The following is a 288,358-nucleotide window of genomic DNA, read 5'->3' on the forward strand; positions in this document are numbered from 1 at the left end:
CAATACTCTTGCTTTGTCCGACTCATTGGTTGAATTGTCAGCATTGAGGCCTTCGGTTTAGAGGGTCCCGGGTTCAATTCGCGGCCGGGTCGGGGATTTTAGTCGCGTATGATCAATTCTTCTGGCTCGGGGACTGTGTCTTTGTTTGTACTAACACGTTCATCTTCATATTCAGACCACGCACTACACTACCAACCACCACAGAAACACGCAGTAGTGATTACATCCCTCCATAGAGGATTGGCGTCACGAAGGGCATCCGGCCGTAAAACAAGACCAAATCCACATGTGCGACACAATCCGCACCCGCGAACCCACCATGTGAGGAAAGCGGTAGGAAAAGAAGAAGATTTTCAATACCCTTCCTTTAGTTTAATTATTTTAGTATTAAAAAAATAGTGGCAGCAACAGTTCTAAAACCATCAACTTCGATGGCACGGACCACAATCAAACACTGGTTCCATTTCCCAGGTGTTGGGAGCTTTTACGGAACTACAGTACAGGCAAACGGTGGTTTTCAACTCACAGTCCTCTACGATAAGCAAACAATGTGCATATTCGCTTCACCACGCAACACGCAGTTTGTGAACTCGAGACATTTTTGGCTATGAGATTTTACTCTCCCCCGTTCAGCTCGTTTCCGATATGCGGCTGTCGTAGCCGGTATTTTCAGTATTACCACGAGCTACTCTGTTCTCCTGCTGTCATTTGGAAGTTTTGGAGAAAGCCTATTTGTTATCGATTTTGCGGCTCATCTGGAGTATGTAAGTTCTTATTTCCCAAGTTTTGAAATGTTTGTACCGATATATCCCAAACTTTGTATTCTAAGATTTACCGGGCGAGTTGGCCGTGCGGTTGGAGGTGCGTGGCTGTAAGCTTGCATCCGGGAGATAGTGGGTTCAAATCCCACTGTTGACAGCCATGAAGATGGTTTCCTTGGTTTTCAATTTTCATACCAGGCAAATGCTAGGGCTGTACCTTAATTAAGGCCACGGCCGCTTCCGTGGTTTCCCATTTTCACACCAGGCAAATGCTGGGGCTGTACCTTAATTACGGCCACGGCCGCTTCCTTCCAACTCCAAGACCTTTCCTATTCCAACGTCGCCATAAGACCTATATGTGTCGGTGCGACGTAAAACCACTAGCAAAAAAAAAAAGAAAGAAAATTCTAAGATTTTGAGTTAGGTTGTAATCGACACGACACATCCTACCGAGAACAGCGTCCCAGCGCAGTGTGACCCGAAGCTGTACTAATTTGCTGTGCGCAGAGCGCGGTCATTTTGACACGTTTATCGATGGTGCATCATCAAGATAAAGTAACATCACAGGGGAGTAGAAGTGAACTGAGATGATAGAGCATGTCCTGACAAAAGAAACGGTGCGCGTGTTGCGTGCGTGCAGTGCGTAACAACGAAGTTATTAGCATTTCAAATCTTTCATGAAGTCGTGACAGGCATTTTCTTATAGGGACCATCCGGCCGAGATGCATTCTACATCAGAAAGTTGGTGTGAATCGTTTCTCAGAGCCATGTATTGCTTTAAATTGATAAGAATTGATTAATAAATTTGATCAACAAGTTCTGGCTACTGTGACATCAAGTTTAGACATAGACGAGTACACTGGGTGCATGTGTATTGCGTATTCAAACAGTGGGACTGTGTAATAAACGCGTTAACAGTGTATTCGCCTCACCTAGGAGGATATGAATCTGATTTCCTGTTAGAAGTAGAGGAATTTAAAAACGAGACTTCCTCTTCTGAACAGGTACAAAAGCTGACGTTCAATGAGACTACAATGGTATTCTTTCAGAGAAATGACAAGCTTTACAGGTGTATTTCAGTTCTCGGCAAAGGAATATTGCACACAAATTAACATATACCTGTTCTATTACATCAACCTACTACAACCTTTCTCTAATTCACTGATAGTTTTTTCAAAAAATCATACTAATGAAGTCAACTCATGTCCTCGTCCTGAAGTGGGGCAGCTCTTTTCAGGCACACCCCGAATGGAAGTGAGCCGCATGTACCATTTTAGTCACATACCAGCCCTTCTGCCACTATGCCATTCTTAAATTTCTGGTAGTATCGGAAATCGAACCCGGGCCCTTGAGGACAATAGCCAATAGTGCTAACGATTACACTACGGTGGTGGGCAATATATCATACAGTAGCCACTTTTGAAGTAATTTGCTTTTGAAGGAGCGCTTTCAGTGTCTTTCATCAGACCCGGTTCAACTTATTCGAGATACTTTAAAAATATATGCAGTAAAGTTGACGCGATTTATGTTGTGACACCTAATGTCTCTAATAGTGCTATTGGTGTTACTTTCCACTGACTTTTACGGTTTCCGGAGATGCCGAGGTGCCAGAACGTTGTCCTGCAGGAGTTCTTTTACGTATCAGTAAATCTACCGACACGAGGCTGGCGTATTTGAACACTTTCAAATACCAGCGGACTGAGCTGGGATCGAACCTGCCATGTATGAGTCAGAAGGCCAGCGCTCTACCGTCTGAGCTAATCAACCCGACTAAAAAGTCTCTAGTTTTCAGGTAATTGAATAAAGAAGATCCCAAATTGATTTTTTAAACGATAAAGAAGTGGCTTCTCTGCCTTTCTAGTATGTGTTTCAGATCGCCACTTAAGGACTTCTTTTTGGAATCCAACTAAAGAGTGCTTTCGAATGATATACAAATTATTAAAATCGACCTTGAGAAACTCTAGAAATGCACGTCAACATATGAAGCCTTTAGCTTTTTATATACACTAACAATTAAGTTGTAGATAAATATGACTCCTACATGCTGCTTTTACATAATATAATTTGTTAGATTGATTATATTGTGTGTGCGACGTATTTTATTTACATATTGTTTCTAATTGTGGTATTCTTTATTTTTACAGGTGAGTCCATCAAGCAAATCGTCTGAACACCTGGGAACAGGCAAGGCTGACGATTAGAACATCTACCTTCAGTAATATTGTTACCATGGGTCAGTGAAACCAGTCAGGGTCTCGCATTCAAGCGCTTGATAGTATGACGTGAAGTTGTGGACAGGTAGGTTAAAATGTTCCCTTCGGCTATTCTTGAAGTACATTTATGTGCAAATCCATTTCCATCACAGGCAAATTCTGCTATGGAACCTTTCTCTTCCCTATCGTCACGTTCAGGTGTAGAATTTTGCAGATATCGCTTTCGTATTTCCCTTATGTTCCAACAGTGACTGAAAACATGTAACTGTCATGAAATTCAGGCTGTTATCTCATTGGCTACAAAGATCGTAACCATGTACGTGATTTGTGCGGTTTTTCGAAAGACCTTGTCAACAACGATGGGATATTAAAAGTTTGCCGCTTGGTAAGGTTTCAAGGGACGGCCTCCTACTTTATAGTCAGTGATTGCGAGTTATTATGTATGCTTTGGATTGGAATAGGTGTCCGATACTTGAAATAAGTTACTCTCCAAGCATTTTCGTGTAATAAACACGGAAAACAAAAGAGAAAACTACACAAAGGCTATCTGTAAAGGGCTTCGAATCGGCTCTCCGAATGGGTCAGTTTCCCAATACTAAGTACTCAAATAGTGTGGTTGTAGGGTTTTCACGACATTAAATTCTCTGATGTTTACAGTATTGGCATGCCATAAATAAATCGAATCTATGCTAAAATGAGTTAAAAGTGCAGATATTTTTTTAGGGAACCAATAAGAAGTATTTATCATTAGGTAGATATCCTTTTAGCATAACGATAACCTGTTGTTTGTCCGTATCGTCAGGGTTGATTCTGGTACCTCGTTGATATTTTGATGTAGTTCTTAATTACTCTCAGCTGGAAACATTAGAGTATCAAGTGAGAATATGTTATTGTACAGTAGATGATGATACTGTTACCTGCTCTTGTGACTCCCAGCCCTCTATAAGCACTCCTCCGGCATTTTCTGGAAGGGATGGGTGAGTCAGACTGGGAACCTCCCGGCTGGTCTGAGGGCATGTGACGGCCTCTCCTTGTATTGTACATTTTGTCTAGTGTCTCCGTGGATTTTCTGTAAGCCAAAACCAGAAAGTTTCTTTTCTGCACTTACCCTCAAGATATAAGAACTTCATCAGCAGGTGCATAAAAGCAGGCTCGCCATGAACCGCAGTAATTTTGAGAGAGAGTCGTTGTGTTGGGGTAGCGTAGTAGTGTTCTGAAGAGTAGTTTTAATGTTGCTTGGTATTGGAGTTGTAGGAGTGATACAGCTAAATGGTTATCGTTGCTGGTCTTTGGTCCAAAGGGGCCCCGGGTTCGATTCCCGGCCGGGTTGGACATTTTAAGTTTCATTAGTTAATTCCTCTGGCTCGAGGCTGGGGGTTTGTGCTATCAACATCATTAGAATTCATCTTAGATAGGGTCCATTCTCACAGACACGCAGGTCGCCGATACTGGGTCAAATCATAGAACCTGCACCATGCCTCTTCGGAGGCCACTCGCCATTTGAAAAGCAGAGGTTATATGACTTGAGTACTTCAGTGCGAGAAACAGTCGCGTGAAATGTTTATGTGAGTTATTGGTCTTGTCTGGAGTCGAGCCAAGTGTACAGTCATCATGCGTCGTAATAGTCTGAATTGTTTATCTGAGTTATTGGTCTTATCTGGAGTCGAGCCAAGTGTACACTCGTCATGCGTCGTGATAGTCCAAGTCCATGTGTTCGAACCTGTGTGTGCGTGTGTGTGTTTACTGATTGGGTCACCCTAGATTAAATTAGTCCAATAAAACAGCCAATGTCTTATATGTAACAGAAGTGGTATCAGACGACGGAAGAGACTCCATGTGTGACACAGCATTGTTATCAGTGTAAATCAGCGGAGTAGATAATGGAGGTTCCGACCACTCTCCGGAGCATTCGAGGACATCTGTGCTGAGTGATTACCGGGGCGGCTCGTGAGGTAGTGCCGGTGTGCCATGGCACCACTGAAATAAAGAAAGAATATGAGAATGCATTTCCTCCCAGGAACAGTTACTGAATTTCAAGGAATGCATGCGTATTCGTCTCGCTTCACTGTTTTTACGTCCCACTAACTACTTTCTTGACGGTTTTCGGAGACGCCGAGGTGCCGGAATGCTGTTCCGCAGGAATTCTTTTACATGCCAGTAAATCTACCAACACGTGGCTGGCATATTTGAGCACCTTCAACCACCGGACTGAGCCAGGATCGAATCTGCCAAGTTGGGGTCAGAAGGACAGCGCCTCAGCCGTATAAGCCTCTTAGCCCGGCCCCTATATTTGAAAGAGCGCGCAAACCCACATGCGGTTTGGAGGCGCTTGTCTGAATATGGGCACCAGATTTCACAGGCACCACCACCGAAAAAAGACACTATACAAAATACAGTTTGGCTTCGGTTGAGAGAGTGACAATGGAGGTGTAATGCAACGCCTCAGTTTCACCCGCTAGAGTGCAGAATGTAAGGAGAAGAAGTCAGCCATTAAAGTACAGCAACAGCACATGGCAGCCACATTGTGGACAACACCCAGAGTTATCCATTTAGCGGTTTTGTCATTGTATCTGGCGACTATTGAAATATTTTAACGATGATATATTCTTAGTTCTCTCACGTCAAATGAGACATTTAGCGACCTTTTTTAACTTGTATCAGTGACAGAGGTAAATATTCCTCTATTTTTAAGGTAACACTCTGGGATTTTGTTGTTTCATTAACGTACGTCGGTGACACCGTTACATTTACCTAACGGAACGCAAGCACAAAATATCGGGATTGCTAATTTTTCTGGAGTTTCCTTCATGTGTTTGTCAAAAGAGTCGTTAAAGTATTTTTGGGTTGTCCAGTGGATATCCCTTTCAAATTTATATTTCGTTCGTTCGTAATCAGTTTGCCCTCCAGGGTCGGTTTTTCCCTCGGACTCAGCGAGGGATCCCACCTCTACCGCCTCAAGGGCAGTGTCCTGGAGCTTCAGTCTCTGGGTCTGTGAATACAACTGGGGAGGATGACCAGTACCTCACCCAGGCGGCCTCACCTGCTATGATGAACAGGGGCCTTGCGGGGGAGGGGGAGATCGGAAGGGATAGACAAAGAAGAGGGAAGGAAGCGGCCGTGGCCTTAAGTTAGGTACCATCCCGGCATTTGCCTGGAGGAGAAGTGGGAAACCACGGAAAGCCACTTCCAGGATGGCTGAGGAGGGAATCGAACCCCCTCTACTCATTTGACCTCCCGAGGCTGAGTGGACCCCCATTCAAGCCGTCGTGGCAGAGCCGGGAATCGAACCCGGACCTCTGGGGGTGGCAGCTAATCACACCAACCACTACACCACAGAGGCGGATTCAAATTTATATTTGTGAGTAAAATAGCCTTGAACCTTAGGCATTTTGTTAATTTCATTTTCGCGGCAACTGCAATTGTGGTCTAGTGTTCGTGCACGAGCGTGTGTGTTGGCAATAGCCCTGCTTATTTTTTCCTGTAAGACAAGGCCTCTCAGGGTGCATGCACCAGTGCATGGCGCTCTGCTCGGTGCAAAAGACGACTTCGCTTCGTTGACCAGAGTGCAGACCCCCACTTCTCGATTTGGAACAATAGCACTGTCCCCCTCTTTCCCCATGCCTGTCTCACTCACTCCGCCTGTCTCCCTCATCCTCACTTGCTCCATAGTGCCCCAGATCCAAGCCGAGTTGAGCCGAGCTTAGCCGAGTCACCCAGAGACGAAGCGTTGGCTGAGCCGAGCCAAGTGGGACCGATGCACTGTGCACAGGATCTCTGCGCCTCAGTTTGCACGCGTGAGATTTTGTGCGTTTGAGAGGCCCTGCTGTAAGATTTAAGCACGAGTTACTTAAGCTTGTGTCCGGCTCCATATTTAAATAGTTAGCGTGCTGGCCTTTGGTCACAGGGGTCCCGGTTTCGATTCCCGGCAGGGTCGGGAATTGTAACCGCAGTTGGTTAATTTCGCTGGCTCGGGGGCTGGATGTATGTGTCGTCTTCATCATCATTTCATCTTCATCACGACGCGCAGGTTGCTTACGGGCATCAAATCAAAAGACATGCATCTGGCGAGCCGAACTTGTCCTCGGACACTCCCGGCACTAAAAGCCATACGCCATTTCATTTACTTCAGCTTGTGAAGACTGCAGGAAAAGGGGCGCTCTGGAAGTATGTGATGCTATCCTTTCAGTAATAAAATCTCACTTTCAGTTTACCGGACACCTCAGAGCTGCCATCATATTTCCAATCAAATATTTTGATAAATGCATCAACAAACTTCCAGAACAATTCACGAGCATGAATACGTTTCTTGATGAAAGGAAGTGATGCAAGTTTGCTATTAATACATGAAGTATCAATAAAATCGGTGACTTGAACGATTAAGGGTCTTGTTATTTGAAAGGAATTATTGTACTTCAAGATATAGATCGAATGATAATTTATCTGCATCCTTTTTGCTACGTTTCTTCGTTTGCAAGGCTTTTAACGTCAGACTAACACGTAGATATTCAGTGACCGCGGAATAGAAAGGATCTAGGATCGGGAAGAATGCAGAAGCGATAACAAGGAAGCTAGAATATAGTTTTGTGTGACTGTTGACGTCGTGATCGTAGCCACGGGACATTCAGTTTTATGTGGAATCCGAACTGCAGTTAAATGACTATTCGATTCCCAACTCTACACATGCATTGACCAGAATTCAAAAACAGCCAACTTGAGATGTCACTCGACTATCACTCCAGTTATTTAAAAAATCGTATCTTCAATTAGAATACAACCGCAGCATTTTCCTGGAGTGAAAATGGGTAACCACGGAAAATTACACTCGGGGATGTCGATGTTGAGCTCGAACTCACCATTTCACAGATAATAGCATGCAGCATCACGACGTGAACCACGTACCTACCTTGCTCAGTTTAACGTAATTCATTTAGAACTCTACAACAGGAACGTTATTGAGAACTGTTTTGTGAGTTCCTTTTATATACCATATCTTCTTTAAACGGAGGCTGTGTCTCTAGAAAGTTAAAAAGGAGATGCGACTTCTTATCATTTGAACTTGCTTAATTAATTATTCTTTCACTAACTACTAGCATGAATAAAACTAATTTGCTCGTCTAAGGCACGTTTTTCTACTGGCTGCTAGCGTTGTCATGGTAACTGTGAGCAGCAGGCCCGGCCAGGGGGAGTGGAGCTCGAGAGAGAAAACTGAAGGACAACAATAACACGAGTGCAACGAAGAAATGGCACGCGCCAGGTGAAAGTGTGTAAGGGGAAGTGGCACGAGCTTACACGGTGGTAAGTAAGTATTAGCACCGATGGAAATATACCGGGTGGACAAAATAAAACTGGACCGGAAAATGTTTATAAGACTGACGTGGAAATGATCCTTGGTAATGAGCAGGAGAACTGTCCATCACAGGCAATGCTGGAAACCGTGATTTCGATGTACCAGTCAGAAAATTGAACCCCTTGCAGTGGCGGAGTGCTCTCAGGAGCACATGAGCACGTGAACACCCAGTTCTAATGCATGTTCACTCATTCATGGACAATTCAAAATTCTTTCCTTTGTTTAGTCCTGATGTCATTAAACGATCTAAAGTATTTGACTTATATCGAAGCTCCGTTATACTGACAGCTGTTCGTTTCGACTAACAATGCAGGGAGCACACTGGAGATTTTGCTACGTGCCTGAAGAATATACGCATGCGCATAGAGATGACGTCATGGTTTATGCACAGATATCTCCATAAGCGAGGAGCACGGTAACGTCTACAACCCACCGCAAACAAGTGATAGTATTACCACAAGGGTCCGCCACCTGCCTTGTTACTGTTGGCCACAACTCTCAGAAGTTACTATTGCGTTATATCGCCGGAAGATTTCGCTAGTAGGTAATTGTGTACAGGGTTCGTAATTACGGGAAGAAGTTTGCTCTACATTGTGGGTGGAGAATCGTTTCAAGTTCAATTAATTTGAGCGCTGGTAAATGTGATAACTGCACGCACTATTTTTATGCTAGTCATACTAGTGTAGGGGCCGCCTCGCCGAGGCGGTAAAGGTGTGCTCGGTTCGCCCGGAAGGACGTGGGTTCGAATCCCCGTCAGGAAGTCGTAAAATTTAAGAAACGAGATTTCCACTTCCGGAGGTGCACATGGCTCTGAGGTTCACTCAGCCTGCACCAAAAATTAGTACCAGGTTAATTCCTGGAGGCAAAGGCGGCCGGGCGTAGAGCTAACCACTCAATCCCATCAAGTGCCGAGGTTTCGTATAGTGGAAGCCTTTACCTTCCACCCCTCCAAGGGCCTTCATGGCCTGTACGGAGATGACTTTGTTTTGCTTTGCATACTAAGGTGTACTTCGTGCTATGTAAATCTAAGAATAGTGTTTACATCTTTTAATATTCCCTACAATACAGAATTGTACCAATGTTGCTGTGAATTTTACTTTTACCGAGCTGAGTATCGAACCTCCCAAGTTGGGGTCAGAAATCTGTCTGAGCCACTCAGCCCGGCATTCGTAATTTTAGTATTGTTGTACACTCACCGATTAGTCTCGGAAAAATGCATCTTCGGTTATACGGGTTCTGATGGTGATGATGCTTGTTGTTTAAAGGGGCCTAACTTCTAGGTCGTCAGCCCGACAGGAGTTCACTAAATTATGAGTGGAGAAGCAACCGTACAAGGAACTTCTAGTGAAATACGGGTAAGTTAAGTAAGTTATTTTGTACAGATTTGCATTCCACTTTGGTATATTTGAGACGGGAATACATATTTTGTTGTGACCCCCATGAAAATTTTGTCACGAGCCGCCATTGCCTTGGCCGCAACAGCCCCGAAGGACCATGGCCTACCAAGCGACCGTTGCTCAGTCCGAAGGCCTGCAGATTACAGTACCGGTTAAAAGTTTAAGAGCACATAGAAGAAATCATGAAATATCACCTTGAACCTAAAATTGTGTTACTAGACCTCTGTATTTTTTCTCCTGACCTCTCGCATCTAATATTATATACGTCGCCTGATTTCAGTGGGTTACGCCAAGTATTGTAGAAGTTCTACTTTCTAACTGTTGCAAGGTCTCATCAGAAAGTCAAACATTTTTGGAAATATTATGTACTATATACTCTAATTGGTTGCAAGTATCATCACTAAGATTCTTTTACAGAATTAGAAATAGGTGGGGGTCATTTTAGTATAAATAAAAAAATTGCAAAAAAAATGCGGCACTGATTTTTGTGTGTAAGTTTTTTCAATCCAGCGCTAAGACGGTCAGTTTTTCCTTGTTTTGTCATACAACCCAGATAGAGCTATTGGCATAGGAAATGTGTTCTTGGATGCCATCTGCAGAGTTCAAATGAAACCATCAGGGCTGATAACTCTGACCCTGATAAATCGCCCTGAGACCTTGGGGCATACATGACAAATACAAAGTAAAATCAACAATTTTGGCACTGCTTCGAAAACATGAAACACACAAAAAACGGTGCCGTATATTTTCGGAAATTTTATATTCATACTAAAATTTTCCCCACTTATTGCTAAGCCTACAAAAAAATCTTGGTGGTTCTCCTTGCAACCAATTACAGTATACAGTACATTACTTACCAAAATTTTGGAATTTTTGGTGTAACCTTCCAAGAATTAAAAATTCATAACTTCTACAGTACTTCGACTAACTCTATGAAATCAGGCAACATATATCCTATTATATGAGAGAGTTCAGAAAAAAAATTACGGACGTCTAGTGGCAGAATTTTAGGTTCTATATGACTAGAGCCCGGATTTTTATGCATTAATAGGTTAGAATGCAAACTTACTGAAGCGAGTAGCAAGTATAATCTACCTTCCAAACGACTGTGCTATATGGTTTGCATAAACATTAGGGGTACGGCCCATCAGAACCCCTATAATTTATGTAACTCTTGCTACACTATGGAAGAACGGGTGGCCGACACTTCCTACTAACCAAATTCGTTTGCAGTCTAACCTGTTACTGCATAAAAATCCGGGCTTTGTATATGACATTTCGTGATTTCTTCACGTGGTCCTAAACTTTTGACCGGTACTGCATGAGGTGTCATGTGGTCAGCACGACGATTCCTTTCGGCCGTTATTCTTTGCTTTCTCAGCTAAAATTTTGACAAATCATACTCTACCACAAACTTGATTCAGTATCCCTTTTTGTGTTCAAGTCTATCTCGCTTCCAATATTTTTCTGTAATATCATGTTTCGAAGGTTCTTTTGCCTTATTTTCCTGCTCCAATTATTGTCCATCTTTCAATTGTATAAAATACCACCCTCAGCAGCAAGGTTTTCTGAAACATCTTCTTAAGGTGTGCAAATTGCTCTTCTTAAGAAAGATACGCTTTGCTTGGGATGATCTTATTCCTTGTCTAACCTTTGACATCATTAGTTATTCCACTATCCAAGCAAAAATATTCATCAGTCTGTTATTTCCTGCATCATCTGATTTCATTAGACTACATTACTGTCGTTTTACATATAATGGGGTCAGATTATCTTCTGACCGGGCTAGCGCAGCGTTGAGGTTTTTCTTTTTTACTGGTATTTTTCCTTATTTTTCTAATTCTTTCTTTGTTTTGCTGTGTTTTCTGTTTAAGGACGACACACACCCAGTTCCCGGGCCAGTGTAAGCAACCAATTAAGGTTAAACTTCGCGACCCAGCCGGGATTCGAACCCGGGGCCCCTTGAAACAAAGGCCAACACGCTTCCATTTAGCCATGGAGCCGGGCAATGGTAAACCGAGAGAGTGGCCGCGTGGTTTGCGGCATGTTGCTACCAGCTTGTATTCGGGAGATAGTGGGTTAGACTCCTACTTTCGGCAGCCCAGAAGCTGGTTTTCCGTGGTTTCCCATTTTCACATCAGGCAAATGGGAGGACTGTACCTTAATGAAGGCTACGGTCGCTTCCTTCCCGTTCCTATACCTTTCACTATACCATCGTCACTAAAAGACATACGTGTGTCGGTGCGGCGTAAAGCAAATTAGAAAAACATCGTTCGGGGTACGGCGATTTTGAAATTACGCCGGCCACGTTACTGGCTGGCTGGCTGCGTTGTGCGATGAGTTGGAGTCCGAGTGCTGCCATCGTTTGGTTTGGTTCACAGTACGTAGATATTACTATCACTGTTTCTTATTCTTTATTTTTCAGTGTATTTGCGGTATGTATGTGTGTCTGTATGCTTTAGTATCCCATTGAAATGGCAGCCGGAATGTTCGCATTAGAACGAGTTTTCAAGCATGGCACATACGCGTATATGAAAGCCTAATCATGTTGAGAGGTCTGTCGGCAGTTTCCACAAACATAGCCTGGCGATTAAGTTTCAGGCAGAATAACCGCGCAGGGTGAGTGTAGTATAAGAAATACAGTCACATGATAACATAAGTTGAGAGAAATTCTGTGACTAGTTTTTCAGGATAGCGGTGTTTTGGTACGGCTGATCCAGGGTTAATTATTTTCTGCATGGTTTTTATTTACACAGTTATGTCCGTTGAAAAAACCACTGATACTGGAGAGTGAAAAACTCTCACGTAAGTCACATTCTGTTACACTCCGCAAATAAGTAAGTACATGAACACAATATTTCAAGTTTGAGCCCCATGATTGCTACGCACGTCCAACAAGATTTGAGCTGCTGCGTAACACGCGCGGGATGTCAGGTAAGAAGCTCCCTAAAGTTCCTAAAATGACAAATTTTATTAAACATTTTCTACACATGAAAGTCTATGATTTGAGCTCTTGCTAAAAAGAGACGAAATCCTAATATTCTTAGATCACTAGTGCGCTTCGTCATTCTGTCATCTATGGCTTTATCGGAGAGTTTCTCTTATATTGAACGTTTCACTGATAACTCCTGTTTATTTCTGTCTGTTTTCTTCCCTTGAAGCTTTTCATTCACAGTCATCCGTTTGCAGACAGACTAAACATTATATACCTTGGCTCTAATAATATAATACGGAAGAAAAATCGCCAGATACCACCGAATTCTTTACAGACTTCCTGAATTCAATGTAACGTGTAATGTACACTGTGTGTGGGCCTGGTACTTCTACGCTTCCAAATGTGGAGGTGAATGGTCACATGATTGAAAAAATGGCTAAGTAAGGGCTAATCTCTTACTTGTACCGAAATGGTGAATGTATTTACTGTACATATTAGCCACCATATTTCCTCTACACTTAACCATTATTTTCTTGTATAATTGGGTAATAAACCTTTTCATTCCATGATATTGTTACGTGCCAGCCCCGTGGTAGCCCCTTTCGGTACTTCCAGGAAGGGGCTACTGACTTACGCGACCTGGCATCTCCCAGCCGGCTTGTAGGGTGGAGCCAGCCTTTCCGTGTATTGTTCTCTTCGGCCGGCTTACCTGTGAGTTTCTTGGAGATTCAACGGGAATGTTCTGCCTCGAGTGACCTCACGAACATTCTGGCTGAAATCACCCGAGCTATAATAAAAGAGGCTAGCCGCGGACAGTCAGTCAGATTTGGACTCCGTGGTGGAGTCAGTGTGACAGTGAGTTGGGGTTCGGTGGCTGGGCTAAGGGTGACGGAGGTGTCGGCTGTCGTCAGTGTTCCACCGAGGTCTGAAGGAGGAGCTGCCGTTGTGGTGTCGGAGAGATCTGTGAGTAGATGGGCTGGAGACGACGGATGGAAGACGCGTACTATTTGAGAGTACTGTGTGCTTGTGTATTTTTGTGTATTGAGGATCGCCGCAAGTCAGCGAGGAAACCCGGTATCGTGAGTGCGAGGATAAATGGACTTGTATTAATGTTCGCTGTTGAGAGTATCGTCCTGCTGTTGAATACCGTTGAGCTGTTTAGTTGTCCACTGCATGTGACTGTGTGAATTACTGGACTGCCTGTGGAATCGAACCAACGAACAGTCATCGTGTGTTGAGTGGCCCGTAGCCCTGTGTTCAGATCCAACGGTCTACACACAGCTGCTGTATGAGGTAACTGGACTTGGGGAAAGTGAAAGTAAGGATTAGCCATCCCCAGGTAACAACGAGCCGAATTGGTGCCATAAGGAAGAGGGACTTGTGAATAGACTTGTAATTAGTAAGTGTGGCCACTCAGAACTGGTTAGAATTGTGGGTGTTTAAAAATGCCTGTGTGTGTGCATTTATTAGGTCATACTGAAATAAGTTAGAGTAGTGAAACAGATGGAGTTTTATTCGTAACAATATGCAAACAATCACTGAACTATACTATCTTGATGTTTGCTATTCCATCGTTCAGTGTCTTCTCATTATGCCCCACTATTCGAAAATTTCTAGAACATCATAAATCACGTGCTATAGGCAAGTGTCGTGAGATAACAGCCCTGTGTGGTTTTGTCCTACACGAGACCCTTCTGGGAGTTACATTTGTTCAGAATCATTTTTTCCTTCGAATAGGGCCAACTGTTGTGCGTGATTTCTAAAGTTGAAGACAAAGTTTCAAATGGCTAACTTTCCCAAATAAGTTACCAATGAAAAATGTTTCGTCAAGCTTGGTAACGTCTTTACTGATGCACATCAAGCATTTGGGGAACGATAATTGAGCGGCACTTGCAGGTTTACTCGGTTTGAAAGATATCGGGGGTGGACCATCGCCATTAGACGCCCTTCGACATCAAGCGATGACATTCACACGATGAAAATGAACAGAATTACGTGTTCCGATGCATTATTGATCGTCCTAGAGACACAGAAGAGTGGAATACTTCTGTTGACTTGTCTCTGGAGACTCTTACAGTAAAATTGGAAATGAGTCCCAATGTCAAGTTCCTCTGTGATGACTTAGGAACAAACCGAAAATCACTAAGAATACACTAATTGTTGATGGATCATACGAACAAAGGCGACATTGTCCTTAAACGAATCAGTACCGGCGACAGAATAAATGTTTGAGGACACAAAACCGAAAACTTCGTTAAGTGGGTGGGAACATTTTCTATCAGACGAAAAAGACCTTTGAGGTCAGGTCAAACGGTAATAGACATGTTCATATTTATTTTTGATATTCGAGAGAGTTAATGAATTTGTGTCCTAGAGACGAACGGCCAATCAACGATACTATTCGTATGTGTTGTGACGTCTCCGAGCAAACATGACTAGAGAAAGTTTTGAGCTCTGAAAGGAACAATTCGTGTATCTTTCAATAAGACAATCAAGCGGTGCATGCATTGCTGACTTTTGCCCCAAATAAAAGTTTCAGATTGAGCCACCTGCGATCTCGGTAATAGCGTTTATGAACTGCCTTCAAACATAGATATGTCAACCAGAAAGGAAGAATATGTTTTGTTTCAGGTTAGTTGCTTTACGTCGCACCGACACAGATAGGTTTTACGGCGGCGATGGGATACGGGAGGGCTAGCACTGGGAAGGAAACGGTCGTGGCTTTAATTGAGGTTCACCCCAGCATTTGCCTGGTGTGAAAATAGGAAACCCCGGAAACCTTATTTGGGGCTGCCGACAGTGGAGTTCGAGCCCGCTATCTCCCGGATGCAAGCTCACAGCTGAGCGCCCCTAACCGCACGGCCAACTCGCCGGGTAAGCTCAATTTAGAAGAGGTTTGAGAACTTTTTAGACTGGTTGGAGTGAACCTTCACATGATTTTCCTTATCAACAATCCAAATACGCTATTGCCCTAGCTGGACTGAGTGGCTCAGACGGTTGAGGCCTTGGCCTTCTAACCCCAACTTGGCAGGTTCCATCCTGGCTCAATGCTGTGGTGTTTAGAGGAGCTCAAATACGTCAGCCTCGTGTCGGTAGATTTACTGGCACGTAAAGTAGCTCTTACGGGACTATATTACGATACCTCGGCGTCTCCGAAAAGCATAAAACTAATTAGTGGGAATCGAATAACTTTATTGTTATTATTGTATTATTATTAATATTATATTGTGTTTATAGCGCCCTATATTTTCTGGTGTGAGCTGTATACGGAATTCAAAGGCTGTGGGTTCGATTCCCGCCAGTGTGTGTTTGGCCATTTTTGGCTCTATACTTCACATCCCTTTTGTTTTATTACGTACTGGGCACGACATAATAGCTGCAGACCTATTTGAAACCTACCTCATATTCTTTTTATATGCAGCCTTTATTTATGGAAATCCATATACATTAATTTAGCATCCGATGCGATTCGGAAGATGTTTGAAAATAATAATGAACACTGCAGTTTTCATTAATATATCTGCAATATGATGCAAAAACAAAACGAGCAGCCCTCAATACCAACAGACGAACATTGCTTCGGCTATCAGTCGTACCTACTAGTGTATCTCGACTACGTCGAAACAAAATTAGAATAGTAGGGAACATTATTTTTGTTGTACCGAGCGACTTGGCCGTGTGGTTAGGGAAACGCATCTGTGAGCTTGCATTCGGAAGGTAGTGGCTTCGAACACCACTGTCTGAAGATGGTTTTCCGTAGTTTACAATTCTTTTTTTTTTTGCTAGTTGCTTTACGTCGCACCGACACAGATAGGTCTTATGGCGACGATGGAATAGGAAAGGGCTAGGAATGGGAAGGAAGCGGCCGTGGCCTTAATTAAGGTACAGCCCCAGCATTTGCCTGGTGTGAAAATGGGAAACCACGGAAAACCACTTTCAGGGATTGCCGACAGTGGGGTTCGAACCTACTATCTCCCGAATACCGGATACTGGCCGCACTTAAGCGACTGCAGCTATCGAGCTCGGTAGTTTACTATTTTCACACCTATTTTTGTCGGTGCGTCGTAAAGCAACTTTTTAAAAATGTACTTTTTTATTTGGAATTGGCTAAATTTGTACTAGAAGACTACCTAGTAGTCTATTATTTCCAAACAAAGCAGAGAATTTCTCTTCAGACGGAATTAAGATATTCCATAGCCTAACGTTCTCCTCATTTCTTAAGGAGGGGCTGCCTGGCCGAGGCAGTAAAGGCGTGCTCGACTCGCCCGGAAGGACGTGGGTTCGAATCCCCGTCAGGAAGTCGTAAAGTTTAAGAAACGAGATTTCCACTTCGGGAGATGCATATGGCCCTGAGGTTTACTCAGCCTACACCAAAAATAAGTACCAGGTTAATTCCTGGGGGCAAAGGCGGCCGGGCGTAGAGGTAACCACTCTACCCCATCACGTGCCGTGGTTAACAATGGTGGAAGACTTTACCTTCCACCCCTCCAAGGGCCTTTCATGGCCTGTACGAAGGTGACTTTGTCTTTGCTGTCATTTCTTAAGATCCTCATCCCGAGGTAGAACAGCTCTTTTCAGGCACACTCCCAATGGGGGTGAGGTGCATGTACCATTTCAACCATATACCATATACCTCCTTCCATTCTTAAATTTCTGGTAGTACCGGGAATCGAACACGGGCCCCGACGACGGCAGCTACTAACACTAACCGTTACGCTACGGAGGCGGACATTTCTCAAGGTAAAAAAGACACTTTCATTAGGTCTTGGCTTAGGGTGTCCATGTTTTTTTTCTAAAACATGGGACATTTACTGAAAGTTCGCGGAAAATCAGACATTTAAAGGAGAAAATGGGCCAGAGTCCGTCTCTGCGGTATAGTGTGATTACCTGCCGCCCCCCCCCCCGGAGGCCCGGATTCAAATCCCGGCTCTGCCACGAAATTTGAGAAGTGGCACGAGGGCTGGAATGGGGTCCACTCAGCCTCGGGAGGTCAACTGAGTAGAAGTGGGTTCGATTCCCACCTCAGCCATCCTGGAAGTGGTTTTCCGTGGTTTCCTACTTCTCCTTCAGGCAAATGCCGGGATAGTACCTAACTTAAGGCCACGGCCGCTTCCTTTCTTCTTTCTTGTCTATCCCTTCCAATCTTCCCATCCCCCACCAAGGCCCCTGTTCAGCATAGCAGGTGAGGCCGCCTGGGCGAAGTATTGGTCCTCCTCCCCAGTTGTATCCCCCGACCTAATGTCTCACTCTCCAGGACACTGCCCTTGAGGCGGTATAGGTCAAATCCCTCGCTGAGTCCGAGGGAGAAACCAACTCTGGAGGGTGAGCAGATAAAGAAAGAAAGAAATGGGCCAGAAATTTTATCGACAAACGTTCGTTTTGTGTGCATCCTCATCTCCATATGTTTGTGTATGGCAATAGAAGGCACACGTAACTTGGTTGGTATTAATATTGCCCTCTGTCACTGTTGATTACTAATAAAATACCGCCATATTAATTTAGCATGTTGTCTAAAAAGTGAATGCCAACTGCTAAGTATCACCCGATCAATATCGGTATTGATTATAATTTCATGAATAATGTGAACAATCACGCCGCGCATGAGATTTTTTACAATATTGTTTACACACGATGTCATACGTTTACTCATTTCGATAGGCAAGGCAAGGGACATAATGGGATCCCGCATCACAAAATATCCATTAATATAGTTATAAATTGTGAGGGATAACGTAAAATAATTAGTAAGAGCCCAGATCAATGTACATTGAATATGTATGTGTAAAACAGATAAAACCGTGGTGTAGGGGTAGCGTGCCTGCGTCTCACCCGGAGGCCCCGGGTTTGATTTCCGGCCAGGTCAGGGATTTTTACCTGGACCTGAGGGCTGGTTCGAGGTCCACTCAGCCTACGTGATTAGAATTGAGGTGCTATCTGACGGTGAGATAGCGGCCTCGGTCTCGAAAACCAAGAATAACGGCCGAGAGTATTCATTGTGCTGACCACACGACACCTCGCAATCTGCAGGCCTTCGGGCTGAGCAGCGGTCGCTTGGTAGGCCAAGGCTTCACGATACCATTGCCGTCTAGGATTTCCTTGCCCATCCCCTACGTCAGATACGTCCAAGGGTTGTTGAAAGCTCAGTCTCCGCGTCAAGAGGAAAAAAAAAAGTTTTAATATATTTTCTTGCTCCATAGCTTCCGATGCGCATGGAGACAGTCATGAACAAATACTGCAATTGAAAAATAAGTCGTAAGTGATCCAAGTGTTACAGAAAATTAGGGTTGGGAAGTCTGGACACCGTGCCTATGAAATTAACTACTGTTTGTCCTGCGCTATACACATCGTGTTGTCTACATCAGTTCAGAGTTGTACAGGCACTTGCTAGAGAGCACAGTTACGTACGAATCAAAATCTTGTTCGGTATAGTTAAGTGTCTAAAACAAATATGATATAACACGCATTTACGAGAGTAAGTAATTAAACTTGTGTCCTCCTCCTGAGATGGTGCAGCTCTTTTCTAGTACAGCCTCAATAATGGAGTGAGCTGTATGTACCATTTTAACCACGTACCAGCCCTCCTGCTATTATTAAATCTCTAGCAGCACTGGGAATTGAACTTAGGCCTCCGAAGAAAGTAGCTAAATAGTATGGACGAAAGTGACTAACCCCATTCTCTTGTTTTTCTAAAATGGTGATACCTGTAAAATAAAAGCGAATGGGGTACTTAAAGTGTCACACATTCTGGTGCAATGTACAACTGTGTACATCAAAGTTCTAAGAATAGAGCTTCGTTGACTCCACATCTCTCTATATCAGGGCCTCTCAGGGTGCATGCTGCTGGTGCATGCACTGTGCACAGTGGAAAAGACGACTTCGCTTGGTTGACCAGTGTGCAGAACCCTACTCCTCGATTTGGAGCAATAGCGCTGTTTCTCTCTTTCCCCACGCCTGTCCCGCTCGCTCCCCCTGTCTCCCTCTTCCTCACTTGCTCCGTAGCGCTCCATATCCGAGCCGAGTTGAACCGAGTTGAGCCGAGCATTGCCGAGTAGCCCAGAAACGAAGCGTTGGTCCGAGCCGAGCCGAGTGGAACCGATGCACCGTGCACGGAGCTCTTGCGCCTCGATTTGCACGCGTGAGATTTTGGGCGTTTGAGAGGCCCTGCTCTATATGCATACCAATCTGAAGGTACATCAATAACCTACAGTGCTCAAAATGTTTTGCAAATTACGATTTTATACGGTATATCTCGCGGTACCTCAAACATGTTTACAGCATGCACACTAGGCTAATGTCTGAGATACATATACCTTATCCAGATTTAGTTTTCATTAACGTTTCAATAGATTTTGCCAAGTTTAAATCAAGGGATGTTTAAGGTTGTTTCCGTGCTATGTCAATAAATTGCAGCCGTATCAACTTAACGAATCACTCGCGAATGTAAAGTCCATTTGGAAAATACAAGATCTCATATAGAGCATTAAACGATCGCACGCAGGGAATATGTCCATATTTATGAAACACGAACAAAAAAAACCGAGTTCGGATTAGCGAGGAGAATATATAATTAATAATAATAATAATAATAATAATCGTATGGCCTCAGCTACCGTTTGCAGACATTTCGATTTGACGCCATCTGGCTGTCTGCTCGTCAATTTCGACGTTCCGGTTTACTCTGTCTGCCATCTAGCGGACCTAGTGTAAACCGGATCTCTCTTGGGCGTCTATGGCTGAGATTTAATTAATTTTGTCGTGTAAATACCAAATGTATCACCAGAGATCTTTTACATGCCGACATCGTACGGCATGGAGTGTCGATTGGACTTTTTTCCGCCCTTCAAAAATCCGACTACCTCTGCCGGGTTTGAACCCGCTAACTTGGGATCCGGAGGCCGACACTCTACCACGGATCCACAGAGGCAGCTAATAATTATCCCGCACTGACTAAATTAACGTATGAAAAGCAATACACATATACTGCGCAGAGATGAGAAGAATGCAAGTATGAGGAATGTGGCCTGCAAGCACGAACTTCCTGTTCTGCCCAGACAGATCGGCTCTTATCCGCTCGTATCTGCTATACGAAAACCTTGACTGGCACGTTGCAGTTCGCTGGATTACAACTGACAAGATCGAAAAACTGCCAGTAGAAGATAATATAAAGTCGCCTGGATAGTAGCGGAGTTGCTATGGTAACCATTGCGTCACTGACTCTGCTGGTGAGAACCCCTTCGCCCCGTGCCTCACCGGGCATGTGCATTCTTCTGATCTCCCAACAGTACCATTATATGCAAGGTACATAATGATGCCTTCGCTATGACGATATCAAGGCTGTCAATCAAACATACAGGGAGCAGGGTGGGGGAAAATGTATGCAGTAACGTACCTAATTATTCTATCCCCGTGTCACTTAGAGCCATCTGATGAGCTTCCACTGTCGACAGATATGATAAACCTATCCATTATGTCATCCAGAATTCCTTCATTTTCCTCGGCTTCCTGAATAACTCCCTTCGGGTGATTCACTACAAGTACCACTGCACTCCTCATCTGACACATATTCACTTAGAGCTTCCCACGTTATATTTTCTACCTCCCTTAAAATGTAAATTTTGTTGTTATGGAACACGAACCAGGCGGAGTTCGAGGCCTATCATCGGACATAATTCAAATTCACGCTCAAGCTCCAAAACGAAAAATACACTTTAAACATGCACATTAATTTCTCAACACAAAATACCATAAATACGAAAACTACGATGCCTACCTACAGAAAACGAATCAGTAATGAATATCCTCAATCATTAAAATGTATAACAATATTATAATGGGAAATACTAAAACACCTTACTGCTATTAAATAATAATATAAAATTACTCAATAAGCTCACCACAATGTATAACGGTAAACGTAACAATACTCTAAACACTACACTGCTTACTACATATTACAAAAGAATTTAAATAGTTTGTAAATTAAGTGGTAACGAAATATTATTTGAACAAAATCACAGCGAAGCGTTAACCATAATCCAAGTTGAGGCGTCAGAAGCATACCCACATAAACAAATCCTCGTGCTCTGAGCAATAAATATAATCGGCAACACGGGGTTGTCAGAGCCAATAGTATTCTTTCTTTTTCCAGCATGGCATCAAACGTCAAGTAAAAACTAGATCTGGGCAGAGTATAGTGACACTAACCTCTAAACGTACATCAGGTTCGATACTAGAAGGCATTCGTCATGTCAGTCACTTCAACAACATCACTTGTAAGGTCGGTGGTGTAGGACAGAACGTGCAAAACTGAGTTAAACTTGGCAAGAGTATCCATTTCTGCTACTGACTGTATTTGAATTGTGGAATTGGCGCAAGAAGGGTGGCGACAAGTAGATGTCGGAGTGATTTCTCCAAGGTTTGGAGTTAAAAATGATTGGTCATCGACATTCTAAAAAATAACAAAACATGTACTTGTAACACTTGAAAGAAACATTTTTGAACTTGTATTGTAAAGGTGGGACTTTTCTACTATTTCAAACGCCCATTAAGGTCGACAATACGGACAAAACATAAAGTTTATAATTTGCAATTTTTCCGTACATGTCAGTAATCTCGGTAGATGGCACCCACCCTTGTCAGAAGGTCTGCTCGACAGGGGCTGCACCAGATTAGCAATAGCCACACAAAATATTATTGATAATCTGTTTCCGCTGATTAGTAGTTACTCACTTAAACTCCACGTGGTTTTCAAAATGGTTTCACAACCCACAGTGTTTCCTTTCGAGTGTTTACTCCAGTTAATTACAAAGTCTAACACTAATACGCACGCCACATCGACAGACTTCAATCATGCAGTGAATATACTATATACTAGGGTGTCGACAGCGATGGCCTGACGGTATTGATTGCGCTTTTAGAACTGAATAATGGGTAACGAATAGGTTTCTTGAGAAGTGATTAACAGGTAATGAGAATCAGCAACTTATTAATAACAGACGATTGTCACTCAAGCGCTATCAACGGTGCTCGTTTACCTCTCTCAATCCCAACTAACTGTAGAGACAAATATATTATTATTATTATTATTATTATTATTATTATTATTATTATTATTATTATTATTATTATTAGTAGTAGTAGTAGTAGTAGTAGTAGTAGTAGTAGTAGTAGTAGTATCCAGTATTCGGGAGATAGTAGGTTCGAACCCCACTGTCGGCAGCCCTAAAAATGGTTTTCCGTGGTTTCCCATTTTCACACCAGACTGTACCTTAATTAAGGCCACGGCCGCTTCCTTCCCACTCCTAGCCCTTTCCTGTCCCATCGTCGCCGTAAGACCTATCTGTGTCGGTGCGACGTAAAACAACTAGCAAAAAGTAGTAGTAGTAGTAGTAATGACTATACCTCGGATTTGCAGGTGGTTAAAGGTTAGAATGCAAAGTAATTTGGTTTGTAGGATGTGCCATGCAACCCGTTCTACCATAATGTAGGAAGAGTAGCATAAATTCAGGGAGTTCTATAGGCTGTACCCCTAATTTCCATGTAAATCTCATAGCATAACCGTTGCACAGTGTAGGGTATACTTGTTACTGGCTTAAGTAAGTCTGCATTATAACCTATCAGCACTTAATAATCCGGACTCTAGTAATGACTTATAAAATATTCATATTTTGAATGTTACTAGAATGTATATCGATACGTAATGACGTCGACGTTTGCGAGGCCCAGGGAGTGTTGCAATCAATCAATCAATCAATCAATCAATCAATCAATCAATCAATCAATCAATCAATCAATCAATCAATCAATCAATCAATCAATCAATCAATCAATCAATCAATCAATCAATCAATCATCATTGGTCTGAATTGAGGGCTGTCGCTTACGTGGATGATTCCTTGTCATAGTTTACCTAGAATTATCTTACGTCATTTCGATGAACTTGGGAATTTATCGACCATTTTCCTTGATAAATTATTCCAATCCCTAATTTTTCTTCCTGTAAAATAATACTATCAAATATACCCGCACTTCGCTACGGTATTCTAAATTGTATACGGATTTCCACGTAAATTACTGTAACACGCAGTGAGCAAGATTATATTGAATTGCATGTTTCTTAGCTCTATGCGAGAAATACCATGCGGAGGACCCCATACTTTGTTTCCGATGTAAGGTGCACGCTGGGGAGTTTCGATGATACTGGCAAGCCACGATTCCTACTGCCATTCACAATCGAGTTCGGGAGTTTCTACTATAACGGCAGGCTCATTCACAATGGAGATGGCGAGCTTTTATTATAAAGAGAGGCCCCTTTTCCTAAAGTCAGTCACAATTGAGTTGGAAATAGTTGATTATAATCTAGAAATGTAGCTCTGTATAGCGTACAAGGAATCGAGATACGACAAAAAATCATAGCACCGAAGTTGTAGATCCCTCCGAATTGAGCAGCGATTGTGCTATCTGTTTTGTAATTCGACTTACCATTTAGCCACCAATTACCCCGAAACGAAGGTCTGCACCGTCATTAAAATTGCCTCCATATTTCGATCTTCTTCGGGGCCACAAAGTTACACAATTGAACATCTTGAAAATTTTCCTCAAAGGAAAGAGTGTCCAGTTTTCGGGATTAGTACTCGTATACAAACGGAGAAATCAAGGAGGAAAGTAATAGAGTTAAGAAAATTGAAATTAACTGAAGATTAACTGAGGGCAGCTGGAAAGACAAATACGAAACATGAAAAATGAAAAAATGATATGTCCCTCACTAATGTGAGTTACGGATTTATGAAAGCGGTAACAAATGAGGAATTTACGCGCAGGTATTCTTAGATAAGAAGACGACTTTTGATGTTTTTACTTAAGTCTAAGGAATCGAGGCAGAGGTAAAAAAATTAAAGCAGAAAACGGAAATAGAAGAGAAGTACAGTATAAATTATAGCAAATGATAGAAAACACCTTACGGTGTGAAATAATGGGCTACACTCTGCGGTACTGTTGAAATATTAACAGCCACCCTTAGTACTATTCGAAGGCGATTGTAACCTCCAACGGTATTCCGCAAATATCTCGCAGAATGGCGGCTTGACGTCTCCCTTTCCTTCTACCCAACGAACAACCACAAGTTTACAGGAATAATGACGAAAATGGTATTTTGTTATTTCCCTGCTGGCAAGCAGCCAGGGAGGTTGCCATGGTAAACGGTAGGTTCATTTTCGATCTGCGCGGGTGTCGTCACTCAATGCAGAGCATGAAACCCGCAGAATATAATAATTTTCTACGTCATCTGAACAGTAAGCGAAATTATGTACTCGACAAAGGTTTTTTAAATGAAGGGGCGATTCACATATAGTCTACGGATTTTACAGAAAATCAACTGCTTAAGAGAAAAAACTGTTCTGGTCTTCCTATAAACCCCAGTATTTTCAGTGATTTTTAAATCATATGCAATCTAAACCTGCTCCTATATAAGTATACTCTTCGTGTGAAGTTTGGTTTATATCTATCAAGTCGTTTCGACGTGAGGGTGGAACAGACATCAGACAGACAAACAGACAAATACACACGAAAGCTAAAAACCACTGATGCGGTCTTGCGTGGACCTAAAACGAATAAATATATTTTAAAATGGCACAATAAACGAAATTACAGCCAGTACACCCCCTATAACTTTATTTATATAGGTTAGCCCCAATTTATCCTCATGAATTCCAACTTTATCTTAATGACCGTTCCTACCTTTAAAAGCCCCACTGAAGTGTATTCATCTACTGATTGCTTTACACGCCATCTCTCCACTGACAGCTCAGACCATACCTACCGCCTAGTCTCCTTATTCCCAAGACCTCCCAGACCGAAGTTTTTAACATTTCCGTAACTCTAATGTTTTGTCGGAAATCACCCAGAACAAATCGTACTGCTTTTCTTTGGATCTTTCCAGTGCTGGTGTCAAGTAACCCTGTCCCATACACTGGACTAAACTCTGATTATGTCTTACCAGAGACGTATACTCCCTCTCCTTTACATCCTTACTACGAACATTATAACGCTAATAACCATTATTTACAACCTCGTTGACCCTTAATTAGAGTCGTGACTTTTCTCACCCCTAATTCTGGGAAAACTATCGGACTTGGAGATCTGCGCATCTCAGTAGCTTCCTCATTCTCAGTCTACTGCCGGTCACCGTGGTATTCCATATTGGAGATGCTGTGTTGAATCTCGTATTGTTAAAGCGACGTCCGGGGGACCGCACGACTGTGTGTCAGTGACAGGCTGAGCATTTTTTTCCCCCGTTCATTGAATTTATTTGTTTTCCGTATCTGTTGAAAACGGGAAAATCTTAAAGTAAAGCCCGATATATTAACACAAAAGGTGGTGTTGATACCGGAGATGATGAGAACACCAAATACTTTTCAAACCGACGTACACAGCACTGGCCCATGGTGGTGTCCTTCATATGAGGGTTTTCAGTGCATATATTGTTAATCAGTCATTCAACGTAAGAACTGTACTTAGGAGAAAATCTCTCGCAATACAACTGATTGAACCTACACTGCAAGAAAGAGTCATGAACACTAAAACTGCGATTTTCTGTCGGTCGAGTTGTGGGAGCCGAAGTACATCTTCATGAAGACCTGGGCCAAGACAAAATCCCCACGGATACAAGGAGGACATGTCAAATTTGTCCATCAAAAGGCAGAAAAAACAGATACTTACGTCACAAGTGTAAAGTTGTAATTTGTTTGGAATACTCAAATAAGATGAGTTCGCAGTGTGTGTAGTATGACGTTGAATATGGTCAATTTGAGTAGAACAGATTTTTTTCTGTGTAATTTATTGTGGAGAACACTTATCATTCTTAACATCAGTGAGTCCTGTATTGCATTAAATTACAATGTTCAAGTTTCAGGAAGGAAACGCCTTCAATTATTATTATTTATATTCACGCGTACAAATTGTGATGCGAAGTTTGAGTTTAACATGATCTTACTTTCTCAACGGTGAAAATAAATTTTTTATAAACTTGAAGCACTTTATAGTTTATTAATGAATAAATATGTATAAAAGCACAAAAATATGTGTTGGAAGGTGATTTTTACATATTTACCCACCTTCCAAACGCAGTCCATAGGACCGCACAACTGTAGCTGTGTGCGAACTATTGACGTCTGCGGTTGAGGATTAATGTGATTACTCCAATGAAGATATTTTCTTATATTAACAGCCAAGTACTGTACTTACAGTGATTCCCGTGAGGGACTTTCACCCCATCAACACAGTAATTAACACTAGGAGAAAGTCTATACCAGAGGAAGAGATAGCATGATAGGACACAACTTAAGACACCCAGGAATTTTCTTTTTTTTAAAGTCTGGGTGGTAAGAGCGGTAGCGGTAAATCAAGGCGTAAAAAGGGCAAACAAATTAGAGTAGATGTTGGACGTTGTATTTGTAGAAATTAAAAGTTTAGTGCAGGATAGCGTAGCATGGAGTGCTTTATCAATCGAGTCTACGGACTGATGACGCAAACAACAAATAACAATATTGTACTATCTTTAACCGCGACTTCGCCCGCGCAGTTACGGTTCCCAACTTTGAAAGATAAATCAAGCATGCTCGATACGATACAAATATATAACATACAAACTGTGGAGAATACGTGAATTTGTGGCGAATGACGGAAGAATCACCATAAAATAGCGAGGTAATATTACGAAATTGGTATAGTAGAAATTAGAAGACTCAATTACATGAGAGCATTGGAAGAACGTAATAATTGTGATGTTATAATAACAATATCCGCCTGTTGCTATTTCTTGATGGATGTAGTATTTTTGTATCGGTCTGTTGGCACAGGACAGAGCAAAGTGTAGCTTCCACCGAAGTCCCAGTCTGATTCATGGCTGTGACAGTATGGAAGCTGCTGGGGTATGGGTGGTGCTGAGTAATGACATTTGGAGCACAACTAGTGTCTGAGCGTTATGAAAGGTGTTGCTCATAGGATCAGTCGTGCTGCAGCGGCACCTTCTGGCCCAGTGAGGAAAGCAATGGCAAACTACCTCACTTCTCATCTTGCCTAGAACGCCTCATTTGGGCTCTGCCATTGGTTTTTGCGGTTTCCCTACAACTGCATAGCCTTTGGTGGTGCTATTTGAGGATCCAACCAGCCTCTGGGCTGATAACCTAACAGACAGACAATAACAATATGTAAAGATACTCCGTAGTTCAGGTGGTAGCGTACAGGCCTCTCACGTATGGGCTCCGTGGTTCAAATCCCGGTCGCTCCATGTGAGATTTGTGCAGGACAAAGCGGAGGCGAAACAGGTTTTTCTCCGGGTAATCCGGTTTTCCCTGTCATTAATCATTGCCCCAGAGGAGTGTGACAGGCTTCGGCAGCCAGCACGATTCTTTCCCTCGCCGCTAGATGGGGCTTCATTCATTCTATTCCTGATCCGGTCGAATGACTGGGAACAGGCTGTAGGTTTTCAGTAATAATATGTGCAACGTAATTTCAACAACGAACAAACACACGAACTACCAACTAACACACATCGGTGTCACTTGATTTCTAAAAGAACTGTAATATGAACTATCTACTCATATGCCATCATTTCGTTTACTTCCATTTTTGTTGGTAAACTATCCGCCTCCGTCGCTTAACGGTTAGCAATATTAGCTGACGTCATTGGAGGCGAGGATTCGATTCCCGGTACCGCCGGAGGGCTGGTATGTGGTAAAAATGGCACATGCAGCTCTCTTCAATTGGGGGTGTGCCTGAATAGAGCTGCCACACCTCGAGATGAGGACACGAGTTTAGTTTTACTTATTGGTAAACTTCACTGTCATTGAAGTTCACTAACAAAGTATGGGAGTTCCGTACTAATATATTACGGTTTTTCATTAATAGCGGTAGAGCAGAATCTAAACGAGAGATTTGCATACGCTTCTCAACATACAGGATCAAACCAACCATTTAGAGGATAAGAACTAGGAGAAAATGCACGTTGAATAAAATATTTCAAGCTGGATGTGAACGAGAAACGAGCCACAACTCTATTATTATTATTATTATTATTATTATTATTATTATTATTATTATTATTATTATTATTATTATTATTATTATTATTATTATTATTATTAATATTATTATTATAATTATTACTATTTCCTTCTTTCTTTCTTAATCTGCTTACCCTCCAGGGTTGGCTTTTCCCTCGGTCTCAGCCTCAAGTGCAGTGTCCTGGAGCGTGAAACATTGGGTCGGGCGTTACAACTGGGGAGGATGTACAGTACCTCGCCCAGGCGGCCTCACCTGCTATGCTGAACAAGGGCCTGGGTGGGGGATGGGGAGATTGGAAGGGATAGACGAGGAAGAGGGAAGGAAGCGACCGTGGCCTTAAGTTAGGTACCACCCCGGCATTTGCCTGGAGGAGAAGTGGGAAACCACTGAAAACCACTTCCAGGATGGCTGAGGTGGGAATTGAACCCACCTCTACTCAGTTATCTCCCGAGGCTGAGAGGACCCCGTTCCAGCCCTCGTAGCACATTTCAAATTTCGTGGCAGAGCCGGGATTCGAACCCGGGCCTTCGGAGGTGGCAGCTAACTCCTACAACACAAAGGCGGGCAATATCATTATTATTATTATTATTATTATTCACCATGTCTTATAATGTACATACATTTCAACAATACATAACACGTGCACATTGTACTGAACTGTACACATACCGAGCTCGATAGCTGCAGTCGCTTAGTGCGGCTAGTATCCAGTATTCGGGAGATAATGGGTTCAAACCCCACTGTCGGCAGCCCTGACTATGGTTTTCCGTGGTTCCTCATTTCCGTACCAGGAAAATGCTGGCCACGGTCGCCTCCTTCTCACTCCTAGCCCTTTCCCGTCCCATCATGGCCATAAAACCTATCCGTGTCGGTGCGACATAAAGCAAATAGCAAAAGAAAAATGAACTCTACACGTAGATACAAAAACAAATTAAATAGAGGAAAAATGAACCTATATAAAGTAACCGAGGATAAAGAAAATGCCCTAATTTGTCAATAAAAACAAATTTATCGCAAAACTTAGTAACACACGGAATGAAATAATATAGGAAAACAAAATTCATGTATTCACAGACAACTTAATCCAGTCAGGTACCGCTGCCAACGTGTAAAAAAAAAGATTCAGATTTGTTGTCCCTTAGATCACTGGCCTACGAATTCCATGTCAGAATTGTACTGACAACAAAGGAATTATTGTAGAGAGCGGATCTGTGATTTGGTATTTATTTATTTATTTATTTATTTATTTATTTATTTATTTATTTATTTATTTATTTATTTATTTATTTATTTATTTATTTATTTATTTATTTATTTGAGGATTAGGTTAGCTGTTGCTCTGGTCGGGATGTTACGAATGGTTGAGAGCAACTGGAAAGAATCTGTTAGATAAGAGGGTGTGTGCTTTTGCATATTATTTTGTGAAGTAGAAGCGAAGAATTATAATTACGATGCTGATTTAGTTTAAGCCAATTTAGCTCATGGAATGCAGGAGTTGGTATGATGAAATTTCGGAATGTTCATTATACAGGGAACAGATGCATTCTGAACTCTGAGATATTCAATCAATTCATACTAAAAGTGAGTGGGATAAAGGCGGACAGTTCTGATTGATAACCAATGTGTGTTCTGGGAGAAGACCAGAGGCACCACGGAGTACAATAAATCCTTCACGGAGGATCGAACTAAGCTGCTGATCGATGACTGGTCCATGATATAATGGCAGAGTGCGTCAGCTCTAGGCCAAAGCCACTTGGTCCCCGTAAGAATGGATGGAATTCTCTACCACACGCCACGGCGCAAAATCAACTGAAATTAGGCACTCTTCAAAGAACAATGTCCATATTATCGGTAGCGCTCTCTGCAGAGCTCAGCTGACGATAAATCTTTAAATGCCACAATGGGTTGGATGATGAATTCAAAGGTGACCCATTTCTCACCTGATGAAAAATTGGTTACTTATCATTAGACTGCATGTCTTTTACGTGATTCCTGTTTTTCAGATCGTTTATCTTACGACCTTCAGTTGCATTATATTATTCCTTCAGATGGTCAAATTTTCTGATGAGTCAGCTTAGCGAATGTTGGATGTTCCATGGAGAACACTATTAATATACGCCTGTATAGCAACTTTCCTCTTTTATAAAAGAGCAGAATCAGAATCGCAAAGAAAGAGACTAAGCCCATTAACAAGAAACCGCTATTCTATACCTTCAAATAACCCATACCACAAAAAGGAAAAAAATCGAAAGAAATGCATGGCACATTGCACCTTTCCTTTGTGAAAGCTTTGGGACAGAGCGCCACTGCCACCTTTTGATAGACATAAGAACCTGTTAACTGTCTTCTCTGGACCTAGCCGTGATATAATGCTCCTTCATCATTGCACCTTTCTACTGATAGATATGCAGTTTTAATGTTTGACGTCTACCACAGAAAAAGTAAATAAGTTCCCAGCATATCTCTCTCTTAGGAAAGTTAAGTAAGGTATGCCCTAGTCACTATGTCATATGTGGATAAACTTATGACGAATCTCTTACTGAAACATGTGAATTAGCAGATCTCACCTGCTGTGGCAGAGGAGTGAATGGATTAAGTTATTTTCATGAGTTGTTTAATCCAACAGGCCCCGTGGTGTAGGGGTAGCGTGCCTGCCTCTTACCCGGAGGCCCCGGGTTCGATTCCCGGCCAGGTCAGGGACTTTTACCTGGACCTGAGGGATGGTTCGAGTTCCACTCAGCCTACGTGATTAGAATTGAGGAGCTATCTGACGGCGAGATAGCGGCCCCGGTCTAGGAAGCCAAGAATAACGGCCGAGAGGGTTCATCGTGCTGACCACACGATACCTCGTAATCTGCAGGCCTTCGGGCTGAGCAGCGGTCGCTTGGTAGGCCAAGGACCTTCAAGGGCTGTAGTGCCATGGGGTTTGGTTTGGTATTGGTTTAATCCAACACTGGATCATCCAGAAAGTTATAGCAACGGAATACAGTACGTGTTCATGTAATCCATTTCGGATTACTCTTCCATCAGCCGCTACCGAGGATTTGAAAATCCCAGGGAATTCTTTAAATGTCCGCCAAGATGAAGTGGTGGAACATGGAATACTGCTTCGCCCAACACTATTCGGTATTATTATGCACAGCGCACCATGCATTTCTTGTAAGTACATTATTCAGGAAGAAAAAAATAAAACCCGGAAGAAAAAATGAAATGGCGTTTGGCTTTTAGTGCCGGGAGTGTCCGAGGACAAGTTCGGCTCGCCGGATGCAGGTCTTTAGATTTGACGGCCGTAGGTGACCTGCGCGTCGTGATAAGGATGAAATGATGATGAAGACGACATATCCACCCAGCCCCCGGCCAGCGAAATTAACCAATTATGGTTAAAATTCCCGACCCTGTCGGGAATCGAACCCGGGACCCCTGTGACCAAAGGCCAGCACGCTAACCACTTAGCCATGGAGATGGATAAAGCCAGAAGAGAGTAGCCTTAACTGTGAGGAAATAAAATACATTTGCCGCATGACGAAGACCGTAACATTTTAATAATTTATTTATGAATATGTTATTAGATCTTCTACAATGTGCGACTTATCAAAGCAGAAATACGAACTGTTGAACAAATCCAGGAGGAATGAAAGAGAAAACTCATGGATCCACTACTTACTGTACCGGTATTTTAAAACTATTACCGGTATCCTACAATATTGTGTTCGATATAAAAGAATGTAGAGAAATGTGTACATGTTATAGAGTAACACTTTAAGTTTCAAACGCTATGCATAGCATCATTTGTTCAGACCACACCCATTAAGATACTGTAAGGTGTAAACTATACTTTGGAAGTATATAAATTCGGAAAATAGCGATAGCTCCCAAACCTTCCATCCTGAGAAACTTTCTTCAGCTTATCCTAGTTAATTCTGGGGTCATCGGAGCCATCCAGGCTCATTTTGGTCTTGACCGGATGTTGTTCTTGACGCCACGTGACTTTTGAGATGAAAACCTCAACCCAGGATCTACCAGGATTCGAGCTTCAGCCTTCCGGTTGGGAAGCCAGCAGCTAAAACAGTGACCTAATCGCACCCCCCCCCCTCCCCTACCCTCCAACCCGAAGGTGCCTCATAAAGCAACCTTTGTTGTAGCAATAATGTCCATGGAATGTTTTATTCACAAAGGTTATCGAACACATGCAGTGCGTTATGGATAGGCTACATCAGTACATCGACTGCACTTCTGAAACAATAGACTAAAGCTGTGTTGCTTCTTTACCTCGAGGCAATAATCGTCCACGGAAGGTAACTTACGGGTAGGTGGCAGAGGGATCAAATAGATGACATCAAACCCATAAGGTTACAGATGCTATTAGGTGACGTTAACTACAGAGCCCATTGACTGACGGGCAATCCCGAGGGCTTGTACAGGCTCTCCTGCCCCCGCATCATTGTGGCGAGATCTATTAATATGCTAGTACAGAAATCGTTATGTGGAAAACAACTAGAGTACGTACAGAAGATTACTGACACCCAATGGTCTCTATAATATTAATTATTATTATAAAATTGTAAGAATTTGGAATGAAAAATTAAAAGAACAGTAACTTTGTAGAGGAAGAAAAAGTGTTGAAATTAATTTCCTGGCATTTGCAGACGATTTAGCTATACTCTCAGGCAGCATGACAGATTCATATATCAGATGTAAGGCTTTTCAGGCGTTTGCTCTATTCGTCTTAGGTCTGACACTAGACTCATCAGAGTGGGATGTGTCAGACTCTACCCACTGACGCTGGGGTGTATGCAGGTGAACTTATCAGAAGCCCTTATAAGAGGCATAGTCTGATAACTGCATACGGGAGATAAATCTCCACAATGGAATTATTGCCCGCCTAGAAATTCCGAATGGAAAATTCTAAATTCCCATGGAGGGAATTAGATATTTTTCACCAATAGAGCATGTCAAAAATATATCAGATGTAAGGCTTTTCAACCACGCAAATCAATCTCTTGGAACAACAAAACAGGTAGAAATGACCAAATTTATTACAAACATAAAAAACGCTCCAATATGTTTGACAACAGATATTGATCGAATAGAGAAAGTAAAGAAATTTAAATACCTGAGAGAAACAATTCACAAAATTACTTTAGAAACATCTGCTCTAGAAAAAGTTACGAAAGATGGAAAGAGCGTATTGCATCACCAATAATTTACACAAGGAATGCTTACCTAAAAATCTTAACACAAGGCACTACATCACTGTGGTGAAACCAGAATGTCTTTACTCAAAAGAATGTTTATTTTTTACTATAGTTTAGATAAACTTGAAGTACTAGAAAGAAAAATCATGAGAAAATTCATAGGCCCAATGAAAATAACAGAACAACGGAAATTAAGTAATAAGGTAGTATACTAGGACATAGAAAATATTACAGAAACAATAAGGAACGGAGATTACTATTTTTGGACATATCTATAGAATGGATGATAACAGATTGACAAAACAGGTATTCAAGTACCTTTGGGAGAAAAAGTCAACAACAAGCTGGATGGATATAAGAGGTCAAGAAAGATTTATAAAAACATAAACTAAGAGAAGACGAAACTAGGGAGAGAGAGATTTAAAAAATAAGGTTTTAAGAATGGAGGGATTCCATGGACGAAGGAAAAGGAAGCCCGATCCAAAGTGGTCTGAGGAGAAAACAACCATAAAGCTATAGTCGGTTTTCATTTATTTATTTATTTATGTATTTGTTTATTTATTTATTTATTTATTTATTTACACACTGCAATGCCATTCCTCTCTCTGTAGGCATGATCAGCCACTTGTAAATATAAATGTACCTATTGAACTATCTAACGTGTCTTTAATTTCAGCGGAAGTCAGACTCGCGCCGAGCAACTTTGTCATGGAAACCATCCGGGACAGACCCCTCTATGTCCCCATCGGTCATTTTTGGCTCTAGTAAAGCAGGATTATTCGGTGATATTGTTGAGGCGTTTAGTAAAATCACAGAGGATTGCCGACTGATCACTGAAAGTTATAACAGTTTATAATGAATTTGAAGATGATGATGTACTAGTGCCCCTGTTTATATGATGATGATGATGCTTGTTGTTTAAAGGTCCCTAACATCTAAGCCATCGGCCCTTGTTTACATGTTAAGGCAATAGAGGAATTTGTACAGATAAGCTGTATCGTGCATGAGAGACCATGAAGTGACAAATTTTGTGAAAGTGGTTTCTTTCTCACCATACCTGCCTTAAATGCTCTTGTCGAAAAGATGTTTTCGCTCATGGATGTGAAATTATCAAATGTGAGAAACCGATTTTTTTGGTATAATTAAGTCTGGATTCCTTCTGAAATTTGTCTTATATATCTTGCAAAGATTTTAATGATAATGCAACGAATGACAAAAAGTACAGTTAAAACTGATCAGAGAAATTAAAAACATACTGACATTGTGAGACTTGGTTTCAGTATATGTGTAGTCTATACATGTTTACGGTATCTTCTTATAAATAAAGTTGTACGTGTCTGTTTGTCTGTTTGTTTGTTCCACCATCACGTCGAAACGGCTGGATAGATCTCAACCAAACTTCATATTTAGAGTATACTCATCCCGGGGAAGGTTTCGATATGTATATCATTTTAAAATTTTTGAAAAGACGGTTTTTTTTAGGAAAACCTTTTTCTCTTATACTATTATAGGCAAAATATCGAATTTGTCGTATAAGGACGGGACAAAAGCTCAATTTAATCCTCTTGACACAAAGAGCAAAACTCGGTAAGCCCTACGGGCCCGAAAAACATGTTTTAAGGCCCTAAAACAAACCGTTACGGAGATATTGGCACCACACTACACCTGTTCGAGGAATCGGATAAAGAAATGAACTGCCGTAACCATGGCAACGTCAGATCCAGGATTCTAGAGCAGTGAGATTATGTATGTACGTTTGGGCATAGCTGCCAACCAAAATTGGTACAAATAAGACTTAATATCTGGAAAAAATATACTGTTGTGTAAGGCACTCATAGGACTCCTTTGGGTGGGATGGAAAGGGGGTGAAGTACGAGTATACAAATCTTACTATATATAGAAATGGAAGTGTGTGTGTGTGTGTGTAAATCACACATCTCCTCCTAAACCACTGGAGCAATTTCAACCAAACTTGGTACACGTATTACTTACTATCGGGAGACGATCACTGTGGGGGGGGGGGTAAGCCATCCCTAGCGCCCTTAAGGGAGAGGGTCGGTGGGGGGGGGGGTAGTTACAATAATAATCGAGAATAGTGTCGAATTCATAGTTTTCGGGGTCGCTGAGTTGAAAAGTAATACTCTAGAATTTTTTTAAGTCCAGCCCCCTTTTAGGTGGTGAGCTAAAGGGAAGGGGGGTGAGATATAGAAATAATTAAAACAGTTTCGAATCCATAGATTTCAGGGTCTCTGAGATGAATAGTATTACTCCGGATTTTTTGCAAGTCCAAGTGGGGAGCGAAGGGGGTGAGATATAAAATTCATCGAAAAACTACATATAAAAATATTATCTTCTTCTTACTGTATATAAAAATTTATGTATGTGTGTGCGTGAGTGTGTGGGTGTGTAAATGACACATCTCCTCCTAAACCACTGGTGCAAGTTCACCAAACTTAGTACACTTATCAATTAGTATCAGGACACAAACCGCGTGAGGGTAAGACACCCCTAGCACCCTTATGGGCAGGGGGTGAGAGGGGTGGTATAAAAATTATCTAGAATATTATCGAATCCATAATTTTCGTGGTAGCTGAAATAATTAGTGACCCTCCGAATTTTTTAAAGTTCATTTTCAGCCCCCTTTGGGGTGTGGGTGAGGGGGAGTGAGATATAAAAATAATCGAAAACAGTGTCGAATCTACAGTTTTCTGGGTCACTGAGATGAATGGTGACAATCCAGATTTTATCTCTCTTAGTGGAGGAGGGCGGGAGGGGGACAGTCTCATTGACAGTTGAAATTCTGTACATCGTATCTATAGTGCGACGGCTAAATACATATAGTTATCACTTATTAATATTTGACAGGATCAAATACTTCCCAGTCGATTCGAGCTTCCATAAGGACGAAGTTTTACTCGAAAACTAAATAATCTAAAACTTGAAATCAAACACATCTAAATAATTTTAAAACTACATAATAGATCATAACATATCAATCTGCAAGTCAAAAAGGAATTCTATAAAAATTCACATCACACATAACTAACTGGTAATGCAAATCATGAAGGTAAATATTCAGAAACTAACCGGGCAACGCCGGGTACTACAGCTAGTTTATTAATAAAATTGCTGCCGGGCTGAGTGCCTCAGACGGTTAAGGAGCTGGCCTTCTGGCTCCTACGTGGCAGGTTCGATCCTGGCTCAGTCCGGTGGTATTTGAAGGTGCTCAAATACGTCAGCCTCGTGTCGGTAGATTTACTGGCACGTAAAAGAACTCCCGCGGGATTAAATTCCGGCACCTCGGCGTCTCCGAAGACCGAAAAAGTAGTTAGTGGGACGTAAAGCAAATAACATTATTATTATTGTTATTAAATAAAATTGCACACAGATAGGTCTTATGGCGACGATGGGACAGGGAAGGGCTAGGAGTGGGAAGGAAGCGGCCGTGGCCTTAATTAAGGTACAGCCCCAATATTTTCCTGGCGTGAAAATGGAAAACTACGGAAAACCATCTTTAGGACTGCCGACAGTGGGGTTCGAACCCACTGTCTCCCGAATACTGGATGCTGGTCGAACTTAAGCGGACGCAGCTGTCGAGCTTTGGTGAAGGCAAATTTTCCATGGACTGACTACTCATCTTTTATGAACAATTGAATTTTTGTACTGTCGGCCTGGAAACCCCACGTTTTAGCACTCCCCATGACAGAATACTCGGATTTAAAACATAGAACATTACGGTGTGGAAACGAAACTCCATTTGATTCATTAACGCGATAATTCTAGTTCAATTTATTCCATGACCGGAGATTATAACAGTCATGACTGACATAAGGGTAGGTCTATCATCCAGGCTTGAAATGAAACCGGCTTAACCTTCCGTTCCACCTTGACATTAGTCGGGTAACGCCCAACAAACTGTGGCACTTGATTACGGTCCCCTGGTATTCTATTTAATTCATCGCGTGATGGTAATGACGAACTCTGCACAGACATGGATCATATTCCACATGACCACGTCATTTTTATATGTAGCTCTCACACGCCTCCGTTGTACTTTTTTCTTTTTTTCTTTTCCTTCATTGCCTTCAGCTGCTGAAAGACGACCTTGCCATCTGTTGGACTATTGGCGTACTAACAACTCTCACCGTGTCGCAGTATGCACATACAGATGGCTCTGACCTACGATGTAGAAAACCTAAGCAGGGAAAGCTATTTCGATTAGCTAATTCGTATCTTTGGTGAGGATTGTTCATTATCGGCACGTCTTCTCAGCTATGATACCGTTGAATAGCTATCAGTTCGTCTAAGCAATGTGATTTCCAGACTTTAACAGACTGTTTTCTCAAAAAGGCCGAACTGAGTGACTCAAATGGTAAAAGCGCTAACCTTCCGAGCCCAAGTGAGCGAAATCGACCCCGTGGTACTTGAAGATGATCAGATACGTTGGCCTCGTGTCGGCAGATTTATTGAAACGTAAAGCATTTATCAAAATACTTTGAAATAGTCAGTGAGACGTAAAACGTGTATTATTATTATTATTATTATTATTATTATTATTATTATTATTATTATTATTATTATTATTATTATTATTATTATTATTATTATTATTATTGGTTCGAATGGGCCTAATTTAGACCACGCTAGTTCAACTATTGGGCTTTGATATTTGCCCAGTATTGTCGCATTTTCTACCAGTGTAATTCCTTCCTTTCGTTTGTCCAGGGGGTACTTTTCTTCCGAGGTTTTTCCTGAAATCCATGGACTTCTTTCAGGGCATGACGTACAGACCGTCTATCTTGAAGATGTGATATTCCCAGTTCTTTAATGTCCTCAGTTTTTGTCAGCCAAGTGGGACGAATTTTCTTGTTCTGCCAGAAGATGAACAGGAGACTGGTCAGTCTTTTGGGAGGCAGTCTTACTATATACCCATAGAAAGTTACTCTCCTTTCCCTAGCACAATTAGACAGCCTCTCTCAATTTTATTATTATTATTATTATTATTATTATTATTATTATTATTATTATTATTATTATTATTAACGAGATGAGAGGTCGCACGTGTTAACGCGCTACTGCTATGGAGCCAAGCTGTGCATTCGGATGATGAGTGGGTTCAAACCCCAACTTCGGCTGTCCCGAGAATGTTTTTCTGTGGTTTCCCATTTTCGCTTCCAGAAAATACCGGGGCTGGTTTTATTCATATGTCAAAGGCGATTCCTTCCTCATCCTTACCAAATTTCATTCACAACCGTCTATTTCACCTTCGATGCCTCCTCAGCTGAGGTTGGCGACGGGAAAGGTATCCGGCGTTAAACACATGCCATATAATTTCATCTCATCTCATCTCCTCCCCGACCCCGTATCAGTGAAGCCCTGCGCAGATATACAAAATAATATCCGCATCCCCTCGGCATTCGCACCCGCATATATTGTAAATATTTAACTATATATTACGCCCACGGTATTGAAACGGATAGATCTGTTAACATAATACAAGAGGCTTGACACCTGGCACCACAACCCCTACAGTAACAGGTTCATGCGAGATTTTCTCTTCTTCTTCTTCTTCTTTTCCTACTTCATCTGTTTATCCTCCAGGGTTTTCTCCCTCGGACTCAGCGAGGGATCCCACCTCTACCACCTCAAGGGCAGTGTCCTGGAGCTTCAGACTCTGCGCCGGGGGATACAACTGGTGAGTATGGCCAGTACCTCGCCCAGGCGCCCTCACTTGCTATGCTGAACAGGGGCCTTGGTGGCGGATCGGAAGATTGGAAGGGATAGACAAGGAAGAGGAAAGGAAGCGGTCGTGGCCTTAAGTTAGGTACCTTCCTGGCATTTGCCTGGAGGATAAGTTTGAAACCACGGAAAGCCACTTTCAGGATGGCTGAGGTGGGAATCGAACCCACCTCTACTCAGTTGACCTACCGAGGCTGAGTGGACCCCATTCCATTCCTCGTACCACTGGTCAAATTTCGCGGCAGAGCCAGGAATCGCACCCTGGCCTCCGGAGGTGGCAGCTAATCACACTAACCACTACACCACAGAGGCGGACTATTATAATAATAATAATAATAATAATAATAATAATAATAATAATAATAATAATAATAATAATAATAATAATAATTATTATTATTATTATTAATCTGCTTACCCTCCAGGGTTGGTAAATGAAATGGCGTATGGCTTTTAGTGCCGGGAGTGTCCGAAGACATGTTCGGCTCGCCAGGTGCAGGTCTTTCTATTCGACACCCGTAGGTGACCTGCGCGTCGTGATGAGGATGAAATGATGATGAAGACAGCACATACACCCAGCCCCCGTGCCATTGGAATTAACCAATTAAGGTTAAAATCCCCGACCCGGCCGGGAATCGAACCCGGGACCCTCTGAACCGAAGGCCAGTACGCTGACCGTTCAGCCAACGAGTCGGACTCCAGGGTTGGTTATTCCCTCGGACTCAGCGAGGGATCACACCTCTACCACCTCAAGGGCAGTGTCCTGCAGCTTCAGACTCTGCGTCGGGGATACAACTGGGGAGGATGGCCAGTAACTCGCCAGGCGCCCTCACTTACTATGCTGACCAAGGGCCTTGCGGGGGGGGGGATGGGAAGATGGGAAGGGATAGACAAGGAAGGGGGAAGGAAGCGGCCGTGGCCTTAAGTTAGGTACCATCCCGGCATTTGCCTGGAGGAGCAGTGGGAAACCACGGAAAACCACTTCCAGGATGGCTAAGGTGGGAATCGAAACCACCTCTACTCGGTTGACCTCCCAAGGCTGAGTCGACCCCGTTCCATCCCTCGTACCACTTTTCAAATTTCGTGGCAGAGCCAGTAATCGAACCCGGCCCTCCGGGGGTGGCAGCTAATCACACTAACCACTACACCACAGAAGCGGATTATTATTATTATTATTATTATTATTATTATTATTATTATTATTATTATTATTATTATTGTTTATCTGTTTACCCTCCAGGGTTGGTTTTCCCCTCGGACTCAGCGAGGGACCCCACCTCTACCGCCTCAAGGGCAGTGTCCTTGAGCGTGAGACTTTGGGTTGGGGAATACACCTGGGAAGGAGGACCAGTACCTGGCCCAGGAGGAAACCACGGCAGAGCCGGTAATCGAACCCGAGCCTCCGGGAGTGGCTGCTAATCACACTAACCAGTATACCACAGAGGATGGCATTTATTTTTACATACGTAATAAAGACATGCAGAGGATCTTCTCTTGTAAGACTATCCGAATTTAGAACGAATTTACGCTTTATTCTTCAATTGGAAAACCTGACACGTAGAGTTCTTACCCCTCTCTTTATCAAAACCTATGGTATTTTGGTGTCTGTTCTGGTGAATTTATCTGAAAGAATGAATTGGGTCCAGAATTGGCAAGGGGTCATGGTTACTATGAGAAAATCCCACGTCCCAAGGACACTCGATAATCTGGCATTGCTCAGGGCTCTCCTGACCTAATTTAATTTGATTCATTGATAGCACTGAATGAGAACTTAAGTAAGGTTTTTTGTAGTTACCCAATTCATTATTTACAAAATCTATTGATGAAGTCCGAATAATAATTGTCTTCATACTTATGTAGTTGAGATATCTGTCCGGTTCCTTAGCTGAATGTTCAGTGTAGTGCTTTTCGATTTAGAGGGGCCCGGGTTTGATTCCCGACCGGATTGGATAGTTTAGCCTTAAATGGTTAATTTCACTGGCTCGGGGACTGTGTTTTTGTACTGTCTCCAATATCCCTGCATACCGCACACCACACACATGACTATCTTCCATACAATAACACTCAGTCTCCTATACATGGCAAATACTGCCTACCCTCGTCGGAGGGTCTGCCTTGTAAGGGCTGTACCAGTCTAGAAATAGACACAAGAAATTTCACACAGATCGATAGCTACGGTCGCTTAAGTGTGGCCAGTATCCAGTATTCGGGAGATAGTGTGTTCGAACCCCACTATCGCAGCCCTGAAAATGGTTTTCCGTAGTTTCTCATTTTCCCGCCCGGAAAATACTGGAGCTGTACCTTAATTAAGGCCACGGCCGCTTCCTTCTCACTCCTAGGCCTTTCCTGTCCCATCGTCGCCATAAAACCTATCTGTGTCGGTGCGACGTCAAGCAAATTGTAAAAACAAATAAACAAACAAACAAATAAATAAATAAATAAATAAATAAATAAATAAATAAATAGTAAATAATAGTATTATATCGTTTATATTTCTAATTAGTATTTTCAGTATTTTGTCGGCTTACCACGTTATACTTCCACTTGCCAGCTGAGCGTTGCTCTGGAGTAACTGCTATTATTTTTTGGTGAAGGTTCTCATTTGCGGTTTGGATTTCCACAACCGTTAGATATTAGGGATTGACAGGCTGCCCAGTATGTGTTTGAGAATGTCTATGTAGCTCAACCGAAGCGATGCACCACTTTAGGTGATTGGAACGACACGAACTTTCTTACTTACTTTTAGGGCTGCCGATTTCAAGTGCAATTGTCGTCATCCTCATCATCATGGACAACCATAGATCCCGGGGTCCTCTGAACCGAAGGCTAGTTCTGTATGCTGACTAATCAGCCAAGGAGCGAAACTGCCACCTTGATAGGTGATCTGGAGTGATTTAAGTGTCGCGTTTTCAGCGTGCTGACTTAACAACCGAATTAGCATTTTCATCACCAGGTTCACTGCCTCTCATAGAAGACAGCCCCGCAGTTTAGGCCTACCTCACGAACCTCAGTGAACCCCATTTCGAAGCAAACTTTGGACGAGGTGAAATCCATTCTGGGGTCTCCGGGCAATAGGTCAAAACGCCATCTCCGTGTACAGCCACGCCATAAAGCTAATTTGTTATGATGAAATCGTCTACTAAGTTAAAAAATAACCTCTGTTGTCTATTGAACATGCAAACGCCCGTAGCCGTGTTGAAACACCGGATGCCGTGAGATCTCCGAAGTTAAGCAACATTGAGCGTGGCCAAGATTTGGATGGGTTGCACACGCGCTGGTGGTGGTGGTGGTGGTGGTGGGGTTGGGGTAAGGGAATGGAGGAGCGGAAAGGAACAGGCCACCCTACCGTACGTAAACTCCGGCTCAGGCACACCTCTGCGGAGGTTCGGACCTGTCTTCGGGCCGAATACACCCTTACCTTACCTCTGTTGAACATACGATAAAAATTTATAAAACACTGGAACATACTCCAAAAATAAATCATTTTATTCAGTCTGTCGAATATATAATACAGATTTATGAAACACTAGCGCATACCTAAAAAATAATTCAGTCTGTTGAACACAAGATATATTTATTTTCAAGCCGGTTGAACACTGTTATACCCTAAAGCTAAGTAAACACATGCAGAGTTTATAATTAACTTTTCCTGTTAATAAAACTCTTTCCATTATCTCTTAACGAGATATTTTAATGGGTTCTTTTTTAACTTTTGAAAGGGTAAATGTGGATTTAAAAGCGGAACCCACATATCGAATTAAGTAATCCCCCTTATACTGCGAATGACCGCGAAGCCACATCACGTATGCGTGGGAACGTTGAGTCGTAGCCTGTATGAGTTACGATCAGGAGTGAGACAGTAATGATCTCCCTGCTGTTCTTTATGTGTCCTGATCCGTTTCTTCAGATGTAGGTCACTAGGAACTTACATACTCCCTCGCAAACATCCAGTTTTTCCTCTTCGTCCTACTCTCTCATAATTCATTGTTCTTCCTACATGCTCCAACAATACTTCAGAGAAAGCCCTAATAACAGCAATTCAAGCAATTTCTGTCGCAATATACATGGAATGGCAATAATGAGCCGTACCATTAAAGAAAAAGCGCGGCCAATCCGAAAATTATTTCTTGCATGCAGGTCTGTGACTTGCCTCTGAATGCTAGTTTCCATCCTGAAATCAATTACGAAGGAGGTCTATCCCCTATTTCGAGTTCTCACAGAACAATTCCGCCTTAATTTTACGTCTCCTTTGAGGTCATAAGCCCAGACGGCGATTGGATCTTCAAATAGCACCAAAAACCAAACCCCGTGGCGCAGCAGTCTCGAAGGGCCATGGCTTACCAAGCGACCGCTGCTCAGCCCGAAGGTCTGCAGGTTATGAGGTGTCGTGTGATCAACACGACTAATCCTCTCGGCCGTTATCCTTGGCTTCCTAGACAGGGGTCGCCATCTCACCGTTAGATGGCTCCTCAGTACTAATCACGTAGGCTGAGTGGACCTCGAACCAGCCCTCAGATCCAGGTAAAAATCTCTGACCCGACCGGGTAAGAAGCAGGCGCGCTGCCCGTACACTGCAGGGCCGGCCTTCAAATAGCACCAGCAAAAAAGTGACTAAACCTGGCATATGAGAAGTGAGGCAACTTTCCACTGCTTTACTCTCAGAGTTAGAAATGTTTTCGCAGCATGGTTGACCGTATGCGTAACAGCTTTCATTACACCCACATGCACTAGCCGTGCTCCGAATGTCATTACTCTACACCACCCATGCCTCAGCAGTTTCTATATTGTGACAACCGTGGGTGAGACTGGGACTTAGGTCGTAGCTGCATTTTGCTCTGGCCTACGCCAAGAGACATGCAAAAATACTGCATCCATCAAGAAATGGCAACAGGCGGATAATTTTAGGTACAATATTTTAAACTCAACTTGTGAAAGTGGAGGAGTGTGAAGCTTCCAGGTGTCTATGGCATTCTTTCCACTTTCTTGGACCATTTCTCTGTGGGTGGGGGAGGTAGAATAACATACACAGTATCGCCTGCCTATCGTAAGAGGCGACTAAAGGGCTTAGGTTAACGACCCTGGCATTACTCCCACTTACTTGTGCCATGCTCCTCACTTTCATCTGTCTTATCCGACTCCCCTTGGTGAAATCTTATTCTTTTCCGACCTGACCCTATTAGTGAAACAGCAGAGGTACTTTTGGAGAAATTCTTCCCCGAACAATCACAATATAATAATTCTCAGAAATATGTCAGAAATAACACAAACACAGCACCAGACAGGATAAATTATTCTCCCTTTACACATGGAGTTCAACGTGTAATCAACAATGTGATAATACATCCCCAGGAATAGATGTAATTTCAGCCAGTATAATAAAAACTAGTCCGCCCTTGTGGTGTGATGGTTAGTGTGATTAGCTGCCACCCCCGGAGGCCCGGGTTCGATTCCCGGCTCTGCCACGAAATTTGAAAAGTGGTACGAGGGCTGGAACGGGGTCTACTGAGCCTTGGGAGGTCAACTAAGTAGAGGTGGGTTCGATTCCAACCTCAGTCATCCTGGAAGCGGTTTTCCGTGGTTTCCCACTTCTCCTCCAGGCGAATGCGGGATGGTACCTAACTTAAGGCCACGGCCGCTTCCTTCCCTCTTCCTTGCCTATCCCTTCCAGTCTTCCCATCCCTTCACAAGGCCCCTGTTCAGCATAGCAGGTGAGGCTACCTGGGCTAGGTACTGGTCATTCTCCCTAGTTGTATCCTCCAACCAAGTGTCTGAAGCTCCAGGACACTGGCCTTGTGGCGGTAGAGGTGGGATCCCTTGCTTAGCCAGAAATATAAGATTTTCAGGAAGGGATGTGATCAAAATGGTAAATGCAGCTCACCTGAGCTGGAGATATGTCTGAAAAAACTTGCACCACCTCGAGACGAGTACAAGAATGTACATTATTTTATTTAAAAATAACACCTCCCATATAGCCACACATACGGAACGTAGAGAGTATTATTATCACTGATTTATTGTAACGTCTCGGGTATAGTTAATAATAATAATAATAATAATAATAATAATAATAATAATAATAATAATAAATGGTCAGCTTTTTGGATTAATGACAGCGGCGAGGGGTTCAGTTCAGAGGGACCCGAATTCGATTCCCGACCGAGCTTTAAATCGCGTTTGATTAATTCTTGTGACTCTGAGACGGGGTTTTTGAGGTTGTTCTAACACATTCCTCTTCATACGCATGTAACACTCTACACTACCAACCACCTCAGAAACACGCAGTAGGAATTTTTTAAAATTTCGTGTGGCTATTTCTAGCCGGGTGCAGCCGATGAGGGTGGGCGGCATCTGCCGTGTATAGGAGGAGGATAGTGTTATGTGTAGTGTGTGAATTGCAGGGATGTTGGGGACAGCACAAACATCCTGTCCCCGAGCCAAAGGAATTAACCGTGTAAGGTTAAAGTCTCCGACCCGTCCTGGAATCGAACTCGGGGCCCTCTGAACCGAAGAGCACTGCGCTGACCATTCAGCCAAGGAGGCGGACACATGTAGTAGTGAATACGTACGTCTGAATAAGATTGGCAACAGGAAAGGCATCCAGCCGTAAAACAGGGCAAAATTCACATTTGTTGCACAGTTTACATCCGCAACGCTACAACAGGGTGAGGGAAAAGGAGTAATAATAATAATAATAATAATAATAATAATAATAATAATAATAATAATAATAATAATAATAATAAATACATATATACATGAAAACACACATATTCAGATTGATTATGGGCTGTTACGCTCTTCATTGTTCAATACAAGCTTCTGAACTAAGTTTACCTACAATCCTCCCTGTGTATCTACCTCCTTCAGTTTTTCTTTTTTATCACGGTCACGTATAATCGCATGCATAATAACAGTTAGGCTTTGGCACCAGCTTCAGGCAGCATCATTAAGTCAGACCACAGCGCACCGTTGTTTTTTCTCACATCCGCCGTTCGACGTGGTGGCTCAAGACTTGTGCGCGTGAGGAGACTGAACGTAGAAGGTTTTACTCTCTATTCTTGAAGGTAAACATTAAGCTTCAGTCAGTCTACTAGCAAACATGAACCTGTGTCAATGTATAGCCGAAGCTTAACAGTTGGACTCGTTAACGATGGTGTATGAACGAGCTACAGAGCTAGGTGTGTCGGAACTATTCGATGGGTGTGCAGTAGCACAAAGACGCTTCGTTTACTTCATGAGATGAGTAGAGGAGATGCGGATGCTGCTCGTCACTCTTTTTTTGTGATCTTGATTTGGAAGATTGCCACCATTTTCTCCACCTCCTGCTGTTCGACACAACATCAACAGTGTTGCAACACATATATTATACGGCATTGAATGAGTACTTTAAAGAAGATCGGACATTAGCCTTGTTTCAGCAAAAACAACTGGAGAGTAGGGATCTACTCGATCTGCCGCAACAACAGCAACAACAACAATAGCAGCAACAATTGGGCGGTCCCTATATGGCGAAAACCACCACCACCACAACAACAACAACAACAACAACCACCACCACCACCACCACCGTTAAGAGGAAGGGATCGAACACTTTTGTTACGACAGGCACAACTTCATCATCTTGCCAGCACCTGCGCACAAGAAAACAGTTATTTAAGCTCTAGGGTGGTGTTTTTTAAATTTTTAACGATCTTTTAAAGACTTACTTTGAGATCTTGTAAACCTCAACACGTGGTTTCGTTAACTATTGAAATTTAAAACCATTTTACCTCTTACTTCGGCCTAGCTTCCCCTTACATCATCTTACATGGGTGGAAAGTACCTGTAATACGTATTTCATGCTGCTATTGTAATGTTGAGTAGCTTCTTTAAAGTAGTACATAGTACAGATATACTTTTAACACATAATTTTGTAGATCCTTCTTCTAATAGTAATTTTTTTAAATTTCAAATTATTTCTTTGCACCCAACTATTGTGCGTTCAATCAAATCCTAACCTCTTCACCAGTAATTTATCTCCTTTCTTGCGTAAAACTGTATCCGCCAAAAAATGCTTCGGGTAAGCCTACTTGGTTCGCTAAAGTTCTTCGTTGTAAAGGCTGCCTGCAGTCGGTTGTTGTTGATAATCACGTAACGCGTAAGTTACAGAGTAAGCAAAGTCATCTCCGCACAGGCCATGAACGCCCTGGGAGTAGTGGAAGGTAAAGGCATTCACTATTTGTAACCTCGGCACTTGATGGAGTAGAGTAGTTAGCTCTACGCCCGGCCGCTTTGCCCCCAGGAATTAACCTGCTACTCATTTTTGGTGTAGGCTGAATGAGCCTCAGGGCCATATGCACCTCCGGAAGTGGAAATCTCATTTCTTAAATTTTACGACTTCCTGACGGGGATTCGAACCCACGTCCTTGCGGGCGAACCGAGTACGCCTTTACCGCCTCGGCCAGGCAGTCCCTAAGTTACAGAGGAGGTATTTTATATATATCAATAGTAAATATCTAAGTTGTCCAGTTCGGTGTATAACCTTTTTCAAATTGATGGTTGACTTTTGAAATGTGTACTGCATCGCCAACCTTAAATTTCTTCTTGCGTCCGTCAAATCTCTTTATTCTGCTACAGAAAGTAGAAAGTAAACGATTATCTTTCACATCTTTAGGTTTCATGTGTGTCGTACGATGGTAAGTATAGTTGTGGTCGTCCACAAGCTGCTGTACTTTCGATACCCACTCGAATGAACCTTTTGCTGACAACATCCTCTACATACAAGTGCGCAGAATTATGTTGAAACGCTCTACGATGCTTACCTTCAGGATACTAACGTGCTGTAATGATGTATACGATGTTTTGTAAACCAGTGGTGTACTTGTGTACTATAGCACTTTTTTCCATGATCCGTTTGCATGATTTTCGGATAGTGTCTACTCGTATTGTAAATCTTCTGCGGGGCCTCTGCAACTTACAGTTCTTCTTTACTCTTTAATGAGTGAGTCCATGCTAATTTTGAGTATACATCAATCATAGTAAATATTTAAAACCGTACCATTTCGACCAAATTCATTTAATTTATATCATCTATCCCTTTTACAATGACATGAGGTAGTAGGTAGCGTAGGCCTGCATAACGATGACGGTGTTAACGATTCTTTCCTTGATTGTAGTAGTCATTCTACTGATAATATTTCCACTCATAAAACTGTATTTAAACAATATTTCCAGCTTCATGCAGTTCTTCTTCAATCGATAGAATTTCATTATGGTGATCATTATGCCCCGCCACCATAGCGGCGATCACCTAATTAATTCGGGTTATCTCAGAAGACTTAATCGGTAGCATGTTTACCATGTCTTATCATTACCACGTCCATTACGAAATAGTTGCTTTATTATACACAAGTACGTATAACCAGTAATTTATCTCCGTTGGGCACCGTTGGGGTCATATCTTTGCCGATGGGTATAGGTTCGATTCTGTATCTCTTTGTATATATCTCCTGATAACAGTAATTTGCTTTAAACACTTTCTTAAACAGTAGTTCATAGTGACCTCTTGAAGCACGGTATGCTCGCTTGTCAACAATAATCTTATTTTCTTCAAATGCCACCTTTTTGCTACCCACCCTATACTGTTGGTTCTTTAGGCGTCGGACACCATACACAGTGTAAAGTTTGCTTTTCGCCATACATAGATGGTTAAAGATATGCTAATATTGTCATGAGAAATTTTCTGCTGTAACAGACCGTTTCACTTTCGTTTCATCATCAATTTCTTCGTTTGCCTCCACCTGTTCTAAATCATCACCACCATCACCATCATAATCATCAGCAACAATAACAACAACAACAACAACAACGTCTTCTTCCTTGCATTGGATATCTTCATAGTTTTCTTCTCTCTCGTTGCCTACAGCAAAGTCCTTTTACACGTTGCTTATTTCCTGCTTAATTTTATTTTCTTACATCAAGTATCTGTTGTCTCTGCTCTGTTCTAGTAAGCATAGTTTTTAGTGGTTTCGAAATAGGTCAGATTTTTTTCGTAACTCCGCCTCTGCTTTTTACTCTTTATTTCGCGCCTTACATCAGATACAGACGAACTATAGAACAAGCGTTTTGCAAGCTGTTTCTTCTTCGCAAATCGTGCAGAACGCTTGTTCGAACCACGCAAGCGTTGAAGGGATGTTAAAACGAGCGTATAGAGGGCGTTGAACGAGTGTTGAACGTTCCATAATACACTTCTACTCCTACTGCCTCTCATCCTATGCGTACTATTCCTTTTATTACACTTTTAGCTAGGCTGCTCTTAGTTCGAACCAAGAAAATGCATATACTTTTGTTTACTTCAACAAAACAACAGCAGCAGGCTAGTGCAAAAGGATATGCCTCTCTCCCCACCGCACATCATTATAATTGTGAGTATAACCTGCTCTTCCCCTACACAATCACCATAGATAATGGCTGCTATACATTATATCTTATAGTACTACTGTATGTGCCCCCACGCACACGGTTGCTCCGCTAATGCAGTAGCCAACAACCAGAGGCCAAATCACCATCCCGCCTCCCCTCCACACCTTCCTCCTACACCGACAATTCATACTCCCTTGACCTCCACGAACGAACAGCAACGCCCATTTTTCAAATCTCCCGCGCTATGAGGTAACACGCCCAACAGAATATCCGCATTAGATCTATGGCTCTTTCAGCCTCCCTACTATTATTTTCTTAGATAACCTTGTCCTTCCTTCATCTCTTATAACCCTCGACTGGTGAGAGCTCATAAATGGTACTGTTTCTTGCCTAACCCTGTAACTGCTTAAAATTTTCAGTCTTCCTATAATCAATGTATGAATGAAAAGGTTTTGGGAATCGAAATTGATGGTTACCATTTGGTCCTGAATTGTTCTATGTCATGTTTGTGGTTTGTTTTAATATTATAGGAAATGCTTGGACAAATAGTGGGACTATCTATGCAAATAATATGCATCAAGTCTATGCTATGTACCATATTGTTTGAGGGTGTGAGTGTACGTTGGGTAAATTTATACAATGAGAGCTCTTGTTACTTTAATGACTGGACCATCCAGTGGTCTCACCTGTCGGCACATTCCCATACTTTGGCACTGCGCTTCATTAAGTAGATTATATTTTAACAAACATGCATCTAATTGAAATTAGTATTTTCCACGTTTCTGATCATTTTTCTTTTATTTCCTTTCAGGTGGAGTTCGCGATCAGGAAGCCTGAATAAAACTTCAACCACTGCAATGACGTGTTATACATACTTAATAGTAATATTTATATCAGTGGCGATATCTGAAGTACATCGCAGGCTAGGGGTGGACGGGTATAGTAGAGACAATTCCAATAGTGAAGACAATATTTTAATGAGTGCAAGGGAAAGTAAAGACAGCGCAATCTTAGGAAAAGTCAGAAATATTGAAATCAATTTTCCTAGGTCAGGACTGACAGATACACCACGAAATTCTAGTGATAGAACGAAATACACAGGGTACTATAACCTCAGCTCATCCAGTCAAAACCAGTGGAGTAGAATACGGGAAGAGCCAAGAGGACTTTCTACATGGGAATTTCGGAGGAGAAGAAGAAGGAGACGGTTCGTGAGATTTCCTGGGGGCAGTGGGCCCGGAGGTCGAGTTATGTATCCAGCAAGGACTCCTGCAGGACCATTATCCTACCCCAGTTCCGCCACTGGAAGTGGGGGAGGATGGGTCCCGTTCAGCAGCTACAGAACCCCTCCTGTCATGGGTCACCGCAGTCCTAGACTAGTCTTTAGAGATCCAGATGTACCCGGCACCATCCATGCATCTTCGCCATACTACGCTCAGGGACAGAACTTGCAAGATCTGTCAGCTGAGGATCCCAGAGGTATGATTGTCTAGTTTTTACAAGGACTTCTAGGCTATGAACAGGAACGTAGCCAAGAGCCTTTCATAAGGGATAAACAGTAAAAGATTATTTATAATTTTTGAAATACGACTGAATACACAAGGTGCGTCTAAGACGTTCTGTGAATGATAGCATAACGCAAAAAATGTATAACTTATAAACAAAATACTTTTAGTCATCTTCGAGGTACTCCCCTAATGGCCACAATACACTTTTGGGAACGTGTATTACAGCCGCTGAAAATTGACAGCTTAGGTGTATTTTGGAACATGCCATACGTCCTTGGATGTCCAGGATGTCAGCACAATGTGTGCCTTTCAGGATTACCTTGAGGTGGGGAAACAAAAAGAAGTCTGCATGCGCCAGATCCGGAAAGTACGGTGGATATTCAAGACGAGGCGCAACGTCAAGCATGTCCTGCAAGATGTCTCTCTATTCACACGTGCATGCACGCAGTGTTATCACACGTTACCAAACCGATATCGGTCTATTCAACGTACATTTTAGACACACCTTGTACGATCAGCGAACAAACCATACTGTCATTTGTCTTTATTCTTAAGAGAGCAGTCTCTAGTTTCTATTATTGATTCTTATTTCCAAAATAGCTCGGCTATACACTTAAACGGGCTGTGAATGACTTTTGATTCAAGACCACCTATTTCTCACTTACTTACAAAGGTTTTTTTCCTTTTTAAATGGAGATGAGTATAGTGGAGACAATTGCAAAGATAAATATGTTAGAAAGTTAACGATCATATCCCCGAATTTCAATAAATCAAAGATGAATATTTATACTAGGAGTATGTAGAACATGTTTCTTCTCTTCAAAAATCTTTTGAATTTTTCTCGTTAGAAATTGCTTGTGAAATCAGTTTTCTATTTAGAAATTGTTTGTTATATCAGTTTCCCATTTTGATCACACTGTGAGTGACTCCTATAGTACTGGGGAACTAGCTGTTAAGTATGATTTTCCCTATGATTATGTTCCATAATTCTACTGTCTACACTGTTTTACAAATAGGGGTAGATCATTCTGTAGCGGAAGATATGAGAAATATTATATGTTACTTAATTACTTTTCTATTTTGATTTTCGCTGAAGATTCCAAATATATATATATTATAATTCCTCGCAAATATAATAATTTTCCAAAATTGAAATTTAACCCGCTGAGATTCAATATTCAAATTCAATAAGAAAAAGGGAGCAAAATATATTTTTCATTAATTAGGAATATATTGTATTTAATTTGGCACTATACATGATCCACATACCGTCGTAGAATGTCTTAAAAGAGGAAGAAACTAAGAAACTTGCCTCTTTTACGAATAGATCAGTATGCTTCTAAGAAAGCAATTACGAAATATGAAGGTTCCTTCTCTGTACTGGGATCTGATGAGGTTGTATTTTATTGAATATATATCGTGGTATACGGTTGGTAGTTTCCAAAATATTTAAACAAATCAATAATAATTTATGACGGAATTATTTTTCCACTACGCTGTATAATGATTAAAGCCCGGATTTTTATGCAGTAACAGGTTAGACTGCAAACTAATTTGGTTAGTAGGAAGTGTTGGCCACCCGCTCTTCCATAATGTACCAAGAGTAACTAATTATAAGGGTTCTGATGGCCGTACCCCTCAAGTTTATGCAAACCCCGTAGCATAATTGTAGTGAAGGTAGACTATACTTGCTACTCGCTAAGTTTGCATTCTAACCTATCAATGCTCTAGTATCCGGGCTCTAGTATTGATCTTCAGGGATGACAAATATTTGTGTCTGGAAGTAGATTTACTAGTCAGTATATCCCAAAGTTACATTTTAATATTCACAGCCATCATTGATCCTAGCAGAGTTGTAACTCATGATAGGAGCTTAGAAGGTCAACTCTCTTTCATCCAGGTGTTATCACTGATTTTATGAGATCTTATGATAACGTTTTCAGGCAGCTGAATTATAATAGCGACTTTCTGATACTAATTTTAATTTCTAAATGACCTACTTCTACGCACTCTTGATTAACGTTGTAAATATTCAAAATAAGACTTTTAAGTGTTTCCATTTAGGGAGCGCAGTTCCCACAGCATTTTCTAAATCGTAATTTTCAGATTTGCTTATTTTCCAACTTTTATTTTCCCCTGCTGCATGCTTAAGTTTGAATAAGGAGTTCAACAGTAATGGCAAGGAACACAAGAATCTACTCGAAACAAGTCCTCAGTAACCATTTTTCATTAGAAATGTCACTGTTGTAATAATGTCTGAACAAAATGTGATATTCATTTTTATTTGCTGAAATTACTATTAAAATAAGGCTGTCTAAAATATCTTGTATGAATCGCGTCCGAACAGTACGTTTTTCGCACTCAGTGAGATTCAAGGAAGGAATGAAAACATGTAAATCAACATCCTCGTCTTATATTTATTGCAGTTGCATTTTAGATATACCTTCCTACTCAGAAGACATATGACGTCCTCTTTCTACGCTCAAATGATCAGTAAGACGTCGAATAATATGCGAAGGCAGGATTACTTATTTTTACTAGGAATACTTCTAGTCCTACGTTTCCACAGATACTTCTATATAATTATTTCTTACTATATCTTCACATAGTTTCTACATTTAAAGAAAAATTTACTTTATATGTAAAGACAAAATCTATCTTTATCAGATATTTTTTCATTTAAGAAAATGAGCTTTCATCCGTATAAAGTACCTTACTCCGAAAAATCCCGGAACATAAATTTCATATTAAAGTGAGAATAACAATCCAGAGATTAACACTGCTTTGAGTACATTTTTCATATTTAATTTGCATTTGCCTTGCTCCCGATATGTTAATAGCCTAAATCAGGACAGTTTCGTGAGTAGAGGAATTGTATTTTCCGCCTTTTAAGATCACTTTCCCGCTAACGAAGTACAGTAAGATGAAAAAAATCAGAAATATTTCTCTAAAGGCTGTATAATGTTGAAGAACCGTCTATTTTTCTGTTATAATACTAAACGCATTTTGCAAATTTAATTTAATTTTGTTTTATAGTAAATCATAAGGAAGTCTGATGGAAAATCAATGATGCATGTTTTCTGAGATGTAGTTAATTGTTCACTTCACTGTCGAATACTGTTCTTACAACTTCGGTTCTTCTATCAGCGATAAATATAAATGCACTTTCCCATAAGAGTGATTCTCTAGAACATATAAAGAGGGTTAACTTTTCACTACGTACCACTACCTCACCACTCTAACAAATCGGCATTGTCCGTTGTTTAGACTTAAGTCACTCCATCAAAACAGATCCAATGACATATGTTCTTGTAGAATCCCACTACCCGCTGTTTGGAGACCAGAACCTGTGTTCTTCTGGCTCCTGTGAGTTCTTCCTGACATGCTGGATGTCTTCTGGACTCATCGAGGGCTCTTGTGGGGGCTTTCTGCACGCCTGCTGCCACCGCAACACGGCCAAGAAGAGCGGGCACCTCGCACAGACCCCATCCTCGGCCTCAGAGCTCACCCCGCTTCCAGACTTCGGACCCGTCATCAATGATCCTCGTAAGTAGGGACGACTGAATGACAATTCTGTGAGGACAGTCACTTAGCAAGATGTTTCAAAAGTGTTTGTTCCACTTACTTCTTTCCTTGGAGTTTGTCCTGATCGTAACTTGTACCACCGCGTAACCAAAAACTTTCTTGGCTTGAACGAAATGGTTGGTATCACTGTGACAATATTATATTTCAGTACTTTATCGAATAAATTATGCTCCTACGTAATTTCTGATATCAGACACTAAGGAAAGAGCATTTGAATATATATACGAAAGTTTACTACATAAAAACAAATAACATTCATACATACACATGTAAATCTACTGCTACAAAGCAGTAAAATGAAAGTAAATATTTTGTTTCACGTGAATTCGTGTCTTATGATCGTAATCTCAGGAACTTACAGTTTTTCTTTAAATTTGAACCACAGGTCTGTGATTTTCAATTGCACTCGCACATGTATTAAGCAGAAATAAAACCATGGCGCCTTTCTGAGGAACTAGCGACAATATCTTTGAACAGTCGTCCTCTGTAGGCCTATATATTAAATATTATAGTACATTTCTTCTTCATTACCTTCCTGGCCTTTTCTCAATTATTTAGGGTAGCATTGGTAGTGTTTCATGGCCGGATGCCCTTCCTCACGTCAAATCTATGTGTAGGGGTATGTTCACAATTGCATGCATGCCTATGTGGTGCTATTTGTTCGTGGCGCCGACCTCTAAATATCTTTTGTAATTGTAATTGCAGAAGTGTAAAGTGTTGTATGTGAGGAAAGGAACGTAAAGGACCACACAAACAGTCCCCAGGCCAGGGATAGTAATTACTTACAATTAAAAATCCCTGACCCGGCCGGGAATCGAACCGGGGGCCGCCGAGTGAAAGGCGGACGCGTTACCCCTACACCGCGGTATCAGACTGTGTGGTAGTTCGTAGAGTGTTTATACGTATGTGAAGAGATGTGTATTAAGACGATCACAAACCACTCCCACGGCCCAGAAGAATCAACCAGATGCGACTAACATCCCCGGTCCGTCGGAGGATCGAACCTGGGACCCTCTGAACAGAAGGCCTCTACTTTGACCGTTCAGTCAAGGAGTCGGATAAAGGTTATGATAGTCAATAAATTTAGTCACTTTTAATCAATATCTGTGTCTTTCAAAATAAGCACAGTTTTTCTTTCTCGAATGGAATTCTTCATTGCAATGTCTTTCACGATCAAGCCCGTAGGCATGATAAGCTGAGTGATTTCAATACACTAGGTCCTGTCCTAGGTGACCGCAGTTTGAACCTAATGTCATGTTCGTGTGGTTCGGTTGTACGTAAAACTGGTTATGTTCACGTTATCAAAACTCCCATAATATGACATGCCTTCTTGTTTACTATCGAGCCAACCGGCCGGCACTTCTCTCGTGGTGTTCAACCAGAGACCGCAATACCTGCGATTGATATGTATTTTTTAAAATAAAAGAATTATTAATTACTTTCTGTAGTGTGTCACATTTAGCCATCACAATGTGTCATAACAGAAATACACGCAAAGAAAGTTACAGTCTAAACAGAGGATTGTATGTATGTTGCGTGCTCAGCCCAGAGGCTGGTTTGGAGTGAAGAGGCGTACTAGGGAAATGAGGAGTGAGCTAGTTTCCCGCTGCTTTCCTCTCTGAGCTAGAAGTTACCATTACATATCAGTCTGCCAAGCCCACTGAAAGGCCAGCACCAATGCATTACTAGCATCACTCATACCTGGGTCATGTTGTCAAAGCCAAACCATTAGAGCCTGAGACAGGTGAATGAAAGTTTAAAAAACAAAGTGTTCAAGCCTACACCAGAAGACATAGTGCAGTGTAAATACTAGGTCTTGCCAGCAAAGGCATGAACAGAAAATTAAGATATGAATTAGAAACAGATTAAATGCACGTAACACAATTAAACAAAAATAATGTAATAATGTTATTTGCTTTACGTCCCACTAACTACTTTTACGGTCTTCGGAGACGCCTAGGTGCCGGAATTTAGTCCCGCAGGAGTTCTTTTACGTGTCAGTAAATCTACCGACATGAGGCTGTCGTATTTGAGCACCTTAAAATACCACCGGAATGAGCCAGGATTGAACCTGCCAAGTTGAGGTTAGAAGGCCAGCGCCTTAACCGTCTGAGCCACTCAGCCCGGCCAAAAATAATGAAAAATCGTAGCGTTGTAACCACACTTAAGACATTGCAGTCTCATAATCACTATTATTGAAATCATTATCGAATATAAGAACGCATTTATCGAAAACGCGATTTTATCTGCAGTGGTAAGAACACCGGAACTTCATATATTTATATTTGTTCCACACAGGTACGGAAGAAGGGAGAATAAGTTTCTCTAATTTATGAATCAGATGTTATATCCCCGCAAATGCATCCGCGCCGCCTCTGTGGTGTAGTGGTTAGCGTGATTAGCTGCCACCCCCGGAGGTCCGGGTTCAATTCCCGGCTCTGCCACGAAATTTGAAAAGTGGTACGAGGGCTGGAACGGGGTCCACTCAGCCTCGGGAGGTCAACTGAGTAGAGGTGGGTTCGATTCCCACCTCAGCCATCCTGGAAGTGGTTTTACGTGGTTTCCCACTTCTCCTCCAGGCGAATGCCGGGATGGTACCTAACTTAAGGCCACGGCCGCTTCCTTCCCTCTTCCTTGCCTATCCCTTCCAATCTTCCCATCCCTCCACAAGGCCCCTGTTCAGCATAGCAGGTGAGGCCGCCTGGGTGAGGTACTGGTCATACTCCCCAGTTGTATCCCCCGACCAAGAGTCTGAAGCTCCAGGACACTGCCCTTGAGGCGGTAGAGGTGGGATCCCTCGCTAAGTCCGAGGGAAAAACCGAACCTGGAGGGTAAACAGATGATGATGATGATGAAATGCATCCGCTAGCTTTGTGATGATTCAAGTTTTAACGATATTACAATTAGAATCAAAACAAACTGGTATTTTTTTTATGTACAGTAGAATACATTGCTCCTCTGCATACACACGTCTGGTATACATTTTAAGAAAATTTGTATTCATGTCAGTTCATCCTTATTTCTTCAGTTTCTTCGCCTAATGTTTTCTTTCGGATCTTATTTGTGCAGATTTGTAATACACATCTAATCGAAATTTAGCTGAAGTTATCATAGCTGCTTCATGTTAAGGAAAGAAGTGTCAAGTACATGTATGCGGTGGTATCTGTGTTGGTAATCCATTCGATTTCCTTTAATTTCCGACGAGTCATTGGTCTGTAAGAAGGAGATGGAATACAATTTGTTTCATAGTATCAAAGCGTGTTTATCTGTCTATCTGTTACGTCATTAGCCCGTAGGCTGGTTGGGTCATCAAATACCACCCCTAAAGGTTATTCAGTTACAGGGAAACCGCAAATACTGGCGGTAGTGTCATAAGGAGGCATACAAGGCAATATGAAAAGAGAGGCAGTTTTCCGTTGCTTTCCTCACTCAGTTACACAGACTGGCTCTATGAGCAACACCTTTCACAATATACAGACGCACTAGTCGTTCTCTGAATTTCATTACTCAGCACTGCCCATACGTCAATAGCTTCCATATTGTAACACGTATAAATAAAGCTAAGACCAGTGAAAATCACATTTTGCTCTGGCCCATGCCAAGATACAGATATAAAAATACAGTATCCATCAAGAAATAGCCACAAAAATCGAAGCTTGATCAATAAATTATTTTCAGCAGCTTCGGAGAACAAGTTGTCTTCTTTACTGACAAAGAGTTACTTATCTTTTACCCAGTGACTAGAGTGTTGACTAAGTACAAAGAAACAATGAACAATGTACAACCTGTCATAGATATGACGATGCTCAGGTGGAATCTAAAACTTAATTCGTGTTAGGATGAGTTGCTCACGGCAGGCGACAGTCATTTTAGCTCAGGTTAGAATGTTCGAACTCGTATTTGACGATCCTCAGATGTATTAGTCTCGTGTCGACTAATTTACTGGCACGTGAAAGAATTCTAGCGGAATGGAATGCCATTCTAGACGTTTCCAAAGATTGTTAGTGGAACATAAAACCAACAACATTTAAACATTCGAATTGAAACTCTATGGACTGTGTGTTAACAACTAATTTTATTTTCAGTGTCTAGTAGATATTGTTCGTTTGCCGGCTTTGACGTCCTGCCAGTATCTCTTGAGCCCATCAACCAGCGCTTTCCTTCCCTCTTCTGGCAAAGGCCCTCTCCGTATTCTGGGTTCTGACTCCACCATAAAGCCATGATGACTTTTCACTATCATCCTGAAAGTATCCCGGTCATTGATTTCATCCTCTTAGCTCGTTGGATTACATTCCTAACCAGGATTTGGGAAATTATGAGCACTAATCGCTGATAGAATGTGAAAAATCAACCGCTATGGTGTGTATGAGCATGTACTGCATAGGAATGGCAATTCATTATCAAGAAAAAGTACTCGATTTGAAAGGTAAAACAAGGACACTCTAAAGTCTGAGATGAAGAAGTTCCAAATTAGCATCGGCAACACGGAGGATATAGCTGCTGATCAGCGGATGTGATGACCTACTTACTTTCTATGAGGGTCCACAGTGTTTTGAACAATAGCGACGAAGGCACGAGTTTGATAAATGATATCAAAGAAAATAGTGAAGAAGACAAAAAGAAATGACCTTCGGGCTCTACAACAAGGAGCAGCCCTCGAAGATTGTTAGTATTTCTCACACCCCAGAACACGGAATTGGGGGGGGGGGGGGGGAATCAAGCAAGTATTTCGTCACCATTCAGTATAAACCAAAATGTATTGTATTGCTCCATTATTTATTAGGCAATTTGCATTGTTTTAATTTCAGTGAAAATGAAAACCTACAACCTGTTTTCCAGTCATTGACCGGGTCAAGGATGTAAAGAATGAATCATATATAATAGGCTATTAGTACGATGGGGTCACCACTCCCAAAGTGATTTAGTAATGACTGATAGATGCTATGGAATGAGAATGAAGAATATTGCTCTAATGAAAGATAACAGGGAAAACCGGAGTATCCGGAGAAAAATCTGTCTCGCCTCCGCTTTGTCCAGCACAAATCTCACATGGAGTGACCGAGATTCGAACCAGGGTATCCAGTGTTGAGAGGCCGACGCGCTGCCGTCTGAGCCACGGAGGCTCTTTAATTTAGTGATCAGTTTGTATATTGAACAATGCTGATTTAAAACATGAAGAATTACTTTGCAGGCTTATCGCTCGCACCTTGCCTACCTCGATTTGGAGTGTTTGGTCTTGTGGTCGCCTACATGGCGTTGTTCTGACGAGAAATACCACTTGTCTTTGGCTACACTGGGGCTGAAGTCTTCCAAAGGTGGTGCTTTTACTGCCTGCTATATGACATCTCCTAGTATAGGGATGTCGGGGGAAAATCCCTGCTTCCTTTATATCCTGTTAATGAAGATTAATCCTCATTTGTAAAATACTGTTATTACTTCAATCGACGCGACTCCGTAAAACGTTTGGCTCACCTAAGCGCTCAGGAAACTTGTATAGAGTTTGCAATAGCTCGCCTAATCCCTTTGAAAATATTTGCCCTTCTTCAACCATATTCTTGGTGTAGAAAAAATTCCTCCATATCATCATCAATAAAAAAAGGCGCTAACTGGGGAATATCCTTAGGCTTATTGCCGTAAAAATGCTGTTAGGGTGTTTTCTTGAGTTTGGCACAAGAAATCCAGAACGTGGGACTTTGTGCATTCTTCATTCTCGAGTGTATCAGGTGGTACTTCAATTAGTGAAATATGCTTCTGCTCAACTTGTTACGAATGATTTCATGATTTTTTTCTATTTTCGGTAAAAACTAACTTGCCACTGGCGAGTGAACGAGTGCATTTTTTGAGGGCTGCAAGGAGCTTTGGCAGTTTTGATGCGACGGCATTGCCGCAGAGGTTGTAATTCTAGAATATTGCTTCTTCAACCATCTAAGAGCCCATAATGGGAAACCATCATACATTCGGAGGACAATCATTATGGCACGCCAGCGAGTGCATGCCAGTGATGATGAAATGATACCCTTGTTCATCACCAGATGTCTCACAAGTCACCACTACATATCTCGAGAGATAGTGTTGTGCTGTTGTCGCCATTCTTGCATCAAGTTTGAACTTTTCCTGGCGATGACTTAGAAGACAATAACAAAGTTTTTGTACTCAAATGAGAAAATATACCATAATTACAAAACTTCCGAAGCGTTTACGTGTAATATTTTAATTTCTCTTATCAATGATTAGAAATGTATTCGTCTTTGTGCAATTGTTACCTTCTCTGTAATTGAAATTGTTGACGCATCGTGATAGCATTTAGGGATGCACCAGTAGCACCAGTAGAACGAACTGAAATACACACTGCTCTGTATGCCCTCTATTCACGGAGAAAAATACTGAAAATTTTAAACTAGCATTGGGAAGTAATTATTCTGCGCGTTATGTATGCTCAAGGTCATGTTCGGTTTATAAAATTACTTCCTCCGAAAACCGTAAAATAGTTAGTAGGATGTAACATTATTATTATTATTATTATTATTATTATTATTATTATTATTATTATTATTATTATTATTATTATTATTATTATTCGCCTCTGTGGCGTACTGGTTGATGTGATTAGCTGCCATCCCCGGAGGCTCGGGCTCGATTCCCGGCTCGGCCACGAAATTTGAAATGTGGTACGAGGGCTGGAACGGGGTCCACTCAGCCTCGGGAGGTCAAATGAGTAGAGGTGGGATCGATTCCCACCTCAACCATCCTGGAAGTGGTTTTCCGTGGTTTCCCACTTCTCTTCCAGGCAAATGCCGGGATGGTACCTAACTTAAGGCCACAGCCACTTCCTTCCCTCTTCCTTGTCTATCCCTTCCAATCTTCCCATCCCCCGTAAGGCCCCTGTTCAGCATAGCAAGTGAGGCCGCCTGGGCGAGGTACTGGTCATCCTCTTCAGTTGTATACCCCGACCCAGGGTGTAAAACTCCAGGACACTGCCCTTGAGGCGGTAGAGTTGGGATCCCTCGCAGAGTCCGAGGGAAAAACAGACCCTAGAGGTTAAACAGATAAAGAAGAAGAAGATTATTATTACTATTATTATTATTATTATTATTATTATTATTATTATTAAATTAATTCGAACTATTTCAATATTCGACAATCGTTTTCTTTTCCACGCAACTTTGCAAAAATGTTGTGAATATTGTTGTAGTAGCCTTATCTTTCAGATTATGATGAATATTATAGCAGCCTCGAAGTTGTAGGATTCCCAAGCGTATGCTTTTGATAAGTTGTTTTTCTTCTACCCGGAAATATGCCCTGGTGAACCAATACTCCTTGTACGGTCTTCAAACTACATATTGGGAGTGAAGCCTGGTGAAGAATAAAGGATCATCTCTCTGTGTCGTATTTACTTCTATCAGGCGGAAGCTATTGCTTCTCTCTTCCTCAGGTCGATAGTGATGGATGCATCTTCAGTCATATATACGAACAACTCTCACACACTCTTGCTGGCTTTCGTAAATTTTATTCGTCTCGCTCTCTGTGGCAATTCAATTGCAGACAGGTGCGTTATTTTACACGGAAACAAAGGAAATATTCTTTAATAAAAAACGAAGTTAGATGTTTGACAGTAGGAAAAAAGAAAATATATAATATCAAGTGAAAAACACGCGCACTCTAGGTCATTCCACATTAAGAAAGCAGTATTGCTCTTACGACAACAAGGTTGCCATTTCGAATAGCTCTATTCAACAGCATCACGGGAAGACGGCGGCACATCTATTGATGAAACTCAGTATTTAATTTCAAGAAAAAATTATGTTGGAAATTATGTTTATAAAAACAATGATACAAGGGCCTTAAAGGGGGATTGTTTAGGTTTTTTACTGCTACAATGGTAAACTGCGGCGCATACAAAACCTCAGCATCGAAATTCAAGGTAAATTTGGTAAAAAAAATAAACAGATGATTTTTATAGGGTCAGAAGGATGGGGGTTGGAGAGATGCAATTAATTGCATTCAATGAATTTGCCCAGACAACGCCGGGTACTACCGTTCCGTCGTACCGACCCACGAAAAGAATGGTAAAAATTAAATGCGCTTTGGAAAAAAAAGGTGGTAAAAATAAAATGCGCTTAAGAAACAATGGTTAAATAACAAAACCAAGCACAGATAAAAATCAAAGCGAATTTCTGTGTCAGCACAATTCATACCGTGATGCACACCGTAGCATCAACATCTTCAGTAACAACTGCTGTACGGTACAAGAACATCAAAACACTTAGTTTACTTCTCTTCAACGGTGATAAACTGACGGTAATTCACAGCGTAACGGATTACGCGGTGCATGACCCGGAGCGACTCAGAAAGAAAATGAAGGAAGGTAACAAAGCGAGGCTATTCCCACCATTGTGCTTCCTCCCTGCGAATGTATTTATGAAATAAAGTAATGTATGCTACGTAGTTATTTTAATAACTCGTGGGCAAAAGAGAAAAGCCTTACCACTTTTTCTTTTTCATAATATAACATACATTATAATATTCCGTAATCACGAGGAATTGTACGTGTCTAAGAGGGGGTGTGTTCAATCCTTGTAGGTCCATAATACCCAATACCGCTTTCTCAACAAGGAATGATCTATAGTTATGAATATATTGAAACCTATGTTTCTGTCAGACCACACATGGCATAGTCTACCCTCTGGTTGCAGCTGCCCACTTTTGGTAGTTGTTGACTATGTCCGGGATACCTTTATTACCCCCTTCCTCAATCAGGATGAGCAGAGTGGATCCTAATTAGGACTGCTCCGTCACGAGTGCAGCTCTCACACTGAGTGATGCATATAGTTTATGGCTCTAACATTTTTATAATAAGAGGATTCTTGGATCTTTATGTTATTATTGGTATAATATTCTTTCCTGCATATCTAAAACACCATTTAAAAACCACTTTTAACCACACTATCATCCGAGAAGTTCTCTAAATGGTACTATGAAATGACTTCAACCACAGTGTAAATGATGTATAGGACAATGCTTTTAACCATGACAAAGGTCATACTGTTACAAGCAAGTACTTTCTGGCATTCTTTAGAATGTGCAACATGGTTAAAATCAAGTGTAAGTTTGTTCTTTTTTAGATAGTGTTATTAATTTGATTTCCGTGTTCATGGCTGAATGGTTAGCATGCTGGCATTTCGTCCAGGGGTCTCGGGTTCAGTTCCTGACTGGAATTGGGTTTTTAAACTTCATTGTTTAATTCCAATGGCTCGAGGGCTAGGAGTGTGTGAGTGCCGTCTTCAGCATTACAAGGTATCCTCACAAATGCGCAATTACATGACGTCAACTCGAAAGACCTGCACCAGGCCTCTTCGAAGACACCACGCCATTATTATTATTATTATTATTATTATTATTATTATTATTATTATTATTATTATTATTATTATTTCTTCCTTTCCTAATCCTTTTACCCTCCAAGGTTGATTTTTCCCTCGGACTGAGCGAGGGATCCTACAGCCTCAAGGGCAGTGTCCAAAGTCTCTCGCTCCGACCCTGAACTGTAGTCAGATTAAGAAAGAAGACAGAAAGACATGGCAAATTCTGCAAACAACAATCTCCTTTCCCTCTCTGGTAGATGACCATGACCGACCGTGCGCTATTTTGATGCTATCAGATGGAGACTATACAAATAGGACTCTTTTCTCCAAAGATGTTTAACATTGCCTAATCTAAATGGTTAGCATGCTGGCCTTAGGTCCACGAGACCCCGTAAGGTTGGGGAATTTAACTTCCGATGGTTAATTCCTTTGGCTCGAGGGCTGGGTGTTTGAGCAGTTTTGAACGTTAGAAATTATGTTAGGTAGTGCCCCATCCTCACAGACGCAGGTTGCCTGCAGGGCGTCAACTCGGAAACGTGTTACGTCGCACCGACACAGATAAGTCTTACGGTGACGATGGGACAGGAAAGGGCCGAAATCGGGAAGAAATCGGCCGTTGCCTTAATTAAGGTAGAGCCCCAACATTTGCCTTGCGTGAAAATGGGAAACCATGGAAAACCATCTTCAGGGCTGTCGACTGTGGGGTTTGAAACCACTATTTCCAGAATACTGAATACTGGTCGCACTTAAGCGACTGCAGCTATCGAGCTCGGTGTTATTATTATTAGTATTATTAGCATTATTATTAATTGTCCCCCAAGTTTTAAACAAATATTTATTTGATCTTGAATTATTTTTATTTTCAAGCTAATCTGAAAAGAATAGCTCATCACCGAGTGAGTGTAAGCACGGTTTGGGCCACGTAGCTGTCAGATTGAAGCCGGAAGGTAATGAGTTCGAACCCCATTGTCGCCAACCCTAAATATGTTATTTCGTGGTTTCCCATTGTCACACCAAACAAATGTTGGTGCTTTACCTTAATTAAGGCCACGGTGACTTCCTTCCCACTCCTAACTCATCGTCGCCGTAAGACTTGTCTATGTCGGTACGACGTAAAGTAAATTGTAAACATAGCCTATGTCTATTTCATCAAACTTTCGGAAAGAAAAGGAACGCTCCAATTTTCTTTGCTAGTGGCTTTACGTCGCTCCGACACAGATTGGTCTTATGGCGACGATGGGATAGGAAAGGCCTAGGAGCTGGAAGGAAGTGGCCGTGTTCTCAATTAAGGTACAGCTCCAGCATTTGCCTGGTGTGAAAATTGGAAACCATGGAAAACCATCTTCAAGACTGCCGACAGTGGGATTCGAACCTACTACTTCCCGGATGCAAGATCACAGCCGCGGCCAACTCGCCCGGTCGCTCCAAATCTTGGGCTGAATTGACAGCTTGGGAGTCTTCAGCTCAGGCCGATCGGGTTTTGATTCCCGGCCCGTTTGGATATATTTGCTGTGTCCATTTAATTCTACTGGCTCGTTTCCTGTGTTCGTTTCAATGCATATTATCATTTACGTACAACATGTCGCACAACAACCCCCACTGAAGTACGCCTGTATTACTGGCACATTCCGTTCCCAACTAACGCCTTGCTTCTCAAATGGTCGCCATAAGACCTATCTGTGTCGGTGCGATGTAAAGCCACTAGCAAAAAAAATAGCTTCTCAAATGCTGACTATCTTTTCTTTCCGATAGTTGTACGAAATAAACATAACCTATATTTATAATTTACTTTACTTCGCACCGACATAGACAAATCTTACGACCGGGTGAGTTGGCCATGCGGTTAAGGGCGCGCAGCTGTGAGCTTTCATTCAGGAGATAGTGGGTTCGAACCGCACTGTCGGCAGCCCTCAAGATGGTTTTCCGTGAGACTTTAACGATGGTAACCGTCCGATAGTGAATACATCCCTCCATATACGATTAGCATCAGGAAAGGTACTGAAACATAAAACTATGTTTAATTTATTCAATGCCAACCCAAAGTAATATGAAAAGTAAAGAAGAGGAATTGAAACAACCAGTGTATTTTCGAATTTTGTTATGATTTCTTTTAGGTAGACACACATGCTGATTTGCTGTAAAGCGGGCATGGTAACATTTTGAAATATGTATGTCATTCAGTTCTGAATTATTTATCTAGAAATAGATATTTGAAAAGCTGTAATAAACGAACGCTGACTACGCTTCGTTTTACAGTGTACAGAAAATATTTATGAATAACTAAACAACATAAAAATCAAATTCTTACTAATAACTCCTGTTTCCACATCCTAGTCATACCCACGCATTTGTTATTACTGTTGAAATTCCACCTTCTTTTGAAACATCTCGCATGCATTTTGTGTAACAACTGTTTGTTCTTGGGCTTAAATATAAAAATCCTTGAAATTGCAGAATTGTGTCATGGAATGTAGTGACTGACCTCACTGATACTTTGAGACCGAGACAAACCCACTAGGTATGTGTTGTGCTGTGTTCTGTGTTCACCTGGTGAGATGACCGGCTCTTTCCCTACATCCATCATACCTCTGTGCTGTGTTCACTAACTGTCAGACAATTAAACTCCCAACAGGAATGTCCTTGTCAGCCTCATGTCGACTCATCAAGCTCGTTTCAAACTCTGAACGCTGGAACTTCTACTCTCCTCCAAAGTTATGTACATTCCAACAGAGCAGGCACGTGTGATGACGAGAGGATAGATGCCACTACAGTGCTTGAAATGAGCTCTTGAATTTCACGTAAGGGAAGGTTGATATAAAGAAGATACGTCTCTTAAAACTTGCGATATACAATGCTATGTAATGAATCATGTTTGTCTTTATTATTATTATTATTATTATTGCTGCCCCTTCGTGCAACATTCTTGTTAACTGCAATTAATTGGTTTAAATTTGAAAAAAAAAAGCGCCTTTACTTACGTTAGTCAAGGCAAGATGTTTGTAAATTTCTTTTTTAAACTGTCCGCCTCCGTAGTAACGGTTAGTGTTATTAGCTGCCGTCCTCGGGGGCCCGGGTTCGATTCCCGGTACTGCAAGGAATTTAAGAATGGCAGGAGGGCTGGTATGTGGTTGAAATGGTACTTGCAGCTCACCTCCAATGGGAGTGTGCCTGAGAAGAGCTGCACCACCTCGCGATGAGGACCTGTATGTTTAGTCCTCAGCCCGGAGGCTGGTTGGATCCTCAACAGTTCCACCATCAGCTGTCATAGATGGCCTAGGCATCACTGAAGAGGCGTACTAGGGAAATGAAGAGTGAGGTAGTTTCCCGTTGCTTTCCTCACCGAGCCAGAAGTTGCTATTACATATCAGTCTGCCAAGCCCACTGAAATGCATGCACCAACTGACCCTATGAGCAACATTTTCACACCATTCATTGCAGGGACTGGCTGCATAAGGAATGGCATTACTAGCATCACTCATACCTCAGTCACTTTCATTTTGTCAAAGCCAAGGGTAAAGCTGAGACAGATCAATGAAAGTAACAAAATTGCTCTAGCCCATACCAGAAGACATAGTGCACTGTAAACACTAGGTCCTGCCAGCAAAGGCAACGATGAGGACAGGAGTTTCCTTTTTTTTTTTTTACTTCTTTTACCAGGGACCGAATATATACAATTTTGAGAAGGAGCCCGCCTCAGAAAATGTGCCGTTGCTACGAGTGAAGTAGATTAAAAATAGCCATGTATAAATTTCCAGTACTCACGTTCAGTTCATAATAGGAGTATCTGATGGACCTCGTGGCAAGGAGTCTCGTGTTTTTTGTTCATTTTTCCTTTTCTTGTAAGTTGTTTTCATTGTGAACATGTATTTGGGCTGAACGCCTGTTATGTTCAATAATAATAAATAAATAAATAAATAAATAAATAAATAAATAAATAAATAAATAAATAAATAAAAAACATTTCATAACAGCAAATCAAAGTATTCTCCGTACAGGCCATGAAGTCCCTTGGAGGGGTGGAAGGTAAAGGCTTCCACTATCCGTAACCTCGGCACTTGGTGGGGTAGAGTGGTTAGCTCTACGCCCGGCTGCCTTTGCTCCCAGGAATTAACCTGGTACTCATTTTTGGTGTAGGCTGAGTGAACCTCAGGGCCATGTGGACCTCCGGAAGTAGAAATCTCGTTTCTTAAATTTTCGACTTCGTGACGGGGAATCGAACCCACGTCATTCCGGGTAAACCGAGCACGCCTTTACCACCTCGGCCAGGCAGTCCTTTCATTTTATAATACATACATACACAGGGTGTTTCCGTGATGGTGATACGGACTTTCAGGGACGCTGAAGAAGGGTACAGGTATAAATCTGAGCTATGAAACCCCGGTCCGGAAAAATCTCAGTCGCTGGGTATAAACCAAATTTCTTGTGGAATACTTATGAAGGTAGGATTTTAAATTCTTGATAACGTTTGTGTGGAGATGTAATACGAAGTACCTTTATTTACCTGCACTGCATGCACACGCTATGAAGACGTATACAACAGCCGTTCAAAATAGTTCTGGCGTCGTTCTAGCAATGTCACTAGCGGTGAAGATTTTTGCCAGGGGCTCTTTTTCAGTCCCTACAGGTGTTTGTCAGACAAGACTTTTCCCGTAACTCCTCAAGAAGAAATTAATTTGGATCAGATCAAGTGGTCGGGGAGGCCACGCAAAAGAATCTCGTGTTCCTACCTAGCTTTTCGGGAACGTCTGTTTAAGTGTTCTCGAGTAGTGCGTGAAAAGCTGGCTAGGGTCTCATCGTGTTAAGTCTACATGCGTTGACAAACCTGCAACCTACGAAAAGTGACTGAAGCGTTTTCGGACTGATGTTCTCTATCTGAAAGCCTATCACTGAATTAGACTACCCTGTATATATTCGAGTCAGAAATAATCTTCTCCATTCCCTGTCCTTTTCCCATCTTATTGGGATCGGCAATTTATAATGGATTTGGCTCAATTTTACGGCTGGTTTCCCTTTGTGGTGCCAATCCCATGTCAAGCTTTCTATTCATCATTGCCTGGTTCTGTGACGATTAGTAGTATTGAGTGTATATAAAGAGATGTGTATTAAGACGAATACAAACCCCCAGTCTCCAAACCATAAAAATTAATCATAGGCAGCTAAAATTGTTTGCCCAGGGGAAGATCGAACGTGGGACGCTCTGAACCGTTGGCCAGTACGCGGACCATTCAGCCAAGGAGTCGGTCCAGACATAAATACTAAAGCATCTTAATATAAGCTAACCCTGCGGTTTAGGGGTAGCGTGCCTGCCTATCACCCGGAGGATCCAGGTTCGATTCACGACCAGGTCTGGGATTTTTACATAGACCTGATGTTTAGTTCGAGTTCTACTCGGCCTAGGTGATTACAACTGAGGAGCTACCTGACGGTGAGATCACCAAAAATAACGGCCGAGACGATTCGTCGCGCTGATTACGCATACACCTCTTGTTACCATAATTTACTTATCTAGAATAAAGGGTGGCTAGAATAGCAAAACTGTATGATTGAATAATTGCTACAGCTGATTCTAATATTATTAGGAGTAATTAAGCAATAAGTCGGACGGAACGTATTAAAGGCAAGGACCTGTGTTTCCAAGTAGAGTAAGAAGTACATGGTCGACAATTAAGTTTGCTGCTAATCGAACAGCCAGAGTTCCTAGGCGGATAATACTGCTAATAGTTTCAATACATACCATAAATGGTTTAAGTACGGGCTGAACAGTGGTTGCTTGGCAGGCCAAGGCCCATCAGGGCTTTAGTGCCATGGGGTTTGTCAAAATTAAAAGTACTAACCATCTTACAGCGACCATGGTATCTAATAATAAATCTTCTGACAGTGCAGGATATTAGTCCTCAGTCCCGTATTCTCCACGTTGGGCTGCTACATTGAAGACTCAAAACGAGCTCTTCGCAGTGTTACAGCAGTTTCGCTGAACTACAAGTCCGTCTGGAAGTAGCCTAATTGATCCGAGCCTCCTGATCGGTGGGTAATGTGATGTCCGTTAATGAACAAATATGTGGAGTTCTGTTCAAGTGGATATATTTACTAGATACAAGTTACTAATAAACAGACATGGGCACAAACATACAGTTTCTCCACACAAACTCGAAGAACATATCCTTAATACTAGGGAACAATATGAAATACATACTCACCTTACTGTATATTCCAAAGCACTAACGTTCTCATTGAACAGACAAAATTCAAATCAATGCACCACATCATACGTAACTACCTTTCCAACTGTGCTGTTGTTTGGCACCATGGCTGACTGGTTAGCACGCTGACCTTTGGTCCAAAGGAACCCAGATTCGATTCCCGGCCAGGTCGGGGATTTTTACCATAATTGGATATTTTCTCTGGCTTCATCTTCATAGACACTCAGGTCGCTCAAGAGCGGTCAACTCGAAGTATCTGTACGAGTCTTCTACGGACACCACACGTTATTATTATTATTATTATTATTATTATTATTATTATTATTATTATTATTATTATTATTATTATTATTATTATTTACTGTTAATAGCGGGCACATGACATGCATTACTGTTTCGAGTATCGGTTTCAGAAGACGGCCATATATAGAAGGTAGGAAATACTCAAACCAATGAACTTGTTTAGTATTAAATCTGTAGCGAAGTCGTCACGCTTTGTTATCAGACATATCTCATCTGTAATGACGTACCGTATACCTAAAATTATTTCAATCAACGATTACGAATAGAAAAACACGAAAAGTGATAAGGTTATAGCTAGTAATTATAATGTTATATATTCTACGATTTACTGACATCTGGTAGTTGTCAATGAAATAAGGCGACTCAGTGCGGAATCCTAAAGCGATGAAATAGAATGGGCTTGATGAGTCAACACTGCGCATCCCTTTAACCTTATCCATTGCACTGATTCCAGGCATGGTTCCCCTTCTCTGTTTATTGTATGTTACGTGTCATGGTGAACTGTCTCCTCAGATATGTACTGTAAATCTCCTTCTTAGAACTGTTTGTTGACTTGTGACTAATATAACACATAAGATTCCCCGTAGAATACCTGCCAGTTGTTCTACATGGCACTGTTATCTATAACCTTATATTATGATTGGGATTAACGGTTTGCTTATATCATTGTGTCTTAAAATTCCCTGAAATCAAAACCGGTTGAACCTATTATACTATTATACAGCAACACCAACAATGGGCAGTAAGAAGATATATAGGACGCAGCTCCTAAGGAGAAAAGTTTTGAGATGGGTGATTATGTAAACGTCCCGCCTTAAAATCTACATGTAAATTACGTAACGAACACAAAATTACGAACGTTCTGTACGTCATAGGATGATCGAAGTTTCAGAACGTCGATAGATAAAAATAAGGCTGCCTTTAAGGTAGAAGAATTATTAATAAACTGGATTCTCTCCTCATTAACATATGTTAAAGCATTATTAATAAACTGGGACCAATGCTCCAACAACCACTCGTTAATTTATAATGATGGCCATTGATAAGTTTGGTTAAAGTTGGATAAGAAATATTATTGGCCATGTCAAAACTCGGGCCAAGCATTCATGAGGCCTTCGTCTTTTGGGCAGCCAGAATAGGTCATAATTTCGATTGGTGTCCTACGTTTGAATGAGGCGATTTTTGGCCACAACGGATTGTGTAAGAACGTTAATTGAACATAATTTAATAGAATGATAAATCATTGCCTTAGTTCACTTAGAAAACTGCCCAAGCATTCATAGCCAATCACGATCTCTTTTCTGACCAGAATGAATTTGTCTAATTTTTCTGGTTACATTGTGTGAAGTGACCGGTTATGGGCGTTGAGTGTAAAACTATTCAAGAGAATAAGAATATATTTGTCATAATTTCAGACTAATATTTTCCAAGTTCTAATTAATATACAGATATAAAACAAGTTTAACCTACAGCAGTGATGTTTTTGTGAAGAGAAAAAATTGCTTACGTCGACCACTTTTGTTAACACCAGACCGTTCAGAAATATGTTATAAAATATAAGTTTGAGTGTATAGTTTAACATTAGATTTAAAGTACAGGAAATGTGAAAAATTTGCTAATAAAATAAGTCCAAAGGTACATACACGGTTCAGATATTGAATGCTATGTTTCGGTAATGTCAGAGATAAAATCAAACTCATTTAAACAGTACTTTCGCAGTGAAATTAAATGGAAACCTTTTGTTTTTTATGTAAGAGTAAGTTAGTGCCATTCTAAAATTTACACTCTGACAAATTTGTAATTAGTTTTTAATTAACTGATTTGTCCGGAAAGTCCTGAATGTTACTGGTATTGTTGTATGTTAACCGCTTGAGCGTTGGGGAAGAAATCGAACTCATTATAAACACTAGGTGTTATAACTCCTTTCAAGGTGATATTTGTCAACGACTCTCGGCAACTCCCAATAATCATCATCAAAAGACATTTGTACTTTTTTACTTTCAAGTACAAACGAATAAATGTTGCATATTTGTCAGCCAATGTTACTATTCTTCAATATAAAAGGGAATTTCCTGCACAAACGTGATCTCAGAATAAGGATACCGTGACACTAATTCTACAACTAACTACCTAAGTTGTCAGCCCACAGTCAATCTAACAATTTCTAGAGGACAATCTAAAAATTCACTGAATTTTATGATATTAAAGCTCTTTGGTTTGAAAACATGCTGAGCGCAAGATTTCACAAGACGACTTAAAATACAAGCAACGAAAGAGAGATTTTGTTTAAGTGAACCAAAGCATAATAAACTAAGCGGAGTGTTATTCCCTGCAATGCAAAGTATTTTTCCCTCTTCTGTAAATTTCGCTGGAAGGCAGATATGAAGCTGTAATTTTAGGGTGTAAAGAAATAATGTCAAAACATATTCAAACGAGACCTCACCAGTGACAAATAAGGGTGAAAATGAATGCAGGCTACATAAATAATTATTTTTAGAAGTATGTAACAGAAGAAAAAGAGAGTTTAGTGGGAAACGTAGACATGTGAAAGGAAATAAAGGTGTACAGTTCGTGTGAATTGAAGAAAAGTAAGCCGAGATGGTTTCGAAAGGAATGCAAACTAAGGTATAGAATTAGAAATGAAAGAGATCGAAGAAGCCACAGAGTACCATGGATAAATCTGGTTAAGAATGGCAGATTGTCACAGGACATGGACTAAAACCCGATGATAGACAAAAAATGGTAGAAAATACAGCAAAATAATCTCAAAAACGCGAAATACTGCTGCTGATAATCATGATGATGAGCAACTTTGAACTGTTTCTATTCGACTTTTTCCTGTAACCAGTGGGGGAATTCAGTCCATAATATCTAACAAAAGAAACAATAACTTTTGAACATAAAGGATTATGAGTACCGTAACAATATAATTGTTCTCATACTCTTTGTAACATTCGAATCAAGTTGCGCTAGATTGGCTGGTAAATTCTATCACATCAAATCATACAATCTGGACCTTGCATCACCCATCTTCTACTGGTTTAACTTCTGTCCTTGTAGAATTCTCGGAGCAAATCTTTTTGGTAATTTCAACACCATCAACACATTTTATGACAGTTGTCCGGGAAGTGAATTTTAAATTTATATTTAAAAAAAACGGATTAAAGTAATGGTGGTGTTGGCGATTATTGTTTTAACGAACAAAACAACGTGAACTTTCACAGATGAAAATATATATATAACTCATAATTAGATCCACTGTATTGATACCGGGCTGAATGAGCCCAAGTTTGTTGGTTCGATCCCGGCTCAGTCAGGTTTTGTTCATATACGCCAGTCTTGTGTCGTTTTTTACTTAAGGCCGGATACTCTTCCTGACACCACGTAATTTTCCAGGTGAAAATTCCAAAGCAGACTCGACCGGTAAAGACGTCTATGCTAATCATGCCCTATATTAAATATTTAACGGAAATAGCAAACATCTATATTATAGCCGAGGCTCGGCTATCGTGTGCAAGTAATTTGACTTGGCGTCTCTCAAGTTGTCTGTGTGTCAATTGCGACAATTCTTTTTGCACTTTCAGATGAGAAAGCGACCAGAACGATGCTGAATGAGCTGTCCCTGTGTTTAAGTAATTGCTTTATGTGCCAATATCCTACAATAGAAGCGGCAAATGAACCATTTCTGTCCTACAGAAATCCAGCTCCTTCTGCTGAATTTGACACAAGGCCGACACTCTGATGCACATGAACCTATAAAGGTGGCCGGAAAATGAATTACAGTTATACATAGATAATCCTTTGTTTGGTATAAAGCGTTCTGCCTCTCTTTCCTTTCTGTTGTTCCCTTCAGAGAAACGATAAACGCTCCAGTTCACTCTTTCTGGGAGAGAGAGAGAAGACCACATTTCCTCTTTCCGTCTTATCGGGAAATCCCCGCGAGCGTTGTCGATCGTCAATTCAAACGAGTGCTATGCATTTAAATCTCTTCTTTTGTTTCTATGGCTTCTCCCAGGCAGTGTGGCCAGCAGTACGACACTGGATACTGCAATATAACAGTCGAATTTTAAGTCTAACTCTAATAAATCTCGGATTTAAACAAGCCATTGTGTTTGAGGATACCTAAAATATATTGCTAGACAAACTTAGAGTACTGGGAGGTGGCATTCTTCCAAAAAAAAAAAAAAATATATATATATATATATATATATTCAGTTAATAAATCTACAGTCTAATATGTATTTTAAGAGGAATCGTTTACAGCTAATGAGTAGCGGAGTGGCTTTTGCTTAACAGCAGTACATTCTGGAAGTGGCGAGTTTAAAACTCCACCGTCGGCGTCCTAAGAATGGTTTTCTATGGCTTTTAACTCTCACTTCCAGGCAATGCCGGGACGTTTCCTACTTATAGGGGACAATCGATCCTTTCTCCATCGTCCTTCACTGCATCTCAAATCACCATGCATCTCCTCGCCAGGCAGAGGGCGTCACCCTGTGAGCGGCCCGCCGGTACTCCTTCAGGTAACAGAATGTATTTCTTCTCGCGTTATGAAATAAGTCCGCCTCTGTGGTGTAGTGGTTAGCGTGATTAGCTGCCACCCCCAGAGGCCCGGGTTCGATTCCCGGCTCTTCCACGAAATTTGAAAAGTGGTACGAGGGCTGGAGAGGGGTCCACTCAGCCTTGGAAGGTCAACTGAGTAAAGGAGGGTTCGATTCCCACCTCATCCATCCTCGAAGTGGTTTTCCGTGGTTTCCAACTTCCCTCTTCCTTGTCTATGCCTTCCAATCCTTCCATCCCACAAGGCCCCTGTTCAGCATAGCAGGTGAGGCCGCCTGGGCGAGGCACTGGTCCTCCTCCTCCTCAGTTGTATCCCCTGACCGAAAGTCTCAAGCTCCAGGACACCATCCTTAAAGCGGTAGAGGTGGAATCCCTCGCTGAGTCTGCGGAAAAAAGCCAACCCTGGAGGGTAAACAGATTAAGGAAGAAAGAAAGGAAAACAGTTATGAAATAAGCGTATACATTTTTCTTTTCTTTTCGCGTTTATACATTTATATAATTTATCACTTCATTGCGTTGGTTCGTCTCTTCGGCTGAATGGTCAGTATGGGCTTTCGATTCAGAGGAATCCTAGTTCGATTCCCAATCGCTTCGGAGATTTTAACTTTGTCTGGTTAATTCTTCTAGATCGGGGGATCGGGTGTTTATATTCGCCTTAATACACATCTTAATTCACACATAACATTAAAAACCACTACAGAAACATGCAATAGTGAATACATCCCTGCACATAGAGTTGGCGTCAGGAAAGTCATTCGGCCGTAAAAATGGACTGAATACAGACAAAGTGCCGACCCCAGATAATTGGGAAGAAATCAAGGACCATATAGCATTTAGAAGAAAAACATAGAACTAGAGTTAATAGCAATAAAATCTTTCTAGATCTTAACCCAGTATTTCTGAGGACTCTGGAGCAATCCAGGTTCATTTTTTCACTTAAGTTATAAGGCTGGATGCCCTTCCTGACAACACGTGATTTTTGAGACGAAAATCTCAATCCAGGATCGACCGGGATTTGAATCTCAGCCTTCCGCGTGGGAAGCCAGCAGGTAAGCCACTGAACTAATCACAACCCCAAAATTAATTCATGTCCTCATCCCGAAGTGGTGCAGGCTGTTTTCAAGCACGCCACCAAAGGAGGTGAACTCCATGTGCCTATTTAACCCCATACCAGCCAATATGCCAATCTTCAATTTCTGGCAGTATCGGACATCGTCTCCGTAACCCCAAGGACAGCTAACCATTACGATAGGGAGGCGGACAAAACTTTATTTCACTCATCACAGGCTCATTTTATTTTTGACCGGGGATTTAAGGCCGGGTGCCCGCTTGAGTTTTGAAATGGAAATCTCAACCCAGGATTAGCCGGGATTCAAACCTCAGCCCTCCGGTTGGGAAGCCAGTAGGTAATCCACTGAACTAATCATGCTCCCCAATTAATATCAATATTTATGTGAAATTAATATCACATTTGCATACCAGTAAAATAAAATGCATAGTACAATTGAAGACACTTGTATAAAAAAAACCTACCATATATACATGCATCATTATAGACTGTTGTGCCTTTCAGCGTTCAGTCTGCAGGCTTTGTGAATTTACTAACCGGTGCCACAATCCTCTATTTGTAACTAGTTCGGTGGCCTCGTTTAGTTCTAAACCCCTTATCTTTAAATCGTTAGAAACTGAGTCTAAACATCGTCGTCTTGGTTGCCCTCTACTTTTCTTACCCATTATTCTTCTAGGTAACCTATCCTTCTCCATTCACCTCACATGACCCCCCACCAAAGACGGTTTACGCAGACAGTTTCATTCGTCGAGTTCATTCCTAACTTAGCCTTTATCTCCTCATTCCCAGTACCCTCCTGTCATTGTTTCCACCTGTTTGTACCAGCAATCATTCTCGCTACTTATGGATAAAATATCCTGAGTCCACCCAGCTTTTACTCCCGTAAATCAAATTTGGTCCAAAATCAGACCAACATAAAGATAGTTTCGTCCGGGAGCTGACTTCCTTCTCACAGAACACTGTTGATCGCAACTACGAGCTCTCTGCATTAGTTTTACTGCACCTTGATTCAATCTCACTTATCCTAAATACTTGAAATACCGAGCTCGATAGCTGCAGTCGCTTAAGTGCGGCCAGTATCCAGTATTCGGGAGATAGTAGGTTCGAACCCCACTGTCGGCAGCCCTGAAGATGGTTTTCCGTGGTTTCCCATTTTCACACCAGGCAAATGCTGGGGCTGTACCTTAATTAAGGCCACGGCCTCTTCCTTCCCACTCCTAGACCTGTCCTGTCCCATCGTCGCCGTAAGACCTATCTGTGTCGGTGCGACGTAAAATAACTAGCAAAAAAAAAACTTGAAATTATCTATCTTTTCCAGCTCTGTATCCCTTATCTGACATTCACTTCTCTTGGATTTCTCACCTACTGACATCATTTTAGTCTTCGAAAGGGTAAGTTCCCTACCATACTCATTGCACCTATTTTCAAGTTCCAAGATATTAGATTGCAGGCTTTCTGCACCATCTGCCATTAAGACCGAGTCATCAGCATAGGCCAAACTGTTTATTACATATTCGTCTAACGAAATCCCTCCCTGCCACTTTATACCTTTCAGGAGATGATCCATTTAACTATGAACAACAAAGTTGGAAGATTGCAACCTTGTCTAACCCCTGTAAGTACCTTCAACCAACAACTCATTCTATTATAAATTCTCACTGCTACCCAGTTGTCAACTTAAATGCCATAATCCAAAACAGTTTTCATTGTGATCACCACTCGGTACTTCGTCGCATTATGGACCGTTTGACATACATATATTTAACAAAAACATCCATAATCCTATTATAAATGCGTATTAACACTTTCCCTATTTTACAAAAGTGGACATTATCCTTTTGCTTTGTTTTAAAAAGTGCCAATGTCCAGTTATAATGTGGATGACATATTTCTGTCAAGTAGGCAGTGACTTCAAAATGGCTTACATAATGATGATATCAACGACCTATATTATACTCACGGTCTATCCTACATCGTGATTATAGACTGGCGGAAGAATTGACATCTTTGAAGAAAGTTGAAAGCTGCTCCGCCATGTTCTCTGGTGGCGGAAAAGAGTAATCACTCACGTATAAAATGATACATGTCTTCTTTCATCCCCTCTATTTGTGCAATTAATTATTGCAGATCACGACTTAAGCACTAACAGCTGAAGAGTGCCCCCCAGGAAATATGGCGGACGTGCTGCAACTTTCCTCAGCTAGGAACGCTGCGTGAGCCCTTCCAACCAGTCTATGTAGTATAATATAAGTATTGGATGGTAATTATACGGACCCCACAAACCCAACAAACTGGAAGTCAAAAGGGGCCAAACAGAAGAAAATGATGTATACCGGGCGAGTTGGCCGTGCGCGTAGAGGCGCGCGGCTGTGAGCTTGCATCCGGGAGATAGTAGGTTCGAATCCCACTATCGGCAACCCTGAAAGTGGTTTTCCGTGGTTTCCCATTTTCACACCAGGCAAATGCTGGGGCTGTACCTTAATTAAGGCCATGGCCGCTAACTTCCAACTCCTAGACCTTTCCTATCCCATCGTCGCCATAAGACCTTTCTGTGTCGGTGCGACGTAAAGCCCATAGTAAAAAAAAAAAAGATGTATGTAAATTTATTCGCTACACGGAAGAACATAGAATCACGGATATCGTTAGGGGCTTAGTAGCCTTTTACGACATGCAAGAGGTTCAGATAATGAATGCATCCTTTCACTCCACCCACAAGGGAAATAAAGAGTTCCGATAAATCGACAACAATTCTCTTCTTTCCGCAGTCTTCAAAATTTCAATTTATTTTAAATAATGTTTTTCCGTTAAAATTATTCGCCATTGCTTTATTTACAGCCTACTCTATAGGTCTAATACGTCCAACATCAACATATTCCTAAAACATGCGTTTTCGTTCACCAAAATGGCGTCCTTCTGCAATCAGTGATGGATATGCCATAATTCCTATTTAGGAACCAATTTTACATGTCTTCTTCTGCATATACTGTACGTATAAGACCTTCGGACTTCCCTCGCTCTTTTCCTTACCCACGTTAGTTAACAATAATGCTATTTACTTTACGTCCCACTAACTACTTTTCCGGTTTTCGGAGACGCCGCGGTGTCGGAATTTCGTCCCGCAGGAGTTATTTTACTTGCCAGTAAATCTACCGACACGAGGCTGACATATTTGAGCAGCATCAAATACCACCTGCCAAGTTGCGGTCAGAAGGCCAGCGCCTCAACCGTCTGAGCCACTCAGCCCGGTGACCGTTAGTTTGCATTCGAAAGATAGTGGATTGAAACCCCACCGTCAGCAGCTCTAAAGGACGGTTTTATGTGGTTTCCCCCATTTTCACACTAAGCAAATGGTGGGGCTCTATCTAAATTAAGGCAACGGTCGCTTCACTCTATTACTTTCTTATCCTAAAACCTATCCTCGTTAGTGCGACATTATCACACAAGCGGGGAGGGGGGATTGGGGGTGGATATTCTCCTTCGATTAGGAATAGATGTCACATATCACTACATCTGGTTCTACGAGTATCGCTACTACAAAGTTAGTTTCCAAACAACGGTCACTATGTTTCTGTTTTTTTTTTTTCCATGCACGAAAGTTCCTTAATTGTCTGAGCCTTGTTTACACTCTTAAATCAGCCTTTATGCCATAAAGAATAAGCCAGCGTATCACTAACTTTCTCAAACTGATTAGCTGTCACTGATCCGTTCCATAATAGAAAGCTCATATTGACATATAGGCCTATTTATTAAATTGTAGGAAATCATATATAGTTAGTTCTTCTTTCTCAGTCCGTTTAGCCTCCAGGGTTACTTGTTTCTACTCGGACTCAGCGAAGGATCCCACCTCTACCGCCTCAAAGGCAGTGTCCGGGAACGTGAGACATTGGATCTGGGAATACAACTCGTGAGGAGAACCAGTACCTCGCCCAGGTCGCCTCACCTGTTATGCTGAACAGAGGCCTTGTAGGGGGATGGGTAAGTTGGAAGGGGTAGACAATGAAGAGGAAGGAAGCGGTCGTGGACTTAAATTGGGTACCATCCCGGCATTTGCCTGGAGGAGAAGTGGGAAACCACGGAAAACAATTTCGAGTATGGCTCAGATGGGAATCGAACCCCCTCTACTCAGTTGATCTTCCGAGGCTGAGCGGACCCCGTTCCAGCCTTCGTACCAATTTTCAAATTTCGTGGCAGAGCCGGGAATCGAACCGGGACCTCCGGAGGTGGCAGCTAATCACACTAAGCACTACACCACAGAGGCGGACAATAACCCTATTCAGAAATAATGATCAAAGAAAACTTGTACTTAAGGTATAACTCTTTGAGTTTTTTTCCTTCAAGTATTCATCCCAAAACCTTGATTTTTATTTCTGTTTTCAGCTTATTACAGTATTTCTTGAGATCGCAGGAGACACTGAAACTGAGAGTTTAATGCCGGGTGCCCTTCCACATGTTTCTTGACACGAAACATTCAACCCAGTATCAACCGGGATTCGAAACTCAACTTGCGGGTGGACAGCCACTAGCTATACACTGAGCTTATAACACGTATCATTAACTTCATAACGTTTCTTCCTTACACATCGATCTTTAATTTTGTATTTAGAACGATCTCTCTCCTTTTCTCTTTCCTATGAAAAGTTTTATTTGAAATTCGAGCTTTCCCAGGGCAGAATTTTCAACATCGTCAATATACACACGTCTCCAATGTTTTAATCTTATTCATCCGAGTCGTCAAAGCTGCTCGGTGATGATTTGTAACTCATGGAAGTGGATACTGGTCACCCTGGTGATTGTGAAGGGATCCAGTGTGCCCATCGAACTCCCGCAACTCTTCGTGGTACAAATGTAGACTTCTTCTTCTGCATGGTCGCGGATGTGAATTGTGTCGTAGGCTACATGCGGATTTGGCCCAGGTTTACAGGCGGATGGCCTTCCTGATGCTTACTCTACTTGGAGGGGTGTAATCACTATTGCGTGTTTCTGTGGTGGTTGGTAGTGTGGTGTGTTGTGTAAATGTAAAGAGGAGAGTGTTGGGACAAACACGAAAAACCAGTCCCCAAACCAGAAGAATTAGTCACACGCGATTAAAATCCCCGACTCGGCCGAGAATTGAACCCAGGATCCTCTGATCAAAGGCCTCAACACCGACCATTCAGCCACGGTGTCGGACCAAATGTAGACTTAACTTACACCCGTAATATTGACGCCATTCTCTTTTCATGTGCATGTTACTTCTTATTTATCACCACTTTGCATCGACTTTGTCTTGAAGATGCATATTTGTTTAGAGGTAAGAAATAAAATCTCGTTATTAACGATTCAATCAATCACTACTGATTTGCATTTAGAGCAGTCGCCCAGGTGGCAGATTTCCTATCTGTTGTTTTCCTAGCCTTTTCTTAAATGATTGCAAAGAAATTGGAAATGTATTGAACATCTCCCTTGGTAAGTTATTCCAAACCCTAACTCCCCTTCTTGTAAACGAATATTTGCCCCGATTTGTCCCCTTGAATTCTAACTTTACCTTCATACTGTGATTTTCAGTGTTTCAAACCTATCCTGACTAGGTGTTTCGTTTCGACAGTGCCTATTACACTGTCCGTATTCTACGTCGAAACCTGAGGAACACAGGTTGGTATCAAAATGCCATTCTTCAGAATAAATAACAACACAGAATACACTAATGCTGAAATAAACGTAAAATGTCGCAACATACGCAACATACCAGGGCATAAAGTCCTTTCTCATTTAATGATCAATTTAGTGATAACTAAGGGGAGAAAAACTATACATGCAAATGAAAATAAGTTTCGACTTTTTAAGCATTGGTTTTCTAAATAAAGTCAATTTTGTTAAATTGACCTAGATTCCCTTTATATTACTTTGACCGTTACTATTCCTAACGAGGGATTCCATTCTATTTCTTCGTGCTAGCATCATACGTTCTCGAGTAATGCAGCACAAAGCAGCACACCAAAGCTATGAATGACATGTTTGGGTGTAAAGTGGTGGATAAACCCTGCCTAGTGAAGTTCATTTGTAACAGGAATAACTCAATAATTAAGTCCAGCTCTACTCTATTTAACATATTAACATTTGCGAGTGTTTGAACTTTACTTTGACTTTGCCTGTCGGGTCTGTTATTGTTCCCTTGTGTAATGCGAGTAATGCGGTGGATTGAAATGCTTATTGAACATCACAAAAATACACGGACAAGTGAATATCACAAAAGAGCTTAACTGCGTACAAGAATTGCGTTGTAAACAAAACGATTGGAAACATGTTGGGTTTGTAATAGGATTGTGTGATCTAATTTCAAAGTGTACTGTAGGATAATTTGAAACTCAGTTAAAATAGGACACATGTAATTTTTGCTTCAATCTAGGTTACATTTGCTTTCTGTGACTAGGAGTAGGGTAGCGGCATGGTAATTTTTTTCTTTTTCTTTCTTAAAATTGGCTTTACGTCACAGCGACACAGATAGGTCTTATGGAGACGTTAGGTTAGGAAATGACTTGGAGTGGCCTTAATTAAGGTACAGCCCCAGCATTTTCCTGGTGTGAAAATAGGAAACCACGGAAAACCACTTCAGGGCTGCCGACAATGGGGTTGAAACCCACTATCACCCGAATGCAAGCTGACAGGAGCGTACACCTAACCGCACGGCCAACTCGCTCGGTAATATTATTGTTAATCTTCATTCTCTGCTGTTTTAATGTTTTAATAAACTAATCATTGCAGTAATTCTGAATCACCAGATCCCGTTAGATATCCGAAATTAAGCAATATTAGAGACACTCATCCCATGCATAAATAGACTGCGTATTGCTGGCAAGTAGCGAACCGAATAAACAAACTTGTAGCTTCGATTGACTATTGATATCGTTATCATAGGCACAGCACCTCTGGTTTTACGTGCAATTCGAACAACAGGAATGTGACTTTTCGATTTAAAAATCTTAATACACTGACCTGGATTAGAACTACGGCCATCTTGTTGAAAACGCGGCGATGACATCACTGTTGTGCAGAAGAACTGGCCAACCTAGGGATATAAACTGTGGATCAGGGCGTCTGATCAGCGATTCCCTTACTTAGGTGGGACACTGACAAGGCCATTAAATAGTCTTCTTTGGATAAGGCTGTATAGATTTATAGTATATAGCCTTTCGTGAAGACGATCAGGATGAATAAAATTAAAACATTGGAGTCGTGTACATATTGGCGATGTTGAAAATTCTGTCCAAGAGAGCTTGAATTAAAAAAGAAACTGCTCATAGAAAAGGGGAAAGAAGGGAGATCGTTCTAAATGCAAAATTAACGATCGATGTATAAGGAAAACATGTTATGAAATTAATGACACCTGTTACAAAAAGAAAAAAAGGTGGGGGGAGAGTGTGCGTGATTAGCACAGTGGTGCAGCTGCTGGCTTTCGACCCGCAAGGCTGAGGTTCCAATCCCGGTCGATACCGCGTTTCATCTAAAATTCATGTAGCGTCAGGAAGGGCATCCGTCTTAAACCCCCGCCTGAGTGTCTCCTGCAACCCCAGAAATTACTGGAATAAGTTGAGAAAATTTACAGAAATAAAAATCACTGTTTTGAGAGGAATAATTGAAGGGAAACTTCCGAAGTTATACCCTAGAGTTCAATTTTCCTTTTATTATTTCTCAATTGGGGTATTCGTAAGAACTAAATACAGTAGCTATGATTTCCTACAATGTAATAAATTTGAAACAGATCAGTGACAGCTAATCATTTTTAGGGAGAAGTTAGTGAAATGAAATGGCGTATGGCTTTTAGTGCCGGGAGTGTTCGAGGACAAGGTCAGCTCGCCAGATGCAGGTCTTTTGGTTTGACTCCCGCAGGCGACATGCTCGTCGTGATGAGGGTGAAATAATGATGAAGACGACACATACACCCAGTCACCGTGCCAGCGAAATAAATCAATTATGGTTAAAATTCCAGATCCTGCCGGGAATCGAACCCGGGACCCCTGTGACCAAAGGCCAGCACGCTAAACATTTAGCCATGGAGCCGGACTATGGCAGACCCATCACTGATGCCAACTTCAGTAGCTACTAATAAAAATGAAATAATAGTAAACCAAACGGTACCTGAATGCAAGCAGCAATAATGGAGATCCATTTTCATTATTACGTTATTAATGAAACTTAAGAAGTAAACTCATGCCAGCAATGTTAATAAATACGTATTCGAACGTGCCGGTATTCTTCTTATATCATACTGGCTGATGTACCCGTGCTTCGCTACGAAATTCTCAGAAAGACTGTCTTTGTTGTTTTCCCGACTGTAGTCAAGATAGGTCGTTACAATATCAGAAGAAATGTCGCGATTAAAAGCAATGCTCTCATATGAAATACTCGATCAAATGAAAAGTCGCACATTTTCTCACATTTAACGCACAGTCCAAAGTCCCAGAGGTGGAATGACCAGGCTACAGACAGCCGTGAACAGTCTTCTGCCATTATTCCGTTAAGTCTGCACACCGCTCATTTCAATCAGTGCCTCAGTGAAGGGATTGAATAGCTGGAATGCTGTGATGAACCAGTGTGTTTACGTACCTGTAGTATCAGAACATTTATTAACCAGAGGAATGGCATGCTAAAGAAGAGAGTTTTCTAACTCCCCGACTACTTCACGCCAATATTCAGGCAGGCTGTTATACTCGGTACGCAGCAGCAATCCCATCTCTCGAGGATGATTGGAAGCAGAAGCCACAAAGTACATCACAACAAGTAATGGTCAATGTAATGTTATTGTTGATCAATTTTATGAGCTATCTATATTGTACGCCTATATATTTAGTTTTCTTCCGAATCTGTGATATTAGGGCATCTCTCAATTTAGAAAGACTTCGGAAAATAGTACACGACAGGAAGAAATGGCGCACTTTGGTCTATGGGGTCACGGAGAGTCGAAAGCAACTAAACGACTAACAACGACATAACAAATGTAAAGTGAATCCTCCTTTCTTTCGTGACTCCCTTTTGCTTTATTATTCAAGCGATCGTTCAATTAAGGTATTTTCTCATTTTTAATGACATCTTCATAATTTGCCTTGTCTATGAGTCCTGGCATTGTTTCCACTTACTTGTGCCAGGTTCCTGACTTTCATCTATCCTATCTGACCTCCCTTGGTTAACTCTTGTCTCTTCTGACCCCGACAGTATTACGTATGGAGGCCCAGGGAGTCTATTCCCACGCCCTTCGTGACCTTTGTCTTTCTTAAGTGGAGACCCTCGTTCTTCGAAGTGTCAGACCCCTTCAATTTTTCTCTCTGATTCTTGTTAAATAGAGGATGATCGGAAATTATTCTCTCTATAACTTTTGTTATGCAGTAAGCTTACTTTTTGATAGGACCATTAACATAGGTAATTAAAATTAAATTTTAGGCACCTTCTCCTAAACTACAGTTTCAACCAGAGTGAATAAAATTATTTATAGCGTACTGTATGCCCTAGTTCCTTATTGGCCGACTTGACATACCGTTTTCATTAAATTCGGTTTACCCGTTTTCTCATGTCTCGGCGTTGATTAGGCTGCTCCTTCTTTTCCTTCTTAATCGGCTTACCTCCAGGGTTGGTTTTTCCCTCGGGCTCAGCGAGGGATCCCACCTCTACCGCCTGTCCTGGAGCTTCAGACTTTAAATGCCGATTTTCATTCAATTCTCCTGAACCGTTTTCTCGTGATGCGCGTACAGACATACATACAGATAGACAGACAGACAGAAATTACGGAAAGTTAAAAAGTGTATTTCCTTGTTACTGTGGATACGACCGATACAGAAATACTATTCTCTTTCGATTCTGAACAATGCACAGACAAAACTCTTATTTTATACATTCGATATTATCCTCATAGCCTTACGATCCTCAAGGAAGGACAGTTACACTAGGAAACGTCCCAATATCAACTACCAATATGCAACAGTATGAATGGGAGAAACAATTTAACTCTTCACAAATGATGAAGAAAAGGAAAAGCTATCAATACGCAAGTTAAAAGATAACTGCTAAAACTCTTATCGGCAATCAGGGTCTCTTGACTGTTCAGTAGTAATGAGGAGAAATGGACCAATAAGTGACTCCCCCTATATAGGATGTTCGCCAAGAAACGCAACCCACTCTTCCCAACGGCCTGCAAAAGACCTGCAGCCACTCGCACCAAGCTGGCGAAATTCAACAATAGTCCCCTATGGGTAAACTACATTTAAAGCACACCAAATATGCTCTGATTTTATTCATGGTTACAGAATATTTTGCCTGTGTTTCCTCTTGGCATGGAATTAGAAATAACAGTGCTATCACGCAAAACAAACGGAAAGACTCATAGTAATATACGCCACTAAAGCAGGCATTATTAATCCCCAAGACTTTTAACGGGAAACAGAACACTGATGTTACGTAAAGCAGAAGTGCATACTACTGTTCTTTCAATGATACAACAACCGTCATTCCCTCCCCTAAATTCTTACAAATGTAAGTTGAAAGAAATTTCGTAGCCACTGACCACATTTTGACAAAGTTTCCTTTACATTGTTGACTATCGTCATCCAGATTTTTTCAATTATCTGTCGAATGCTTTTCCTTGTATCATAGGGAAGCTGACACTTTGCTTTCGCGACCAGTGGTTCTCTCGTATTGTAACTGTAAAAGGTTTCATTCCAAATGAACTCACTGTGTATGTTTTACTGATCGCACACCTCAACTGCTCTAGAACTGGTGCTAGCATTGTACATATTCTGACTTAGAAGCCTGAACCAGTAAGCAAAATTGTAATCGATTAAAAATAGCCGGATAACTTACGCCACGTTGTGAGAACGTAATCGTAACTTTTGCATTGCAATACCGTCTCCTCGTGGGCACGTGACGATGTGATACATGAGAAATCCGCACCTTGAATACAAAATATTTGTACTCAAGGGATCTTGGATACATCAGGTTTTCTGTTATCAAGTTTCAAGTTTCTAGGATACTTCGAAGTGCCTCATTAACTCACGTCTATTTTAAGCCTCATGACTGTTTTTGTAGATCTCTACACTTAGACTTCACTGACAAGTACAGATTAAGACAACATGAAGATTTAAGAAATGACGACAGTCAACACAGAATGTCATGTTTCATAAAATCAAGTTGACTTTATATTCCCCAAATCACACTGGAAGTTTCTTTAAGCCTTTTTCCCTGTGAAACCTATTTTGAGGAAAAGGCTGTAGATAAAAATATGATAAAGGTATGATAATAAACGTGTTACCATGTAGATGTACCCGTCGAAGAGAAAAATGAGATTGGTGAAACGGTTTGGGTGTGGTTTCCTTCAAACTTTATCCATAATAATAACATGAAAAGTAAGTTCCCTCAATTTCGTCGATTGAGAGTGTAAAATCAAAAATAACTGAAGGTATGCCATTTGTTAAGAATTTTTCAATCGCGAAATTACCAGCATCTCGCCACAATGTGGCAACGGGCTCTTCAGTTGGATTGCCACATCTCTCCAAGACGCTGGCTGGTAGTGTGCCGTTGAGCCACTATCCTATTTAAAGTATTCTTTCTCAACGCGATGGGAGCAGGGGATCCTAAAGAGGAATACCTTATTCCAGGCCAAGAAATTTGGAAAGTTGTGGATGTACTTATGATAGAGAGATACAACTGCATTCTTCTTTGGAGTACAATGAAGTGATGGTGCACTAGGATGTAAGTCCTCTTGTAAAAAATATCTGCTTTTTGCTTTTAAAATAACAAGTTAAGTTCCTAGAACAGTACCATAATTTCATCTGTTGCGATTACTATAACAGCATCCAAATTCTTTAGGCTTTTCACTCGTGAAATTTCCAGCGTTTCGCCCCAGTATAGCAGCCAAGCCAAGCCCTCTTTGGTAAGTATATGTAGTAACAGTGTATTGGGGGACGATATATACATCCACTTTCTTTAAATGCCTTCCTTTGATTTTTATATAAAAAAAATAACTTCCTACTAGGAGTGGAACGCTGGTACTCTCCACGATAGGAAAACCTACAGAGCTTGAAAATTCCTATCATATACCGTGGAACTTCATGCGTTGAGATAAGTGTTCGAAACAAATGTTATCTTTGTCCAACTCATTTTCCTGTACTAATTCCATTATGCACGATTCTACTTCTTACCCCAGTGTTGTTTTATGTAATGTTGTGCATGGTGCATGGTGTAACCTCGCATGTAAGAAGCACAGAGCTTTATTCACAACCTAACCTTGGGTAATGGAATGGGTGGTATTAACATTTGCACAAACCCTCCGCCAGACTTGACGTAACGCTTGTGGACATGGACAACTGACATCACAACAACAGTTGACAGTAACACGTATCGAGTGTGCCCGCTCTTCGAGTGCCTGTGAGTTGAAAACATAGCAGCTGATGCGTGACGTTACGGACTGGAAACTGCTGCAGTGGAAACTATCATATCACATTCTGTCGCGATTTTCAGAATATTTCAACAGTATTCTCTGTTCCAATGCTAATGTGAGGTAAGCATCAGTCATTAATTCCTGTAAGGTATGAATAAAAGAGCCCCGTATGATTAAGTTTTACACTTCAAAACAAAGTTCACCACGATTGAAATTAAATATTTCCGGACGGGATTTGATGAAATGGAAATATTTTGTAGGTTCATAACTTTTCTTGCTTACTATCCGTGTTAGAGATGAGTATTTGACTACCAAACAGTGCAGAAACGTAACACTAATACTCCCACGAAATGTATTACCAATGGTGTCACCCAAATAAGTCAGTTGAGAGACAATCCGAGATAAATCTGATATATAGTGGGTTAATTAATTATCAACTTCTTCTCCTTTAGAATGAATATGAAGTTATTCCGTATCAGAAGTGTGCAATTTGTACAGTGCAGGGGACAGGTTAAATCTACACTAGGACCCTATTCATCCGATTCAAACCGGGCCTGGTCCGATTCGGATAACCGATAATTCGGGTAATCTGGAAAATTCAAAACGGCATGACCAAATAACACATTTTATATTGAACACGCTTGAGACTCTTAACCGAAGAGCGTATTGGGTATACAGCAAGGAACAGGAGTTCTGACAAGGATAAATAAACTAAAATATGCAAGGTAAACTCTAACAAATACAATTAGTCAACCCTTACTGGTGGATGAGAGAATCATCGTTAATTTACACTTAAATGCTGAGCACACAATCAAATAAATGCGTAAATTATCGTTACCACCTCCCATAAGTCAGACTGAAACGTTAGTATTCAAATTAATCGATCACTGAAAGTTCCATTAACTTAACATCAAAAATGTAAATGCGTATCATATTGTTTATCTATCTTTCTTATGAGATGAGAATAATCAAAGTTCAAATTATCAATCAAAACTTCATAACATTCGCTTTAAACTTGATTGAATATCACACTGTTTACTGTTAAGTCCACTAAATCTAAATCATCTTCTACCACCAACACATGCTGAATCGATCCTATCCAGTACTACCCGCACCAGGTGAATTTGGAGAGATTATCTTATAAATAAATAAATCTTTAAATAAAATGTAATTTTACTAGTAAAAGTATCACTTCCTAACTTAATGAATCACAATATATGTATTTTACAATTGGCTTTACGTTGCAACGACACAGATAGGTATTATGGCAACGATGGGACAGGAAGGGGGTGGGAGTGGGAAGGAAGCGGTAATGGCCTTAATTAAGGTGAAAATGGAAAACCACGGAAAACCATCTTAAGGGTTGCCGACAGTAAGGTTCGAACCCATTATCTCCCGAATGCACGCTCACAGCTGCGCGCCCCTAACCGCACGGCCAACTCGCTCGGAACAAAATAATGGAAGTACCGGTACGCGTTACAGATTCATTCCTAGATTAAACTGAAGACATTAATCTCATTCCTGACTACACATTATTCAATCAGATAATAATAATAATAATAATAATAATAATAATAATAATAATCATATACACTCAGCTACCGCGTGCAGACATTTTTAAATTTGATGCCATCTCACTATCTACTTGTCAATTTCGACGTTCCGTTTTACTCTAGGCCTACTAGATGGCAGAGAGAGTAAACTGAATCTCTCTTGGGTGTCTGTGGCTGAGATTTAATGAAGTTTTTCGGGTAAACACCAAATGTGTCACCAGAGATCTTTTACATGCCGGCATCATAGGCATGGAGTGTCGAAATGACTTTTTCCGCCCTTTAAAAATCCGACAGTAAATCCAGTACAAAACATGGGGGAAGAGAGTGAAGGGGTAGTGTCGAAGGCTTAACGCATTGCTGCATGGACTGCATGCAGACAGCCCGCTACAAGACTTTGTTGTGATCGAAATGGGCACAGTGACGGATGTATTGAAGTACAGCATTAGGTTACCTACTCGTCTGGCGCCGCGGTGTACGGAGCAACGCGTCCGGCCGCCCCGAGTTCGATTCCTGGCCGGGTCAGGGGGTTTTAATTGTAAATGATTAATATCCCTGGCCTGGGGACTCCGTGTTTGTGTCGTCCTTAACGTTCCTCACATTCAACACTCAACACTTCCGCAATTCCAATTACATGCAGGTTCATATATTGTGCAAGTAGGTCGACGCCCCGAACAAATAGCATTTTAACATAACAGTTAAAAAAGTAACCTACTCTGATAATTACAGTATTAAGAGGTAAAGGAGGTTTTTAACCGAAAAGTATTTTATACTACACTAGTTAGGAATATTTTGTAGCTGCGTTATATCGGGTCTACCAATTCTTCTTCACCTCGTTCTTGCCATATTTCTATCCATTTCCAAACTGTCTTAAGAATGCATGGTATTGCTTGTCCTATTGCTTGGGGGGCCATGTGAGCCTCCCACATGCCAATAATACGTCCTCGATTCACCTGTGATAGGATAGGAGCTACCTTATTACAATGTTACAGTATAACGGCGGAATACACACACTGTGTATTTAGCACTACCTGTTCACTCCCTTCCCCTCCTTTTCAGTACTTGAGTGGCCTTCAACACCATCTCTTTACTCTCCCTCCTCCTTTTTAGTACTGGAGTGGGTCAGTGTTGATTGTTTATGCCGGGACACCATTAATGTGCGTGCGTATACAAGTCTTCGTAGTAGAATATAAATGCTGGCCAATTCAATCCCTAGTTGTTGTAGGAACGCGTCCATATACCACACGATGACGCAATTACTCATGGTTCCCAAACATAGCTTAGTTATTAGGTAATCAGTACTATAATCCATGAAATATTTTATTATCAGCTACGGAACAAATCAATGTCCATGTCGGTAGTGAAAACTTCCACCGTGATTGCACAGGAATTCTAATGTGGCACAGACACTCATGATGACCATAGTCTATCATATCACCACTGGATCTGTTACGAGATACAAATAACCTCATGAAAATGTTGAAACACAAGTGAGTTAAATTATACAAGTGCTAAAAAATACTATCAACAACTAATAAAGTAACACATTTACCAGCAAACCATCCTACTCGTTGCCTCTATCTCTAGGAAAAATAAATCTAATCTAATTTACTGCATGAAATTAATGAACATCTCCCAATCACCTCCCGGTACTACATTTCACAAAAATTAAATTCATGTAGGCCTACTCATCTGGTCTGCTGCACCTTTCACAGCTTCAGGAGGGTCGGACTGCATTTCCATTTTAACCAGCCATGTACAGTAGATTTTCGCAATAGTACGGAGATCCTTCATCTGGCTGTTCCACGTAGATTCCAGTCTTGAAGTCATCTCCATTTGATCATGATCATGTGATGATTTCTGACAGCGTAGTTTTACTTTATGTTGAAACACGTTATGTACAGTATAGCACACAAATGAAATAAATTAATACTATTCATTGATGAATTGATTTCACTCGAATAGTAGAGTCGATGGACCCTTAATCGTCCTACGCTCTCATGAGAATCTATTTTTTTTTTAAGACACATGAAAAGTGAACATGGCTGGCCCAGTTACTGTACATACCAGCATCACTTTATGCAATTCGATTAGGGGCTTGCACTTGGAAGTTCTCTAAAATCATCGTAAAGAGAGTCCGACTCGTTGGCTGAACGGTTAGCGTACTGGCCTTCGGTTCAGAGGGTCGCGGGTTCGATTCCCGGCCGGGTCGGGAATTTTAACCTTAATTGGTTAATTCCATTGGCACGGGGGCTGGGTGTATGTGTTGTCTTCATCCTCATTTCATCCTCATCACGACGCGCAGGTCACCTACGGGTGTCAAATAGAAAGACCTGGCGAGCCGAACCCTTCCTGGGATATCCCGGCACTAAAAACCATACTACATTTCATTTCATCGTAAAGAGAGATTGACCTTTAGCAGAATTCTATTGCTGTATTACAATACTTCTCAATGTTCAAAAACTCGTGCAGGTTCGACCTAGATTTAATTACCTCCGACAAGGTACGAATACAGTCACACTTCGCGAGACCATTTCGATAGTCATTTTCGCCTCACTTGAAGCTTTCAGTCCAGAGTAATTAATAAAATTCGAAATTCAACTGCAAAGACACACAAGTCAAATATAATAGATTATTACAGTTTAATATTGCCAAACGGTACAGCATAAGGACGACTTACCCGTAGTGACTGGATATTCAGCAATGACTGTAACGTAGTAGACTCGATTAAACTAGACAGTCCGTAGAACAGAGCAGACAAGGCACCTCGTTTATTGGTGCAGGATATTTTATATCCTCCGCATACGTCATGTATGACCAATGGGGTGCTTCACTTCCCCCAGGGTGGTGGAATTTACAGTTAATAACTTAATTAAATAACATTTACAGTCATAAACACACAAAATAATGTAAAAAATGTAAGCCAGTGTTATAAAAAAGTCTGCTTCTCCCTGTATTTCAGTCAACAGGTGTGTATTAACCCCTCCAGCAGCTTGACGAAACAGACATGGCACTTCGCTGCATTGTCGTGTTTTGCACCATGGAAAACACAGACATGCCACTCGCGCTCTCCAACTGCTCACGCGATGTGCGATATGTACGGTTTCAATATATTATTGTTTTATTGTACTTTTTGTGCACTTTTGGAACACTACTAACCAAAAGACGTATCTAAATTTAACTGTAATGTAACCTTAGTATATACAGTACATCATACATTCGACTTCAACAGTGTACAACCTTTCAGTTAGTGAAGCAGTGGGTAATGGGTGCTGTTGTACTGAAACATCGCACTGAGAAAAACCTCTTCAGTCAAAACGGTTTTTCCCAAAAGGAAATACTCTTTTGTTTCAAAGTGAATTCGAGTTCATGCACATACACCTACTTAACGGTACTTGGATATACTGCATTTTGCTGTCTTCCAATAGTGGACAGAACGTTAAATAGAAATGTTTACTGGTGTTCAAAAATGTACGTCAAGGTATCTTATGATTTGATTAAGAATTATGGTTTCCTTTTATTTAGCCTCCTCAGTCTGTATGTAGCATATGCTCTACATGTGGTTTTGTCTACTTACAATAAAACAAAATTATTTAAGGTAAAAAGTAATAATGGTAGGAAAGTCAACTCTCAGTCCTGATGTAGCATATATGCTACACAAATAAAACACCTTAGTGAAACACACTAATTTTCTCTGGTGAACTTTTTAAAATTATTTGAGCAAAATATAACACATCGAATGCATCAACAGGCTCGGGACTGAAGAGGTTAAAACCATTCTCAATGGACACAAATATTATTTTTGTCTAATTTACAAAAATGAGAAAGATTTTACCAACGAATTTGTTTCAGTGCATTTTTCTAATAGTCTTCTTTCTTTCTTTCTTTCTTTCTTTCTTTTGTTAATCTCTTTACCCTCCAGGGTTAATTTTTCCCTCGGATTCAGCGAGGGATAGCACCTCTACCACCTAGAGGGCAGTGTCCTGGAGAGTGAGACTTTGGGTCGGGGGATACAACTGGGGAGGAGGACCAGTAACTCTCCCAGGTGGCCTCACCTGCTATATTGAACAGGGGCCTTGTTGGGGGATGGGAAGATTGAAAGGGGATAGACAAGGAAAAGGGAAGGAAGCGGCCGTGGCCTTAAGTTAGGTACCATACCGGCATTTGTCGGGAGTTGAAGTGGGAAACCACGGAAAACCACTTCGAGGATGGCTGAGGAGAGAATTGAACCCCCCCCCCCTCTACTCAATTGACCTTCCGAGGCTGAATAGACCCCGTTCCAGCCCTCGTACCACTTTTCAAATTTCGTGGCAGAGCCGAGAATCGAACCCAGGCCTCTGTGGGTGGTAGCTAATCACACTAACTACTACACCACAGAGGCGGACTTTTCTAATAGTTTTAAGAAAATTTGGATGTTATCCTTTCGATAGTGTGCCAGGTATAGATACATATCTCATTTAAAATCGGAAATGCTTGAAGCCACGATTAAAGTATTCTTGCTGTACTTACGCATAGTTATACAACGTAGCACCTATTTACTACATAAATACTGTATTCTAGGCAGTCATAGGCTACTCGCGTGATAATACTGCCAACTAAAGATTGAAGCTTTCTCTACAATTCAACAAACACAGCCTTTTCTATCAACTAGTTTAGGAAATGGGGAGATTTAATAGGACCACGTGAAAAATAAAGTGAATAACTTAGTAAACCTTAGAATGTTATTTGTAGATCAAGTTTTTTAACTTTGCACTCCATTACTTTTCATTATTGCTAATAATTCCTCTGATTTACAGTATTTCTGAATTTTCATCAGAAAATTACCAATTTGTAATACAATGGATTTTTCCCAAATAATTAAAAGATACCCTTAGGCTAATGTGTTGAAATGTAGTTAGTGGGACGTAAAGCCCACAACATTATTATTTCGTGTGTACTTCCTATTCATTGTGTGCTGAATTTAAGAAATTGTCCACCACTTCAAAACTAAGGCAACAAATTGTGTTTCACAGTTCTCATGAGAGCGAATAAATCGAGGAATTTCGTACCTTAATTTATTCTGAGTCCACCTCTGGTGTAGTGGTTAGTGTGATTAGCTGCCACCCCCGGAGGCCCAGGTTCGATTCCCGGCTCTGCCACGAAATTTGAAAAGTGGTACGAGGGCTGGAACGGGGTCCACTCAGCCTCAGGGGGTCAACTGAGTAGAGGTGGGTTCGATTCCCCCCTCAGCCATCCTGGAAGTGGTTTTCCGTGGTTTCCCACTTCTCCTCCAGGCGAATGCCGGGATGGTACCTAACATAAGGCCACGGCCGCTTCCTTGTCTATCCTTTCCAATCTTCCCCCCCCCCCCCGCAAGGCCCCTGTTCAGCATAGCAGGTGAGGTTGTCTGGGCGAGGTACTGATCATCCTCCCCAGTTGTATCCCCGACCCAGAGTCTGAAACTCCAGGACACTGCCCTTGAGGCGGTAGAGGTGGGATCCCTCGCTGAGCGTGAGGGAAAAGCCGATCCTGAAGGGTAAACAGATAAAGAAGAAGAAGAAGCAAACGGATCCATACTTTCGGAGGTTAAAATATAACTACAGGAATACAGTATATAATTTAAAACTCGCACTCCTCTTCAGAAATAACATGAAAAAACATGACGGTCGACGCGAATGGCGAGTTCCATTGACGAAAGGAACAGTGCGATTGGGAGTAAAATCACTCTTTAGAAGGAAAGCAGGCCGTTGTTATCCAAGGAGAATAATGTAGCACACATCCAACCTAATGTTTCATAAATAATCCATCAGTTGGCAGAGAACGCCAGTAGAACACAATATCGACAACATGCCGACATCGGAGGTGGTACTACCAAGACCGACTCCAATTCTCAGACCGTAATATAAAAAGAACATGGCGGCCAAAGTAGCCGGATTGCTGGTATTGGCTAACACGAAAATATCACGTACACATTATATAAACGGCGGTAAATTAACATGATAAATGTAACATCACAGGGAAAGTCACTCTTACACGTATGAAAACGCTTCGCCAAGAAGAATCACATATATTCTACTAGAAAAGACACCAACAAGCTGATTATATAGAAATTTCAATTCGTCAAATAACGGGTTTTCTTAGATTTCACTTCACTGGATAGATGAAAATACATGATAAAACTTAAAATGATACTTCTAACATAATTTTGAATGTTTCAAAATAGATTTCTTTCTTTCTTACTTACTTTCTTTTTTTCTTTCTTAATCTGCTTACCCTCCAGGGTTGGTTTTCCCTCGGACTCAGCGAGGGATCCCACCTCTACCGCCTCAAGGGCAGTGTCCTGGAGCGTGAGAAATTGGGTCGTGGGATACAACTGGGGTGGATAACCAATACCTCGCCCAGGCGGCCTCACCTGCTATGCTGAACAGGGGCCTTGCGGGGGGGGGGGGAAGATTGGAAAGGATAGACAAGGAAGCGGTCGTGGCCTTAAGTTGGGTACCATCCCGGCATTTGCCTGGAGGAGAAATGAGAAACCACGAAAAACCACTTCCAGGATGGCTGAGGGGGTAATTGAACCCACCTCTACTCAGTTGACCTCCCGAGGCTGAGTGGGCCCCGTTCCAGCCCTCGTACCACTTTTCAAATTTCGTGGCAGAGCCGGGAATCGAACCCGGGCCTCCGGGGGTTGCAGCTAACCACTACACCAGAGGCGGACTCAGAATAAATTAAGGTACGAAATTCCTCGATTTATTCGCTCTTATGAGAACTGTGAAACACTATTTGTTGCCTTAATTTTGAAGTGGTGGACAATTTCTTAAATTCAGCACCCAACGAATAGGAAGTACACACGAAACAATAATGTTATGGGCTTTACGTCCCACTAACTACATTTGTTACGGTTTTCGGAGACGTCGAAGTGCCGAAACTTAGTCCTGCCGTAGTTCTTTTACATGCCAGTAAATCTATCGACACGAGGCTGATGTACTTGAGCACCTTCAAATACCGCCGGAATGAGCGAGGATCGAATCTGCCAACTTGGGGTCAGAAGGCTAGCGCCTTAACCGTCTGAGTCACTCATCCCAAGTACACCCGAAATGATTGTTAACCCAATGAACGGGCCTAGCAATGTTAATATAATATTGGCATATGGCATAACAGCACTTCACACAATGATAGTAACCTTAGTAATGAAACATTCAGACACTAAAGATATAATCGATTTTTACCCATTTAAGAACATAAATGAAAAAACTCTATTGACTAAACATTGATATTTAACCACATGCACGAGCTTCAGTTCGGCGCAGTTTGCTTGATAACAGATAACCGCAGCATGAATCGTAAGGTTGTTGGCAGTGTAAAACCCTACGTTACAAACCCAGATAATCCCTCTCAGTCACAATTTCTTCTGTGTAACAGTATACAGATTGCTTCAAGTGTCACATTTATAAGTTTTATTATACTCCAAGATCCAGCCAAATATTTCCGCAGGCAAAGCACAGATTATTGTAAAATAAACTTGCATCTAAATCACTCGACACTTTGAAGGACAGAGACACTGATGGAATATCACATATCAATTATATTCTAAATTAAATTTTTCGAGGAACACGAATAGTTTGGAGGTAGAGAAATGGCTTCTCTAACCTCAGACTTATTCTCAAAATTATGTATGCATGCTACAGTTTTGTCATGGACTTCAAAGTAATCACGATGTATATTCCTAATCCATTTCTGTCTTAATGTTCTATTCCGTAGGAAACTTAAGGATAGTTGTATGAGAGGTTAGACTAAAACCTGGTCCACCTAGTGCACTCATGTTCTGGGTAAAAACACGATCATAACAAGCATATTCTCACGTTACTGCGTATAATTACAGATCGTAAGTGTCCACTGACTCATATAAATACACTCGCACACTTATATTCTACAAGGAAACTAACATTTATCGTCAACTTTCATAAAATTACACAAACTACATACCACAATAACAAACCAAAACAAACCCAGATTTCCAACAATAATTCCGGCTACTCGATTCGCCATCTTTGAACGATCGAGAGTAGCATTAAAGTCTCAGGATTGGAGTCGGTCTTGGTACCACAATCCCGACATACTGTCAACGTAGGAGTTCTAAAGTTTAAGAAATGATACACCAACTTTGACGTCAGGGACGGCATTCGGTAAGAAAAACCCATCACGACAGATTCATCTCACCTCATGATCGACACTGTAGAGCAACGGGACAAGGGTTGGACAAACAAACAAACAAACAGCAACTTCACCATGAAATTTCAAATAATTTTATAAGATGGAAATTTGAAAGTCTCTGAGTTTTCCATTTTTAAGACTTTGATCTGACTTTGATTATCTTGTAAAAAAGATTATCTTGTACAGAATTAGTTACCGTATGTTTAAAAGTAATGTTCCTTCCAAATTTTACGTATGTACCATGCTTGTAACGTTCTTGCAGGCTGAGTGGCTCAGACGGTTAAGGCGCTCGCCTTCCGACTCCAACTTGGCAGGTTCGATCCGGACTCAGCCCACTGGTGCTCAAATTCGTCATTCTCGTGTCGGTAGATTTACTGGGACGAAAAAGAACTCCTGCGGGATACAATTCCGGCACCTCGGCGTCTCCGAAAATCGTCAAAATGTAGTTAGTGTGACATGAAAACAATAACATTATTATTATTATAACATCTTTAGGTGAGGTATGCAGCGTACAGTGATTCTTCTTTATGACAGACTCTCGGAAATTGTGCTCTGGAACTGACTTAAAGGGATATATTTATGTGAGCGATGACTAGGAATATACTTCGGGACTGGAATGTCGGACTAAGTATTGTTTCAGTATTTACTATTGTGCTCGAGAGTAATATTCTAGGAAAATCTCTCACACATCAGTATCAACATTCTGCCAAACTCATTACGGTAATGTGACAGCATAACATTACGTATTATGAATCCATATCCAGGCATAGAATTCCACTATGATTTAATAGGTAATACTACGAGGGTATGCGTTTGCTGGCAGGACCTAGTCTTTACACTGCACTATGTCTTCTGGTATAGGCTAGAGCAATTTTGTTACTTTCATTGATCTGTTTCAGTCTTATCATTGACTTTGACAATATGAAAGTGACTGAGGTAATGAGCGATGCTAGTTATGCCATTCCTTATGCAGCCAGTCCCTGCTATGAATAGTGTGAAAGTGTTACTCATAGGGTCCATTGATGCAAGCATTTCAGTGGGCTTGGCAGACTGATATGTAATAGCAACTTCTGGCCTGGTGAGGAAAGCAACGGGAAACTACCTCACTCCTTATTTCCTTAGTACGCCTCTTCAGTGATGCCTAGGCCATCTATGACAGCTGATGGCGGAGCTGTTGAGGATCCAGCTAGCCTTAGGGCTGAGGACTGAACATACATACTACGAGGATGTTTAATCAAATCACGAGAAACTGATTACTGGTTGATACGTCCGACTCGTTGGCTGAACGGTCAGCGTACTGGCCTTCGGTTCAGAGGGTCCCGGGTTCGATTCCCGGCCGGGTCGGGGATTTTAAACTTAATTGGTTAATTTCAGTGGCACGGGGGCTGGGTGTATGTGTTGTCTTCATCATCATTTCATCCCCCCCATCATGACGCGCAGGTCGCCTACGGGAGTCAAATAGAAAGACCTGCACCTGGCGAGCCGAACCCGTCCTGGGATATCCCGGCAATAAAAGCCATACGACATTTCATTTCACTGGTTAATACGCACTGATCTTTGCTTTATCGATCTAATGTCTTGCTTTTTGAATTAAAACACAGAAAACCGTGTACACTACTTCTTTTATATTACATTCCCTAGAATGGTAACTTGTGAGGATTAAAATGAATGGTGAACAAGAGATCACAATGGTTCTAGTATAATTTCCACTTCCATGTACCCAATTCTCCCATCTTCTTTCCTTCCCAACTTACCTTGGTCAACTATTGTTACCTTTCGACCACGAGGGTAGCCCCACGCAACTTTTAATTTAATTGAACAACTGCCTAGCCAAGTAGGTAAAAGTGCACTCGGTACATCCAGAAGAACGCGAATTCCATTCCCCATGAAAAATTCGAAAAGTTGCATTTTCTAAAATTTCTACTTCCAGAGAGATACGCTGCTGTGGGTTGAACTGAGTCTGCCCCACAAATGAGTACGAGGTTAATTCCTGGGGGGAAAGACGGCCGGTTATAGTGCTCACCACACTATCCCATTTAGTGCCGAGTTAAAGTCAAAACTCTTCCAAGGGTCTCTACGGATTTGACTATGCTTTCTTTTTAAGAGGAATAATAATAATAATAATAATAATAATAATAATAATAATAATAATAATAATAATAATAATAATAATAATTTCGTGTGGCTATTTCTAGCCGAGTGCAGACCCTCCGTTGAGGGTGAGCGGCATCTGGTATGTGTAGGTAACTGCGTGTTTATATAGTGGAGGATAGTGTTACAGTATGTGCGGTGGGATGTTGGGAACAGCATAAACACCCAGCCCTCCCCCCCCCCCCCGACCATTGAAATGAACCAGTGATGGTTAACATCCCCGACCCGGCCGGGAATCGAACCGAACCCGGGGCCCTCTGAACTGAAGGCCAGTACGCTGACCATTCAGCCAATGAATCGTACTAGAACAATTGATTAGTGTTTTTTTTCTACTATCTGCTTTACGCCGCTCCGCCATAGACATGTAGGTCTTATGGCGTCGATGGGATATGATATGGGCTGTTGCTCTATTTGATTCATGTAAGTTCCTATGGAAGTGTATGATCTGGACTAAGGGAATTGACAGAAGCGGCCTTGGCCTTAAGGTACAGGTGTGAAAATAGGAAACCACGGATAATCATCTCAGGGCCGGGTTCGACCATACTTACGGCCACGGCCGCTTCCTCCCCACTCCTAGCCTCTTCCCATACCTTCGTCGCCATAAGACCTTTCTGTGTCGGTGGGACGTAAAGCAAACTGTAAGTGGTTAATGTCACGTACCTGTGAGCTTGCAGTCCAGAAGATTGTGTATTCGAATCCCATCGTCGGCAACCCTGAAGATGTTTTTCTGTGGTTTCTCATTTTCGCATCAGGAAAATGCTGGGGCTGTACCTTAATTAAGGCCACGGCCGCTTCCTTCCAATTTCTAGGACTTTTCTCTCCCGTCGTCGCCAAAAGACCTATCTGTGTCGGTGCGACGTAAAGCAAAAAAAAAAAAGCAAACCTAGACAAAGGCATAGACACCCAAGGGAGATTAGATTTACTTTGTCATCTAGTAGGCCTAGATTAAAGTGGAAAACGTCAAAATTGACCATCAGGAGCCAGACGACGTCAAATTAAAATGCCTGAACACGGTAGCTGAGGCCATTCGATAATAATAATAATAATAATAATAATAATAATAATAATAATAATAATAATAATAATAATAGATTTTTTTATTTGATTTATTCGCTTATCTACAGTACACTTGCAAACATTCAGTAAGGTATTGCACATAATCTTCGTAGTTATTTACACCTTCAAAGCACTTAAGTGCTTATCTGCCGGTGAAGTTGTTACGTGTTTTTATATATTGTTGCAATCCTTTCCTTGTTTTACAACCTTATTAAGATTTCTACATTTACATTATCATAATGCTGTTTTACATATGACCATTTATTCCTGTGTTGTGGATTTTTATCACTTTGATCTAAATGAATTCCTGAATTGTCATTCAATGTAGAGAAATGTATTTACGATTAATTTTCTATATACGGGCCAAGTATTTGAATTGTAAATTTATTTTCTATGACCCATAGTTTCACCTGCCTTTTTAATTGATTTTTACTTAAGTGTGTCCACTCTTGGGGCAACTTGGTGTTCGAGAGGTATATTTTTTATAACACCTGTTGATTTGGAATTAACATATGTAACTCAATTTTGTTTCATGTGTATATTCATGTACAATACTATATTGTGGCTTCCAAAAATTTTATTTACTTAGTGTATGTTGTACATATAATGCTGTTTAATTCTCAAGAACCTTTCCTTCTGGTACATGTTTGCTAACACATCTTCAATTAATCTACTTATGCCACTGCTATAATAATAATAATAATAATAATAATAATAATAATAATAATAATAATAATAATAATAATAATAATAATAATAATACGAAGAAGAAGAAGACTATGAAGAAGAAGAAGAAGAAGAATCCCACCTGGTGGTCATGACCGTTTAAGCGTCAAGTCTATATGGTCTGACAACGTGGTTAGCCGGTTCTAGTCCCGTTGGTAAAAAAAAATTACCGTCAGAATGTGACCGGCAAGATAGGGATGTTGGTAGTATATAATTTCTAATCACTAGATTGCATGCCAAAGGTCTGGATTCAATTCCAAACTTCTCCGCAGTGTTCATATGGAGTGAGGACATATGGTGCTATCAGTGGTGATTCGTCTGTAGGATGCAGACGTTAAGCCTTGAGAGGACCGCTTGGTGCTCTTGGACGGAGTAGACCATTTGACGACACCGAGCTTCACCATTTCCCCTTCCACTATCATGCAAGTATATCACGTCATTCATATAATCTCATTAACTCCTGCGTTGAAGTTGACGTCAGGAAGGGCATCCGGTCGTAAAAACTCGCTACGAAGTTTCATCTCACTTCATATCTGATCCCGCATAGGAATGGGACAACGGTTAGACATACAATGATAATAATACATCGAGCGGGCTGGCCGTGCGGTTAAGTGCGCGCAGCTGTTAGCTTGCATTCTGGATATGCCCTTTCCAGACCATCGTCGCCGTAAGACCTATTTGTGTCAGTGTGACGTAAAGAAACTTGCAGACAAAACAACAACTCATTTACAAGAAATGGGTCGCGCTCAATCTATAGTACTCGTCACGTAAGGCTATACACTAAAAAGGCAAATATCACCGCTCCATTTTCTTTTCTTCAATGGTTCATCACTGCTGCCAACTTGACTAGTTACATATTGAAATCACTAGACATAACCATCAACAAACTAACCACAACGTAAGTATCAATAATGGAGTTTCCCTTACCCAAATAAATGAAGTCTGTTTTTAATCTCCATAAGGACCGGGCGTGTTGGCCGTGCGTGTAGAGGCGCGCGGCTGTGAGCTTGCATCCGGGAGATAGTAGGTTCGAATCCCACTATCGGCAGCCCTGAAAATGGTTTTCCGGTGGTTTCCCATTTTCACACCAGGCAAATGCTGGGGCTGTACCTTAATTAAGGCCACGGACGCTTCCTTCCAACTCCTAGGCCTTTTCTATCTCATCGTCGCCATAAGACCTATCTGTGTCGGTGCGACGTAAAGCCCCTAGAAAAAAAATCTCCATAAGGAATTAAGGAATTTATGTTATGTATTTCTGTCGTTATTTTGATATATGCATTACTATAACCTTATACTTCGGTGTTATCTGGTGTAAATAATTCAGCTCCCTTCCTGAAATTTGCTATTACTTGTCGGACTTACATGAAACCACGCTGTAATAATACACACAAGCAAATATATTACACGTACACATGCCGTATGCCTTTGCTGGCAGGTCCTAGTGTTTACAGTGCATTATATCGTCTGGTATAGGCTAGAGCAATTTTGTTACTTTCATAGATCTGTCTCTATCTTATCCTTGGTTTTGACAACATGAAAGTGACTGAGGTATGAGCGATGCTAGTAATGCCAATCCTTATGCAGCCAGTCCCTGCTATGAATGGTGTGAAAATGTTGCTCATAGGGTCAGTTGGTGTATGCATTTCAGTGGGCTTGGCAGACTGATATATAATAGCAACTCTGACTCGGTGAGGAAAGCAACGGGAAACTACCTCACTCCTCATCTCCCTAGTACGCCTCTTCAGTGATGCCTAGGCCATCTACGACAGCTGATGGCGGAGCTGTTGAGGATCCCACCAGCGGCATCGCTGATGGACTGAACATACATACACATGCCGTAAGTCAATAAGAATACACAAAGGCTAAGTCTGCAAAACGTACCAAAATCGTGACAAGAGAAGGTTAGGTTGATAACGAAATTTCCTTCCATTTCAAATGAACTGATCTCTAGAGAGGAGGGAATGTTGCTTTCCTTTTCGGAGGGTTTCTTGCAGATTTGTCTTGCTTCTTATACATCCTAATTGCATTCTATACATACCAATAGGACGAAATAATCCCCTATTATTAAAATGCTGCGTTCGTCTTTTAACATCAACTACGTTATTAAATGCATTATTCGAAAATGTCATAGTTCTACTTACCTGGTATTACCCAAACACTTTTATAATCTTACAGAAAAAGAGATGCTTTACTTATACCCGCAAATGTAACACTAGCGATTTTCGCACTATAGCAGTGACAATTAGTGATGGCAAAACTTTTCTAAATATCGATATACCGGTTTTTTGATACATCGGTATTAAACTATCGATGTCATTGAACTATCGGTCTTCAAAATATCGATATATCGCCGATATATCAGTTTTTAAAATATTGGTGCTATTATGCATTTATTGTAAGTTTAGATTTACACTTGACACAATAATCCATTAGGTTTAAGAAGTCTTGACACAGATCAGAAAACATGCTTAAAACAATGACCAAGTAACATTACTTTTTCACTGCAATGACACATAAAAACATTTACAGCCTAAATGTGTTATGATGCATAGAGAAACAGTATATGCAAGGTGTCTAGTAACGAGCTAATAACTTACACTGAGAAACCATATGAAAAAACTAGAAACGTATAATTTGTGTACGAAGTACATCTGATAATTATCAGAGCTCAATAAAACAATAAAACATTTCCTTCCCAACTTCTTCCTCAGCACTGCAATTCCATTTGTTCGTGAAAAAAAGCCATGATCTTAGGTCAATTTCCAATACCACTTAGGTAAGCCATTTAGAAATAAAACCAGCTTGGATAACAGTTTACCATTTAAACGGTTTATCTTTTCCGTGATGGTGTTACCGGCCTTTGAAAGCAGTCTTTCTGCTGGGACAGAGGTCGCTTTAATGCTCAAGTATTGCCTAGCCAACGTGTAAAGCTATGCATGCAAGGTATGCTCGATGAATGAGTTGTGATAATGTCACTGTATTTACCGAAGTGAATTGAGAAGTGAAAATTCAACTTTCGTAACTGTAGCATGCAAATATTGAAAGGGTCTGAAAAAGAATCAAATGGTAGCCAAACGTATTAAATTAGACAAAAATATCGATATATTGGGCAAAAATATCGATATTGACAATATATAGGACCTCAAATATTCGATGTCGATATATCGATATTTCCAACTCTAAATATCGATATTTCCGATACATCGATATTCGTTTGCCATCTCTAGTAACAATACGTAAATCTCACAAGTCACGAAAAAGAAACAATGTCTATACAGTGCCAACGCGCAAGATTAGCCTAACAGTAACTGTAAGATGTCGTATTAGCCACAATGAATCGAACTCAGCAGTTAGTAAATAACTATAATTCACAACCTTCAGTGTTAACAGGGTAGAATGATTAAGATTGTACCCTTAGTGTATGCTTATACATGGCACGTAGTATACACTTGTTCAGAGTCCCCTGCTCGAACAGTCTGTTCAATAAGTGTCTAGAAGACCAAACACGAAAAGGCGTTCAACATCACTGAACAAATGAGTGTACCAAACTGCCCGTGCTGTCTGATCATAATGAGCAGAAACGAGTCTGGGCAGATCGGACAGCCTGGAAACTCGTAAGTTCAAATGACTCGTTCATTGGTACACTGTTGCCAAATGCATTGGTTCTCCGCATACATCTTTATTGTACAGCCACTGCATGTAACACTCGTAACGCAGGCATGTGAAGCAGAAACATGGCAACAAGTGGCAGTTTGCGCAGCTACTGAGTGACTAAACTGAGTTATCGAGTTATCGAGTTTCAAGCGTAGGTTGACTCACACTGCTCATTGTATAAATATCGCAGCAACGAGTTCCTTCTAGCAGCAGGCTAGTTCCCTGTAGACATGGGCGAAGTGACACTGCTGACTGTTTAGAATACCTTCTATACGGCACAGCGAATTGCTTCGAAGCAGTGTGTTGACACACGGAGCACTTCTGTCTCGGGCTGCAAGAAAAGGAGTATTTACTTTAACACAGTATCTTGAGAGTGTTCTGCGATGGCGTGCTGAAGCTGTGTGCTGAAACACGGCACAATTCCGTCTCGGGTTGCAAGAGAAGCAGTGTTTACTTTAACTCAGTGTATTGACAGTGTTTCGCGATGATGTGCTGAAACTGTGTGCTGAAACACGGCGCACTTTCGTCTCGGACGGCAAGAGAAGCAGTGTTTCGTAATGGCGTCATGAAACTTGAACCACGATTCATAACTAAGTTCAGTTCACTGAATAAACTGTTCGACGATCTGATAACGATAACATATGAGGTTGATAAAATAATTAATGATCAAATGTACAAAATGCAGTACGACAAATGGATTATGTACAGTATAATAACAATAAACTGCGTTTCCTTCTTTACTGAGCGCTTACAATGATACTAAAAGAGATCAGTTTTACAGTTAAAAGCAGCCTAAAACAGTAACTAATATTCTTTCTTCATTCGAATCAGAAGTACAATAGAATAATACTACATTTAAAAGAAACAAACGATATATACAAATATATACAGTAAAAGGTCTTCAACAATATATGCCATACAGATGTCACACCGATTCTGCCCAAAATTTGGCCACTTCAAGGGCATTTGGATTGGCCAGCACCAAGTCTTCCGTTGTGCAGTTTGATAGACACAGGGGGCAGCATAGCATGTGTTCGGTTGTCTGAAGTTCACTACAGTCACAAAAGGCCGTATCGATGGGGAAGTTCCATTTTTGTAGATTCGCTCTGGTTCTACCCACTCCAGATCTAAGTCTGTTTAAGGACCTCCATGTCAACCAGTCCTCAGTGTGAGCGGGAGGCAACATTTCCCGTGGTTCCATCCATTTCAAGAGGCCAGTGTTATTCTGTTTCCATTTGGTAATCCTGACTTTGTCCGATGATCCTTCCAGGTGTTCTGAATATGTGAAAAAGGCTTTCCTAAACTTCAGTTTTCGTTGGGCAGGTTAGTATCCAAAGAGTGGATAAATTAAATTTGTTTTAACCCCTTCGTTATTAGCAGCAACCTCTATCCCGACATCACAAGGAGCAATACCGACAAGGTAATTGATTTTCTCGAGAGGATTTGGCTTCAGGATACCAGTAATGATTCTACAGCTTTCATTGAGTGCCACATCAATCTATTTTGCGTGGGTAGAGTGGGCATATTCACCGGCGGAGTAACATAAGGCTAGTACAGTAGTTCTAACAGTTTGTGGGTGTGTGCTCCAAGTAGATCCAACAAGTTTTCTAAGTAGTGTGTTCCTGGAAGAGACCTTTTGTTTTACATTCATACAGTGCACCTTGAAAGTGAGACTGCGATCGAGAGTGACACCCAAGTATTTGGGATGGAAGTAGTAGTTTAGCGTAACTCCATTCCATGTCACAACGAGTTTCCTGTTGGCTTGTCGATGTCGTAAATGGAATTCACAAACTTGGGTTTTGCTCGGGTTTGGCACAAGTTGGTTTTGATCATAGTAGTTGCCGAGTTCTTCCTGGTCAGCTTTCAGGGTGCATTCTATCGCTTCAAAACTATCTGACTGGACAGCATAGATTAAATTCTTGGTGTCTTGAAGCTGTGGCTGATCATTTGTGTATATATTAAATAACAAAGGCGCCAGTACACTTCCTTGAGGCAAGCGGTTCTTTTGAGTTCGCCAACGATTTCGCCGACCCTGGAATTCAACAAAGAATCGGCGGTTATGAAGAAGTGTAGCTACCAGTCGTGTTAACTCAAGATCTTTAGTAAGAAATTCTTTTAACAGGAGCCTATGGTTTATTGTGTCATACGCCGCTGTGAGATCAACAAATGCGACACCTGTGACCTTTTTCTTAACTCAAACCCATCTTCAATGTGCTGAGTTAGATGCAAAATCTGGGAGGTGCAATTTCTTCCAGGTCTAAATCCTGACTGCAATGGAATAAGAAGTGGGTTAATAACTTCAATAAGGCGATTCAAAATCATTTGTTCCATGATTTTATACAAGTGGCATAGAAGATATTGTTACCTCTACTACAGTGGTAACAACAAAACAAGGCACAAACACAGTTAAAAGGGGAAGGTAAGAGCACAATATCAGAAATCACTACACTCTCGGAAAAACATTAGCTGGCATTACGCGAATCTCCAACTAAAACATGTACGTAAATATCAGTAGGGCCAACTAGTGAACAACAAACCGGGAAGATGGAAAGGGCTGGGAACCTACCAAAGGCATGGACATCGCTTAGACAGCGGATTCCGAAATAAATCGCCGTGATCCTTAGATATGAAAAATATTATTTACAAAATAATTTTACAAATACATTCCAAATACAATTCCAAGTTACGAGCTATAAATTCAGTGATATACATAGCTTATTTCGTAGCAGTGTAAATTCAAGTTTCAAATCAACTATACATTTAGTTACCAATGCAGTTGTACAATGCAATTTACAGTGATGTGAAAAGGGTTATCCAAAATCTAGCGTACCTAAAGTGATACAGAACTACCGGAGGCAAACACCAAGGGAAATAAGATTAAACTACAATTTACATATTTTAGTGAAACAAGAAATGGAATGCCTCGGAAACGAACAGGTAAGCCCAGCTGAAAAACTAAGGCGTCATAAGTAACTAATTTGGTGAATCTAGGCGAGGTTAGGGCAGACTCCTGTATGAAAAGCAAATCGGAACATTACGGAAATTTTAGCAGGAACTGAATTCAAGAGTGCCTACCCGAGGAGAGTGCCATCCCGGAAACCGGGGGGGGGGGGGGGGGGTCAACCAGATAGGCTGCTCGCAGACAGATAGACCAAGACCGACAGAATTCAGGATACAGAATTAATTCGAACACTGCCTCGCTCACTATACACTGACTGACAGAGCAAATGCAACACCAAGAAGGAGTGGTCAGAACTTTATGCCAATTGCAGGGTAGACTGGCGTCACTGAGGTATGCTCATGATGTGAAATGCGTCGCTGTGCTGCGCACGTAGCGAACGATAAATGGGACACGGCGTTGGCGAATGGCCAACTTCGTACCGTGATTTCTCAGCCGACAGTCATTGTAGAACGTGTTGTCGTGTGCCACAGGACACGTGTATAGCTAAGAAAGCCAGGCCGCCGTCAACGGAGGCATTTCCAGCAGACAGACGACTTAACGAGGGGTATGGTGATCGGGCTGAGAAGGGCAGGTTGGTCGCTTCGTCAAATCGCAGCCGATACCCATAGGGATATGTCCACGGTGCAGCGCCTGTGGCGAAGGTGGTTGGCGCAGGGACATGTGGCACGTGCGAGGGGTCCAGGCGCAGTCCGAGTGACGTCAGCACGCGAGGATCGGCGCATCCGCCGCCAAGCGGTGGCAGCCCCGCACGCCACGTCAACCGCCATTCTTCAGCATGTGCAAGACACCCTGGCTGTTCCAATATCGACCAGAACAATTTCCCGTCGATTGGTTGAAGGAGGCCTGCACTCACGGCGTCCGCTCAGAAGACTACCATTGACTCCACAGCATAGACGTGCACGCCTGGCATGGTGCCGGGCTAGAGCGACTTGGATGAGGGAATGGCGGAACGTCGTGTTCTCCGATGAGTCACGCTTCTGTTCTGTCAGTGATAGTCACCGCAGACGAGTGTGGCGTCGGCGTGGAGAAAGGTCAAATCCGGCAGTAACTGTGGAGCGCCCTACCGCTAGACAACGCGGCATCATGGTTTGGGGCGCTATTGCGTATGATTCCACGTCACCTCTAGTGCGTATTCGAGGCACGTTAAATGCCCACCGCTACGTGCAGCATGTGCTGCGGCCGGTGGCACTCCCGTACCTTCAGGGGCTGCCCATTGCTCTGTTTCAGCAGGATAATGCCCGCCCACACACTGCTCGCATCTCCCAACAGGCTCTACGAGGTGTACAGATGCTTCCGTGGCCAGCGTACTTTACGGATCTCTCACCAATCGAACACGTGTGGGATCTCATTGGACGCCGTTTGCAAACTCTGCCCCAGCCTCGTACGGACGACCAACTGTGGCAAATGGTTGACAGAGAATGGAGAACCATCCCTCAGGACACCATCCGCACTCTTATTGACTCTGTACCTCGACGTGTTTCCGCGTGCATCGCCGCTCGCGGTGGTCCTACATCCTACTGAGTCGATGCCGTGCGCATTGTGTAACCTGCATAACGGTTTGAAATAAACATCAATTATTCGTCCGTGCCGTCTCTGTTTTTTCCCCAACTTTCATCCCTTTCGAACCACTCCTTCTTGGTGTTGCATTTGCTCTCTCAGTCAGTGTATATCTTAAGGTTATGGGTGCAATATACACATCACACTTAATACGTTTGTCTTCTTCTACCTCAGTTCTTTATACCATTGCTGAGGGAGTGCTCTGTTTGGTCAAGGTGATTACTACGGAAAAACTCTTCCTCTTTTCATTGTACCAGATACCAAGAGATTACAAGCTTGGTGGTACAGCTTTCCGACTGGAGAATACTGACTTATTTTCGTTCATCTGGCTAAGGGAAATGGCAGTTTTGATATGAAGTGCCGTTGGCTGATCGTTAGGTACATTTTCATCCCTCCTGTAGATAAATCAAGCCTATGCACATACCAGCTCAAGTCGTTCATTTGGTTGAATGATATTTGCGGTCACGGACATTTGCGGTCACCGGACATTTGCGGTCACTATGATAAATTCGTGCTCCATATTCCCCAGCAGTCACAGCATATTTGCAGTCACTGCAGCAGGGGCTGGGCCTCATTAGCATAATCTCTGGATATCCCTGCTAACCTGCCTGAGCTCCTGCTCGCTTGTTCTAGATTAATATTCTGGATAATGTGTGATGGGAATACGGTTTTTAAAACGTATAAATTACTGTCGACCAAATTATTATATATACTCGAGTTTGGAGGTTGTACATTAAATAAGCAATAGGCCTACAGATGATCCAATGACCGGGCGAATTGGCCGTGTGGTCAGGGGCGCGCAGCTGTGAGCTCGCATCCGGGAGACAGTGGGTTCGAACACCACTGTCGGCAGCCCTGAGGGTGGTTTTCCGTGGTTTCCCATTTTCACACCAGGCAAATGATGGGGATATTCCTTAATAATAATAATAATAATAATAATAATAATAATAATAATAATAATAATGTTATTTGCGTTACGTCCCACTTTTACGGTTTTCGGAGACGCCGTGGTGCCGGAATTTCGTCCCGCAGGAGATCTTTTACGTGCCAGTAAATCTACCGACACGAGGCTGACGTATTTGAGCAACTTCAAATACCACCGGACTGAGCCAGGATCGAACCTGCCAAGTTGGGGTCAGATGGCCAGCGCCTCAACCGCCTGAGCCACTCAGCCCGGCAGAGGGGATATTCCTTAATTAAGGCCACGACCACTTCCTTCCCATTCCTAGGCCTTTCCTGTCCCATCGTCACCATAAGACCTATCTGTGTCCGTGTGACGTAAAGCAAATATTAAATGTCATTATTTCCTTAGCTTCATTTAAAGTTTCATTTAACGTTAGATTTTGAATTTGTAATTATATTACTGTTTTCTATCGCAGGTGGAACGCAAGAAAGTACCCGTTTTTTTAATGTGTTTCAAAAATGCGTCAACTTTAAGACATTGTTACTAAGAAACCCGTCATCTGATCTAATCCAACTTTCAACACAATATACTGTACATTGGGACGTTTTATATTTAGTTTATAAATTTCAGAATTGTATGTTTCCAAAAACATGACATGACTTGTTCTTCTCCTTCAGACATACCCAGGTAACGATTCCATGTTGACTTTCCCTACACTTTCTCAACATACAGCCATTGTGATGCCCACAATGATGGCTGAAGGTATCAGTCTCTAAATAATGCGCTCGAGAGAAAAATATGTTGTTTTCGAAGCGAGCGAGCAGGAGCCCAGGCAGGTTAGCGGAGATACGTGAGATTAAGTTAATGAGGCCCATCCCCTGCTGCATTGACCGCAAATCTCCCGTGACTGCTGGGGAATTTCTGTGAGTGGCCACAAGTATATCTCGCTGACCGCAAATGTCCGTAATTTTATGGTGACTGCACATGTCCGTGACCAGAAATGTCCGGACACCGTTCATTTCATTCGAGTAGTATTTACATGATGCTCAACAAGAACAACAATAGGTTTAAGAGTAACGTTATACGATGAAAGATTCAGAAAACAAATTGTACACTGTTGAACACGATTGTAATGACAGGAATACTGTATTCTTCTTAACCCATTGTTGCATGGTGTAATATATATGGAACATAGATTAACAAACTGATTTGCACACTTCTGGTGGGCATTTCATGAATCAATGCATGTTCCACACGTGTTCCAAGATGTTTACAGTATATCTTTGACCTTAGTTACCCATTTGTATATACTGTATTTTATGTAGTAACTAACTTAGTTGAATGGCAACCGCATGTTTATTCATGCTGCTCTATTTAAAAACTTAGTGATATATTTTCTTTTCATATTTTTTTCCGTTCTATAAACCTTATAGAAAGCCCACAAATAATTTCAAACATGAAAATAAAAAATCATACATAAACATACCGTAGATGTCCGGCTCCATGGCTAAATGGTTAGCGTGATGGCGTTTAGCTCAGGAGGTCCCGGGTTCGATTCCCGGCAGGGTCGGGGATATTAACCTTAATTAGTTAATTCCAATGGCTCGGGAGCTGGGTGTGTGTGCCGTCTTCAGCATCAGAATTCATCCTAGGTAGGGCCCCATCCTCATAGACGCGCAGGTCGCCTATACGGCATCAACTCGAAAGACCTGCACTCGGCCTCTTCAGAGGCCACACGCCATTTTTATACCATAAGACTTAGGGTGTGTTGTTTTAGAAGTGATGACCATACAACATATAGAAAAATTGTACAGGTTTTCGAATTACAGCCAAGAAGTCGTTCTAAAACGTTAGTTTCCTACCAGTTTTTATATTCCTGTTACACCCGTTAAGGGAAATAACACTCTAGTCGATACATCTAAATATTTGCTCTTATATTTCCCAATAATCGTATATTGTTAATGGATTATTTCACATGTGATAGTAATTTTCTTGCAATATTTCCTATGGATTAATTCAGCAAGACCTTACGAAAAGGTGTGTTATATATGCTGTACTTTAAAGCTGAACATGCAGTCGGTACAGTCCCTTTCTTTTTCAGGTTGTGGTGTCTCAACAGGCAAGCTAGCACCGTCCCTAGGAGCCCAGCGACGCATCGTGGGAGGAGACGAAGCAGGCTTCGGTAGCTTCCCTTGGCAGGTGAGTCAAAAACATTTTAAACGACTCCCTCATTGGGGGCTACACGTGGTGATTTTGGTACACTTTTACGGTAATGTGCAACTATCAGATCATGAGTTTTCCGTGCGCATTGAAAGGGCTGCACGCTTTAATAAACTACAGCTTCATTATTAGAATCACTAGGCTATACCTCTTCCTTTGTTTCCCTCTTGGTCTTGTTCCAGTCACCTTCCATTCCATTATTGCGCTGGGGGTTGGCATTATTTCCACCCGGCCAACGTGGCCAAGTCATATCAGTCTACTGGCCGCTATTCTATTTTGTTGTTTCTCTATTCCCAGACTTTCCCGTATCTCTGTGTTCTTTATACACTCCTTCTTCGTCTTGCCCGAGTATGCTTCTAAGGAACTTCTTTCTATTCCCTAAATCCTGCCTTTATCTCTGGATGTTGCAGTTCAAGTCTCTGCTCTATATGTCAGGAAAGGACAAAAGAGGTCTTATAAAACACCCCTTTACATCTCCGTATGACCTCTTCATTCCATTCTATACTCAGCCAAAATTATCCGTCCATTTGTACCCTGTTCTTGATGTCTTATGTTGTAGTCGCATCTTACGACACTAAACATCACAAGTACTTGGAGGTGTCAACTACTTCCAGAAGTTCGTTATTTGTTTTACTTTATTATGCCTGCTCTAGTCTTCTGTCTTCTTTTCACCACTATGGTGTCCGGCTACATAGTTAGCGTACTGATCTTTGCTTCGAGGAGTTACGAAATAGATTCCCGGCTTGGTCACGTCACTTTCAATGGTTAATTCCGATAGCTCGGGGACTGGGTGTGCGTGCCTTGTACAGCATTCGTATTCATCAGAGCTAGGGACCCATCCTCGCGGACGCACGTGTCGCCTATACGGTGTCAACATGAAAGACCTGCACCAGGCCTCTGCGGAGGCCACACGCCATTATTATTACCACAATGGTTTTGTTTTACTCTTGTCTTTACTTATTTTAATGCTCGAGTCCTCTGTTACTTCACTCTAAGCATCTAAGTGAATTTGTAATGCATGTTCATTCTCACCCTATATCAAAATATCATCAGCAAATAGCCCAGCTCTAGTATTCTCTGGCTCCATCTTAATTTTGACTTCCCACTATACAGTACCTCGTCCATTACAGTGACAAACAAGAGAGGGAACAACACACTTTTCCGTCTCAATCCTGTCTACACCTTAAACCAATCTCCCTTTCCAGTCGTCGACTTCACTCTGCTTTTGTGTTTTCTGTGCAATGCCTGGATCATGTTTACGATCTCGTCTACAACTCCTCTCAACGTTCTCCATGGGCCTACACTTTCTCCAGGCACACTATCTTATGCCTGCTGGATGTCAATTGTCTCATAGCGATGTGGCGTTATTAAACTAAATACGCTTGTTGTGTCATATACTTTGGACAATCTACTGCCTACGCGATATATATTTTAATTGTGTCTCTCATCGGCACTTGTAATTTTGGTGAATTATTTAACTCCTCTATGGACCTCGTGTTCACGGCCTAGTTATTGTACGGAGCTGTGATATACCAGGATTAGATGAGACTGGAATTCTGTTATATTTGAAGTATTGAATTAATAAAAACTTCGTATCTCGTGGACTCTGATAATATCTGCCTTAGCACCTTGGACGCTTGGCCGACTAGTCATCTACTCTGTCTATACGAGGAGAAGTGAACCTTCGTCACATAGTTACACTGTCTGTTATTATTTCTAAGAGTATAATTGCACTTCGGTCAGCTACACGCACTCTGATGCCATCTATGAGACTACATTTGGTATTACAGTGGGTGGTTCGACATTGCCCACCAGGGCGAGTATCCGGTCTATCCTGTGTCGCCCCCAGCGGCGAACTCTGAAGTGTAGTTAGTGCTTGAAGGTCTTGGAGATAAGACGTTGACTTGGAACTATGGCATGGCGGACTGTTGCTAAAACTATGTGTCCGCAGACTGGGATAGGGTGATAACCTGAAATATCACTACATCTAGGGTTTCGAGTTTCATTATTCTTTTGGTTTTGTATTATTCGTGTTATTTCTTCTGTATAAATATGTAGCTAAGTAGGTAGTTTTATTTGGTACTGGTGAAGTGGTAGTGTTAGGTCAAATACGAGGTGAGTTATCTTGGCATAAGGCCTACTTGTAAATATGTTTAATGTATTTTTTCTGTTGACATATTTTACGGTGTATGTATTATATTCAGTTTGGTGTGTTATATGGACGTGATGAATATCGAAGTTTGGTGATGCTGTGTTCTGCTACAAGTGTGTGTGTGGAATGTAACGGATGGCCATTATTGTGCTGAGATAATATTTGAAATTTTTCGTTTTCTTGTTATTTAAATTTGTCGTTCTCTTCGCCCGGGCTTAGTTTTCGGTGTATTTGCTGGTGATTTTCTATGCAATGCCCTATGCGTGTGCCGTTTTTCCTTGAAATTTGGTATATTTTTGTCTCCTCTATCGTGATGTATTGTGGGTTCATATCCCTCAACTGGTATCATACGTCTGTGAGACGGCTGAAAAATTTTCCAAGGCCATCCCATCTCCTTTCCTCAGCCTACTGCTTTCTTCCCTTGTGTACCTCTCAGTTGGAGTGTTGTTTCCCTGCAGGGAAGGTGATGTACCGCTTGCTTTGTTTGAACTCGAATAAATGCGTAGTAAACTTACTGCGCCGTCTGACAGACGTATGATACCAGTTCCGTGACTATTGTTCGCGAATGACGTTATTCAGTATTGAGTGTTTATTGTGATTATTGTGAGTTAGTATAACACTGTTTTTACTTACAATGGGTTTAATTCCTATAAATAATCATGGAGCCACAATCAGGACCACCTCGGTGAGTTTTACGACCTAATGAACCAAACTTTGTACTGACATTCTGCGTGAACTGCCTGAATTCTTCGAGGTTCTAAAACGTGCTACTTTTGCGATCCTAAACTCAAAAGGAAAACGAAGTACCCGTGTCAGAAGTGTGGAAAACCGATCTGCTTGGAGTGCGCCAAAAAAAATTTGCTGAGAGTGCTTTGCGGATAAATAAATGAACGTATGTGGGTGTGTGAAACATTTTTGAAGTCTAAGGTGTTTTTCTATATATTTTAAAAATTATAGCCATATCTGGACACAAAATGTTTTGAGTTGTAGTAATATATACATGTAAAAATAAGGTAACATATCCTGTAATAAGGAAAATTGTTTTGTAACAAACAGTGACTTTGAACCTTAAAACTGAAATTTGTGTTTTGAGTTTTCCAGTAATTTTATGTTTTAATTGTTTGCATGGTCTTTGTATAACATTGACATATCAGCGAAATGATCATAATAATCATATTGTCTAGGTTTTTAAGAAAAACAGAGGCGTCTACATTTTTGGAGCATCATTCTAATATTTTATTATTGTTTTCTGCATTTGTAATTTTTTTCTTCTACCTTTTGCACTGACATGTTTGAAAACATATATTTAAAGGAATTATGTTGAATAAATAACAAAAAATTAAGAACACATTGTTTAATTTAAAAGTAAATATCTGGAGTCTGACAGACGTATGATACCAGTTACGTTACAAACATAGATGATACCAGTTGAGGGATATTCATGTTTGTGTTTACTCCCTTGGGTGTGATTCGTGCTTCCTGTCGCGTGTTTTGGCTTTCGTGTGCCCGTAATTGACCTAACACTGCACTTACACTTGTCTCTAATTTTTTTAAATTTACATTATTATTATTATTATTATTATTATTATTAGTTTGGGGAATATAAAATTTGTTTTTCTCTCTCTCTGAATATTTATCTTGGGTTAATGAGTTTATTTTCATCCCTATTGCGGGCTTTTAATGAGATCATTCTCCTAATTATTTTAGTAAACCCTTATTTACCTTAACGTTTGTCAACAATGCCATTATAATTTTTCATTTTAATTGAGGGCTTAGACAACCCGAGTGCGAAAGATAATGAAGCCTGGTCCTTATCTTATCGCTCCTGATTTGTATTGTTGTGTTATCTGCTCTGGGCTGACGGTTACGTAACTTATAATTGTCATTATTGGGGATATTGTGAATTGTCGTCGGCGCGATAAGTGCATCTTGTGGATTGCTTCGTGAAGATTATTATTATGACTGTTTCCTTCTGGAACTGCAATTTTTTTGGGGCTCACGGTGACGTGATGTGAGCTGGTTCTATCCTGTAAATTATGTGTCAGTATTTCTATTTATTGCCTCTCCTTAACATGACGTTGTGGTCTTAAATTTTGGTTTTATTTAGGTCGTAGTTTTATTCTGATCGTGTCTCCTGAGGGGACATTATGTCTGTATTTGCTGTGTTCTGTGTTTATGGTGATACGTCGGGTTTAATCATTTAGATGTGGGTTGGTGGGATCTTATTTTTCCACTGGGGTGCTGTCGAAAGCTCTCGATTTTCATTTTAATGGCTTCCCCTTTCTGTATTAAATTTTAAATTAATTTAATATTAACATTCTTCAGACATGTGTCTATCAATAATAACTATTTAATTAAACTGATGCATCAGTACATATGTATATATATATTTTTGGTCACAGAAAAGTACTATTTATTAGAGATACCATTTAATTTATATTTATTTAATTTTATTTAATGAATTTTCATCTTACCTCTTAATATTGTGTTGGTTTTCTCTTGCAATTTCATTACGATTCCTCTGAGGTATTTAATTTTCTCTAAAATTGATGTATAGTGGTAACCATTATTTATTAATTATATTTTTATTTTTATTTTATGAAAATTGCAGGTGTCATTTTGATGTTGCTTGTCCCGTAGTCCCTTGAACCACTCCTCTCTCGTTCCTTTTTGGGTTGGTTCCAGTACTCTTCCTTGCTTCTTGTGTTTTTATTCTGATTTGTTATGAATTATTGCTTCTTTAATATTTATCTTGTGTACGTACGTCCCGATGACGCTCGTCATTCATTCTATTATTATTAAGGGGCGTTGCAGCGAATATCATTCTACTGCCGATCTGCCCGTTTGTTCTTCTACTACCTTCCTCAGTCTCTCTTCCACAACCCGTTCACGCAGATCACTAACAATACAAAATAAGTGATATTTTATTTACTGCAATAATGTCCTGTTTTGTCCATCAGTATAAATACCTTAAGTTCGAATGATGTCAATTAATGGTGATGTTCATGCGTAGAGTGGAGTTAAATTGTTACTTAAAATCAGACAAGCACAAAATCCACCTTCAGGCAAGCAACTCAATGTTGAAAATATCCCAGGGATATGAGCTACAAATTTTATGTTAATAAAATAAGTATGCGAATTTATTGTTTATTTATTCCTAAACATTACAATCATTTTCCTAATCAGGTAATCATCATTATACGGTCGATTAGATCACGGCCGACTGAATCCCTCGCTCCGCTTCTTCTAGCTAGAGCGACGCATCAAGTCGGCCGTGATTAAATTATCATTTTGCCTTTTTCTGCCACTGCGAGAGCTAATGTGAGTCAATGCATTGTTTCACTTAAGCACCACTACGAGTGCTAATGTGAGTCAATGCAAAGTTTCACTTAAGCCCTTATAACTACATTCGATATGGATATTTAATTAAAGAAAATAAAAAAAAATTCCTGAGGGTATTGACCAAGGAACACATGGCAGAAATAATTATGTATTTGGCTAGGATTTGAAAAAAAAAAAGAGTAAAGAAACAAACAATTTCAGTCTGCTTTTCCGTAACTGCATTTAGGCCGGAAGTGATTTTCGATACAATTTTTTTTTTTAGTTTGAGAAATCTATCCAACACACAGAATTTGAAATCTTTTCGGGGCTATTAGTCCTTCAACATTCGGCGCAATTGAGGAAATTGCTTAATTTTATGTTTCTCGTAGTATGGGGACCCTTCCTTTTTCTGCGCCAACAGCCGTAGCCGTGTTAAAACACCGGATCCCATGAGATCTCCGAAGTTAAGCAACATTGGGCGTGGTCAAGATTTGGAAGGGTTGCCACGCGCTGTTGGAAAGGAACTGGCCACCGTACCGTACGTAAACTCCGGCTCAGGCACACCTCTGCGGAGGTTCGGACCTGCCTTCAGGCAGAATACACCCTTACCACCCTTTGTCTGCTAGGAAAAGTTTTCAACATTAAAACATCCCAATTACCATTCCTGTAGCACATGCCACATACAGCCCATTAAAGATCTTGGGCTGCCAAGACGACTTCTGTTCATCCAGATAGCCTACTGGTATTGGACTACCACGTGGTCAGCGCGATGACATTTTCAGCTATATTACTTGGTTTTCGTAACTACATCAGACAGTTGCTTAGTTCTTCACACGAAGCTGAGTGAAACCGTTCCATCCCGTAGTCGAGAAATAAAATCTCCGGACTAGCCGAGAATTGAACCCGGTGCCTCCAGATAAGAAGCTGGCACCCTATCCCAACACCGTCGGATTGGCAATAATAATAATAATAAGCCTTTCCAGATAATCTGGTAATTCTATCCAACAATATGCAAGAAGTAATTCAGTCCCTGGGAAAACTCCATGCAATTGCATCGAAAAGTGGACTCCAAACCTCATATGAGAAAACCCGATACACAGAAGGATCTCCTCGATTACTTAGACAAACAACCTCTGCTAACTGGAAAACTCTCTCATGTAAATAATGTCAAATACCTAGGGGAAATCATCCGACAATCTAGATTAAATCGTGAAGCAAATAGAGAGAGAATTTATAAATTACGAAAGCCTATAGAATCCCATGGACCAGGTATAACAACAAAATCAATATCTCGGAATGCTAAAATAAAACACTATAACACTGTCATTAAGCCTGACGATTATACGCATCAGAAACCTTGATCATTAGAGGCAGATCACTAACTAACCATTCAGAAAAACAATAAAGGAAAATCGTTAGTAAAATTCTTGGCCCAGTATGCATACATAGGAGTGGGGATGAACATGAGGTCTCCTGAGTTATACCAGCATTCTGAGAAAATATCAAACACTTCTAGAAAAAGACGATTGAAATTTTATAGCCATATTCAAAGAATGGACAATGAGAGACTTACTAAAAATATTTGTGTAATTATGCCTCCCCACTTACAGTCTAGAATAATACTGGATAATCGAAATTCAAAAATACCTCCAAGAAATTAGCATAACCGGTGAAATAATATGTGACAGCCCTAACGTTAGCACGTTGGTGAACAAATATAATTTTGCTTAAAGAGCCAAGATGAGAACTACCAGTGCATGGACGGAAGAACGGAAGGGGCAGATGACCTAGATGTTAGGCCCCTTTAAACAATAAGCAAGAACGGAAGAAAAACACAGCGAGAGGATGAAGAGGTTCTGGAAAGAGAAGAAAGCAAATTCATCTGCTAAGTGAGTTCAAGCGCGCTCCTTAGTTGGGCCCAACGTTTTGAAATGAAAAAAAAAGACGAAGAGGAAGGAAGAGAAGAAGAAGAAGAAGATGATGATGATGAAGAAACTGAACATTTTAATACAGTTCTATTTAATTAAATCTGAAGTTGTTGCTCAATGTGTCGTCTGAAATCAAGAACACATTTGTGATATCTGAAACCATTTATTATCAGTTTCGACTCAATTAATTTATAGTCTAACTCAGGGTCTCTCAAACGCCCAAAATCTCACGCGTCCAAACTGAGGCGCAGAGTTCGTGTGCACAGTGTATCGGTTCCACTCGGCCCGACTCGGACCAACGCTTCGCCTCTGGGCTACTCGGCTAAGCTCGACTTAGCTCGGGTAAGCTCGGCTCGGACTTGGAGCGGTACGGAGCAAGTGAGGAAGAGGGAGACAGGCAGAGCAAGCGAGACAGGCGTGGAGAAAGAGAGAGACAGTGCTATTGCTCCAAATCGAGGAGTTGGGTCTGCACTCTGCTCCACCAAGCGAAGTTGTCTTTTCCACCGTGCACAGCGCAATGCACTAGTGCATGCACCCTGAGAGGCCCTGCTCTAACTGTTGTGTTCTTCAGTCTGTAGAAACTAATTTATGAATAATTACAATTTATACATTATCTGGAAAAGAAAACATTGAACAGCAGGTTATAACCGAAAGAATAAACAAGTTTATTATAAGTATAATGGAATGTTTCGTTCTTTAAAGGACGTCATCAGATTCTACCAAATCACACTCGAAAATATTTAGAAATGTATTAATATTTATGTTTAAATTCTGTTCAAATCCCTAAATACTTGAAAATTTGAACTTAGACTTTCCTAATGAAGTCCTCAGTTCTCTCCAGTCTAGCATTGAATGCAAAGTGGTGTAATACTCTATTCCTACACCAAAGGGACTGTAATAATAATAATAAGAAGAAGAAGAAGTGAGTAATACATTAATATAAGTTATAAATTTCTGAATATTTTTGAGTGTGATTTGATGGAATCTGATGATGTTCCTTCAAGAACGAAACACGTTATTCACTTTTCATTGTTTCCTTTCTCGGGTACAATTCTGTTTTCATATCGACGCTGCACCGGCAAAACGTCATATCCCAGAATGCCCTTCTCCTCAAGACAGCTCACGCCCCCTCCCCCGGTCACATATGGATTTGCAGTCCGTCAGAACAATTTTCGTATGCCAATCTGTAAAGGAAATTTAACCTTACTCTACCGCGCTGTTGCCGGCCCCGTGGTGTAGGGGTAGAGGTAGCGTGCCTGCCTCTTACCCGGGGGCCCCGGGTGCGATTCCCGGTCAGGTCAGGGATTTTTACCTAGACCTGAGAGCTGGTTCGAGGTCCACTCAGCCTACTTGGTTAGAATTGAGAAGCTATCTGACGGTGAGATTGCGGCCCCGGTCTCGAAAGCCAAGAATAACGGCCGAGAGGATTCGTCGTGCTGACCACACGATACCTCGTAATCTGCAGGCCTTTGGGCTGAGCAGCGGTCGCTTGGTAGACCAAGGCCCTTCAAGGGCTGTAGTGCCATGGGGTTGGGGGTGGGGGTACCGCGCTGTAGTAATCTATATTTGAATGACGTATTTACGCAGTCCTACAATATAATGCATTTAAGGTTCATTTTTGTTTACCCGTCAGAATAGGAAAACGAACACAACGAAAATTGTTCTGTAGGACTGCATATCCATATCGTCGCGCCTATGCCAAAACCTCGAATGTGACAATGCTCTTGCTATCCATTATTTCTCTTAAGACAGGTCACGCCTCCCAGCTAAATTGTAAAGGAAAAATAATGAACCTTACTGTTCCGTACTGTAGGAAAGTATGTTTGCATGACATATTTACCAGCTGCTAGAGTTTGACGTATTTAAGGTTCATTTTCTTTCACACACGCGCGTAGGAAAATTAACTCAACGAATATTGTCCCGTATCAATATGGGCTGGGAGGCGTGACCAGTCTTAAGAGAAATAATGGATAGCAAGAGCATTGTCGCATTCGCGGTTTCGACATAGGAGCGACGATATGTGGCTGGAAGGCATGATCAGTTTTAAGGATAATAATGGACATAAAGAGAATTGTGAGATACGAGGTTTTGCCGGTGAAGCGACGGTATGTTTTCTTTTCCAGGTGGTTTCTAAATGTGTTTATTGATAAATTAGTTCCGGGAGAATGAAGAACCCAAAAGTTATAAATCAACAGCCCATACACGAGTAATACAACTAAGTGCGGCTAGCTATTCATATTAAAAATTATACTAGATATAACAGGAAACTTAAATTTGCTTGTATCTCTTCCGTGCATTGCCAACGGCCATAGCCGTGTTGAAACACCGGATCCCGTCAGATCTCCGAATTTAAGCAACATTGGGCGTGGTCGAGAAGTGGATGGGTTGCCACGCGCTGTTGGTGGGAGGTAAGGGAATGGAGGAGCGGAAAGGAACTGGTCACCCTACCGTACGTAAACTCCGGCTCAGGTACACCTCTGCGGAGGTTCGGACCTGCCTTCGGGCAGAACACACCCTACCCTTCCGTGTATTATATTACAATTCAGTGCATAGCAAAACTGTCTCCGGTGCGAGATGGGTACTGTAGCAAACTCAGTTGCGTTGGCAACGGTTTGGGCTAAACTTTTTGAACTCTAAACTTATAAGTATGCAGTTTAAGTTCCTTAAGTACGTCTCTGTGTGCTGACCTCACAGAAACATTTGTCTCCTGTGCTAATTTCTGCACTGATTTTGTTGGGTTCCTCAGCATCTCATTATAAAGGAGTAAATACGATTTTTCTTGACTCTAATTCATTGGTGTGCCCACTAACACACAGGCAAACTCCATCGAACGAAGATTCAAGATCTGAAATATGTCTCTGACAGTAGACATTTTGTGTGTGTGTGTGCTGTTTTAACCAATCACTGTACGAAAATGCTACACTGTTTTCTTATTTCATATCCTGGGATAACTTTAGCCATCCCAGGCTAAATAATTCGAGTCATGCACTTTAACATAAACCCTGTACATAAATGAAGTTTCCTAAACCCGACAGTCCACAAGCAAGAAAATCAATATAATATTTCTCTGGGAAACTACCAAGTGGCTTTCGAAAGAAACTTTTTCCATGAGGGTCATTATCTAAGGACACGTGTGGCGGATGTGTTTTAATTCCAACGTTAAATGTTCTTTGAAATTGTCTTCCATTGTACTCATTTCAGTTCTTCCCATATGATAGAAAAATCCATTTTCAAAGGTCTCAGCCACTTACTGCCAATCCAAAAGCCAACTGATATCATTAATTCTCACCGAGCATGTAGTACACTTTAATTCGGGAGATGGTACGAATACCATCACCGGCATTTCTAAAGGTGGTTTTCCGAGGTTCCCATTTTCCCGTACTGTAATTAAGACCACAGCCGCTTCCTTTCCAGCTCTAGTCCTTTTCTGTCCCTTCGTCGACGAAAACCTACCTGAGGTGTGACGTTAAACCATTAGCAAGAAAGTAAAATCATTCACGGATTCATAATTGCTCTAAGCTGATGAACTTAAGTACCAGGTGTTAAGTAAATGCTGGCCCCGTGGTGTAGAGGTCCCGGGTTCGATTCCCGGCCAGGTCGGGGATTTTCACCTGGACCTGAGGGCTGGTTCGAGGTCCGCTCAGCCTACGTGATTAGAATTGAGGAGCCATCTGACTGTGAGATAGCGGCCCCGGTCTAGAAAGCCAAGAATAACAGCCGAGACGATTCGTCGTGCTGACCACATGACACCTCGTAATCTGCAGGCCTTCGGGCTGAGTAGCGGTCGCTTGGTAGGCCAAGGCCCTTCAAAGGCTGTAGTGTCGTGGGGTTTGGTATTCAGTAAATAAGTAACCTATGAGTTTTAAATGTTTTGAAAGAAAATACAATAATATGTTACTTTCCCTAATGTAAATGTTTTTGTTGAAATCAACAATGACTTTTCTTGTCTATCTGCTTTCCAGGCCTATATTCGCATCGGCTCGAGCCGTTGTGGAGGTTCACTGGTATCGCGGCGACATGTGGTGACGGCAGGTCACTGTGTCGCCAGAGCTACAGCCCGGCAAGTTCACGTCACTCTCGGCGATTACGTCATCAATAGTGATGTCGAACCTTTGCCGGCCTACACGTTCGGTGTGAGGGAGATCAGGGTGCATCCACTGTTCCGGTTCACACCACAAGCCGATCGGTATGATGTGGCCGTCCTGAGGCTAGACAGACCTGCAAGCTTCATGCCTCACATAGCACCGATATGCCTGCCAACCCGAGGAGAGGACTTCTTGGGCAGAACTGGATGGGCAGCAGGCTGGGGAGCTCTTCAGGCAGGTAGGTACTGCATTTTCTGAGTTCAAACCAATGTACTTATATGGAATTTTCAACAACAAAGAGAAAGCTATTTTCTTTCTTGGGCTTATACTACGCAGTTCCAAAATTATAATTCCAAAGTTTCATTGCTGTATACCAGTTCTAAATGCGTAGATAAAATTAAATACTTAGAAGTATTCATTAGCCCGCCTGGTGGCCATGATCGTTAAGGCGTTGAAGTCCAAACTGTCTGACACCGTGGTTAGTCGGTTCGAGTCCCGTTGGTCGAAGAAGTTTTCACCATTAGAATGTTGGCCGGCACGCTAAATTGCCTGCCAAAATTATGAATTAAATTCCAAAGCTCTCCGCAGTACTCATATGGAGCGAGGGCATATGACAGTGCTGATGGTGATTTGTCCGTCGGATGGGGATGTTAAACCTTGAGTACACCCCTTGCTGCTATTCAACAGGAGTAGGCTATGTGCCGCACCAGGTTTCACCCTCTCCCTTCCTACTATCACATATCACGTCATTCATTTCATCTCATGAACTCCTGTGATGAGTTTGACGTCAGGAAGGGCATCCGGTCATAGAAACTGGCCACGACAGATTCATCTCACCTCATACCAGACCCCCATAGATAAACCTGGGAGCATGCCCTAAATGCAGATCAGGATTGATTGATTGATTAATTGATTGATTGATTGATTGATTGATTGATTGATTGATTGATTGATTGATTGATTGATTGATTGATTGAGAATGAAGTCAACAAAGCAATGGCTGTTGCCACCATTGTGCTTCCTCCCTGAGAATGTATTTATGAAATAGAAGATCTTCATATAAGTTATTTTAATAACGCATTGGCAAGAAAAAGTCTCATTTTTTCTTTCGTAATACAGTATAAATACATGATAATATTCCTTAATTACGAGGAATTGTTGGGGTCTAATAGGGAGTGTGTTCGCTTCTTGTAGGTCCATAAGAACAATACTGTTTTCTTAACTAGTATAGGTTTGATATTTTATTGTGAACAGTTTATTTCTTAATATAAATAAAAGTAACTGTATGTTTGTAGGTATATGTGCGGGTTTGTCACACATCTCCTAAATCACTAGACCGATTTTAACAAAACTTGGTACACATTGTTACTATCTGAAAAATAACTGTGGGGCTAACACACCCCAGCACCCCCTAGGATTGGGATGAAGAGGGGGTGACATGTAACAAAGTAACATGCAACACTTCGGATACCATTTACGAACGAAGTTCAGCCCCTTCGACATGGTGGTGGGAAGGAGTGGAAAAGGAAATGTTAAAAACGAGATTATAGATACATGTGTGTACGTTCCAGAGCAGCTCTCAATCAAACTTAGTACACATATGACAAAGGCATTAATATTACTTATGTAGACTCACAGAGTGCGCTGATGCTATGCGGAATATTGAACGATTTCGCGCTCGCCATGTTAGGGCGCTTCAGCTTTGAATGCATGGCTAGCACGTGGTAATGTTTACAGACCCTAGCATATTTTCGATTTGAATCATGCCTGTTAGTGGATCTGTTTTAGTATTATATGTGACGGAATGACAATATATTGTCAAATATTTTCAAGGAATGTGGGAGCTGATACATTATGGTAGTTAAATTGATCGGCAATATTAGGTATAAAGTTAGGCCTTACCTGTGGAATGGAAAGATATTCACGAGGGTGTGTTCGCGTGCAGCCTTCATTTGTACAGACTGCTATCAGAAGGGATCTGGTACTTATTTTCACATGTGAGTAGAAATTGAACTGTTATAAAATAACTTTCATTTACCATTATCGGGAACTAAACAGGTTATAGGGTGGTTGATTCAGAGAACGCATGGACATGAAATTTAGAATTTTTTTGCTAGTGGTTTACGTCGCATCGGCACAGGTAGGTCTTATGGCGACGATGGGATAGGAAAGGCCTAGGAGTTGAAAAGAAGTGGTCGTGGCCTTAATTAAGGTACAGCCCCAGCTTTTGCCTGGTGTGAAAATGGGGAACCACGGAAAACCATCTTCAGGGCTGCCGATAGTGAGATTAATTTATGTGTTCTCCAATCTGCTGAGAGACAGGCAATTTTTATCTCACGATATGTAATCATACTAAAGTTGTAGACTGCTTTTTGAACATGTCTTCATACACTGACTGACAGAGCAAATGCAACACCAAGAAGGAGTGGTTCGAAAGGGATGAAAGTTGGGGAAAAAACAGAGACGGCACGGACGAATAATTGATGTTTATTTCAAACCGATATGCAGGTTACACAATGCACACGGCATCGACTCAGTAGGATGTAGGACCACCGAGAGCGGCGATGCACGCAGAAACACGTCGAGGTACAGAGTCAATAAGAGTGCGGATGGTGTCCTGAGGGATGGTTCTCCATTCTCTGTCAACCATTTGCCACAGTTGGTCGTCCGTACGAGGCTGGGGCAGAGTTTGCAAACGGCGTCCAATGAGATCCCACACGTGTTCGATTAGTGAGAGATCCGGAGAGTACGCTGGCCACGGAAGCATCTGTACACCTCGTAGAGCCTATTGGGAGATTCGAGCAGTGTGTGGGCGGGCATTATCCTGCTGAAACAGAGCATTGGGCAGCCCCTGAAGGTACGGGAGTGCCACCGGCCGCAGCACATGCTGCACGTAGCGGTGGGCATTTAACGTGCCTTGAATACGCACTAGAGGTGACGTGGAATCATACGCAATAGCGCCCCAAACCATGATGCCGCGTTGTCTAGCGGTAGGGCGCTCCACAGTTACTGCCGGATTTGACCTTTCTCCACGCCGACGCCACACTCGTCTGCGGTGACTATCACTGACAGAACAGAAGCGTGACTCATCGGAGAACACGACGTTCCGCCATTCCCTCATCCAAGTCGCTCTAGCCCGGCACCATGCCAGGCGTGCACGTCTATGCTGTGGAGTCAATGGTAGTCTTCTGAGCGGACGCCGGGAGTGCAGGCCTCCTTCAACCAATCGACGGGAAATTGTTCTGGTCGATATTGGAACAGCCAGGGTGTCTTGCACATGCTGAAGAATGGCGGTTGACGTGGCGTGCGGGGCTGCCACCGCTTGGCGGCGGATGCGCCGATCCTCGCGTGCTGACGTCACTCGGGCTGCGCCTGGACCCCTGGCACGTGCCACATGTCCCTGCGCCAACCATCTTCGCCACAGGCGCTGCACCGTGGACACATCCCTATGGGTATCGGCTGCGATTTGACGAAGCGACCAACCTGCCCTTCTCAGCCCGATCACCATACCCCTCGTAAAGTCGTCTGTCTGCTGGAAATGCCTCCGTTGACGGCGGCCTGGCATTCTTAGCTATACACGTGTCCTGTGGCACACGACAACACGTTCTACAATGACTGTCGGCTGAGAAATCACGGTACGAAGTGGGCCATTCGCCAACGCCGTGTCCCATTTATCGTTCGCTACGTGCGCAGCACAACGGCGCATTTCACATCATGAGCATACCTCAGTGACGTCAGTCTACCCTGCAATTGGCATAAAGTTCTGACCACTCCTTCTTGGTGTTGCATTTGCTCTGTCAGTCAGTGTATTTTCAATGAAGCTAAATTATAGAGCCTATGTTTCTCAAGAGACAGATTGTCACTTGATTCTCGTCCTTTGAGTCTGGCCTTCTTACTATACTATACGTACATCAGTTACAAACATGACCTTTATATTAAAGTGAGCGACATGATCATTTTCGAGGTACTGCTAGTGTATTTTTCAGACATGATCATTTTCGAGGTACCGTTAGTGTATTTTTGTAGTAGTATATTTTTCAGTCTTCTTGTTCAGTCTGCTAAAGGGTTTTCTTTTTTTAGGTGGGCCTCCTATGGGTTATTCAAAGGATTTGTGTACCCTAGATTGTTCAGTTTTTTACAGAAGCATATTTTAATATGAACACAGTCTTGATATTATGTATATTTATTGCGTGTGTACACGGTAGACGGTGTAGGCTGTCATTAATTGTATAGGGCGGATCTTTTCATGTGTACGAAATTTAAGTTAATGCATGAATTCTATACAATCTCCTCGTCAAGCTAAGGAGCGCTCACAACATGGCGGTACGTGCATGGACATGTCTTCCCCCGTCACAAGCTTCTGCGCAGCCAGCGGTGTGGGGCCTTGCATATGACTTAGTATCTGAAAAAAGACGCTGTGGGGTAAAACACTTCTAGCATCCCGAGGGGAGGGGTGACATAAAAATAATCGAAAACGACCGACTGTTGTGTCGAATCCATAGTTTCCTTGGTCGTTGAGATTAATGGTGACGCAACGAATGCCGTATAAGTCCAGTTTCGGCCCTCAGCGTCATGGAACTGAGAAGGGGTGAAAAAAGATGACCGAGATTATTTAATATATATGTTCCAGAACAGCTCTCAGTCAAACTTACTACACATATGACTAAGCAACACACTGTGGGGTACGACATACCAACCCCTAGGAGAGGAGGTAACATATATAAATAATCGAAGACGATCAATATTAGTGTCAAATCCACAGTTTTAGGGATCGCTCAGATAAATAGTGACACTCGGGATGCCGTTAAAATATAAGTTCAGTCTTATCGGCATGGGAGTGGGAAGGGGTGAAAAAGAAAACAGATGTATGTACCAAAGATGGTACGCATATCACCTACCATCTCGTAAAAAAAAATACTGTGGAGCTGGACACTCCCAGCAACCCTAGGGGAGAGACTGACATGTAAAAATAACCGAAAACGACCGCTGTTAGTACCAAATCCATAATTTTCGGGGTTGTTGTGATGAACTGTGATACACTGGATGCCATTTAAATAAATGCTCAGTCCCATCGGCATCGGGATGAGAAGTGGTGAAGAAGAAAATGTCCAAACTGATCGAGATCAGTGTTGAATCCACGATTTTATGAGTCCCTAGACTGATTGGTGACAGTCCCAGTGACAGTTGGAATGGTGCACATCATAGGCTATCTATGACGTGACGTGTAAATACGTACTGACTTCACTTATTTTTATTATTTATTTGAAAAGAGCGACAATCCGGGCTGCCATAAGGACAAAGTTTAATTGACGCAAAACAAAATAATCTAATCATAAAATTTGAAATTAAACACATAACAGTTACTCTTAACCTACAATGTAGTTGATAAAATATCAACACAGTAGAGACAATACGCGATACTCAGCGAGATATCGAGGGACAGCTATTAGAGCTCTCTTTGGCGGGTGGACCTGAGAACTACTGATTCTGTCATACGAGCACGTGTACTTGTGTGTGAAGTTTTTGGTGCTATTTATGCGTTTTCAGTGAGTTGACATAATTAAATAGTAGCGTGTGTCATTCCTAGATATCTCCTCTCAACATGAGGGGAAAGGTATGTGCTGTGTTTGGCTGCAGTAACTATGAAGTAGAGAAGAATGCGCGGTCTTTCTTTCGCTTCTCTCGTGACAAGAAAATGTAAGTAATATTGTGTTTGCATATATTCTTCAAGTGACAAAGAGATTTTTATAGTATTTCACAATCGGCTGCCCTGCTCGACCCATATTTAACTGGCATAAAATATAATACGCATATTTTATTGTATAGTGCAGCAGTTAACCTTCAAAACCGATGTGTTGTTGTAGGTGTGATCTGTGGGTTTTGAAATGTCACAGAAGTGATTTGGATAAGGTGTACAAGAAAGAAGGGACGTTACGCTTATATAAGAATTATAAGATCTGTTCAGATCATTTCCAGGCCAGCGACTTAACAAATCCTTGACTATACAGCCAAGGGTATATTACATTTTTACTCTAATTGTACGCAAATATTCCTCAAAGCATCACTATCGACAACATTTTCATACTTTTCTTTCTTTTATCCCTGTTCTCAGATTAAAGCTGGGATTTTACAGATTTTCCTTCTGTTAGTAGGCTTGATGTTAAGAGGAAAATTGTCCAGCTTTTAAATGTTAATTCATTGCATTATGTGTGTAAGAAATGTGCCGATATTTTTATTGACAAGGGTCTTAATGTGATGATAAAATGTTTTTTAAATGAGAAAAAAAGACAAATCTAACCGTAAAAGTTCAGGGAGGAAAGCTAAAGCAAAAGAAAGTAATGCATAAATGAAAGATCAAGCCATTTCACAGCAGTCTATTTCACATCTTGTTTATATGTCTAATTTCAGTCTTTAAATAATAACCTTTTAAATAAATCTTCATTCATTTATCCAGAATTGCTTTAGCAACTTCGAAGTTAATATCTCAATAATACTTTCTTTCTAGACGTGATTTATTTATCCATTTTCGTATATGTATTTCCATTGATATTTGAATTTAGCGCGACTTTTCAGGTCAAGTCACTAGGAGCGCCACCGTCGAATTGTCTCCTATTTTAACAAGGCTAAATCCGTAAGTGTCGGGTATTGTCTCTACTGTATTTGATATCAATCAACGTCACAATAAAGAAATCTACAGAAATTCGCTTCACACGCAATTAACTGGTAATGTAAATCCTAAAATTAAACATTCAAACGGTAAAGTACATTGGCAGCGGGTATTACAGATAAGCTATATATATACAATAAGAGTTTTGCCTGTACATTGCTTGTAATTTAAAAAAGAATGGTATTTATATATCGGTCATGTCCATAGTAACAAGGAAATGCACTTTTTCCTTTTCCGTAATTTCTTTCTGTCTGTCTGTCTGTCTGTCTGTCTGTCTGTCTGTCTGTCTGTCTGTCTGTCTGTCTGTCTGTCTGTCTATACGTATGTATGTACACGCATCACGAGAAAACGGCTGATGAGAATTTAATGAAAATCGATATGTGAAGTCGGGGGATGAACCACTACAATCTAGGCTATAAATCATTTTACTCACGCTGAGTGAAATGGTAATTTAGGAGAAGGCCTAAAATTTAATTCTCAAATATACACACACATATATATATATATATATATATATATATATATTATTAGTGGTCCTATCGATAAATACTATACAACTAATATAGAATTGAATTTCCGATCATTTAAGCGATACATTGTTACCGTACCGGCCTTGATGACACAGATATTCATGAATTTGTAATTTTCAGTCAATCACTACTGATCTGCATTTAGGGCAGTCGCCCAGGTGGCAGATTCCCTATCTATTGTTTTCTTAGCCTTTTCTTAAATGATTGCAAATAAATTGGAAATGTATTGAACATCTCCCTTGGTAAGTTATTCCAATCCCTAACTCCCCTTCCTATAAACGAATATTTGCCCCAATTTGTTCTCTTGAATTCCAACTTTATATTCATATTGTGATCTTTCCTACTTTTAAAGACACCATCCAAACTTATTCGTCTACTGATATCCTCTCACGCCATCTCTCCACTGACAGCTCGGAACATGCCACTTAGTCGAGCAGCTCGTCTCCTTTCTACCAAGTCTTCCCAGCCCAAACTTTGCAATATTTTTGTAACGCTACTCTTTTGTCGGAAATCGCCCAGAACAAATCGAGCTGCTTTTCTTTGGATTTTTTCCAGTTCCTGAATCAAGTAATCCTGGTAAAGGTCCCATACACTGGAGCCATACTCAAGTTGAGGTCTCACCAGAGACAAATATGCTCTATCCTTTACATCCTTACTACAACCCCTAAATACTCTCATAGCCATGTGCAGAGAACTGTACCCTTTGTTTCCAAGTCCATATCAACGCCGAGTCACGAGAAAATGGGTTAACAGAATTTAATGAAAGTTGGTATACTAGAAACTAGAAACTACAGTCTAGGTTATAAACAATTTTATTTGCCCTGTATGAAATTGTAGTTTAGGGGAAGGCACCTACAATTTAATTTTTAAATGTATATTTTATTGTTCCTATCGAAAAGTACTACATAACAAAAGTTATAGAGAATACAATTTCCGACCAATTATCCTTTTTTCAATTTTACCGTACCGACTATGATAAAAGTGGTATTTCAGAGTCTGAAGAAAACTAAATGTGAAGGCCTACAATATTTAAAGCGCGTAACATTGATCAACAATAACACTACATTGACCATTGTTTGTCTCTTATACTGCCGCTGAACTCTGATAGATGGGATCACTGATGCGTACCGAGTATAACAGCCTGACTGAATATTGGCGGGAAATAGCTGGGGAGTTAGAAAACTTTCTTCTTTAGCATGTCATTCCTTTGGTTCATACATTTTCTGAGACCGTACTGCTGGTACGTAACTCACTGGTTCATCATAGTATTCCAGCTATTCGATCCCTACTCTGACGCGCTGTTTTGAATGAGCAGTGTGCACTCTTAAGGCAGAGGCTCACTTAGTAGTAGTAGTAGTAGTAGTAGTATCTGGTCTAGAATTACAATTTAGGCATATTCCAAATTATAGCACCACAATTCACTAAATAACTCAAAATTCAACCCTGAAAAGAACCGTTTCTTAAAAAGAGCTTCTTCCTCTTCACTTTTATTAAATTCTATATTCATTTTATTCAAAATTAGCAGTGATGAGGGGGTTTCTCCTCTGGCTTGGAGGAAAAAATTGCCTCCAAGTTAGATCGATTTTTCCGCCGCCAGTGTAGTGAATTGAGGTTTTCCGACTCATCGGGTACTGCTAGGAAACAGATTAGTAAAAGGGCATATATTTGTCCTGGGACTCTCCTCTACTTGACCCTCCTCCCCCGAAAAGTGACTAAAAGAGTTCACGGATCATGGCTGTCTGCGGCCTGGTCATTCCAGCTCTGGAACTTTGGACTGGTAGATCGGCAGCGTAGTACTGTTCGTTAAAAGTGAGAAAATGTGTGGTTTTTCATTTGATCAAGTATTTCACCTGAAATCGTTGCTTTTACTCGCGCCATTCCTACTGACGACATTGTAACGACCTATATTTATTTCATTTGGGAAAACCACTAAGACAGTATTTCTGAGGATGTGAACAGGCAGGTGGAAAATGAGTATCTCCCATTAGAATGCAATTCCCCAAACTGATTGTGACTGATGGCAGGCAAGCGGGCCTACTATTACAATGAAAATTTTCTAACGCAGTCTTCATATGAGAAAAGACGTTTGGTGATTTCTCCGTCGCGTTTCTAGCGTAACGTTAAGAGCTATGCAATTTAATACAGTCTTGCTCACAACGTGTACTCTACCTAACCTACAATTATGTATACAATATAGAATTCCGTAGCGAAGTACGGGTACATCAGCTAGTTCTAAATATAATACTACATTTAAGACTATGAACTCCTAATAGTTTTCAACGACTGGTGCAGGAGATACGCTCCGCTGGAACTCCGGCAGCGTGGAACTTACCACACGACGTTCAAGATTGGTGATTTTAGACTTTCTGGAATTAAATCGATTAGTTGAGAAAGTACACATATCCATTGCTACTAATTTTGAGAAAAATGGAAAAACATGCCAACAGCTTTTAATGGAATCAGTGTCTGATTGTTATACCAATTATTATTTATCAAACCTTTTGTAAAAATTCTGATCATTTTTGGAAAGAATACGTTTAAAAACAGGAGTGATATGGGAACAGAAATTTACTGGACATGTGTCTTCTCTCAAATAAATAAACTCTTGATAGCAAAAACATAACAAAACGAGAATATTTAATGTTTCAAACATTTAAGTATACTACATATCAAACTTCAACTATGTAATTATGTTTCATTTTTAAATTTCCCTCCGTACAACAACATTAAAGATAAAATTCAGAACATTTTCCACCATTGTCCGTCTGAACATCACGTGTTACAGTTACTCAGGAACAGAATGTCTTGCCATGCCTGCTACTCAAGTTCCTCAGATACGTCCTGCCTATTAACAGTAGTCCAGGAGAACATTTTCAAAGTCCCAGAAAAAAACTTATGATATGGACATGCATGCTTTCTCTGTGAAAGATGGAAACTCTAATACAAGATCTTGTCTCAGCCTGTCAAAAAGTGGGACTATCCATGAACCTTTCTAAAACCAAAGTAATGCTTAACAAATGGGCCCCAGCAGGAAAGCTGCATGTGGGAAACACCACATTACAACAGGTCAATGAATTTTTCTATCTTGGGCAACTTGTAAACATGAAAGGGGACTTAAGACCGGAAATCTTCCGACGTATCAAACTAGGATGGCAAGCCTACGGAAGAAATTCTTCAGTCTTCAAATCCAACATGCCACCCCACCTAAAGAAGATAGTCTTTGACCAGAGTGTTCTCCCCGTACTGACTTACGGTTGTGAAACCTGGACATTGAGCGAGTTTGTTAAGCAAAAACTCAGAACAACCCAAAGAGCTATGGAACGGTTCATGCTAGGCTTGACGAAGAAAGACAGGAAGAGAGCAGATTACATCAGGTCAGTCACAAAGTTCAGTGACATTTTAGAAAGGGTATTTACCCTAAAATGGCAGTGGGCAGGCCATGTTGCTCGGAGAACTGATGGTAGGTGGACAAAGCTTGTGCTTGAGTGGTGTCCGAAAGATCATCTCAGACCAAGGAGAAGACCACCGGACAGATGGGATAAAGACATCCGGAAGATTACTGGGATCAATTGGCAGAACATCGCTCAAGACCGTCCCAGATGGAGAGACCTCTTGAAAACCTACCTTGCTTCGGACTTAAAGAGGCCACATCGTAAAAACGATTGAATATGGCTGATAGTGATAGTGATAGTGATAGTGATATGCACTGAACCTGTTTTGTCCGGAAATGGGCATGTGTGTTTCTCAAATAACCGATTCAATTATAAAAAGCCTCTCGATCTTATCGAATGCATTTTCAATAGTTTTGAAGCCAATTATTGACCATATATCACAACATTTTGTGAAAGACATGATTTCTTCGCAATTCTGGGTTCCAGAATTTTTTCAAATATTCTCCATTTGACTGTGACTTTGTCGTATACGTATGGAACCTACTGAGACAAACTAAATTACGCCTAACACGACGTCCTATTGTTGGGAGATCAGAAGAATGCACATGCCCGGTGAGGCACGGGGCGAAGGGGTTTTCACCAGCAGAGCCAGTGACGCAATGGTTACCATAGCAACTCCACTACTACCCAGGCGACTTTTACTGGCAGCTCTTCGCTCTTGTCAGTTGTAATCCAGCAAACTGCAAAGTGAGAGTCAATGTTTTCCTGTAGCAGATAAGAACCGATCTGTCTGGGCAGAACAGGAAGTTCGTGCTTGCAGGCCACATTCCTCATGTTTGCATTCTTCTCATCTCTACACAGTACCACACACTACATTAACTGTTAGAGGCGGGGAACAGTGATTTTAGTTCCTCAAGATGACAGCTCTATTCATTAACCGATGACGTCATACCAAAATCAAATTATTTTTACCAGATACAACGGTCCTTTCTCTTTAAAATTATATGTTGAACATATCTTGTAATGGCCGGTGATTATTGGACGGCATTTTTTTATACATTTGGTGTAATCTTCTCTCAATATAAAAACGAAAGGACGGCTTTGTTTTTGTTTGCAAGTTTCTTTACGTCGCACCTACACAGTTAGGTCTTATGGCGACGATGGGACAGGAAAGCGCTATAAGTGAGAAGGAAGCGGCCGTGGCCTTATTTAAGGTACAGCCCCAGCATTTGCTTGGTGTGAAAAAGGGAAACCACGGAAAACCATCTTCAGGGCTGCCGACAGTGGGGCTCGAACCCATTATCTCTCTACCTACCGAAATGGTATCGCGTCTAAACTGCCGGGGAGAATTTAATTAAATTTTGCACAATTATCCTCAGGGGGATATGTCACATGACTAACTATATCTTATTACACAATATAAGTCTGAAAATATATTATTTATGATTTTTTTTTACGAAAAATCGCTTAATTCCAGACCAGGCACGGGAGCATAGCAATGTCATGAAATGAAATTAAAATTTACGACTTCCGTTATTAGCAAATACAGTAGAGACAATACGCGACACTCTGCGATATATCAAGGGACATCTATTAGAGCTCTGTCTAGCGGAGTGACCTGAGAGTAACTGATTCTTACAAAAAAAAAAAAAAAAAACGTTGCAGATTTTGGCTTATCTCTACTAATACGAAATTTGGAGCAAAAGTCATTTCAACTTTTTTTCTTGGAGATTATGAGCGGTTGACAAACTGCTATTTGTCACGCGGAAGCTATGCAGGTATAGTGTGTGTATTCACAACAACAGATGGCTCTGTGATGGCTGGTAGTAGCAGAGAGAGCGGTGTGAAATAAGTTGTGCGGTGAGCGTCGCGCGAGATGGGAGTAACCCGGATTACATGACAGTTCCCCACACTGATACTTCCACACACTGCCAAAAAATACTGACACTTCCCCACAACCCTTGGGCACGGCTACCTGATTAACGACTCAGAAATAATCTCGACTGACAGTTCCACACAAATCACTCCCAAGACTACAACCCGACTCCCTTTCCCCCCCCCCCCCCCAAAAAAAAACTACCTCGCAAATAAAAAGATTAATAATAGATAATTATTAGTCTATACTGTACTAATAATAAAATATCTATACTAATAAAGCAGCTGTGCGTGTGCGCGCGCGCGCGCGTGTGTGTGTGTGTGTGTGTGTGTGTGTGTGTGTGTGTGTGTGTGTCTGGCTTATCTCGAAAACGGCTAGGCCCTACTTATAACTGCGCCCAAACTATACTTTAAAATATATAATGTTTAAACCAAATGTATATTTCATTTAGGTCCTAACTGGTGTGAACGAGCGCAGCGAGTTCGCCCTGGCGAATTGTTGAAGCGATTCACTCGTCAATCAATCAATACTGATCTGCATTTAGGGCAGTCGCCCAGCTGGCAGATTCCGTATTTGTTGTTTTCCTAGCCTTTTCCTAAATGATTTCAAAGAAATTGGAAATTTATTGAACATCTCTCTTGGTAAGTTATTCCAATCCCTAACTCCCCTTCCTATAAATGAATATTTGCCCCAGTTTGTCCTCTTGAATTCCAACTTTATCTTCATATTGTGATCTTTCCTACTTTTATAAACGCCATTCAAACTTATTCGTCTACTAATGTCATTCCACGCCATCTCTCCGCTGACAGCCCGGAACATACCACTTAGTCGAGCAGCTCTTCTTCTTTCTCTCAATTCTTCCCAACCCAAACATTGCTACATTTTTGTAACGCTACTCTTTTGTCGGAAATCGCCCAGAACAAATCGAGCTGCTTTTCTTTGGATTTTTTCCAGTTCTTGAATCAGGTAATCCTGGTGAGGGTCCCATACACTGGAACCATACTCTAGTTGGGGTCTTACCAGGGACTTATATGCCCTCTCCTTTACATCCTTACTACAACCCCTAAACACCCTCATAACCATGTGCAGAGATCTGTACCCTTTATTTACAATCCCATTTATGTGATTACCCCAATGAAGATCTTTCCTTATATTAACACCTAGATACTTACAATGATCCCCAAAAGGAACTTTCACCCCATCAACGCAGTAATTAAAACTGAGAGGACTTTTCCTACTTGTAAAACTCACAACCTGACTTTTAACTCCGTTTATCAACATACCATTGCCTGCTGTCCATCTCACAACATTTTCGAGGTCACGTTGCAGTTGCTCACAATCTTGTAACTTATTTATCACTCTATAGAGAATAACATCATCCGCAAAAAGCCTTACCTCCGATTCCACTCCTTTACTCATATCGTTTATATATATAAGAAAACATAAAGGTCCGATAATACTGCCTTGAGGAATTCCCCTCTTAATTATTACAGGGTCAGATAAAGCTTCACCTACTCTAATTCTCTGAGATCTATTTTCTAGAAATATAGCAACCCATTCAGTCACTCTTTTGTCTAGTCCAATTGCACTCATTTTTGCCAGTAGTCTCCCATGATCCACCCTATCAAATGCTTTAGACAGGTCGATCGCGATACAGTCCATTTGACCTCCTGAATCCAAGATATCTGCTATATCTTGCTGGAATCCTACAAGTTGAGCTTCAGTGGAATAACCTTTCCTAAAACCGAATTGCCTTCTATCGAACCAGTTATTAATTTCACAAACATGTCTAATATAATCAGAAAGAATGCCTTCCCAAAGCTTACATACGATGCATGTCAAACTTACTGGCCTGTAATTTTCAGCTTTATGTCTATCACCCTTTCCTTTATACACAGGGGCAACTATAGCAACTCTCCATTCATCTGGTATAGCTCCTCCGACCAAACAATAATCAAATAAGTACTTCAGATATGGTACTATATCCCAACCCATTGTCTTTAGTATATCCCCAGAAATCTGATCAATTCCAGTCGCTTTTCTAGTTTTTAACTTTTGTATCTTATTGTAAATGTCATTGTTATCATATGTAAGTTTTATTACTTCTTTGGCCTTAGTCTCCTCCTCTATCTCGACATTATCCTTGTCTGTAACATCAAGGCTCGCCCCACTGACCTTTAAAGTTAACATGTTATTCTTTTGCAGTGAAGGCGGCGCTCGGTGTAGGTACTTTATTATAATTACTAATACAGTCGGAAAATATCATTGATGTAGTGTAATTCCATCGAAATAAAATAAATGCAAAGAGTCTGATTTCCATCACACTTTATCCAGGCTTTGGGCTGGCAAATAATAACAGAATTGATCATTTTGGTGTCTTTAACATTTTGGCGTGTTTAAAATCAGCTTTTCCGGCTTCGTCATTTTTGTGTGTGTTTCTTTTTGCATTTTTGCTTTAGGTCCTATTTTCTCAACAATAATAATAACCTACTCCATTTTCTGTGAATAGGCAACTGCCATCAGAAAACTTTTCATTTTTTGTCATTTTCGATTTTTTTCTGGATTTTCTCTATCCGTCCGTCTAGTTTGACATATTTTCGTATTCTTTTTTTCCCTTCCATGTTGAGCTCAGCCTTGAGGAATGCGCAGTTTGTCTTCTCAGCTTCCGTCTTCAAGACTTTGACAATCTCTCTTAATTTGGGATGAGGTCTCCCGACAAGATTGTTGAGTCAGTTGTTCCAGCCCTCAACAGTGTTCGTTGTCCTATGCCGTGCCGGCTGTTACGGAGTGGAGACCTCAAAATATAAGCGTGGATTTTTGAAACTGCTGTCATTTCTTCTCTGCAAGAGGTATTTTCAACAACAAAAATACATGGATACCCTTTTCACATGACAAAATGCTTATGGAGAAAAGTACAGGATCTCAGATTGTCGGTGGAGTACCGAGAGAATAGCGAAATCAGCCTTTATGTCCGTATGTGCGCAGCACTTGCGTTTTTTAAGCCTGAAGATGTGCTTGATGAGAGGGTGGAAATACACTCTCAAGCTCCAGAAAGTTGCGAACTTAGACAAAATTACTTTGTTGAAAACTGGCTAGACAACCAAGACATTCCAGTCGAGATGTGGAATTGCCACCAAGCACCATCCACGTCCTGTACATTTATTGTACATTATTCGATGCGTCTATTTAATCATTTAATAATCTTCTGCATATAATATTATGTGTAGTAGTACATTAAAAATGAGAAATTTCGAAGGGCTCCTCCCCATACTAGCCTTTGAATTGTGTAAGTATAGCGCATTTTTTACACCAACACTGTATACCGCTCTGGTTATTCTACCCTCTGTGAGATTACCCCCTTGGGGCAGTGACCGGCAGTGCCGGAAGTGGATAGTAGCCTTTGGGGGGTAGGGGGATGTGTGTGGAATTGTCAGTCGCGATTATTTCTGAGTCATTAATCAGGTAGCCGCGTCCAAGGGCTGTGGGGAAGTGTCAGTATTTTTGGCAGTGTGTGGAAATGTCAGTGGGGGGAACTGTCCAGACGCCAGTAACCCGCGTTGAGCAACGCGCATACATCAAGATAACCGTTCTCCGGGGGGAGAAATGGGAGAGAATGTCACAGTGAATTGATGAAAGCCTTTGGGAATTATGCTCTCCCTTAACGTACAGTAGCATGGAGGGTAGGAACGTTTCAGCAAGGACGGGTGGTAACCGGTAATAAGCAACACACGGGACGACCCGTACGTGTGCGGTCCGACGTGGCGCGTGCCGTCATAGAGCAACTGCTGGAGGAACACAGACGATGGACGCTACTAGAGTTAGAGAGGACAAGTAGCATCGAGAAACGCACTTTGCAACTCCAGGAAGTGGTCGCTGTCCTGTTACCAGCGTACTAGATGATCGGAGCATGTTGCATGTCGCACCCACCGTTGAACTTCCGTCAGTGCATGCCGTACCCACCGCGATGCGATTTTGCAAAATGAAATACTGTACTGGTATAATACATTTTTCCTTTCATACGCAGGGTTTATTCCAGCTCCATAAACAACTTAATGTCAATGATTTCCTTAAGCTTGATTACTATTTTGAAAAGTAATTTGTAATTGAGTAAAATATTTCTCAGGTCCTCCGTGGCTCAGACTGCAGCGCGTCGGCCTCTCACCGCTGGATACCGTGGTTAAAATCCCGGTCACTCCATGTGAGATTTGTGCTGGACAAAGCGGAGGCGGGACAGGTTTTTCTCCGGGTACTCCGGTTTTCCCTGTCATCTTTCATTCCAGCAACACTCTCCATTATCATTTCACAGCATTTATCAGTCATTAATAAATCACCTTGCGAGTGGCGACCCCATTGTAATAACAGCCTATATATGTTTTATTCACTACATCCCTGACCCGGTCAAAGACTGGAAAACAGGTTGCAGGTTTTCATTTTCATTTCTCAGGTAACTTTAATTCAGCCCGATGTCTTTCGCTTAGTACTATTCCCATCACTGTTAGTGTGTCCAGCTCCATGGCTAAATGGTTAGCGTGCTGGCCTAAGTTCTTTGACCTGTAGTACGAATCACCTAATAGAGCATGTGTTGGAAAAAATCAATGTGCATGGTAGTGTCGTTTCGAACTTCAGACAAGAGATATCAACGTCTCCCACAATCTGAACTACTAATGGACAGTTCAAATGTCTGTTGTCGGGTTCAATTTAAAAAATGAAATATAAATCTTATTTTAAAATGCTGTTATTCTGTCTATAAATTAATACAGCAGTATAATACCAATGTTCAAAAAGAACTCGTTTATAAAACTAAGATAGGCAAAGGTAAAGTCATCTCCGTACAGGTCATGAAGGCCCTGGGAGGGGTGAAACGTAAAGGCTTCCACTATCCGTAACCTCGGCCGGCACTTGGGATAGAGTGGTTAGCTCTACGCCAGGCCGCCTTTGCCCCCAGGAATTAAATGAAAAACCACAGCCGGTTTCCAGTCATTTGACCGGGTCAGGAATGGAATGAATGAAGCCCCCATCCAGCGGCGAGGATAGGAATTGTACCGGCTGTCGAAGCCTGACGCACTCCTCTGGGGCAATGATTATTTACTGACAGATGCAATGAAATGATAGTGGAGAGTGTTGCTGGAATAGAAGTTGACAGAAAAAACCGGAGTACCCTGAGTAAAATTTGCCCCGTCTCCGCTTTGTACAGTACAAATCTCACATGGAGTGACCGGGATTTGAACCGCGGAATCCAGCGGTGAGAGGCCGACGCACTGCTGCCCAGAAATTAACCTGATATTCATTTTTGGCGTAGGCTGAGTGAACTTCAAGGCCATGTGCACCTCCGGAAGTGGAAATCTCGTTCTTAAATTTTTCGACTTCCTGACCGGGAAACGAACTCACGTCCTTCCAGGTGAACCGAGCACACCTTTACCGCCTCGGCTGGAGATTTTCTTTTTGAGTGCAACCTACGACTTGTAATGAGGATTATTTTCTTAAAGGACTGAGTGAGCTACCTGCATGTTGCAGGTCATGAAAGGTTTTCCGTGGTTTCCCATTTTCAAGCTAGACAAATGGTGTACACGTACATTAATTACCATGACCGCTGTCCTCCCAGTCCTAGCCATTTCCTAACGTATTCTTGCCAACGTTCTATTAGAATTAGAGCAATGTTAACCAAATAAAAAAAGAGGAGAATCTTATAGGCTAATGGTTGAGAGAAAACGACTGGGGAAGTTGGAGATGCTAGAGAAACGTTGTCCCGCCTACGCTTGTCCAGTACGTGCTCTGACCGAGATCTGAAGCCGAGGTGCAGCGGTGAAAGTCTGGCATATAACTGTCAGAGTCATGAAGAGTTTGTTTATACCTCGGCCTTGGTATTTTGAAGCGTTGGAAGGAATCCAACGTCCCAAGGTTAACTGAAGTTTTAATATCACTTTAGGCGATTAAATATCTGAGCCATTATGAAATCACGCATCTAAAATGTTACTAGCAATTTCAGCCTGCGCGCATTTTTAAATAATTACAACAATTCAACATGGATTTCATGGAGGCGGCTTGTGTTGGTGCTGTGTTAATAATGAACCAAAAAGTCAGGTTTTTGGTTACATCCTATTTGTAAGTTCAATGTTACTGAATGGGCAGTTTTACAAGAGGTAGACTACAGTACGTTGAGGGAATGTGATAGCATAATTTTTCAATTTGTTCCACATGTGCAAAGGGCATATTTTTCGTTGAATTCCCTTTTTTTCATTCTTTCTCTCCCGAATTACTTCCAACAGCTTATCTTCGTAAGTCCTGGATTTCTTCTTTGCCGTCAGGGCATTGACGTTTGCCTTTTTCCGCCTTGCATACTATTGCAACTAAACTACTTACTACTAGTGCACTCTGACACTTTAATAGCACTGTGCTTCATTTGTATGGGCAAGAGTTCCATTGCCCAGAAAATAGTGCATGCGGCAACTTCTTAGTTACAGTAATTAAACAGTTGCCAGTGTGCTCGCTACTATCCAGTTAAGTATGTTTTATAATGGCAATTAAATAGTACCTTTTTTTTTTGCAAGTTGCTTTACGTCGCACCGACACAGATAGGTCTCATGGCGACGATGGGACAGTAAAGGGCTACGAGTGGGAAGAAAGCGTCCGTGGGTAACCACGGAAAATCATCCTCAGTGCTGTCGGCAGTGGGATTCGAACCCACTATCTCCCGAATACTGAATACTGCCCGCACTTAAGTGACTGCAGCTATCGAGCTCGGTAAATAGTAGCTCAAATAAGCAATGATTTCATCACAAGTGCGTGGTAGGCCTTATTCTAACACTTGGGTAATGGGATGAAGGTTCCATGATGCCCACTTTTACACAGGCAAAAGACCGTATTCGGAAAAGTAGCTTATCCACTGACTTGACAAGTCAAGGATTTTGAGTTTCCTCTCTGCTTTTGAATGATATCATCGTCGCATGAGAGGAAATTACAGCTGCTGTTTCTCCAGCGCAGATAAACGACATGGCTTAAGCGGTAAGAATATACTGGCACCATCTCGTATCCTACCATCGCGTAATTACTTGTACATATAAATCTTTTTCAACCTGGCATTTTCACAATTACCTGGGATCGGCATTTTGTTTCGATATGGCCCAGTTTTAGGGGCGGGTGCCTTTGCTGACGCCAGCCGTACATGGAGCGATGTATTTACTATTGTGTGTTTCTGTGGTGTCATGAGTTGTATTACATGAACATATATTAAAACGAACAAAAAGGCCAAGCCCTGAGCTAGAGGGATTAACCAGACGGAGTTGAAATTTCCGATCCGAGCGGGAATCAAACCCGGGGCTCCCTGAACCGACTGACCATTTATCCAACGAGCCGGACACGAAATTACATATACAAGCTAATATGCTATTTTTATTATTATCACTCGCACGCGGTACACTGTGCGTATGCGGCTTGGCGAGCGTTTAAGGTCGATTCACACATCTCCGGGACGTGACGGCGCTCTCCGTGTCCGTATCCGTCCTTTCCGACATGAATATTTCACGTCTGTTCTCACACTTCAGTTCCGTGCAGTTCCGCGCAGTTATAAGTCGACAATCAAGTGTTCCATTATGAGTTTTTTTAGTGATGATGAACTGTTAATGATAGCCATAATCTTGGATAAAGAGGAGAAAGAGAGGAAGAAACAGTGGGTTCATCCTATATGGAAACGCAGGGGTAAGAAAGGAGAGTTTTGTACTCTATATAAGTGCTTGAAGGACGACGAAGTAAAATTTCACGGATACACTACATTTGATTTTAATCACTTGAAAAATTAAATAATAATTACTTGAAAAATTAAATAAATGAAATTGTTGATTAATTTTTAATACCCCTGACTTTGTAGATTGGGAGCAGAAAGTGCCTTGCAGCGCCAAAGTCGGTGCCTACCTACAGACAGACTGATTTCCTTAATCTTAAAAGCAAAACATGTTAGTTATCTACCTTCAGCTTCCATTTTCTCGCCAATTTCGTCCCATACACACTTCTTCAAACCACTATCCATATATTTCCAATCAGCTAAATTATACAGAAAAGAGTGTGCCTTCACTAATTCAATCAGCAGCTCGTCCTTCATTTTGGGAGGTAAAGAACAGTTCAAACGTACGCAGATAACCTCAGTACTCGAAGAAAGCCGCGGAGCAGGAAGGCGGGAAGAGAGAAACACGTCCGTGAAAACAAGAAAATATCGTTGGCGAGCGAATACGTATTGCCGGCACGGATCACGGAGAAGCACTGAAGGTCACGGCGAATGACGTCAAGGGAAGTATAGGAACTCATCCCTTCGTTTACATGGCGACGATATTTTATTTTCACGGAAGATGCCGTCACGTCACGGTAAGCGCCGTCACGTCCCGGAGATGTGTGAATCGACCTTTAGGGTCTCGTAGCCGCAGGCTTGCATTCTGAGGATGGGGCGATAGTGGGTTCGAATCCCACCGTCAGCAGACCTGAAAATGGTATATCTTGGTTTCATATTTTCACACCAGGCAAAATCCTATCACTGTCCCATCCTTGCATCGTCGAAAACCTTCATGTGTTGATACGACGTTAAACCACTAGAATAAAAAGCTAGCATATAATACGAAACAACGGTATCCAAAGGCATATTGGTAATTTACTTATCGTCCTTGAGACACAATTTCTGATACGTACTTTATAGAACGTGCATACTCAACCACTCAATGAGATAATACGAATAAAATTATTCGAGGCTTCGAATCTTACATCTTCTTCTTTTTCTTCTTAAGAGTTAAGAATGACAGGAGGGCTGGTATATGGTTCAAATGGTAGCCTACATGGAGCTCACCCCTTCCCCTCCCCCCCCCCCCCGCCGTTTGGGGTGTGCCTGAAAAAAACTGTACCACCTCGGGACGTGGGCACGAACTTAACTTACTGTTCCGCGGATAAATGGTAAGCGTTTTGGCCTTTGGTCCGACGCGTCCGGCGTTCGATTTCGGGGATTTCAACCTTAATTGCTTAATACCGCCAGCTCGGGGACTGGGTTTGTGTGCAGTGTTCAGTACTAGAATTCATCATTGGTGGGGCCCCATCTCATTGATGGAGTCAGTTCGAAAGACCTGCACCAGGCCTCACCGGAGGTCCACTCCGTTGTTATTATTGTTATACATCCACGTATGCCTTTGCTGGCGGGACCTAGTGTTTACAGTGCACTATGTCTTTTGGTATGGGCTAGAGCAATCTTGTTACTTTCATTGATCTGTCTCAGCTTTATCCTTGGCTTTGACAAAATGAAAGTGACTGAGGTATGAGTGATGCTAGTAATGCCATTCCTTCTGCAGCCAGTCCCTGCTATGAATGGTGTGAAAATATTGCTCATAGGGTCGGTTGGTGCATGCATTTCAGTGGGCTTGGCAGACTGATATGTAATAGCAACTGCTGGTTCAGTGAGAAAAGCAACGGGAAACTACCTCACTCCTCACTTCCCTAGTACGCCTCTTCAGTGATGCCTAGGCCATCTATGACAGCTGATGGCGGAGCTGTTGAGGATCCAACCAGCCTTCGGGCTGAGGACTAAACATACATACACACGTCCACGTCTTCCCAATCTGTGGTGGGGTCGCGACTGCTACTTGCATCCCATATGTGCACTTGGTCCTGTTTTACAGTTGGTTTTAGAGACGCCAACACTGTGTGTAGCGATGTATTCACTATCGCGTGTTTCTTTTCTTTTTTGCTACTTATTTAACGTCGCACTAACGCATTGAAGGTTTACGACGACGGAACGATGGTAAAGGACTAGGTTTGGGAAAGTAGAGGCTATGGCCTTAATTCAGGCACAGCCCAAGGCCTGGTGTGAAAATGGGAAAAACGGAGAAACATCTTAAGGACTGCCGACGGTGGGTTTCGACCCTAACCGAATGACCAACTTGCTCGGTTTGCGTGTTTCTGTGATTGTAGATAGTGTAGGATGATATTTTTATATGAAGAGGTATGTATTGGATGCAACACAAAAACCTCTTCCCCGAGCCAGAAAAATTAACCAGATGCTGCTAAAATCTCCGACCTCTCCAGGAATCCATCACGGAACCATCTGAACTGAAGGCCGCCGCGCTGATCAGTTAGTCAAGGAGCCGGAGGGAAAGGTTCATGTAACCTTCTTTTTATTCTTTCCTTTAGATTTCTCAGCATAAGTTTTATTGTTCAATCTTTGATCTGTGAGTTTTGAAAATGTCAGAATTCTATTCATGAACTTGCCAACGGCTTCCGCTACATTTAATATTATTTTCTAAATTTCCTAGGAAATAAACTTCCCATCACTTCCCATCATTTTAGACATTATAAACTTTTGGAATTTTGCCGTTTCGCGGATGATTTGATTGATCTGATGGTCTTGCTGTCTATTCCGCAACACACAGATGTATTAGAAATGAAAGATCTTACGTTGAGCTAAAATGGCGTCGTCACTTCCACTCCGAAAGAAAGTGTACAGTGAGCCCTCTGGTGACGAATGAGAGTATCATTTACATTAGACCACGGCCGACTTGATGCGTCGCTCTCGCAAGCTCCTGGGAGCGCAGCGAGGGATCCAATTGGCCGTGATTAGACAAGGAGCTATATTTAGCTAGAGCGACGCATGAAATCGGCCGTGGCTTCACAAGTGATTGTCAAGGCCGGTATAAGGAGCGGAGCGAGGGATCCAGTCGGCCGTGATTAGACCAACTGTCAAGTATATTGAAGTTCGAAACGTCATTACTAGAACCGTACCCTACGTTATAATACAAGGCCTTGAAAAGCACTAATGAAAACGGATGACATCTTAGTTCACCATTCAGCCACTAGGATCGCGTTCTTGCCCCCTTGTGTTCGCATGGCCGTGTATGTCCAAGTAAATTATATCCTAAATAAAGACAGCTCCGCCTGTTGCCATTTCTTGATGGATGCAGTATTTTTGTATCCGTCTCTTGGCACAGGCCAGAGCAAAGTGTAGCTTCCACCGAAGTCCCAGTCTCATTCATGGCTGTGACAGTATGGAAGCTGCTGGGGTATGGGTGGTGCTGAGTAATGACGTTTGGAGCATAACTAGTGTCTGAGTGTTATGAAAGGTGTTGCTCATAGGATCAGTCGTGCTGCAGTGGCACCTTCTGGTCCAGTGAGGAAAGCAATGGCAAACTACCTCACTCCTCATCTTGCCTAGTACGCCTCATTTGGGCTCTGCCATTGGTTTTTGCAGTTTCCCTATAACTGCATAGCCTTTGGTGGTGCTATTTGAGGATCCAACCAGCCTCTGGGCTGATGACCTAACAGACAGACAGAAAGACAGCTGAAAGTTGTTTTGAGTATTTACAGTACCTTATTTATAGAGCTGTGCTTCATTGGCTTGGATAGGTCTCTAAAGTTTTAAAACATTCCTACTCAGGGGCTTCTTATCAAGTTTCAAAACTTTCTCACTTCTACTTGAGTGGCTCGAAGCAATGTTGTCTAATGGAGGTCTCAAAAATTTTTGGAGTAGAGAAAGAGGTAGTTTGTAGTCTTTACACTAGGTGAGTGTTATTCTGCCCGCAGGCAGGTCCGAACCTCCGCAGAGGTGTTCCTGAGCCGGAGTTTTCGAGCGGTGGGGTGGCCAGTTCCTTTCCGCTCCTCCATTCCCTTACCCCCCACCAACAGCGCGTGGAAACCCATCCAACTCCTGACCACGCCCAATGTTGTTTAACTTCGGAGATCTCACGGGATCCGGTGTTTCAACACGGCTACAGCCGTTGGCAGCCTTTACACTCTCTACTCTTAATTTCACTGAAGAACCTGGCTTTCAGAAAAAAACGTACACATATTTAGTAACTGTCGTCGGGGTAAATACTGCACAGCAGAGGTGGCAAATTCCGTCATGCACTGCAGAAGAGCCACAAACGATGATTTCTGGTATCTGAGGGCTCCTCAATCTTGAAAGCAAATAAGAAACAATGTTGGAATTTCAGTAGCTGGAGAAGAACTATGTTCTAAACAGCCTTCACAGTCTGATTGTTCTTCTGTCACACTCACTAAGTATCCTGCTACCATAGCTAGAGAAATACCAGGCATTGTAGCTGTTGAATCTGAAACAATCATATTTATATACTAGAGAAAAATTAGTAAAGTATTTTCCACACAGATCTGATGTAATTTACCTACCAAGGGTTTTGTAATAATAGACATTATGTCTTCAGGAAGCTGCGGAATTTGCACATCCTTGCGACTTTTATTCCTTCTATATTTTTCATCCATCTGCCACATTCTTGATTGTAGTAAACTGCTTCGTATATTGCGGATCTTATTTTCATCCTTCATCCTTCAGCTCAACATTGCCATGTTTTGATGCCGCAATAATTCCTGTATGGACCGTTGTTTCGATTGCGTTAAGGCACGACCTTGCGTCCATTGTGTCACGTATCCCGCTTTGCGTCGTAGGTGGCTAAGGAAAAGCTCGATATCATCACTTGTTAGGGTCCTCGTCAACACATGATGAAAATTTATACTTACGAGGTATATTACGCAGGCCACAGTGGATTAGGTAAACAAGACCAACGTTCTTGATATATGAGGCGTTCATCTTCAATGTTGAAAAATGCCAGTTTGTTCTCATTCCAGGAATATATCCCATACGAGGTGTTACACATATCATGCGCATCGAACCACTTCATAAAACGCTCCATAAAACAAATTGTCTTTTAAACTGTCCCTGTCTTTAATGCTTTCGGGACAAACCAACTCCATACTCTTCGAACCAGCGATTGTTTCAGGGGAAAATGCAATTTTGGCTCCTGCTACATTCATTTTCTCCAAATTTGTCGGGTAAACCACTTTTCTGGTTAGTTTCCTCACCGTCTTCATAACTGAAGATTTCTGAAGTTTGAAAATACATCTCAAATGATCGCCAGTCACGGTAGCATTGTTTACAAAAGGTCTGTGACAAATGTTGGGATCGCACGTTTTATATGACGTGACTGGGATGAAAACTTAGGAACAGAGGCCAAGTTTCATCAGCTGGATGTCGTATCTCATGCGTAATGCTTCCTCCACATAATGTTTCGAACATCGAAACATTTACCTGGATTTTGTCGGCCACAATTCTGATCACTCAGAAACCACACTCTTCAACAGCATTTAACGCACCCAAGATTAATTTTGCAAGTCGTGACCCCGTAACGGATGAACTGAAATAGAAAGACATCGGTATTCTGTAATATGTAGAGAGTCCCTTGAACAAAATGCAGAGTAGTTTATTGGCCAACCTATATTCGATTCCAAGAGCGTCATTTCAATGTTGTTATCGTCGCCATAAGACCTATCTGTGTCGGTGCGACGTAAAGCCCCTAGCAAAAAAAAAAAAAAAAAAAAAAAAAAAAAAAAATCAATGTTATACAATCCAATAAACATATCTAATTTCCTGCCATACATTAGTCTCGGCTTTATGGACATTTCAACTATTATAAGAGAACCAACCTTTTCGTTATCGTTCACTAACGACAGTTTTTCTGCCAGTAATCGGGCTTTAGTTAGCGAAGTTATGCCCGTTTCCCCCTTTGAGTATCCAACATACAGTACGATTTCAACGTTCTTGGATGAGGAAGATGCAAAATATTGAGTGTTAATAATAATAATAATAATAATAATAATAATAATAATAATAATAATAATAATAATAATATGGCCTCAGCTACCGTGTGCAGACATTTCGATTTGACGCCATCTGGCTGTCTGCTCGTCAATTTCGACGTTCCGTTTTACTCTAGGTTCGTTAGATGGCAGACAGAGTAAACCGGATCTCTCTTGGGCGTCTGTGGCTGAGATTTGATTAATTTTGTCGGATAAATACCAAATGTATCACCAGAGATCTTTTACATGCCGACATCGTACGGCATGGAGTGTCGAATGGACTTTTTTCCGCCCTTCAAAAATATTGAGTGTTCTGAGAAGCCGATAACCCGTTGGCGACCTTGAAGATAACAGCACATAAATGTTAACTGTAGTCTCCTGGTATTTACATTTCTTTTTTTCCAAAGCTCTGAAGTTGCTCTAACAAAAAGTTTGCTTACATATTACCTCCCTTAGCTTCCTTCTGAATTTTAGAAACTCGGCTTGCAATATTTCTGGCATCCTTCTTTACCTTACTAAGTTCTGCTTCCAAGTCACGGATTTTTCCGCGCAACTTCTTAATAATGGTCACGTGCTTTCTATTTCTTCTGATCTCGTTCCTCAATTTCCTTGTGATGTATTTTGATATTGGTGGGTTTTGGACGGGAGAAAACTGTGTTCCTACTGCTGTGGTGCCTACATTTATCAGGTCAGATTCTCCATTACTATCAGGCACAGGATAAACCGATTGTTCCGCACATTTTCTCTTATTTCTTATATACTCATTTTCACTTTCCCGTTTTTCAGGCTGTCCTTTCTTGGGAGTTTTCCTACATTTTAAAGTGACTCGTTTGTGTTTGGGAAACTCTATAAAAACTGAAGGGACTTTATTAGACAGGAGTGTCTTTTTAGATGTACTTATACTAAAGTCTTCTTCTCTGAAGTGTTTACTGCACACCCTCGATTTTTCTGCAGGAACCCAGAGAGATATCGGGTTGTCTCCTCCGCGAGATATAGCAACAAGCCACCGTTCTTTTAAAGCACTATTCACAGGAAACTTGTGAAATGAAATTCCACTACCTTTAATTTCTCGTCAATGACAATAAGGAACTCAGCAATAAACCATGATTGAAACTGGGAGTGCTTTTTATCACAAGAATAGACACATTCACAACCAAGTCAATAAGCATATTTAAAGGCGCGAACCTGGTAGACAGGGGGCAAGAAAACGATCCTAGCGGCCCGGCATTGAACTGCAGTGTGACCAGTTCGATAGCGTTTTATGGGCTCTATTTCCAGGCCTTGTATTATAACGTAAGCAACGGCTAGAACCATGGCTAGCATAGAGGGGTGTTGTTTGAACTTCAGCAAATAGTTTGAAGTTTATTTACTGGTATAATTTTAAGAACTTTGTGCTTCCAGTCACTTCCTAGTTCTTACACAGTGCGGTACGCTTAGTTGTGTGCTCCGTGTTTTCAGTGCTTGGTTGTGAGGACACTTTTTTCTTGTGTTAGTGCTAGTGCCGTGTGTTATGATGGCTGCCTCCAGCGGAGGAGACAGCCTTTTGTTAGGAGATAAGTTAGTTGTCGCGCAGGAGGAAGAAGTTCGGCTGCAAGACGAATTTTCTGGAAACACGGCAGCTCAGTCAAATTTGACAGACTCACAATTATCACAAAGTTCTAATTCTAATAGTGACAATGTACCGCCACCTGTGGAACTTGAACAGTTTTCTCATTCACACCGTGGACCTTATATTGTATACGTTGAATCTTTGGGTAACAAAAATTTAGGGCAACTACATCCTATGGCCCTTGGTAGACAATTTTACGAACGTGATATTTCCGTCTATTTGATCTCCCGTAAAGGTCGTAATCGTCTACAAATAATTTTTAATAATGCGGAGCAAGCCAACACTTTTCTGTGTCACCCTCTACTCACATCTCTACATCTTAAAGCAAATATCCCGTCTTCTAATATTTTTCGTATGGGGGTTATTCGAGATGTGGATAAGAACCTTTCTGAGGACGACTTTCGACTTTATCTTACTTCAACTGTGCTGGTTAAAGCAGTACAACGTCTCAACCGTCGCATTGTTTCCAATGATGGAGTTGGATATGTCCCCACAGGGTCAATTAAAATTACTTTTCGAGCCCAAAAGTTGCCTGCACAATTATCTCTATTCCAAGTCTACTTGCATGTTGAGCCTTTCATTTTTTCCCCTGTTCTATGCAGAAAAGGCCTCCGATAAGGACATACACAGGCCCAATGTCGTGCGCAGGTAGCACGCTGCGGGAAGTGTTCAATGGGGCACGCCACCGATCAGTGTATATCTCAGATTGCAAAATGTGTGTATTGCAAAGGCCCACATCCAACGGGAGCAATAACTTGTCCGGAACATAAATATCTACAAGAGATAAAGAAGGTCATGAGCACGGAACGTATCTCATTTCATGAAGCTAAGAACAAAACTTCCCACCCTCATTATAACCCGTCTCAACACCCCCAGGATTTTCCCCCCGTGGTACTAGAACAAGTTTCTTCTTCCCCTGTTCAAGAGTCTTCTATCAAACGTAAATTTACACAAGTAATACAGAAATCTGCACCCCCGCCTTTGACTCCGGGTTATGATAGAACTGGTTATCTTGCCTTGGTACGCCCTGACCCTGTTTCTACAGGCCGGATTCCATTATCTTCTCCTCCGCCTGCTACAACATCATCATCTCTTTCCACAGCACCATCTCCCTCTACTTCGGGTCCTAGGTACCCGCCCCGATCCCACGACTCGCAACTGTTAATGCAGAGAAACCACGTGCATCAAGAAATCCAACAAATCTTATTCTTGCTTCTTCAGAATGTGGAAGGAGAGTCTCCCATTTCACCGGTAATTTATCAACTGCGAGATCGCATCGCTCATATCCTTACCCTATATGATACGCGTTTTGCAGTGGAACGCTATAAGTCTTTTTCACAAAAAACATGAACTTTAACTCTCAAGTCAGGAAACATGTGCTAACATCATTATAAGACAAGAAACATGGTTTTATGCAGACACCCTTTTTCAACTTCCTGAGTTTCATATCGAACGCCTTGATACTAACGGAAGCGAAGGCCTTGCCATTTTTATTCATAAGACTATTCCATATGCCCCCTTTCCTCTGACGCATTGCATTCCAAATACTCTTGCTTTAGGTATTATTGTGCGTAATTTTTATTTCATCAATGTGTATTGTCCTCCTAATATTTATATCTCTACCTCTCACTGGTCCCACTTCCTTACCCAATTTGATTCCATTGACAATGTTTTTCTCTTTGGTGATTTCAATTGCCACCATTCAATTGCCACCATACTGCCAGGGGTAGTTCTGAAGATATATCTAAAGGGAAAAATTTTCTTACGGCATCTCAATCCCATCACTTTACCCTTTTAAATGATGGGTCCCCAACTCGGCTCTCCCCTCCCGGAGCACCCCCTAGTGCTGTTGATCTTTCGCTCTGCCATGACCACATGACTCCTAATACCGTGTGGCTAACACTTCGTGACACTCATCTGAGTGATCATTTCCCTATTCTTATTTCTTACGGTGTTTGTAAACCACCCTTTTCCACATCCCCACCCTCCCAGCTCAGTAATATTCGATCTTTCCGGAATTTTGACAAACAATCGTATTGTAATTTCCTTTACACCCATCTCCTTCAATACACGCCCACACCTTAGACTATCCCACCCTTCTACGCATTCTTTCCACATATATTGAGACTTTCCATCCACGCAAATTCATCCCCTCCCTCTGTCCCCGCCCTTATCAGAAAATGCATTGGTGGGACGACGAATGTCACAAGTTAATACTGTGGCGAACAGCTTTATTTAAATTGCATCGTAAGAATATGACGCTAGCTAATTATTTAACATTGAAACTCCACAATGCATGTATCAAACGCATATTTAATGCAAAAAGACGCGAGTCTTGGAAAGCCTTCATCTCCTCTCTTAATCACCGCGTATCTGCAACATCCCTTTGGAACGCCATTCGCGCACTCACCCGTGTTACTTCTGTGCACCCTGCGCATTCGATTATTCTGCCTAATGTTTTTCTTTCATTTCTATATACTTGAACACCTGACTTCACAATTCCGCCACCTTTTTCTTCATCCCGTCCCATATCTCCTCAATTTTCTGTTTTACTTCAACCCATCCAACCGTCCGAATTACAGTCCGTTTTACAAACAGTTCGTAGTTCGTCTCCTGGTCCTGATAGTATATCTTACACTATGTTCCGACTTTTACCCCATTCCGGTCATCTTGTCTTACTTTCTCTTTATAATAATATCCTTCTCACCTTACAGGTGCCTACACAGTGGAACAACTTTCATTTAGTCCCAATTCTTAAACCCGGGAAAGATCCCTCGTCTCCTTTAAGTTATCGTGGCATTGTTCTAAGTTCATGTATTAGGAAACTTTTTCAAAAAAAATCTACTACAGCGTCTTCTCTGGGTTATGGAGAAACATAAAAATCCTTCCTAAATATCAGTATGCCTTTTCTTAAGGACGTAGCACACAAGATCCGCTCAATATTCTGGTAACTGATATCTTATTAGCTAGACATCGTAAACATAGCACTATTACAGTTTTTCCTGATATTCAAGGAGCTTATGATTCCGTTCCTTTACACCTATTATGGTCTTGCCTTGATTCCCTTGGTTTTCCCACTACTTTTATTTCTCTATTAGAGCGCCTATATATTTCTCGTACTATCATTCTCAAATCCCCCTACCCCCCTTTTCCAGGAAGACACGTTTCGCATGGAGTCCCACAGGGTATCCTCTTTGCGCTTTATATGCGAGATTTAGAACGTATAACTACAAAAAACGCCCGAGTTTTAGCTTACGCCGACGACTACAGTATGTTTTATACGTATCACATGATAGTGTTGATGTGTGTAAGAGAAAAATGGAGTGTGTCCTTCATGAGTTTGCTCTCTGGTTACGTGAACATGGCTTCTCACTCTCACCTTCCAAATGTGCTGCAATGCTTTTTACCCATATTCGTGCACCTAACCGTTCTCCTCTCCTTCTTGATCGTCTTACCATCCCCTTTGTCAATCAGCATCCCTACCTTGGAGTCATATTAGATCACAAATTATCGTGGACTCGTCATGTGGTTTCGCTTCAACGTAAAACTGATCGTTTTATTACTATATTACGTACGATCACCCGTCGAAGTTGGAGCGCTGACCCCGTTACAGCTATTCTCCTTTACAGAGCAACTATTCGATCCTTACTAGATTACTGTGCTCTTTTTATCGACACCGCTTCTGCTACTACCCTTGCACGTTTAAATACACTACAATACCGCGCACTACGTGTCTGTTTAGGAGCACTTAAAACTACACCAACCAACGCCTTATTAATAGAAGCCGGTGAACAGCCTTTAAAGATTCCGCGGCAGAACTTAGCCGCTAAGTATGTCCTCGAACATTTTACTGTCACCCGGTCTCAGCTTATCCCAAAGCTACGACTTTTACATTCTTATTATTCTTCAAAACCTCCCCGTGGAAATCGTGTCCCTGCTTTATATACTGCCTTTCGTTCTCTTATCTAGAGAGAATTTGAGCTCCTCCGTTTACCCATATCGCCCTTATACTCTATCCCTTATGATAGTCAGTCCTTTTTTCCTCAAGTAATTATAAGTTCTTCGGAATCATTTTCTTGTCTAACACATTCTACTCCTCTTTCCCCTCTTGCAACTAAACGTCTTCGACTTTCCCTCTACTTAAGGGGAGTAAGTATTTATACCGACGGGTCAAAATCAGTACACGGCGTTGGAGCAGCCTTTTATATCCCTCAACCGTATAGTCTCTCCCTTCTGCCTTTTCTGTTTTTACCGCCGAATTGTTTGGTATTCGACAAGCCCTCATTACCATCAGGTCACATGCGTATGATAAGGTTACGACTTTCACGGATGCACAAAATGTTCTGCATGCCTTATGCTCGCCTCTTTCTTCCCCTAATTGGTACTTATATAGCGTCAAGTATCCCTTTATATATCCTTACTTGTTCTGGCGTATACGTAACTCTGGTTTGGGTTCCTAGTCACTCTGGTATCATGGGGAATGAGATTGCTGATCAGGTAGCTAAACGAGCATCACAACAATCTCCCCCTCTTTCTCTAGCAATCCCTCCTTCTGATCGCATACATGAAGTGCGGGCTATATCGTATCAACAATGGCAGTCTGATTGGAATGAATCGTCACGAGAAAAGGGGCATTTTTATCGTCTATTACAACCTGTTATTCCTCATAAACCGTGGTTTTATTTTGGCACGTGCTATCGGCGCCAAATCACATCTATTATTCTTCTACGTTTTAATCATGCTCTTACTCCCCAACATAAAAATCTATTTCATCTTTCTCCCCCAACTTTCTGTGTTTGTGGCTTGCCTGATACTGACAGTAATCACCTCCTGTTACAACGTCCTGCTTTTGATGTTCCCCGCCAGCGCTTCCTATCCTCTTTGCTTAACATGAACATCCCCTTCCCCACAAGTATTTCGTGTTTACTATCCTCTCTAACTCCTACTCTTGTGAACAGCATAAATCAGTTTCTTGATGATGTACATATTGTATTATAATCCTTTAAACGCCTCTTTGTTCTCACTCTTCCATTGCAAAATATTTGTCATATTTTTGGTGGGATATAAATCACCTTAACCTGTGTCTTATATGAGGTCATCATGTTTTTGTGTAAGTCCTATGTTTTTTTTTTCCTATCAGCTATACCTTTAACGTTTCATAACGAGTGATATATGTGTCCGTGTTGGTGTTATTAATCTGGTTTCGTGACTGGACGATAACAAATGAGTCCAACCACACCATTCTAGAAGAAGAAGAAGAAGAAGAAGAAACCATGGCTAGAACCACAGCCGACTGCATCCCTCGCTGCACTCCAGCTAGCTAGAGCGACGAATCAAGTCGGCCGTGCTAGAACAGTCCTTTCGATGTGGCTGGACGCGGGGGAATGCTTCCTCAAAACGTAAAGATTTCTCTTAGTTTTTCTTTGGCTCAACACAATCTCAAGATATTATCATACTATTAAATGGGCTGTGGAAACATCAATCTAATTAATATATATTTTTTGTTTCCCCGATATCTTAGTTTCGAGATTTCAATCCTCCAAACTTGCATTTCTACAAATTAATGCAATTAAATTCTATATGTGTAGGCATCAACATCTTCAAACCCCGTAGCATGTAGAGCTAATTAAGACCGTTAACCTGGAAAGGTGACTGCTGCTCAGCCAGATGGCCTGCAGATTTGGTCATCGTGACTACATCCTCAGCCACATGCTTGGCTTTCGTGACCGGGTTCGCTGTCTCTCCCAGCCCATAACATTTCTGTTGATCCCACGAAGTTGAGTGTACCCGTTTCAGCACCCAGTCATCCAGTATTAAAATACTTATACGAACCGGGAATTGAAGCTGAGACCTTTGACTAAGAAGTAGACGCGTATACCTCAACACGATGGAGCTGAATCAGTATTTCCATGTTTAAGGTGCCAAGCGTGTACGCATGTATCCACGATATATAATGTAAAAAGCTTTTTTGCATGAATAAATTCCGACCATTAAATTTCAAAAAATGGCTATCATTGCCCCTGCTTTTTTCAGCCAATATCGCCTTTCTTAGAATGGACGGTACTATTCCCCGTCAGTTTAATGAGGAGGTGATAAACTAAATTCGTACAGGAAGCTACAACCTTAAAACATAATCTTCTCGTATGATATACTAAATATAGCTTAAATTATCCATCTACAATTTGGTATTCTAATTTAAGATTATGCATTGATTACTATGAATGGAGAGCCCTAAATTCACTACTTCATGAATAAATAAATAAATAAATAAATAAATAAATAAATAAATAAATAAATAAATAAATAAATAATGTCCAGTATCGCGGACTTTGGCGATCAACACAGCTAATGTTTCTGGGTCCTATACAAGCCTGCAGAGTTGTTCAATGGTCTGTGTACGAACCCAGACGTTGATATTGCTGAGGAAAGATTTTCGTCTTCGCCATCTTCCTGTTTATCTTTAAGTTTGCCCTTCAAATTAACACGCAGAGGCTAGTACTTTTACCGAGCGAGTTGGCCGTGCGGTTAAGGGCATGCAGCTGTGAGCTTGCATTCGGTAGATAGTGGGTTCGAACCTCACTGTCAGCAGTCCTGACGATGGTTTTCCGTGGTTTCCCATTTTCACACCAGGCAAATGCAAGGGCTGTACCTTAATTAAGACCACGGCTGCTACCTTCACACTCTTAGCTCCTTCCTGTCCCATCGTCGCCATAAGACCTATCTGTGTCGGTGCGACGTAAAGCTAATTGTAAAAAAAAATGTAGTTTTTGCCACGAGATACATGTCACAGGTAGCCTCGATCTGTTTTTTATACAACTAGTAGTTCTTAACAACTTAACAGTAGTCTAAATAATAACAATGTTATTGGCTTTACGTCCCACTAACTACTTTTACGGTTTACGGAGATGCCGAAGTGCCGAAATTTAGTCCCATTCTTTTACGTGCCAGTAAATCTGTCGACACGAGGTTGATGTACTTGAGCGCCTTCAAATACCACCGGACTGAGCCAGGATCGAAACTTTCAAGTTGGGGTCAGAAGGCCAACGCCTCAACCGTCTGAGGTAGTCAGCACGTTTAATAGAAGTCTTGCTCCGTGACTGACTGGGTTCGATTCCCGGATGGTATGTTTTAAATTTCATTAGTTATTTCTTCTGGCTTGTAGCCTAGGTGTTTGTGCCGTCTTAGTCATTAGATTTAATCCTATGTAGGGTCTCATTCTCACAGACGAAGTGGTCGCCTATAAGCGTCAACTCGAAAAGCCTGTACTAGGCCTCTCCGGAGGCCAGATGCCATTATAGCAAAGTTATGAAAAATATCCACTATTAGCAATTCAGCCACGTAAGGACACGTACACTAATTTTATAAAAATCGAGGTGTACGTACTGTAGTTGTCCACAGAATGCGTGCATTGCCTTCATTTGTTATCGTTTTACCTGTTCAAACTCTACTACACTTACAGAGAATGCGTGTGTGTACTGAGACGGAGGAAGCAGTAGGGTTTCACGGCTTCGCAGATCTCACAATGGAGAATGCAGAACACAATACGCTTTGTGTCAGAGCAATCAGCCGCAATTGTTGTGGCGCCCTAGCACACACCGGAACAGCGCAAACGTATGCACTCAAAACCTGGGCGAGAACCCTGTATACTCCCCTACACGGAAACTGGGGCAGAAAGGAGGAGAGGTGACATATACTGCGACCTGAATGTCTAGGGTTACGGTCAGATAAGGAACTCAGTCGTTTGCGGAGGAGAAAGGTTGTATATTTTAAATGTCTCTCTTAGTTGAGCAGTAGAGCCCACTCTGTCCTCTTTTATAACAAGCACAAAGGAATATGTTATGAGGGGTGTATTTAGAAAGTTACGGAGATAAAGAATGCTCCTATGCAGGAAGGAGACTGTTATTCTTTGTTATTAGGACTGTAAGTCCATTAGACTTGGCTATGCCTCTATATGGCGGAGTTCCTTAAACTTCATTGAATCACTGAACCCTGATCAATACATGCAATGAATGGTGGAACCCACATTATAAATTTTAGCACTCTTGAATTCTGTTGGATATTGATTTATCCTTGTGTTTGCTATTCATTCTAACAAAATACTTTGCTGTTCCGTAGTAGGTTTATAATGTATATACATTTAATTCGCTTCCTTCTTCCTATTTGTCTTTTCCCCAGTTTACTGCGATCTACACTTGAGGCAGATTTGGCCCATTTTTACGTTCGGATACCCTTCCTGACAACAACCGCACGTGGATGGATGCTTTTATTATTGCATATTTCTGTAGTGTTGTACGTTTTATGTATATCCAAGAACTATTTATGGAACTACTGTATATTATTAAGTATTCTCGTTGGCTGAATGGTCAGTGTACTGGCCTTCGGTTCAGAGGGCCCCTGGTTCGATTCCTGGCCGGGTTGGGGATTTTCATCGCTTCTGATTAATTCTCCTGGCTCGGTGACTGGGTGTTTGTGATGTTCCCAACACTTTCCTCTTCACATTCAGACAACACACTACACTACCAATCATTACAGAAACACGCAATACTGATTACATCCCTCCATGTAGGGTTGGCATCCGGCCGTAAAATACTGCCAAATACACATGTGGGACGCAGTTCACACCCGCGACATCCGGGAAAAGCGGTAGGAAAAGAAGAAGAAATTTTTCTTAGTTGGATTGTCTTTAATATTATAAAAAATCAGTGTAAGCCTATGTAGACCCTATCAATTATGATTACAATAATTGAATACTGTCTCGCTACTTGGTGGTGATCTATGACTGGAAGAGAAGATTTAAGATTTATCTATTCTATTCTATTCTATTCTATTCTATTCTATTCTATTCTATTCTATTCTATTCTATTCTATTCTATTCTATTCTATTCTATCTCCACCTAGAATTTGTCTCTTACCAGGCAAGTGGCCGTGCGGTTAGGGTCGCGCAGCTGTGAACTTGTATTCGGGAGATAGTGGGCTCGAATCCCAATGTCGGCAGCTCTGAATATTATTTCGCGTCGTTTCCCATTTTCACACTTTGTCTCTTCATTGCAAATGTCCTTCTGGCATTGCTTGTTTATTATGTTCACTGATTTGTTTAAACAATAGCCTCTTCCAGCTAAAAATATGATATAATATCACGGATGTTTTTGTCATTACTCCACTGACAGATTTGGTACAGTCTTCCCTGTCACACTATCTCAAGTTGATGTTTTCGATTCTGAATAAATATTGCTACTTTTTCATGTAATTCTTGCACTAACCTCTCTCCAGTATTGTTACCCATATACAGAGGGGCACAAACTCTGCACAGTTCGCAGTGTGCACAGTTACCGCACACAAGTTCGGCTTGCCAGGTGTAGGTCTTTCGAATTGAAGCCCGTAGGCGACCTATGCATCGTGACGAGGATGAAATGATGACGAAGACGAGACATACACCCAGCCCCGTTGCCAGCGGAATTAACTAATTATGGTTAAACTTCCTGACCACACCGAGAATCGAACTCGGGACCCCTGTGACCAAAGGCCAGCATGTTCACCATTTAGCCATGGAGCCGTACACGATAAAAACAGGAGAATGGCTAGTGTCAAGTTTTAGCATTTAGTCATATTTATTCTATTATTATTATTATTAATTATTATTATTATTATTATTATTATTATTATTATTATTATTATTATTATTAGCACAATAAACATTCTCCTTTCTTTCTTTCTTTCTTTCTTTCTTTCTTTCTTTTTCTTTTTCTTTCTGTCTTTCTTTCTTAAACTGCTTACCCTCCAGAGTTGGCTTTTTCCTCGAACTCAGCGAGGGATCCCACCTCTACCGCAGGGCAGTGTCCTGGAGCTTCAGACTCTGGGTCGGGGGATACAACTGGGAAGAATGACCAGTACCTCGTACAGGCAGCCTCACCTGCTATGCTGAACAGAGGCCTTGCGGGCGGATGGGAAGATTGGAAGGGATAGACAAGGAAGAGAGAAGGAAGCAGCCGTGGCCTTAAGTTAGGTACCATTCCGGCATTTGCCTGGAGGAGAAGTGGGAAACCACGGGAAACGACTTCCAGGATGGCTGAGGTGGGAATCGAACCCACCTCTACTCAGTTGACCTCCCGAGGCTCAGTGGGCCCCGTTCCACTTTTCAAATTTAGTGGCAGAGCCAGAATCGAACGCGGACCTCCGGGAGTGGCAGCTAATTACACTAACCACTACACCACTGAGGCGGACATACAATAAAAATTAACAGGAAAATTCAGTATAGTTTCCATTATAGTTATTATCAGTGACATTTCACAGTGGAATGTAGCCTTATTTTTTATTAACGACTGCTGTTCCATGCAATAGAAATATTTCGCGATGGACTAGTATCGCATCGTATCGGGGTTCGACCGTTATGAAGCCAAGAAAATTCCTTTTCGCTTTGCATCAGCAACTCCACGTTAATTTTTCATGTACATACCGTACCGTAAAAGACTTAATTTTGTGTTCTTAGTTCCGCTACATTCCTCCAGATCGTAGTTATCATCCTGAAATGTAGCACATAAGCTGGGTAGTTTAAGGTCAACTCCCATACAGTTTCATTTAGACCAGCACATTGCATGAACATGTGATTCTTTAATGAGCTGAGGAAAACAAAATGAAATAAATCAAAGGGTTTCGTGATTATCAGATTATTAACCCGTCGTGGTCGCTCTATATTTCACTCACATTGAATATGGAATCGTATTTTTACGTATATGCTAAAGGTCACAACTTTCCCTCTCTTTCTCCCTGATTTATATAGTGTTTTCATCCACCAGTTAAAAGGATTTATCTCAAAATGAAATAGTTTGATTTTAGAATGCTACTTGTTTTAGTTGGAGCGGACTTGTGAGCATTTGTCCCTTTGTACTGTCGGTGGTGTGACTATCCTCCTGCTTCGACATTTTGCGTCGTCTTAATATTATCATCATCATCATCATCATCATCATCATCATCATGTATTTTAGTTTACGAAATGAGTCGGGCAATGATAACGCTTAGGCCTAGTGTAATAAAACACCGGTCCTGATTACTTTTAATATTTTACAATTAACATCGACCCACATTCTAACACTAGGTTCGGGGCCATGACCTAACTTTAGCTAAGATTTATTTCGGCTGATGATGCTTACGACAGTTAAGCGAAACATGTCCCATCTTACAACGCCTGTTGTAATGTTTATATCCTAAATATAAGAAAAGATACGTATTGGAAAGGTGGTGTTAACTATTATTCTTATTTTAATGTTCATTTATTACTTGTAACGTCTACGCCCTCCAATTAAGTAAAGGAGTCTTGTCTATGAAAGTCTAGGAACATGTATTTGTTTAGGTTTAGACTATTTATCATTATTTTTAAGGTGAAACCAATATTTCAATTCCTTGCTTCCATTTATTCATAGTCGGTGTTTGTAGAATAAGGGTAAGCTAAAGCCTATTGTAATCTGCAAATCGTCATATCAGCGACCGTGGTTGGTCTTGGTTATTAATAAAGCCCGGATTTTTATGCAGTAACAGGTTAGATTGCAAAATAATTTGGTTAGTAGAAAGCGTCGGCCACCCGCTGTTTCATAATGTAGCAAGGGTAACATAAATTAGAGGGGTTCTGATCGCTCGTACCCCTAATGTTTATGCCATCCCCATTGCACAGTAGTTGTGAAGGTAGACTATACTTGCTGCTCGTTACTGTAACTTTCCATTCTAACCTATTAATGCATGAAAGTCCGGCTCCATGTCTAAATGGTTAGTGTGCTGGCGTTTGGTCACAGGGGTCCCGGGTTCGATTCCCGGCAGGGTCGGGAATTTTAACCATAACTGGGTTATTCCACTGACACGGGGGCTGGGTGTATGTGTTGTCTTCATCATCATTTCATCGTCATCACGACGCGCAGGTCGCCTACGGGAGTCAAATCAAAAGACCTGCACCTGGTGAGCCGAACTTGTTCTCGGACACTCCCGGCACTAAAAGCCATATTTCTTCTTCATGTGCCATGTCCTCGCAGAACGTTGGCGATCAGTAGCATGATCTGTTGTTAGTTCATAGCTGTTCTGAACAGAGTAAGCTTTGTCACCCCAAACCACTGGCTCAAGTTGCCGAGCCATGATGTCCTACTTCTCCCCGGACCACGTTTTCCATTAATTTTCCCTTGGAGTATTACTTGCAGAAGGTGATATTTAGAGTTCCGCATCATATGACCAAAGTATTCTAGTTTCCTTCTCTTGATGGTAGTGAGAATTTCTGGTTCTTTGTTCATACGGTGCAAAACGTCTATATTGGTCATTTTAGCTGTCCAAGGTATCTTCGGCATCCTTCAGTACGCCATTTCTCAATGCATGAAAGTCCGGACTCTAGTTATTAACATTTTCTCCGTTATCTTACCTTGTGTATATTATTGCTTCGTCTGAAGAAAAGTATGGAGCCTATGGGAAATCCAAACACTGCTTAGGACTTGTTTACAGAGTTATGAATTGTTACTCAATGCTCGTTACTATTATCATTTTGCTTTAATCTATCTCGTGTTCCAGTATTCAATCTTGGATGTCTGTCTGTTAGGTCATCAGCCCAGAGGCTGGTTGGATCCTCAAATAGCACCACCAAAGGTTATGCGGTTATAAGGAAACCCCAAAAACCAATGGCAGCACCAAAATGAGGCGTACTAGGCAAGATGAGGAGTGAGGTAGTTTGCCATTGCTTTCCTCACTGGATCAGAAAGTACTATTGCAGCACGACTGACCCTATGAGCATCACCTTTCACAACACTCAGATGCACTAGTCGTGCTCTGAATGTCATTACTCAGCACTACCCATACCCCATCAGCTTCCATATTGTCACAGCCATGGATCTTGACTGGGACTTTGGTGGAAGCTACACTTTACTCTGGCCTGTGCCAAGAGTTGGATGCAAAAGTGCTGTATCCATCAAGAAATGACAGCAGGCAGCAATCTTGGATATTAGTCCACATTTGTAATGTTTAAATATTAAGTATTAATTACGCTGTTTAACTGCATTATTGCCAGGCATGTTGAAGCTGAAGTTGATATCATCTGTAGGTTTATCTCAGTAGTTATCATGGTTAAGAAACCTTGTATGCTGAGCTCGTATGAAATATCTTAAGGATTACCATGAAACGAATATATAATTAATCCGGTTTCTCATTTTTTTTTTGCCGGGCTGAGTGGCTCAGACTGTTAAGGCGCTGGCCTTCTAAACCCCAACTTGTCAGGTTCGATCCTGGCTCAGTCCGGTGGTATATGAAGGTGCTCAAATACGGCAGCCTCGTGTCGGTAGATTTACTGGCACGTAAAAGAACTCCTGCGGGACTAAATTCCGACACCTCTGCGTCTCCGAAGACCGTAAAAGTAGTTAGTGGGACGTAAAACAATTATTATTATTATTATTATTATTATTATTATTATTATTATTATTATCATCCTTTTGCTGGAGTACAGGTAGTGTGTATCCTAATTTTTCACCATGTTCAAATTTTCCAGTTTTCCAATTTTACATAGAAGTTAACGTCTGCTTACCTTTTTCAATATTGTTTTGTATTGTTTTAGTTCTTCTCCGTTTATATTGTGTGTTAATTTCTCCTTTTATTCATGTGAGTGTCAGGTAGTCTACCATTTTGCATAATGTTAAAAATAGAAGTGTTTTATTTTATTCCATTTTTATATTTTAAGAAATTTCCTTCATTGTAATTCTTTTTTTTTTTTTTGTTATTGAAGCTTGAACTTGTTGGATTATATTGGGTTTCCTTTCTTTAGTGTTGTTAAAAATACACATAACGTTGAGAACTTCATGAGGTCTACTTCAAGTCCTGTGTGGCAAACAAATAGAGTATTCTACATCTACTCAGGCCTACCTCCCATAGATCATGTAAAATATGAGATTATTACATGTAGTGTCCGCCTCTGTGGTGTAGTGGTTAGCGTGATTAGCTGCCACCCCCGGAGGCCCGGGTTCGATTCCCGACTCTGCCACGAAATTTGAAAAGTGGTACGAGGGCTGGAACGGGGTCCACTCAGCCTCGGGAGGTCAACTGAGTAGAGGTGGGTTCGATTCCCACCTCAGCCATCCTGGAAGTGGTTTTCCGTGGTTTCCCACTTCTCCTCCAGGCGAATGCCGGGATGGTACCTAACTTAAGGCCACGGCCGCTTCCTTCCCTCTTCCTTGCCTATCCCTTCCAATATTTCCAACCCCCCACAAGGCCCCTGTTCAGCATAGCAGGTGGGGCGAGGTACTGGTCATACTCCCCAGTTGTATCCCCCGACCAAGAGACTGAAGCTCCAGGACACTGCCCTTGAAGGCGGTAGAGGTGGGATCCCTCGCTGAGTCCGAGGGAAAAACCGAACCTGGAGGGTAAACAGATGATGATGATGATTACATGTGGCGTTGAGTTTAATAATTGAACAAGTCACACCAACAACATTGTAACTGCCATAGAGGAAAGTTTCCAGTAGCTACAGAAAACATGTTTAAAGGAAATTAAGGTGGGGTTGTCTGTTATCATTACATCCTGGTATATAATGATTACTTTAATGTGCAATCCGATGCAATATTCTTCCACTGCAATTTAGAGTTTAATGCATGTTTTCAAAGGAGCAAAAACGTTGTAAGTACTTGGCGGTTACAACGAAGTTGCTACGCGCTTTTTTTCCACAACGGGATAAAAACATTAGGTTAGCTCAAAAACTAGTTTGAATGCCATTTTACACCCTTTATTTAGAAAATAAACAATAGTATTAGATATGCTATTTTTTCGTTTTATGATTTTTAGAATGGAGCATATAATGGAACATCAAACAAGTCATTCGTGAAGAAAGGAATCCTAAGCTCTGCATATCTTTAACAGAAGAAACCAGTCATTCTATTCTGAGATGCAGATAAAAGGCAATATAAACGATATATATCTTTCAAGTCCTTTTGATCGGAAGAGGATTAGCGTACACATTGGCAAAAGATGATACCCGAACAGGTAGAAGTTTTTCTTTACTCGACCGACCTCCTGCCTCTTTCGTAAGGGAATGAGTGATCCCGGAATGCAATACATCGTGCGTTCTTCCTTAGCGTTCTGTAGACGGCCCCTGGTAATCTGTGGCCGAATGCTCTCCGTTACTTTGAACGACCCTTTATTCAGTGCATTCTCAATTATATTCGTGTCTTTCAGGGGAGATTGTGCCTTGTATACCGACAAAGTTATATTTGTCTAATTAGGTACGTTTATCTCAAGAACTATGCATGATAAGGAAGTAAACCTGATAAATCATGAGTGTCTCTTCCAAACGCCATTTTTCTAGCTAGATAGTTTTCGTAACGTGGTTTTTAGAAATCATTTCTTAAGTAATTAAAAAACCTCAGATTTTTCAACTTAATTAAATGATAATTAGCAAACTATACAATTCAAGTTATTAAAAAATGCATAAATAATATTATGCTTATACATAGTAACATGTGTAATTTTCATTGTCCTAAGTTTCTGAGAAATTGGTAATTAAAGTCATCGGTTTGCATTCAGTCAACCTTAAATTTTCGTTCACAGCTGGCATGGGCAATAATTGCAATCCAATCCATTGACAAATGCACAGCTGCTGATTTCTACTTCCTCTCCATTAAAGCGAAGCGGCTGTTGAAATGGAAGAAAGCTCTGTCCTGTAATAAGAAATTCCTGTTCATCGGGTGAGAAGTAGTTTTGGAGTACAAGGTGTTGCATTGAAATAGTCATTCGCCAGGTTTTTATATTTTTAAATATTTTTTTTCAATACAGCGAGCTGGCCACGGTCAAAATTTTCCCTGGTTTTTAGGTTGAAAAGTTAATTTTACACGTACATTAGAATACACGATGATAGTTCAGACGAACCTCGCTTAGCAATATCATCATTATCATTAGTCTCTACCCATCTGCGTTTAGGGCTGTAGCCCAGGTGGCTGATTCTATATATTATTTCGTAAGGGGTAAGGTTAATCTCTAAAGTTAATAATCACTTTCTTATGTTTGAGGTATACAAACCTGGAAGGGATGACACTGACTGACGCGGGATTATTTAAACAGGAACATAATCTTCTTAGGTATTAACTTGTGTATTCGTTGCGAATACTGCCGGCCGTGGGCTGCAGCAAAATATACAGAAATCGCTTCGGTGGTGGGTAGACAAAGTTGGATTGTTGCCCAACTCCACTGAACACGGAACGAAAGGAGACATATCAAGTGTAAACATGAGTAAGTTACAGTGTTATAAAAGTACAGGCGAGGCTAACAAATGAAATAGCCCAAAAAAGATTCCTTATAATGCAGGTACCGATTGCAAATGGCAATTAAAACATTGCTGCACTTAACTCATTAGGCGATCGTTACAACGTTGTCGCACTTAACTCATTAGGCGTTCGTTACAACGTTGCTGCACTTAACTCATAAGGCGTTCGTTACAACGTTGTTGCACTTAACTCATTAGGCGTTCGTTACAACGTTGTTGCACTTAACTCATTAGGCGTTCGTTACAACGTTGTTGCACTTAACTCATTAGGCGTTCGTTACAACGTTGCTGCACTTAACTCATAAGGCGTTCGTTACAACGTTGTTGCATTTAACTCATTAGGCGTTCCTTACAACGTTGCTGCACTTAACTCATAAGGCGTTCGTTATAACGTTGTTGCACTTAACTCATTAGGCGTTCCTTACAACGTTGCTGCACTTAACTCATTAGGCGTCCGTTACAACGTTGCTGCACTTAACTCATAAGGCGTTCGTTACAACGTTGTTGCACTTAACTCATTAGGCGTTCGTTACAACGTTGCTGCACTTAACTCATTAGGCGTTCGTTACAACGTTGCCGCACTTAACTCATTAGGCGTTCGTTACAATGTTGTTGCACTTAACTCATAAGGCGTTCGTTACAACGTTGTTGCACTTAACTCATAAGGCGTTCGTTACAACGTTGCCGCACTTAACTCATAAGGCGTTCCTTACAACGTTGTTGCACTTAACTCATAAGGCGTTCGTTACAACGTTGTTGCACTTAACTCATAAGGCGTTCGTTACAACGTTGTTGCACTTAACTCATAAGGCGTTCGTCACAACGTTGCTGCACTTAACTCATAAGGCGTTCGTTACAACGTTGCTGCACTTAACTCATAAGGCGTTCGTTACAACGTTGTTGCACTTAACTCATAAGGCGTTCGTTACAACGTTGTTGCACTTAACTCATAAGGCGTTCGTTACAACGTTGCTGCACTTAACTCATAAGGCGTTCGTTACAACGTTGCTGCACTTAACTCATAAGGCGTTCGTTACAATGTTGTTGCACTTAACTCATTAGGCGTTCGTTACAACGTTGTTGCACTTAACTCATAAGGCGTTCGTTACAACGTTGTTGCACTTAACTCATAAGGCGTTCGTTACAACGTTGTTGCACTTAACTCATAAGGCGTTCGTTTCCTGGGCATCCGTCTCTTCCATGTTGTAATCTACGACCGCCCTGAATCTCTCAAAGCTTTACTCTTATTCTTCGGCCTTTCTGAAAGTATTGTTTTCTTTCCCTTGTCTTTGTTCAATCGTTCTTCCGCAGGACACCGAATCAAATCAGTGGTACTTGCAACTCCCTCTATGGACCGGCGGTAGAGTATCGGCCTCCGCATCCGAAGATAGCGGATTGAAACCCGGCAAAGAGAGTTGGATGTTTGAAGGGTAGACAAAAATCCATTCGACACTCCATGTCGTACGATGTCGGCATGTAAAATACCTCTGATGACACATTTGGTGTTTACCCGACAAAATGAATTAAAACTCAGCCACAGACAGCCAAGAAATATTTGATTTACTCTGCCATCTAGAAGGCCTGGAGTAAAATGGGACATCGAAACTGACGAGCAGACAGCCAGATGGCGTCAAATTCAAATGTCTGCATATGATAGCTAAGGCCATGCGATATTAATATTATTGTTATTATTGCATTCCAGGCTTCCGTGTTTCCAACCTTGTTGCCTTAGACAGACAGACCTATCTACATCACATTCTGCACTCCATAGCATTTTCGATTCGATAGCGGATGGGAGATACAACATCGTTGCGTCTATAACCAGGTTTGAAAATGTAGCGTTTCAAAAATATTTGGAGTGGCTCATTCAAGTATTTAATTTGCTAATCTAAATTGAGAGATAATTAGGAGGAATGCGGCAGTACTCTGTAAATGAATATATCATCGCATAATTTACATAGAGCTAAAGCAGGAAATTGAAGAAAACTATTTACACATGTTCCGTCCTCTCAGAAAATTTATACAGAGCGCGCTCTTGTCCGCGTCTCTATTGAGTGTCCAGAATGCATCTGGTTTCCGGCAAGAAAACGAGACAGGCTAGAACTAGACAACATGTCGGCGAGACATGCATTCACGGCCACATGGCCTCCAACTTAATCAATAGCCATCCAGGCATTTCAGTTTATTGTTTAACGTGTAAATAGTTTCTATGTATTTTGTTAATCATGTACAATTGTAATAAAAGTTTCATTACGTGTAATATTGGTGAATGACTTGGCCCTATGGTCTTATCACGTGCTTAACCAAACTACAGTCCACTACCAGAATAATCATCGCTGTTTAGTAATACAACATGTGTGCTACAGCATTCAATTCGTCACCAAACATTTTGGTCCATTTCCGGGCCCGATATTACACGGCAAAAGTGAAACGCGTGTGAAATATCCGCAGGATTGGAAACATACAATGCAACGTGGGACTCTTCAGTTTACAAGGTCAGATTCCCTTTAATTACCTTTTCCTTGCATTATTTACATTTGTGTGAGCCAGTGCTTTACGATGGACGAGAACGAAATCGCAAAGCTGATCAAGCAACGGGGTTATCTGAAAGGTAGAATCACAAAAATCAAAACTTTCGTCGAAAAGTACGACACTACTCAAAACCTAGCAGACATTAGGGTTAGATATGATGCACTTATTGATTTAGAAAGCAAATACGATTTAGTTCAATCGCAGCTTGAGGTGGAGGATAGTAAACGAGATCATGGGGTAGATAGAGATGAAGTAGATGACATTGTGTACAGTTTGAAGGCAAAAATGCAGGTATTATTGTCGCCAGACCAACACGAAAATGCCGGTAGTATCAGAAGTAACACTTCCAATTCGTCGCATGAAAATATCAACATCAAATTACCCGCGATTAAACTACCCATGTTTAGTGGTAACTATGAAGATTGGATGTCGTTTGAAGATAATTTCAAACTATTGGTGCATGAAAATTCCAGTCTAGCAACCATTCAGAAATTTCACTATTTACTAGGAGCAGTTCAAGGTTCAGCTAAAGCATTAATTCAGAACCTTCCAACTACTGAAACAAACTATACGGTAGCTTGGAACCTATTATGTGATCGGTTTCAAAACAAGAGACTGATAGCAGCAAAGCATGTTAGAGAAATCTTAAACATTGCAACAGTGGAGAATGAAACCGCTGAAGACCTCAGGCAGTTCATCGGCACATTCTCAAGCAACTTACAAGCACTTAAAGCATTGAAATTAGATACTCCTCTCGAAGAAGTAATATTATCACAACATATTGTTGATCATCTTGATTATGAAACCAGGAGGGGCTGGGAACTAGAAGCAAACGCCAACAAAAATTCCTCCCTCAAACAATTAACATCTTACATTGAACATCGCTGCCAAGTCCTTGAAAGCATGCAAACATCTGTCAGTCAAGGCAAGGTGCGCGGTAGTAAAGAAAGCTCACACAAGAAAAAACCGTCGTCCTATACACATGTTGCATGCATTAACAATCAGTGCTCTTATTGTAAACAAGGTCATACACCAGGACTTTTTGCATGTGAAGCATTTCTCAAGTTAACAGTGTCAAATCGCATTCAATATGCTCGTGACAACAAACTCTGTTTAAATTGTCTTAGAGCATCACATAAAACATCAGAGTGTACATCCAGTCACTGTCGCAAATGCAACAAGGCCCACAACACATTACTACATCTTGAAAATCACAAGTCTAGTACAACTAATGAAACTACTTCTAACAACAAGGTGGTATTTGCCAGCGTTCACACAACTACCAAGAATGAACATCCATGTACTCGAAACAAACCATATGTGTTGTTATCCACAGTTATTGTCAAAATCAAGGATCACAGTGGTAAATTTCGCAAGGTTCGAGGACTCTTGGACAGCGGCAGTCAGACTCATCTCATTACTACAGACACTGTCAGCAGACTAAATTTAAAATGTAAAGAAGACACCACTTCTATTGTAGGCATTAACAATTCTTCATCAACTCTGAAACACAGTGTGGATATTCACCTCCAGTCCACAACATCAGATTTTAACACTAACATAAATTGTTTAGTGGTTCCTGCCATCACAGGAGAAATGCCTTCCATGGAGTTAGACTACAAATCGTGGAACCTACCTAATGACATCACACTAGCAGATCCTAAATTCTACAGTCCAGGCAAGGTAGATTTAATCATTGGTGCAGAGATGTTCTTTAACATTTTAAAGACAGATGGGAAAAAACGTGCAGGTGATTACCCGGTATTGCAGGACACTCATCTGGGTTGGATAATTTCTGGTAAATGCCCTCAGTCAAACAGCCATCCTGCATGCAACACAGTCACTTCTCTCTTTGTCAAAAAGGAAGATCAACTCGACACGCAACTTCGTAAATTTTGGGAAATAGAAGAATTGCATACTAAACCCAAAACTCAGGATGAACAACAGTGTTTACAGCACTTCAAGGAAAACACCACACGCACTCCTGAAGGAAGATTCGTTGTCAGGTTACCTCGTAAGGAAACTCGATCACCCTTGGGCAATTCTCGTGATATGGCAACACAGCGATTTCAACAACTGGAAGCAAAATTCAAGAAAAATCCAGTATTGCATGAACAGTATGCAAACTTCATGTCCGAGTATGAACAGTTATCTCACATGAGGGAGGTAGGCCTACATGCAACAAATGATTCTGAACATTATTACTTGCCACACCACGCAGTATTTAAACAAAGCACAACTACATCAGTCAGAGTAGTTTTTGACGCATCAGCCAAAACTACTACTGGAGTGTCGCTTAATGATACATTGTTAGTAGGGCCTACTATACAACAAGACCTTTATTCCATTGTGTTGAGATTCAGGACACACAACATTGCATTTACGAGAGACATCACGAAAATGTACAGACAAGTTCGGGTTCATGAAAATGACACGCAGTTGCAAAGAATTATTTGGAGGGAATCGCCACAAACAGCTATCAAGACTTACGAACTATTGACTGTCACGTATGGTACAGCTTCAGCTCCATATTTGGCAACACAGTGCCTCAAACAATTGGCAGAAGATGAAGCAACTTCATTTCCACTGGCATCAACGGTTTTACAAAGGGATTTTTATGTTGATGATGCCCTGTGTGGTGCGTCCAACATCGCTGAAGCATTAAAATTGCAAGGTGAACTCATAGCCTTACTCAATAAAGGTGGTTTTCCCATCAGGAAATGGTGCTCAAATCATCAAGCTATACTTGCCGCTGTTCCACCTGAAGACAGAGAAATTAATTTACCTTTCCAGTTTGATAATGATGACACCATACAAGCTTTAGGATTATCATGGCATCCTACGTCAGACAAATTCTTAGTGGCAAACAGAATCAAACACATTCCAGGGAACAGTAACATTACTAAACGCACCACTACGTCAGTTGTAGCATCTATATTTGACCCATTAGGATTGATCAGTCCATTAGTGATACTATACAAGATATTTTTGCAGGACTTATGGTTACATCAACTTCACTGGGACGACCCACTGCCAGATCCATTAGCATCAGACTGGGCAAAATTACAAATGCAGCTAGCACACATTGACAATATACAAGTAGAACGCCACGTATTAATTGAGGGTGACTTGGCAAATATTCAAGTTCATGGATTTTCAGACGCTTCCGAGCGAGCTTATGGCGCATGCATCTACCTTCGGTCAGTGAATCAGGAGGGTGAAGTATCAGTCAAACTGCTATGCTCTAAATCGCGCGTAGCTCCGGTTAAACGAGTCACTCTTCCTTGTCTAGAACTTCTCGGTGCAGCATTATTAGCTCAGTTGGTACACAAAACCATGCCAGTCTTAAACTTGGCCATTAATGAAACACATTTATGGACAGACTCCACTATCGTACTGTCGTGGTTAGCATCACCAGCATCACGTTGGAAGACCTTTGTAGCAAATAGGGTAGCTCACATTCAACAGTCAACGAACACTAGTGACTGGCATCATGTACCATCACAAGATAATCCAGCGGACTTGATTTCTCGAGGCGTCAGACCAGCAGATCTGCAAAACTCAACCATTTGGTGGTCAGGACCCGCCTGGTTGTCCACTTCTGAGTTAAATTGGCCGCAGAACAACAATGTTGAGGATTCGCTCGCCATAGCAGAGCAGCGACAATCATCCACACTATTAGTAGTGACACAAGCTGAAACTATTATTGAGAAATTCTCATCATTAATAAGACTGCAACGAGTAATAGCTTATTGTTACAGATTTTTGCATAACACTAAGCATGCCAGGGACAAGAAAATTGGGCCTTTAAATGTTGAAGAATTGGAACATTCATTAGAAGTCTGCATTCGTATTGCACAAAATGCAGCCTTCTCAGAAGAGATTGGAGACCTGAAAAACGGAGGCGTAGTCTCTAAGAAGAGCCAGATAAGGAACCTATGTCCCTTCTTACACAACAATATTCTAAGGGTCGGAGGCAGGTTGAAGAATGCATCGATTCCGTTTTCATCCAAACATCCAATACTGTTACCATCAAAACATCACCTGACGACTCTAATTGTCAAACATGAACACTTACAACAAGCTCATGCAGGACCAGAATTGTTGTTAGCAACCCTTCGTCAACGTTATTGGATTCTGAATGGCAGAAATGTAGCCAGACAGCAAGTGCACAAATGCGTAACATGTTACAAATTGAAAGGCGTAACTAGTCATCAACTCATGGCTGACTATCCTGAGCATAGAGTTCAACCAGCACGTCCATTCAGTGTTTGTGGCATTGATTATGGAGGTCCTATTCTACTTCGCCCAATTAACAAGAGGAGCAATGTCCGTATCAAGGCATACATCGCACTATTTGTTTGCTTCACGACAAAGGCTGTACATTTGGAAGTAGTCAGCAGTCTTACTACAGATGCCTTCTTAGCCGCACTTCGCCGTTTCATAGCCAGAAGAGGAAAACCCGCAGATATCTACAGTGACAATGCTACTACGTTTATTGGAGCCGATAGAGAATTAAAAGATCTTCACCAATTCATAGCATCACCGCAGCATCAAGAGGAAGTTGTAAGCAATCTGGCAAACAAGGGTATCAACTGGCATTACATTCCACCTCGTTCACCCCATTTTGGAGGATTATGGGAAGCTGGCATTAAGTCAGTTAAATATCATTTGCATCGAGTTGTTGGAAACTCATCATTAACATTTGAAGAGCTTAGTACTGTGCTCACACAAATTGAAGCCTGTTTAAATTCACGTCCACTTACAGTCCTATCCTCAGATCCGACTGACCCTCAACCCTTGACTCCAGGTCATTTTCTTACTGGAAGCAGTTTGAATTCCATTCCTGAATCCAATCTGACACTTGTACCCAGCAATAAACTTTCAGCATGGAAACGGTTGCAGCAAATGGTGCAACACTTTTGGACCAGATGGCATAAGGAATACTTAACCCAACTACAAAACAGGCCAAAGTGGGCCTCCCAGCAACCTTGTATACAACTTGGAGCAGTGGTGGTTATCAAGGAGGACAATTTACCCCCGCTTCAGTGGAGACTAGGTGTGGTTGAGGAACTTCACCCAGGTCTCGATGGACTTGTGCGAGCAGTCACCATAAAAACTGCTCATGGAATTTTCAAGAGACCAATAGTGAAGTTGTGTCCCCTTCCCATCGAGTAGTGTTTTCTTTTAAATGACAATATGATTCCTTACAGTGTCAGTTAATTGATTGGTGTATAAAGTTGTATTTGTAGTTATATTGTACAGTCATTTAACAAAATGAACAATTCAAAAACTCTCATTGTGCAGCTGTGAACAAAACAAACAATGCATCAGCCTGCACACCAGTGTACAGTTCTGTTTCATTTTATCTATGTTAATTAGTGATTGACGTTCATTTAAGTGCAACATTTATTATTATGTATTTGTATTCTGATGATATTTTGTTTTATGTTAGTGTTATTTTCATTGAAACTGTATTTTGTCTTGATTGAATGCAATCAACAGAGGGGAGAATGTTCCGTCCTCTCAGAAAATTTATACAGAGCGCGCTCTTGTCCGCGTCTCTATTGAGTGTCCAGAATGCATCTGGTTTCCGGCAAGAAAACGAGACAGGCTAGAACTAGACAACATGTCGGCGAGACATGCATTCACGGCCACATGGCCTCCAACTTAATCAATAGCCATCCAGGCATTTCAGTTTATTGTTTAACGTGTAAATAGTTTCTATGTATTTTGTTAATCATGTACAATTGTAATAAAAGTTTCATTACGTGTAATATTGGTGAATGACTTGGCCCTATGGTCTTATCACGTGCTTAACCAAACTACAGTCCACTACCAGAATAATCATCGCTGTTTAGTAATACAACATGTGTGCTACAGCATTCAATTCGTCACCAAACAACACATGGTCGACGGTACACATCAACCAACCCTTGTCCAGAATCCATCGCAGATAGTTCAAATATTCAGATATCTCGAAGGAAGCAATGTGTTTTAGTTTTCGGGGCATCTTCTTATGCTATATTTTCACGAACTATTTCTCAATTTTCCAGGCTCCAGACTGAGGCCCAAGACGCTCCAGGCGGTGGATGTTCCTGTGATCGACAACAGACTGTGCGAGCGATGGCACAAGTCCAATGGTATCAACGTGGTGATTTACGAAGAGATGATGTGTGCAGGATACCGCGGGGGAGGCAAGGATTCCTGCCAGGTGAGGCCTGTACTAGTCATATGACCCATATAATTTAATTTAACTGTCTTTCGTACCTCTACTAGACTTCCCTTGTCTGTGTGAAGTTCAGTTCACACTGTATTTATTTGAAATATTTAGACCTATATCCTGCTATTTCTGCTTCATTCTTTGAACATGCTCAAACTGTGAATCAATAATAAAGTACGTAGCGCATAGTTTTAACCTGTTCTCATGTAATGATGGCTATTTCTATTGTTATTTTCTTGATTAATTTACCTTGATATGTAACAATAGTGTTTTACGGGTGGTATCCTTTGAAGGCCATTAATTCTGTTCCCGGTTATTGTTGCCATTTGCTGTTCCTTTTCGGTGGGTAGAGCGAGATAAGTATATCTCCGGAAGAACGTGATTTACATATTTGAAGGAAATCCATTCCAAATTATTTTTAATTTTTATTCCGGATCCTTAAGGTCTCGACTTAAAGTGTATGCCAAAAATCCTCAAAACGTGAGGAAATAAGACCATAGCCATTCACCTAGAAATCATCCCCAAAAAATCAGAACAGTTCGGGGAATCGTCAGAAATAGGGGAAAAGACAATCGACCGACTTCAACGTCATCTCAAGGAAATAAGTTATAGATTACAATAATTACAGTAATGAGAAACGTCTGGGCCATTAGCTGTGTGTATGTGCAGTGTTTCTCCTCAGTGTCATTGAGCGCGTCGGTTTGACTGGCGCACCTTTCCAAGTCACTGCCTATCACTGGCAGACTGTCTGTTCTTTACTTTACAAGTGAAGCCTAACTGGTAGCCTGTGTACACGTAGTATCCGTATTTGTGGTAAAGAATGGCATTTATTTGGTTACCAATCCTTAACTTGACAATGTAGGCAGCCTGCCGCTGCTATGCAGTGTTTTGGAAAGATGTGCCAGTCCAACTGATGAGCCCAACGACGTGGTGTGGACGAAACACTCCACGTATACAAGGCCTAATAATCCTTATTTTCCTAATGCTTTGGCTTGTTTATTTGTGGCCGTGAAAGTCTTAACTGGCGAAGACTTAGATTATTGGTGAACAACATACAGTCAACACATTGCCCTAGAAATTTTGGTTGAGCAGACTGGCCGATAATTAAACGTTCAGTTAAATGAACTTTACAGACATATCAGGTTAAAATAAACATGAAAAATATACCTGGCCTCTAGGATCATACTTTAACTCACATGTATGGCATCAGTTTCCATGACTCATTAATTACCGTACTGCACATGGACCTCACAATTTTTGGAGAATTATATGTGAATTACAGAAGCTCCATGCTATTTTGACTGAGAAGTGTTTTTGTTTCAGCTAAGAATTAACATCTGTAATATTTTATGCATGTTTATTACTTTAAAGTGAAGCCTGCCTGTATACATGTATTGTCCGTACGTTTGGTAAAGAATGGTATGTACTTTGGTATTGTACATTTCAGGGTGACTCCGGTGGTCCGCTGATGATGGAGAAGAGTGGTCGCTGGTACCTGATCGGCATCGTTTCTGCCGGCTATTCGTGTGCTCAGAGAGGACAGCCTGGAATATATCACCGTGTGGCACATACTGTGGACTGGATTTCTTACATTGTTAATTCGTAACAGTCAGCAACTGGCATTGTTGGTGTTCAAGTAGATCTGCGTGCTAGGGGTCAAGGTACCTTCAAGCGATAAAACTGCGCTTAGAGGTAAAAGAAAACCTTAGTTCTAAGTTAGATGACTGTTAGAGAGCCCTTTGGGAGACCAAGGTTTGCCTTTGTGTTATGAGTAAATCAAAGGTACTTACGAAAGAAGATTTTATTAATTTATGATCAAACTATGACAGAAAGCCTGTTATATAAATACTACCAGTAATCTGATTAATTGTGGTTAATTTCCTTCGAAATGCTGACCACGTTTTGTATATTACCTGTTAGTGTCCCTAAGAATAAACAGAGGATTAAGAACAGTAGCAGGAACGTTTGAGCAACTGTTAAAGTCCGAGGAAATACCTGCTTGTTCGTGATCAGATGTTCAGAGACGATCGTTAATGACTTAATGTACATATCAACTGAGTGAAACCTTAAGATTGGTGCCAAAATATCAAAATCCAAATGTAGCTAGTTTTATATGATATTTTGTCAAATATTGAGCATGGTAAATCCCTAGTCTTCATTAACATAGCACAGACCCAAGACAGAAGTTTCTTCAATGATATTAAGGGCTGTATAGGCTGATACGGGAGGAATTCTACCGGACTTTTATCATCAGTGATTCCTTATCAAACAATATAAATTATCTCTTCTCTGAAAGTGTTCGGTTAACACTAAGGTGAAGAAAGATATATTTTATAAAGCACTTCACTTTGAATTAATAGCAATAAATAATAGGACATTTAATGCACTATAGGCCTACTCTAAAACCGTAATCCATGAAATGAAGGAGCACTATCCACAATTTAAGGCGCAAAAACACTGAAATACTTTCAACAAATGAAACTTGAATATTCAGAATGAAAGATAATGAACATGTTATGAAAATAATTCATATTCAGCATCTGAAATATTTAAAAAAGACTGACTGATTCAGACGATTCCACCGTAACCTTTACTGAGATGTATTCACAGTTTTAATATTATTTGTTTGATTTTATCACAATGGAAGTACAGTAATATAGTTTGGTATTAACAGGATCATAGTTCTTTGTATGTGTTCATTAATTTTAGTACACAGTTATTCTTCAGTGTTAGTATTGTTTAAAATTGGCAGCTGAATAAATTAACGAGATACACAAGGTGTAATTATTGGATATTAGTACATTTCGTATTTGTATCAAGAAGTAAAACAGCATAAGCATTTTAGAAATATATAAAAAAGAGAAAAATACATATTAATTCCTAATTCTACGTGGTAAAAAGTTACATAAGCATTACAAACCTTAACATTACACTGTCGTTGCTTGTGATCTCTACGCTTCCACTTTGTTACAAGAGTCACTATTCATTTGTTTAACTTACTTTCAAACTGAAAACTCCTATGAACCATCCATGGTAATTGGTATTTAACCATCTCATAGAGATTGAAAACATATATAAATAAGTGAACAAATTCCTTCCACTCACTACAGAATTTCGTTTTGTGGAGTATTTTTCTATATATCATCGATGTAGATACATTTTTAAATAATCCATTCTTCTAAACTCGTACCATGAAATTATCTCCTGTCATAATAAAGTCCTGATATCTTCATTCGAGGAGACTAAGTTCTTACCAATCCCTAGTAATTCAGCTCAATACATTCCAAAAGAAACAAAATGAGTATATTATATACAAATATTCCATTTCTCATATTTTCTTTTTTAAAGATAACTTTCGATTTTCAATTTGGGCAAATTATGGTCATCTACTAGTGTATGACCTAATTCGATTAAGACTATTCAATTTTTATCCATATAATCTTATGGATATATATCCCTTACCATCTCTTTCTAATAATTCAAAATAGAATATAACAGCTAGATAGTCTTACGTGTATGACCAGTCCTTCTATGCGAAAACCATTTTCATTAGACTTTTCCTTCTTTAGATACTGAAAGCTAATAGAAAATTTCGTAGAGGAAGGTTATTTTGGTATCATTTTGAGCATTTTTTTATTTTACTCTACGACATTGTGATATTATTGTGGATGGATTTTTTTCTCCTTTTCTCCTGTTACATCTTTGTAGATTATAAATGCAAAGACAGATTAGTCTAATATCTTGCGTGTACCGTTGAATATAAACAATATACAAAACGGATACAAAGTATAGGCCTATATTGTGATTAAAATAAGAAAATCCAATTCAAGTTTGTAATATAAATGAAATGTGTACTGTAGTGATCGACATTTTAGTTATTTATAAATGGTATAAACTTATTTATTTTATGAATAAAATACTGTTGTTATATTAAAACACATTGCAACCTAATTTTGCAGACGTGTTCCATAACATGTCTTCTTATAAAAAGTTCGAACAGAGACGACCGAGGAATAGGATTATATTCGAGTTTTACAGCCGTAGAATTGTTACTTCTACCTATATAGGCACGCAACCAATACCTACGCTTTAAATTAAGTGAATTCGTTTAAGAATAACCTTCTAGACTGATCTTAAGTATTTCAGAACGATTCGTTCCTGTGCGTGGGATTGATAGCCTTTTAGTTTTGTAACGTCACGGATTTGTTTAATTTGAAAGAACCTTCCTACTTTCTCCAATGTACCAATATTTCAGAAGAACTTCCGACAATATTTCGATGGGAATGACTGGGGAAAGCTGAAGTACCTATTAAACAAATGAGACTTTACAAATAAAATAATTTATCTACTACGTTCAAGGAATTTCATTAAATGTTTTAGAAAGCTCTAGGTGCCTAGATGTATAATATTTTTCTTTCAGAGTTACATCGAGCGAAAAATTACTCTGCTGTGTTTATTGAAATTACCGAAATGTATTTACATACCGATAATATAAGAACTCCATAGTGCTTGCATTTTAATCCAGAATTTCTATAAATACTGAATATGTGTCCATTCTAATCTTGTGCATTAAGGTTTTAACACTATCTAAATATCGAAATATGGGTATTATATACGAAATGTATTTTCTAGGACGTCAAAAGTGGAAACTAATCTGTAAAAACAGTTACATTCTAATTTAAGATGTAACTTCCTATCATAGAATGAAATTAGACCATCCCCATCAAAAGACTTAAACTTCCCAGTACAAGTGAATTCAAGACTAATTTCTTTTGCTGAAAGGTCTGAGTATGGAAAGTAAACATACAATTAATTTCATTATTTTATGAACAGGTTCTACATTCCATACGAATATTTTTATTGTCGGTTTCTTCATTGTGAATGGATATGTATTACTGTATCGTAATTAGATCTTAATTTGCATAATATTTGTCTTCTAACACTATGCAGATTTAAATTAGAGACAACGTAAGGATAGTATTGTTATTCGAAGGGTTCCAAAATTGTGAACCGTTTGGAATTATGGAGTGTTTCTATTAATTCTATGATAATTGAGTTGGTTATTATAAAGAAAATGTTTCTCTCATGAATGTTGTTGCCAAGACAATGAAATGTACATGATTTTTATGATCATTATGCCAAAGTCACAGTGGTTCTTGACGATATTTTGGCAGATATAGTAACGAGATTATGAATGTTGTGTTCAGCGAGTGTTAATTTTATATTCCAAAGATTATGAAATAGTAATGTAAGAAATGTACGCCTGTTGGACAAAACATAACTTTTAGAAACCACATTACTGTATTTGTGACAATGAGCATAGCGTCAGTGTAAGGATGGAAAATGTTTTTCCATAATATACATTCCCTATGCATTTATATAAACGTATTTAAAGTTGAGTCTACAGTCAATTGTCATTAATAACGATAACGTAAGGAAGCAGCGACTTATTTATATTTATGTAATTTAAAGCACAAAGAAATGGTATTTCACATCCGCTAGGTCATAATATATTTTAGGATGACCTAGATTTTTCGAGCTGTTATTAATATGCCATTGTGAAATACGTGATGTAAAATATTTGGATTCATATACTAATTTCCTAGATGCGAAATGTTTCAGATGATATTTAAATTTTCCTAATTTTACAGTTAAAGAGAATTATATAACTACATTGTAATTATAACTCTCCATAAATGTGATTAAGATGTAAATGAATGTTATATTGTTTATAAATAAATGTTTCATAGAAAAATGTCTTTTTTCATTGTATTTCACCTTTGTTCAGTATTCGAACTTGAAGCTACGACAGCCCAGCTCAATGAGTTTTCTTTCGGCATAATAAAAACCAATAAACCTTTGGGCTTGATCCGTCCCAACAATAAGAGGAGCAGATTCGGATAGAAAGTGACATCTAATCATGAAACCTTGTCTGAAGTGCACAAAACGAAACGAATTTAAGGATCAAGGAGATGCTTGAACCTCATGGATCAACAGCAAGAGAAAGTTTTCCCACATCAAGCACACATTCAGTGCACGATGTAGGAGAAGGACTTTCCTCAAGAAATAAGTGAAGTCTTTCAGATACCAGACAAGTTCCTATCCTCTAACAAATGTTAACTTTCTTCAGATAGAATACAGATTTGTTAAATGAATTTTAATACATCTAGATATGAGAGAATTTTATCTCGTCAAGTAAGTGTTACTTCTCCGGATATAAGAATGATTCCACTCGTCAATCAAGTGTTCGTAATTTTCCTAATAGGAACATTCCTATCGTCAAATAAATGATTTATTCCTCCAGATAGAAGAGAGATTTCTCTAGTTAAAGAAATTTTAAGTCATAGTTTATAATTTTAGTGATCCGTGTTTGTTTCTCAATTTCAGTAGAAACGGACTTTTTATTAGGAATCTACCTCCTAATGAACACTACAGTCTATAACACTGTACACATCTTATCCTATCTCATAAGAAGTAGTACCAGTTGCGGTCACTGTGCGATCATCGTGAGCTACATATATACAAAGTGACTTAAAACTAAATAATTAACACACATAAACAATAATATGACATACAAAACCTAAAATACTAATTGTGCCATTTATTTTTTTTTGTTATTCCCGCAGAAGGATAGTTTTCACCCATTACATAAGTGTTGTAAGTTGTCCAGGTAGGGAAAAATTTCCTCTCGTCAAGTATTCCTATTGTCAAGCAAATGTTATCTTCCAAATGGGAGAAATATTCCTCTCGTTAAAGACGTCTTCATATCCTCCAGTTGAAGGAAAACACTTCTCGTCAAGCAAAAGTTAGACCTCCAGATACAGAGAGTTTTCTCTCACAAAATAAGTGTTGGAAGTCCCCCATGTAGAAGGAAGATTTATATCATTAAATGAGTGTTAATTCTACAGATAGGAGAGAGTTTTCTACCAGGAAAGAAGTGTTCTAAATACTCCAAATATGAGAAAGATTCCTCTCCTTCAATAAGAGTTAGTTCTAAAGATAGGAAATAGGTTTTATATCAACAATTAAGAGTTGTAGGAGACGGATTTGTTTCGATAAATGTTAGTCCTATATATAATCTTTTATTTAGGAAACTGACCCTCAACGAGTTTGCCATAAGACACATTGGTGTACAATTTTTAAGTTTTAGAATATAAATAGTTCCTTAAAAGAAGCACGGACCCACGGGCAGCCACTAGGTAGCTTTCCTTGAGGGAAACCTCTTCCACAACTCGGCCATCATCCCCAGTATGGTAACACTTGCATCCACTAACAATCGGAAAAACGGTGACGGAGTTTACATGATATTTCTCCATAGTGTAATTCGACACTGCCTGTTTCTCATAGCGTACACATCGCGGGTCTGTTTTTCACCTGATTGTAGAATACTGTAGGTCCAATATTACAGAACGATCTCCCTGTTTATCGGTGGCTAGAATATCTACTCTAGTGCTACCATCTTCAGCTAAGCAGTTCAATTCTTCATGTACTTCCCACCCGTTATCGCGAAAGGCTTTTGCAATAAGGCCGCGGATCGTGTGATGGTGAGTATTCCTAAGTAATGAGCCGAATGGACAGTAGCCGAGAACATGTCATAAAGTTTCAGTCTCACCACAGGCACGCCTGCAGTGGTTGTTTCCCTGGCGTCTACCATACAAGCTTCTTACTGGAACAACGTCTGCCATAATATTGATGCTTTGAGCCCACTCTGATGTTGAAAGGCCTACCTTTCCTGCGAACAACGTATTTCCTTGATGGTGCTGTGCGTACCGGGCAATTCCTTTGCCATTTTTTGGAAGGGAGCACCTTTTTTTTAACTCCTCATTTCTTAGCCCTTCCCTGATAGATTTGCCATTTTTTGTTGTTATTCCCGCAGAAAGATAGTTTTCACCCATTAAAGAAGTGTTGTAAGTTGTCCAGGTAGGGGAAAATTTCCTCTCGTCAAACAGGTGTTGGTCCTACAGTTAGGAGAAAGATTCCTCTCATCAAACATGCGCTCGTCGGCCAGATAGGAGGAAGATTCATCTCGTCAAAGATGGGATTAAGTCCGCCAGATAAGAGCAAGAGTCCTCTCTGTCAAGCAAGTGTAAGTATTCTAAACACGAAAATGATTCCCCTTAACTAAAAAGTGTTAAACGGTAGAACCGCCGATGTGGTCATTTTGACTGCTTTTGAAATTACGTATTATACTTTCGTTCACATTGCTAGTTGCTCATTATTGACGTTTCAAATATATGTTACTAAGTTTAGAACACATTTTACACGGAATATAACACTAAATTGAGGCAAATTATTTTACTTTATCAGAATATAATAATTTCCTTGTTTATTGGAAATACAAATGCGATTTTCACAAAAAAATTGTATCTACTGAACAAAAAGAGATTTTTGCTTCAAAGCCCTTTATAATCTAAGCTGTAACATAATTAGAAAACAAGCTATGAAATATTATTGATTCAGTTACTACATCTGCAGTTTTACACAACACAATCGTTATTACTGTACCTAAACAACACTGTGTTATTTCTTCTTGAGGTATGAAATATAAAAATGCATTTTGCACATACTTTATGCGAATCCTCTCTCCTTAGATTCAGGGACTACATACCATTTAGTAGTGGATTTGTTGAACCATACAGGCCTTCGCCCAATTACAGAGTTTAAATCCTTAATAGCCTAAGCCAACAAGACTATATAGAACTTGGAAACAAAGTGATAATAAATTGAGAATAAATGGCCAACGGTCGACACGCTTCCGGAGTGCCATTGGCCCTGTGAATACAGGCTATGATCACCTTAGTGCAGTTTTGTATCTATATGTTATGTAACCTAAGCAGGCTGCGTAACATTTTCTAGTTAACTGGTCAGCACCAGGCTTCCTCAGTAGTCAGGACTGCTGGGAGGCGTTATTACTACTATCCTTTTAGCCTCTACGCCTCACCAGCGATGACGGACGATAGATGGACTAGAGAGTGCAACACACAGCGCCACGTGATAACACGACTCTCCATACATGGGTTTCACCACAAGGTATGCGTAAACCAGAAGTTCCATGAGCCAGACGAAGATTGTAAGTGCATTTTGTGTGGACAGGAGTGTAGTAGATATCACATCATAACATGCACGAAAAGAACCAGGACAATTACAGACTATAGCAAAGACTAAAATGTGAAAATGCTCAAACTTGAGTGTACATTTCTCTATTAATTAATTAATTTTAGCCCATAATTACTATAGTCTCGTGAGCATCCTCGCGAGTCCTGGCAATCACCGTACATCTGGTTAACACCTGGTGAGGAGCCCACTATACTGAACTACATACCACAAAATTTACTTCCTTCGAGCAAGAACCACACACTCGTTATTTGCACTTAATTCAGCTAAAATTTGTCTTATTTTTTTGCATTTCTTCATTTCGTATTGCTGCCTTCGTTTATCACCTTGGATCCCTCTGCCAGCTTCAGGATGTAACTTCGGTGGCTAATCTTCAACCCCGTCACTTTTTTGTAAATGTGCCAGGAATTGATTGCTATCAAGTAAATTATATTGTCAAATACATGAACTGTCCCCCTCCGTGTACCAGATCGGGTAGTAATGAACAAAAACACAACTATGGAACTCGTTTCGACTTAAGGAAAACAAAACCAAAAAGCTTGGGGACAGTTTAATTTCCGCTAGTATCATGTGTCTCGAACAATTTCATTGCACACTGTCATTTGACCTATATTGCAGTTGATCAACAGCTAATCTCAAGTAAAACAAACTGTCCATTCATACAAACTAGATACGATTGGGATTGAATTTTGGCTACTCGTGTCTTTGCAAAGGGTTCCCATACCTAAGGAGAGACGAGCTCAGACAACGTGATGAGACACGTAATGAACTTGATGGAGCCATTTCATAAGTAGAGGCGAAACGTGATTACAGACTTTTTTACAACAGTGAAACTTGGTTGGAAGTTGAAAGATAATGTGACAAGCAGTGTTGGGACCATGGGACGACAAAGGGGAAAAGATTCTAACACTGTAAACACTATGAACGCTCCTCTTTACGTATAAGTTCTCCTCAAACATACCACTGACACTCTCACAGTGTATCAAGGTAAACGGGATAAGAACGTCCATGTTTACAGTTCATTGAACTCAGAAGTTGAACGTGAAACAAATCTCAGAAGGAAAGCCGAAACAGTGGACTTTTACAACAATACAAAATATGGTGTCAACGTAGTTGTTCAAGCGGGAAGAATATGTACTGTGTCTGGATTCTTGGCTGAATAGTTAGCATGCTGGTTTTGGTTTCAGGAGTATCTGTGTTCGATTCGCGGCCGGATCGATGATATTAATAGTGAAAGGTAAATTCCTTAGGCTTGGTGTCTGAGTGTTTGTAATCGTCTTACTAACTTCTCTTCATCTACAAACAATATCTTCCACTACTAACCACCACAGTAGCAAATGCATCCCTCCGCATATGGACTATAAAACGGGGACAAATACAGATCAAGTGCCGACCCCAATAAATTGGTAACATGGCCAGGAAGAAAAATAAGTAGTGTGATTTATCTGTGTATTGCTTGTTACTGAGTCTATGTTGTTCGTCTGCACCTAAATTGTCGCTTATAATTTTAGGTCTCTTTTTATCATGTTTTTGATGTCATATTATTATAATAAATATTGTTTAATAAAATAAGCAATAGCAGAAGTAGGTCCAACCCAACCCTTCAAAGGAAAGTGATGTAGGCCTATAGATCCAGTATTTCTTCTTCTTCTTCTTCTTCTGTATCTGTTTACCCTCCAGGTTCGGGTTTTCTCTCGGAATCAGCGAGGGATCCCACCTCTACCGCCTTAATGGCAGTGTCCTGGAGCTTCAGACTCTGAGTCGGGGATAAAACTGGGGAGAATGACCAGTACCTCGCCCAGGTGGCCTCACCTGCTATGCTGAACAGGGGCCTTGCGGAGAATGGGAAGATTGGAAGGGATAAACAAGGAAGAGGGAAGGGAGCGACCTTGGCCTTAAGTTAGGTACCATCCCGGCATTTGCTTGGAGGAGAAGTGGGGGAAAACAGAGACCCACTTCGAGGATGGCTGAGGTGGGAATCGAATCCACCTCTATTCAGCTGACTTCCCGAGGCTGATTGGACCCCGTTCCAGCACAGCTACTTTTGGAATTTCGTGGCAGAGCCGGGAATTGAACCCGGGCCTCCGGGGGTGGCAGCTAATCACACTAACCACTACACCACAGAGGCGGGCATTAATTAATTCAATGTAATTTTTTTTTATGTACGCATGAGATATTAGGATGATTGAATGTGGACCAATTATCACTCAGCGTTTAAAATTAATTGGGTTAGGCAGCATCCAATTTTAAATAACATTAAGACAGAAAAATTGCAGTTTCTGCTGGTGTAATGAACAAGCTAAGATGTGGAAAGTGGTATCTACATTTTGTGTATCCTGTATTTGAGGTAAAGTGAGTAAGTACTTAGCAGGAACTTCTGAGTACATGGTCACGATAGTTCAGTTCTTCCAAGGAAAACTTCAATGGATATTAGTAAACAACAGCATGCCTCTATAACGGGATCAGATCTAGTTTACATTTACATCTCTATTTAGAGGACAATATAATATACATTTCCCTCTATAAATCAAGCCTTTACATTACTTTTGACATCGTAGTCATAACTATGAGACGTCCAGGTTTTAATGAGCGAGTTATCTAGGAATCATGGGTCATGTAGCTATAAGCTTGTATTCATGAAATAACGTTGAAATCCCACTGTTAGCAGTCCTGAAGACAATACCCTGTGGTTCCCCGTTTTCACACCAGTCAAATGCTAGGAATGTACCGTTATTAAGGCTAAGGACGCTACATTTCCATCCCAGCCCATGTCTAGCCCGTCGTCACCGAAACGTGTATGATTTCGTGTGCCCTTAGCCATAGAAAGAAATCCTTCATTTTAACAGGGAATCTACAGTAAACCATATGAGAATGAATTTTCATTTCGTGAATATCACATATGTTGGCCTGGACTGAAACCATGGCCGTCATAAATTCCTTTCTTTAGGAAAGCAAATCTAATTTTTTTTTTATCGTAATTGGTTTTTTCGGCTTTAACCCTTTTGAGAAACATGTAACTACTTCTTTTCAAAACACTTCCTGGTGAGTCTCCTCTGCTACGATACAACTCACTTTCTCCCCGTTCTATTCCAAAGAATGTTCAGTTTCGACTGAGTTAATTTAGGTTCGTCAAACCAAACCAAACCAAACCCCATGGTGTAACAGCCCCGAGGGGCCTTGGCCTGACAAGAAACAGCTCGGTCGCTATTCTTGGTTTTCTAGACCAGGGCCGCCATCTCACCGTCAGATAGCTCCTCAATTGCAATCACGTAGGCCCAGTGGACCTCGAACCAGCCCTCAGATCCAGGTAAAAATCCCTGACCTGGCCAGGAATCGAACCTGGGGTCTCCGGGTAAGAGGCAGACACGCTACCCCTACACCGCGCGGCCGTCTATCATCAGTCTGCTGAAACTAATGTTGATTAAATACGTTTATAATCTGTCTTAAAAAGGAAACATATTGTGACAGTATTATACCTGAAATTTTAATTACTTTTTTTCTTTTCCAGATATAATTCTCTTACCACATGTTTCCATTATTAGATAGTTTATAAATTTATAGAATCAAAATTAGTTTCGGCAGACTGGAGAACCTAACAGTTATAAATCAATCTTCAATCAGACACTACTGATCTGCATTTTGGGCTATCGACCAGGTGAAAGATTTTCTATCAGTTGTTTTCCTAGATATTCCTTATTTTAATGAAGTTGGAAATTTTTTGAACATCTCCTTTTGTAAATTAATCCAGTCCATAATTTCTCTTTATATAAAAATATTTGCCCCAATTAGCCCTCTTAAATTCCAACTTTATCTTCACATTATGATCTTCCCTCCTTTTCAAAACTCCACTCAACCTTATAGGACAAATGCCATTCCATGCCATTTCACCACTGACAGCTTGTAACACAGCGCTTAATCGAGACTTCCCAGCCCAAAGTATGCAATATTTTCGTTACAATTTTGTCGGAAATCACCCAATAATGGGCGAGTGTTCAAACTGACGACGCTAGATTCGCAACTCAGAGTGCTGCATCGCATGAGTGGAACAACTCTGGTATTGGTGTCAGGGCGTGAACCCACGACCCGCTCTGTGGTGGTGTGAATGGGCAACCTTAATTGGGGTCGTAAAGTTAAATGACGTGACCTCAGCAGTAACTCGCTGACGAATCTAGGGCTTGAGACACAGATCTGCATTAGTTTATGCTCCAACTACTGGATTCAGTAAAGCTGCAAATGTGATACACACAGTGGAGATTGCCTCTTAACCAAATAGCCTGCATAAACGAAGAGCCACTTACAACGTGTTTCTGTTTACAGCACTTCATTTCTTCGACGTAGTTTACTTTTCTCTTTGATTTAAGTAATAATGTACCGAGCTCGATAGCTGCAGTCGCTTAAGTGCGGCCAGTATCCAGTATTCGGGAGATAGTAGGTTCGAACCCCACTGTCGGCAGCCCTGAAAATGGTTTTCCGTGGTTTCCCATTTTCAAAGCAGGCAAATGCTGGGGCTGTACCTTAATTAAGGCCACGGCCACTTCCTTCCCACTCCTAGCCCTATCCTGTCCCATCGTCGCCGTAAGACCTATCTGTGTCGGTGCGACGTAAAACAACTAGCAAAAAAAAGTAATAATGTAGCGCAAGCAAAAAATTCTCGCTGCGTGTAAAACTACAATGGTCTCCAGAAACATATTTTCTTGGCAATTTATTTAATTTAAAACCGAAAATATGCTTGCGGTTGTAGGTGTTACTCAAGAGGAAAGGGATGCAGGTCCACTTCATTCCATTCCTCCAATCTATCTATCTATCTATCTATCTATCTATCTATCTATCTATCTATCTATCTATCTATCTAACTATCTATCTAATAACATGTTCTGACTGACTGACTGACTGATTCATCATCGCCTATCCAAAACTACTGGACAAAAAGATATGAAATTTTGAGGATGCATTTATAGTAGAGTGTAGGTGCTCACTAAGGGAGGTTTTTTTGGATATTCTGTCGCTAAGGGGGTGAAAAGGGGGTGAATTGTTTAAATGAGTAGGCTATATCTCAAAAACTTAAAATTTTACAGACGTGAAAAAAGTGGTGTTTGGGATCTCCTTTAAAAAATAAAAGGAAACATGTATTCTTTTGTTTTCGGAAAATACACTTAAAAGGGTGAAAGAATTGAAATATTACTTGAACTATTTGCATGAGGATACTTATATCTGAACAAACTAAAAATGTTACAGGTGAAGACTGGTATATGGAATCTCCTCTGAAAATAAAGAGACACGCATTTATGGGGGAAAATCAACCTAGGGGGGGGGGGGGTGATGAATTACTTTAATGAGGATACATTTTTCTCATAAACTGAAATATTACAGTCGTGGTAATTGGTATTTGGAAGTTCCTTTATAAATAAACACGTATGGTTTTTTGGAGGAAAATTCACTTAAGGGTAGAGAGTGAAAGGAAGGGAAAACATTGAATTCTTTTTATGGCGATATATCTCAAAACGTGAAGGTCACGCACGTGAAAATTAGTATTTGGAATCTCCTCTAAATGCAAAGAAATACTCATTGGCTGGGGGTGGAGTCAGCTGGGGGTGGGGTAAAAAAGGAGTTGAATTATTTTTATGAGGATACATATATCTCAAAAACTGAAGATATTACAATCGTAATAATCGATATTTGAAAGCTCCTTTATAATTAAAGAAACACGTATTTTTATTTTCTAAAAAGTCACTTAAGGGGAGGGATGAATGAATTGAAAGTTACTAGTTATTTGTATAAGGATACTTATATAAAAAAAACTAAAGATGTTACAATCGTGAAAACTGGAATTTGGAATCTCCTTTGAAAATAAACATGCATTTTGGTGGGGAAAATCAACATGGGGTGTGGGGGAAAGGAGTTATAATTTTTTTATGAGGATACATATAACTCAACAACTGATGATGTTACGGTCGCGGTAATTGGTAATTGGAAGCTCCTTTATAAACAAAGTAACGCGCATTTGATGTTTTCTGAAAATTCACATAATGGGGGAGAGTGAAAGGAAATGAAAAAATTGAATTATTTTTATGTGGATACTTATATCTCAAAAACTGAAGGTTACAGTCGTGAAGAATTGGTATTTGTAATCTCCTTTAAAAATAAAGAAACACGCATTGTTTTGATGGAGGGAAATCAACTTAACGGAGAGTGGGGGCTGAAAAAGTAGTTGAATTATTTTTATGGGGATACTTCTATCTCAATAACTGAAAATGTTACAAACGTGAAGGTTGGTATTTTGAAACTCCTTTACAAATAAAGTAACACATATTTATTGTTTTCTGAAAGTCCACTTAAGGGGGGGGGGGAGAGGGGTGGAAAGAAGTAAAGAAGTTGAGTTAATTTTATGAGGATACTTATATCTTAAAAACAGAAGATGTTACACACGTGAAAACTGGTATTTGGAATCTTCTTTAAAAATTAAGAAACTCGTAGTTTTTCGGAAAATCTACTTAAGGGGGTGAACAGAATTGAAAAAAGCGTCTGAAATATTAAAATGAGTATATCTACAATTTATGTCAAAACTTAACATGTTACAGACGAGAAACGTTTTATTTGGAAAGTACTTTAAAAGTACAGGAACATGTATTTTGTTTGTTTTCGGGAAAGGCAATATACCGGGGTGAAAAGAAGTGAAAAAATAGTTTAATAATTTTCATGAGGATATTATATTTCAAAAACTGAAGATGTTACAGACGTGAAAATTGGTATTTGGTATCTACTTTAAAAATGAAGAAATACTTTTTTTTTAATTCCGGAAAATCCACTTAGGTGGAGGTGGGTTGGGAGAAGGACTTATATAGGAGTTGAATTCTTTTCATGGAGATTCTTATATATCAAAACTGAAGATGTAACAGACATGAAAATTTGTATTTGGAATCTCTTTTAAAATAAAAAAAATATTGTTTTACTTGAGAGAAGACTGTTTCTCACATGTACAGTTCTAGGTCGCATGGTCATCTTAGACCCCAAAAGGCAATACCACGAACGTGGTTTACAAAGAGTTTCTGTGGTAAATGAAACTCAAATTACGAAATCTACGCTAGCGAAGCAGCGGGTAATTGCTAGTGTTAACATAATTTATATGATCGTTATGAATGGTATTTTATTTCCTTCTCATAGCTGCAAATCGTATCTTACTCGAAGCACAGCTCAAATCATTCTGACTGAATAATGTTCCTAAAACATCATATTAAGACACAAACATGTAATTTTGCGTCACCCTGCATGGTCTTCGTGATGCTCGATTCTGCTACCAACTGACAACAGAGAGGAAGCGTCTTAGTAGCCTTCTCCAAATCAGTCATCAAGGCTTTTGTTTAGAAAAGTATGCAAAAAGTTCACTAAATTCACGTCTCTTCTTCTTAATCTGCCAGTGGCCGTAGCCGTGTTGAAACACCGGATCCCGTGAGATCTCCGAAGTTAAGCAACATTGGGCGTGGTCAGGAGTTGGATGGGCTGCCACGCGCTGTTGGTGGGGGGTAAGGGAATGGAGGAGCGGAAAGGAACTGGCCACCCTACCGCACGTAAACTCCGGCTCAGGAACACCTCTGCGGAGGTTCGGACCTGCCTTCGGGCAGAATAACCCTTACCCCTTACCTTCTTAATCTGTTTACCATCCATGGTTGGTTTTTCCCTCGGACTCAGCGAGTGATCTCACCCCTACCGCCTCAAGGGCAGTGTCCTGGAGCTTCAGACTCTGGGTCGGGGGATACAACTGGGGAGGATGAACAGTACTTCGCCCAGGCGGGCTCACCTGCTAAGGTGAACAGGGGCCTCGGTGGGGGATGGGAAGTTTGGAAGGGATAGACAAGAAAGAGGGAAGGAAGCGGCCGTGGCCTTAAGTTAGGTACCATCTCGGCATTTGCCTGAAGGAGAAGTGGGAAACCACGGGAAACCACTTCCAGGATGGCTGAGGTGGGAGTCGAACCCACCTCTACTCAGTTGATCTTCCGAGGCTGAGTGGACCTCCTTCCAGTCCTCATACCACTTTTCAAATTTCGTGGCAGAGCCGGGAATTAAATCCGGGCCTCCGGGGGGTGGCAGCTAATCACACTAACCACTACACCACAGAGGCGCACCACGAAATTTACGTTTTGGCTTAAATTATCTCTGGTTTTCTGGGCCAGGGACTTGTATATAGTGGGCCGACACTCGATATCTTTAGTTGCTTAGGAGTTAGATGATTATATCCTCTACGGCGGTATTTCCAAGATATTTTTGGAATTCAGTCAGACAGAGCTTTCGAATGAAATAAAAATTGTTAGATACGGCCTAGTAGCAATACGCAGTAACGTATATAATTAATGTATATCTATACTAATATTATAAAGAGGAAAGATTTGTTTGTTTGTAACGAATAGACTCAAAAACTACCAAACCGATTTTAAAAATTACTTCACCTATAGAAAGCTACATTGCGAGAGAGTAACATGGGCTGTGTTTTATTTTCAAAACAATTAGAGGTGGGGGCACGGGGGCGGGGAGATATAAAAATAATAGGCTAATATAGGCAAAACATCGAATTTGTCGTATAAGGACGAGACAAAGCTCAATTTAATCCTCTTAACGTAAAGAACAAAACTCGGTAAGCCGAACGGGCCCGAAAACCATGTTTTAAGGCCCTAAAACCAACCGTTACGGAGATATTGGCACCACACTACCCCTGCTCTAGAAATCGGACAAAGTAATGAACTGCCGTAACCATGGCAACGTACGCTCCAGGATTCTACAGCAGCGAAATTATCTATATAAATAATGTTGTAGGGGGCCCGCTGTCTGTAATTACTTTTGTTTTGCCAATTTTTCAGATATTTATCCGTTTTAGGTTAACTCAAGACCGAATCGGTGGTTTTTACTTTTCGTGTCTGTTTGTTTGTCTGTTTGTCTGTTTGTCTGTCTGTTCCACCATCACGTCGAAACGGCTGGATAGATCTCAACCAAACTTCATATTTAGAGTATACTCATCCCGGGGAAGGTTTCGATATGCATATCATTCCGTAAACTCTGTGGACCGTACGTGAAAGGTCTCTTCATTATAAACAACTTTCGTTATGTTCATAATTAACCTTACTCTTCAAATGACGGAGAAATTTACTATTTTCTGTCGATACCATGCTCTGCATTGAGTGACCGACAGACCGACAACGAATATATGGGTTACCATGGCAACGTCTCTGACTGCTTGCCAGCAGGGAAGTAACGTATTGCCATTTTCCTCATCATTCCTTTAAATTCGTGGTTGTTCCTTGGGTAGAAAGCAAGAGAGTCGTCAATCGGCCATTCTGCGGGATATTGGCGGAATATCATTGGAGGTTATAACCGTCCTCGAATAGCTTAATTAATAACACAAATATTCATATTCTTATCTGATTACCTAAGAATCCCTAAGCCTAAATTTCTCTCCGATTGCCGCCTTCTTATATCCATAACTCACACCGGCATAATTTATTGAGGAGCATTTGATTTTCCAATATATTCACTTGGTATTTACATATTTGTCGTCATCCGGATGTCCTCAGCTATAATCCATTTTCTATTAATTTCAACTTACTAAACTGTATTATTTTCTTCCTTAAGTACCACGTATGTATGCGAGTGCTAATCCCGAATTCTGGACGCTCTTTTCTTTGAGGAAATATTCTAAGCTATGCAAATGTATAACTTTTGGCCCAGAAAAAATTCCGAAATATGGATGCAATTTTGACGACGGTGCAGACCTTCGTTTCGGGGTAATTGGTGGCTAATCAGTAAGTCGTATCACAAGTCAGAAAGCAAATGGCGTTTCATTTTGGAGAGATCTACAACTTTTCTCCTATGACTTTTCGTCGTATTTCTATCCCTAATGCGTTAAATACAGCTGTATTTCTCGATTTCAAGTTGATTTTGTAATTTTACACGTATATATTATCATTTAGCACTCTTATAGAATCATGACATTCGGCACGCACATTGACATGACCATTGGCCATGTTGCTAGTTGCTTTACGTCGCACCGACACAGATAGGTCTTACGGCGACGATGGGACACGAAAGGGCTAGGAGTTGGAAGGAAGCGGCCGTGGCATTAATTAAGGTACAGCCCCAGCATTTGCCTGGTGTGAAAATGGGAAACCACGGAAAACCATTTTCAGGGCTGCCGACAGTGGGGTTCGAACCTACTATCTCCCGAATACTGGATACTGGCCGCACTTAAGCGACTGCAGATTGCCCATGTTATAGCCAAATTTTATTATTCTAGCTGTCACATGAGTATAAAAAAAATATAAAGTAGTATGTGAAAACTGTACAAAATTTCACCCCATTCAATGACTCTAACTCAATCTAACCCATAAATATAGCAGATACGAGAAGATGTCATAGGACCAACCATGCAAAGCACTGAAAGGGGCGTCTGATGGTCAAGTCCGTTTGTAGATACTTCGAATAGATTCAAAGCAGTAAATATCGAAATAAAGGTCTGCACTTCTAGAGTGTGTCTGTACATTGACAATTTTGGCGAAATTTCCGTACAGTTATCCGTCTCAGGTGTAATAATGACCATCTGCTTATATTCAGTTTTGGTGTCTGTCTGTTTGTCTATAACTTGGAAACTACTGGATATATTTCCACCAAACTTGATATTTAGAATCCACCTGTCCTTTGGTATGTTTTAGGGCAAATATTGTTTCTAAATCCCTGAATTTACTGGGGGATTATACGAAACAGAAACCGTGATTTTGCATTCCCACAAAATATACACAACCAAACTCAATGTAAATATACCTGCCTTAATGGAAATTAATTTCTAAGCCTTTTTCCTCATGTGCATCATTTCAATCCGAGGATTAATAAGGGAGATATCATTAACGGACCGTTTTCCGGTACAAGTCCCACCGGACTTAACTCAAGAGCGGGTGCGTGTAAAGCGTATTTTTTACAACTTGAAAACTACTGAAGATATTTGAGTCAAACTTTACATTAACATCCACCTGTCCAACGGTAGGTGTTAATCGTCAATAACATTTCATGTTCCCGGAATGAACTGGCGGTTTATAGGGAACCGAAATGCTGATTTTACTCTTACACAATATATACAGTGCAAGACCAACCTGACCGGAAATCGACCAAACGTGATGGAATTCCATCTCTAAAACTTTTTCATGTGCATTTTTTCGACAGGAGGATTAATAAGGGAGATATCATAAACGGTTCGTTTTTCAGGTTAAGTCCAACGGATATAGCCCAAAAGGTGTTCGTGGAGCAGGTTCCTTATCTATCTATGTAAATAAAATTGTAACGACTGTGTGTCTGTACATTGACTATTTTGGCGAAATTTTCGTACAGCTATACGTTGAAGGGGTAATAATGACCACCTGCATATTTTTTGGTTTAGTTTCTTGAAAGTCCTAATTTTTACACTTCTCACCGAAAACCCAGATTGCGGCATAATCTGCCAGTCGAAGAAGGATATTGAAATTTGGCAAAATTATACGTTTTAGCCTGTAACGGACGGAAAACTTCCAACTTCCAACATAACTAACTGGTGATAATAATCTTAAAAGTAAGCATCCTAAACCTACCGGGCTACGCCGGGTAGTCAGCTAGTATAGTATAGAGTTCAATTCGGATTTTTTTCGAGAGGAGAGGTGAAAAGAAAAGATAGGATAAGGTAATAAAGGAGGAGGATTAGTAGATAGGAAAAGATTAAAAGAACTAAACGTTAAAAGAAAATGGGAAAGGATAGGATAGGGAAATAAAGGAGGGATAGTTTGGAGTGGGTTAGGAGGATGGATTATTGGAGGTAGGAAACGTGGGTAGGAACTGTGTAAGGCATCGGAAATTGAATTCGTGCTTAGAAATTTAGCATTTTTGAGAAGAAGGATTAGGAAGTCGAAAAGAATATTGGGTTTTTTAGATATGTCGTTTAAATTGAAATTAGGGTTGAAGTATTGGTCAAGGTGAATAAAACGATTTTCAGTAGTGTTTAGAAGGGGGCGTTTGTTAATGATTTTAAGTATTTTTATGTCTTTTTCAATATTGGTGAAATTATGTTTGGAGTCTCGTATGTGTTGTCGTATAACAGAGAATCTGTTGTATTTAATGGCGTTGATGTGTTCGGAGTATCTGATATTAAAGTTGCGTCCAGTTTTACTGATGTACGAGGAGCTGCAGTTGTTAAATTTGAATCTGTATACTCCAGATTTAGAAATAGCACTAGATTTATTTTGTGATTTAGAGTTGTGTAATATATCAAAAGAACCCCTAGTCGCCAACCCACGCTTCCAAGTTAAGAGCCCTGGGGCTTTCATGTTCTTGTATAAGCTTCACAGAAATTGTGAAAGTATGTGATGGAGAGTTAGAAAAGGTTAACTGTTATATTAATGTGAGATGTAGCTCGTTGGGGAAGATTTTATATAGCAATGTAAGGTAGTATTTAGAATTTATGGGACATGCATATGGGCTCTCGGGTGGATGAAAGCCTCGATACGGCCTGTATATCACGAAGGAAGTTCTCTGGATAACTGGAAATGATATTACGGTTCAGTTTTTGGAAGCTTGACATGTCGGATTTGTTTCTAAGGAAACGTATAATCTCATTATTGTCACAAAAACATTAATATATGAGAAAGTGGCAGCTTCTCATACTTGCGACACATAGTAATCACTGATCATTGAGCGTGATGCACCATCTCCAGGACTGAGGTAGAAACATTACTACAGTATTTGATATTCTTAAAGGGATAAGTGTCCAGAACAGAATGCGAGGGCAGAAGTTTCACAGCCCAATTCAACAATCCTCCGGAAGGAAACAATATAATATACGAGAGAAACTGAGTTCTATTTTCTTACGACCTTATTCCCTGGTGTAATATACCTATAATTTTAAGTTCTGGTAGGAAATAATGGAATTGGGAGAAGCCTTCATTCTGCACCATAATCGCAACACATTCGGTGCACAGTCAACAATAAGACACGACAGAAACATACTATTGTTGAACAGGTCGCTTACTGTGCAGTCCGCATTCATTTCATATAAGAAGGATAAGAAAAGTTGCCGCTATTCCCCGTTCACCCAGCACGCGTCCGTAAGGATTCCGGGGGCGATCAAGCGTGCTGACTCTCTGGATGGTTGCCACGGGTGATGGCGGGGAGGGGCCATCACTACGGGGAAGCCTGCTGCGATCGCAGTTGGTACTACCCCACTGTACTTGTTAATATCGTCGGGGTGACAGTCGAACTCGACACGAGGTACTGCTCCTCAGAACAGGGGTTTTCCCTGTTTGGGGATTCAGTCCCGAGTGTCGGAAACGACTGACACTTCGGAGATATTAACAAATACGCGGGATGAGGTGCGCGTCCGAAAGGATTCCGGGGGCGACAAAGCGCATCGACTTACTGGATGGTCGCCACGGGTGATGGCGGGGAGGAGCCATCACCTCTACGAAAGCTTCCTGCGTTAGGTCAAGGAGGCATGGTGGAGAAGTTCTACCCACTATCTGACAAGAAAGAAGAAACGTGCGGTGAATCGACAAAATGACGCATGTTCAGTTGATGTGAAGGGTTTCAATTGTAAAATGTTGGTATCAATGGATGGTAATAAAATCTATGTATGGATAATTCTGTATATCCCTATGATATTCGCTAAATAAAATTCATCATCTCTGTTCTTAACTGCAGTATTTTTTAATATTCAATCAAATAAAGAAGGTTAAATGTATTTACACTGATGGGTTATTGAAAAGCTCACAACCATAGTGTTAACAGGAGATTTAAGATAAGATAATACACACCTTCTATAATTTCGGAAATCATAGAGCCGGGAGATGGTATTGATTATTTTAATTTTAATTTTCGATAGATGCAGTTTGCAAAAGTGATTATAGTATAATTGATAATCGAAAAACGAGCACTAAAAGCACAAATAAAGAATAACCTGTCCGGAAATATGACGAATAAAAATTTAATACAAGTATTTGTGGGTAATTTAGAAGTTGAACAGAAAAAAGAATGGCCTGAAAAGTGTGTTAGAAATAGTATTGTAAGAAATGGAACTTCTCGGACATGCTATCGAGGAAACATGGTACCCGCCCCAAAGAGGTTAGCACAGTAGTTATCCTCAGTCCCTCCATATGTCCGACTCCTGAAATGAATATTAATATTGGCTCTCGAAAGAAAAACAAAAAACGTGCAGACTAATAGAACTATTACGATAAAATTATTATATGCTATATCTATAATCTACGTACCTAACTGCTCTACTCTTCAACGGAGTTATTTTTTCTAGTATATATATATGAATGAATGTGTGTTTGTATGTCACAAATTGACTCAAAACCTACTAGACCGAAATGTCACAATGTTTTCTTATTACTCTTGGGAGGGTTTAGGAATTCATTTGAACGACCGATGGGTAGTATTTTTGTAATGAGTAATTTTATGTAATTAATTTAATTGCAAACCCGCACCAAGATCGGATCGACTTGATCGACATACTGTCGCTAGGCGACAGCAGTTTACGCTAAATGAAATGAAATGGTGTATGGCTTTTAGTGCCGGGAGTGTCCGAAGACACATTTGGCTCGCCAGGTGCAGGTCTTATGATTTGGCTCCCGTAGGCGACCTGCGCGTCGTGATGAGGATGAAATGATGATGACGACAAAACATACACCCAGCTCCAGTGCCAGCGAAATTAACCAATGATAGTTAAAATTCCCTACCTTGCCGGGTATCGAACCCGGTACCCCTGTGTTCAAATGGCTAATCATTTAAGCTATGGAGACGGACAGTTTACGCCATATCATGATAGTCCGGTGAGAAATGCTGTACATAGGAGGATGGGAACACGCCACCAAGCTTTATAAAGTACATTTCTTGCTAGGAGGATCAAAACCGTGCCTGTTATTTGGAAATAGCAACCCAATATGCGGCGATGGAGATGTACTGTACTTTCATGTCACAAGACCAACTTTGATAGGTCTGCCCAGTTTGAATAATATAGCTGCGTATTAGATGTGAAAAAGTTAGGGTAATTGTAGCCTATCTCAAAACTGAAGGTCACAGGCGTGAAAATTGGTACTTGGAATCTCCGTTAAAAAACGAAAGATGTAATTTTTTGTTTTAGGAAAATATTCTTTTTTTCGGAAGATCCACTTAAGGAATGGGGGAGGGGTGTGAAGAAAATGAAGACTGGGTTGAATTATTTTTATGGGGAAACTTATAAAACTGACGTTACAGACATGGAAATTGTTATTTGGAATTTCCTAAAAGAATGTATTATTTTTCGACTTGAGGGTGGGCTGTTTCTCACATGGACAGTTCCATGTCACAAGATCCAATGCCACACGCGGTTTCCAAAACGTTACTGGGGTAAATGAACCTCACTCTTCCGGTAAGTTTTTGTGCCTTAAGAAGTTTCAGAAAATCTCTTTGTGCAGTAGCGAGGAATGATTACTTTTGCAAAGTACGAAATCCACGCGAGCAAAGCCGCGGATAACAGGTAGTTTACAATAAATCAAAAATCCTAATATGTTAAAAACATGAAAATTTATATTTGGAATCTCTTTTATAATAAAGAACACAAATTTTCTTTTCCAGAAAATCCACTTAACCACTTAAGGGGGAGGGGGTGAAAAGGAGTGAGGAAGGAGTTGAATTATTATTTATATGAGGATACATATATCTCAAAAATATTACAGACTTTAAAATTGGTACTTGGAATCTCCTTTAAAAATGAACACAATCTTTTTGGAAAATCCACTTAAAGGGTGAAAAGAATAAAAAGCGTGTGAATTTTTAAAATGAGTGTCTTCTTCTATCGCTTTACCACACTTGTGGGGTTGCAGGTGCAAACTGCGTCGCACATGGGGATTTGACCCTGTTTTACGGCTGGATGCCCTTCCTGACGGCAACCGTATATGTAGGGATGTAATCTATACTTCTATACTAATATTATAAAGAGGAAAATTTGTATATTTGTTTTAACGGATAGAATCAAAAACTACTGAACCGATTTTAAATATAACTTCACTTATAGAAAGCTACATTGCCAGTGAGTAACATGAGCTGTATTTTATTTTCAAAACAATTCGGGGGGGGGGCGACGGGGGGAGATATAAAAATATTAAAACAATAGGCTAATATAGGCGAAACCGAATTTGTCATACAAGGACGAGACAAAGCTCATTTTAAGCCCCTTGACGCAAAGAACAAAACTCGGTAAACCCTTCGCGCCCAAAAACCATGTTTTAAGGCCTTAAAACCAACCGTTATGGAGATATTGGAACCACACTACCCCTGCTCTAGGAATCGGATAAAGAAACGAACGGCCGTAACCATGACAACGCCAGCTCCAGGATTCTACAGCGGCTAGATTATGCATGAACGTTTGGGCATAGCTGCCAACAAAAATTTATGCACATATGACTTACTACTTCTTAGAAAAAATGAACTGTTGTGTACGACGTTCATAGCACTCCTTTGGGCGGGGATGGAAAGGGTATGAAGTATAAAAATAATAGCCCCGGAGATCTCCGTAGTACAGCGACCAGCGTTGGCGACGGACCTCCGTTTTTACGTACTGGCTTAGGTTTCAGCATTTTGCGGAGTCTGTTACCTATAGCTTAAACTATTTTCTATCAAATTATGGAGGATCACTGATGTTATTAGATCCGATATTTTGGTCCACTTTTACGATCATTGTAACCATGAAAACAACCTATATACTGTACACAATTGTCAAGATGGTGCGCCCATGACTTGAAAAAAATTCTCAACATTTATACTCAGATTCATTGTATGATGTGCGACATAAGTGACAGCACTGAGAATTATAATGTTCGATAATTATAGTAGTTTCTTTTATGCATCGCGTATTTCCTTGATCATTTGTAATAGTTCCGAAATGTCGGATCAAACAAATACATTAAATAATATTTATATTTGTAGTACTATCTAGCGGAAGTATACTTACACTATACCTGCAGCTTTGTGAAGGGAGCAGGTATATCTTGGTGGGAATGATGGAAAAACATGGTAGCAAAAGATCTTAGAGGTCGACGCTAATTAGGAACTAATATTTAGAGGCCCCCATGAAGAAAAGTAGAAGAAGATACACTCTAATTCCAAACATGACAAAAATTTCTACGTACTTAAGTAAATACACCAGTGATATAAATATGTAATGAAGTCAGCCACACCGATAGTATGAGTAACTAAAGCCAGTTTCTGATAACCCGTACGAAGAACGGGTACTTCTGCTAGTATATGGTAAAGCCAGAAGATGAAGGGACAGGACAGACGACGCACATCATTTTCCTTGTCTTACTGCCATGTTACAGTAATAGTCTCAGTTGTGAGTGGCCATTGGCAGATGGAGTGCATTCTCTTAAATCTTTAAGCATATAGGTATACGAGGGTTGGAAAGAAAGAAGTTTTTCGTTCTATTCTTGTGGTTTAACATCGCACTAAGACATCAAAGGTCTCGGCAACAAGGGAGGGAAAGGGCTAAGATTGGGAAGATAGCGGCCGTGGCCTTAATTAAGGTACATCACGAGCACTTACCTAGTGCGAAAATGGGAAATCACGAAAAACCATCCAGATGCCGACAGCGGGGTTCGAACCCACTACCTGTCTAATACAAGCTGACCACTGCATGACCCAAACAGCGCAGCCCCTCGCCCGGTGGAAAAAAGTAGTGGCAACACTGTCTTCACTTTACATACGAACAATTGAGAGTAAATGGCAGCACAGGAAGGATAGACACGATTGCCATTAAAGGAAAAAAATGATAAATATTAAATCTTACAGTAAGATTTGAAATGCACTCTGACAAACCTACTTAAGTGCGGCAAGTATTCAGTATTTGGGAGATAGTAGGTTCGAACCCCACTGTCGGCAGCCCTGAAGATGGTTTTCCGTGGTTTCCCATTTTCACACCCGGCAAATGCTGGGGCTGTACCTTAATTAAGGCCACGGCCGCTTCTTTCCCACTCCTAGACCTTTCCTCTCCCATCGTCGCCATAAGACCTATCTGTGTCGGTGCGACGTAAAAAACAAATAGCAAAAAAAAAAAAAAAAAAAGACAAACCTACGAAGTGGACCGAGAAAAGAAGTCTATCTACCTGCATACAGTGCCGTATTATATGAATGAATATGAACTGGACAACGTAGAAATGAGAGGGACAGTCCCTAAGAAGACGGTAGAGCCGATGAAGACCTTCAACATCGGTACCAAAGAGTTCATGGACAAGAGGCTGAAAGTACTCAGTGGTTCTCTTCTGATCCTCTGGAACAACTTGTATTCGCCAGACTGAGATCATGGACTTAGTATTTACTTTTTAATGAAATTACAAATCCATACTCAAGCATGAAATGAATTGCTATATTTTATCACAGAGCAAAATCCTGCTGTGAAGTAAATTATCATAGCAGGCCTTCAAAACTTTTTTTTTTTTGCTAGGGGCTTTACGTCGCACCGACACAGATAGGTCTTATGGCGACGATGGGATACTAAAGGCCTAGGAGTTGGAAGGAAGCGGCCGTGGCCTTAATTAAGGTACAGCCCCAGCATTTGCCTGGTGTGAAAATGGGAAACCACGGAAAACCATTTTCAGGGCTGCCGATAGTGGGATTCGAACCTACTATCTCCCGGATGCAAGCTCACAGCCGCGCGCCTCTACGCGCACGGCCAACTCGCCCGGTCCTTCAAAACTTAAAGAAGCGTCGTTTTTGAGGACGTCGAGAGATGGTACGACGAAATAAGCAGTTATTGAACTTAACCCTGCCATTTTTGGCTATTGTCTTTAACAGAGATAGAGGAAAAGTAGAATGGAACATCTTGCGCTGGGGTTACGTAGCGCATACGGATCTACGAAATGTCACTGTAATATTTGTCCCAAATGTAACATAATAATTGCTTTTATACAAATGAAGTGAAAAACCTGCGGTCAAATTAGAAATACCGTCATTACTAGAGAAATATCTAGAGAAATATGTATACGTACTTACGGGCTGTAGACAGGACTCCTTTATATTGCATTCCACTGCACGTGCCGTCTTTTGTTTCTTTCTTGAGGTCCAGCGCTAGCACCGACGAATGGGAGTGCTATGTCTGTGAATTCTCATTATCCTTGTCCATATGACTAGCGCGGGAAGATCAAACAGCAAAATAGCATGATCCCTGGATCAATAAATATCATTAATACTTTTTTGCTGAAAGGAAAATAGCATGATCCCTGGATCAATAAATATATCATTTAATGAATGAGTTAGGGCACGAAATGAATGAGCAGCATGAAGAAAACGACACCTAATTCAAACAACTTCAGTGAGCAAAGACATCACACACGAAAGTATTAGACAAACAAAACACATACGCAAGCGCTGCGACGTAGCAGAAAAAAGTAGTTGTAAGGTAGTAAAGTATGTATCCATATCATTCTCTGCAAGTAAATTATTTCTTAATTTACCGCAGATTTTCGACTTTATTTGTGTAAAAGGAATTATTATTTTCCATTTGGGACAAATATTACAGTCACATTTCGTAGATACGTATGCGCCACGTAACCTTGCGCTGGTGTCAGCATGGTTCGGCTTGCCATTCCTTGATCGGGGAGTTTTTCAGAAAAAACTCGGAAACGGTTGATTTTAGGGCCTTAAAATTTTGTTTCGTAGTCTCTGAAAAACCTACTAATTATTGTTTCCTACAGTGAGGAACAAAAAATGAGCTGTGCACGGCCCTTTTACGACACACGATATTTTGGTTATTTATGGATTTCTGTGACCACATAAAAATGGATTACTTTATGGTGTACATATAGGTACTGATCGTTGGAGGCGTGTAGATTTGATAAAGAACAAAGAGTTACTCTTCATTTTATAGATATACCGTAGAAGTTAATTGCTATTTAAAAAAATATAGGATCTAATTTTGGAATGCATGAAATGTATGTAGATTTAACAAGGATTCACTTTTTCCATGCACCTTTAATTCTCATTTTTAATACATTTCTGAAAAGTGCACCTACTATTATTACTTTACCCTAGTCAACTAAAAACTTCTTGGCTGAATGGTCAGCGATCAGGCTTTCGTTTCAGAGGGTCTTTGTTCAATTCTCGGTCGGATCGTGGATTTTAATCGCGTCTGATTAATTCTTCTGGCTCAGGGACAGGCATTTTGTGTTTTTCCTAACACTCTCCTCTTCATATTTAGACAACCCACCACACTACAAACCACCAGGGAAACATGCAATAGTGATGACATCGCTTCACATAGGGTTGGCATCACGGAGGGCATCAAGCCGTAAAAAAGGGCTAAGTCCACTGTTGCGACACAGTTCGCACCCGCGACCCCAAAGGTGGTGGAAAAGTGGTAGAAGAATTCAGAGGAAATTAAAAAAAGAAAGCAAAGCAAAGTCATCTTCATACAGCCCATGAAGGCCCTGGGAGGGGTGGAAGGTAAAGGCTTCCACTTTCCGTAACCTCGGCAGTTGGTGGGGTAGAGTGGTTAGCTCTACGCCCGGCCGCCTTTGCCCCCAGGAATTAACCTGGTACTAATTTTTGGTGTAGGCCAAGTGGACCTCAGCGCCATGTGCACCTTCGGAAGTGCAAACCTCGTTTCTTAAATTTTTCGACTTCTTGACAGGGAATCGAACCCATGTCCTTCCGGATGAACCGAGCCCGCCTTTATTGCCTCGGCCAAGCAGCTTCTAGGAACTAGAAAGTGTAGACATAATACGATAAACAGAATGTCCGGTCAGTATTTGAAGGGAGTAACAGAAAGCGAAATCAAGGACGTACATGGAAACAGTAAACGACAAGAACAATTTCCATACCTTCACGTAATGCCGTATTCAAATGAACGGGCTCTCTCCTCATCATTCCCAGTACTTTTACATCCTTTTCTTCTCAGCACCCGTGAGCTCGCTTCCACTTCCCAGCTTCATCAGGGAGGTGAGCATCAACACTCATTGAAAGACCACCTTGACAGGTCTTCAGTCTTGATGTGGAAAGTACAAGAAGAATGCCGAATAAAAACAGGAAAAAGGATTACATATAGGCCTAAGATAAAGATGAATATATTCAACTGTAAATTTCATCCTTTTTCCTATTCTTATTCGGCTTTCTATTCAATCTTTTTTTTTTTTTCGCATCAAGACTAAAGACCTGTCAAGATGATAAAATGATCGAGCTCGATAACTGCAGTCGTTTAAGTGCGACCAGTATCCAATATTCGGGAGATAGTGGGTTTGAACCCCATTGTGGTCAGCCCTGAAAATGGTTTTCCGTGGTTTCCTATTTTCACCATAAGACCTATCTGTGTCGGTGCGACGTAAGAGCAACTTGTAAACAAACAAAAAAGCTGTTAAAAGGCTACGAACACAGGACAAACACAGAATCAGAAAAAGATCCTAACATATCAATATAAGGCAAAGGAAGAAACAAGTGACGAAGTTGTACCTGGAATGATGTACTCTATATGGTGTACTCTGCCTTAAGGCTGGTTGGATCTTCAACAGCTCCGTCATTAGCTGTGATGAATAGCCTAGGTGTCCCTGGAGAGATGTTCAAAGGAATTGAGGAATGACGTAGTGTGCCATTGTTTTCCTCATCGAAAGAGAGTTTGCTATAACATATCATTCTGTAAAGCCCACTGAAATACACGTACCAACTGACCTTATGAGCATGAATTTCACGCCATTCATAACAAGGAATGGCTGCATTCCGCTTATCTACACGAGAGTAAACAAACAAGAACTCGGAACTGAACTTATTGTACGTAGCCGTGATTTTCTAACTGGGCAGTAGCTGTCCTGTCAGACTCATGGACTTTATAGGGCTGTATTCATGACAAGAGATAAGAACAATTCTGTGTCCACATAGTACGTGTTCTGGTCTTTACAAGGGCGAACACGTTTTTTGGACAGGAATTCCTACGATGATAGTCAGGTAAGTCCGATAAACACTGCTCATGAATTCAATACGGTAGGTGCGAGTAAAGACAGTTGAATTCTTTATCAGCCTAACCATGTGTACTGTAAGTATTTCGCTGTGTTCTTAGTCGTTAACTCACGGATGACGCAGAGATAGCACTTTACACTATTTCAAGACCTTCGAATAATAATAATAATAATAATAATAATAATAATAATAATATTAATTGTACCCACAGATGAGACTACAAAAACTATGATCATGCACCCTGGTGCGAAGTGAAAGGACTTTTGATTTAAATAAGTTTTGTGTTCATAAGTTTTTTTCTAATTGATGTTCATTTATTTTTGGGTTGGCAATATTTTCTTTTCCTTTCCGCCAGTTTTGATCTGGCCAATCCTCAATTTCTGTACTTAATTTTCTACCAATCACCGTCTTCTTCTTTGATTTTGAGTGTATCTTTTAAATTGACAAATTAAATGGAGAGGGTGTGGCTGGTTTATTCACGAATGGTCTCGAACCTTCCCTGAGGGTTTATAAACTGCGGCTTTTCACGTCTCTTGGCCACTTGGTCGTCATCTTATTGAGTGTGTGTGTCAATGCAGGAGGCGGGCGGCCTCTTTCACCACTCAGCAGTACATCGACAAGGTAATGGACACATAACATCTTTCTTTCTTGCTAAATCCGCAGTTTAACCCGAGGGAAAGGTCCGAATCGTTAACTATGTAACCTAATTTTCTAACAATGTAACTTTCTACCGGCTAATGTAAAAACTTCACAAAATCTCTAACTGTAAATCGGGGATAGAGAGTGATGTACCCTCTCGAGCTTCCCTTCATCTTGGTTTGAGGTGACTACGTCTCATAATTGTTTTTCATTCTGTAACGTGGTAATGTAATTTCTATACGAGTCACCTCAGTAGTTTGGGAATAGCCCCTGTTTCATCGGCCTAGTGCCCTTTAGGTTTTAAGTGTTCATATCTAGGAGTGCAAGTTTTCGCCTCCATTCATTTTGTATTCGGGCCATTTATTTAACCGTTGCTCTTGTTCCATGAAGGCCCATTAGGTTGGGTATTAAATATCCCCGTATAATCATTTTCCAATTGTAAGTTGTGCTTTGAGAGGCCAGAAATTGTAAGTTGGTGTTGCCTTGAGTAGGCTTGGAAAACTGAGAGCTTGTTTGCTCTTTTTCAAAGTTTTGTAAGATTAATGAATGCCTCTTGAAAGCTAGATTTTGTAATTTCTGGAGCAAGTGCTCTTTGAATTAGGGGAGTTCTGCCCCATCACTAAACAATACCTCTTCCTTTTGTAAAATTGTAAAACTAGGGGCTTGAAGCCCAGAATTTGTAAAAATCACTAATCTTGGACTTTCCTACTCTTGTTTCAAGATTGCTTTTGTACATGATATGTTGTTTAGTTTGTTTTCGGAAAAGAAATATAACTTTTTAAAGTTTTAATTCAATTTTGATATTGTAGATAGACCCATTCACCCCGGCACCTTCCTTAACGTCTTTCTGCTCCACGGGTATCCCCGTAACAATAATAATAATGTTATTGTGTTTACGTTTCACTAACTACTTTTAGTTTTTCGGAGACTCCGAGGTGCCAAAATTTAGTCACGCAGGAGTTCTTTTACGTACCAGTAAATCTACCAACACGAAGCTGACGTATATGAGTGTCTTCAAAGGCCACCGGACTGATCCAGGATCGAACCTGCGAAGTTGGGGGTCAGAACGTCAGCGCCTCAATCGTCTGAGCTACTCAGCCCGGCTAAATCCTTCGTATTACTCAAGTAGCTCTACTGAAAAAATGTCCGGCTCCATGGCTAAATGGTTAGCGTGCTGGCCTTTTTTCACAGGGGCACGGCTTCGAATCCCGGCAGGGTTAGGAATTTTAACCATAAATGGTTAATTCAGCTGCCATGGAGGCTGGGTTTATGTGTCGTCATCATCATTTTAACTTCATCAAAACGCACAGGTCGCCTACGGGTGTCAAATCAAAAGACCTGCATTTGGCGAGCCGAACTTTTCCTCGGACACTCCCGGCACCAAAAGCCATACGGCATTTCATTTCATACTGCAAAAATAACTCCAATTACTAACACTACTTTAAATATGACAACACAATTTTTAGACAGTCCTCACACAAATTGTAAGTGGATCAGGTTGATGATCGATATGCTATGTCCTCAATGCATGGTTCGTTTTTCCTTTGAGAAAGGTTTTACCACATTTGTGACACTAAGAAGGGAGAAGCAAATGACAAGAGCCCTTCACAGCCACCCATCTTTGCTACTCTCAATTCGATCTGCTGGAATCGTGACTGGAGTTAAGTAAAAGGTTGAAGATTTCTTGTACAAGTGTCAATAAGCAAGGCAAGGAACTGAATGCATTGACTAGGTCACTAGAGAGCACGAATTGCAGAAACGTTTCCAGTTAGAATGACTGGTATTTAGGATAGGTACGATATCTTCTCACGTAATGTGGGATGAAACAAAAGGAGGCCAATAGTAGGGAAGGAACTGAACAGTTTGAGTAATTACAGTGGCGAGATGTTCTAAGGTATGTATATCTAAGTATTTATAACGCACTCTGTAAATAAAAATTCAGGTATACAATGTCACTTCATACAAAGAGAAGGTACAGGAAACGTTGCACTTGTGTTTTGGTGCGAACACATTTTTGCTCCGGAGATCTATGAAAATTAAAGGGAGAACGCTCTAGTGTTGTAAATGTACATGGTACTGCGTCAGTCTTTTACCAAGCACTTCATCATTTGAACTACGTACGTTCAACCTATACCAGAGCTATAATAAATCGACTCTTTCGTACTGTAAATATTTTGGGGCACTGAAGCTGTGTGTTATGAAATATGAGACTTTGATAAATGCTGTCATTACGCCGGGCTGAGCTATTTTGATGATAAGGCGATGGCATTGAACATAACAGAAATTACGTTGGAAAGTTATACAGTAGTGTGACACTTTCGAAACTGATATTTAAGATTTGAAATTTACTCGCACTCTTAATTCAAACTATATATCCGTCAGAACTCACCCCATATTGTTAAAATAACTGGAAAAGGAGTCACAATCCAAGGAGAGGAAATCAACACCCTGAGATTTGCCGATAATATTGTTATTTTATCCGAGGCAACAGAAGATCTGCAGAAATTGCGGAATGGTATGGACAGAGTCTTGTGTAGGGAATCAAAACCTACAGCCTGTTTTCCAGCCAGTGACTGGGTCAGGGATGTAATGAATGAATCATATATAGGCTATTATTACGATGGGGTCGCCACTCCCAAAGTGATATATTAATGAATGATAGATGCTACGAAATGAGAATGGAGAGTGTTGCTGGAATGAAAGATGACAGGGAAAACCGGAGTACCCGGAGAAAAACCTGTCCCGTCTCCGCTTTGTCCAGCACAAATCTCACATGGAATGACCGGGATTTGAACCACGGTATCCAGCGGTGAGAGGCCGACGTGCTGCCGTCTGAGCCACGGAGGGAATACAAGACGAAAAGAAATACAGTAAGTGTAAAACATAAGTAATGGAGTTCAGTCGATCGAAGTTAGGTGATGCAGGTAATATTAGATTAGGAAATGAAGTCTTAAAGGAAGTAGATGAATATTGTTACTTGGGTAGTAAAATAACTAACGATGGCATAAATAAGGAGGACATAAAAAGCAGACTAGCACAAGCAAGGAAGGCTTTTCTTAAGAAAATAAATTTGCTCACTTCGAACACTGAAATGGAAATTAGAAAGATATTTTTGAAGTCTTTCGTGTGGAGCGTGGCATTGTATGGAAGTGAAACATGGACGATAACTAGCTCAGAAAGAAAGAGAATAGAAGCTTTTGAAATGTGGCGATGGAGAAGAATTCTGAAGATCAGATATATAGACCGAATCACGAATGAAGAGATACTAAACCGAACTGGTGAAAGGAGATATATTTGGCTAAATTTAACTAGAAGAAGAGATAAATGATAGGACACATCTTAAGACTGGAGGAGAAGTGGGAAACCACGGAAAACCACATCGAGGATGGCTGAGGTGGGAATCGAACGCCGTCTACTCAGTTGACCTCTCGAGACTTAGTGGAATCTGTTCCAGTCCTTATACCATTCTTCAAATGTCGTGGCAGAGCCGGAAATCGAACCCGGGACTCCGCAGGGTGGCAGCTAATCACACTAACCACTGCACCACAGAGGCGATTAGTAGATTCAACCAATAGTGTTAATGACAGGCAAATTGTAAATAGTTATGAAATATTAATAAAACATCATGCGAGCTGATGATTATCTTGCTAGTTAATACTTGGGAAAAGTACAATTTACTCTTTAAAAATATAATAATCTGATAGTAAAATATTTTAAATATCAAATGTTAATTATATGTGTAATTTAAGGGTCATAAAAACGTCTACGCATGACATTTCCATAAAAAATGTTGGATTGTTTTATTTGAACGTCCTTGTTTAATTACATGTATTTCAGAAAGTATTCCGTTAACAGCTTTCATTAATTTACATGTCCGACTCGTTGGCTGAACGTTCAGCGTACTGGCCTTCGATTCAGAGGATCCCGAGTTCGATTCCCGGTCGAGTCGGGGATTTTAACCTTAATTGGTTAATTCGAATGGCACGGGGGCTGGGTGTATGTGTTGTCTTCATCATCATTTCATCCTCATCACGACGCGCAGGTCGCCTACGGGAATCAAATCGAAAGACCTGCACCTGGCGAGCCGAACCCGTCCTGGGATATCCCGGCACTAAAAGCCATACGACATTTCATTAATTTACATTAAAATTGCACATATATGTTTATTTAAACCGAATTATTAAACGTCAATCTGAATTCCCAGTAACAAGTATAGTTACATTTACTTTTAAATAGCACACAAATTTAAAACTTTTTGATGCACAAAATTCAGCGGGAGGGATATTTGCAGAATTAGATTTTCTTTCAAGACTGTTATGATTAGAAACCTGACATGCTGCTAAAATAAATATTTGAAGCTGAGGATGTATTGAGAAATGTATAGAAATTTATCGATTAATTTATTGATAATCATTGACATCATCAATTTCAAGTAGTTAACTGATATTTATTCCAGTCCGACTCGTTGGCTGAATGGTCAGCGTACTGGCCTTCGGTTCAGAGGGTCCCGGGTTCGATTCCCGGCCGGGTCGGGGATTTTAATCGCTTCTGGTTAATTCTTCTGACTCGGGGACTGGGTGTATATGTCCGTCCCAACACTCTCCTCATCATATTCAGACAACATACTACACTACCAACCACCACAGAAACACGCAATAGTGCTTACATCCCTCCATAGAGGGTTGGCGTCAGAAAGGGCATCCGGCCGTAAAAACAGGGCCAAATCCACATGTGCGACGCAGTTCGCACCCGCGACCCCAGGGGCGTTGGAAAAGCGGCAGGAAAAGAAGAAGAACTGATATTTATTCCAATATGTTTATGCAAATATTCAGGTTAGATAAATTTTCAGTTGTTGTTTGAATCATCAGTGTCTAGACTGGCTTGACGCAGCTCTCTCTGTGCCACCCTATCCTGTGCAAACCTTTTCATTTCTACGTAACTGTTACATCCTACATCTGCTCTAATCTGCTTGTCAGTACAGAAGAAACCTAAGAGGACTGAATGTTAGGTGGGGAATACAAAACTGGAACAGGCAGACAATTTTAAGTATTTAAGATGCATATTCTCCCAGAATGGTAGTATATTGGCGACGTTTTATCAAGATGCAGTGAAGCTAATGCGCTGAGGTTACAGTAGCGATCATCAACACTTCCTCTTCTTCTTATTCTTATTCTTCTTCCGCTTTTCCCACACTTGTTGGATCGTGTGTGCGAGCTGTGTCGCACATGCGGATTTGGCCCTTTTTTACGATCTTCCTGACGCCAACCCTATATGGAGGGATTTAATCACTATTGCGTGTTTCTGAGGTCGTTGGTAGTGTAGTATGCTGTGTTTGTGACAAACACAAACATCCAGTCCCAGAGCCAGAAGAATTAATCAGACGTGATTAAAATCTCCGACCCATCCGGGAATCGAACCCCGGACCCTCTGAACCGAAAGCTTCAACGCTGAGCATTCAGACAATGAGTCAGACATTTACGATCAGCACTATTCTTTAAGGAAGAAATCAGCGCCCGGGCGAAATTATCTTTGGGCTGGTCTGTTTTCCGACCGACTGGATGGACTCAGAATATCTTATTTATAAGTTACGAAGTGGAAGTAACAGGCATGAAAGTAGCGAGAATGATTGCGGATTCGAAAAGGTGGGATCAATGGCAGGAGGGTGGTGGTGGCGGTTATTGTTTTAAGAGGAAGTGCTATCGGGCAACAATCCTCTATTAACAACAGCCAGCAAAATGCTCGGGCTGTACCTTAATTAACTATGCTGCTGCTGCTTCCTGCCCTCTCCTAGCCACTTCCTGTCGCATCATCGCTGTAGGGCCTATCCGTGTCAGTGCCACGTAAAGCAAATTATTAAAAAAGGACAATATTTAGAGGGAAAATTGGAAGATCAAAAGTGAAGGCCTATCTGTGTCGGTGCGACGTAAAAAAAAAAAAAAAAGATTTATCATGAGCTCTTGATTGGTACAAATTTTACTGTATTTCCTATTAATCCGATGACAACTTCTTGCAGTTGATTTAGGTTCCAAACTCATAACATATCCTGTACTGAGGTTCAGAAGAATGCGATTCGATTCTCTACCGCGTAGGTGTGTCAATGTCCCAGTTAAACAAGATATACCAACAGGGCGGCCGTTAACAGACTTTGGAAAGAGGTTAGAATAACAGAGTTCTTTTTTTTGCTAGCTTCACAATGCAATACTGTTTCTTGTATCCATTTTTCTTCATGCCCAGTGAAGAAAGAAAGTAAAGGATTGTCTGATGATTTCTTGTATGTTCCTTTTGTGTGAGGTGACAAAGTATAACTGTGTAATACGACTATTATAAATAATTAGCTCATTGGTGCAGTCATGGGTCATTACGATGTCCTACAGGGATATTCCCTAACCAAGCTCGATAGCTGCAGTCTCTTAAGGGCGGCCAGTATCCAGTATGCAGGAGAGAGTGTGTTCGAACCCCACTGTTGGCAGCCCTGAAAATGGTTTTCGGTGGTTTCCCATTTTCACACCAAAGAGATGCTGAGGCTGTACCTTAATTAAGGTCACGTTCGCTTCCCTCCCATTCCTAGCCCTTTCCGGTCCCATCGTCGCCATGGGAGCTGTCCGTGTCGGTGCGACGTAAAACAACTTGGATCTTGGACAAATATCACCTTGTGCATAAATAGTACTAACATAATAATAATAATAATAATAATAATAATAATAATAATAATAATAATAATAATAATACCGGGCTGAGTGGCTCAGACGGTTGAGGCGCAAGCCTTCTGGCTCCAACATGGCAGGTTCGATCCTGGCTCAGTCCGGTGGTATTTGAATGTGCTCAAATAGTTCAGCCTCGTGTCGATAGATTTACTAGCACGTAAAAGGTCTCCTGCGGGACTAAGTTCCTGCACCTCGGTGTCCCCGAAGACAGTAAAAATAGTCAGTTGGTCATAACGCCAATAATAATAATAATAATAATAATAATAATAATAATAATAATAATAATAATAATAATAATAATAATAATAATAATAATGATAATAAACATATATGTGTATATATGTTTTACGATGGGTATTCAGCCCGAAGGCTGGTTTGATCCTCCACAACTCCACCAACAGCTGTTATAGTGCAACCATACCACCCACGCCATTGCCCCATAGTACTATACGACAGCATCATTGCCCCCAAAACCGGGCTACCGCTATGCAGCACCATACGCGAAGGCGTGCGGTGGTATAGGACCTTTTTAATCTATAGTCAAATGCCACCTGATCTAGAAAGTGAAAGAAAATAAACTCCAAAATTATGGGTGAACAAAAGCTCTTTCGACCGTGCAAGGATCAACTGCACTTCCTCCGTTCCAGAGAATCAAACCTCCGGTCTCCCAGGGCCACGGTGCGTTCGCGGCATAAGATCTAAATACAACACGAAACTAACTGAAAGGCATAAGTGAACGGAGGAAACTAGGATACATTTCTTCGGCAAATGATAAGAAACAAATATTGCATTCAATTAATTATGTGTTTATCGAGGTATAAAAAATAGAATTTAATATTTGTTTGCTTATCATTTGCAGAAGAATGTATCCTAGTTTCCTCCGTTCACTTACGCTTTTTAAGTTAGTTTAGTGTTGTATTTAGATCTTATGCCGCGAACGCACCGTGGCCCTGGGAGACCGGAGGTTTGATTCTATGGAACGGAGGAAGTGCAGTTGATCCTTGCACGGTCGAAAGAGCTTTTGTTCACCCATCATTTTGGAGTTTATTTTCCTTCGCTTTCTAGATGAGATGGCATTTGACTCTAGACCGAAAAGGTCCTATACCACCGCACGCCTTTACGTATGGTGCTGTATGGCGGTAGCCCGGTTTTGGGGGCCATGATGCTGTAGTTTAGTTCTACGGGGCAATGGCGTGGGTGGTATGGTTGCGATAGATAATCTAGGCGTCACGGAAGAGGCATACTAAGGAAATGAAGAGTGAGGTAGTTTTCCGTTGCTTTTCTCACCGAGAATAATAGTAATAATTACCGAGCTCGATAGCTGCAGTCGCTTAAGTGCGGCCAGTATCCACTATTCGGGAGATAGTGGGTTCGAACCTCACTGTCGGCAGCCCTGAAGATAGTTTTCCGTGGTTTCCCATTTTCACACCAGGCAAATGCTGGGGCTGTACCTTAATTAAGGCCACGGACGCTTCCTTCCCATTCCTAGCCGTTTCCTATTCCATCGTCGCCATAAGACGAATCTGTGTCGGTGCGACGTAAAGCAACTTGAAAAAAAAATAGTAATAATTATGGGATTTTCGTGCTTCACAGAGAGATAAGAAGTGTCTGGGTTGAATGGTTGGACAAGGAATTAACTAGAGCAGAACTTAACACAACAAATTTGGAAATTATATTTCTTTACCTTTCTATTTTCTAGTTTAAAATTGAGACAAAGAATTTCAGACTGAATAACAAGTAAATATAAATTAGGAGTCCGAAAATCAGGTACAAAACATGAGATAATTATCATTTTGCTGATTTACATAGAAAGGGGCGTTATTGGTCTTGACAGGTACAAATATTTTATAAGAGCGGGAATTGCTCCAAGGTGTTGCACTACTCAGGAGTCGGGGCTCTAAAAATGCCATAGTCTAGCCTCGCAGAGGCCAATTTCTTTCGACGCATTAACTCTCCACCTCACATTAAAGTGTTCATTCACAGTTGCCACCATGTGGGCTTACCTATTGCTCAACAGTTATATTATTCACTGTTCCCAAAGGGAACTAACAGAAGAAAATCTTTACGCTCAGAAATAAATACACAGGGGACATAATCGCCCATACTACGTGTCCTTAATGGTAAAATAACAGGTTTCACATAACCGGCCATAAATAAAAGGCAAGGACGTGAAACACCAACACTTCTTATGGAAATAGTTATAACCCTAAGTGGGCTTACGACCCGAAGACACAGGAGCTAATCCTATCTAATCCTATACTACAGTGGGGTGAGTAAAGTAGGAACATTAATGCCAAGACAAGATTTACGAAATTTAGAGGCCGAAAGCTTTAGTCACCAATGCAAGGTGGGATGGGAAACGGGCACAGGGTCATCACTCTTTGTTCCCTTACATTACATATTTCCTAGTTGGGAATAGAACCAGAGTCCTCAGACTTTCCAAAAATTCTCCATTGAAACCACTAGTTTACAAAATTAGATTAAAATAAAATAGTTTGGAGCCTTCCCCTCAAACTATCCGCAGGAGCCATCACATATCTAGGTAAATTCTATCATTACCGTTTGCTGCTGGATCTTCCTCACGCAGGCCATGCCCCTGCTTCCCTTCGCATAAGACGCACTGCAAAGCACTGGAGCAATTCAGCCAATACGGCTATAAAGTGCCTTGCTTTTATAGTACCTTAAGGGGAAGCTTCCAGAACTGTCTGGATTCCTGTACACACCCCCGGTTTTAATTGGCTAGAGAACATATTTCCAAGTATCTGATAGGTTGATTACAATCGAGAAGAAAGCAGCTGAAGTGTTGACAACTTCGGTACCTTAAAAAATCCCCAGAACCAGGTTAGAAAACTTCAAAATAAGCATTACCATAGCCGACTACTGGCATTACTCTATCAATTAATTACTAGACTACCATCTAACGGAAGACGACAAAATCTTCGCAAGTTAACGAGTTCAAGTCCGTTGGCAAAGATGGCCTTAGAGAAGGTGCGCAGTTTAACTAGCCGGGGAAGTTGCACCCCTGGTATAATAATAATAATAATAATAATAATAATAATAATAATAATAATAATAATAATAATAATAATATCATCAACCATTTTCCCAATAAAGTCGTTGTGCTTGCACAAGGGTCCGATGAGCCGAACTCAGATGAATGTCTCTTACTTCTTCTTTTGATTTTTTCCAGTGGTCCATAATTTCAAGTCACAAGGGCTATTTTTCAGACATAACTTTGTACACGTCTTTTTTTTTCACTTTTTGGATATGGTTTTAGTGGTTACGATGCTATTTATCATGTTGAATATCACCTTGTCTTGGGCAATTCTTCTCTTTATATCAAATTTTCCTCCTTCGTCTGCAGTAATTTTGCGTATAGATATATAAACATTTTCAATTGTTTATTGGAATACCCTGATTTTGATATTGTCATACGAGCTGGCGATCACATTCTACATTAGCATTAAAAATGAAGAGGGGAAAAATTTGCAACACCGTCTCACTCCATTCTAGATAGATATTCTGTAAAAGTCCGGCTCCATGGCTAAATGGTTAGCGTGCTGGCGTTTGGTCACAGGGGTCCCGGGTTCGATTCCTGGCAGGGTCAGGAATTTTACCCATCATTGGTTAATTTCGCTGGCACTGGGGCTGGGTGGGTGTGTGTGTCGTCTTCATCATCATTTCATCCCCATCACGACGCGCAGGTCGCCTACGGCGTCAAATCAAAAGACCTACACCTGGCGAGCCGAACATGACCTCGGACACTCCCGGCACTAAAAGCCATACGACATTTCATTTCATATTCTGTAAAAGACAAATGGTTACCTACATCCTGTTATGTTGACTTTTTTATCACCAGGTAGTGTTTTGTCGTAGCCATTCCAAGCATGATCCGCTCGTGACCCATCAGTTTGAAAACATTATAGAGTCCACCTCCATCACCCTGCTAGAAAGGAAAGGGATTGGGTGTGGGGACTAACCTGGTGTTACCTCGGTAACGGGACCTCGTGACGTCACGCTCCACATAACCCGCCGAGTGCGGCCTTGATGAGCTCACCCATTGGTGGGCTGCTTCTTCAGCTGCAGTTTGGCGCAGGACCGCTCTTCCTACATCACAACTCTTGCTGCATCTCAAGAACGTCTACTGATCACAGTTTGAAGTTGTAAGAAACAGAAATGATACATATTCTACAGAATGCAAATATTCGAGTGAAGTTGGGGCACATATCTTTTTGATAGGGGCGAGGGGTGTAGAATAAGCAGTCCCATATAGCGAGTGGCTAATTTATGGCACTGTGGTAGTGTGACACACCTTAAGGAAACTGAAAATCATGGCATAATAATATTAATATATCCACAACACATTTAACGGAGATATCGTTGTATAATTAGTAAGAAAAAGCACTAATTGATTTTAAAAGTCACTCTTATAGGGGGTGGTTAACCTTTCCAAAAATATACAACAGTGTCTGGCTTGACTTGCATATCTCAATGAACTGATAGAAGAGCCAAGCCTGTCAATCGATCTTTTGATATTGTGCTCCTTAGATAAGTATTTAATATCCTTAAGGTAGAAAAGGACCATTCACTAGATGATGTTGAAACAAGCAGGTAACATGCCATGCGCAATTAACTCATCACTCTCATCACACAGTTCCAGAGCTTCCACAAATGTTCTCCGCTTAGTCGCGTCTAGTCGGCCGTGATTACATTCACTCACTCACTCACTCACTCACTCACTCACTCACTCACTCTTTTGCAACGAAAGAAACTTTAATTTGCTTTGGTTCAAAATTCGGGTATTAAATGCACATTAGCATGCTACTGTAACGATGTAGATTTTATAGGAATGAAATAATATGTTGTGCATTATGATACTACCAACGACTAACGTCGAGGAGATTTTCCACATATTTCAAAACCTGCAACCAGGACTTAATAATGTATTTGCCTTTCTTAAATAATTTATGTTTGGAGTTCTTTCGGGTAAGGGGACATATTCCCTTCTTGCAATTTGCTTTACAACTTTGCTTTACGTCGCACGACACAGATAGGTCATATGGCGACGATGAGATAGGAAAGGGCTTGGAGTGGGAAGGATGTGGCCGAGATCTTGATTAACGCACAGCCTCAGCATTTGCCTTTTTTGAAAATGGGAAACCACAGAAAACCATCTTCAGGGCTGGCGACAGTGGGTTCGAACCCACTACCTCCGACTATCTAGACAAACGAAAATACAGAAAGAAAGAAAGAAAGAAAGAAAGAAAGAAAGAAAGAAAGAAAGAAAATTACCAGGATGAGTGGCTCAGATGACTGAGCCCAAGTTGATGAATTCGTATCCGGCGCTGTCCGGTGGCCTTTGAAGGTGTTCACATAAGCTAGTCTCATGTAGGTAGATTTATCAGAACAAAAAGAAACTCCTGCAGAACTAAATTATGGCACCCTTGAGTCTACGAAAGCAGTGACGAATAGTAAGGGAGAGAACAGATTATAATAAAGACGAGGATTTACTCCCATCCGATATAAACTGAAATAAACATTGCAAAAAGAAACCACGTTTCCATTTGCGAAAATCGAATTATCATAAACTAGCTGTTGCTCACGGCTTCGCTCGCTATGATTTTGTAAGTTGATAAAAATTAATTGTTCCTCGGTACTGCACTAAGACATTATCTGAAAATACCTATTGTATAAGAACTCGCCGAAAAATAGCATTTCATTTACCCCAGAACCTCTTTGTAAACCTCGTTTGTGGCATTACCTTTTGCGGCTAAGATGACCAGGCTACTGGCAGAGCTAAATCTGGAACATGCGACATGTAACTCTACATTTGAGAAACAGTATTATTTTAAGTCGAAAACAAGAAACGGTTTTTTTATTTCCAAAGGAGATTCCAAATACCAATTTTCACGTCTGTAACATCTTAGTTTTAGAGATATAAGTTAAGTATCTTCATAAAGAGAATTCAACCCCTTCTTCACTTATTTTCGATCTCCAGCTTAAGGTAATTTTCCGAAAACAAAAAGTACGTGTTTCTTTATTTTTAAAGCAGATTACAAATACCAATTCTCACGTCTGTAACATCTTCAGTTTCTGAGATATATGTATCCTCATGTAAATAATTAAAATCCTTCCTCACTTCTTGTAACCACCCCCCCACCCACAATCACCCCTTAAGTTGCGTTTATGAAAACACAATTTGTACTCCTTTATTTTTAAAGGATGTAAACACCAGTTTTCATGTCTGTAACAAGTTATGTTTTTGTGATATACTGTAGATTATCTCGCTGCTGTAGGATCTTGGAGTTGACGTTGCCATGGTTACGGCAGTTCATTTCTTTATCCGATTCCTAGAGCAGATGTAGTGTGGTGCCAATTTCTCCATAACGGTTGGTCTTAGGGCCTTGAAACATGGTGTTTGGGCCCATAGAGATTACAGATTTTTGTTCTTTGCGTCAAGGGGCTTAAATTGCGTTCGAATTGTTTTGAAAATAAAATAAATCCCATGTCCCTCAGGGATAATGAATATTTACATTAGTAAAATAATTATTAGAATCGGTCCAGTAGTTTCTGAGATTCGCCATTACATACAAACAAACTTTACCTCTTTATAATTATATTAGTATAGATATGTCTCCTGGCCATGGCCGTCTATCAACGGCTGCTAAATCTAGATGGCAGGCAATCACAAGACATAGTCTACAATCCTACATGGTTGCTAGGTAACACTGTCCGTCCGTCCGTCCATCCATCCATCCATCCATCACCGCCTGCACGGTTGCTTTACACGAATTTTCGGATAATCTCTAGGTGTAAGACATATTTATATCAAAACGCACATGTTGTAGTTTTTTTTTTTGCTAGGGGCTTTATGTCGCACCGACACAGATAGGTCTTATGGCGACGATGGGATGGGAAAGGCCTAGGAGTTGGAAGGAAGCGGCCGTGGCCTTAATTAAGGTACAGCCCCAGCATTTGCCTGGTGTGAAAATGGGAAACCACGGAAAACCATCTTCAGGGCTGTCGATAGTGGGATTCGAACCTACTATCTCCCGGATGCAAGCTCACAGCCGCGCGCCTCTACGCGCACGGCCAACTCGCCCGGTACATGTTGTAGTAATTCAACCTCAGTATGTTTGAAAGGTCCATCTGCCTTTGCATTCAAGGGAGTATGGGAGTGATATAGATTTTTAATCATTGCAAAACGTACTTATGGTAATTAACTGGTGATAGTAAATTATATGCAAGTGCAGATTACGGCAATATTTTTTTTTTTCAAAGTAAAAGCATCCGGGTTCTACAGCTGTTATAGAATTTCTTCTTCTTCCTGCACTTTCTTTCCCAATTGATTGAGGTCGGCACGTGATATGCATTTGACTCAGTTCTAAGGTCAGATGCCCTTCCTGACACGAACCGCACATGGAGCGATGTATTCACTACTGCATTTTTGTGTGCTGATTAGTAGTGTTTAGATGATGAGGCACGTATTTAAGTGAACACCGACACCTAGTTCCCGGACGAGAGAAATTAAACATACGGGATTAAAACCCTCTACTCGGCCGGGAATCAAACCCGGGGTCCGCTGAAACGTAGCACGCTGACCACTAAGTCACGGTAAAGCTGTACAATTTGTTCTTCTAATTGTTTCGCCTGTAGCTGCGGCTAATGTATTCAGTGAATTGTTAGTCTAGAACAGGGATAGCAACCCTTTTCCGACTAACGTATAAATTAAGGTTTTGTTTAATACGTTTTTCTGTCTAGTGTGCCATCGGTTATTTTCCTTTAAAATCATCACATACCCCCTTCGTTTGACTTCACTTAGGTATAAGATTGTATTACATATAAATTCATTCGACTAAACATTTAATGATTTTATTTTGCAAATATCACAGAAAATAACATTTCAAAAAGCAGGTCAATTTTAAGAATGAGATATATTTTTGCTTTAAACTAATGAAATATGTTAAAAATATGGCCATACAGTTATTTGTGACATCTTTATTAAATAGTAATGTTAAAATATGTTATGTTAGTAGATTTACGCCCTACTTACTACATGTTAAAAACATTAAAATAAGTTAGTATGATGTTTGGCCAGGGGCTGCCAGGCCGAGGCGATAAAGGCGTGCTCGGTTCGCCCGGAAGGACGTGGGTTCGAATCCCCATCAGGAAGTCGTAAAATTTAAGAAATGAGATTTCCACTTCCGAAGGTGCATATGACCCTGAGGTTCAGTCAGCCTACACCAAAAATGAGTACCAGGTTAATTCCTGGGGGCAAAGGCAGCCGGGCGTAGAGCTAACTACTCTACCCCATCATGTGCCGAGGTTACGGATAGTGGAAGCCTTTACATTCCACCCCTCCAAGGGCCTTCATGGCCTGTACGGAGAAGACTTTGCTTATTTACTTTGATTTTTTATGTTGTCTAACCTGCCATAGAAGTCGTGTTCGCGTGTCATCGGTTCGCCATCCCTACACTGAAGGCTTAATCTGAAAATCTCTGGGGTTGCCTTATGCGATTGAGTCAGAGGTCCGCGTTCCTAGAGCTTCCATACCACATTAAAAATGGCTCCAAGCAGTCATGAACCTCAAATGTGCACTTTCTTTAACCATCTTAGCATTTACAGCCACCGCTATATCTATATATAAAATTGGATGTTGGTATGTTTGAAGCTAATAGATTCAAAAACTACTGGACCGATTTCGCTGAAATTTTCACAGTTTGTTCTTATTACATCTAAAAGGGATTATGAAGTGGTTTGAACGAAATCTGATTGGTAGTTCGGCACTAAGGGGTAAAAAATAAAATAGGGGAAGATAAGCAAACCGCAAGACAAGTCCGATCAACGGGTTGCCTACCCAACAGTATGTGAAGATTATGATGTGTTCCTTAAAACTTATTTCTGCTTTTATCAAATAGTATGGGGGCAGGACATCCCTCCCAGCCCAAGGGGAGAGGATGAAATGTAAAAGTAATCGAAAACGACCGATATTAGTGCCGTATCCATAGTTTTCGGGATCACTGAGATGAACTATGACACTCAAAATGCTGTTTAAGTCAAGTTCATCCCGAATAGCACCCGTAGGGGTGGGGTTGAAAGGGGGGGGGGGGGTGAAATATTAATGTAGAACCCATAGTTTTCGGGGTCGCTGAGATGAATAACCTGAGCGCAAAAATGGCTCCCAAACCAGTTATGAAACTCCATTCTAAGAGTAATCACCTAGGTAGGGCCTATGTCCGACTCGTTGGCTGAATGGTCAGCGTACTGGCCTTCGGTTCAGAGGGCCCCGGGTACGATTCCCGGCCGGGTCGGGGGTTTTAACCTTCATTGGTTAATTCCAGTGGCCCGGGGGCTGGGTGTTTGTGCTATCCCCAACATCCCTGCAACTCACACACTACACATAACACTATCATCCATCACAATAATACGCAATTACCTACATATGGCAGATGCCGCCCACCCTCATCGGAGGGTCTGCCTTACAAGGGCTGCACTCGGCTAGAAATCGCAACACGAAATTATTATATTGGTTAAATGCCAGCGAGACGTTACATGAACTAGAGCAAGATTTATAGACATCTTTGAAATTATTTAGAAAATTACAAGGTAGACCTAACGTTATTATTTCCAGATTATTTATTTCATATCTTTTGGAAAAGCTTTCTTTTCAGATTTGAAGAATTTCAGTGCAGATCCAAAATTTCCCGACTTTGGTTTCGTAGAAATAAGTCGTATATCCTTAAAAGTCTGATGCTTGTATTGTTTGTTAAACTTAATGGCACACAAATAATCGTGAGAGCAAAAAGGTAGTTCCTTTCTGAGACAAAGTAATTCCAAGCAATCATTTCTTATGATCTCCTTTCGTAATGAGAGAAATAATGCCGCAAGTACCGCAGTCTTTACTTGTAAATAGCCGTGCTTCACGTAGAGTTATGGTTCTTTTGTAAAAACACGTTTCAAGTCATTGTCTCTTTAATCAGTTCCATGATATCGGCAAAAGTCAAATAAAGGTTGTAATTTTGCGTTTCTGTTGATAATACAATCATAGCCATGAAATGTCCAGTTTTTACGAGAAATCCAAGCCAGTTGAATGTGAATTATATTTTCAAGAATCGTATTTGCATTGGTCTGGGTTTAAGTGGGACTACTTTAATAAGAAATGAGTGACTATGTAACTGCTTCGTTGTTTTACCGTCAGAGGCAAGAGTTTGAATTTTAAACAACTCTTCCATGCATCACTGTCAGTTTTTCAGAGACAGCCGATGCCTCCCACCCTCGTGGGAGGGTTTCCGGGAGATAGTGGGTTCGAATCCCACTGTCGGCAGCCCTGAATATGGTTTTCCGTGGTTTCCCATGTTTACACCAGGCAAATGCTGAGGCTGTACCTTAATTAAGGCCGCTTCATTCCCATTCCTAGGCCTTTCCTGTCCCATCGTCGCCATTAGACCTATCTGTGTCGCTGCGACGTAAAGCAATTAGAAAAAAAAAAAACTAGCATTAGTCACACGAAGTTGCAGTGTTCCGGACTGAAAGTTATGTGACAATGAAATGACTATGCGGAGCTCCATTAAGTGGATTTCTAGATGCCCTTTTCAGTGTTCAAAAGCAAATCTGTCTACATACTGCAACGAAGGAAACGTAACTACTTGTAACGTGGAGACTAACTGGGATAGAATGGCAGGTTCCATGTTCAATCTCGCCTTCTATATCGCAGGCATTGTCGCTGTAGGCTGAACGATCCCCAGGGCTATGTGCTGCTCAAGAAGTGGAAGTTCCATTTCTAATTTTTGCAACTTGCAGTCAGGCAATCGAACCCAAGTTCTCCCAGGTAAATCGAGTACACTTTCACCTCCTAGGCTAGACTAAAACTGCACCTCAAAGCTGGATTTATAATTTTCTCTTTCCTTAGTGAGTTATGGATGAAAAACCGGCGGAAAACGTTTGCTAGGATATGATAATCCATCGTGCTGTCTCCAGGATTAAATGCGTAGGTAGAGGCGCGCGGCTGTGAGCTTGCATCCGGGAGATAGTAGGTTCGAATCCCACTATCGGCAGCCCTGAAGATGGTTTTCCGTGGTTTCCCATTTTCACACCAGGCAAATGCTGGGGCTGTGCCTTAATTAAGGCCACGGCCGCTTCCTTCCAACTCCTAGGCCTTTCCCATCCCATCGTCGCCATAAGACCTATCTGTGTCGGTGCGACGTAAAGCCCCTAGCAAAAAAAAAAAAATGCGTAGGTGCACTGTCGCTAGAAAACGTACATGAGATACGTAACGCAAATCATAGAACCATTTTAAGTCCATAGCTAGGGAGCTATTTTCAGTTCCCGACACGAGGAGTCTTATTCAGTCAGTGTTATCCGGAACTGTTTGTCTGTGTGTATGTAGGCTATACCACGCCCGGCCAAATCTACGGCAATAGGCGTATTCTTGGATTAATTTTTATCTTTCTTAATCTGCTTATCCTCCAGGGTTGGCTTTTCCCTCGGACTCAGCGAGGGATCCCACCTCTACCGCCTCAAGGACAGTGTCCTGGAGCTTCAGACTCTGGGTCTGGGGATACAACCGAGGAGGATGAACATTACCTCGCCCAGGAGGGCCCCACCTGCTATGCTGAACAGGGGCCTTGCGGGGGAATGGGAAGATTTGAAGGGATAGACAAGGAAGAGGGAAGGGAGCGGCCGTGGCCTTAAGTTAGGTACCATCCCGGCATTTGCCTGGAGGAGAAGTGGGAAACCATTCCAGGATGGCTGAGGTGGGAATCGAACCCACCTCTACTCAGTTGACCTACCGAGGCTGAGTGGACCCCGTTCCAGCCCTCGTACCACTTTTCATATTTCGTGGCAGAGCCGGGAATCGAACCCGGGCCGATGAGGGTGGCAGCTGATCACACTAACCATTACACCACAGAGGCGGACAAAATTAATTAGTTTTTTACATAATATGTTCTTTTGTGTTTTAATGTTAGGCCTATTCGTACCATCCACCGATGCGGATCTCAAGCATTGAAAGAAATAATATAATTAAAGTTAATGTAATGCATACAATTTATGCAAAATGACGTCTGTTAATACAAATTATTTTTTTAAATTTTGCTTTTAAATAAATGGTTACATCTAATGGCTGAATTAAAAGTCGCGGTCAAAGCCGCGGGTACATGCTAGTACAAATAAATTACATTATAATATTCCTTATTCAGAACGAATTACGGTTGTCTAAAAGGGGATGTGTTCACTCCTTGTAGATCTCTAAGAGCAATACTCCTTTTTTTAAACATGGAATGCTCTACAGCAGCCAATCCCAAACTTGATAATCCAAGGGGTCAACAATAATAATGTAAGTTGTAAGTATTTGCAGAGTGAACTTTCATTGTAGACACACACAATTCATACCAAATTTAGGGAGTATGTCTTCACTTATATACCGTATATGTTACTATTAACTTGACCGATAGATGGTACAAGTCAAGAGCAGAAAAGGAAGAAATACTACAAGCAGTGAAAATGATGTAATTGTGAGACAATTAGAATTGATAGTATCTACACTCGGACCATATTTTCCGTCCCTGGTTGAGAAAATCTCATGGATCAAAAATCCCTTCTTTGCAACTGAACATGAACTGCCCTCCCTTGAGGAAGATCAACTCGCCAAAGTATCTTGGCAAAAAGAAAGTGAAAAACAAATTGAAGAATGATATGCGTGGAAAATCAGATGGGGTGGTTTGTTTAGTTCCAGGAAGTTCCACGAATGTATCACAAATCCATGTCTCTGATCTACTTTTGGGTTTCAATGATGTATGTAGGTTTGATGTCGTAAGTTACCGTGAGTTTACACTGACGAAAATGTTTTAAGTCGTGACTTTCTAAAAATAGGCTCTTGGAGAGTAGAAACTATATTCGACTTAAGAGCTCAGATAGATTCAAGGAAATATTGCCTTTAATGCATTTCACGACAACATACCTGTGTGAATGTGCCTTTTTGCTCTCATAAAAATGAAAACGAAGTACACAAAGAGAGCTAATGTTGAGGCTGATCTTCGTCTCGTAAACCACTTGGTCTTTGGAAAACAGCACTATACAGCCAACAACCGCAACAAGAGATTTCTTTTCAAGTAATGCCTGTTGCTCACGGTAACATTTTCTGTCAAATTTATTGTACAATAATTTAATTTTATAAAATTTCTGTTGCTCACGGTCAAATTCAAGTTTTATAAAACCTTTGATAAAACTTTTCATAAAATAAGACATGTTCTATTCCGTAAAATTAATTTTACGAAACGAACCAATCAGCGAAGCGGACATCACGATGATGCTGGCGCTACGTGGTGAGAAGATTGTGAAGCTCGATTGTAAACAAACACTTCTTTCTAAAATGGCAGGATCCAGGTAGACTAAGGAAGCTGTTAGTGTTTTACTGGACGAATACCAGAAATATCCTTGTTTGTACGAAGTTAAAACGCCACTTTACCACAACAGAAATGCAAGAAGAGAGGCAAAAAACACAATCGCCGAATTATTATATGAATGCTGGTCTTCTAACCTCAACTAATTTTCGACCAAGGACAGCAATCCTCTACCTTCTCTTTTTTTGATCCAATCCCAAAGCCAGCATTTCCTGGCATTTCTTTTCTTCTTTTTTTTTACCACTTTACAACATATAATTGCAGCTAAAGCAGCAAGTTTTGCTTTGTTTGTTGGAGCCATACTCTCAAACACACTGTAAGTTGAACAGCCGATTCTTGGTTTTAAAGTTTATTAGGTAGATGGCAGCACATACACATCTTAGTTCAGAAGTGAGTTTAGAGATGGCCATCCTGATGCTTCCACGGATTTTATAAAATAATTTTACCGCGAGCAATACAACTTGTTTTCACCAATTTTTATAAAATTAATTGTACAACAAATTTTACGGAACATTTTACCGTGAGCAATAGGCATAAGTTTCCAGATGTCCGGATCCGCGGTGTAGGGGGAAACGCGTCCGCCTGTCACCCTACGGCCCCAGGCTCGATTCCCGGCCGGGTCAGGGGTGTTTAATTATAAATGATTAATATCCCAGGCTTGGGGACTGGGTGTTTTGTGTCGTCCTTAACGTTCACATTCAACACCTTACACTTCCACCATTTACAAAATACACCAGGTTCCTCACATATGGTGCAAGTAGGGACAAAAAATCTTTGTAGGTCGACGCCCCGAACAAATAGGCATTAAAAATGTTTCCAGATCCGGACTGATGTAATTATTAGGCAAGTGTCACATTATTTTATAATTTCCGTGCACTTACAAAGTATCTTCATTAAATTTAAGTTAAATTAAACTTTCAAAGAAAGTAAATGTTAGTCCTAAATTATACGAATAAAATCAAACGTGGTATCATTACAAAAATTTGTTGTTGGGTTTTGTTTCTTTGTTTGCTTACCGAATACAGTATTATATTCTGTGGCTAAAGGGTCCTTGGACTAGCGTGGGATATGCTCAAGGGGCCTCACAGACAAAATGTTTAGGAATCACTGATCTGTAGGACTGGGGAAGTCCAAATTTCCTAACTTTATGAAGACGCGTTCGCTCTTTCCAAGCTCATACTAATCGGTTCACACACCCTAAGATCGGAAGTAATAAACCATAAAGCATGTGAAAAAGGGTTAAACAACTGTGTGTAGTTTAATGCTGCTTTCAGTGCCCTACTGCGGCGGAACAATTGCATTAGATGTACACGAGCGAGTTTGCTCTACAATCCGAGACGACGGGAGAGTACTTGATCATAAGAGACATGGTGTTGAGCAATGTCACGACGTATCCCAGTAACCCAACACCGACTACACCCATGCTCCACTATGAGGACGTCCCAGTCTACTCAGAGTAGAGCACAGACACTCTGGCTATGAGTGGCGCAGCGCTGCTTGTGGGAAGAATTCTAAACCGCTACCAGGTGGCCTTCGAAGGCTAAACCACAGTTAGAGTTGGAGGAGTCACTGGCCAGAACGGTGACAACCAGGAGATGCGCCAACTTCTCCTTCCATGCGGAGACACTCAAGTGTACATCACGTGTGACAGACTAATTGCTAAAAATCTCTCCATATTCTTATTCAAAGAAAATCGTGTTGCATTCACTAGAAGTTACCTACTATTTCACTAGGAGTTTAACACATATTTCATTTCAAATTATTATAACTGTAGGACTTAATTTAGAAACACATATATGCAGTGAGGTATAGTGGTATATATTCTTTTGACAACAGTAGGATCATGAGAAGCTTGAGTGAAATATCATTGAGGTGAACATGAATCAGTATCGCGAAACTGAACATGAATAAATATTGAATTAAATATTATGGACCTCAACAACATCGGGATGAAGCCGGCGTCGTGGCGACGAACTGCCGCATAAGGTGACTACTCGAGACGCCCCCTTCAAGGAATGTACTACCGGGATCACTTCCCCGGTTTAACAGTGAGTTACTTACTTGCCTTACTTAATATGTATTGTATTGTTAAGTAATATGGAAATGGTAAGTTAATATTAGTTTAATGCTATGTCACTATTGAAAAAAAAAACGGTATTCATATGTGTCATGGTGGTGAAAACGTGAATATAGATGCCTATCACGAGTTCGATTCCAGGTCCTAAGACGATTTCAAGACTATTTCCGGTATTCTGGAATGGGGTACATTAATTCTTCTAAATTTGCCTAGTAAGATAAATGATTTCAAGTCTTAGGGAATCTAGAAATAATTTCCGTTACATCCCTTCAAGGCGAATGCTAAGATGGTACTTATCATAAAAATGTCTGTCGTATAGCGGTTTTCCTGCTTAGCTGAATGGTCCTTGGTCCATAGGTCCCTGGGTTCGATACCTGGAAGTGTAATAGTTATCAGCCGCATCTGGTTAATTCCTCTGTGACTTGGAGATTTGACGTTTGTGTTTCTTCTCCATACACGCCTCTTCATTTGCTCAAAACCAACATCGAACAACCAACCATCACAGAAACACGTAATAGTGAAAACATCCTTCGACATGGAGATGGTGTCAGTAAGGGTGTCTGGCCGTAAAACTCGGAGTGTAGTCTAATACAGCGCCGTTTTGATGTGCATGCTCATGTCAATGAGAAGTGGATTATCAAGGTCATTCCTCAACATAGGTGGTTCCTAGCAGAGGACAAATCTGGTTCTAGGTGTAATCTTTCAAGAAAAATATCGTCTACACTTAATACGATGTACACTTGTCAGATAATTTTAGTTGAATCTCTCTTAAAATTGGGTGAAATTCTATCTCACCCGTGCGACAGTGTGTTGTATGTGGATAAAGAGAAGTGTATTAAGATGAACGTTGTTGAAAACCTCGACTTGGTCGGGAATTGAACCCGGGATCCTCTGAACCGAAAGACAGTGTGCCTACCATTCTCCTAATCATTGTAGGAATAACTGTATTTTAAATACTTTGTGTTCGAAAGGAAGAAGATGTAGATGTTCGAAACTAAAGTACCGGTATATAAACACGCGTCCATGGTTATACACTGCCTTAGAGAACTTTCTCCGCAATGCTAGGTTTATGCTGCAGAGAAGCAGCAACCACGGGCCTTTCGTATTTCACCAGGTTATTCTTAGCCATGAGAAATTGTTACAGTCAGGGTTTGTGAAAACACAACGTGCCATTGACAAGGTATTTTAGTAAAATGAATGCACTTCTAGCATGAACAACAGTGAAACTTTAACTCATCTCATTTTCAGATGTTCTCGAAGCTAATGACGAATGGATGCAATTACAGATCAAATAGCACAATATTGATGACGTCGTTCAATGTCTAGTTTTCATGCTCATTATTAGATGCTAAAATAGAGCTTTTGTTCAATGAAAAGTTTACATTTTGGTGCTTTCTGATGGGAAGTGATCATCGTCGATGCTCAGAAAATGTTTACAAGAAACCTTTAGCTTGACCCATGAACGCGATTCATCTTTCAGCCTGTAGCCATCTATTGCCGAATGTAGGCCCCCTTCCAATTGTCTGCATGCAGCTCTGTCTGTTGCTATCTGGAGCCAGTTCTTCCCTCCAATATTTCGGATGTCGTCAGCCGACCGTAAGTGTAGTCCTCCGACTATTCGGCGTGGTGTGAGTTGTCATTTCAATACTTTGCTGACCTATCGGATTCCATTCTGTTTCCCGACATGCCCTGTCCATTTCCACATGGCTGTAGCTATACTCTGGATCATCATTCGTCCTGGTCCTTCTTACTGTTTCCTTGTTAGTTATTCTATTTCGAAGTGATATCTCAATCATGCTCCTTTCCAGGACCCACTGCATGATTCGTAGTCTGGTGGCGTTACGTCGAGTCAGCACGAATGCTTTCAGACCATAGGTAAAAACTGGGAGGATGCTCTCCTTTTGATATTGACTAGAATGCTTCTGCCTTTGAGGATGAAACCAAGCTTTCTGAAAGCACCAAAGCTCTATCTTGGTTATTTCTATGTCTTGATCCTTCCTTCCATTTTTAATCCTGTGTCCGATGTACACGTATTGAACGGTTTGCTCCAAGGACTAGCCTTGTGTGATTGTAATGAATCTAGAAGCACTGGAACTCAGGAACCGCCAAGACGGTGCTTTACAATATACCGAACCTACTCTCATCCAAATTTAACATCTTCAATAACTTTTCACTTCAATAAATCGCTAAAAATCGGTGGTACAGCCCTGTTGCTTGATGCAGCAAAATTGGGCGTAGTCAATACCTGGATGGGTGACCATTCAGGACTACCACATACCTCCCATCACAGATAAACTGTGTCAGCTATCTCACGTTTAAAGCGAATCACATTCGAACCAATCCATAGATAAGTTTTAAAAAGTCAACAACCCTTATTAATAAAGAGCAGCGGTAAATGAATTACAACGTAATTAAAATTAATAAACATAGATGAAAAACAACTATATTCTATTACAAAAAGTATTGTCTAATTTCTTATCAACCTCTATGTTATGATGACACAAGTAACTCAAACTAATTAACCATAGTTTAAATAAAAATAACCACTATACAATTGGGTGAGGAGCAGTTCAATTCGCACCTGTACCAGTAGAAAACAAAATCTCCCCTTATCGAAGGGCTTACATTACTGTATTATGGTTGACCTGGGCTCGTCATCTTGGTCTGCCTAAAATTTAATTTTTCAACCCAGTCTTCTCTAATGTTTCATTCAGCTGCTGTAACATATCCTGTAGTTGCTGTGGGGACACTTGTAGTATAGGGTTATAACTTCAAAATTTTCAAATGAAGGGCATTCTTTCAGAAAACAATAGGCTTTTGATAAAGAAGGAAAACGGGACAAATTACTAGGGCTTTTTGTTTAATACAGCTAACCTTTTGTGTGGCATGTTTAAGTTGTGCTGGTTACAGAATGATTCTTGTCCAAAGCATTTGGTTTTGAAAGAAGAGATGTATTATGTTCTTGCAACATGCATTTGTATAAGTCTTGACAACTCGCGTTTAAAATCACATTTTACTTCAATGATCTCTTTAATTGACTGTCAAGTAGCGATATCTCTTGTCTGTCCACTGGGCGTTGATTAGAGTGAGCACCCTGTCAATCATTACTGTGCAGCGACTACTTGCTCAAAGTGTCACATGTCATGACCGGTTTAATATTATTGTTAGTTTCTTCAAATTTTTAAATCACAAAAATGAACAAAGTCATTTAAATTCCTGGACGACAAACGGATAAATGTCTGGTTAATACTGGATGGATGCCAATATGAACAGCGACTGAAGAACGGGTCAGTGCACTAATCACAAAATTTAATTTTATCTACTGTGTGGTAAACCCTTTAGAATTCTTCGTATTTGGTTCAGTAACTTCGCCTTTCAAAACTAAATTGATTTTTGATTATCATCATCATTGGTGTTCAGTCGTAAGACTTATCATTCTACATAAAACATTTCCAGATCATCCTGTCATTTGGAGCTTCCTTTACTGAAACATAATTCTGGGCCAGAATACCATTTAGAATTTCCGTAAGGAAGTTATTTCTAGGTCTTTCCGGCAGATATTTTTCTTCAGTTATGCCTTTTACCACAGTTGTCATTAAACTGGAGTGGCGCATTTTGTGACCTCACCTTGTGAGACGTCGGTTCTGGATTATGTGAACAAGTGTGAACAAGTGGCCAAGGCTCAGCCGTGGCTCTACGTCGGGGGGTGGAGAGGAGCTGGTTCCCACCGTCCTTTCCCTGAGAGTGGTTTTCCGTAGTTTTCCATTCTCCTGTACTAAGGCGAATGCCGGGACAGTTCCTCGTATAGGCCACGGCCGCCAACTTCCTCACCTTCTCTGCACACCTCCTTCTCCGGTATAAATATCCTAGAAAGCCCTCGTTCCCCTTCAGGGGAGGAATGAAAACATTTAGTAGTAGTAGTAGTAGTAGTAGTAGTAGTAGTAGTAGTAGTAGTAGTAGTGGGCCTCCGTGGCTCAGGCGGAAGCGCTCCGGCCTTTCATCGTTCGGTTCAGTGGTTCAAATCCCGATCACTCCATGTGAGAGTTGTGATGGACAAAGCGGAAACGGGACGGGTTTTTCTCCGGGTACTCCGGTTTTCCATGCCATCTTTCATTCCATCAACATACTCCAATATAATTTAATTTCGTCTATCAGCCATTAACCATTGACCCAAAGGAGTGCGACAGGCTTTGGCAGCCGGCACAATTCCTATCATCGCCGTTAGATTGAGGCTTTATCAGTGTCATTCCTGACCCGGTCAGATGACTGGAAACAGGCTATGTACTTCCAATTGTAGTAGCGAACGATTGATCCCCTTTAATTCAGAATGTTCAGAAACCTTGTGTCTGACATGTTAACTCTGTAAGTCACAAGCAGCTGTCCATACACCGGCACATACTAAATTCTCCTTTTCCATAAAAGCTATTTTGGCCAACGAAATAAAAAAAATGATCTTCAATGGTGCACCTTACGTTTTCTGTGACTTTCTGACTTAGGTAATTGAAAGATTTGACTTGTTCCATACCTGAGCCATCAATTATTAAGCGACATTTTTTGGGGGGGAGGGGGAATTTTGAGACTGCCATGCATTTTGTCTTTGAGTTCTTTATTTTTATGTCTGAATTGCCGATGCAATTCTTGACAGCATTGCATGCATGGAATGTGGGCTTTGATTATGTATTTATTGAATTACAGTTTGGAGGAGAAGGAAACATAGGTGTACAACCCTTCGCTTTATGATCAGGGTTAATGCCTTTAATTCAGTGGGCCACGGTTTTGTTTTCAAGCTACGTCGTGGATTTTAATCTCCTATGGTTAATCCCTCTGATCAGGGGACTGGGTGATCTTGTACCAATTATCTTCTCCTCATATGCACACAATACACTACACAATCATCCATCACAGAAATAGCGAACAAACCCCTCCGCATACAATTGGCGTCAGGTAGGGTATCCAGTCGTAAAACACGGCCAAATGCACATGCTCGACATATTTCATCCCCGTGATTCCACCAGAGTGTGGGAGAAGTGGTAGAAGAAGAAGAATAAGAAGAAGCAATGGACCGAAATACCAGTAGTAGACAAATCTGCATACATTCATTTTTTTCAGATGTTGGGTATTCAGCCCGAAGGCTGGTTTGATCCTCTGCACCTCCGCTAACAGCTGTCATAAATAGCCTAGGCGTCACTGAAGAGGCGTACTAGGGAAATGAGGAGTGAGGTAGTTCCCCGTTGCTTTCCTCACCGAGCCAGCCGTTGCTATTACATATCAGTCTGCCAAGCCCACTGAAATGCATGCGATATTTTCACACCATTCATAACAGGGACTGGCTGCATAAGGAATAGTATTACTAGCATCACTCATACCTCAGTCACTTTCATATTGTCAAAGCCAAGGATGAGACTGAGACAGATCAATGAAAGTAACAAATTTGATATAGCCCATACCAGAAGACATAGTGCACTGTAAACACTACATCTCGCCAACAAAGGCGAGATAAGAGATATGATTACTTATTTCAGGAAAGAATGCTGATAAATTATACGACATTCAAGATTTGCTTGAAGTGTACCATGTATAGTAAATTTAAAAAGGAATTAATGGATGGTATGTTATATTCCTCGCATTTAACATTCTATCAGACTTAATTTGAACCTTTATCAAAATATAATTCAACTCCCTGTGGATAGCAACGAATTACATGTCTACAGGTTCTTGTTTTGGAGAAAAGTGTATCTGCCAGGAACTTCTACACCACTTATAAACTAGTCACTTTTTTCTTGGTGACTGTACATTGCAAGTTTCCTCTACAGTATATACATGTCGGGCTGAGCGAGTCAAATTGTAGAGAACTGGCTTTTCTAAGCTCTAGCTCAGGGCCTCTCAGGGTGCATGCACTGTGCACGGTGCAAAAGACGACTTCGCTTGGTTGCCCAGAGTGCAGACCTCCACTCCTCGATTTGGAGCATAGCGCTGTCTCTCTCTTTTCCCACGCCTGTCTCAGTCGCTCCCCCTGTCTCCCTCTTCCTCGCTTGCTCCGTAGCGCTCCAAATCCGAGCCGAGTTGAGTCGAGCTTAGCTGAGTAGCCCAGAGACGAAGCGTTGGTCCGAGTCGAGCCGAGTGGAACCGATGCACAGTGCACGGAGCTCTTGCGCCTCGATTTGCACGCGTGAGATTTTGGGCGTTTGAGAGGCCCTGCTCTAGGTGGTAGGTTCGATTCCAGGTCACTCTGGTAGAATTTGTTCAAATATACCAGCCTCCTGTTAATTTACCGGCACGTGAAAGAAATCCATCGAGACAAAATTCCCGGCTCCTCGGAATATCCAAAAAACCGTACGTAGTTAGCAAGATGTAGACCCAGCAGAATTGATCCGTAGTTTGGTCATGATTTTACGCAACACCGACCGCTGTCAAAAGTGTCACTCACCGCCTAAAGGTCGACGGTCAGGGACCTGATGGTCGACTAAAAGAGAACTGGATTGACACAGTCAATGCAGATATGCAATTGCCATCGGCCTTTATCTCGAGGTTGCACATAACCGTGATAAGTGGCGTTGCACTGTTAGATTAGCGGACAATGTGCTGAGGCGGGACAGTGGTTAAGAAGAAGAAGAAGAAGAAGAAGAAGAAGCGTAGTAACATGTTCTAGCTGGCCTTTTTCCCAAATTATTGGGGGTCAGTAAGAGGTGTGAATTGGCCAATTTTTACGGCCCAATGCCCTTCCAAGACGTCAACCCTATATGGACGGATATATTCCCTAATGAGTGTTTCTGTGCTGCTTGGTGGTGTGGTGCGTTGTACGTATGAGGCGTGTCTATTTGAAAGGTGATATTTCCACTTCAAAAAAAATTCCTTCCACATGCACTGCAGTAGTTGAATACTATCGAGTAACATGAGTAGAGCTAGGATGTTTATGGCCTAAAAATATTTAAAATATGCAAGAATTTATGATCTAAAATGTATTAAAATATGACAATAAATATGACAACAGTTTTTGGTCACATTTTCCATATGTTGAAAATCTGGCCACTGTTCAAATTAACATTATATCAAAATATAGTTTAAAAATCTAGAACATTCAATAATAATAATAATAATAATCAATAATTATCAATATTTATTTTATTATTATATTTTTAATTTAATTACTCAATCCAGAGGCAACTCTCTACTCTGCGCAGAATGAAATAAATGTTTTGAAGGGCGATCTGAAAGAATTACAATAGCAAATGGCATATATTTTAAAGTTTTCAAAAGGGAACGGTCTTCTACTTTCACTCAACATTGACTTGTAACGGGAATGTTATTGGGTCAAGTTTGAAATACGTCAAATCATTAGAGTTCCACTCAGGCTCACTGTAATGTCGTTTTGTACACATCTGTCTTCTTCTATACAGCTTATCCTCACATATATTTGTATGTATATATTTCTAAGAAAGATAATTGTAAGAAATTAAAGACAACAATTAGGAGATGTGAAAAATCCTTCTTTGAGACGACTGAAAGCAGATATGCAAAAATGGAATAAAAAGATAAAAAATATGACAAAACCACGAAAATTCCTGGGAAAATATGACCATAATATGAAAAAATTACGAAAAAGAAGGTTAAAAGAGCCAAAATGTGACTTTAAATGGCCCTTGAAAATTGCATAATATTAGTCACCGAATTTAAAATCATGCTTAGCTTATATTTGCATAATATTAGTCATGAGTACGGTTGAGATTATTAAGGAAATGTCATATTTCTTTACCGAGGCCATTCTACCCGAAATCTGAAAAATAAGAGTGGATGATGGATCCCTGGCTGAGTTTAAATCATTTCTGTGTTGTATATAAATGCATATTTCTGCTGTTTTTCTGCTTTGCTCATGTTTTGCTCATTTTTGTGATGTAAGGTCATATTTTGAGTAATTTGGTTTACATTTAGACGCCATTTTTAACAAGGTACGTACCTGTTTTCTGCGTCGAGCGTCAAACAAAGGATAACACTGGATGCGTTTTCTTTCTTTCCCAGAAAGAGATAGGTAGCAAGTTTAAAAGACATTACTCCGAAAAAAAGAGATGTTGTACGAACGTACGCTGACAGGTACTAAAAATCATGCTACTACTCCGGCATTTTTGCCATTTTTTTAGGAAAACAGTGAGAACTTCACCTCAGGGCTGATACTAAATAAGTGCATAAAGTTTTGATTTACCTACTGTACCGCTATCAGTTTGTGTTTGTTGTATTATCGCTAACCGCATTTTGGGATGTCTAACGTTAGTAACAATCTAATGCTTGCTACCTCTCTCTAAAATCCTTCAGTCATATTTTACCTTTCGCTGGGGGTCATATTTAGCTAGTTGTTATGGCATATTTGCTTGCATATTTTGTACTTCTTTCCGTCATAAACTTCCGAACCCTTGTCATGAATAAAGCCCGGATTTTTATATAGTAGCAGGTTAGACTCCAAACTAATTTGGTTAGTAGGAAATGTCGGCCACCCGCTCTTCCAAAATGTAGCAAGAGTAACATAAATTATAGGGGTTCTGATGGGCCGTACTCCTAATGTTTATGCAAACCCCATAGCACAGACGTTGTGAAGGTAGACTATACTTACTACTCGCTTCAGTAACTTTGCATTCTAACCTACTAATGCATAAAAATCCGGGCTCTACTCGTGAATAATCCAGACCGAAAAAGATTCAGTTTCTAAAAAGTTGTACCATGCCCGATAATGGCACGTTCCATTTGCATTTTATTCTACGTTTTATGCGTTTACCCCAGCAACTTTCTTCTTCTTCTTCTTCTTCCTCCACTTTTTCTTCTTCTCTAAACCCTCCAGGGTCGGTTTTTCCCTCGGACTCAGCAAGCGATCCCACCTGTACTGCCTCAAGAGCAGTGTCGCTGAGCTTCAGACTCTGGGTCGGGGATACAACTGGGGAGAATGACTAGTTCCTCGCCCAGGCAGCCTCACTTGCTATGCTGAACAGGGACCTTGCGGGGCGATGGGAAGATTGGAAGGGATAGAGATGGAAGAGGGAAGAGGGAAGGAAGCGACCGTGGCCTTAAGTTAGGTACCATCCCGGCATTTCCCTGGAGGAGAAGTGGGAAACCACGGAAAACCACTTCCAGGATGGCCGAGGTGGGAATCGAACTCCCTCTACTCATTTGACCTCCCGAGGCTGAGTGGACCCCGTTCCAGCCCTCGCACCACTTTTCAAATTTCGTGGCAGAGCCGGGAGTGGAACCCGAACCTCCGGGGAGGTGGCATCTAATCGCACTAACCACTACACCACAGAGGCGGACCCGCAACTTTCTAATGACAGAAATAGCGCCTCTTGAGCAGACACTCCTCATATATGAAGAGAAGTGTATTGAGACGAACACAAACACCCAATCAGGAATTAAATTGGTACTCACTATTTATGTAGGTTGAGTGAACTCGCCGCCCTGCACTCTACGGATGCCGAGGAGCCAGATTCGATTCCCCCACCATATCAGAGTCTTTTATTTAAATATGAGCGCTGGTTTGACGTGCATTCAGATCGAAATGAGATGCTATCCGATGGTGACATAGTGGTCTCAGTCTAGAAAGCCAACACTAATTTCTGAGAGGATTCATAACCCTGGCCACGCATCACCTTGTAATCTGTAGGCCTTCGGACTGAACAGCAATTACTCGGTAGGTAAAGGTACATTAGGACTGTAGTGTCATGGGAATATTTATGAACCCCAGGGCGGTGTCCCTCTCCTGAAATGGGAATCTCGTTCCTAAATTTTTCGACTGCCTGACCGGGAATTGAACCGGCGTTCTTCCGGGCGAACTGAGCACGCCTTTATAGCCTCGGCTAGGCAATCTGCTAAGAGAACTAAAAGCAGCGATATGATGAATCACGCAAACACAACGAGGAATATTTCAGGTGAATGAACTATATACTGTGATCCGTAGGTACATGAGACACGTACAGGAGAAACCATGATTGTTTTTTATAGATATCAATTGATGCAACAAGAAGACAACCTTCGTTATCCTTGAGATGGCGGTAATAAACTGCGGTGAATGGCCTCGAGAGGTCAACGCAAATTATAGTAATCTGTGGACTGCCAGAAGACATCTAACAGTAAACTTGAAGATTATTACCGTACTGTTATAATACTGTTTTATTCCGATCAGTAACTTCGCCATTTACCTCCCATACCTTTGCCTCCTTAATGATCTCTCGGACCATCCACGGACAAATTCGCTTCTCAGACCACTCCTAAGGGTGATGTGGTTTTAGCTGAGTAGAACAGATCAGGTTAGAACACTTGGTTTCTTGGCTGTATGGTATCGCTTCAGAGGGTGGCGTATTCGATTCCAGGTCGGATCAGGGCCTTCCTTTCCGCTCCTCCTTACCCCCCACCAACAGCGCGTGGCAACCCATCCAACTCCTGACCACGCCCAATGTTGCTTAACTTCGGAGATCTCACGGGATCCGGTGTTTGAACAAGACTACGGCCGTTGGCTAAAAGATAAGGGTTATTCTGCCCGAAGGCAGGTCCGAACCTCCGCAGAGGTGCTCCTGAGCCGGAGTTTACGTGCGGTAGGGTGGCCAGTTCCTTTCCGCTCCTCCATTCCCTTACCCCCACCAACAGCGCATGGCAACCCATCCAAATCTTGACCACGCCCAATGTTGCTTAACTTCGGAGATCTCACGGGATCCAGTGTTTCAACACGGATATGGCCGTTGACCAGCTAGAAATAGCCACACGAAATTATTATTATTATTATTATTATTATTATTATTATTATTATTATTATCAATTGATACTTAACTTCAATCAGTCGTCAATCACTGATCAATGATCTGCATCACCCAGTTGGCAGATTCCCTATCTATTGTTTGCCTAGATGCTTCTTAAATATTTTCAAAGAACTTGGACGTTTATCGAACGAGTATACTGGGGTTTTTGGTGTATGCAAATACAGTAGAACCTCTGTTATCCGAAACACTTTTAACCGAAATACTCTTCAAATTTTCTTAAACATTTTCAAAGAAATTGGAAATTTCTTCAAATTTTCGATTAAAACGAATTAAAGAAACATCGTTTGTTGTGTTATGTTATGACAAAGGGAATGAGTAACAGAATGCGTGGACTCTGATCTTCACTAACTCCTTTCGTTCTCTGTTGCCAACTCAGATTGTTTTGGCTCTTTCATTAGTTCATTGTTTGCTAGATTATAACAAAGGGGATGAAAAACGTAATGTGTGGACGATTACCTTGACTGTCCCCTTCCCTTCTTTATTGTCAACTCGGGTTATTTTCGCTCTCGCATGCCAAACAGGTAGAACCTGTAGAATTATAACAGGCTGCTTGAAATCCACTCCTGTTGAATGGCTTTATCACCTCGCAAGAGCTCCACCTCCTATACGAAGATAAAGAGAAAGAAAGAAAGAAATAAAGAAAGTGGAGCAGGAAATAACTCATATTTTGCATGGGTACGAACCATATCCGCAACGATTGAAATCAAGGAAGAGCTTCCTTAGAACATCAAACGAACTTAGAACACCCGCCGAAAAAGCTAGGCTATAGCTACGGAAGTTTACGACCTACCTTCCCAATGGTTGGAGATGGATTTCGGAAACTTTGCCTCCTGGCCATGATGATGAATGGCTGTCTTGTAAGTCCCTGAATAGATTGAGATCTGAAGTGGCAGATCAAAGGTTAATTTAGCCAGATGAGTCTACTCTGGTATCAATGATATTCAGTGTTAATGTGGAGCAGTACAGACTGTACAACATTGGTGCAATGCCAATTGTGTCCAGCCTCCTGCACTCAAGAAGACCTTCATTACTGCACCGCAAAGGCACTGGAAGTAGCTACATTCTGGCCACAAATGAAATAATATTTGAATTGTGACTTATATAAATATGTTGCTGACACGAGAATAAATAAATACATTTTGCTTCTTTCATTAGTTCCAATGTTTGTTATATTGTGTAATGGTAAAGCATTGGGTAACGGAATGCGTTGACTCGTACCTTGACTGCCTCCTTCAACTACTGTATTGCCAACTCATTTCATGATGTGAAGTTCTGATGATGAAACCGTGGTGCCTAGAAAACGACGTAAAACACAGAAAGAAATAGAAGACCTTAAAAAAAGGACTACATAGTGTATAGTTAAAGTATATGCGCTATGCAACATTGGTGTTTTTCTAAATATATACATTAATTTCTTCTTAATCTTCTTCTACCGCTTTTTCCACATCTGTGGGGTCGCGTGTGTGAACTGTGCTGCATATGTGAGTTTGGCCCTGTTTTACGGCCAGATGCCCTTCCCGACGCCAACACTATATGGAGGGATGTAATCACTATTGCGTGTTTCTGTGGTGGTTGGTAGTGTAATATTTTGTCTAAATATGAAGAGGGAAGTGTTGGGCAAACTCCCAGTCCCAGGGTGAAAAGAATTAATCAGACGGGATTAAAATATCTGACCTGGGCGTGAATCGAACCCGAACCCTCTGAACCGAAGGCCTCAACGCTGACTATTCAGCCAATGAGTCGGACTATATACAGTAGTTTGGGTTCATAAAAATACTTTGTTAACATATTATATATAGCTCTTCATTTACTTTTACCTATAAAATTACATTTTAATTATTATCCGAATTTTTGCTTATCCGAAACACTCCTTATTTGTTGTTTCTTAATATTTCCGCCAGATGTTACAATCGTACTTTCCCTTAGGTTGTTATTTTCGCCAATAACTTGTCTGACTCATCGGCCAGTGGATGTCTGTGACTCAGCATACACATTCTGAAGCTTTTTCTTGTTTATTGCCATCGAAGTGTATTTCAGGTCTTCGGTGAAAATATAGAGCGACGAAGAGTTCGATATTGAATTTAAGGCACGAATGGAATCTAGATACATGTGGAAGGAGTGCAATGTTGTATTGTGGGTCGAATCTTTTTTAGGGCATTGCATACGTCTACAAATATCCATAATAAATAACGCGTTTGTTGTTTAATATTAGTGTCATGATGTCTCGGTTCGATTCCCGGCACTGTCTCACTTCTCAATTGTTCTGTGCTGAAATTATTGCCATTATTTGTTTCGCATGTGACTCCAAGAAGGGACCTTTAAAAATACCACGAGTATACTTGGGATTTTAAAACAGGTATTTTGCTACAGCTTGTATTTTATTGTGAACTTTGTAAAACTTAATTACATTGCTACTACTGCTACTTTATTTGGAGAATATTACATTTCAGCAATAAAAATCAATTTAAATAGGAACACTTCTTCTTCTTCTTAACCTGTTTACACTCCAGGGTCGGTTTTTCCCTCGGACTCAGCGAGGGATCCAACCTGTACCGCCTCAAGGGCAGTGTCCTGTAGTTTTCAGACTTTGCGTCGCAGGATACAACTGGGGAGAATGACCAATACCTCGCCCATGCGGCCTCACCTGCTATGCTGAACAAGGGCCTTCTGGTGGGATGGGAAGATGGGATGGGACAGGCAAGGAAGACGGAAGGAAGTGGCCGTGGCCTTAAGTTAGGTACCATCCCGGCATTTGACTGGAGGAGAAGTGGGAAACCACGGAAAACCACTTCGAGGATGGCTGAGGTGGGAATCGAACACACCTCTACTCACTTGAATTCCCGAGGCTGAGTGGACCCCGTTCCAGCAATCCGGGAATCGAACCCGGACCTCCGGGGTTGGCAGCTAATCACACTAACCACTACACCACATAGGCGGACTAAATAGGAACACAATTTTTAAATAATTTGTATCATAAGAGGTTAGGCCTAATTCAGGTACAGCTTGGTATAAAATTGGGATCCACGGAAAACAAACTTCAGGGGGTTGCCGACAGTGAGATTCGCACCCATTACATCCCGAATGGAATATCCATTTCTGCGTGATCCAAACCACGCAGCCATTTGATCGGTACAGCTAAAACTCTGCGCCAAGTGTTCCGATTTCTTAAAATTATGCATTTTATTTTATTAGATTTACGTTATATATTTATAGATGGAAGTTGTTGAGAAATTATAGTATTTTATATCTCTAATAATACTGTTTTCACGTTCCATCTACTACTTTTCGGACACGTCGAGGTGCCAGAGCTTTGTCTCGTAAGAGTTTTTTATGTGCCAGAAAATCTACCGACACGGGTCTAAGGTATTTGAACACCTTCAAATACTACCGGACTGTGCCAGGCTCCGAACCTGCCAAGTTGAAATCAGAAGACCAACGTCTCAACCGTCTGAGACAATCATTCCCGATATGTTCAATTTCTTTCTTTCTTTCTTTTTTTTTTTTTTTTTTTTTTTTTTTTTTTGCTATTTGCTTTGCGTCGCACCGACACAGATAGGTCTTATGGCGCCGATGGGACAGGAAAGGCCTGGGAGTGGGAAGGAAGCGGCCGTGGCCTTAAGTAAGGTGCAGCCCCAGCATTTGTCTGGTGTGAACATGGGAAACCACGGAAAACCATCTTCAGAGCTGCCGACAGTGGAGTTCGAACCCACTATCTCCCGGATTCGAGCTCACAGCTGCGTGCTCCTAACCGCACGGCCAACTTGCCCGGTCTCTTCAATTTCTATCCTGTACCTCAATATAATTATGCAAACTTCTTCTTGTTAAGAAGATAATGGTGAAGTTTACCAGACGTAAATGAGATCTTATTATTATTTTCTTTACCGCTTTACCCACATCTGTGGACGAATCAAACAAGGAAGAGAAAGATAATGCGATTCATGTGCAGAATAGAGAGCAAGACTATCGTAAATTTTGTAAAAGATTTTTATGTCTTATATCTTAATTCATGTTGAATTTTCATGCCAGGGATGTCGAGTTTCCAATTAGTTAATGAATAGCAAATTCTTTCTTTCTTTTTCTCAATCTGCTTACCCTCGAGGGTAGGCTTTTCCCTCGGACTCAGCGAGGAATCCCACCTCTAGTGCCTCAACGGCAGTGTCCTGGCACTTCAGACTCTGGTTCGGGGGATACAATTGGGGAGGATGACCAGTACCTCACCCAGGCGGGCTCACCTGCTATGCTGAACAGGGGCCTTGCAGTGGAATGGGAAGATTGGAAGGGATAGACAAGGAAGAGGGAAGGAAGCGGCCGTGGCCTTACGTTACGTACCATCCCGGCATTGGAATGGAGGAGAAGTGGGAAACCACGGAAAACCACTTCCAGGATGGCTGAGGTGGGAATCGAACCCACCTCTACTCAGTTGACCTCCCGAGGCTGATGGACCCGGTTCCAGCCCTCGTACCACTTTTCAAATTTCGTGGCTGAGCCGCGAATCGTACCCGGCCCTCCGGGGGTGGCAGCTAATCACGCTAACCACTACACCACAGACGAGGACAGAAAATTCAATAGCATAATTTTAAGCCCAAATTATTTTCTAAGGAAATGTTTTTCATGTGGTGTTTTGCTATTTTGAAATATAGTTTAATATTTAAAAAATTCAAATTCTCGTCACTAGTATTTTTTGTTATCTAATATATACTATCAACACACATTTTCATAGTATCGTTTAGAATTTTCAGTGCATCTGTAAAATGTAGCACAAGTCTTTCTTTTATAATTTTACCTATTATTTATTAACCAGTCCGCCTCTGTGGTGTAGTGCTTAGTGTAATTAGCTGCCACCCTCGGAGGCCGAGGTTCGATTCCAGGCTCTGCCACGAAATTTGAAAAGTGGTACGAGGGCCGAAACGGGGTCCACTCATCCTCGGGAGGTCAACTGAGTAGATGTGGATTTGATTCCCACTTCAGCCATCCTGCAAGTGGTTTCCCGTGGTTTACCATTTATCCTCCAGGCAAATGCCCGAATGGTACCTAATTTAAGGCCACGGCCGCTGCCTACCCTCTTCCTTGTCTATCCCTTCAAATCTTCTCATCCCCCCACAAGGCCCCTGTTCATAGCAGGTGAGGTCACCCGGGTGAGTTACTGGCCATCCTCCTCAGTTGCATCCCCCGACCCAGAGTCTGAAGCTCCAGGACACTGCCCTTGAGGCGGTAGAGGTGGGATCCCTCGCTGAGTCCGAGAGAAAACCGACCCTGGAGGGTAAACAGATAAAGAAAGAAGAATAAGAAGATTTATAAACCATTCAAACTATTAAAATAATTAAAAGTGTTTGTTGCTAATAATTTAGAATACTATTTTTAAAAGTATGTATGAGTCTATGAGACTAGACACCAGCACTCAAGTCACAACCTAGAGCGCGAGTGCTGCAGGGGGAGAAGAATATATGAAAAGATCTGTAAGATAGCGGATATATTGTCTTTGGAAAGTAAACTAGGTTTCTGTTAATCAAATGAACACATCTAATGTATCAGTTGGAACTATCACATCCACTACTTCGGATCTGAAGTCAGAAAACAAGAAAATACTCATCCTTACAACTTTCTTAAGGTGTGGTGAGATCCGTAAGTTCAGTCATTCTGCTCATAGCTGTCGTCCGCTGGGATAGTTAGTTAAAGACACATGGGAATATTTTTCTGGGTTATAATTCACTTTTCGCATCATTGTGAGAACCTCACTTTTTGTGTGCTGTCTATCAGCCGTGAGGCATAACGCAGGCGAGGTGCATGTTTGGATGAGGAGGAGAACTTTGCCGTGGGATACAACCTTCGCAGAACCTCAATCGATACTATTACCGCTCTAGTTTTTGTGTGTACAAGCAACTGTGTGAAAGTATACACACACGCACATGTTTAGTTGTTTTTACTTTTCCCATTCTGTTGGTTTATGGGAAGTGGGTCGAATGTAAGCTAGTATGTAGGTGATCTGATAGTGCCAATTGAGATGCTTCTTTGTACCAGCCAGCTATAACCCAGTTCTTCAATTTATCATAACACAATGGTGTCAGGAGGAAACGAGAGAGCTAGAGTAAGAACTTTCACTGTGAATTGACTTTTGGTAGAATAAGCTTGAGAAAAATTCTTGAGAGAATAGCACATTAAGTTCAGAGAATCATAGGGGTCCGATGACAAGTAGATCCAAACCCTACCAAGCGAGTAGGCTGTTCGGTTTGGGTCACGTAGCTGAGAGCATGCACTCGAGAGGTGTTGGGTTCGAGCCCCACCATCGGGAGCCACGCAAATTGCTTTCCGTGGTTTCCCATTTGCACACCAAATGGGTCGTATCTTAATTAAGGCCACGGTTGTTAGCTTCGCAGTTCTATCTTTCTGTTACCGAAAACAGCCCATGTGTTTGTGTGACGTTAAACCACTAGCAAAAAAGAAAATGATTCAGATTTGATATTGTTCATCCTTGAAATATTTTTTCAATGCTTTGTGCTTTAAACTTTATAAAAACACTGGAATAGTAAGTATCCTCTAAAACTCTGGGATGGGTTTGAGCAATTGTTGAGGAATGTGAATGTAGGTTTGTACCTTTAAACGTGCTAAGAAATGGTAAAGATCTACTATATTATAACAGGGAAGTAAAGAGACTAAGAAGCATGCGAAGGCTGGAAAGAAATAGGGTTATAAATGGCTATGGACGTAAGGAGAAATTGAAGGTACTCACTAGGTAATTGAATCTAGCAAAGAAGTCAGCTAAGGATAACATAATTGGTGGTCATACAAATTTTCGTGAAAAATGGAAGGGTATGTATAGGTACTTTAAGGCAGAAACAGGTTCCAAGACGGACATTCCAGGAATTATTAACGAACAAGGGGAGTGTGTATGCGAGGATCTTCAGTCAACAGTATGTAAGGATTGTTGGTTACAAGGATAATGTCCAGATAGAGGAGGTGACTAATACTAAAGAAGTATTAAAATTTACCTATGATAACAATGACATTTACAGTAAGATACAAAAGTTGAAAACTAGAAAAGTGGCTGGAATTGGTAAGATTTCTGGATATATACTAAAGGCAATGGGTTGGGATATAGTACCATATCTGAAGTAGTTATTTGATTATTGCTTGCATGAAGGAGCTATACCAAATGAATGTAGAGTTGTTATAGTAGCCCCTGTGTATAAAGGAAAGGGTGATAGACATAAAGCTGAAAATTACAGGCCAGTCAGTTTGACATGCATTGAATGTAAGCTTTGAGAAAGCATTCTTTCTGATCATATTAGACACGTTTGCGAAATTAATAACTGGTTTGACAGAAGGCAGTTAGGGTTTAGGAAAGGTTATTCCACTGAAGCTCAACTTGTAGGATTCCAGCAATATAGCCTATAGCAGATATCCTGGATTTAGGAGGTCAAATGGACTGTATTGCTATTGACCTATCTAGGGCATTTGATTGGGAAGATCATTGGAGACTACTGGCAAAAATGAGTGCAATTGGACTAGAAAAAAGAGTGACTGAATGAGTGTCTATATTTCTAGAAAATACAACTCAGCGAATTAGAGTAGTCGAAGCTTTATCTGACCCTGAGGGGAATTCCTCAAGGCAGTATTATTGGACCTTTTTCTTATATATATCAATGATATGTGTAAAGAAGTGGAATCAGAAATAAGGCTGTTTGCAGATGATGTTATTCTGTACAGAGTAATAAATAAGTTACAAGATTGTGAGCAACTGCAAAATGACCTCGATCATGCTGTGAGATGGACAGTAGGCAATGGTATGATGATAAACGGGGTTAAAAGTCAGGTTGTGAGTTTCACAAATAGGAAAAGTCCTCTCAGCTTTAATTACTGTGTTGATGGGGGGAAAGTTCCCTTTGGGGATCATTGTAAGTAACTAGGTGTTAATATAAGGAAAGATCTTCATTGGGGTGATCACATAAATATGATTGTTAATAAAGGCAACAGGTAGGGAATCTGCCACTTGGGCGACTGCCCTAAATGCAGATCAGTAGTGATTGATTGATTGATTGATTGATTGATTGATTGATTGATTGATTGATTGATTGATTGATTGATTGAACTTGGAAAATCTGGTCTCCATTCACTTAAATACATTCACCAGAGGTCTATACGCTATCAGGCAAAATCCACACAAAAATAACGAGGTACTCAGGAAGTTATTCACGCTAACCCCATTATGAACATCAACAACAACAACAATAAACAGGCTCACAGAATAAGGAACTCATCATTTAACCTTTTCCGTGTCCAATAATTCCGTAATGATCTCTCTCACAGTATTTTAAAGGCACTATACTAGACTTAACTAAAGTTGGCGTCTGACAGATAAGGTTGGAGGAAGGAGCACTGCACGTGCCATTTCACGATGTTGCCACATTCCAGCATTCCTTTCTACATGCTCTTACTCCTCGCTTCCGGCTCACTTATTCCCTCCTTCATTCTGACCGCTGTGATCTGTTGTATAGACTACCTAGCCAGGTGGTGTCGTCCCATTTGCGATCACTTTTATACAAACAATCAGGTTCTTATCAGTGACAGTGAAAGGTTTGGCAACTCCCAGCAAGACGAGCTGCCCTGAGGTTTTATCTCCATGGCAACCGCAGTCGCCCCACCCTCTTTTCCATGGCAACCACACAGCCACTCCCATTATCCCGCCTCGGCAGGCAGTAAACGGACCTCCCTCTAAGAAATGTCAGACAACAACTCTTATTATTAGCAGTATAATGAGTGACATCGTAACAATTTACCATTTGATGTTAGAATATTCCTCGTAGGTTTAGAGCAGCTGCAGATTAATTTCAGCGCTATCAAGTATTTCTGTAAATAATGCACATGCCAGTAGAGGTCACCGAGTTAGGTTTTGCCAGTTAGTCGCTATGTCTAGCTCTATCTTTGGGTATGCAGACCCTATGTATGTATGTATGTATGTATGTATGTATGTATGTATGTATGTATGTATGTTTTATGAATTTATTTGAAATTCGCTTACACACGTTCCGTTACAGTGAAAGTAATACTTCATGCACTATTTTAAAATTATGTACAGTTATGTAAGCTCCTACTTTACTCAGTTTTTAAATGTGCATTTCCTTTTCAATGGCTGACTGTTGTGAGTTTCTTATAATACTTCGTTTTATTTCATACCATACCTGACACAGATATCCGTTTTCCGTATACATTACTCATGCATGCATGTATCTATCGTGTTAACGTATGAATTCCTGCAAGGAAAAAGGGGAACTAGGAAGGGGATTGAAATTGTTTTGTGATGCTATTTCGAAAACGATCAATTATTTAGAAATATTTCTAGAAAAACTTTACTGGAATTTTGAAAATGTTGTATCATGACAGCTTTTTTGACAGAGCTAATTCCAACCAACACAATTGCGGATAACTTACGAAACGTCTTTTGCTCATAATTTGAAGGAGGTCGATTTTATGTAGAAATGTTTCAAGCAGCGCCCGTACAGTGGTCGTAAACATTGTTTACAATAACATGTTATACATTTCACAGAAAAAAAGAAAGTACAAAAATACAATAAAAGGGAAATCATACCTTTCCAGTGCACCGTAATGCCTTACTGTTGAAAATAACTGTAATGAGGTACGTTCAAAGTAACGGGGTTGATTTTAATCGTGTACCCGACCTTTCTTTCCCTGATGCAGTCGGTTAAGTCTTAGGAGTGTTTGAATCCGAGAGACCAGAGTAAGAAATTACAATATCACGTTAGAATCCCATTCAAAGGGTAAAGCGTCCAGTACTTTAATGTCTTACCACAGCAATAGAAGCTGTTCAGGACTTCGAGATTAAATCCCGAAGTAATCGGATGGAATTTGTGGACAGTTAAGTCCGAGGGAACAGATTTAGTTGGAATGGCTCGTTCAAGATTCATTTCACAGAGTAAAACGTCGAAAATTGTAGGGTCTAACTACTGTACACCGATAGAAGTTGTTCATGGCTTCGAGATCGAAACCCAAAGTAATCGGATGGAATTCAAGGACAGTCAAGTGATACTGGAACTGAGATTAAAGATAGGTTTGAAACTGAAATTCTGATTCATGGGGAAGGTTTTGATTATGGGGTATTTTTAATAATCAGATTTACAATACACAGTGTGCCTCAAGAATTCAAATATGGTATTGAAATTAAATTTGCTATATGTAATATTTTCCAATCATTATCACGTAGTATAAATTATAGACAATTATTTTCCGAAATATAGATGTTACAAATCTTAGCCTTATGTACCTTAAATTTCAGAGATCAGCTTGCTGTCACTCAAAGGGCGTATTATATACTTCCAAACACTACTTAGAAATATTGATCAATATTAGATTTCTTTTGACTCTTGTATAAATTCTAACCATCTACTTGTTTTCTGTGGGTAATTAAGTTATATAATCTATGGGTCGTTTATGTTTATCACTCCCCGTCGACGCTATTTGTAAATAAACACATCACTAATTTAAACACTAGTGGAGAGAGATAACCTAATGTAAACTCTTGATGTGAGGTTACTACCTTATGTAGAACTGAACAACTGTTGATTCTCGTAACAGTAGCTGTCTTGAGAAAGGTCGCAGACTAAAATTGATGCTCCTTTCTTCATTATTCATAGCAGATTGTGGTCCGACCAGTTACAATATGCTAATAGCTCGTCCTAATGGGTACCAGTTCCTAACAGTACTTAGCTTGCGTACAGCTCATTATGAATGGGGAAAGATTATGCGCTACCTTTACATTCCCGATTTTAGTGATTCTGCCAACTGAAAGCAGTGCAGATTCTTATTTGGTAGAACATTAATAAATAAAAATGGTTAATTTCCCTTCAAAAACCTGATAATGAGACACTAGGATTTCATACTTTGGTTCTGCAGGTGTTCCTTAATGTGTCTGAAGCCTGCGACACAGAGCTGTTGCATTTAAACACCTTGAAACGCCACTGACCTCAGCCGGAATTGAATCTACTATCTTGACAACAGAAGGATAACGTCTAACCGACAGCGCCACTGGGGAGAGTGTCAAGGTATAATTTTTAAAAAGTATTTAGATTTCGTCTCATTGAGAGAGAAAATCCACAAGGGATAGCTGCCCTAGAACAAGAGGTACCGTACAGTGAGATCATCACATTGATAGTAATGTACTTCATGCCGTTCAATTTTTCAGATATAGTTTCAGATATAGTTATTCTATAAAATGAGATAAAGTGGTCATATTTTATTGAAATCTGGAAGGGTTACAAGTGAAGAACTAAAAAAATATGTCAACTCTTCCTTCCCCCTCCTCCATGGCGCTATAGCCTCGACGGGCCTCAGCTTACAAAGCGACCGTTGCTCACGACGAGTCATCCTGGCCTGTAGCGGCAATTGGGGATTAACAGTGCGGGGGCAAAAAAATATACACACAACAAACATTACCCGGGTTTGTGGGATATAGTGGACGGGGGACGGGGTGGAGGTTTATATACATCAAAACTAAATATACAAGCTACAAAATGGTAAGATTTTTGATGCTTTTAAGCGAATTTCGACAGAGAGGTAAAGGTTGAGAATTTACCAATTTATGTGCAGTAATTTTTTTGAGATTTTGATCCAATAATACACAATAAAACTTTCACCAAAGGAACAATATTACGCATTTATTACAATTAAATAGAAGTATGGCGTGGTTATACAATTAAAATCATTTAGTATTTGACCACACACTAAGAAACTAACAGACACTGAAGAGACTGCCAGACTGACGAATGCCGCGGCAAGCGGGTGAATCATACCTGTGTCCATGACCTAGGAAAAATATATATATATTTATATATAAATATATACACACACCCTGCTACCCTTCCTTACAGTATACACTACTTGCTGTGGCGCTATACCAATTGGTTATCCGGGATGAACGCCTTTTTGTGCGTATTTCCGCTAGTAATTTTGTTAATAATAAAATAAAGGAAAGACAGCAGGGTTTGTATACATTGCTTTTTTAAAAAATAATTCCTATAATTCCAAGTTTCAGCCGGCAAAAATGCGAATAAAAATGTAATATTTTCTCAAAAAAGTGTGTGGGGGGGGGCTACTGATCCTGGTCGTTAATCATGGTTTTCTAAATCGGGGCCGCTATTTCTCACCATTCTATTGGTCACTGGTACGCTGAGTGGACTTTGAACTAGCCCTCAGATCTAGGGTTGTTGCAGGGACGATACAAACACCCCGAGCAAAGGGAATTAACCATTTACGCTTAAAATCCCCGAGTCAACAAGGTATAGAACTCGGGCCCCCTAAACCGAAATAAGCAGGATAATGATTATGAAGGTACATTATGTTTTCTTCGTCTTCACAAAGAAATACAACTTTTTCTTAACCGTCTTCTTTACTGCTATCACTTTATAAATATAGTTCTCTTTCTGATATTTCTTCGATACTGATTTTTTATTGACGTGTAACTTATATGCAAAAGTTTGTATTCCTGTTGGGTACACACGTTTCTTTCACATTAAATTTTTTACTGACATCAAAATATTTATAAAGCAATACCTTTATTTTACCTGAAAAATGCCGTCGTATTTTGTAGTTTAAATAACTGTATTGTGTACAAGGCTGTTTGGAACTTAATTACGACCCTTCTTTACCCAACGAATTTCCTATAAATTGGTGTAAAAGCCTATAAATGTCAATTTTTATAGTAACGTTCGTTTCACAGTAAACACGAGGAGATGTAGACTCTCAAGAAACCAGCCCATGCCATGTATTATTCTAAATGTAAAGCTGTCATGTCAATTTTTCCGCTATATATGACACGTCGTGTTTGTTAGTGGGAAGTGTGTTCCAGGATACAATATGTAGGTTATCTGGTGAAACCAAACACATGTCATATTTTTCATTTCAAATGAACCTAACTCGTTTTTTTCGTACGAACCACTTTCAGATCTGTGGAGTTCCGTGAAGGACCTTGGACAACGGGCAGATGCCATAAAATATCCCAGTCAAAGGAATGCTGCCAAGTTACAAATCTATCTCGTTTTATGACAATAATTTACTTTTTTATTGCCGAAATGTTTTGAACCTCATTAAAATTATTCCCTTGCTCTACTCTCGAGTCATTAGTATTCCACTCCCCGGCAGATGTAGTCGGATATTTTAAGGGCGGAGAAAAGTCCATTCGACACTCTATGTCATGCGATGTCAGCATGTAAAAGATCTCTAGTGACACATTTGGTGTTTACCCGATACAAATTCAATAAATCTCAGTCACAGACGCCCTAGAGAGATTTGGTTTACTCTGTCTGCCATCTAGTAGGCCTAGAGTAAAACGGAACGTCGAAACTGACGAGCAGACAGCCAGATGGCGTAAAATTAAAATGTCTGCACACTTCCCGTATGTATAAAATGATCTAAGTGATCTTGAGTTCGAAAACGAGTGGATTTTGTAACTTAGTCCATTAAGTGGTCGAAATTAGAAATCGCTAAAAGATTCCATCTCTACATATTCCGGCAGTATTCAAGGAAGTTTGCATGTCAAAGTCTAATGCTTATATATTTGTTAACACTGAAGAATGAAGTAATAAGAGCAAAAGAGCGCTTGCATAGTGGGCCTCGGCTGGTCCCAAGGCTGGTCCGATGGATTTGCACTGGCTGGCCCCCACCGTGGGCTGTCCTGAGAAAGGTTTTCCGTTGTTTTCCATTCTCCTGCACTAAGGCGAATGGCGGTACAGTTCTTAGTACAGGCCATGCCTGCCATCCCTCTCACTTTCTCCGCATATCTCCTTCACCGTATCAAATATCTTAGCCTGAGAGACGGAGTCACCGTCTACGAGACCCACCTCACCCTTCAGGGGAGGAATGAGAATATTTTAGTAGTAGTAGTAGTAGTAGTAGTAGCAGCAAAATTTCGTTCGCCCTAGTGTATCTGAACATTATTATTATTATTAGGTAGTTAATATATATTCAACCACGTGTCTGTATTATTATTATTATTATTATTATTATTATTATTATTATTATTATTATTATTATTATTATTATTATTATTATTATTATTATTATTATTAGAGTTCAGATGATTGGGCAATAACAGGTTTGAATGCAAACTAATTTGTGTAATAGGACGTGTCCTCTAGTCCCTTCTTCCGTAATGTAGCGCGAGTAACATAAATTCTAGACGTTCTGATAGGACGGACCCCGTTTGTTTATGCAAATCTCATAACAGAATTGTTGACCGGGCTAGCGTATACTTGTTACCCTCTCAGTAAGTTTGCATTCTAACCTGTTAATGTCTAAACACCCCAGCTCCAACTTTTATTTTCTTCTTCTTCTTCTTCTATTTATTATCCGAAGAAGAAAATTGATGTCGTTAAGTATGAAGGACTGGTTCCTTGGATGATTGGTCGTCGTTCTCGCCTTCTGTCGATGGGAAACTGGTCTCAATCCCCGGTCAGGTCAAGGATTTTGAATGTGAATCGTTAATGCCAATGACTCGCGAGCTGAGTATTTGTGTTCGTTTATATGTTTCTCGTTATTTATATACACTACAATACCCTAACAACTAGCCTACCATTTCAACACGCAACTGTGGCGTCAGGATGAGCATCCGGTCGTAAAAAGGGAGAAATTCACATCAAATGCTCACCCTCAATGAACTGCAAAATAGGCAGCGAAGAAAGAAAATGAAGTAGTCTATGAATTAAAGCAATTCGACCTATATTTCCAAACCCCAGCACAAAATTATGTTAGTGTTATCTATAAATAATTAATGTATTTTCACAATAGTTTCGATCTTTTGCATCTTTATTTGAGGTTTCCTTTCTCTGACATTCGCCTTCAAAGTCATTCATAAGTTTTCAGTTAGATTCAGATCAGGTGAACTTGTCTGAATAAGACAGTGGTATGGCGTGTTCTTGCTCTCAGAGGAAGTTCTTTTTACAACCTCCCCATGATGGCAGCGTGCTGAATCATCTTGAAAAATGAATGGCTGTCCTGCAGACCATTACCGTCCTGATGTAGGCTAACACATTTTTTCCCAAATTTTTATTTTTGTACTTCACTGCATTGATAGTTGCATTGATGGTAGATTTCAAAACATATTTCCAACACCATTTTATGAAAACAGCCCCACATAATAACACTAGTAGGGAAGTTCAGAGAGATTTTACAGTGCAGCTGGATCCAGAGCTCCATTTGGTTTTACAAATAGTCTACAACCAACATCACTTCCACCAATGCTGATTTTGGATTCATCGCTGAACAGAATTTTACACGACCACCTAGTTAGCCTATCCAGTGTTGATGTTCTGCAGTCCAAAATAAAATACAAATAACATCATTCTATAGAAAGCAAATCACCGAGTTGCTGTTATTTCTTCCGGGACTGTAGAATATATCTTCGTTTTTAATAGACCTGTTGGAATCTTGAAAAATCCTTGCGCTGTACAGCTCACTTTCTTAAACTGTAGTGTTACCGGTACTATATAAGTGAATATTCAATATAGTGAATGAAATACGTATTATGCATTTATAGTGTTAAGATACTTATAATGAAGAATACAAAAGACACAGTAAAAGCCCCACGCTAAAACAAAATGAGCCCGGGTGGTTCCAGCGGCCCTCGAAATAATTGGGAATATCTGAAGAAAGTTTATGGTCAGCGTACGTGCCTTCGGTTCAGAGCGCCCCGGGTTCGATTTCGACCGGGATGGGCATTTTAACTGTGTTTGGGTAATTCCTACTGCTAGGGGACTGAGTGTATGTGTTGATTCCAACACAAAACATCATACAACTAACCACAAAAGAAACACGCAATAGTGAATACATTTATCAACATAGGGTTGGGGTGTAAAACCGGGCCAGATCCACATGCACGACACAGTTTGCACCCGTGATCCCACCAGTATGGGAAGAGTCGTAGAAGAAGAAAGAAGACATAAGACACAAAAACATATGTAAATTTGAATCACCTAGCTCGATAGCTGCAGTCGCTTAAGTGCGGCCGTTATCCGGTATTCGGGAGATAGTGGGTTCGAACCCCACTGTCGGCAGTCCTGAAGATGGTTTCCTGTGGTTTCCCATTTTCACACCAGGCAAATACTAGGGCTGTACCTTAATAAAGGCCACGGCCGCTTCCTTGCCACTCCTATCCCTTTCATGTCCCATCGTCGCCGGTGCGACGTAAAGTAACCTGCAAAAAAAATGAATATAACGTAAGTCAAGGAGTAACACAACGACATTTATAAATTAAATGTTTTGAACTCTAAAATTAATTCGTAGTTTTACTCAGGTTTAACCACACAAAACTTCCCACCTTGCTTGGTTCACCTGGAAGAACCTAGGTTCGATGTTCCGTCAGAAAGTCTTAACGTTCGAAATAAACCTTCCACACCTATGCCCAGTTACTTCAAGGAATGTTAAGTGTTAACACTGTTGTAAAGAGACTAAACTGTAATTTCGTTTGCTTTGCCAATTTTTCAGACATTTATCCGTTTTAGTCAACTCAAGACCGAATAGGTGGTTTTTATTTTTCGTGTCTGTTTGTCCGTTTGTCAATCTGTTTGTCTGTTCCACCATCACGGCGAAATGGCTGGCTAGATTTCGACCAAACGTCATATTTAGAGTATACTCATCCCGTGGAAGGTTTTGATATGCATTTCATTTTAAAATCTTTGAATAGGCCGGGGGTTTATAGTAAAACCAGAACGGTTTTCCTCCATATCTCTTATACTATTGATTTCCTGTAAACTCCGTGGACTGTATGTGAAACGTCTCTTCATTATAAACAACTTTTGTTATGTTCATAATTCACCTCCCCCTTCAAATGTCACAGAGCGGGTATCATGATCTGCATTGAGTGAGTGACAGACCGACAACGAACCTACAGGTTACCATGGCAACGTTTCTGACTGCTTGCCAACAGCGAAGTAACGTATTACCATTTTCGACATCATTCCTGTAAATTCGTGGATGTTCCTTGAGTAGAAAGCAAGAGAGACGTCAATCGGCCATTCAACGGGATATTGGCGGAATATCGTTGGAGGTTATAACCGTCCAATAACACCATTAGTCATCTTCTTATGTGTTTACCTAAGAATCTCTGCGTCTAAATTTCTCCTCTGTTACTGACTTCTTATATTCATAACTCTTACTATAGTCGTTTATTGTGGGACATGTGATTTTCCAATACATCCACTTGGTATTTACATGTTTGTCCTATCCGTCTGTCCTCTGTTATACGATAAAGTAACGTAATTTGGTGATAATTTTAGATTATATCAACATAAAGGGGGAAAATGCACTATTTATTTCCTTTAAGTTTCATGTAGCATGTAGAACAGAACATTAGCTAGAGGTTTTGATCATGAATGCTTTCTTGCAATTACCTTATCTTGAGCTCTTGTATGATTTTGTGCAATTCAACTGAGTCAGATTATTCGGTGATACATATAGGTAATTCAAGGTAATTTGGTGATAAGTTATTTCAGAACACTTTTTACTTTCAAGAGTTGTATAACTAAATTTTATTTATTTATTTTTATTTATTGACTTTAGCAGTGGCGAAGCTAGGGCTCGTGGCCCTCTCTTACACTTAACCACATAATTAATTTACAGATAATACATATATAAAAGAAATGTACTATTCTATTATAAAATCAAAGGTAAGATAGAAATTACAAATTTGGACAACATATAATGAAGACAGAAAGAAAGCAGAGTTCAACAAATAAGATAGAATAAAATAATAAATTCGGTGCGTAAAAATAAAAAGAAAGAGACAAAATCATAATGGAAAAGTAAGATACAAACTGAAATAATAAGCAATGCAAAAAGAGAACACAATATGTAATAAAGTAAATGGAAATATAAGTATGGCCATAAAAGTAATGTATGTACATGAGTAAGAAGCTAAATATTATGTACATTACACTATCATAATAATAATAATAATAATAATAATAATAATAATAATAATAATAATAATAATAATAATAATTACCACAATCACACAACCCATCATACGCCATCATACACACGAAACAATCAGCGGAATTCAACAGGTAATCTCTACACTCAGTCTTAAATTTTGATATTGAGTTTGAGTTCCTGACAGCAGCTGGGAGTGAATTCCAAAGTCGTGACCCAGCCGCAACGAAGGATCTGCTACATATTGAAAATTGGTTGACAGAAATAGCGAGGGAAGTGCCAGATCTTGTGTTACAATTATGGAATGTGGATAATAAATGGAATTTTGAAGAGATATATTTTGGGTAGATTTTCCTTCTGAGTTCGATATATCAACGTAAGTATCTGGAATTTCTGTCGCCTCTCGGGTTTCAGCCAGGAAAGAAATGTGTAGCTAGGGGTTATGCGAGCATCGTAACTCAAGTTAAAAACAAATCGAAGACCGGAGTTCAATGCTCGTTGAAGTTTCATAGTTTGTTCACGGGTCGCATCAATGAGGACAATGTCGCAGTAGTCAAGTATTGGTAGTATCAAGGTTTGGAGTAGTTTTATCTTTACGTCTTGTGACAAAATGTCCTTATGTCGTTTCAGAGGGGCTTCTACATGTGTTTCTTACGTGTGAAGACCAATCAAGAGTTTCAGTCAGGGTCATACCTAGCTTCTTCACTTCCTTACTGAAAGGGGTTACGGTGGCATTTAATGTTACCGGAGGAATAGCATAATTTTTATACATGATGTTTAATACTTTCATAGAACTGATAATGATTGTTTGAGTTCTTTTGGGGTTGAGGAGGAGAGAATTTTCACTGGCGTACGCACTGAGTTGTTGAAGGTCGGAGTTAATATCTCTTATTGCATTCGATATATTATTTAGATTAACGTGGCAGTAAATTTGGAGGTCGTCGGCAAAGAGGTGATATCTATTGTACTTTATTTTAGAAGAAATGTCATTTATATTGAGGACAAAAAAAAAAAGGGGACCAAAAACAGAACCTTGGGGGGTTACTGCCTTCCGGAGTCGCCACTGAGAAGCAGTATCTTGTATTATAACACGTTGCATACGATCTGTAAGATATGCGGTGAAAAATGTTAAAGCAACTTTACCGACATTGGGCACGCACATTGACATGGCCAGTGGCCATATGTTCGCCAAATTTTATGATTCCAGTGTCACATGAATATCAAAAAATAAAGTAGTATGTGAAAACTGTACCAAATTTTACCCCATTCAATGACTAACTTAATCTAACCCATAAATATAGGAGATACGAGAAAATGTCTTAGGGCTGATCATGAAGAACACTGAACGAGGCGTCTGATGGTGAAGTCCGTTTGTAGATGCAATTTAATATAATATTACTCACTGCCTTTACAGTAATTTACGGAAAAATCCGTACACAATGTAGAATACCGTAGCGAAGCACAGGCACATTTACTAGTAATTTAATAAAATGGTTGTCTAATAAATAATTGTTAACTCTAACAAATTGTTAATACTTATGTTAGATCAATATGGCAACAGTATTGTGTTAAATCTCTTAACAGGTGTTAAAATTTCAAAATACTAGCATGTGGAAGACGTAAGTTTGAAGCTTCAATGATGTTATTATTTATAAACTTAAAAAGGCAAAGGATGACCCAAAAAAAATACTTTTTAGAGTTGTCTGAAGGAAGTTTTCTACAAAAATACCTACCGCTAATTACCAAAGCCATGTTGAACGAGGTACTAGAAGAAACTGAAAATAGTTCAGTGTTTCCCACAGACTGAAACTTATCAGTGTCTCCAGTGAAGCAGTTGTTCATAGATCTTAGATATGATGCTTCAGACTCTTTCCATGTAATTGTAGGCGACTGTGCTTATGAGTGCAAGACAAAAGTGTGTAGAACTCTGCAAAGAATTCATGCTGCCATTACAGCATTAACAAGGCATAACATTATTTTCCCCGCTGTAAAAGAATGCCTAAAAATCATTAAAGACATATCGCACTTTCTCGTTTTTGCAGGAGCCTTAGATTACACTCATATTTGAATATACTGAGTGTTTGTTATAAATGTCCGTTTTTTCATTTTTCAAGCAGCTTCACATACTTTCAAATTAAAACTATAACAACATTTGTCTCGCATTCATCATAATAACGCTTTTTGTTGCCTCCCACTTGACATGTTTACTTCTTAGCGGTCTTCGCTAACCGTAACCTGAAATAATGTCAACCATGTGTGACAAAATACTATTCCAACATACCGCTAAGAGCGCTTAATGTAAAGAAACAGAGGGTGCCCACTGCCAAACGCGTTCGGAAATCTCATGGAAACGTATTTCTCTTTAACAATGGTTTCGTAAAAAATGTGTTTATGAAACAGGGTAATTTTAACCGCTGTGTTAAATTAATAAAAATTCCTAGTTAACATTTGTTAAGTAAAATTTAACACGGATTTGGAGAAACCGGGCCCTAGAGCGACACATATCCCAGAGGTTTACTCAGCCTACGCTAAGAATGAGTAATATTTTAAATGCTGGGAGCAAAGACGACTGGGCATGAACCTAACGTTTCTGTCGAACTTTGTGCCGCTGTTATGAACAGTGGAAGCCTTTACCTTGCACTCTTCCAAGCGTCTTTTACTCCACCTGCACGGAGATGGCTCGCTTTACTATGTTTTTGCAGTGCTAGTACTCGAAATATCCTAACAACCTAAAATCAGGAACAACAACAACAACAACATTTCCGCGTTCATGTTGGCGTAGGGCTGATAGACTCCACGTCTCATGAACCAAATTAAAGCAACAAAACAACTTCTTCTCTTCTGTTAGGGCCGCGCAGCTGTGAGGTTGCATTCGGGAGATAGTGAGTTCAAACTTCACTGTCGGGAGCACTGAAGATTGTTTTCCGTGGTTCCCCATTTTCATACCAGGCAAATGCCGGGGCTGTACCTTAATTAAGGCCACGGCTGCTTCCTTCCCACTCCTAACCGTTTCCTATCCAATCGTCGCCATAAGACCTATCTGTGTCGGTGCGACGTAAAGCCAATTGTAAAAAAAAAAAAACAACAACAACAATTTCTGCATTCATTTTGACGTCATCATTCTTTAAACCTTTTCAGGATAGTGGTTCATATAGCAACCACCTATTATAAGAGCCAAAATGAATGCTTTAGTTAATTAACGTGAGATGACCCTCACAGATGTGTTCGGATGTACTGGGTAGAACTGTGATGGTGTATGACTCCGCCTCTGCATTTTACAGTTGGTAGCACTGTTTTAGGAGGAAGGTGGCTCTTATGAGCACCACCATCCACTACGGAGTTGATATTAGTGCAATTTGTTCTTTTTGAGGTTTCGGGTGATGATTAATAGTGCTTTTACGCAAATGGTATTAAAACTGAGAGATGTGCTGTTATGCTTACATGCACTGTTTTTGCAAATGTAATAGTAATTATTATCGTTCTAACCGAAAGGCGGTTCATCTGAAACTTTGGCGCTGCAGTCCATCAACATTTTTCCTATTATAAACAATTTGCTTGTGACGCATATGTGAAATTTCAAGAGTTACAAGGTCTTCTTATGTATTATAATTCTACTGTAACTTGTGTTTAACATTTGGCTTCCGAATCACATGAAAATTATCTTGATATCCTGTGTTGTTCCGGGAGGTAGCATAAGCTCAAATTTCTTTACTTCGTTTTTCCTCACCGAGCTCAATAGCTGCAGTCGATTAAGTGCGACCAGTATCCAGTATTCGGGAAATAGTAGGTTCGAACCCCACTGTCGGCAGCCCTGAAAATGGTTTTCCGTGGCTTCCCATTTTCACACCAGGCAAATTCTGGGGCTGCACCTTAATTAAGGCCACGGCCGCTTCCTTCCCACTCCTGGCCCTTTCCTGTCCCATCGTCGCCATAAGACATATTTGTGTCGGTGCGACGTAAAGCAACTAGCAAAAACTAGCGTTTTTCCTGCATTGCACGCAAACATTTTGGGGATAAATTAGATTCATTGGCTCAAAATTAATTAATTGCATTCTTTGACTCAATTAAGGATGAACAGGTAACTCATTCAGACTGATTGTGACCAAATCAATGCCAGCTTAAATGGACGGCAGTCACGACACTGACTGCCTGTTTTCTACATTTTAATTTTGAAATCTGACATTGTGTTTCCTGACAAGGTTTACTTTCACTGCAGTGTAGACCCATGTGCAGATATAAAAAACAAGAAAAATGCTGTTGAAAAGAAACAATAATTGTGTCCTCTAAGGGGATGTGTCAAAATAAAACTATGTCCCAATGATTCTTCTTCTTCTCCTTCTTACTCTGTTTACTCTCCAGGTTTGGTTTTTCCCTCGGACTCAGCGGGCGATCCCACCTCTACCGCCTCAAGAGCAGTGTCCTGGAGCGTGAGACTTTGGGTCGGAGATACAACTGGGAAGAATGACCAGTACCTCGCCCAGGCGGGCCTCACCTGCTATACTGAACAGGGGCCTTGTGGGGGGATGGGAAGATTGGGAGGGACAGACATGGAAGAGGGAGGGAAGCGGCCGTGGCCTTAAGTTAGGTATCATCCCGGCATTTGCCTGGAGGAGAAGTGGGAAACCACGGAAAACCACTTCCAGGATGGCTGAGGTGGGAATCGAACCCACCTCTACTCATTTGACCTCCCGAGGTTGAGTGGACCCCGTTGCAGCCCTCGTACCACTTTTCAAATTTCGTGGCAGAGCCGGGAATCGAACCCGGGCTTCCGGGGGTGGCAGCTAATCACACTAACCACTACACCACAGAGGCGGACCCTAATAATTCCACAACCGAAATACAATAGATGATTTCCTGCTTCTGACAAATGGAGAAATCACGGATCGAACTAGGAAGAAATACTTCTTGTCGGATAGAAGTGAACAGTAGCAGCTGACCTCGCTCCAGTGCCCCTAATGGTAGGTGTCATAATGCCCACTGTGAGTACAAGAGGCACACTTCTGCCTGTCGATATCTCTCCGTGAAATCAGCAGCCGTCCTATTAATCCTTCTCCTTCCTCCCACATAGCTCTCCTCGCCTCAGCTGACCCACTTGTTCACATCGAAGTTTGATTCTAGGTTTCCGCCTCTACCAGTTGGCCTTGTCAAGGACGTCTCTTGTTCGTAGAGAATGGTAACCTCAGCATTGACCTTGAGAGGAAGGAGGTAGGTTCCTTGCCCGCAGGGTAGGAATTTCTTCGGTCATAGACCAATCACTCCTCGATCTGGAGGCAGCTGGGTGTAAGTTAACCACGGAGTGGAGCCAGGCAAGGAGATTATAATCGTAAATCGCCTTTGGCTGTTATGTTCCGAGAACAGAGAATAGGGCCACAAGGTTGGGTAACACAGGATGATAGCTCTGAGTCATGGGCAGCACTAGAAACTCTCCATTAGATCCGTGACTTTTGATGAAAACAAATGTTGAAATAAAGAGGTCACAGTTGGAATTGTGACTTAATTATAATTCCGTTATGTGGATTGAATTAAGAATATTTGAACGATAAACTGGAAGACCCATGATCCGATGTTCAATTCAAATTCAGATACCGGGCGAGTTGGCCATGCGGTTAGGGGCGCGCAGTTGTGAGCTTGCATCCGGGAGATAGTCGGTTTGAGTCCCATTGCCGGCAGTTCTGAAGATGGTTTTCCGTGGTTTCTCATTTTAACAGCAAGACAAATATAATAAAAATCTTCCGGGCTATTATGCCGTAGTCCACTCCTCTCATTTCGTCCAGACGTTTCGACTACTGCTGCGGTAGTCATCTTCTGTGGCGTCGTGTAGATACGCTCTCCTGTATCCCGCTGGCGACTGGGATACAGGAGAGCCCGGGATTCAGGAGAGCGTATCTACACAACGCCACAGAAGATGACTACCGCAGCAGTAGTCGAAACGTCTGGACAAAATGAGAGGAGTGGACCACGGCATAAGAGCCCGGAAGATTTTTATTATATTGACACCGGCCTTGAAAGCCTTCATACTTTAATAGTAAGGCAAATGCTAGGGTTGTAACTTAATTTAGGTCACGGCCGATTCCTTCCCACTCCTAGGCCTTTCCTACCCCATCGTCGCCATAAGACTTATCTGTGCCGGTGCGACGTAAAGCAAGTTGTAAAACAAATGAGACAATGCAGGAGAATTATCTAGTGATGACCTTGTTTCACTCCTCCTTTGTCCGCCTCCATGGCTGAACGGTTAGCGTGCTGGCCTTTTGTCTAGGAGGTCCCAGGTTCGGTTCCCAGTCGAGTCGTCAATTTTAAATTTAAGTGGTTAATTCCGATGGCTCGTAGGCTGCGTGTGTGTTCTGTCTTTATCATTAGAATTCTTCACAGATAGGGCCCCATCCTCATAGAGGCGCAGGTCGCTTATACTGCGTCAACTGGAAAGACCTGTACCAGGCATCTTCGGAGGCCACACGCCATTATTATTTTTTTTTTTGCTAGGGGCTTTACGTCGCACCGACACAGATAGGTCTTATGGCGACGATGGGATATGAAAGGCTTAGTTGGAAGGAAGCGGCCGTGGCCTCAATTAAGGTACAGCCCCAGCATTTGCCTGGTGTGAAAATGGGAAACCACGGCCATTATTATTACTCCTCCTTTAATTCAATTCTTGAAAATTTCATTCATAACATCTGAAGGGTAGATATTTTTCTTAATCGTATGGCCTAAGCTGTCGTATGCAGGCATTTAGATTTGATGCCATCTGCGCGTCGGTCTCGACGTACGCGTTTCACTCTACTGGACGGCAGAGTAGAACGGATCTCTATTGGGCGATGCATGGCTGAGATTTAATCAGTTTTGTCAGGTAAACAATAAATGTGCCACCAGAGATATTTTGCATTCCGACATCGTACAACATGGACTTCGTTCCGTCCTCCAGATATCCGACCATCTCTGTTAAGTTTGAACCCGTGATTTTGTGGTCCGGAGGTGATCCACAGACGGAGACAATAAAGATCTTAAGATTGACCCTGGGACTCAAATTTCCAAAAAAAAACAACAAAAAAACATGTCTTTTCTGAATGACTATCACAGAACTGCAAATATTAATAGGACAAACACTCAATTACAGTAGGTGGTTGACCAAGATGATCCTAGCCTTTACTAATGTTTTAATGTTATATATTTAACGTTCCTTCAATGTCCTATTCCTAGGTTGAACACTCAATGTAGTGGACTTTGTTTCTTGGGGTCCCGAGTTCGATTCCCGGCGGCTGACAAATTCCCTAGATCAGGGCCTGTATTTTGTGATCGTTTTCGTACATTCTTCATTTACATACATCACACCACACTACCAACCGCTGTAGAAACACAAAATAGTGAATACTGTTACATTTCTCCAAAGAGGGTGGACGTCAGGAAGGACATCTGGCCGTAAATCTGGATTTAATCTACATTAGATCCTACCCCATAAATTTGAGAAAAAGCCAGGAATAAAGAAAGATATTGCTCTAGAACACATTTTGTGCTACAATAAGAGGCGCGATGTGTGTAACTCATGAAACGGGCGAAAGAATACATCCCCTTTCAATCGGAAATGAGACTGAAAGGGGAACCCGGGGCGTGGGTTGCCAACCACGGGTTCCCTAGTTGAGTCCAACATAGTTTCCACTTACTTGCTCCAGGCTCCTCCCCTTCATCTCATCTATCTGACCTCTCTCGGGCAACTCTTTTACTTTTCCGACCTTGCGGGACTTAGGGAGTGTTTCAATTTCACACCTTTCGTCGCCTTTCTTCATTCTTCGGTGTGTCGGACCTCTTCCAGTTTTCCTTGTAATTAGTTTTAAAAGAGGAAGATCGCGCAGTTGTGCTTCCTTTGAAAGCCTAATTTTAATTTCTCAGCTTGGCAATAGAATACTTGATCGATGCAGATTTTCCCGTCTCATTATACGATCAACATAGAATATTTAATACTCATATATGAATACGCTGCCGGCCCCGTGGTGTAGGGGTAGAGTGCCTGCCTCTTACCCGGAGGCCCCGGGTTCGATTCCCGGCCAGGTCAGGGATTTTTACCTGGACCTGAGGGCTGGTTCGAGGTCCACTCAGCCTACGTGATTAGAATTGAGGAGCTATCTGACGGTGAGATAGCGGCCCCGGTCTAAAAAGCCAAGAATAACGGCCGAGAGGATTCGTCGTGCTGACCACGTGACACCTCGCAATCTGCAGGCCTTCCGGCTGAGCAGCGGTCGCTTGGTAGGCCAAGGCCCTTCAAGGGCTGTAGTGCCATGGGGTTTGGTTTGGTTTGGTTTTATATGAATACGCTGAACCTTGCCCAGTCTGCTCACTGACAGGTATACACCTGTTGTGGTTAAAATGTTCTCCAATTAACTTTAATTAAAACATAAAACTGTTCAAAATTGTCCCCCGTTTGGGTTTATTAATTGTTACATTAGTCATGGTGTGCAGGAATGTGAAATTCTTTTTACACAGTCACTATCAGTTACCATGCAAACTGGTATGCATTTTATAAACGAGTGTAACACCAAGTGACCACTTTTTCTTGGACGGCTCTTGTTGTGTAAGTCTTCGTTTGAAGGAAATTAATTACATGTTTCGACTTCCTGTGTAGTAAGCGTTTTGTTGTACCTCCGTTTTCAGGGAAGTAAGTCACTTTTGCCGTTATATTTTTCATTATTTTTAACTACGGGGGGAAAGTGAACACCGAACGAGTTGGCCGTGCAGTTAGGGTCACGCAGCTGTGTGCTTGCGTCTGGGAGATAGTGGGTTCGAACCGCATTGTCGACAGCAATGACGATGGTTTTCCGTGGTTTCCAATTTTCACGCCAGGCAAATGCTGGGGCTGTACCTTATTTAAGGCCACAACCGATTCCTTCCCACTTCTAGATCTTTCCTATCCCATCGTCGCCGTAAGACCTACAGCATCTGTGTAGACAAAGAATTAAAATTAAAAAGGAGAGTTAACTTGCATCACTGGGAAGTAAGTGAGAAAGTAAGTGAGTGCTTTCACGTTATTCTTGATATCGTGATCCCAGTTTACGTGCAATCTGAACAACGAGCGACATGGATTTTCTTTCTAAACGTCACACATGCGTTGGGCGGGATTTATAGCGGGCCGTCGTTGTTGAGAAGTCAGTGACAATGCCAACTGGGTTTTATTTCCTAAATAAAATAGAAGCATCGAATACGGTTGCATGAGGGTCACGTCCACATTTTTTAATGTGGAATACGAACCACGTGATAGGTATCGTTGAAATAATGTATCTAGTTAATGTGCATGTATGTCTAACCCTTGCTCCGTTCCTCCACCGGGTCGGATATGAAGTAAGATGAATGTTCTTAGCGAATTTTTACGACCGGATGCCTTTTTTGATGTCAACCTTACCAAATGAGTTAATAAGATGAAGTTAATGACGTGAATTATATGAGGAGTGGAGAGGGTGAAACCCAGTGCCAGCACATAGCTTACTCCTGTAGAAAATCACCAAAGTCTTAACGACCCCATCCGAGTGCCAGGCGTTATAAAGAAAGGCTGGGGTCTGAGTTTCATATGTTGACACTTGGCATCTTCCAGTTAGAACACTTTCCCAGAAACGATTACATAATGAATGCTTCATAAATCGTTCCTTCTCAACATTCATTCTCGCAATGCATCTGTTGTTCACGACCGTGGAACAGGTAGTTTCGCGGAGAGCTCGGTAGAATTCGGACTGTATCGTGACAAGAAGCAGTGTGCTAGTCACCTAAAACTAAATTTCATTCACTATTCTCTATAACTTACAGATTTAGACTTTATTTATATTCAGCGAATAAATTAATATTCACGATCTCAATTTTTATTTATATTGACTGCGAAAAGTATAAAGCAGTTATTAATTGGCAATATAATTTTACGCAGTGATTCTAGGCATGACTGGTTGTACTGTTTTCATATATTGTTGAATAAGGGTAAAAAAATTGTCGTCTTTCAAGCTTAGACAAGAACAGTTAGGCCTCCCAGTGAAACGAAACCCAGAAGATTGTTTTCTTTGGTTTCCCATTTTACACCAGGAAAATTTGCGGCTGTACCTTAATTAAGGCCACAGCCGCTTTCTTACCACTTCTAGCCCTTTCCTGTTTCATCGTTGCCGTAAGAACTGTCTGTGTTGGTACGACGTAAAGCCAATTGTTTCTGGTAGTGGCTAGATCAAATTTGTTACTTCCACTGACATTAACATTGTTCGTAAATTTGTTTCAATATTTAAGTCCCAAGTTCCCAATATAGTCCAACATAATGTTAAAAAAATTGCAGCAATAGTAACACATCTGAAAACGTCTAGGTCATGGCTTCGGCAGGGGGAATGAAGAAGCAATTTTTAAGAAAAATTTTCATTAACTGAACTCCTATCGATCCTTTTAGTACCGCTTGCTCTTTATTCCATAGATTAATCTTCATTTCACTACTAAAGAAAACTTTGTACTCCTTTATCTCAGAACTTGACTTCTTAAGTTTTGCCGCTCTTGCAGCCTGTGCGTGTCCTCCAGTAGCATGGGTAAAGTGGGCTAGGACCGCATCATTTTGAACCCATATGCGTTGACAAACTTACAACACTCTGCAGCATCCCTGAAAGCCTGTACCAGCAACAGGGAAATACTCTGTTTAAGGAAAGATGTTGGGGAAACGCGAAAGTGGGCGGAGATGATCACCCTGGACGTACAGGTCCTACCAAAAGTTTAAGGACACCTGCATATTTCATAAAGATGATGTCCTTAAACGTTTAGTCTCAGGCATACGATTGTTCACAGGGAACTAGAAAATATTTAGAGGAACATTTGCTGAAATGTTCATTAAAATACCGTTCTTTGCTTCGAAGTCATTGAAGTTCTTTTTTATAATAATTGGAAAGAAAATAGCTGTTTGTTAATACTTGAGGAGCTCTGGACAGTACAATATGGGGTTTACAGTAATAATTAATGTTGTGGAGAAACACATATATCTATAGAATATTTATAATTGTAATAGAGAAACAGAATACATTACATTTAAAAGTATCCTCCGTTTTACAGCTCGCAAGAGAACCACAGAAAGCGGTAAAAGAACAAACATTCCTTGACCTTGGGTGGACAGAAGACCCCTCAAGCTACCGGGATCATTTGTGTGTTACGTAGCGGGATATCTACAGTACAACGTAACACGAAAACGATCTCTATAGCTTCAGGGGCCTCCTGTCCAGCCAAGGTCAAGGAATGTGTTCTTTTACCACTTTCTGTGGTTCTATTGCGAACTATTAAACGGGGATATTTTTAAATTGAAATATATTCAATTGTTCTATTACAGTTATAAACAAAGCCCGGATTTTCATGCCGTAACAGGCTAGATTGCAAACTAAATTCGGTTAATAGGAAGTGTCGGCTACCCGCTCTTTCATAACGTTGCAAGAGTAACATAAATTATAGGAGTTATGATGGACCGTACTCCTAATATTTATGCAATCCCCGTAGCATTATCGTTGAGAAGGTAGACTGTACTTGCTGCTCGCTTCAGAAACTTTGCATTTTAACCTATTAATGCATAAAAATGCGCGCTCTAGTTATAAATATTGTTCGGGCATCTGTGTTTCTCCATACCAAAGATTATTAATGTAATCCTCAAACTGTACTGTCCAGAGCTCCTCAAGCATTATGAATAGCTATTTTCTTTCCAACTTTTAGTACATTAAAAACGTAGCAACTTCGAAACAAAGAACAATATTTTAATGAAAATTTAAGCAAATGTTCCTCTAAATATGTTCTAGTTCCCTCTAAACAATCGTATGTCTGAGTCTATAAGTTTAAGGACAGGGATCATGTTCATGAAATATGCAGGTGCCCTTAAACTTTTGGTAGGACCTGTAGATCTTTCGCAGTGGCTTAGCATCAACAATACATAAACTCTGGTTCGCAAAACATAGAATGGGAAAACTCACTCCGTTATGGTCACCAATCATATGTGAGAAGACAACACCAGAGGAACTACATGTGGCGGCCTTTACGTGATTTTTTTTTTTCAACTGTTATTGTTTCCACGCTAAATGATACTAAACACACCTGTTTGGAGGTGGAATGTTAGAAGGACAGCAAAAATGAAGACAACGAAATTCGCTTGTAACAAGAGCAATTTAATCTTAATTTTAAAGAAATTTCTGAATAATATAAGTGCCCTAATATCTCGCTACAATGGATGACGTTGAATTAAGTTCCATTACTTGCAATAACAACCAAAAACATCCACATTGACTCATCTAATGTAGTCATAATGGATGTGCTCCGGAAGATAACCTGTTCTAAAACCACAACATGGCGTTGTTCAGTATTTTTAAAAAGCCATAATACTTCCAGAACATCTTCAGACATTGTAACGGAATAGATTTATGATTCTCATGAAATATTATGCCCTGCATATAATAGGTGCCTTTGTCGGCGATGCCTAGTGTTTAGAGTACACGACCGAGCAACTTGGCCGTGCGGTTAGGAGCGCACCACTGTGATCTTGCATTTGAGAGAGAGCGGGTTCGAACCTCACTTTTACCGAGCTCGATAGCTGCAGTCGCTTAAGTGCGGCCAGTATCCAGTATTCGGGAGATAGTAGGTTCGAACCCCACTGTCGGCAGCCCTGAAAATGGTTTTCCGTGGTTTTCCATTTTCACACCAGGCAAATGCTGCGGCTGTACCTTAATTAAGGCCACGGCCGCTTCCTCCCCACTCCTAGCCCTTCCCTGTCCCATCGTCGCCATAAGACCTATCTGAGTCGGCGCGACGTAAAGCAACTATCAAAAAAAAAAAAAAAAAAAATCGAACCTCACTTTCGGCAGCCCTGAAGATGATTTTCATGGGTTTCCCATTTTACACCAGGCAAATGCTCTGGGGCTGTAGCTTAATTAAGGCTACGTTCGCTTCCTTCCCACTCCTAGCTCTTTCCTATCCCATCGTCATCATAAGACCTGTCTGTGTCAATGCGACGTAAAGCCAATTGTTTCTGGTATGGGCCAGATCAAATTTGTAAAGATGTCTCAATCTCATCCTTGGCTTTGACGATTTGAGAGTGAGTGAATTATGAGCAATACTGCTGATGCCATTCCTAATGCAGCCAGTCCCTGTTATGAATGGCGTGAAACTGTTATACATAGGGTTGGTTGGTGCGTATCTTTCAGTGGGCTTGGCAGACTGATAAGTAAAAACAACTTCTGGCTCGGCGAAGAAAGCAACGGGAAACTACCTCATTCCTTATCTCCTCTTTCTCTTCAGTGTATCTTCGGTGGCGCCTAAGCTGTTGAGGATCAAACCACCCTTCAGGTTGAATACCCAGCATACATGGTCTATGTATACAGGGTGATTGGAAACAAATGTGAACCGGGTATATCACCGTTAGAGGGTCCGTCAAGCTATACATAATTTGAAAGAAATAATTCGATTTCTCACACCGTTGCCATTTAATCACCTGCTGGAGTTAGCCAATCAGCTCACTTCGCGATCCAATTCAAATGAGTTTTGCGAGGCGGTGTTGCTAAATCTGTACGAGGCTTAAGACCGGCATGAGAGCACCATTCGAAGAATAAAACTTCGCCAAGGGAGGGGTTTGAATACAGACCACCGAGCTGACAGGATCGCGCCATAGCAAATACGCTACGGTGGCACTGCCTGAAACCAACGGTGTGTTTGGCTTGATACAGATTTAGTAAGACCGTCCCGCAAAGCCCATATGATTTCGTCCGCGAAGCGACCTGATTGGCTAACTTCATCATATACTAAAATGACAACGGTGTGAGATATAAAATTGTTTTTTTTTTCAAATTTTTTATCAGCATGACCAACCCACTAACGTTCATATACCCAGTTCACGTTTTTCCCACCACCCTGTATAAGAGTGAGTTCTACCAGCCTTGTGTGATGCACTCTTGGCAAGTTATAAACTCTAATAGTTGTAAAGGTTGTGGTCGAATGGAGTGAGAAAATGCAAAAAAAAAAAAAAAAAAAATTATTATATTAGACTAGACAATAGACTAACCAAAAAGATCTTCACGTATCTTTGGAAGAAAAAGTCAACAACCACCTGTATTCAAGAGATAAAAAAAGACTTGGAAAGAAACAACATCAGAGAAGGAGAAGTAATAGAAAGACAAATTTTCAGGAAGAGAGTTTTAAAGATGGAAGGATTCCAAGGGAGGGAAACAAAGAAAACTGGCACAAAGTGGTCTAAAGAAAGAAAAAAGAAACGTAGTGAAACAATGAAGGAATATTGGAAGAAAAGGAAGGAGCATCAACAAGGATGAAAAACTGAGATTGGAACGTGGTCGCTGGTACGCCCTAACGCAAGAATAAAAAGAAGACTATATTAATATTTCACTAATGAGCTGAACTTTAGTTATATTATTTTGTAAGAGTGGGATTAATACAAATTAGCTTTATCCAAGTGCCAAAAGTCTCTTTGAGAGTGCATGAGCGGGTATGGGTAAGGGCACTCTATTGTCCTGGGGACAAGAAATTGTTCCCAAAGGCGGAGGAACCAGTTTGGTCAACGGCATTAGGATGCAGAAGGCAACGGGAAACCACTGCATTAAAGATCCTGAGAGATATTCCAATAAATCCACATGGCATGACTGAGACGTCAAGATCGGAGCTGGTCGTGTGGATCGTCTACCTCCGTTTGGAGACGACGTCTTAAGAAGAAGACATGCATTATTATTGTCCAGTTATATTAAGATCAAATGAATGTGGTAACTGGGACAAACGATGCAGTGCTGTTTACGTTCATTAGATCATGCGAAATAATTTCTTTCGTTTGGCAGGGTAAAATGTCCTCTTAAAACTCTTTCTGTAGTTCCTTGTCGAGTGAGAATACACATCTTAATGAAATGTGCACAGGCATTCTACTCAGAATTAATGTGACCAAGTGTCTTCCATAATAATGTTTCCTATAAAATGAAAGTGTCTCCACTAGTTTATATCTTCGCATAGTTAATCTTGATGGCATCGCATCTCCATATAAATTACGTGGATGCACAACAGAATGGAGCTCATTGGATCATATGGCCAGTTTTGACTCAACGTCTAATTTTTAACTTTCATAGACCCATGAAGGCGTATTCAAGGACGGACGGAAGGCTTGTAGGGTAGCAGTAGGACCTACATCGGAACAACTACGCTGTCCTGTACAGGACAAGGATGGTAATACTTCGTTCCGTAGTTATGTAGTACTTCTATTGGCTCGTACTTTTAGTGAAAACTTCTGGCTCGCAAAGACAAATGAATTGTAGACATCGGGTAGATTTTGCGCGATGGATATCCGCTAAAATTACACTTTTGTAAGGGTTAATAGATATAGACAATTTACGACCTAATATCAAACCAATCTACTTTTATGAATCTCTGCTTTCTGCTTAGTCACCTAGTTGTTTTTCACCTCTGTCCAATATAGCGTGTTGAGCCATGTCCTTGGCTTCAATCATATTAAAAACTGTCGCGGGACAAAATTTCGAGAGTAATACTGAATTACTCTCTGATATAAACATCAAAAGCTGCATTTTCCATGCACCAGACACGTCGGATTAACGACTTACGTAATAGACACATACTTTCAAAATCAAATACTACCAGTAATTAGGAAATACTTCGCAAGGTTGTTGTCGCTGTTGTTGTGAGGATCCTAAGTCCATGCACTGGTTGATGTAGCTTTTCATACAACTCTATCCTGTGCTCAATGTTTATTTCTATGCAAATACTACATCCTGCAGTACATCTGCTCTAATCTATTTGCCATATACCTATCTTGGTCTACCCCCTGCTTTTCTTACCGCCGGGCTGAGTAACTCAGACGGTTGAGTCGCTGGCCTTCTTACCCCAACTTGGCAGGTTCCATCCTGGCTCAGTCTGGTGGTACTCGAAAGTGCTCAAATACGTCAGCCTCGTGGGGGTAGATTTACAGGGACATAAAAGAACTCCCGAGAGACAAAATTCCGGCACCTCGGCGTCTTCAAAAACCGCCCGCACTTCCCTTGAAAACTAACTGAGCATGTCAAACTGTCCCGAGATGTGTTTTATCATTCTATCTTCGTCTGGGCAAATTTTGTCATATTGTTTTCCTCTCATCAACTAGATTCAGAATCTCTTCATTCGTGGTCCGATCCACCCACTTGGGACATTCTTCTGAAACACCGCATTTCACATCTTTCTGCTAATTATCGCCCATTTTTCATTCCCATACAAAGCCACATTCCACTCAAGTCCACGTATTTCAAATATGCATACCTATTTTTGATGTAAGCAAATTTATTTTCTCAAAAAAGATCTTCCTTGATTGAACTAGTCTGAATCTTATGTCTACCTTACGACTGCCATTGCTATTCTATTGCCTGAGTAACAATATTCATCTACCTCCTTGAAGATTTCACTTTTTAATCTATGTATTGCCTTGATATAATAATCATTGAATTTCATTTTTACTGTTTTACATCCTCACGGAAGAACGTTATGACAGTTTATGTTAAGATGATGATGATGATGATGATGATGATGATAATAATACAGCTAAAACCAAATAAACCAAATTCAGGTGCAGGCAGCAGGCATCCAGAATTCATTTGAGAAAACACAGTTCTTAACAAACATTAAGACAGCTCCCAGAAATGTATAGGCCGATCAGGGCAAAATAAAACGGACAGAGAAAATCAAATACCTAGGCGAGTGGATAGAACCTAATATTTCCGAGAAAGATGCATTCAAATCAAGGATCGACAAAATATCTACAACAAACGGTCAATATCTTTCAAATCCAAGCTTAGGCTTTAGTGCACAGTAATTCGACGTGAATTTCTATATGCAGCAGAATGCCTCTCATTGAATAAGATAGGTTTGGAAGAACAACCAGAAGCCAAAGAAAGTAAGATTTTAAGGAAAACTTTAGGCCCAGTAAAGGGAAAGGGAGACTAATAGCAAAACGCGAATGAGACCAGAAAGATTCTCCACTCGAATCTTAGACTACTTTCTGAATAAGAAAACTAAAGGGGTCTGGTTCATCGAGGTGAAAAAATATTTACAAGAATTGGGGATCTTACGCGATCTTGCAACGCTATCCGTTAAAGAAGAATAAGGTCTACAGAGTTTTCGAACAAAACGTAAAATGAAGACAGGCAAGACGTGGATCGAAGAACAGAAGGAAGCTTACCGAAGAAGGATGTGGGAGTACTGGGCGAGTGTAGGGGACACTACACACACTATAGTGAAGTTTCATGAATTTGAAGAAAAATATCGAAATTGGGTTTAGAACACAAAAAAATTACCCTGATGTGTACTCTATCAAAAAATGCTTTTATTTTTAAATGCCGCCATTTTTAAATTATACAGTGCCTCTTTAAAGTGGAGCTGTGGTGGCTTTTAATTGTCCCATGCACTACTGGACACGCCCCAACAAAGCAGAAAAAGGAGCACGGGTGAAAGCAAAGAGCTGAAGGAAACGAACAAGGTGCTGAGAATATCACTGGAGAAGACAATAAAGAAGTCTGAAGGGCACACTTACTGTTCAGGGCAATTCTAAAGTGAGTGAAATTGCATAGATTTTTATTTTCCATTTTATGGCTTAGCAAAATCTTCATGATTTCTTCAATAAAAGAGTTCCTTATCATGCAGTTTTGTCTGATGTAGGTGAAGTTTTACACAATAGTAGTTAGGTAGTTGGTGCATGAATGATAATGACCATTTTACGGAGGAAGGTGATTCAAAATTATTTTTGACCTACAAAATGTTGTGTGTACACATATTTTTAAAAATTAAAAATTATATTCCAATATATTTGTCAAACAACAAACTTTGACACTGATATGTTTTAGCGCAGCTATCCAGGAGATTTGTGCAAAATTTGGTTCCAAATGGAAAAAAACTTGTGACGCCAGTGACTTTTTTAACTATGCTGATAAAATAAAAGTAAAAAAAAATGCTACTCCAAAAGTTTTAGAGGTACAATATTGAACGTTTGTAACATTACTATATCATATGACATATACAGCAGAAAAAATGGGTAAAAATTCATTGAAACATATAGAAGTAAAAATTTCACTGTAGTGTCCTCTTGTGGTCCATAGTGGGCCAAAATGAAATAACTATTAATAATAATAATAATAATAATAATAATAATAATAATAATAATAATAATAATAATAATAAATGTTGGGGCTGTATCTTTATTAAGATCACGGTCACTTCCTTCCCAGTCCTGTCTCTGTCCTAACCAACGTCGCCATAAGACCTGTCTTTGTGTTGTCGCAACATAAAATAAATAACAAAACAAAACAAATCAAATATTATTATTATTATTATTATTATTATTATTATTATTATTATTATTATTATTATTATTATTATTAGTATTATAATAATTATTATTAAAGTCGCTAACTGACTCTCAAAGACTTCAAGCAACCAACTAATAGGAACTCTATTTTCTGACCACCTTGGAGAATTCACTTAACCGTATTTCTAAGAAGTGGAAGAGCGCCGGTGCCAAGTAAGTGGGATAAATATTCGTTCCACGCTTTCCCATTCCCCTGTGGCCCGGCCCGCTATGTTTGCTGGGGCATGTAACTATGCATACACATTCTCTCCGTCATGAAGTCATCGTCCCACTTGCTATGTATGATGCTCAATGGCTTTGATTCGTTCCGATATCTCAGCATTTCTGACTGAATTACTAGAGCGTGGCCAACTCGCAAAATCTGCGAAATGCAAAATTTCTTGTTCCACATTCAACTAATTTGCTGTTGATCATCATCTCGCTGTTCTTCGGGAAAAGGAACGACCGATAAACGTTGTCTTCTTTACAGATGCATATTGCACAGGGGCACCAAGGAGAGAGCTGGCAGACAAAGCTCCTGCCTCATTAATGTGGCTCACAGTGTGTGCAAGATGTGAAGATGAAATCCTAACTTCTGATCTATAAAGATCATCCCATATTAAGAAAAGAGTATTGCTGTTATGACAATCTTTCTTTTTCTTCTTTTTCTACCGCTTTTCCCACACCTGTGGGGTCGCGGGTGCGATCTGTGTCGCACATGTGGATTTGGCCCTGTTTTACGGCCGGATGCCCTTCCTGACGCCAACCCTGTATGGAGGGATGTAATCACTATTGCGTGTTTCTGTGGTGGTTGGTAGTGTAGTGTGTTGTGTGAATATGAAGAGGAGAGTGTTGGGACGGACACAAACACCCAGTCCCCGAGCCAGAAGAATTAATCAGGAGCGATTAAAATCCCCGACCAGGCCGGGAATCGAACCCGGGACCCTCTGAACCGAAGGTCAGTACGCTGACCATTCAGCCAACGAGTCGGACTATTGCTGTTATGACAATAGGCTTGTCATATCGAATGGCTCTGTTAAACAGCATCATGGTCAAACGGCGGCACGTAAATTTGAGAAACTCAGTTTTAAGTTCAAGATAAGAGGGGAAAGAAAATAAGCTGAAAATTAGTTTCAATGAAATGTCTTATGGCTTTTAGTGCCGGGATATCCCAGGACGGGTTCGGCTCGCCAGGTGCAGGTCTTTCTATTTGACTCCCGTAGGCGACCTGCGCGTCATGATGAGGATGCAATGATGATGAAGACAACACATATACACAGCCCCCGTGCCATTGGAATTAACCAATTAAGGTTAAAGTCCACGACCCGGCCGGGAATCGAACGCAGGACCCTCTGAACCTAAGGCCAGTATGCTGACCATTCAGCCAACGAGTCGGACATTAGTTTCAATAACTCAAGGGGAATTTTCGTTTTCACAGCATAACAGGAAATCGGCGGAACGTTAATGTGTGAAACTCAGTATTTAATTCTTTCTTTCTTAATCCCTTTCCGGTGCAGGGTTTTTTTTTCGCTCGGACTAAACGAGGGAACCCACCTCTACCGCCTTAGACTTTGGGTCAGTGATACAACTGGAAAGGACGATCAGTACCTCGCCCAGGTGGCCTCACCTGCTATGCTGAACAGGAGCCTTGTGGGAGGATAGGAAGATTAGAAGGGATAGACAAGGAAGAGGGAAGAAAGCGGTCGTGGACTTAAGTTACGTACTATCCCGGCATTTGCCTGGAGGAGAAGTGGGAAACCACGGAAAACACCTTCGAGAATGGCTGAGGTGGGAATCGAACCAACTATACTCAGTTGACCTCCTGAGGCTGATTGGACCCCGTTCCAGTCCTCGTACTACGTTCCATGGCAGAGCCGGGAATCTAACCCGGTTCTCCGTGGGTGGCAGCTAATCGCACTAACTACTACACCACTGAGACGGACTCAGTATTCGAGATAAAAGAAGGAAGAAACTTAGCTAAAAATTATTTTTATGAAATTTAGGATAGAGGGGGTTTAGAGGAGGGCTTATATTTGTTTTCATGGCAAAAAGGGTGAACTACTGCAGATACAAAACTTCACTGTTGGTTTCAATGCAAATTTGGGAAGAAAAGAGACAACAGATCATTGTTACGGGCTAGAGAGGTGAGGGATGCATTTCATAAATTTGCCCAGGCAACGCCGGGTACTATGCCGTAGTATCGCCTCACGAAAAGAAAAATGTAAAAATGACATGCGTTTGTGAAAATAATTTGTAAAAATAAAATCTTCTTCAGAAACAGCTGAATTACAAAACGAAGCAGAGATAAAAATCATAGTGAAGTTCTGTATCTGTGCCAGTCATGCCGAAACTTGTCGCTACACGCCACAGCATCAAAATCCGTAGTCAGACGCGTTAACCGTTGCGCCACAGGACCACAAAAGAGAACGAAGAGGCTCCGTGGCTAAATGGTTAGCGTGCTGGACGTTTTTCACAGAGGCCCCGATTTCGATTCCCGGCAGGGTCGGGAATTTTAACCATAATTGGTTAATTCCGCTGGCACGAGGGCTGGGTGTATGTGTCGTCTTTATCGTCATTTCATCTTTATCACGACGCGCAGGTCGCCTACGGGAGTCAAATCAAAAGACCTGCGTCTGGTGAGTCGAACTTGTCCTCGGACACTCCCGGCACTAAAAGCCATACGGCATTTCATTGCATTTAATGTACAGCATCAAAATCTTCAGTAACAACTGCTGTAATCTGCCGGCCATTCACAAAGTAACGCATTAAGCGTTACGTGTACCAGAGCGACACAGGAGGAAAATGAAGGAGGGTAACGAACCGATGGCTGTTTCCGCCATTCTGAATGTATTTATGAAATAGTACATCTTAAATAGTTAACTTACTTTAATAACGCACGGGTAAAAAAGTCCTATACTTTTTCCTTTCTTTCATAATGCAATATAAAGTAAATTATAATATTTCTTAATTACGATACATTATGGGTGTGTAAGAGGGGGTGTGTTCACCCATTGTAGGTTCATAAGAGCAATACTGTTTCTTAACAAGGAATGATCTTAACCCCTGGTATTCTGATCATTCCCATGACTGCCTAGCCGGTGTCTCGCAACTACGTGTCAGTTCGTGTACTGGTCAGTGCAAGGACCAATCAAGTAGCTACCTGGGAAGGGTCAGGCCAGAGGTACCTTTATCCAAAGGACAATAGGGAATGCAAATTTGGGGAGAAAATAGACAACAGATAATTTTATGGGCTACAGAGGTGAGGGATGCATTTAATAAATTTGCCCAGGCAACGTCGGGTACTACTATGCCGTAGTATCGCCTCACGAAAATAAATGTAAAAATGAAAATGTATAAATTAAATGCGCTTGTTAAAGCCACTCAGCCCACGGTCACCACTGGCCCTCATGAATAGCTGTTATAGGAGTTCAACTTCCCATGTGGTCCCACTAGGAGCTTTGTAATTGTCTTATTATAGTTTTCATGTTTTTAACACATTCGCAATAAATAAAATAACCGTTTCCTTCATCCAAACAGCTTCATCGCGACTTTTATGAGACCTAATCAATCTTAAGAACAAAGAGAGGGCATTATTTTAAAAGAATATTGACATCGCCATTTTATTTATTTATTTTTGATTTTCCAATCCTTTCATCCAGCTGTTTTTATTACTTCTTTCTCTTGACTCTTTCAGGATTCAAATCCATTTTTGGTATCTGTAAATCTTCTTTCTCCGCTTCTGATTACAGACTTCGAGAGGAATATTTTGCTTCAGTAGGATCTTCCAATTTAGATGTTAATGTGTGTTCACTTACGTAGGAAAATCAATAACGGAGACAAACAACCTGCTAGCGCAGTTAATCAGCCAATGGATTTACTGTTGAAAGGGCGTCCGGCTACGTGGTTGAATGGTCAGCTCAGTCGCCTTCGGTTCAGAAGGCCCCAGGTTCAAATTCCGGCTGGCTCAGGGACTTTAACCTTAAATAGTTATTTCTCCCGGCTCGTGAACTGGGTGTTCGTACTGTTACCAACATCCCTGCAACTCACACACAACACAAAACACTATCCTCCACTACAAAAACGCGCAGTTCCCACACTTGGCAGATGCTGCTCACCCCCGTCGGAGGGTCCGATTTAAAAGGGCTGCAGTAGACGAGCCAAACATGTTCTTCTCGGATACTCCCGGCACTAAACGCCATACGAAAAGTAAATAAATAAATAAATAAATAAATAAATAAATAAATAAATAAATAAATAAATAAATAAATAAATAAATAAATAAATAAATAAATAAATAAATAAATAAATAAATAAATAAATAAATAACCCGTGTGGGGATTTACCGGTTACCTCCATCGGGCGCGTCCCATTGGAATTGGGGAAGCTCGCTGGCTCTGCCGCCAGCAGAGTCAGAGGGTAGTAGGGAAACAAAATACCACCGTGAAAAAAAACTGGTCCCTTGCCAGGGTTACGGCGAAGACTGGTAAATGACAAGAAGCCAGAAAACATCTTGAGGCAACCTCTAGGGCTAACAACCCTAGTTGTAAAAGGATGGGTACCCGTCCAAAGCAAAGTCAAGTCAAAAAGCATGATGGCACAACATTTCAAGAAACATACCCCAGGGGGTAAATCTTCGGATAAATCCCTCGTCGTGAACGCCACGTCGCACGAGTCTCGTTCGGATTCTGGGGGAGACTGGACATCATGCAAGAGACGAGTCGGAGCGTCTCGGTGTACCCCGAAGAGTCAAAAGCTCAGGCCAAAATCTAAAACCTTTCTAGCAACTTTCAACATAAATTCACTTACACAAACTGGCAAGCTGAAAACCCTCACCAAAGCTCTTCACGAAAATCAGATATCCATAATGGCCCTACAGGAAACAAGGTACCCAGATGAAGAGATTTTTGAATCCGAAGGCTACCGATTTTTCAAGAGCAAAGCGCAAAGAGGAATCCTCAATGGAGCTGTGATGCTTGGAACCGCGTTTGCTGTTAGAACGAAGATCCTTAAATCGGTTGCAAATTTCGAACCTGTGAATGACAGATTGTCTATACTCACAATTAAATGCGCGAACAAAACCGACGCCCTAGTTAACGCACATGCTCCTACAAACGATAAGAACAAGTCTGATCCAGACGAAGTTGATAATTTCTGGAACCTACTGGATGAAAAATTAAACAAAATCTCCAAACACCATGTCAAGCTTCTTTTGGGTGACTTCAGTGCCCAACGAGGTCGTGAACAGAAGTACAAGAGAGTTATAGGAAATTACCCTGCTCACAAAAGAACCAATCCCAATGGCAAAAGACTGGTGTCCATTTGCGAAAATCACAACCTGCAGGTCATGTCGACCCACTTTCGCCATCTACCCAGAAAGCAAATGACTTGGCGTTCTCCCGTCCAAGCTCTCGGAGAGTTCCAAATTGATCATGTTGCAATCTCCAGGAGAAACAGCCCTGAGATTATGAATGTCAAGGTAATGAAAGGCATCAATGTAGCCTCAGATCATTATATGTCTCTTATCAAATTCAAACCAATTCCCGCAAACACAAGGAAGACAACCAAACAGATCACACGCTTCGACAATGATAAACTTCGGCAAAGGGTCGAGGAGTTCCAGGAGAAGGCTAGACCAAATGACACTGACTTTAACAACGCCAAAAGTCTCCTTGTTGAGGCAGCCAAAGACGTTGCAGAAATCAAGAGAGGCAAAAAGCATGCCTGGTGGAATGGTACCTGCGAATCAGTCCTCCAAGAAAGGCTCAATGCGTGGAAACAGTACTACTCTACGAAATCAGAAAATGATTGGGAAACCTACAAAACCCAACGTGCCCAAGCAGCTAGGGTGTTCAGAACTGAGAAACGTAAATACGAAAAATCTCTCATTGAAAAGATAGAACAAAACTTTAGGAAGAATAAAAGCAGAGAGTACTACAGAGCCTTCAAACGCAAACTCACTGGCTATAACCCACCATCTCTATGCTTTGAGCGAAAGGATGGCACACTGGCGACATCAAATGAAGAAAATTGCAGCATTCTGGCAGATTACTTCAATAATTTACTTAATTGCTCTAAACCTCACAGCGCCATTGAGACCAAGGAACCCTTACTCAGGTACCCAGATTCCAGACCACCCGACAGAGATGAAATCAAGCGCCACATTGCCCGTCTCAAAAATAACAAAGCGCCGGGGGAAGACTCAGTAGTAGCAGAACTATGGAAATATGCCCCAGAGGAATCACTTGATATCTTGCAAAAGCAAATAGAAGAAATTTGGAACAAGGAGACTCTACCCGAAGATTGGAAAATAGCTTTGATCCATCCATTACACAAAAAAGGCAGCATGAAGAACATCAACAACTGCAGAGGAATATCTTTGCTACCCGTGACTTACAAAATTCTATCACTTGCCATCCTGGAGCGTTTGGAAGCCTAAGTCGAACATCAAATAGGTGAATACCAAGGAGGGTTCAGAAAAGGTCGCTCAACAGCTGAACAGATCCAAAATCTCAAAACGATCATCAGATATTGTACACTAAGGTCCAAGCAGTATGTGTCTGTCTTTGTGGACTTTAAGAAAGCGTACGACTCAATTGACCGGGAAGTCCTGCTAAACATCTTAAATGAATTTGGAGTTGATTTGAAACTGCTGGCATTAATTAGAGTCACCTTGACCGATACAAAATCCAAGGTGAAGTTCCACGGATGTCTCTCGCATTCCTTTGACATCAAAACAGGAGTCCGACAAGGTGATGTCGTATCCCCGATACTCTTCAACTGTGTTCTTGAAAAGATCATCAGAACCTGGCGGGTGAGATTACAGGAAACCAACTACAGTCCATTGAGAATAGGAACGAAATCCAAGGGGATCGCAACAGACTGCTTAGCATTTGCCGATGATATTGCTGTTCTCTCAAACGACATAGAAACCGCTAGAGCTCAAGTTGAAATTTTAAAGGAAATTGCCAAACAAACTGGTTTGCAGATATCGTTTGAGAAAACAGAAGTTATGGCTAACATCAAAGAGGCTCCACCAAAACTCCATACAAAATACGGCGACATCACCCGAGTAGACAAATTCAAATACATGGGTGAGATCATCATGAAAAATGGACTGGACAAAGAAGCACTTCAGAAGCGAGTACGCAAACTGGAAATAGCCTACCAAACATCCCGCACAATCTACAACAAAAAATGCCTTTCCCAAAACACCAAGATACGTCACTATGAAACAGTTCTGAAGCCAGTAGTTCTATATGCAGCCGAAACCCTGTCTCTAAATGCCAACAAAGGACTACTTGAAGAACTGGAGTAAAGAGAACGCAAAATTGTGAGAGGAATCTTGGGATCAAAGTACAGAAATGGAATCCATCAAAAGAGATCCAACAAGGAAGTCTACAGCAAAATAGAGAAAATTACCGACACAATCAGAAAAAGACGGGCACGATTTTACGGTCATCTGAAAATAATGGACGGAAGAAGGTTAACTAAAGAAATCTTTCACTTTTTTGATTCAAACCCCAAAACACAGTTTCCTGGTTTAGAAATACCAAAGAAGACCTGCAAATGCTACATATCTCAGCTGAAGACGCCCTTAACAGAGATCTCTTCCGCAAGAAAATATTAACGAACGGGCTAAACCGAGACGAGCAGCCGAAGAGAAGACACGGTGCCCCTTGGACAGAGGAGCGTAAGCAGGCCCACTCACAAAGAATGAGGGAAATTTATGCTCTAAAGAAGGCCAAGTTCAGTGTCAAATGCAACAAGACTTAACGTGGTCCTTGATGGCCCCAGCGAATTATATAAATAAATAAATAAATAAATAAATAAATAAATAAATAAATAAATAAATAAATAAATAAATAAATAAATAAATAAATAAATAAATAAATAAATAAATAAATAAATAAATAAATAAATCTTGTACGGGGAATGCACCAATTTTCACTTGACCGTTGGAGGAAATAAGCTGTGCATGCACAGCACAGTCTAGTCGAGGTGGAAAAGTAAAGTTGTATTCGGGTCATCCTGAAGGACGTCGGTTTGCTTCCTCTCCAGGAATTCTAGAAAATTAGGAACGAATCTTTTACTTCCACATGGTCCTGAGGTGCAGTCAGCCTACAACAGAAATTAATTCCAGGGTAATAACTGATTACTAAGGCGTCACGCATAGGGCGAACTGCTCTATTCTACCCAGAGCAGAAGTTTCGTGTTAGTTACCTTAAGAGGCCCATAGAAGTGCAATATTATTGCGCAAAATGGACTGTACAATATATTGTTAGCTGCCCAAAGACGTCCAATATTATTCCACAACAATCGGGTTTGTACAATAAATAGAATCGTGTGCAGATAATATTGATAGTTGTGCAATATATTGTGCAAAGCGGTCATAGACGTACAATATGCGTGGCAATAGATAGTCAGTCCACGCCGGTATTTTGTTTGGTGAACACTATTTTCTGTATCACAAAGCCGCTTCACTTCCTTCCGGAAGTTGGTACGCAGAAAACTGATTTTTTTAAAATAACTTCTTGCTTGTCGGCGTTCGGTTATTTTTCGCGATATTATTCAATAAGCACCTCGTTCTGTTCACCTTCGTTAACGCGATTACTGTAATCTTTGCTCTTAACGTCCCATAGAGCCGGAAGGCTATGGTACATTTCGATAAACTCGAAGATACACTTTTCTCCTCCATTTGGCTGCCATCACGATACGTTCACCCCCACTTGTTGATACCAACTGGCGGGAGGACGAGATATTGCACAATATTGTCAACACACGGCACAGTATTTTGCGATTTGCGCAATATATTTCAATCCTTTTTGATTTCGTACAAAATATTCACAACCCTTCAATATTTAATACACACTATCAATTATATTGCACAAACTCCGATAATGCACAGTAACATTGCACGTCTATGGGCCCCTTATTACACTCCTCCCGGAGATGACTCTTCTTCTTATGCTTCTTGTTCGCTTTTCTGCTCAGCCCAAGTAATGCAGCCGAGCCGTCATTCTGTCTTAGTGACACCCCGGTATCATCAGGCCATCTTGGTTGCTGATAGGAGACTTGCCAGTTCCTAGATACTTAATGAGCTGTACAGTTCGTGAATTTGCTCTCTTATTATATTCATAATATACACGTTGCAGACATTTCTCTAATATTGCCTACAGTATTTT

At 40.9% G+C, this 288,358-nt stretch overlaps 1 protein-coding gene across 1 annotated transcript; it reads left to right on the forward strand.

Moving 5' to 3' along the window:
* The first annotated feature begins 51,300 nt into the window (after positions 1 to 51,300).
* Positions 51,301 to 179,806, forward strand: LOC136874357 (venom protease). Its single transcript, XM_067147996.2, has 6 exons — positions 51,301 to 51,529; positions 54,874 to 55,104; positions 113,889 to 113,986; positions 125,371 to 125,731; positions 178,034 to 178,191; positions 179,648 to 179,806. The coding sequence occupies exons 1-6, from the start codon at positions 51,301 to 51,303 to the stop codon at positions 179,804 to 179,806; spliced, it is 1,236 nt and encodes a 411-aa protein (XP_067004097.1).
* Positions 179,807 to 288,358: the final 108,552 nt, after the last annotated feature.

The sequence above is a fragment of the Anabrus simplex genome, chromosome 5 (genome assembly GCF_040414725.1).
Source record: "Anabrus simplex isolate iqAnaSimp1 chromosome 5, ASM4041472v1, whole genome shotgun sequence".
Lineage (NCBI taxonomy): Eukaryota > Metazoa > Arthropoda > Insecta > Orthoptera > Tettigoniidae > Anabrus > Anabrus simplex.

Bases quoted from the DNA above. Each gene is read 5' to 3' on its own strand.
- LOC136874357 (XM_067147996.2), top strand. From the start codon at position 51,301: ATGTATCCAGCAAGGACTCCTGCAGGACCATTATCCTACCCCAGTTCC. The intron at 113,987-125,370 runs GTGAGTCAAAAA...TCTGCTTTCCAG, and splicing joins TCGGTAGCTTCCCTTGGCAG to GCCTATATTCGCATCGGCTC. The intron at 178,192-179,647 runs GTGAGGCCTGTA...TGTACATTTCAG, and splicing joins GAGGCAAGGATTCCTGCCAG to GGTGACTCCGGTGGTCCGCT.